Raw genomic sequence first — 288,358 nt, forward strand, 5'->3', positions numbered from 1 at the left:
AGGAGAAGAAAAATGTACCACCCACCTCTGGAACGGTCCTCCGAGAGAATCGTAGAGACCCATCATTGGAGACAACACACACAGGATGCTGGAGGAACTCAGCAGGTCAGGCAGTGTCTTTGGAGAGGAATAAACAGTCAACGTTTCTGGCCGAGACTCTTCATCAGGACTGGAAAGGAAGGGGGCAGAAGACAGAACAAGAAGGTGAGATGATGTGAGGGGCAAGGTAGGTGGATGGGAGAAGGGAATGAAGTGAGGGGACATTTATCAGGAGCGTTATGTACACAGGGCCCTTGGTACTGTCAAGGATCCCACCCATCCATCCAGCATCCTCTTTGACTTTCTACCATCAGGCAGAGATTCCGCTGCATAAAGACAGGAACGGTCAGGATGGGAAACACTTTCTGCCCTCAGGCCATGAGGCTTCCAAACTCCCTGCCGCATCACATTCAAAGTGTCATTGGATAATTTGTACTGTAACCGAAAATATTTTAATTTATGCAGTTTACGTTTTCTATCCATGTCATAATTCATTTATAGATTTTATCCTTACTTTTGTAAGTTATTGTGTGTTCTATGTGTGTTATGTGTACTATAGTGCTTTACACCCTGGTTCAGAGAAGCATCTTGTTTGATGGTACACGGATGTGTATTTAGCTAAATGACAGTAAACTTGACCTGACCTGAACCAGGAGGTGAAAGATGGATGAGGTAAAGGTCTGAAGAAGGAATCTGACAGGATAGGACCACGGGAGAAAGGAAAGGATGAGGAGAGGGGCACCAAAAGTCGGCGATGGGCAGGTTATGAGGGTTGGGGGGGGGAAGAAGAGAAGGGTGGAGGAAAAAAAGATGGGGAAAAAATAAGAACATAATTGGAGAGTGCCATGCGAAATCATGGGCCTGTGATTTCTGCAGGGAACGTGGCCTTCTCCCTCTCCCTAATTTATGACGTAGCTACGGCTCTCGGCAGCTATTGCAGACGCAAGGCGGAGGGACAGCTGTGAGTCAGCGTGCGGCTGGATGGACAACACCTCGCTCTGTGAGGACAGCCTCAGATGGCAGGTGCCCTTGAGCTACTGGTGCCTTCAGCTCTCTCTCAGTGAAGGCCGGAACAATTAGTGCACTGAGTGTCTGAAGGTTTCACCAGACCGGTTGATATAGCAACAGGCTGTCGGTTTTCTGTCCTCAACTGAAGAACAAGGACGGCTGAAAGAAAGCAATAAATTAATTGTGAGTGAGTCAGAGAGAGGTGGGGTGGGGAGAAAGAGGGAGAGAGAGGTGGGGGAGAGAGCGAGTGAGGGGGAGGAGAGTGAATGAGAGGTAGAGAAAGTGGGAGGTGGAGAGAAGTAGAGAAGGGGAGAGAGAATGGAGAGTGGGAGGAGAAGAGTGAGGGGGAGAGAGGAGGGAGAGAGAGGGGAGAGGGGAAGAGAGAGAGGGGAGGGGGAGAGAGGAGGGAGAGAGGGAGAGGGGAGGGGGAGGGAGGAGGGAGAGAGAGGGAGGGAGACAGAGAAACATGAAAGAGAGAAGAGGGAATGGTGAGACAGATAGAGTCATTAGAAAGGCAGAATGGGAGATAGAGAGGCAGAGAGAGACACACAGAGAAGAGAGAGAGAGAGTCAGAGGGAGGGAGAATGATAGAGAGAGAGCGAGGAGAGGAGAGTGAGACTGTCAGAGAATGAGAGAGAGAGAAAGTGCAAAAGGAAGAGGGAGATGGAGACAGGGAAGAGAGAGAAGCAAGAGGTGTGAGAAAGACAGAGAGGCAGAGATTAGAGAGAGAATGGGAGGCAGATAGAGAGCTAGAAAGAGAGAGACAGTCATAAGGAGAGAGAGAATCATAAGAGAGAGACAGAGTCATAATGAAAGAGGAGGACTGTGAGGGACAGAGTCATAAGGCCAGAGAGGGAGAGAGGGAGAATCATGAGAGAGTCAAAAGTTGAGAGAGACAGACAGACTGAGGTAGATAGAGAGTGAGAAAGAGAGGGGGGAAAGAGAGCGAGGGGGAGAGAAAGGATGAGAGGAAGAGAGAGCCAGAGAGAGAGATAGGGACAGAGAGAGTGAGACATACAGTTATACAGCACAGAAACAGGCCCTTCAGCCCATCCTCCCTGCTAAACCCAGTTGCCCACGTTCGGCCGATAACTCTCCAGAATCAGGTTTAATATCACTGGCATATTTTGTGAAATGTGTTGTTAAGTGGCATCAGTACATTGCAAAACATAGTAATGAAGCCGATTAATTATAATAAGTATATACACAGTAAATACTTAAATTTAAATAAGTAGGTCACAAAGAGAGGGGGAAAATACTGAGGAAATGCTCATGGGTTCAATGCTCACTCAGAAATCAGAGGGCAGGGGGGAAGAAGCTGTTCCTGAATCGCTGAGTGTGTGTCTTCAGGCTCCTGTACCTCCTCCCTGAAGGCAGCAATGAGAAGATGGCCTGTCCTGGGTGGTGGGGGTCCGTAATGATCCACCTTTTGGAGGCATTGACTTTTGAAGGATGCTGAATGCTGGAGAGGCTCGTGCCCATGATGGAGCTGACTGAGTTTACAACTCTCTGCAGCCTTCTCTGATCCCATAAGTCGCAGGGGCAGAATTAGGCCATTCAGTCCATCGAGTACATTCTGCCATTTCATCATGGCTGATCCCGGATTCCATTCAACCCTATACACCTGCCCTCTCACCATATCCCTTGATGTCCTGACCAGTCAGGAATCTATCAACTTCTGCTTTAAATATATCCATGGTCTTGGCCTCCACCACAGACTACAGCAGAGCATTCCATAAATTCACCACTCTTTGGCTAAGAAAACTTCCTCTTTACTTCTGTTCTAAGGGTCATCCCTCAATGTTGAGGCTGTGTCCTCTAGTTCTGGATACCCCAACCAGAGGAACCATCCTCTCCACATCCACACTGTCTAGTCCTTTTAACATTTGGTAGGTTTCAATGAGATCCCCCTGCATTCTTCTAAATTCCAGTGAGTACAGGCCCAAAGCAGCCAAACTCTCCTCGTATGCTAACCTCTTCATTCCCGGAATCATCCTCGTGAACCTCCTCTGGACTGTCCCCAATGATAGCACATCCTTTCTGAGATAAGGGGCAATACTCCAAGTGCGGCCTGATGTGTCTTATAAAGTCTCAGCTTTTATATTCTATTCCCCCTTGAAATGAATGCCAACATTGCATTTGCCTTCTTTACCACGGACTCAACCTGTAAATTAACCTCCTGGGAGTCTTACACAAGGACTCCGAAGCCCCTCTGCACCTCTGATGGTTGAAGCTCCCCTTCCCCCCGACAGTGATATGACAAGTCATGAAGAAGGCAGGCAAGTGGCTGTACATCATTAGGTTGTTAAGATCTGGTATGTCACCAAAGACTCCAGCAAATTTAACATTTTATTTTACTCATTGCGGAAAAGGTGCTTCTGGCCAATCATGCCGCACCACCCAGCAACCCCTGACAGCTCCAATTTAACCCTAATCTAATCTCGGGACAATTTACAGTGACCAGTTAACCTACCTGGTATATCTTTGGACTATGGGAGGAAATAACCAGAAAAAAAACCACACATTCCATGGGGAGGACATTGAGTTTCCTTACAGCAGACGCCAGGATTGAACTCCAAACTCTGACACCATGAGCTGTAACAGCGTTGCACTAACTGCTACGCTACCATGGTGCCTGACATTTTACAGACGTACAGTACGACTGGTTGCATCACAGTCACGTATGGAGGCTGCAATGCACAGGATCTGAAGAGGTTTCAGTGGGTTGTAAACTTAGCCAGCTCCATCAAAGGCACAAGCCTCCCCTCCATCAAGTACATCCACACTAGAAGTCAGCGTCCATCATTAAAGACAGGTTTAATATTAGATTAGATTATGACGACACGCAGTCCTTGTTTATTGTCATTTAGTAATGCATGCGTTAAAAAATGATACAATGTTCCTCCAGTATGATATCACAGAAACACAAGACAAACCAAGACTAAAAAAACTGACAAAAACCACATAGTTATAACATATAGTTACAACAGTGCAAAGCAATACCGTAATTTGATAGAGAACAGACCATGGGCACGGTAAAAAAAAAGTCTCAAAGTCTCTCGAAAGTCCCATCATCTCATGCAGATGGTAGAAGGGAGAAACTCTCCCTGCCATGAGCCTCCAGTGCCACAAACTTGCTGATGCAGCACCTTGGAAGCACCCGACCCCAGTTGACTCCGAGTCAGTCCGAAAACTCCGAGCCTCCGACCAGCTCTCCGACACTGAGCACCGAGCACCATCTCTGCCGAGCGCTTCGACCCTGGCCCCGGCAACAGGCAATAGGCAAAGCTGGGGATTTGGGGCCTTCCCCTCCGGAGATTCTCGATCGCACAGTAGCAGCGGCAGCAAAGCGGGCATTTCAGAAGTTTCCCCAGATGTTCCTCCATGCTTCTCATGTCTGTGTCTATCAAATCAGGATTGTGCACGGTTCCTACTTACAAATGTAATATGTAAATGTACAAATGGCATATGTCGTGAAATTTGTTGTCTTTGCAGCAGCAGAACAATGAAATACATAATAATAGAGAATAAAATTGGATTCCAGTAAGTGTACATACAGCATATTAAAAAGTTAAATAAGTAGTGTGAAAATAGAAATAAAAGAGTAGTGAGGTAGTGTTCATGAGTTTAATGTCCCTACAGAAATCGGATGGCAGAGGGGAAGAAACTGTTCCTGAATCGTCGAGTATGTGCCTTCAGGTTTCTGTGCCTCCTTCCTGATGGCAGCAATGAGAAGAGGGCATGTCCTGGGTGGTGGGGCTCCTTAATGATGGATGCCACCTTGTTGAGGCATTTCTCCTTGAAGATGTCCTGGATACCATGAAGACTAGTGCCCATGATGGAGCTGGCTAAGTTTATAACTCTCTGCAGCTTATTTCGATCAGTGTAGTAGACCCACCCGCATACCAGACAGTGACGTAGCCAGTCAGAATGCTCTCCATGGTGCATCTGTAGAAATTTGTAATTGTCTTTTGTGGCAAACTAAATCTCCTCAAACTCCTGATGCTCTTGTGTCTTATTTGTAATTGTATCAATTTGTTGGTCCAGGGATAGGTCCTCAGAGGTGTTGACACCCAGGAACTTGAAACTGCTAACTGTTTCCACATCTGATCCATCGATGAGGACTGGTGTGTGTTCCCTGGACTTACCCTTCCTGAAGTCCACAATCAGTTCCTTGGTCTTACTGATGTTGAGTTCAAGGCTGTTATTGTGACCACCTGATCTATATCACTCCTATATGTCTCCTTGCCACCATCTGAAATTCTGCCAACAATCGTTGTGCTGTCAGCAAACTTATATTTGGCAATTGAGCTGTGCCTAGCCGCACAGTCATGGGGATAGAGAGACTAGAGCAGTGGGCTAAGCACACACCCCTGAGGTGCGCCAGTGCTGATTGTCAGCGAGGGTGAGATGCTATTTCTGATCCACACAGACCGTGGTCTCCTGGTGAGAAAGTCAAGGATCCAGTTGCTGAGGGAGGTACAGAGGCCCAGGTTTGGAGCTTGTTGATTAGAACTGAGGGTGAGAGATTGAAGATGTCCTTGAGCATTCCAGTCAGTTGATTGCTACGAGGTTTTTAGAGCCCTACCAGGTACACTATCAGGGCCTGACGCCTTGCGAGTCTTCACCCTCTTGAAAGTTGTTCTGATGTCGACCTCTGAGACTGGGGAGGGGAATCCAGAACCAGAGAACATAGGTTTAAGGTGAGAAGAGAAAGATTTGTGGAAACCATAGAAAGGGTGCAGAGGAGATTTATAAGGATGTTGCCTGGATTGGGGAGCATGCCTTATGAGAATAGGTTGAGTGAACTCAGCCTTTTCTCCTTGGAGCAACGGAGGATGAGAGGTGACCTGATAGAGGTGTATCAGATGATGAGAGGCATTGATTGTGTGGATAGTCAGAGGCTTTTTCCCAGGTCTGGAATGGCTAGCATGAGAGGACACAGTTTTAAGGTACTTGAAGTACAGCGGAGAGTCAGGGATAAGTTTTTTATACAGAGTGGTGAGTGCATGCAATGGGCTGCCGGTGACAGTGGTGGAGGCGGATACATAGAACATAGAATAGTACAGCACAGTACAGGCCCTTCGGCCCACAATGTTGTGCCGACCCTCAAACCCTTACTCCCATATAACCCCACACCTTAAATTACTCCATATATCTGTCTAGTAGTCTCTTAAACTTCACTAGTGTATCTGCCTCCACCACTGACTCAGGCAGTGCATTCCACGCACCAACCACTCTCTGAGTAAAAAACCGTCCTCTAATATCCCCTTGAACTTCCGACCCCTTACCTTAAAGCCATGTCCTCTTGTATTGAGCAGTGGTGCCCTGGGGAAGAGGCACTGGCTATCCACTCTATCTATTCCTCTTAATATCTTGTATACCTCTACCACGTCTCCTCTCATCCTCCTCCTCTCCAAAGAGTAAAGCCCTAGCTCCGTTAACCTCTAATCATAATGAATACTCTCTAAACCAGGCAGCATCCTGGTAAATCTCCTCTGTACCCTTTCCAATGCTTCCACATCCTTCCTATAGTGAGGTGACCAGAACTGGACACAGTACTCCAGGTGTGGCCTAACCAGAGTTTTATAGAGCTGCATCATTACATCGCGACTCTTAAACTCTATCCCTCGACTTATGAAGGCTAACACCTCATAAGCTTTCTTAACTACTGTATCTACCTGTGAGGCAACTTTCAGGGATCTGTGGACATGTAACCCCAGATCCCTCTTGTCCTCCACACTACCAAATAACCTACCATTTACTTTGTACTCTGCCTTGGAGTTTGTCCTTCCAAAGTGTACCACCTCACACTTCTCCGGGTTGAACTCCATCTGCCACTTCTCAGCCCACTTCTGCATCCTGTCAATGTCTCTCTGCAACCTTCGACAATCCTCTACACTATCTACAACACCACCAACCTTTGTGTCGTCTGCAAACTTGCCAACCCACCCTTCTACCCCCACATCCATACGATAAGGTCTTTTAAGAGACTCCTGAACGGTACATGGAGCTCAGAAAAATAGAGAGCTATGGGTAACCCTAGGTAATTTCTAAGGTAAGGACATGTACGGCACAGCTTTGTGGGCCGAAGGGCCTGTATTGTGCTGTATTATTATGTTTCTATTTAAAAGAAATCTGAGGGTCATACTTTTCACCAAGGTGGTGGTGGGTGTGTGGAACGAGGTGCCAGAGGAAGCGTAGAGTTTGGTGCAGTTCCAATGTATGAAAGACAGGCAGACAAGTACATGGATAGGAAAGGGTTAAAAGAATTTGGGTCAAACACTGGGAAATGGGGCTGGCCTGGTATCTTGGATAAGATGGGCTGAAGGGTCTGCTTTTGAGCTGTATGAGCTACTACCCCATGGGTAAGCTAGTCTATGCTCGAGTTTAGTTGAGTGAGAGGTGAGGGGACTGAGGCATCTCAACAGGGAGGATGTAGCGAGGATGCTTCTGCCTGAGGAAGAATCTTGACCTGCTGTTACATTTAAAGAGAAGGCCTCACCCGTTTAAGATAATATATTGACTATTTCCTTTCTCAGGTGTTCACCAGTCTTTGGAACTCTGCCATGAAGGCCGGGAGAAGCAAAGGCTTTGAATATTTTTGAGGCAGAAGTGAACAGATCTTCGATGAGTGTGAGGGTGGAAGATTACAATTAGAACAGCCCTGAGAGCTCTCTTTAAATGGCAGAATGACAGAAGTTGCCTACTCTGGCTCCCAATTTATAAATTCCTTTGTCTGTATACTTCCTTATCCCAGATCCAAAGTATTATTTATTTATTTAGAGATCTGGCACAGTAACAGAGCCTTCTGGCCCAACGAGCCTGCGCCACCCAATTACACCCATGTGACCTACTAACCTTTGGACTGTGGGAGGAAACCAGAGCACCTGGAGGAAACCCACGTGGTCACAGGGAAACAATACAGATCCCTTAGAGACAGCAGCAGGAATTGAACCCGGGTCACTAACTCTGTAACAGCGTTACACTAACTGTGCTGCCCCTGAGCTACCAGCGGCTGCTGGCCACTGTGGCCTGCGGTGTGGCCGCTGTGAAGTTTATTCTGAAATGCCCCAAGAAGCAATGAACAAACAGCTGGAGGAACTCAGCAGGTTGGGCAACATCTGGATAGTCAATGCTTCAGGTCAAGATCCTTCAACTGGGCTCAACAGTTGACCTTTCGGGTGGAGACCCTTCAGCTAGACTGATCCACTGAGTTCCCCCAGCAGCTTCCTTGTGGCTCCAAATTCCGGCACCTGGTGTCCTCGTGAGTCCAGTTCAAGGCCAGTAGGGGATGGACTACAACGGCTCTTGCCAAGATCCTGCGAAACTAATACATGCCTGTCTCATGCTGTTCCTTCACCCCTCATTCAGAGCCTTCCTTCCTACCACTCCCAAATCTCTCTCAGAGGAAGTGTTCAAGATGGGTACCATTGCAACATTTAAGGGGCATTTGGACAGGTACATGGAAGGGAGAGACTCGCAGCATAATTGCTACAGCAGAGACACATCGAGGTTTGCTGTGTACTCTGCTTTACAGAAACATGGCTCACACCAGCAATTTCAGATGCAGCACTGCAGCCTGATGTCTTCAGCATTCTCCAGAAAGATGGGACAGCTCTGTCTTTTAAAGTCAGAGGAGGTGGATTATGCTTTATGATTAACCCATTGTGGTGCACAGAAGTGGTGGTTCCGTCTCAGCTCACCCGACCTGGAACAGCGAACAGTCAAGTGCCATCCATTTTATGTGCTGAGGGAGCTTTCCACCATCATTCTGAGTGGTATACATTCTACCTCAGGCTAACATCAGGCATGTTCTGGAAGAGCTGAGCACTGTCATCAGCAGATACTAAATAGTGTACTATCATTGCAGGGGATTTCAACCAGACCAGCTTGTCTCTGAACAACCACCTCCAACATATCACCTGCGGGACCAGACGAGCCAACACACTTGACCACAGTTGTACCACTATCAAGAACGCTTGCTGTACTACCCCATGCCCACACTTTGGAAAGTCCGATCACCTGGCTATACTTCTATTCCCAGTGTATAGGCAGAGACTAAAGACCTCAGAACCAAGAGGGTGTGGTCAACAGAGGCAGAGGAGCACTTACAGGACTGCTTTGAGCCTGTGCACTGGACAATATTCAGGATTCATTGTCAAATCTTAAAGAATAAGCCACAGTTGTTATTGGCTTCGTCAATATCTGTGTGGATGTGTGTGTGCCTTCCAGGAGATACCAGAATATCCAAATGAAAAGCCATGGATGAACCAGGAGATTCATAGTCTGCTGAGGCATTCAAGACCAGTCGTCCCAAAATATAGTAGAAGTCCAGGGTATGACCTAAGGAAGGCTACTTTAAGGGCGAAAAAACAATTTGAATTGAGGTTAGAGATGAAATCGGATGCATGTCAGATCTGGCAGGGTTTGCAGGCCATTACATCCTATAAAAGGAAACCTAAAGGCATGATGCTTCAGTCCCCAATGAGCTCAAAGCCTTTTACACACACTTTGAAAGGGAGAATAAAACGACACCTGTGTGAATCCCTGCAGCATCTGGTGACTGTGCTCAATTCTGGTCGCTGCATTGTAGGAAGGATATGGAAGCTTTAGAGAGGGTGCAGAGGAAATATACTGCATAAACCAGAATTCCCCAACCTTTTTTACGCCATGGGCCAGTACCATTAAGCAAGGGGTCCGTGAACCCCAGGCGGGGAACCCCTGCTACAAAGGAAGAGACATTGCACAAGATGAAAGTGTGTATATGTGTGGTCAGTAGGTTCAATAGCGTAAACTATAAAGACAAAAGGTCACAAGAAGCAACACCATTGCAACTCTCACAGCTCCTGAAGTGATGCACCGCTTGATTGTTTGAGGGGCAGCTCAGCCCCTCCATGTGCAACAGCGGAAGGAGCCTATTCTGTGCAGGAGCCTGTGCTCCCCGTGAACACACCGGGCCCCTGCTCCGGCTCTCACTATGGCCCCATTTCCCCAATATGCAGTACCTTTGGGATTAAGGTGGCGCTACCGAACGTGTGTGACAGGTTACTGGTAGTTCAAAAGCAAAGGAATTCGATTAAAACACTATTAATAACACTTATTTTGAAGTAGTTAGTGGTAAATGAAGAGGCGAGTGAGGACAAAGTGAACTTGTGAGAAGCGCCCTGCTGTAAAATCGACGGACTTGGAGTTGGAGCCGTGCTGGTTGGAGTGGACAATTCGGAGGGGAGAAGACGGGACAGAGGAGTTCCTATGCCCATCCTGCTGTCCCGGGTGCGAGGCTGTATCACTCCAAGAGCCGAGCTGATTTGGAGAGGTCAAGAATGGCTTCTCCAGCAGTGAAATCTAACCCTAGCTGTGAGACTGCCCCTGGCTGCTGTGCTTCATGTCTCTGAACTTTGCGACAATTTTCCCGGCTAACGTGATGAACTGAATATTGAGGCTTTGGGCCTACTCTGGGGATTTCGATCTAAAGGTCAATATTTGTGTCGGTTGTTGTTGCTCACCTCTATTGTTTGGAGGGGTGGAGAGAAGTTGTGATGGTACCAAACGGCGACTCCTTTGCTAGCATCTTCAGAAACAGCTCTACTTCTGTCTTTGACACATCTTTTTTCACTTTTCAAGGTTCTTTTGAAGACCCTGACCTGGAGTTACACTCTGACTTGGGTTCTTTGCCGGAATGAGACCCACTCTCAGGGCCTCACGGTCGGCCGTTCTTTGACATTCCAAGGACACGGCTTGAAAGACTAACACGCCTTCAGGGTGCCAGATTTTCGTGGCTCTGGAGACAGGCTGATTCTAGGCTAAGGACCCTGACTGAGGCGTCACAGGAGAACATGGAACATCGGGAGTAGCGGGTTAGCTGCTGTGGGCACCTTTCTGGGGCTGACTCTCTGGGTGCAGAGCTTGGAAAAAGCGATGCAACTGGCCTTTAACATCGTAAATCAGCGAGTTGTTTGTTATGTCTCCCCTCTCGCTGTGAAATGGAGACGTCTCTTTTTCCCTTATTAGGGAGAGAGAGAGAGTCTGTGGTATGCCAAATTATCGGGTGAATAAGTAGTCTTTGGGGTACTGCAAATCTGTGTCTTTATTGATGCTTTGTGGCACACACGAGTGCTCGGGGGGGGCGCTGATGCTTCTTTGCAGGTGGGGGAGGTGGGATTGTTGCTTTGCTGCTGCTTATGCATGGGAGGGGGGAGCTGGGGGGGTGCTTTGGGGTCCTAACATTTAACTGTCATTCATTCTTTGGGGCACTCCTCTGTTTTCGTGGATGTCTGTGAAGAAAAAGAATTTCAGGATGAATATTGTGTACAGTTCTCTGACATTAAACGTACCTTTGAAACCTACTGTTTATATGATTTGTTTTGTGTTTTTTTTCTCTTTCCACTGTGGGTTCTTTCGGATTCCTTGCTTCGTGACTGCCTGTAGGCAAACAAATCTCAAGGTTGTATAATATATACATTCTTTGATAATAATACATGCACTTTGAAACTTTACCCTTCTCTTTGAGCTGGCTAGCAGTCCTCTATCTCTTAGGCCCAATGAAGGGTCGAGACCAAAAATATTTTATATTCTCCAGAGTTTCTGCAGATACTGAAAATCTTGAGGAACCCACACAACAATTCTGGAGGGAACTCAATATGTCAGGCAGCATCTATGGAGGGGAATAAACAATTGATATTTCGATTCAAGACTCTTCATCAAGTCCTTATGAGGGGTCCTGATCAAGTCCAGGTGAAAGGTGTTGGCCCAAGACGTCAACTGTTTATTCCCCTCCATACATGTTGCCTGATCTGCTGAGTTCCTCCAGCATTCTGTGACAGTCCATTTCCCTGCATGGACGCAGTCTGACCCGCTGACTTCCTCCAATGTTCTGTGCTTTGCTGCCAGTGGGTTAACCAGAAAAGTTATTACACTATCATGTAAGTGATTTCAAAAAAATGAATTAAAGGTTTGCTGGAGGTGTGAGAGGAATAAGATTCAAAACTCCTAAAAAATCTATCAGTTATGGGGTTTTTGTTCTCCCTGGAGTGAAGGAAGCTGAGAGATGACTTCAGGTGCACAAGGTTTCAAGAGGCAGAGATAAAGTCATAGAAAAATACAGCACAGAAACAGGCCTTTCAGCCCATGCTGAACTATTTAAACTGCCTACTCCCTTTGACGTGCACTGGGCCCACAGCCCTCCATACCCATTCCCTCCATATAACCATCCAAGCTTCTCTTACATGTTGACATCGGTCTCGCATGCACCAGCCTCTGAGTGAAGAACTTTCCCCTGACGTTCCCCTTAAACATTTCACCTTTCACCCTTAACTCATGACCTCTAGTTGTAGTCCCCCCAAACCTCAGTGGAAAAAGCCTGCTTGTATTTACCCTATTTATACCCTTCATAATTTTGTAAGGAAACTAAGAAAGTTATTAGGAAAGAAAAGATGAATTATGAAAGGAAGTTGGCAATTAACATAAAAAAGAATACTAAGAGTTTTTTTAAATATACGAAGAGTAAAAGAGTGACAAGGGTAGATACGGGACCGATCGAAAATGATGCTGGAGAAATTATAATGGATAACAAAGAGATGGTGGAGGAACGGAATGAGTATTTTGCATCAGTCTTCACAGTGGAAGACATGAGCAATATACCTGATAGCCAGAGGTATCAGGGAATAGAATTAGGTACAGTCAAGATTACTAGACAGAAAGTGCGTGGGAAGCTAAGTGGACTAAGAATAGATAAGTCTCTCGGTCCGGATAAGGTGCACTCAAGGGTTCTGAAGGAGATGGCTTTGGAGATTGTGGAAGCATTGGAAATGATCTTTCAGGAATCAATAGATTCTGGCATGATTCCGGAGGACTGGAAGGTCGCAAATATAGTTCCATTATTTAAGAAAGGAAGGAGGCAGCAAAAAGAAAATTACAGACCTATTAGTCTGACATTGGTAGTTGGAAAGATATTGGAGTCAATCCTCAAGGACGAGGTTATGAAATACCTTGAGGTGCATGACAAGATAGGCCAAAGCCAGCATGGTGTCATGAAGGGAAGATCCTGTCTCACCAACCTATTGGAATTTTTTGAGGTAATCTTGAATAAGATTGACAATGGAGAGGCTGTGGATGTTGTATATTTGGATTTTCAAAAGGCCTTCGATAAGGTGCCGCATATGAGGCTGCTTAATAAGATGAGAGCCCATGGAATTACTGGAAAGATATTGAAATGGGTGGAGCATTGGCTGATAGGCAGAAAGCAAAGGGTGGGAATAAAGGGATCCTATTCTGATTGGTTGCCGGTTACTAATGGTGTTCCGCAGGGGTTGGTGTTGGGTCCGCCTCTTTTTTTGATGTATATCGATGATTTGGATTATGGATTAAATGGTTTTGTGGCCAAGTTTGCGGATGACACCAAGATAGGTGGAGGAGCAGGAAATGTTGAAGAAACAGAAAGGTTGCAGAGAGACTTAGTCAGTTTAGGAGGGTGGGCAGATGAGATACAACGTTGACAAATGTACGGTTGTACATTTCGGAAGAAGAAATAATTGTGCAGATTATTATTTAGATGGGGAGAAAATTCAAAAATCGAAAGTGCAAAGGGACTTGGGGGTCCTCGTGCAGGATACCCTAAAGGTTAACCACCAAGTTGGATTGGCGGTAAGGAAAGCGAATGCTATGTTGGCATTCATTTCAAAAGGAATAGTGTATAAGAGTAAGGAGGTGTTGATAAGGCTCTATGGGGCATTAATGAGACCTCATTTGGAATACTGTGTGCAGTTTTGGGCCCCCTATCTTAGAAAGGATGTACTGATGTTGGAGAGAGTTCAGAGAAGATTTACGAGGATGATTCCTGGAATGCAGGGGCTAACATATGAGGAGCGTTTGTCGGCTCTTGGATTGTATTCATTAGAGTATAGAAGAATGAGAGGGGATCTCATAGAAACGTTTCGAATGTTGAAAGGTTTGGACAGAGTGGATGTGGAAAGGTTGTTTCCCTTGGTGGGTGAGTCCATAGGACAAGAGGCCATAGTCTTAGAATTAGAGGGTACCCAGTTAAAACAGAGATGAGGAGAAATTTTTTTAGCCAGAGGGTCGTGGATTTGTGGAATTCGTTGCCACATACAGCTGTGGAGGCCCGATCATTGAGGGTGTTTAAGGAGGAGATTGACAGGTATCTAAATAGTCAGGGTATCAAGGGACATGGGGAAAAAGCTGGAAATTGGAACTAGATGGGTGAATAGTTTAGCTCATGGGGGAGCTGCGGAGCAGACTCAATGGGCTGAATGGCCTACTTCTGCTCCTTTGTCTTGTGTGAATTCTATACCTCTCTCAAATCAACCCTCAACCTTCTGTGTTTCTAGGAATAAAGTCCTAACCTAACTCAGGTCCTCCAGATTCGGCAACATCCTTGTTAATTTTCTCTGGACTCCTTCAACCTTATTTACATCTCTCCTGTAGGTAGGTGACCAAAACGGTACACAATACTCCAAATTAGGCCCCACCAACATCTTATACAACTTCAACATAACATCCCAACTTACTTTCCACCCTGAGGATCGTCAGTTTTTATGACAACAAAGCAGCTTGTTCCCTTCTTATATAATAGATGAGAAAATCCATAGTTATTTCACAGCTTTGGGAGATTTGAAATTGCGTTAACTGAATTGTCAGTCAAGTCCTCTAATCTAGCTGTCATGTAACTTAGCCACAGCTCTACCACAACACCCTGGGGAGAGCAAGAGGAGAGAGAGATCGGCAGTGAGTCATTATGAATGTGAGACAGAGTCATTCAGAACAGAAGTTGACAGAAAATGAGAGCGAGAGGGAGGGCCTGGAAACCAGACGAAAGAACGACGGAGTAAGAAAGAGAGAGAGACGGAGAGAGAACATGACACATTGTGAAACTGAGAATGTGGGTCAGAGAGAGTGGACTGAGTTGAAGGGTGAAAGTGTGATCAGGAGATAGAAAAGTGTGATTGAGAGCGAGGGCTGGGAGGTGTTGAATGATGAATTGCGAAAGGATCTTGAGTGATTGAGAGCGAGTGTCAGTGAGGACATTGCAGAATTGGGGAGGGGCCACAGAGAAGAGGAGGCAGGCAGAGAGTGAGAGAGTCAGGGGTGTGTTGGAGACTAACAGGGGAGCCCAGAAGGTTTTGGGATTCCAGAATGGTTTCTCTTCTTACCCCATATGAGCCCTGGCTCAGAGACCGTAAGACCAAGGGAGATTATCTGCTATTTTCTCAAAGTCCCAAGTTCATGGTCATGGGCACACATAGGCAGAGTATAAATGTCATGACAGTTAGCTCTTAGTGGCAGCCAGCACAGTATGTTACAAACATAAATTAAAATTAAGTTAAATCAACATAAGTTATTAATCTTTAATGCAAATTTGTATACATAGGGGCTGCACGGTAGTAAAGTGGTTAGTTAACGCTATAACAGCGCCAGCGACCTCAACTCAATACCCGCCGCTGTCTGTACGCTCTCCATGACTGTGTGAGTTTCTCCTGGGTTCTCTGGTTTCCTCCCACATTCCAGAGGTGTACGGGTCACATGGGGGTAATTGGGTGACGTGGGCTGGTAGGGCCGCAAGGGTTTGTTATCGTACTGTATCTCTAAAGAGCTGCTGCACAGGCACATAGCATCAGGTAAACAGCATTCACAAGGAAAAGCAACACACATCAAAGTTGCTGGTGAACGCAGCAGGCCAGGCAGCATCTCTAGGAAGAGGTACAGTCGACGTTTCAGGCCGAGACCCTTCGTCAGGACTAACTGAAAGAAGAGCTAGTAAGAGATTGGAAAGTGGGAGGGGTTCCTCATGTTTGCGTTCACAAGGAAAACATTAATTAAAGTCCAGTTCAAAGTAAATTTCATCATCAAAGTACATATATGTCACCGTATACAGCCCTGAGACTCATTTTCTTGTGAGCATACTCAATACATCTATAGAATAATAACCATGACAGAATCACTGAATGACCAGACAACTAGGGTGTTCAAACAGAGTGCAGAAGACAACAAACTGAGCAATACAAAAAGAAGAAACAATACCAATAACAAATAAATCAACAACAAATATGGAGAAAATGAGATGACGAGTCCTTGAAAGTGAGCCCATAGGTTGTGGGAACAGTTCAGTGATGCGGCAAGTGAAGTTGAGTGTGGAGGTCACCTGTGGTTCAAGAGCCTGATGGTTGAGGATCAGTAAATTATTCAAACTTTTACAAGAAAGAACACAATTGTCGCTATACTGAAGAAGTATTTAGGGTTGTGCTGGTTGGTTAAAGAACCAAATGGTTGAAAACCTGTCCCTGAGCCTGGCGGTGTGGAACTTTAGGCTTCTGTACCTCCTGCCTGATGGTAGCTGAGAGAAGATGGTGTGGCTCAGATGGTGGGGACCTTTGATGAAGGATGTTGCCTTCTGGAGGCAGCAACTCCTGTAGATGGAACTGATGGTGGGGAAGGACATGCCTGTGGTGTATGGGGCTGAGTCCACTACTCTCTGCATCTTCTTACGTTCTGGCATGTTGGCATCACCTACCAGACCGTGATATGACCAGTCAAGGCTCTTTATGAAGATGCAGGAATTGTTAGCAAGGACAGTATTTGTTAGCCATCCCTCATTGCCCATGAAGACTTAAATTGACTATCAGTGTAATTGCAGAGGGATTTCCAAGGATATGGATCCACTGACAATGAAGGACCATTGGTATTTCTGATGGTGATGAACGATCTCAGTTGTTTAAAACCATCAATATTACCCGGCAGGTTCCTTCTTGCAACGTACTCACTTCCCATCCCCCACCTGCCCAACCCCCAAAGAACATCAGTTCTTATGACATCAGGAAGAATCGGAAGCAGTTCAGAAGATGGAATGGTCACGTTGTCTTCTCAGGGAAGGATGGATAATCTGGGGCCAGAATGGGAAGAAAGTACAGGAGCCTGAAGACTCAGATACAACTCCTGAGGAACAGCTTCTTCCTCTCTGCCATCAGATCTCTGAATGGGCTATGAATCCATGAATGATTCCTCACTATTTCTCTTCTATACTATTGTAATATAATATTTTTATATCTTACACTGTAGCGCTGCAGAACAATATATTTCATGACACGTCAGTGACAATAGACTAGATCCTGATCCGGACTCTGTCGAATTGGACTGTTGGATTCCTTGTAGTTTAACTTTCTTATGCTTGTTTGTATTTTTGTATACAGTATTGTGCAAAAGTCTTAGGCACTTGAAAACAGCTAGGACTTTTGCTCAGTACTGTATTTATCAATGTGGAGTGGAGAGAGAGTTTGTAAATCTGGCAGGAGCAGAGGATGTTGGGAATGGCGAGGGTGGAGTGCCACGGGAGGGGTGTGGGACAGGTGGCAGTGAAGGAGGGCTGGGATGAGGGGGTAGTGGGGGGTGCAGACACAGTCAGTCCTGAGACATCACGCAAGGTCATTTGATTCCAAACAATTGGTTTATTGATCATTACAGAATGGTCTCTCCACTCCCTCCCCTCTCCCCAACCATGATTCCTCTGTCCCTGCCTCCGTCCCACTCTCAGTCCTCAACAAAGACCCATATCAGAATCAGGTTTATCATCACTCACATATGTCATGAAATTTGTCTTTTTTTAACAGCACCATACACGTGCACTGTACTGTAATCACGTACGGTACATGGGATCATACAGTGAGTTTTCCAGTGGTTATGTTTGTAACATACTGTGCCTTTGTATTTTTTCGGAAATGTCTTGGCTTCAGTGGTAGATGATGTATTACTTGAGTGGGGCTATCCTATTGGCTGATTTAATCAATGGAATGTGTGCTATCAGTACTCTGGTATACAAAGACCAGACCACCTTTGTTTGTTCTTTTTTATTCTTTCCTTTGGCCTTTCGTACCGTGCTCTTCCCCTGTTCTGTTCCTTTCCCCTCTTCGTCTCTCAGCATGCTCTCCCCTTGTTTCCTTTGTTCTAGTAACACTGAATAAAATGATTATGAGCAAAAAGCTTTATGCCTCATTTTTAACTTCTGAAAAACTTTTGGATCACAAAAGTATCAGGATCCAACACCTCTGAATGATGTAAGGTCCTGAGATATTTTGACACGCAGAGGAGGGAGTTTCCTTTTGTGGGAGAATCCAGAACCAGAGGTCACTTTTTTTTAAAAAAAGCAAATAAGGGGCTGTGGAGACTGTGGGAGGTGTGGTTGGGAGGACTGGCTGAGCGTCTGTTGTTACCCAAGTTTGCCCTCCACGTCCTTGCTGCTCCAGTGAGCTGACTCAGAGGCACAACCTGCTGACTCCAGATCAGAAAAAGCTTCAGATGTGGCTTGAGATCTGGAGATAAAACTCCGTTGCTCGTCGGCTCTTTGTGCAAGTTAGCTGCTGCACTTCCTATGTCGCTTGCAGCAACCAAACCAGAGGCTCTCTCAGCCGAACTGGTGGAAAGTGCAGCAGAGATACAAGGCTCGATCCACAAACAGACCAGAGGCTCTCTCAAAAACGATTCAATGCTTCAAAGGACATTTATTACTGAAGTATGTATGCAGTATACAAACCAGAGCTTTGTCTTACCACAGATAGCCATGAAACAAAGAAAACCATGAAACACGTTTGAAGAGAAACATCACCCCCCCATGTGCAAAAAAGCAAGACATGCAAATTGCAGCAATAAAAAAGATCCAAAAACATAAAATATAAAACATAAAATCGAAAGAGTCCAGGCATATTCAGTTCAACTCAGTGTTCATTATCTGCAGGCTGCCCTAATTCAAAATTGCAACAGAAAGAACCTTGACCAGTGACTATTCGCACATTGGAAGGAAGGGATTTCACTCAGGTCCACTGCCCGAGTAGAAAAGCCAGCTACAATGAAAAAAGGCTTTGACTAGATTTTTGGATCATTGAGCTCCCTTCCAGGGAATGTGGGACCTGTACAGACAGGATGGTTTGCACCTGAACTAGAGGGGGATGGATATCCTTTCGGGAAGGTTTGTTAATGCTGCACAATGGGGTTTAAACTGGAGTTGCAGGGGGATGGGAACCGGAGTGCCAGAACTGTTAGTGGAGAGCTTGTGGAGACAGATGTTGTTAACACCTCAGACAAAGTCAGGAACAAAAAGTTTGAGCAGGGTGGAACTAATATCCTGAGTTGCATATATTTCAACGCAGGAGTATCGTAGGAAAGGCAGATGGTAGAACTGAAGATGAGGTAGCTGGTTTACAAACAGGGGCAATGTGTAGCGAGGAGAGGCTGATGATAGGGCAAAATTGCGTTCAACAGGATGAGGTGCAACATAAAAGGCGGATAAAATCAAAAAGAGTGAAGATAGGACTGAAGGTGCTCTATTTGAATGCACGCAGTACACGGAACAAGGTAGACGGATTTGTAGCACAGCTGCAGGCTGGTATGTATGATGTTGAAGGGATTGCTGAATCATGGTTGAAAGACGATTATAGTGGGGAATTTAATGTCCAAGGATACACAATGTATTGAAAGGATAGGCAGGAAAGCAGAGGGTGCGGTATAGTTCTGTTGGTAAAAAAATGCAATCAAATCATTAGAAAGAGTTGACATAGGATTGGAAGATGTTGAACCATTATGGATAGAGCTAAGGAACTGCAATTGTAAAAAGACCCTGATGGGAGTTGTATACGGACCTCCAAACAGTAGTAAGGATGTGGCCTACAAATTACAACGGGAGATCGAAAACACATGCTAAAAGGGCAAAGTTACAATAGTCATGGGGGATTTCAACATGCAGGTAGATTGGTGAAATCAAGGCGGTGTTGGGTTCTAGGAGGGGGAACTTCAGAGTGCCTACGAGATGACTTTTTAGAGCAGCTCATGGTTGAGCCCCCTAGGGGATCAACTATTCTGGATTGGGTGTTGTGCAATGAACCGGAATTGATTAGAGAGCTGAAGGTAAAAGAACCCTTAGAGGAAAGTGATCAAATTCACTCTGAAATTTGAGAAGGAGAAGATAAAGTCAGATGTATCAATATTACAATGCAGTAAAGGGAATTACAGATGCATGAGAGAGGAGCTGGCCAGAATTGTTTGAAAAAGAACATTGGCAGAGATGGCGGCAGAGCAGAAATGGCTGGAATTTCTGGAAGCAATTTGGGAGCCACAGGATATGTACATCCCAAAGAAGAAGAAGTAATCTAAAGGAAAGATGACACAACCGTAGCTAACAAGAGAAGTCAAAGCCAACATAAAAGCGAAAGAGAGGGCATATAATACAGCAACAATTAGTGGGAAGTTAGAGGATTGGGAAGCTTTTAAAAACCAACAGGAGGCAACTAAAAAAGTCATTAAGAAGGTAAAGATGGAATACGAAAGTAAGTTAGCCAATAATATTAAAGAGGATACCAAAAATTTCTTCAGGTACATAAAGTGTAAAAGAGAGGTGAGAGTGGGTATCAGACTGCTGGAAAACGATGCTGGAGAGATAGTAATGGGGGATAACAAAATGGCAGACAAACTGAATAAGTACTTTGCATGTCTTCACTGTGGAAGGCACTAGCAGTATGGTGGAAGTTCCAGGTGTCAGGGGTCATGACGTGTGTGAAGTTACCATAACAACAGAGAAGGTTCTTGGGAAACTGAAAGGTCTGAAGGTAGATAAGACACCTGGACCATATGGTGTACACCACAGGGTTCTCAAAGAGGTAGCTGAAGAATTTGTGAAGGCATTAGTAATGATCTTTCAAGAATCACTAGAGTCTGGAATGGTTCCAGAAGAATGGAAAATTGCAAATGTCACTCCACTTTTCAAAAAGGAAGAGAGGCAGGAGAAAGGAAACTAGAGGCCAGTTAGTCTGACATCAGTGATTGGGAAGATGTTGGAGTCGATTATTAACAATGAGGTCTCAGGATACTTGGAGACACATGATAAAATAGACTATAGCCAGCATGGTTTCTTCAAGGGAAAATCTTGCCTGACAAATCTGTTGGAATTCCTTAAAGAAATAGCAAGCAGGATAGACAAAGAAGAATTGGTTGATGTTGTGTATTTGGATTTCTATGAAGCCTTTGACAAGGTGCCACACATGAGGCTGCATAACAAACTATGAGCCCATGGTATTACAAGAAAGATTCTAGCATGGATAAAGCAGTGGCTGATTGGCAGGAGGCAAAGAGTGGGAATAAAGGGAGCCTTTTCTGCTTGGCTGCTGGTGACTTGTGGTGTTCCACAGGGGTCTGTGTTGGAACCGATTATTTTTACGTTATATGTCAATGATTTCGATGATGGAATTAATGGCTTTGTTGCAAAGTTTGCAGACAATATGAAGATAGGTAGTTTTGAGGAAGTAGAGAGGCTACAGAAGGACTTAGATTTGGAGAATGGGTAAAGAGATGGCAGAGGGAATACAGCAATGGGAATTGTACGGTCATGCATTTTGGTAGAAGTGAAAGGGTTGAGTATTTTCGAAATGGAGAGAAAATACAAAAGACAGAGGTGCAAAGGGACTTGGGAATTTTGAACAAGATTCCCTCAAGGTTAACTTGCAAGTTGCATCTGTTGTGGGAAGGCAAATGCGATGTTAGCATTCATTTCAAGAGGACTAGAATACAAAAGCAAGGAATCAGAATCAGAATCAAGTTTATTATCACGGGCACATGTCGTGAAATTTGTTAACTTGGTAGAAGCGGTACAATGCAATACATGATAATATGGAAAGAAAAAAAGTAAGTCCGTATATATGTGCATTAAATAGATTAAAGATAGTGCAAAACAGAAATAATATATCTTAAAAAAAGTGAGGTAGTGTTTATGGGTTCAATGTCCATTTAGGAATCGTATGGCAGAGGGGAAAAGCTGTTCCTGAATTTACTGAGAGTATGCCTTCAAGATTCTGTCCCTCCTTCCTGTTGGTATCAATGAGAAGAGGGCATGCCCTGGGTGATGGGGATCCTTAATAATGGCTGTTGCCTTTCTGAGGCACCGCTCATTGAAGATGTCTTGGATACTATGGATGCTAGTACCCAAGTTGGAGCTGACTAATTTTACAACTTTCCGTGGCTTCTTTCAGTCTTGTGCAGTAGCACCCCCCACCCCCATATCAGACAGTGATGCAGCCTATCAGAATGTTTTCCACTGTAGATCTGTAGAAGTTTTCCAATGTTTTAGGTGTCAAACTAAATCTTTTTAAACTTCTAATGAAATATAGCCACTGTCTTGTTTTCTTTATAGCTGCATTAATATGTTGGGATGTTGAGACTTTATAAAGCATTGGTGAGGCCTCACTTGGAGTATTGTGAGCAGTTTTGGGCCCCTTATCTTAGAAAGGATATGCTGAACTTGGAGAGGGTTCAAAGGAGGTTCACAAAAATGATTTCAGAATTGAATGGCTTGTCACATGAAGAGCGTGTGATGTGTCTGTGCATGTATTCACTGGAATTTAGAAGAATGAGGGGTGACCTAATTGAAACCTATTGAATGGTGAAAGGCCTTGATAAAGTGGATGTGGAGATGATGTTTCCTATGTTGGGAGAGTCTAAGACCAGAGGACACAGCCTCAGAATAGAGGGATGTCGTTTAGAACAGAGATGAGGAAGAATTTCTTTAGTCAGAGAGTGGTGAATCTGTGGAATTCTTTGCCACAGGCAGTTGTGCAGGCTGAGTCTTTTTTGTATGTTTAAGACAGAGGTTGATAGATTCTTGATTGATCAGGGCATGAAGGGATATGGGGAGAAGTGAGGAGATTGGGGCTGAGAGGAAAATTGGATCAACCATGATGAAATGGAGGAGCATGCTCAATGGGCCAAATGGCCTAATTCTGCTCCTGTATCTCATGGTCTTAAAAAAAGGTGCAACTTGAAACCAGAAACAGCATAATGTGAACTATGGAGCCCAATCCACAACTATCATTGATCCAACCTTGCCCAAGATCCAGAACTTTTGGCACTACCCTCCGACAGCATGAGGGAGAGAGGGAGGGGGAGAGAGAGGAGAGAGAGAGAGAGAGAGGAGAGTGAATGAGAGGTAGAGAAAGTGGGAGGTAGAGAGAGGAAGGGAAGCAGAGAGAGAATGAATAGTGGGAGGGAGAGAGAGCGAGACCATTTGAATGCAGGGACCTTCCCCAGGGAGCAACAAGCGAGAGGCTGGTAGACATCACTGAACACCTGCTCACCTCCATGATTTCAATCCTCTTCTGCGCTTTAATTGGCAAGATCCACAAGAAATGGGGTCAGTCATGGGCTCGCATCCTGTATCCAGGCTTCTTGGCCTCGAGGCCCCTTGCTTTACTCGATTCGCAACCAAACCAGAGTATCTTTCAGCCAAGCTGGTGGAAAGTGCAGCAGAGATAGAAAGATCTCAGAGTGTTTGGAGGGGGCGGGTTGGGGGTTTGGTGAGAGAAAGTCTCCACAGACAGTCCAGGGTTAAAGTTAAGGCAAATGGATGGACCCCTTCTCTAAGGAAGACATTCGAGATGATTCACAAGAATGATCCCAGGAATGAAAAGGTTAATGTATGGGGAACATTTGATGTCTCTGGGACTGTACTCTCCAGAATTTAGAAGAATGAGAGGAGATCTTATTGAAACCTATTGAATATTGAAAGACCTCGACAGGGTGGGTGTGGGAAGGATGTTTCCTATAGGCGGGGAGCCTAGCACCAGAGAGTACAGCTTCAGGATAGAAGGATGTCACTTTAGAACAGAGATGAGGAGGAATTTCTTTAGCCAGAGGGTGGTGAATCTGTGAAATTCATTGTCAGAGATGGCTGTGGAGATCCGGTCATTAGGTATATTTAAAGAGGAGGTTGACAGGTTCTTGATTAGTAAGGATAACGGTGAGGTAGTAGGAGAATGGGGTTGAGAGGGATAATAAAGCAGCCATGATGGCATGGCATGGCAGAGCAGACTTGATGGGCTGAATGGCCTCATTCTGTTTCAGTGTTTTATGGTCTTCAGGGGACACTCCCAATCCCAACTGACTGCATTGTAGTAGTGCCTGTACACAGAGGTCAGTAAGTTTGGCTTGCACTGCGATGTCGTACAGCTGAGTGGTCTGCCTGCACAGGATGGGGTTCTCTGGCCTCTGCCTGGGTCATGAGACTTTGTTACTTCACCTGAGCTCAGGTACCCTAGCTAAATTTGGACAGTGCGTACTTAGGAAAAGTTTGGAAGGATACGTGCAAATGGTACTAGTTCAAGTAGTAGACAACTGGGCCAGCATAGATGAGTGGGCTGAAGGGCCTTTTCTGTCCTATCCAACTCTACACTCAGTGGCTACTATATCTGTATTTACTCGCAAGGTGGAGCAGAGCTTATGGAACTCAGGCAAAATAGTAGCGAGATCAAGGGTGGAAAAGTCCCCAGGGTTTGACAAGGTGTCCGCTTGTAACATGTAGGAGGTTAGTGCAGATATTTAAAAAGTCCTTAGCCACAGGAGGATAGTTAATGTTGTTCGATTGTTCAAGAAAGGCTCTAAGAATAAACCAGGAAATTATAGGCTGGTGAACTTGACACCTGTGGAGGGAAGAGATTCTAAGAGCCAGGATATAGAGGTAATTGGATAGGGACAGTCAGCATTACTTTGTGAGTGGTAGGTCATGTCAAATCAATATTATAGAGCTTTTCAAGGTTACAAAGAAAGCTGATGAAGAAAAGGCAGCAGACTTTGTTTACACGGACTTCAGCAAGGTATTTACATAGTTCCACGTAGGAGATTGGTCTAGAAGGTTCAGTCACTTGGCATTCAGGATGAATTACTAAATTGGATTCAACATTGGCTTAGCTGGAGAAGTCAGGAAGTGATAGTAGATGGCTGCCTCTCTGATTGGAGGCCTGCCAGTAGTGGAGTGCCATAGGGATTGGTGGAGCCTATTGTTGTTTGTCATCTATATCAATGGTTTGGATGATAATGTGGTTCACTGGATCAGCAAATTTGTGAAGGACACCAAGATTGGGAGCATAGTAGACAGCGAGAAAGGCTACCAAAGCTTGCAGAGGGGCATGGAAAATTGGGCTGAAAAATGGCAGATGGAGACAAGTGTGAGGTGTTGCATTTTGGGAGGATAAACCAGGGTAGGACTTACACAGTGAGTAGTAGGGCACTGAGGAGTGTCGTAGAACAGAGGGATCTAGGAATTCAGGACAATATTTGGAAAGCAAGCTTTTGGCACTCTGGTGCTCATAAGTCAAAGTACTGAGTTGGGATGTTATTTTAAAGTTATCTAAGGATTGATGGGTACACATTTGAATTGTGTGCAGTTCTGGTCACCTGACTACAGGAAAGATATTAATAAGATTGAAAGAGTTCAGAGAAGATTTTCAAGGATGTAGCTGGGACTTGAGGACCTGAGTTATAGGGAAAGGTTGAAGAAGTTAGGACTTTATTTCCTGGAGCAAAGGAGAACGAAGGGAGATTTGATAGAGATGTACAAAACTAGAGGGATAGAGACAGGGTAAATGCAAGCAGGCTTTTCCTACTGAGGATGGGTGAGACCAGAACTAGAGGTCATAGGTTAAAGGTGAAAGATGAAATATTTGAGGGGAATTTCTTCAAGCAGTGGGAAGATATTAGAGTCAATTGTTAAGGATGAGGTGATTGAGTACTTGGTGACACAGGGCAGGATAGGACAAAGTCAGCATGGTTTCCTTCAGGGAAAATTCCGCCTGACAAACCTGTTTGAATTCTTTGAGGAGATTGCATGTAGGATAGATAAAGGTGATGCAGTGAATGTTGTATATTTGGATTTTCCAAAGGCCTTTGACAAGGTGCCACATGTGAGCCTGCTTACGAAGTTAAGAGCCCATGACATTACAGGAAAGTTACTAACATGGTTAGAGCATTGGCTGATTGGTAGGAGGCAGCGAGTGGGAAAAGAAAGATCTTTTTCTGGTTGGCTGCCAGTGACTAGTGGTGTTCCACAGGTGTTGGTGTTGGGACCACATCTTCTTATGCTGTATCTAAATGACTTAGATGATGGAATAGATGGCTTTGTTGCCAAGTTTGCAGATGATATGAAGATTGGTGGAGGGGCAGGTAGTGTTGAGGAAACAGGTAGGATGCAGATGGACAGGCAGATTAGGAGACTAGGCAAGAAAGTGACAAATGAAATACAATGCTGGAAAATGCATGGTCATGCACTTTGGTAGTAGAAATAAAGGTACAAACTATTTTCTAAATGGGGAGAAAATCCAGGAATCTGAGATGCAGAGGGACTTGGGAGTCCTTGTGCAGAACACCCTGAAGGTTAACTTGCAGGTTGAGTCGGTGGTGAGGAAGGCAAATGTCATGTTAGCATTCATTTTAAGAGGTCTGGAATACAAGAACAGGGGTGTGATACCGAGGCCTTATAAGGCACTGGTGAGGCCTCACCTTGAGTATTGTGAACAGTTTAGGGCCCCTCATCTTAGAAAAGAGTGCTACTTGTACCATGTAACCCAGTACTACTTGTCGCATGGTCAGGTGGTCGGCGACTAAACTGGCTCCCGCGCCAGGCTTGCCTGGAGAGGAGGGTGGCTAGACACCCTGCAGGACGAAAAACAAGACCTGTCAAAGGGCGGATGAACCCTCTCGTAGGGTCAACGGCCATCTAGCAAACACGTGCCGTGAAGCGGGGAAGGGGCGTCCCTTGCATCGAAGCTTGGTCTGGCCATTCACTGCTACAGAACTCCCCCCACCCGTCTTGGACCCCACCATGCTGCTGGATCCGGGAGGGGATGTGAGAGGGTGGGTCTGGACCTATGCAACCTCCTACTCACCTAAAATCCATTCATGCACACGTTGTTCCTTTCTGAGGAGTGGGGTACCACCCCACTAACTGACTGAGAGGAACCATCATCATCCTATGGGATGGATAGCCAGAGAGAGAGGTGGCATTGGAGAGGATCTGGAGGAGGTTCACAAGGATGATTCCAGGAATGAAAGGGTTATCATACGAGGAATGCTTGATGGCTCTGGGTTTGTACTCACTAGAATTCAGAAGGATGAGGGGGGATCTCATTGAAACCTTTCGAATGTTGAAAGGCCTAGACAGAGTAGATGTGGAAAGGATGTTTCCCATGGTGAGAAAGTCTAGGACAAAAGGACACAGCCTCAGGATAGAGGGGTGCCCTTTCAAAACAGAGATGCAGAGAAATTTCTTCAGACAAAGGGTGGTGAATTTGTGGGAATTGTTGCCACGTGCATCTGTGGAGACCAGGTCGTTGGGTGTATTTAAGGCAGAGATTGATAAGTTCTTAATTGGACATGGCATCAAAGGTTACAGGGAGAAGGCCGGGCACTAGTGTTGAGGAGGAGATAGAAAAAAGGATCAGCCATGATTGAATGGCGGAGCAGACTCGATGGGCCAGATGGCCTAATTCTGCTCCCAAGTCTTATGGTATGAATGTGGAATGAGCTGCCAGCTGAAGTAGCGGATGCAGGTTGGACTGCAGCTTTTAAGAGAAGTTTGGGCGAGTACATGGACGAAAGGGGTTTGGAGTCCTATGGTCCAGTTGTGGTTCAATGGGACCAGGCAAAATAACAGTTTTGAATGGACTAGGTGGGCTGAAGGGTTTACATCTGTCCTGTGGTGCTCTATAGCTCAACGTCTCACCAAACTCTCTGGACTTTATTCTAAAGTCAGTGATCAATCTCTGTATTCCCCATCAAAAATCCTCTTGTCTCTCTCCATTACCTTATTTCCCATTGTAAATCCCCCTGTCTCTCTACATCTTCTTACTCCCATCAGAAATCTTCCTGCCTCTCTGCATCTCCCCATTCCACATCAGAAATCCTCCAATCCCTCACCATCTCCTTATTCCCCATCAGAAATCCTCCTGTCTCTCTGCAGCTCCTTATTCCCCATCAGAAATCACCTTATCTCCATCCATCTCCTTTCCTCACCAGAAATCAGCATCTCCTAACTCCCCAACGGAAATGCTCTCCTCTCTCCATTTCCTTATTCCCCATCACAAATCCTCATGTCACTCTCCAATTCATTATTCCACATTAGAAATGCTCCTGTCTCCCTCCATCTCTTTATTTGCAATCAGAAATTCTCTTGTGTCTCCTCATCTCCTTATTCCCCATCAGAAATTGTCCAGTACCAGTCCGTCTCCTTACTTCTCAGCAGATATCCACACGTCTCTCTGCATCTCCTCATTTCCCAGCAGAAATCTTTCTGTATCTTTCCATTTCCTTATTCCTCATCAGAAACCCTGCTGACTCCATCCATCTAATTATGTCTGATCAGAAATCCTTCTCTCTCTCTTCATCATCTTACTCCCCATCAGAAATCCATCTGTCTCTTTCCATTTCCTTATTCACAACAGAAATCATCTTGACACCATCTATCTCATTATTCCCCAACAAAAATCCTCTTGACTCTCTCCATCTCCGTATTCCCCATCAGAAACCTTCCTGTGTCTCTCTTCATCATCTTATTCCCCATCAGAAACCCATCTGTCTCTCTTCATCATCTTATTCCCCATCAGAAACCCATCTGTCTCTCTTCATCATCTTATTCCCCATCAGAAATCCTCCCACCTCTCCCCATCTCCTTACTCCCCATGAGAAATCCTCCTGTCTCCATCCATTTCTTTATACTACATCGGAAATAATCCCACCCCTCTCCGTCTCCTTATTCCCTAGCTGAAATCCTCCTTTCTTTCTCCATCTCCTTGTTCCCCATTAGAAATCCCCTGCCTCTCAACATCTCCTTATTCAACCATCAGAAATCCTCCTGTTTCTCTCTCCTACTCCTGATCTCCATCAGATATCATCCTATTTCTGCTCATCTTCTTATTCCTCACCAGAACTATTCCTGTCTCTCTCCATCTCCTTATTCCCTATTAAAAATCCATCTGTCTCTCACCATCTGCTTATTCCACATCACAATTCCCGTCTTTCTCCAACTCCTTATTCCCCATTAGAAATCATCCTGTCTCCATCTATCTCCTTTCCCCATCAGAAATACCCTGTCTCTTTCCATCTCTTGAATTTCCATCAGAATTCCCCTGTCTCTCTCCAACTACTTACTCCCCTTGAGAAATCCTCCTCTGTCCATCCAACACCTTATTCCCCATCACAAGTCCTCCCATCTCTCACCATTTCCTTATTCCAAATCAGAAGTAATCCTGTCTGTTTCTATCTTATTCCCCATCAGAAATTCTCCTGTCACACTCCATCTCCTTATTACAATCAGAAATCCTCTTGTCTCTCTTCATCACTTTATCAGAATCAGATTTATTATCATCGGCATGTGACATGAGATTTATTAATTTTCAACAAATCATAAATCTTCTTTCTCTTTCTATTTCCTTATTCCTCATCAGGAATCCCCCTGACTCCATCTATCTTGCTATACCACATCAGAAATCCCCTTGACTCTCTCCGACTCTGCATTTACCGACAGAAATTTTTACCAAAGAAAAGATAAGTCAAAAGGACAATAGGTATGATAGTCATGGGAGATTTTTAACATGCAGGTAGAATGGGAAAGTCAGGTAGTAATGGATCTCAAAGGAGTGAATTTGTTGAATGCATATGAGATGGATTTCTAGAGCAGTTTATCGTTGAGCCTACTATGGGATCAGCTATACTGGATTGAGTGTTATGTACTGAACCAGAGGCGAACAGGGAGCTTAAGGTAAAGAAACTGTTAGGAGACAGTGATCACAATATGATTGAGTTCAGCTTGAGGGTGCAGGGTAGATGTATTCCAAAAACAAGGAAATCCTCAAATGGCAAAATTGTACAACCATGGCTGACAAGGGAAGTCAAAGGTAATGTAAAAGCAAAAGAGAAGGCATACTACAAAGCAAAAATTAGCATGAAGATAGAGGATTGAGAAGTTTTTAAAAGCTCACAGAAAGCAACTAAAAGAATCATTACAGCAACACACATCAAAGTTGCTAGTGAACGCAGCAGGCCAGGCAGCATCTCTAGGAAGAGGTACAATTGACGTTTCGGGCCAAGACCCTTCGTCATGAATCATTAAAGAATCATTAGGAGGGAAAAGATGAATTATGAAAGCAAGCTAGCAAACAATAGCAAGGAGGATAGAAAAAAGCTTTTTCAAGTATATAAAAAATAAAAGTGAGATAAGAGTGGGTATGGGACCGCTGGAAAAGGAGGCTGGAGAAATAATAATGGGGGACAAGGAGATGGCAGATGAACTAAATGAGTATTTTGTTTCAGTCATCTATGTGGAAGGTGCCAGGTGTTGAAGGGTGCGAGGGAAGAGAAATGAGCACAATTACTATTACAAGAGAGAAGGTACTCAAAAAGCTAAAAGAGCTAAAGGTACAGAAATCACCTGGACCAGATGAACTGCATCCTAGGGTTCTGAAAGAGGTAGCGGTAGAGATTGTCAAGGCACTAGTAATGGTCTTCCAAGAATCATTGGACTCTGGCATTGTTCCAGAGGACTGGAAAATTGTTCTGGAGGATTGGAAAATTGCAAATGGCACTTCACTTTTTAAGAAAGGAGGGAGGCAGCAGAAAGGCAATTATAGACCAATTAGCCTGACCTCAGTGGTTGGGAAGATGTTGGAGTCAATTGTTAAGGATGAGGCTATGGAGCCCCTGGTGACTCAGGACAAGGTAGGACAAAGTCAGCATGGTTTCTTTAAGGGAAGTCTTGTCTGACTGACCTGTTGGACTTCTTTGAGGAGATTGCAAGTAGGATAGATAAAGGGAATGCATGGATGTTGTATATTTGGATTTTCAGAAGGCCTTTGACAAGGTACCACACATGAGGCTGCTTACTCAGTTAAGAACCCATGGCATTACAGGAAAATTACTGGCATGGTTAGAGCATTGGCTGATTGGTGGAAGGCAGCAAGTGGGAATAAAAGGATCCTTTTCTGGTTGGCTGCCAGTGACTAGTGGTATTCCGCAGGGGTCAGTGTGGGACCACTTCTTTTTATGCTGTATATCGATGATTTAAATGATGGAATAGATGGCTTTGTTGCCAAGTTTGCAGACAATATGAAGATTTGTGGAGGGGCAGGTAGTGTTGAAACAGTAAGGCTGCAGAAGGACTTGGACAGATTAGGAGAATAGGCAAGAAAGTGGCAAATGAAATATAATGTTGGAAAATGCATGGTCATACACTTTGGTAGAAGAAATAAATATGCAGACTATTTTCCAAATGGGGTGAAAATCCAAAAGTCTGAGATGCAAAGGGACTTGGGAGTCCTTATGCAGAACACCCTAAAGGTTAACTTGGAGGTTGAGTCAGTGGTGAGGAAGGCAAATGCAATGTTTACATTCATTTCAAGAGGTCTAGAATATAAAAGCAGAGATGTGATACTGAGGTTCTATAAGGAACTGGTGAGGCCTCACCTTGAGTATTCGGAACAGTTTTGGTCTCCTCACCTAAGAAAAGGTTTGCTGGCATTGGAGAGGGTTCAGAGGAGGTTCACAAGGATGATTCCAGGAATGAAAGGGTTATCATACGAGGAACATTTGATGGTTCTGGGCCTGTACTTGCTGGAATTTAGGATGAGGGAGGATCTAATTGAAACCTTTTGAAGGTTGAAAGGCCTAGACAGAGTAGATGTGGAAAGGATGTTTCCCATGGCGGGGGAGTCTAGGACAAGTGGGCACAGCTTCAGGATAGAGGGGCATCCGTTTCAAAACAGAGCTATGGAGAAATTTCTTTAGTCAGAGGGTGGTGAATTTGTGGAATTTGTTACCACAGGTAGCTGTGGAGGCCAGGTCATTGGGTGTATTTAAGGCAGAGCTTGATTAGATTATTAGATTAGATTATGAGGACACGCAGTCCTCGTTTATTGTCATTTAGTAATGCATGCATTAAGAAATGATACAATGTTCCTCCAGTATGATATCACAGAAACACAAGACAAACCAAGACTGAAAAAGTGACAAAAACCACATAATTATAACATATAGTTACAACAGTGCAAAGCAATACCGTAATTTGATAAAGAACAGACCATGGGCACGGTAAAAAAAGTCTCAAAGTCTCAAAAGTCCCATCATCTCACGCAGATGGTAGAAGGAAGAAAACTCTCCCTGCCATGAACCTCCAGCGCCGCAAACTTGCCGATGCAGCATCCCGGAAGCACCCGACCACAACCGACTCTTGAGTCCGTCCGACAACTTTGAGCCTCCGACACTGAGCACCATCTCTGCCGAGTGCTTTGACCCTGACCCCAGCCGCCAAACAACAGGCAAAGCCGAGGATTCTGGGCCTACCCCCCCCCCCCGGAGATTCTCGATCGCACAGTAGCAGCAGTAGCGAAGCGGGCATTTCGGAAGTTTCTCCGGATGTTCTTCTGTGCTTCTTACGTCTGTCTCCATCAAATCAGGATTGTGCACGGCATCCGACTTGACAAATACAGGTATCATTCACTGGAGAGGCCGTGCGCGCTGTGTCGCGTTGCCATCTTCTCCTCCCCCTAAATAGGTTCTTGATTGACAATGGCATCAAAGTTACAGGAGAAAGCCAGGGAGTGGGGCTGAGGAGGGGATAAAAAGGATCAGCCATGATTGAATAGCCAAACTTTGCTCCGATGTCTTACAGTGCAAATTTTGTATTTGCACTCTGGTTAAATGCCTCAGTTGGACGGGTCTTATAACATAACCAATGTAAGACCGTCCAAACGAGGCACTTAACCAGAATGCAAATACAAAAAGCAAGAAATAATAATAATAATAATAAAAAATAAATAAGCAATAAATATTGAGACATGAGATTAAAAGTTCTTGAAAGTGTGTCTATAGGTTGTGGAGACATTTCAATGATGTGGTGAGTGAAGCTATCCCCTTTGGTTCAAGAGCCTGATTGTTGAGGGGTGACCACTGTTCCTGAACCTGGGGTGGTGTGAGTCCTGGGACTCATCTATCTTCTCCCTGACGGCAGCAGCGAGGAGAGAGCATGTCCCGTGTGTTGGGGTGCCTGATGATGGATGCTGCTTTCCTGTGACTGTGTTTCGTGTAGACATTCTCAATGGTGCCGAGGGCTTTTCCTGTGATGGAATGGGTCGAATCCATTACATTTTGAATGATTTTCTGTTCAAGGGCATTGGTGTTCTTGTACCAGGCTATGATGCAGGCGGTCAGTATACTCTCCATTATCTATCTATAGAAGTCTGTCAAAGTTATTTATAATGTTTACCAACATAACTATAAAAACACAAGCTTATTAACCCAAAAAGAAAATACAAAGGGGAAAGGAAGTTCTAAACATATATCGCAAGAGAAATTAAAAATAGTATTCAATCAAAGGAAAAGGCTTATAAATTGCCAAAAGCAGCCCTGGAAATGTTTCAGAACTTGCTGAAACAATGATAGAATGTAAAGGGAAGCAAGTCAACAAGAGAAACGTTAAAACAGAGTATTAACATTTTCAGGAGCGTCCAAACAAAGAAAATAATCTTGACACAACTGTGGGTCCTTTATAGAGAGAGACAGGAGGATTTCTGATGTGGAAACAGGAGATGGAAGGAGACAATGGTATTTCTGATGGAAAATAAGGAGATAGATGAGGTCTGAGGGATTGCTGATGGGGAATAAGGAAATGAAAAGAGACAGAAGGATTTCTGATGGAGAATATCGAGATAGAGAGAGACAGGAGGAAGTCTGATGGGGAACAAGGAGATGGAGATAGACGGGGGATTTCTCTTCCCTACACCTTTCAACACCTGACATACTGCAAGTGTCTTCTACAGTGAAGACTCATGCAAAATACTCATTTAGTTCATCTGCCATCTACTTGTCCCCCATTATTATTTCTCCGGCCTCATTTTTCAGCTGTCCCATATCTACTCTCATCTCTCTTTTATTTTTTAAGACTTGAAAAAGCTTTTTCTCTCACCTTGATATTGTTTGCCAGCTTGCTTTCATATTTCATCATTTCCCTCCTAACAATTCTTTTAGTTGCTTTCTGCAGCTTTTTAAAAGCTTCCCAAATCCTCTGTCTTCCCACTAATATTTGCTTTGTTGTATGCCTTCTGTTTTGTTTTTACGTTAACTTTGATTTCCCTTGTCAGTCACTGTTGTACTATTTTGCCATTTGAGTATTTATTTGTTTTTGGAATACAGTTATCCTGCACCTTCCTCATTTTTCCAAGAAACTCATGCCATTGCTGCTCTGCTGTCATCCCTGCCAGCAGCTCCTTCCAATTTACTTTGGCCAACTCCTCTCCCATACCACTGTAATTTCCTTTACTCCACTGAAGTGAAGATTTGATCTTTATGAGCTGTATGCAGGACAAGCTTTTCACTGTATCTTGGTGATTGTCCATCATACCCGACGATGACAGGAAACCTGTGTGAGAGTTTCTAAAATGGAAAGCCATTGCACTGAGGCCTCAGAAGCCTGGGTCCAGTGGTACGAACAAGCATCACAAACTGGGGTCTTCCTTGCTAACAGTGGATGACCATGACATCTTCTGTGCCTTGCCATGCCCCTTGCTCTCCACAGAGCATCGTGGTATCGCTCTCCTGGCCACTGGATCTCACTGTAGATCTTTTCCATCCAGCCCACCAGAGCTGACTTCACATGCTGGGACAGGTTATGTCCCTAACTCACCGGGGTATGACACCTGCCGGCTATCCTCATTTGGCACAGCCAGCCCGTCGAAGTGGTGTACCGGGGTGAGGCTGCTGTCACATGCAAACAGCTACTTGGAGCCACAGGGGAGAGCTGAGTGTCTGGTGGGAAGCAAAGGTGAGTGAGCTGCCCCAGAATGGACACAACAAGTCTCTTGACCAGAGGTACCACCCCTCCCTGGACACCCAATATATGTGACAATAATAAACCAATTCCAATCTTTTGATTCCCTTACTGCTTAAATATTGTCAACTTCCACCTGGAAGATCTTCAATGGCTCTACATCCATAGCTGTTCTGGGTAGAGAACATCAAAGACTTCTCTCGGAGAAGGAATTCTTCCTCCATTCTGTGTGAAGTGAGTAAATCCAGAATTATACTTCTGAGTTCCAGACATTCCCAGAGGAGAAGCTGCTTCACAAAATCCACCCTGTTAAGCTCTCCAAGCAACATCTGGGGAAGAGGGATGCTTATGTGAGAATGCTGTTCTTGGACTACAGTTCAGCGTTCAACACCATAGTTCCATCCAGGCTCGACAAGAAGCTCAGAGACCTCGGCCTCGACCCCTGCCTTGTGCAGCCGGATCCTGGACTTCCTGTCCAATCGCCAGCAGGTGGTAAGAGTGGGCTCCCTCATCTCCACCCTCTAACTCTCAATACAGGAGTCCCTCAGGGCTGCCTACTGAGACCCCTCTTTTACTCCCTGTATACCCATGACTGTATAGCCACCCACAGCTCCAATCTGCTAATTAAACTTGCCAACAACACATTGATTGGCCTTATTTCAAACAATAATGAGGTGGCCTACAGGGAAGAAGTCATCTCTCTGACACAGTGGTGTCAAGAAAACAACCTCTCCTCAATGTCGCATAAACAAAGGAGCCGGTTACAGGAGGAATGGAGACAGTCTAACTCCTATTGACATCAATGGATCTGGTGTTGAGAGGGTAAACAGCTTTAAGTTCCTCGGCATCCACATCACCGAGGACCTCATGTGGTCTGTACACACCAGCTGTGTGGTGAAAAAGGCACAACAGCACCTCATTCACCTCAGACGGTTGAATAAGTTTGGTATCGGCCTCAAAATCCTAAGAATTTTCTACAGGGGCACAATTGAGAGCATCCTGACTGGCTGCATCACTGCCTGGTATGGGAACTGTACTTCCCTCAATCACAAGACTCTGCAGAGAGTGGTGCGGACAGCCCAGTGCATCTGTAGATGTGAACTCCCCATGTTTCAGGACATTTACGAGAACAGGTATGTAAAAAGGGCCCATAGGACTACTGGGGACCCAAACCATCCCAACCACAATCTATTCCGGCTGCTACCATCTGGGAGATGGTACCGCAGCACAAAAGCCAGGACCAACAGGCTCTGGGACAGCTTCTTCCACCAGGCCATCAGACTGATGAACTCATGCTGATCTGAGTGTATTTCTATGTTACATTGACTGTTCTATTTATTATAAATTACTATGATTGCACATTTAGATGGAGATTTTTACTCCCCATGTACATGAAGGACGTAAGAAATGAAGTCAATTCAATTCAACCATGAGCAAAAAGACTCAGTGGTCAAGGCAGCATCTGCGGAGGCAGAGTCGTGGCTGATAGTTCTCAGAATCAGGTTTAATATCACTGGTATATCTTGTTACATTTGCTGTTTAGTGGCAGCAGTACATTGCAACACATAATAAAATATAAATTACAATAATTAATAGTGAACATATAAAATAAAATAACTAGCACAAAAAGAGAGCAAAAAAATAGTGAATTAGTGTTCATGGGTTCATTGTCCATTCAGAAATCAGATGGACAGAGGGGAAGAAGCTGATCCTGAAACATTGAGTGTGTGTCTTCAGGCTCCTGTACCTCCTCCTTGATGGCAGCAATGAGAAGAGGGCGTGTCCTGGGTGATGGGGCCTTACTGATGGAACATCCATCTGTCAAATACTGAAAGGCATGGATAGAGTGAACATGGAGAGGATGTTTCTTATGGTGGGGGAGTCTAGGCCCGGAGGACACAGAGCTTCAACATAGAAGGACGTCCATTCAGAACAGAGATGAGGAGGAATTTCTTTAGCCAAAGGGTGGTGAATCTGTGGAATTAATTGCCACTTGGAGACCAAGTCATTGGGTATAGTTAAAGTAGATTCTTGATTAGTCAGGGTGTCAAAGGTCACAGGGAGAAAGAGGAGAATGGGGTTGAGAGGGACTGTAAATCAGCTATGTGGGAGCAGACTTGATGGGTCAAATGGCCTAATTCTGCTCCTATGTCCTGTGGTCTAATGGTCTATGAATTGAGAATCTACATTGGGACTAAGAACGTGGAGGGGAGATGGCTGATATAAAGAGCTAAGGGGGTGGGGGAGGCAGGGGCTGGGAGGTGATGGGTGGATCCAGGTGAGGAGAAGAGATGAGCGGATGGAGGAGGGGAGAGTGGGAATAATGACAGAGGCTGGGAGGTGATGGGCAGATAGAGGAGGGGAGAGTGGGAATAGTGACAGAGGCTGGGAGGTGATGGGTGGATCCAGGTGAGGAGGGGAGATTGGTGGATGGAGGAGGGGAGGGTGGGAATAATGACAGAGGCTGAGAGGTGATGGGTGGATCCAGGTGAGGAGGGGAGATTGGTGGATGGAGGAGGGGAGGGTGGGAATAATGACAGAGGCTGGGAGGTGATAGATGGATCCAGGTGACAAAGGGATACAGAATCTGATAGGAGAGGAAGGTGGAGCATGGAACAAATTAAGGGAGGGAAGATGGAAAGTCGAGGGGAGAGAGGATCTAGTGGACTGAGTATGCTGGTGGGAAGGAGATGGAAGTAGACGAGGAAAGAATAAACAATCTGAGTAACAGTGGTTGTAATGGGCTGGAATGTGTAAGAGGAACTGCACAGATCAGGAGGACAGAGGGAACGTAGTTTACCTGAAATTGGAGAATTCAATGTTCCTGCCACTTGTGTCTCCCTGCAAATCCTCTTCATCATCATTATGTGCTGTGCTGTATGATGAAGGTGATCATAGTCTCATGACCATGATTGTCTTGGCAAAATTTTCTACAGAAGTGGTTTGCCATTGTGCATCTTACATCCACAGCCCATCTGTCCACAGTCCAATGATTAGAGGCCCATCTACTCACCCTGCTTTCATACATTGCAGTAATCTCTGTAAGCCCTGTCAGTCCTGCCTCCAATATTCCTTCAATCACACCACCTATAACTTTGCTGATCAGACCACTGTTGTTGGCAGAATCTCTGATGGCAATGAGGAGGTGTACAGGAGTGAGATAGATCAGATGGTTGAGTGGTGTTACAACAATCTTGTCAGCAAGACCACTGAACTGATTGTAGATTTCAAGAAGGGGAAGTCGGGAAAACTCACACCAGTCCTCATTGAGGGGTCAGGGTGGAAAGAGTGACCAGCCTCAAATTCTTGGGTGTCAACATCTCAGAGGATCTGTCCTTGAGCTCAACACATTGAAGCAATCGTGAAGAAGGCACACCAGTATCTCTACTTCATTAGGTGTCGGAGGAGATTTGGTATGTTACCAAAGACTCCTGCAAAACTTTCCACAGATGTGCAGTGGAGAGCATTCTGACTGGTTGAAGCACTGGCTGGAGTGGAGGAGGTTCCTCCATCGCACGGCATTGGATGGGACTGTGGACAGTTGTAGACTCAGCAAGTTCCATCACGGGCACCACCCTCCCACCCTCGAGGACATTGTCTTCACACACCACAAAGAAATGCTCAAAATAACCAAGAGAGGTTGAATTAAGGGTCTCTCAAAGGTTCAAAGATTTAAAGTACATTCGTTATCAAAGTAGGCATGCAGTATACAACCCTGAGATTCGTCACCCCGCAGACAGCCACGAAACAAAGGAAAACAAGGAACCCAAACACGAGGAAATCTGCAGATGCCAGAAATTCAAGCAACACACAAACAGTGCTGGTGAGCGCAGCAGGCCAGGCAGCATCTATTGAAGAGATACAGTCGATGTTTCAGGCCGAGACCCTTCGTCAGGACTAACTGAAGGAAGAGTTAGTAAGAGATTTGAAAGTGGGAGGGGGAGGGGGAGACCCGAAATGATAGGAGAAGACAGGAGGGGGAGGGATGGAGTCAAGAGCTGGAAAATTGATTGGCAAAAGGGATACCAGGCTGGAGAAGGGAGAGGATCATGGGTCGGGAGGCCTAGGGAGAAAGAAAGGGGGGGGGAAGCCCAGAGGATGGGCAAGGAGTTATAGGGAGAGGGACAGAGGGAGAAAAAAAGAGGAAAAAAGGGGAAGAAAATAAACAAACAAATAAATAAATAAATAACGGATGGGGTATGAGGGGGAGGTGGGGCATTAACGGAAGTTAGAGAAGTCAATGTTCATGCCATCAGGTTGGAGGCTACCCAGACAGAATATAAGGTGTTGTTCCTCCAACCTGAGTGTGGCTTCATCTTTACAGTAGAGGAGGCCGTGGATAGACATGTCAGAATGGGAATGGGATGTGGAATTAAAACGTGTGGCCACTGGGAGATCCTGCGTTCTCTGGCGGACAGAGCGTAGGTGTTGAGTGAAACGATCTCCCAGTCTGCGTCGGGTCTCACCAATGTATAGAAGGTCACATCGGGAGTCAAAACATGGAACACGTCCAAAGAAAAACATCAACCCCACGTGCAAAAAAACCAAATCGCACAAACGGCAACAAGAGAATGAAAAAAAGCAATGAAGGCATAATATAAAACACAAAAACGAAAGGGTCCAGGCATATTCAGTTTGACAGCTGCAGGCCACCGTGCCCACTGTTAATTCCCCTGTCGCTCCTTCCACAGGACTAACATTTTCATTGGCTACACGGCACAAGATGCACATAAGAGGGAGATTGAAAATCCGGCTGAGTGGTGCCACAAAAACAGCCCCTCACTCAACGTCAGCAAGACCAAGGAGCAGAATATTAATTACAGGAGAAAGAACCCGGGATCCATGAGCCAGTCCTCACTAGGAGATCAGAGGTGGAGAGGATCAGCAACTTTAAATGCCTTGGCATCATCAGTTCAGAGACTCTCTCCTGGGGACAGCACATAGGTGCCATTATGAAGAAGGCATAACAGCGTCCCTACTTTTCTAGAAGTCTGCACAGATTCAGCATGCCATCTAAAACTCTGACAAACTTCTATAGATGAGCGCTGTGCGGTATATTGACTGGCTGCATCACAACCCGGTAAGGAAAACCCTACAAAAGGTAGTGGATACGGCCCACTCCAGTCACGGGAAAAGCCCTCACTGTAATTTGGCATTACTACAAGGAACACTGGCATAAGAAAGCAGCATCCACTATTAAGGACCCTCACCAGGTCATATTCTCTTCTCAATGCTGCCACTGGGAAGATGGTACACGCCTCTTCCAACTCGTAATGCCAGGTTCAGGAACCTCTCAACCATCAGGCTCTTGAACAAAGGGGATAACTTCACTCAACTTCTCTTGCCCCATCACTGAAATGTTCCCACAACCAACAGACTCAATTTCAAGGACTCTTCATCTCATGTTCTTAATATTTATTATTTATTTATTTATTATTTCTTCTTTTTGCTTTTTCACAGTTTGTTGTCTTCTGCACGCTGGTTGAGCGCCCTAGTTGAGCAGTTGTTCATTGATCTTGTTATAGTTACTATTCTATAGATTTGCTGAGTATGCCCAGAGGAAAATGAATCTCAGGGTTGTATACGGTGACATACATGTACTTTGATAATACAATTTACTTTGAACTGGACTTTAATTAATGTTTTTCTTGTGAATGCTGTTTACCCAAAATTCAAAAGTGTCAATTTCATTTTATTATCAGAGTACAGCTGTGTCACCCAAATACAACCCTGAGATTCACTTTCCTGTGGGCATAGTCACCAAATTACTGAATAGTAACTGTAACAGGATCAATGACACTTTTGAACTTTGAACTTGAGCCTTAGGTCCTACGCATCAGGTTGGGAACAGTTATTACCTTTCAGCTACCAGGCTCCTGAATCAGAGTGGAGACCTTTTATCTGGACTGATGTAGGGTCATGACGTAAAACAATAACTGTCCATTTCCCTCCACAGATGTTGCTCAACCCACTGACTTCTCCCAGTATTTTGAACTCTGCTCCAGACTCCAGCATAAGCACTCTCTTGTCTCTCCACTTTCATTTGTTATACTCGCGTAGAGGCACTCATGAATGGTTTCTATGCAAATGTATTTAAAGCCTCACGAGGTTCTGCAGATGCTGGAAATCCAGAGCAACACACATAAAATGCTGGAGGAACTCAGCAGATCAGGCAGCATCTATGGAGAGGAATAAACAGACAACATTTCAGCCCGAGACCTTCATCAGGTCTGGAAAGCAAGGGGGAAGAACATACTTTCCTGTTTTTGATTCAGATTATTCGTGCCTGCAGGAATTTTCCTTTGTATGAAAAGAGGACTTCCTCAAAGTTTGAATCACCACGGGTTAGGATCCAGTTTTCAATTTTTTAAAAGATTTGTTACTGGGGGCACTCTGACCCTTGGTACATAGTTCTGGAGAGTGTGAGTGGTTGGGACAATGGTTGGGCAGTGTAAGGCCAAGGGTCCAGAGTAAGTCAGGCATTGGAAAGTGGTGATGTCACCCTCAGGGACTGGCATGAGCTCATCAGATTCCAGGGTACTTCTCAGCTCATTGGATCCTCAAATACAACTGGCCTTTCGTAGTGGTTTCTTAGAATCAGAGAATTGTTGTAGCTCTTAAGGTAGCACAATTGGCCCATGCTGGCTTCTGGTGAGATGATCGCCAGAGTCCCATTCACACAAAACACAGAATTGTACAGCACAGGAACAGGCTCTTTGGCCTGTCTAGAGCAGACCATTGCTCCTTCATAAACTTCCCATCCATATACTTATCCAAATTTCTCTTAAACATTGAAATCAAGATTGCATCCACCGCTTGCACTGGTAGCTCGTTCAACACTCCCACCAGCCTCTGAGTGAAGAAGATTCCCCTTAAACTTTTCATCTTTCACCCTTAACCCATGACCTCTTGTTGTAGTCCAATCCAACATCATTGGAAAAAGCCTGTTTGCATTTACCCTATCTATAAAATCATGCAATTTTTTGTCATAATCTTGTATATATCTATCAGATCTCCACACCCCTCAAATCTCTCCACCCAGGGAATAGTCCTGACCTATTTGCTTTCTCAGCAGCCAATTTATCCACTGACCCTGCACGTTGTGATGTGAGAGGAAACCAGAGCATCAGGGAAACTCATCCAGTTACAGGGAGAATCAGCAATCTTCATATATACACACACACAAATGCACACATGCAGACACACACACAAATGCACACATGCAGATACACATACACAAATGCATGCATGCATACACACACAAATACACACATGTAGACACACACACACATACAAATGCACACATGAAGACACACACAAATGCATGCATGCAGACACACACACAAATGCACGCATGCAGACACACACAGAAATGCACACATGCACACACACACACACAAATGCACACATGAAGACACACATAAATGCATGCATGTAGACACACACAAATGCACATGCAGACACACACAAATGCACGCATGCAGACACACACAGAAATGCACACATGCACACACACATACAAATGCACACATGAAGACACACATAAATGCATGCATGTAGACACACACACAAATGCACATGCAGACACACACAAATGCACGCATGCAGACACACAAATGCATACATGCTGACACACACAAATGCACACATGCATACACATGCAGACACAAACACACACATACAAATGCACACATGAAGACATACACGCACGCACACAAATGCATGCATGCACACACACACAAATGCACACATGCAGACACACACATGCACACATGCAGATACACGCACACACACAAAACACAGTACATTACAAATATGACAATGTATGTTAACACAGACTCAAACTAACATTATACATGACTTACGTGGAAGAATAAACATCATGAGATTTGTACAAGTTCAGTATAAAAAGAAGCGGTCGGTTCAGGAACCAGATGGTGATGGGGAAGAAGCTGTTGTTGAACCTCGAGGTGTGGCCTTCAGGCTCGTGTACCCCTGCCTGACAGCAGCGTTGAGAAGAAGGCATTGCTCGGATGATGGGGGCCTCTGAAGGTGGATGCTGCCTTCCTGAGACATCGTCTCTTGTAGCCATCCTCGATGGTGGGGAGAGCTGCACACGGGATAGAACTGGCCGAGTCTACCACTCCCTGTAGCCTTTTTGTGTGTTCGAGGTTCCCAATACCAGGCTGTGATGCAGACACTCAGAATGCTCCCCACCTCTGCATCACTGCTTGGAACGGAAACTGCACAGCGCTGGGCAGGAAAGCTCACCGGTAGGCAGTCAAAACTGCCCAACACATCGCTGGCACCAGGAGACCCACCATTAAGGGCATGTACACAGGAAGGTGCTGGAAGGGGGCCAGTAACATCATGAAGGATCCCACCCACCCTGCTCATGGTCTCAAAAAACAGTTACTTTCCCCAATCAGTGAGGCTGATCAACACCTCCACCCACTAACCCACCCCACCACACACCCAACCACCACTGCTTTATCATTTCCTGTCAGTCACCTTCTGTACAGACATTCCTGTGCCCAGCGTCACTTTATGGACATACAATCAATCTCTGTATAGATTGATTTTGGAGTGTTGCTCTGTATAGAACCTTATACTATATACAATCTTCAGATTTGTCTCCTTACAAGCAGCCACAAAACAAGGAAACCCAATAGAACCCATTAAAAAAGATCATCAACCACGCAGTGTGCAGAAAAAAAATAAACAAATCATGCAAACAGTAAACAAAATAACATTCAGCACTGAAGTTCACAGCCGCAAAGCCGGCAGGCAGCTGATTCAGGAGCCAGACCCTCAGTCCAGCTCAGAGCTGAGGAAATCTGGCGGAGCAGCGAGCTGAACTGGCCAGCCCCTCGCCTCTGGCCCCGACGTCCAGAGCACCAGGTTGTGATAAGTCCAGATAGAATGCAGGTAAAACAAATCAAAATGCAGAACAAGATGTAACAGCTACAGAGAAGGTGCAGTGCAGGTAAACAATAAGGGTGCAAGATCATGACGAGACAGACTGCGCGGTCTGGAGCCCATCTTGTCCTTGAAGAGTCTGATAACAGTGGGATAGAATCTGTCCTTGAACCTGCTTTCAGGGTGATGGTGTCTTCTGAGCGATGGGGGAGGGGGAGAAGAGAGAGTGCCCAGGGTGGGTGGGCTGGTTGCTTAGCGACGCAGTGAGCAGTGCGGACGGAGTCCATTGCGGGGAGACTGGTTTCCGCGATGCGCTCAGCGGTCTCCACAATTCTCTGCAGCTTCTTGCGGTCATGGGCACAGCGGTTGCTGCACCAAGCCGTGTTTTCGACGGCGCATTGATAAAAAAAATTAGCCATTAGGAGGGGGAGATATTACACCAGCGGGGAGAACTGGGCTTGTATCCGCCGGTGCAGGGAGGAACAAGCAAGCACTTGTTTGAAATGGAGGAACGTGATACCTTGTGAATGGGTGGATGCCGAGAGGATGTTTCCTCCTGACTGAGAAGCTGGAACAAAGGGTCACTGTTGGAGTGAGATGAGACTTTTTAACCTCGTGGCATGTTGCGAGCCTCTGGACCCCTTTCAGCGGTTGTCTGTCGTCTCTGCCACAACTCCCCCCCCCCCCCCGTGGCAGCGCCCTGTGTAGTGGCGGGCAGGGCTGCAATAAAACTTCCTCACCCTTGAACTCGGTGCTTAACTGGAAAAGGGAAACGTGCCGCACGCTCTCCTGGCCACCCTGTGGACTGGAGCGGCAACCGATGGAATAGCTGTGTGGGTTAATCTGCAGTGGGAGGGTTGGACTGTCTTGAATTTAGGAGAGAGAGGATTATCCATTGAAATGAGTTCCCTAGTAGCCTTCGGGGTGTGTGTGGGGGGAGGATATTCGCTTCCAATAAGGTCCCAGAGCTATGGGTAAAGTGGGGGATTTCGGGGAACGTTGACATGCCGCCCCCTCCCCACCGGAATAGACTGTGTTGCAGAGAGTAGTAGCCATATTTTAATTTTAAATTAAGTTACATGTAAATCCCGTATTGATTTAGAGATACAGCATAGAATAGGCCCATGCAGTGGCGCTGCCCAGCGACCCCCGACAACCCCACCCTAGCCGAATCGCGGGACAATTAATCTACCCGGGAGGAAACCGGAACACCCGGAGAAAACCCACGTATTTCACGGGGAAGACGTAAGAGACTCCTTCCAGAGGCCGATGTTTGTATTTTGTGTTTGAATAAACTTCTGTAGACTTATGAAAAAATACAATACGGGAGTGGGGGTGAGAGGAATTTTATTTTCTCAGAGAGCCGGGAGTATCTGGGCTTTCAAACACCTGTGTCTTTACCCAGCAGGTGGAAGAGAAATGGCCGGGGGGTAGGGGGTGGGAGCATCCCCGATGATATTGCTGAATCTTGATTGTTAGATCTTGCTGAAGCGACGCACGGTGAAGGTAGGCTGGATGGAAGGAAGTGACGAGGCTGTGATGGACGGGACAGTGTTTACCGCTCTCTGTAGGTTCCATCACTCCCGAGCAGAGCAGCTACAGTACCGTCCCGGGATGAAATCAACGGGTCAGTGTACTTTCTATAACGCGTCAGCAGAAGTTGGAGAATTCTGCTGGGCAAGCCCGCCAGGATTCAGACCTAGCGGAGCAGGAGTGGGACCCTCGAGATGGGGTCGGGGAAAGAGCAGAGCTCCAGAGTACGGGCTGCTCGGTGCTATAAGCCCCCACCCCTGTTCTGAATCTCCGTGGTGTTGGGAGCCGGTGCTCCAGTCGCGGCCATTGACACACGGATTGCGGACTGGGGTCCAGGCACCCGGAGACCAGACCTCTGTCCCCCTCTGGTGGCGGACCAGGAAAGTGCTGACAACGGCCTCTGAGAGGGAGAGAAACTCCCCCTGTGGTCGAGTTAGTTGTACCGCAGGAAAGCAGGTTCTCATCGACCGAGTTGCTTGCTTACTTGAGTTCGCCTTACTTGTCTGTGTTTGGCCCAGATGCCTCTAAACCCTTTCACATCCACGCACGTGTGTAACTGTGTTGTGACTGTACTCACCTCAACCACTTCCGCAGGCCGCTCGTTCCATATACACACCTCCTTGTCTGTAAAATATTTGACCCTCAGGCCCCCCTTAAATCTCTCCCCTCTCATCTTAAACCTGTGCCCTCTAATTTAAGACTCCTCCCCCCATCATACATCCGTGCCCCTCATAGTTTTATAAATGTCTGATGGTTAAATTGTTTTTCTTTCTCGTCACAGGTACCTATGTATAGTAAACTTTGCATTGCATGCCACCCATGAAGATGATTTCATTACAACAGCCCGCCAAGGTAGTACAAGGGAAAACAACACAATGAAGTGTTATAGGATGAGGTAGTAAATTGGATTAGACATTGGCTGTGTGGGAGAAAGCAGAGAGTGGTGGAAGATGGTTGCCTCTCCGACTGGAGGCTTGTGACCAGTGGACGGCTGCAGGGATGGGTGCTGGGACCCTTGTTGTCTTCTCCCACAGAGCCAATATCTAATCCAATTTACTACCTCATCCTATAACACTTCATTATGTTAGTGTTTATACCAATGATCTGGATGATAATGTGGTTAACTGGAGCAGCAAATTTACAGATGACACCAGATTGGGGTGTGGTGGACAGTGATGAAGGCTATCATGGCTTGCAGAGGGATCTGCATTAGCTGGAAAAATGGGCAGATACAATTGAATGCAACATTTGCACTTCGGTAGGACCAACCAAAGTAGATCTTACACGGTGAGTGGTAGGGCACTGAGGAGTGTGGTAGAGGAGCCAACTGGGAATACAGGTCCATAATTCATTAAACATGGTGGCACAAGTAGATAGGATCATAAAGAGAGCTTTTGGCATATTGGCCTTCATAAATCAATGTACTGAGTACAGGAGAAAGGGTATTATGTTGGAAGTTGTAAAAGATGTTGGTGAGGCCTAATTTGGAGTATCGTGTGCAGTTTTGGTCACTGACCTACAGGAAAGATGTACTGTAAGAAGATTGAAAGAGAACCGAGAAAATTTACAAGGATGTTGTCGGAGTAACACACACAAAATGCTGGAGGAACTCAGCAGGCCAGGCAGCACCTATGGAAAAGAGTACAGTCGATGTTTTGGGCCGTGTTGTCAGGACAGATGGACCTGAGTTATAAAGAAAGATTGAATAGGTTAGGACTTTATTCCTTGTGTTATGTACCCCTAGGGTTCCTTTTTGCTGTGGACTGTCACTTTAAGGCACAAGAGAGAACTGAGACTAGCTTTTGGATTTCTGCTGAGACAGAGGGGTGGAGTCTGCCTTTCAACTCGTGTTTACACTTTTACAAGGACACTGACTACTGCTGTCAGCTTCTGGGTTGCCATGGAAAGAGAGAGAGAGAGAAAGAGAGGTGGAGTTATTTGATGGACAGTCGATGTTATGGTTTCTCTGCAGCTTGTTTTGAATATACAAGGACACGCAGACACACACAGTTAGAGTCAAGATGGATTTGATCAATGAAAGACACCAGTGAGTGAGGTCCTGGTTTAATCTTTCAGTCGCCCAAAAGGGGTGAGCTGAGATCGATCCTGAGTATTGATAAATGACTCTCACAAGTTTTCTGCAGCTAGAACAAGTTTGCAGGAAGAAAAGAGAGGAGTGATAGGTTTGAAACAGAAGAAACCTAGTGACAAAGAGGTCACTGTTTGGACTCTTTCTCTAAGTAGCCCGTGAGGGTGAGTTTGAATTCCATTTGACTACGAAGGTGTGATTGTCTCGTAGTTAATCCACAGGAGTGGGGTCTCTGGTGAGGGGAGTACCTTTGTGAATACCACTTGTGTGTTACCCTTGTCTGGGTGTGGTAGTTCACTGAAGGAAGGCGTCCCTGTGGCAAATCACTGTTGGAGTTATTTCGTATGTTGTGGAACTGGAAAGTGGCTATCAGGTTGTGTGTTTGGAGTAACCTTGTGGAATTTACCGGTGTGTCGACCCTTGCCTGGGTGGTGGTTCCAGTGAAGAGGGTCCCCTTTGTGATAAGCTACTGTTGGTGATAATCCATACGTGGATTCTGTGGAGTCTCCTGTGGTCACCTCTTTGGGATGACCTGTAGCTGAATTGGTAACCACTTGTGAGAAAGGATATTCGTTGAAGATCACTGACGGTGATATTTCTTCTGTGGAGTGGAACAACTTCAGAGATAAAACCTACTACTATTGTTATTTTGTATTGCTGTCATGGAATCTGTGGAATATTGACGTAATTACCTTCTCTCGACATTTACCCTGGATTACAAATATCTCTCTCTCATCACCTATTCCGTGGATGAACTGAACTTTAATACTTTACCATCTCAAGACTCTAAGCCTTGTTTCCCCCAAGCTCAATAGTTTGGGAGTTATATTTGCACACATATATACATGTAAAACTGCTAACCTGTTTGATTTATCTGGTGATATATGACTCTGTTATGTAGTTACTAATAAAAATAGCATTAGTTAAAAGCAATACCAGACTGAAGGTGTTTTCCATTTCTGCTGGTTCTTTAACCCATTACGGGGTACGTGACACTTGGAATGTAGAAGATTGAGAGGAGATTTGACAGAATTATACAAAATTATGAGGGGCATAGATAGAGGAAATGCAAGCAGGCTTTTTCCACTGAGGTTGGATGACATTATAACTATAGGTCACAGGTTAGAGATGAACGGTGAAAAGTTTAAGGGGAACATGAGGGAGCTTCTTCACTCAGAGGGTGGTGAGAGTGTGGAACGAGCTGCCAGCGCAAGTGGTGCATGTGGGAGGGATATGGAGGGCTATGGTCCTGGTGCGGGTCGATGGAAGTAGGCAGGGTTTGACACGGCTAGAGGGCCTGTAGTTCTGTTTCTGTACTTTGGTGCTCTGTAAATCTAATAACAGAGAAAATGCAGTGCAGGTAAACTATAAGGTGAATGGGCCATGTCAGGATCGGAACCAAGTTTATTGTCATTGATGTTGTACGACAGGATAATAAACCTTCTTTATTACTTCTCCACCCCCACCGCCTCCCTTTCCCCTCCCGATGAAGGGTCTTGGCCCAAAACATCGACTGGTTATTTCCCTCCATGAACGCTGCCTGACGAGCTGAGTTCCTCCAGCATTTTGTGTGTGTTGCTTATACAAAGTGAAACGATGCTGTTTTGCTGCAGTAGTACAGTGCAAGGACTTGGGCTGATTATAAAGCTCCAACCAAATGGAGCATAATAATTGAGGTAGTGCTCCCGGATTCACCAGCTGTTCAGAAATTCGAAGGCAGCGGGGAAGAAGTTGTTTCTTCTAAATCATAGACTTTAACGTTCCAATCAGCGAGTTGATTTGTTTTATTCTGCCCTCTTGCTGTGTAACACTCTCTGCCCCCTTACGAGGGAGAGAAAGAGAGCCTGTGGCATGTCCAGTTGTTGGGTGAATGATTAGTTTTTGTTGTACTGCAGATCACGGCCTCTCTTTGGGGGCTTTGCAATGGTTTGCTTGGTGTGGGGTGGGCACTGATGCTTCCTGCTGAAATGCTGTAAGTGGGGGTGGGAGGCTGCCGCTTTGCTGTGGCTTGTGCATAGGAGGGAGCCTGTGGGGTCCTAACATTTTTAATGGCACCAATTCTTCGGGGTTTTCTTCCGTTTTGTGGATGTCTGTAAGGAATAAGAACTTCAGGGTGTACACATTGTATACAATCTCTGATGTTAAATTGAACTATTTGACGCTTTGACAATGAGTGTGGGTTTGCAAGCTTCTGATTAGAGTCTGCGTTGTTGCACTAGGGGTCAGTTCAATAATCTTATAAAGTCATCCCTCAGCCTCCTTTGCTCCCGGGAAACCAGTCCCGGCCTGTCCAGCCTGTCTCACGCCCCAGCCACCCAGTCCTGATAAAGTCCTTGACGATCTTTTCTGCACCCTCTCCAGCTTAACGACACCCACCCAGGCGGTTAGAACTGAACACAATACTCCCAGTGCGGTCTCACCAACACCTTGTACAGCCGTAAGGAGTCCCAGCTCCTGTACTCGATGTCCTGACTGATGAACTGTACTGAGTGGAAAAAGGAAAGGAACCCACCCCCACCCCCTGAGGGTAGACGGAGTCCTGGGAAATGTCTTGGCCTGAAATACAGATTGTTTATTCACTTCCACAGATGCTGTTTGAGGGGCTGAGTTCGTCCAGCATTTTGTGTGTGTTGCTCTGGATTTCCTGCATCGGCAGAATCTCTCGAGTCTCTACAGAATGTTCACTGGGGAAGCAGAGACTGAAGGTCATTCGACTCCCCACACCTACAGTACGATTCAATGAGACCATGGCACCTCCTTCATCTCTGTTGCCACTTCCTTCCACCCCTCACCCCTCGATTTCAATCACGTCTAAAGGCCTATCAGTCTCTGGCTAGAATGTGCAATAACTGAGTACCCACGGCCCTGTTGGGCAGAGAATTCCAAAGTTTCAGTCCCTCTGGAAGAAGTTTCAAAGCTTCAGTCCCTCTGGAAGAAGGCATTCTGAATCTTCGGTTCCTCTGGAAGAAGACATTACAAAGTTTCAGTTACCCCTGGAAGAAGAAGTTTCAAAGTTTCAGTCTCTCTGGAAGAAGGCCTTCTGAATCTTCAGTTCCTCTCAAAGAAGGCATTCTGAATTTTCAGTTCCCTCTTGAAGAAGTTTCAAAGCTCCAGTTCCCTCGGGAAGAAGATATTCCAAAGCTTCATTTCCTCTAGGTGAAGACATTTCTTCCTATCTTAGTGATGACCCCTCATTCTGAGATGTGACAGCTGTTTCTGGACTCACACCCAGGGGAAAGACCATCCCTGCATACACCGTAGTTCTGCACTTTTCAAGAACTTCAGTGAGATCACTGTACAGTTAGAGTTCTGAAATTGATGAGACATTTCGGTCATAGAATGTAGGGCAGTTCAGTACAGGGATTCACTCTTCAGTGTACGATGGTGCACCAAATTAATTAAACTAATACCATTAATTAAACTGATTCCCTCTGCCCGATATGATCCATATCAGAGTCAGAGTCAGAGCACTATTTGCCAGTGTCCCTGTCTGGAGTTCTGTTAAAGTTTATACTAAGTTCAAAGTTCAAAGTACATTTATTATCAAAAGTATGCAACCTTGACATTCATTTCCTTACCAGCAGCCACAAAACAAAGAAACCCAAAAGAACCCATGAAAAAAGACCGACAAACACTCAATGTGCAGAAAGGAAAAAAGGTCATGCAAGCAATAAAAGTAAGGAAATAGCATTTAGAACGAAAATGCGTCCTTAGACACAGAGCCCAGGGCAGCTGGAACAGCCACAGCAGCCTCACTCCTCAGCCTCAGTGCAGTGAAGAGTAGAGTAAACGTTGCAGATCCGGCCCCACCCTCACCTCTGATCCCCACACCCTTCCTTTGCAATCCACGTGGCCTGGCGTTCAAATTGTCCAAACATCAGGTTGTTCCTCACTCTCGGACACAGACACCTGTCACATCGATACACCCTGGGCCTGGACCCCACCCTCATATTCCGGCCCAACCTTTCCAAGTCGTCCTGACGCTTAGATGAATGAAACCTCTCTCTCGGTTTAGGTAGACAGGCCCCGGATCTGCCTCTCCTCCGCTCCGCTTAGCTTGGCTTCGTCTTGAACGTGCCTCGACCTCACCCTGACTTTCCCTTGAACCTGCGCACTTTGACCCTCGACTCAGCCTTGCCTTCGGTCATCTCTGCATTATCTGAGGTGATCATTTACCATGTTTTTCTTACGTTGATTAATAAAGTATTTAGTTGTATGAGAATTTAGAGTCTTCGAGTTACACAGCCAAACAGGTCCTTTGGTTCAACTACCATGGTGCCTTAAAATGATGTCTCCAGTTTAAACTCCCCTACCTTGGGGAAAAGACACCAACCACCTCACCTAAAGCCCTCAAGATCTTACAAACCTCTGTGAAGTCACCTGTCAGCCTCCATTGCTCCAGTGAAAACAGTCCCAACCTGTAGCGTTTCCCAAGCTCACCAGTCCACGTGAATCTTTACTGCACCCTTTTGACATCCTTCCCAAACACGCCATGCCCCTGGATTCCCGTAGTTATGTTAAATAGCTAACGGTCCCAAATGTATGGAGTGACGGAGTATGCCAACAAGAAAGGGAATTTCAGGGTGTTCTCTACAGTGACATACATGTATTTGATAATGAGTTTACTTTGAAGTTTGAGACCCCTTGGCCCTGATGGGGTGAGAATTCCAATGCCTCAGTGCCCTCTGGGAGATGGTATTCCTTCCTTTCTCCATTCATCAGGGACCTCCCATTGTCCTGAGGTGGGCTTCAAATTCATATACACCAGGTTCAGTGAAATTCCTGGGTGGCACAAAGCTCACAGAGTAACCAGTGTACAGGGTAGCACTGGGCAATAAATACAGTGACCAGTGTAAAACAGTCGTACAGTGTGGGCACTCTGGTGCTGTCTGAGCTAAAGAAATGTTAAGATGACAATTACGGAGAGACAACACACATCAAAGTTGCTGGTGAACGCAGCCGGCTAGGCAGCATCTGTAGGAAGAGGTGCAGTCGACGTTTCAGGCCGAGACCCTTCGTCAGGAGAGAGATGGAGTTGAGAATTGGGGAATGTAGCATTCCTACTGGGAATGGGATGTGAGAGAGGTGACTGGTTCAGGAGTCTGACAGCAGTGGGGAAGAAACTGTTCTCAAGTCTGATTGACCAGGGGAAGGGGATAGAAACATAGAAAACCCACAGCACAATACAGGCCCTTCGGCCCACAAAGCTGTGCAGAATGTGTCCTTACCTTAGGACTACCTAGGCTTACCCATAGCCCTCTATTTTTCTAAGCTCCTTGCATCATTCCAGGAGCCTCTTAAAAGAGCCTATCATTTCCACCTCCACCACTGCCGCCAGCAGTCCATTCCACACACTCACCACTCTCTGCATAAAAAACTTACCCCTGACATCTCCTCTACCTACTTCCAGGCACCTTAAAACTATGCCCTCTTGTGCTGGCCATTTCAGCCCTGGGGAAAACCCTCTGACAATCCACATGATCAATACCTCTCATCATCTTATACACCTCTATCAGGTCACCTCTCATCCTCCATCGCTCCAAGGAGAAAAGGCCGAGTTCACTCAACCTGTTCTCATAAGGCATGCTCCCCAATCCAGGCAACATCCTTGTAAATCTCCTCTGCACCCTTTTTACGGTTTCCACGTCCTTCTTGTAGTGAGGTGACCAGAACTGAGCACAGTACTCCCAAGTGGGGTCTGACCAGGGTCCGATATAGCTGCAACATTACCTCTCAGCTCCTAAACTCAATCCCACAATTGATGAAGACCAATACACCGTATGCCTTCTTAACCACAGAGTCAGCCTGCGCAGCAGCTTCGAGTGTCCTATGGACTCAGACTCCAAGATCCCTCTGATCCTCCACACTGCCAAGAGTCTTACCATTAATACCATATTCTGCCATCATATTTGATCCACCAAAATGAACCACCTCACGCTTATCTGTGTTGAACTCCATCTGGGACGTGAGAGAGGTGACTGGTTCAGGAGTCTAACAGCAGTGGGGAAGAGGCTGTTCTCAAATTTGATCATCCGGACTTTCAAGCTCCTGTATCCTCCCCCAGAAGGCAGAAGAGAGGAAGGGGAATGGCCAGGGTGTGGGTATCCCTGACTGTACTGTAAGATCATTCGGAAACAAGGCATGGTGAAGGTGACAGAGCCACAAAGCATTGGAACAGACCCAACTCGTCCATGCTGACTGTGTTGGCCAGTGAGTGGGTCCCATCTGCCTGCATTCGCCCCATAACCATACTCTCCAATCTACAGATGGTTTTAAAATATTGTTAATGAACCTGCCCGTGGATGGAGATGATTGCCTGTGGCGGACTGGGGGCATTGTTTACCACTCTCCAGGTTTCATCAGGCCAGTCCAGAGCAGCTGCCATCTCAGGAATGAGATACAACCCACCAGCTGGTCTGTAGCGCATCACGAGAAAGCCTGCAGAATCTGGAAATCTAGAGCAAGACACACAAAATACAAAATGCAGCAGGTCAGGCAGCATCAGTGGAAATAAACAAACAGTTGATGTTTCTGCCGAAACCCTTCACCAGGACTCAAAAGGAAGCGGGAAGAGGCCAGAATAAAAAGGGGAGGGAGGGAGGCTAGCTGGAAGGTGATAGGTGAAGCCAAGTGGGTGGGAAAGGTCAAGGGCTGGAGAGGAAGGGATCTGATAGGAGAGGAGAATGGACCACAGGAGAAAAGGAAGGAGGAAGTAATAGGCGGGTGAGAACGAAGTTGGAGAGAATCCTCGTGTTCGAGTCCGGAGGGATTCAGACCCAGCAGCGTTCACGGCCTGAGTCCAGCCCTCTGCCGCCCTCTGGTGGTGTTCCAGAAAAGTGCAGACAAACTCTCCGGTCCTCACCGTGTCAGCTGACGGGAGCTAGGAATCAGCACACCTCTCCCCTCAGTCCGAGGGTGAGAGGTTCAAGCCCCACTGTGGAAACGTGGAGACAGAACATAGAACATTGCAACACGTCCTCCACGATTATTCTGAACACCGGTGCCCTACGAGGTTATGTTCTCAACTCCCTGCGAGCAGGTTCTACTCTACCTCCTTTTATATATATTTGTGGGGAGGGGGGAGAAATGTAGATGTAATGGGAGATAGTATAGCCAGGGGAATAGACACAATTCTCTATTGTACGGCTGGAGTATCTCAAAGGCTGTGGGTTTGGGATATCTCATCTGACCTGCACAGGAATTAAGAGTGGGAGGGGAAAGACCTAGTTGGTCAGTACATTTGGATATCAACGACTTAGGGAGAACAAGAAATAGGGTTCTGCTGAAGCTTGCGCTAAATTAAAATTCAGAACCAAAAAAAAGGAACAACCTCTAGGTTGTTACATGAGCTACATGTGGGCAAGTTGGATGACACAGCCATTGCTGGCAGATTTTCAGAAGGTGATGAGGAGGTGTACAGGAGTGAGATAGATCAGCTAGTTGAGTGGTGTGGCGACAACAACCTTGCACTGAACATCACTAAAACCAAGGAATTCATTGTGGACTTCAGGAAGGGGAAGTCGAGGGAACACAAACCAATCCTCATTGAGGGTTCAGTAGTGGAAAGGGTGAGCAGTTTCACATTCCTGGGTGTCAGAATCTCTGAAGACCTATCCTGGGCCCAGCATATTAATTCAATTACAAAGAAGGCACGACAACGGCTTTATTTTATCAGGAGTTTGAGGAGACTTGGTATGTCACCAAAGACTCACAAATTTCTACAGGTGTACCACGGAGGGCATTCAAATTGCATACATCACTGTCTGGTATGGCGGGGGAGGAGGAGGGCACCACACTGGACCGTAACAAGCTACAGAGAGTTGTGAACTCCTAGCTCCATCATGGGCACTAGTCTCCTCAGCATCGAGAACACCCAGAAAAGCCAATGTCTCAAAAAGGAGGCATCTGTCATCAAAGACCCCCACCACCCAGGTCAATCTCTCTTCTCATTGCTACCTTCAGGGAGAAGGTAATGATTCAGGAACAGCTTCTTCCCCTCTGCCATCTGATTTCTGAATGGACATTGAACCCATGAATACAACCTCACCACTTTTCCCTCCCCTTTTGGACTAGTTATTTAATATATTTTAATATGTACAGTACTTACTGTAATTTACAGTTTTTAGTATTATGTGCTGCTGCCACAAACCAGCAAATTTCACAACGTATGCCGGTGATATTAAACCCGATTCTGATTCTCATTCTGGTGGTTTTCTGGAGGGGAAGTCTGGCCTGATCAATCCTGTGGAATCCTTCGAGGTAGTACGAGCAGGACAGAGAAAGGAGAATCAGTGGATGTTGTTTAATTGGATTTTCAGAGGGCCACACATGAGGTTGTTTAAGAGCCCATGGTATTACAGGAGAGGTACGAGCCTGGGAAGAAGATTGGCTGACTGCCAGGAGGGAAAGAGTGTGAGTAAAGAGGGCTTAGCTTGCATACTGTTCATACAGTTCAGATCATCACATGGCAGAACAAGGAGAAACAATAACTATGCAGATTAAAGTTTAACAGCTACAGAGCAAGTTCAAGTTCAAATTCAAAAGTCAAAGTACACTTGTTATCAAAATATGTATAAATTATTCAACCTTGAAATTTGTCTGCTTACAGGCAGCCACAAAGCAAGAAACCTGAAAGAACCCAATTTAAACAAAAGACCAATACCCAAAGTGCACAGAGAGAGAAAAAAGAACAAATTATGCAAACAATAAAACAAGCATCAGCATTTGGAACAGAATTGAGTCCATCGACCCAAAGCCGGGAGCAGCCAAAGTCACAGTCTCAGTTCGTCACACAGAGGCGAATTGCTGCTAAACTTGCAGACACTAAACCCGGAGCAGTCCGAGAAGGCCCAAAGCCTCAGTCTCAGTTTATCACACAGTGGGTAATCACCACGAAGCTCACAGGCCTGAAGCAGCCAGAGTAGGCCTGAAGCAGCCAGAGTAGGCCCAAAGCAGTTCATCCCATGTGGGAAATCACCACAAAGCTCACAGGCACGAAACCTGGAGCAGTCCGAGTAGGCCCAATGTCTCAGTTCATCACACTGTGGGTAATCACCATGAAGCTCACAGGCCTGAAGCAGCCAGAGTAGGCCCAAAGCCTCAGTCTCAGTTCATCACACTGCTGACATCCCACCCTGCAAAAACTCATCTCAGGGAGGTAGCACCCCCACCTCCCCGCAACCCCATATCCCCCCTCCCCGGTCGACCGCCAAGGGTGCACATAATACTTTGTTTAGTGATTTTGTCTAATCTGTAAACCAAGTTGGGTATATGCAGCAAATGTGACATTAAAAAATGTACTTATATTATCATGTTTATTCTATTACAACTTTAAGCAAGTCTACAGGGAGTTTGGCCTCATCACGTAGGACATCAATAGAGTAGCTCCTTGGCAGCTAGCCAGCTAGTTTAAATCAGGGGTCCCCAACCTTTTTTGCACCGTGGACTGGTTTAATATTGACAATATTCTTGCAGACCGGCCGACCCCGGGGTGGGGTGGGGTGGGGGGGGGGTGTTAAACGCGACCGGAATATAGGTGATACGTCAACTATGTTACTCGTAAGTAGCTAATACACTCAGTTTTGTTTCTGAAGGGGTTTATCTAACGAATTTAATATTAAACACAGCGCATATTTTCCTCGCATGAATATAGTGATAAGTCAATTATAACAGTGGTCCCAAACCTCCGGGCTGCAAAGAATACAGCGGTAGCTAGAACACATCCCGCACATCTTTAAGAAAAAAGCCGAAATAAACAAGCTAATTGATTAGGTGCCGCCTGGCACGTAATTGTCCGCTCAGATCAGAGGAAACGCAATCGGCAATCGCCTCTGATCTGGGCCAACATTTACGTGCCAGGCGGCACCTAATCAATAAGCTTTTTTATTTCGACTTTTTTCTTAAAGATGTGTTGGGTGCGTTCTGGCCACGTTTTCAGTGCTTTCGTGGCTATCTCAGGATATTCAGCCTTGACTTTGATCCAGAATGCCGGCAGAGATGTTATGTCAAACATACTTTTCAGCCGGCTGTCATCTGCAAGCTCGAGGAGTTGATCTTTTTCCCACGCTGACATGGAAGATTCTCCAGGGCCATTCACAAATGGGTCACAGACCCATTCCTTTGCACGTCTTGGGTCACTGATGACCTCGGGTGCGTTAAAGTTCAACAGTGCGTGACTGGAAATGAGAAAAGGTGCAGCTGACTCATATCGTTTCATATCGCCAAATCATATTGTTTCCTCGCGGCCCGGTGGTTGGGAACCACTCTTATCACGAAGAGAGACCAATCAGAACGCTCGCTCTCCCTCTCCCTCTCAAAAAAATCGCTTTCCCGGATATTGTATATAATTTCCGGGCGTCAGGGAGCAACTATCAGTATGCGGGAGACTCCCGGAACTTCCGGGAGAGGTGGGATGTCTGACACTGCGGGTAATCACCATTAAGCTCACAGGCCCGAAACAGCCAGAGTAGGCCCAAAGCAGTTCATCCCATGTGGGAAATCACCACGAAGCTCGTAGGTACAAAGCCTAAAGCAGCCAAAGTAGGCCCAAGGCAGTTCATCTCATCACCACGAAGCTCAAAGCAGCTGGAATAGGCCCAAAACATTTCATCACACTGCGGGTAATCACCACAAAGCTCGTAGGCATGAAGCTTGAAGCAGCCAGAGTAGGCCCAAAGCAGTGCATCCCATGTGGGAAATCACCATGAAGCTCGTAGGCACGAAGTCTGGAGCAGTCGGAGTAGGCCCACACCTCAATTCATCACAAATCGCCGCGAAGCTGGCAGACACTAAATCTGGAGCACGACACAGCCTCAGTTTCAGTGCCGAAGAGAGTGGAGTAAGAATGTCACAGCAGAACCAGCCCTGACTCTTGCCTCTGGCCCCGACACCCTGCCTTTTCAGTCCATCTGGGCTGGCACTTAAGTTGTCCAAGCACTGGGTCATTCCCATACTCGGATCCAAGCCCCAGTCTTGCAAGTAACCGGGAAGGTGGGAATCATAATAATCAAAGTCAAGAGCACATCTTATTGTAGGGAACCATTCAGTAGTCTTACGACACTGGATGGAAACTATCCTTGAGCCTGGTGGTATATGCTTTCAGGCTTCTGTATCTCCTGCCTGATGGGAGAGGGTGAGAAGGGAGAATATCCCATTCCTTTGCAGTTGCTTTCATCTGATTAGAGACCTTGATTTGAGATTGACGTAAATTAACATCATTTGCTTTATAAAATTCTAAAAGTTATGTTCAGTCTTGCTGGAAGATCCCTCAATTATCAAGTCACCAATTAATCTTTTCTCAGTTAAAACAGCCTGTTCCTTGAGAGTTGCTCAGCAAACTTTTCCAAAAGACTCTCACTGACACACTCCACACTGTTACTGCCAACCTGACCTGCCCAGCCTGTCTACAGTTATATCTTCTTCACTTGTGTGTAACTCAATATAACCCCTCTAACTCCCTGATCTGTACAATATTTTACAGGCCACTGCTAATTTCTGCCACTCAGTGTTTCTTGTGTCCACCCATGCTGCGGATTTCTTATACAGTTTTATTTCAATACAACACAGAAGGGGAACATTCGGCCCATCTAGACTGGGAAACAAAATTTTTCGGAAGTGCTGCTTCCTCAGATTTTTTTCTGTTAATGGTAAACTACTCGAAGCTGAACACAAATATAATTTCAGACCACTTGTATCAGATAGGAATTTAGAGAAACAAGAAGTTAACTTTTATTGAATATATTATGCTGACGCTTTGCAATATTTACTTTATTGTCACCAAACAATTGATGCTAGAGCATACAATCATCACAGCGATATTTGATTCTGTGTTTTGAGCTTTTCAACTAAGCTAAAAATATTTTGTTGTTGATTTTCATTTGCACTCAGTGTCTGAGGCTTCTCGCTTCAGTGTCTAACAATAATCAGCCAGCATTGATGGATTCCAGTTGCCCTGATACTGTTTTTCCATGACTGCAGTGTCCTGGAGAAACCTTTCACCATGCTCGTCACTGACAGCACTAAGATATGCAGGGAAGAAGTCTAAATGGGAATAAAGAAAATGAATCTTTAGTGACATGTTGCACTTCACAGTTTTGGGTGCTCGAAGCATGTTGTCAACCAGCTGCATGTAGTTTGGTGCTCTGTAGTTGCCAAGAAAATTTTCAGCAACATCCTTGTATGCCTTCCATGTGATTTTCTGCAGTCCCATGAGACATTCTTTGAATTCCGTGCTATTGATGACCTGCTTGATTTGTGGAATCTTGGCACTGGTTATTCTGACTTGAATTAGGAATTGAAATAACAAATATAGGCAATTTAAAAAAAAAGTGGTGCATGATAGGGAAATTTCGTAGTGATTTTCATGATCATCAGCCCAAAATCCACAAGATACACCCCAAAATTATCAGGGAGCAAAATCGTTGTTGTTCAGTGTTATCAGAACAATCCTATTCCCCCACTGACTTCCCTGTAACATACATGTTCTCGTGCCCTTGTTAATTCTGTCGATCGTCCCACCACACATTTACACTTGGGTTCGTTAGCAAGGGCCAGTCACACTCCCAAAACAGGGCAGCGTCTGGTGGAACTGGAGCACCCAGGGAAAAGCCACGTGGTCACAGAGGAACGCGCAAACTCGACGCTGGCAGCGGTGGAGATTGGGAACGGACATTGGTCTCTGAAGCAACGAGGCAGCAGCACTACCCGCTGCCCCCCCCCCCCCAATTGTCAGTCAGCGTCACTAACGCTGGGTAAAATGAACTGGAGCGGGACTCACAACACTTGGCTCCTGTCCTCCTGCTGAGCCAGAGAACCGGAGCTGGAGGCAGATTTCCTTCAGCAAGTGGTTAGCAGAAATAAGAACACAGGAATGAAGAGCAAAGGAGGCCATTCAGCCCTTCTAGCCACTCTGCCACTCAGTAAGACCCTGGCTCAGGTCCCTGTTCCTGCACCGTCCCTGCAGCCCTCAGTCTCTTCAGATCCAGCTCTCTGTTCTCCTGTTCAGACTGGGTCTCCAGGTGCTCCAAAGATTTACCACCTCGGCTGAAGGAATATCCTCACCCTGGATAGAGTCCATCCACCCCCTTTCCTGAGACTGTGACTTAGAATCATAGAGGTCTGCAGTACAGAAACAGGCCCTTCTGCCCAACTCCGTGCTGACCAAGATCCCTATCCAAGCTACTCCCATTTGTCTGCACTTGGCCTGTTAATGTACCTGGCCCAAACACTTCCTCTGGCAGCTTGTTCCACACCCCCACCACCCTCTGTGTGAAGAACTTAGCCCTCAGATCCCTCTTAAATCTCTCCTTCTCATCTTAAACCCATGCCCAGTGGCTTTGGACTCCCTGACCCTGGGGGAAAAAAGTCTGTGATCATCCACCTTATCTGTGACCCTCAAGGTTTGATACATCTCAGTAAGGTCACCCCTCTGTCCTCTACGCTCCAGGGAAGCAGTCCCAGCCCATCCAGTCCCTTTTTACATTTGAAACCCTCCAGTGCCGGGACATTCCTCAGATGATTGTTTTTGCACCTTCTCCAGTTCAATGACAACTCTTTTTCAGTTTAATAACGTGCCTAAGAATCCAAGGGCCCAGTCAGGCGAATCTTCACTACATTCCTTGTATGTAAAGTATGTTCTGGGTTAGGTGAGGAGACCAAATCCATACACAACACCCCAGGAGATGTCTCACTCAGGTCTATGGAACTGTAGAGAGATATCTTCACTCCATGTCAAGTCCAGTCGAGTTCATGTCCTGGGCTTAAGTGAGCAGACCAGAGCTACACACAACACCCCAGCAGATGTCTCACTCAGCTCCTTGTCAAATCACGTCGAGGTTATTGTCAAGTGCCCATGTATGGTGAGGTACAGGTACAAGGAAAACCTCACTTACAGCAGCATCACAGACACACAGGTACAGTACAGACAACACACAGAATATAAACTATAAATAAGACACTAAAAGACAAGAAATGCAATAGAAAGAAATCAGGAGGGCTAAAAGAAGGCTTGAAGTTGCTCCAGCAGACAAGGTGAAGGAGTCTCCTAAGGGATTCTACAGGAATGTTAAGGGCAAAAAGATTACTAAGGATAAAATTGGTCCTCTGGAAGATCAGAACTGTAATCCATGTGTGGAGCCAAAACAGATGGGGAGATCTTAAATCATTCTTTGCATCTTTATTTACTTGGGAGATGGATACAGAGTCTATAGAAGTGAGGCAAAGCAGCATGAACTTCATGGACTTTGTGCAGATAACAGAGAAAGAGGTGTTGCCGCTCTGAGGTAAGACAGGGTGGATAAATCCCTGGGGCCTGACAAGCTGTTTCCTGGGACCCTACGGGAGGCAAGCGCAGAAACTGCCGGGACCCTAGCAGAGATATTTAAAACATCCTTAGTGACAGGACAGGTACCAGAAGATCGGAGGATAGCCAATGATTTTCCACTGTTTAAAAAAGGCTGTAAACAGAAACCAGGAAATCATAGGCCAGTGAGCCTGACATCAGTTGTGGGAAAGTTATTGGAAGGGACTGGATATATAAATATTTGGATAGACAGGGACTGATTAAGGATAGTCAGCATGGCTTTGTGCGTGGTAGGTCGTATCTAACCAATCTTATAAAGTTTTTTGAGGAAGTTACCAGGAAACTTGAAGGCAAGGCAGTGGATGTTGTCCACATGGACTTTCGAAAGGCATTTGATAAGGTCACACATGGGAGGCTGGTCAAGAAGGTTCAGTTGATTGGCATTCAAGAAGAGGTAGTAGATTGGTTTTGACATTGACTTTGCGAGTGAAGCCAGAGAGTGGTAGTAGATAATTGCCTCTCTGACTGGAGGCCTGTGACTAGTGGAGTGCCATGGGGATCAGTGCTGGGTCTGTTGTTGTTTGTCATCTGTATCAATGATCTGGATGATAATGTGGTTAACTGGATCAGCAAATTTGCAGATGACACCAAGATTGAGAGTGTAGAGGACAAAGAGGAAGACTATCATACCTTGCAGAGGGATCTGAATCAGCTGGAAAAATGGCAGGTGGCATCTAGTGCGGACAAGTGTGAGGTTTTGCGCTTTGGTAGGACCAACCACGGTAGGTCTTACATGGAGAATGGTGGGGCACTGAGGAGTGTGGTGGAACAAAGGGATCTGGGAGAACAGGTCCATAATTCATGGAAAGTGGTGTCACAGGTAGACAGGGTTGTAAAGAAAGCTTTTGGCATATTGGCCTTCATAAATCAAAGTATTGAGTACAGGAGATGAAATGTTATGTTGAAGTTGTGTAAGACGTTGGTGAGACCTAGTTTGGAATATTGTGTGCAGTTTTGGTCACCTACCTACAGGAATGACGTAAATAAGGTTGAAAGAGTACAGAGAAAATTTACAAGCATGTTGCCGGGTCTGGAGGATCTGAGTTATAAGGAAAGATTGAATAGGTTAAAACTTTATTCTTTAGAATGTAGAAGGTTGAGAGGAGATTTGATAGAGTTATATATTAGGAGTTACTAAAAGCAGGCTTTTTCCATTGAAGTTGGGCAGCACTACAACCAGAGGTCATGGGTTAAGGGGAACATGAGGGGAAGCATCTTCACGCAGAGGGTCATGAAAGTTTGGAATGAGCTGCCAGCACAAGTGATGCATGTAAGCTTTATTTCAATGTTTAAGAGAGGTTTGGATAGGTAAATGGATGGTAGGGGTGTGGAGGGCTATGGTCCCAGTACAGGTCATTGAGAGTAGGTAGTTTAAATGGTTTCAGCTTGGACTAGATGGGCCAAATGGCCTTCTCTGTGCTGTACTTCTTTATGACTCTATGAAAACTAAGATACTTATTTTATTTTATTTATTGAGATGCAGTGCAAGACTGGCCCTTCCAGACAGCAGCCCCTGATTTAACCCTAGCCCAAATACTGGACAATTTACAATGACCAATTAACTAACTAACCAGTCCATCTTTGGACTGTAGGAGGAAACTGGAACACTTGAAGAAAACCCACATATTCCATGTGGAAGATGTACAATAGCGTGGGAAATGAACTCTGAACTCTGATGCTCCGAGCTATAACAGTGTCGAGCTAATCTCTATGTCACCATAGGTCCAACTCCATTCTCCCACACCCAGAGCTGTATTAGTGTCGAGCAAAGCTCTATGTTACCGTGGGCCTAACTCCAATCTGCAATGCCCTGAGGTGTACTAGTGTCGAGCTAACCTTTGTGTTACCATGGGCCCAACTCCAGTCTCCAATGCCCAGAGTTGTATTGGTGTCAAGCTAACCTCTATGTTACCATAGGCCTGGCCCAACTCCAATCTCCAATGCCCTGAGGTGTATTAGTGTCAAGCAAAACTCTATGTTACTGTGGGCCTAACTCCAATCTGCAATGCTCAGAGCTGTAGTAGTGTCGAGCTAACCTCTATGTTACCATAGGCCCAGCCCAACTCCAATCTCCAATGCCCTGAGGTGTATTAGTGTTAAGAAAACCTCTATGTTACCATGGGGCCAAATCCAATCTCCAATGCTCTGAGCTGTATTAGTGTTGAGCTAACCTCTATGTTACCATGGGCCCAACTCCAATCTCCAACACCAAACTGTAATAGCTATCCTCAACGCTATCGTGGGCCCAGCTCTGATCTCCGATGCCCCAAAGCATAATAGTCTCAGGCTAACCTCTACGTTACTATGGCACCCAATATTGGTGCAAAAATAATACTTGAAGTTACTCACTGCTTCTTTAATGAAGAGCAGAATATTCAAGCACAGTTTGATTTGAGCTTACACTTTCTTCAAACAAACTATAGTTTTTCTTTATTAACAGGGACAGATTGGAGGAAGCTAAGGGAGATGTCAGAGGAAAATGTTTTACACAGAGAGTTGTGGGAGCACTGCTGTGGCTGGTGCTGGAGGCAGATACATTAGGGATATTCTATGACATGGATGAAAAAAATGGAAAGTTACAGGCTGCGTAGGAGGGAAGGATTAGATTGATCATGAGTAGGCTACAAAGTCAGCACAACAGTAAGAACTCGTCAGATGTGTACAGCAATTCACTTTTCCCCCGCACAATTAAAGCATGAAATAATCTTCATCCTACCATAGTCACACAACCAAACCCAATTAAATTTAAGGCAGCTTTTCTTCTTCAAAAATCTCCTTCTTAAGTCCACCCTCCGCCACCTCCAGTTTATATTCCATGCGGAATATTTTGGAGGATCAAGAACCAAAAACATCATGGGCCAAGGTGCCTGTACTGTTCTATGTTATATGAAAGTTTAACTGATCCTGTTTCCATTGGCCTAGATTATCTCCAACCAGGAGCCCTTCCATTGGACCAGTTCCTGATGACTGACTCAGCCTCTGTAAATAAGCCAATCAGTGAGATTATTGGATGGAATGACATCATCACATGGTTGAGTTTCCCCTCCCTGGTCCAATCAGTTCAGGTGTCTCATTCCCATTGAGGCCTCTGTTTCAATGATCAACAGGCCCCTGCAGCTCTACATTGACTAGTGTGTAGCCACTCTGAGCCCAGACAAGAACACCACTCTCAGATACACCATCATTGGCTATAATGAGTAAGGAGCTGTCTGCTTTCTCCAGCTGCTCCTGTCTCAGTGGTTTCAATTTACTCAATTCATATCCCTACATCCCTCCTGGACAGTGGAGTTGATGACTCCTCTTCGACCTTCGTGCTGCCGAGAGGTGAGTGTGAGCTGGACGTGCTCCATTTTGACCTGGATGTATTCTGTTTCTTCGAAGGTGATGGTTCCTTGGTAAGAAGAGCTCAGACATGAAGATTTCCATGTTGAGAGGGAGTCAGAAAATGAAGTCAGTCATAGAAATGTATCGGATAGAAACAGGCCCTTTGGCCCATCTAATCTTTACCAGACCATTTAAACTGCCTACTCCCGTTGGCCTGCACCGAGACCACAGCCGTCCATACCCCTACCATCCCTGTACCTATCTGAACTTCTCTCAAACATTGAAATCAAGCTTGCGTGTACCACTTGTGCTGGCAGCTTATTTCACACTTTCACGACTCTCTGAATGAAGAACTTCCTCCCCGTATTCCTTTAAGTTTTTCACCTTTCACCCTTAACCCTTGACCTCTAGTTGTAGTCCCACTCAATATCAGTAGAAAAATCCTGCTTGCATTTACCCTATCTATACCCCTGGGGTGTAGGGCCTCTGGATAGAGGTCGAACCTTTGCCTGGCAGGTGTACTCCACCTTGTAGGATGGGCAGGCATCACTGGTCCTCAGCCGTCTCCTAAACCTCTCATGGCTGCCTCCAAGTGGCACAGCCATGTACACTGCTTCTGCTGCCAGGCTAAATGACGTGAGGGGCTGGTGTTTGTTAACATGGCACCTCAGGGCGAAGGACCTTGTTGGTGAAGTCACCAGCCAGGGCAGATGAGTTCCCCAAAGAACTACAACAGCATGTGTTCAAGACCAGAGCAAGCCACTGAGTTGGAGGACATTGGCTGTGGTCCTGCCTGGAGAGGGATGGGCGTTACCAGGCCTCAATAGCCTAAGACACACGAAAGCACCCCTATGAGGCATAGGGGGTTGTGCAATCCAAACTGAACTGATACCCCTCATAATTTTATATACCTCTATCAAATCTCCTCTCAATCTTCTACACTTCAAGGAATAACCTATTTGATCTTTCCTTAAACTTGGGTCCTCCAGACATGGCAATGTCCTTGTAAATTTTCTTTGTACTCCTTCAACCTTATTTGCATCTTTCCTGTAGGTAGGTGACCAAAACTACACACAATACCGCAAATTAGGCCTCACAACTTCAATGTAACATTCCATCTCCTGTACTCAATACTTTGGTTTATGAAGGCCAATGTGCCAAAAGCTTTCTTCACAACTCTATCTACCAGTGAAGCCATTTTCAATGAATTATGAATCTATTTTCCCAGATTCCTCAGTTCCACCACACTCCGCACTATTCATTGTGTAAGACCTACCCTGGTTGGTCCTACCAAAGTGCAACATCTCAAACACCTGCGTTAAATTCTATTTTTCCACACCTCAAACACCTGCGTTAAATTCTGTTTTTCCACATTTTCCAGCCCATTTTTCCAGCTGGTGCAGATCCTGCTGCAAGTCATGATAGTCTTCCTCACTGTCCACAACACCCCCAATCTTGCTGTCATCTGCAAATTTGCTGTTCCAGTTAACCTCGTTATCATCCAGATCATTATATACTGTAGATGACAAACAACAATGGACCCAGCACCGATCCTTGTGGCACTCCACTAGTCACAGGTCTCCAGTCAGAGGCAACCTTCTGCTACCACACTTTGGGTTCTCCTCCAAAGGAAATGCCTGATCCAATTTGCGACCTCATCTTGAAAGGCAAGCAACTGAACCTTCTTGGCTAAACTCCCATGTGGGATCTTGTCAAATTCCTTGCTAGGCTCCATGTAGACAAAATCCACTGCCCTGCCTTCATCATCTTTTATGATAGCTTCCTCACAAAACTGTGATTGGTTAGACATGACCTCTTGTAAGCAAAGCCATTCTGACTATCCTTAATCAGTCCATGTCTCTCCAAATACTTGTATATCTGTCCATTAGAATACATTCCAATAATTTTCCCACTACTGATTTCAGTCTCACTGGTCTATAATTTCCTGATTTACTCTGAGAGCCTTTCTTAAACAAGAGAACAACATTGGCTAGTCTCCAATCCTCTGATACCTCTTCTGTCACTAAGGATAACTTAAATATCTCTGCTAGGACCCCGGCAATTTCTGCATTTGCCTCTCGCAGAGTTGAGGGAACACCTTGTCAGACCGTGGGGACTTGTCCATCCTAACTTGTCTCAAGACAGCAAACACTTCTTGTAATCCGTATTGGGTCCATGAAGTTCATGGCAGTTTGCCTCACTTCTATAGACTCTGTGTCAGTCTCCTGAGTAAATACAGATGCAAAAAAAATTACTTAAGATCTCTTCCATCTCTTATGTCTCCACACATGGATTACCCTTCTGATCCTCTCGAGGACCAATTTTGACCCTTGCAATCTTTTGCTCTTAAAATATCTGTAGAATCCCTTAGGATTCCCTTAGGATTCTTCTTCACCTTGTCTGTTAGAGCAACCCCATCCCTTCTTTTAGCCTTCCCGATTTCCTTAAGTGCTCTCTTGCATTTCTTGTATTCCATAAGCACCTCATTTGTTCCTACCTGACTATACCTGCTATACATCTTTATTTTTTTCTTAACCAGGGTCTCAATATCTCATGAAAACCATATCTTTACCTTTTATTCTGACAGGCCCATACAAACCTTGTAGTCTGAAAATTTAACTTCTGAAGGCCTCCCACTTACCAAGTGCACCTTTGCCAGAAAACAACTGGTCCCAATCCACACTTGCCACATCCTTTCTGAGACATCAGAATTGCCCTTTCTCTAATTTAGAATCTCAACCTGCAGACCAGACCTCTCTTATTGCATATTTATGTTGAAACTAATGGCATTGTGATCACTGGTTGCAAAGTGTCCCCCTACACAAACTTCTGTCACCTGTCCTGTCTCAATCCCTCATAAACTCACTCACTGGGTCTTCTATGTACTGATTAAGGAAACTTACCTGAACACATTTGACAAATCCTTTCCCGTCTAGTACTTTTATAGTATGGGAGTCCCAGTCAATATGTGAAAAGTTAAAATCACCTAGTATAACAGCCTTATGTTTCTTGCAATGGTCTGCAATCTCTGCAAATTTGTTCCTTGAAATCCCTCAGACTGTTGGGTGATCTGTAATCTAGCCCCATTAATGTGGTCATACCGTCCTTATTCGTCAGTTCCACCCATATTGCCTCACTGGTCGAGATCTCCAGGCTGTGCTGACTGAATACCACCATGGCAGTTTCCCTGACTAGTAATGCCATCCCTCCTCCATTAATCGCTCCCACTCTGTCACGTCTAAAACAACCGAAGCCTGAAATATAGAACTGCCAGTCCTGCCCCTCCTGCAACCAAGTCTCACCGATGGCTACAATGTCGTAATTCTAGGATTTGTTCCATACCCTGAACTCATCACAAAGCGTTCATTGTGTCCTCAGGTTTTCAGCAGCTGTCTCCTGAGAGTTGCTGCAGTGGAAAGGAGAGATTCCATGAGCAAAGTTTGTACTTTCCAGAAGATGCAGAATGTGAGCGTCCCACCTCCCCCTCGGGAGGGTTCCTGGTGAAGTGTTGTCCCACCTGACTGATGGATTAGCTTGACTCCACTGGAAGAATCAGACACTGATGTTTGTGCTTGTTGTCACATGGGCAACTGCAGAGACACAGAGGAGTTCTGATTCCCTTCCAGAGGAAGGAGGGACCTTGTTCCTGAAGCTGGTAGGATATTGGTTGCCTGGATGATAGAATGTGCTCGCTCTCTTTCCCACCACAGTCACTAACTGGAATGTGTGACCCTGCAGGGAGGGATGGAATTAGGGGAAGGCTTTGCTGGGACCCCTGGTCATCCTGAGACTCTACGACTCACCTGGCAACTGATTCTCTGAGTGAGATTGAACCTCGGACACTGGAGAGGTCTCCAGGGGGTGAATTAGCCCACTGACTGTTCCCACTTGCCCTTTTGTGTTTCCCTCACTGACCATGGTTTCTCATTGCTCTGTAGTTGTGGAGACTGTGGTGGCACAGTCTGTGGCTCTGACTGTGACAGCTCTCTCTTTGATCTCTGCTGTTCTGACAGTGCCATTCCTGGACAGGAAACCCTGGTAAACCCTGTTTAATTACTGATTAATGACCAATAAAGCAGTGGTTCTTTCTGCTTGATGTGGTGTCTCCTGTCCCTGGGTTTGAGGGTTGGCTATTTTGCGCCAGAAGTATCACCATGGTAACCAGGAACCAATGAGTGGGTTTCTGACCCTGCAGTTCTGCGTGGTCACTGGGTGAAATGTAATTGGTTACCTCTGCTTTGAAGGGAAGCGAGACATTGGTTTTGGTCCTTTAGAGCAGTATTGCCCTGAGTGGTGTTTGAGATGCAAATTGGATGGGATGAGGGTGGAATCCTATGCAGAGGGAGTGAAGTTGGGGCTGAACTCGGTGGTATGAGCAAATCATCATTGGAAGGTTTAGATGGAATGATTAGCAGCCTTGGTGCCAACTGGGCCACAGGATACAAATTAATTCTTCCTGCGACCTTTCCTGGTGTTGGTTCAGTTTACCAACATATGCACAGAGGTACTGCAGAGACTTTATATCTTCTGCTTTTGTCAGTGACTTTGTCCTCTAGTCCTTTGGGCAGGATTTGTACTTAGTTATTATCCAGCCTGGATCCTTAAGGTTTTCATAGCTGGGGGTGGTAATGGGGACAAGCTCCCATTACCTAGTAAATGCTCCCAATCGTGTGCATCTCAAGTAGCTTCTGCCAACCAAGTCCAGCTCCTGGCCTTCTCCTGTGGTTTAGCTACTAAATCTGGAGGAACATTTCTACTTCAGGAGAAGGGGCAAAGGTGGATTACTGGCACCTCAAATCCAATCACTTTGGGCAGATGGGGCTCATCATCTGAGGCTGTGGCTCATTTAGGAGAAGGGAAACTCGGATCTCAAGCCTGTGCTGTTATACCCGCTCATGGGGAAGGCTTCAGGAGTAAACCTCTGCTGCCTTGCAGTTATGTCCATTCATGGGGAAGTCTTTGGGACTAATCCCTGAGGGGGAAAAATCCAGAGCTGGAGTCCCCAAGTCCTATGTTGAGTTCAGTGCTGACTGGCAACTCCTGCAAAGTGGCTGATGCCAAACTGTGTCGGTCTCTGCTGTTCCTTTGAATGCATCAGCTGCATGGAGAGGGGGAGAGTGCTGCTTGGGCAACAGCTTGTTCTTCATATCTTACGGCCCTGGCTTGCATATCACGTAGACAGTTAGGACTTAATATCTATGATCACCCCCGACCTACGAAGGCCTCAGTATCCTCCCTGACCTATGGAGGCCTCAATATCCACCCTGACCTACGGAGGTCTCAACATCCACCCTGATCTACGGAGGCCTCAATATCCTCCCTTAACTGGAAAAATAAAGGTATTAATTCTATTTTGATTTAAAGAAGATAGACTGATGTCTTTTGAACAATTAGTTGATAAATATTCTCTTTCATACTCACACTTTTTACAATACCTTTAAGTTAGACATTTCTTACAAAAATACTGAAGTAATTTTTCTTATATATTGGATGCTGACCTGTTAGATACTATTATGAGTATGAACCCTTGGATGAAGGGTTCTATTGGAAGAATTTATAATTTACTATTACAATGGGATAAGCGTCCTTTATTTAAGATGAAACAAGATTGGGAAAAGGAACTCAATTTGACTTTTATGATGGAGGATTGGATGCGGATTCTGAAGCTGGTTAACTCTTCTTCGATCTGTGCTAGTCATTCACTGATTCAATTTAAAATTGTACATCATTACCATTTGACAAAGGAGAGACTGTCTAAGATATTCCCTAAAGTTGATAGTTTTGTGATAGATGTAAAACTAAGACAGCTATATTGACACATATGCTTTGGTCTTGTTCTATACTGGAACAGTTCTGGAAGTCAGTTTTTTCGACAATTTCTAAAGCACTTAAAATTAATTTACAACCTAACAAATTAACTGTGCTTTTTGAAATAATTCCTCAAAATATCCGTGGTATCTCTGTGTCTGACCAACATGTCATTGCATTTGTTACATTGATAGCTAGGAGGGCCATTTTGTTGAAGTCGAAGGATACATCAGCTCCCACTTTGCCACAATGGTTCTCTCAAGTGATGCTATGTCTTAGTTTGGAGAAAATTAGAAGTTGAACCTTTGAACCTATGTTTGATTTTGAGAAAAGATGAGGTTTATTTGCTCATTATTATTATTTGAGTTAATTGATAGATTTCCTCCACGATCTAATTGTAAACTTTGGTACCTTTTTTTTTCCTTGCTGGCGGTTTGATGTTTATCTTTAAAAGCTTTTTGTATGACACATGGCTCTGGGTTGAACACCTACTGGGGTTTCTTTTTTCCCCACTTTTTCTTGCTTAGGAGGGTTTTTTTATTTATCACCAAAATTTTTTCAATCTTTAAAATAATGTTTTTTTCTCGAGTCATTGTAAGTGTTGCTTACTTCGATATACTCTTGTTAATTTTGGATAAAAATAATAATAAAAAGATTTGAAAAGAAAAGAAAGAACAATGTCCAGGCAAGCATAGGTTGCTGATAGGGTTAACAGTGTCCTGGCAAGGATAGGTTGCCAATAGGGTTAACAGTGTCCTGGCAAGGATAGGTTGCCAATAGGGTTAACAATGTCCTGGCAAGGATAGGATGTGATGGGGTTAACAGTATCCTGGCAAGGATAGGTTGCTGATAGGGTTAACAATGTCCTGGCAAGGATAGGTTGCTGATAGGGTTAACAGTGTCCTGGCAAGGATAGGTTGCCAATAGGGTTAACAATGTCCTGGCAAGGATAGGATGTGATAGGGTTAACAGTATCCTGGCAAGGATAGGTTGCTGATAGGGTTAACAATGTCCTGGCAAGGATAGGTTGCTGATAGGGTTAACAGTGTCCTGGCAAGGATAGGTTGCTGATAGGGTTAACAATGTCCTGGCAAGGATAGGTTGCTGATAGGGTTAACAATGTCCTGGCAAGGATAGGTTGTGATAGGGTTAACAGTATCCGGGCAAGGATAGGTTGCTGATAGGGTTAACAGTGTCCTGGCAAGGATAGGTTGCTGTTAGGATTAACAATATCCTTTCAAGGATAGGTTGATGATAGGGTTAACAGTATCCTGGCAAGGATAGGTTGCTGATAGGGTTAACAATGTCCTTTCAAGGATAGGTTGATGATAGGGTTAACAGTGTCCAGGCAAGGATAGGTTGCTGATAGGGTTAACAATGACAAGGAAAGGATAGGTTGCTGATAGGGTTAACAATGACAAGGAAAGGATAGGTTGCTGATAGGGATAACGGTGTCCTGGGAAGGAAAGGTTGCTGATAGTGTTAACAGTGTCCTGGGAAGGATAGGTTTCTGATAGGGTTAACAATGTCCTGGCAAGGATAGGTTGCCGATTGGGTTAATAATGTCTGGGCATGGATAGGTTGATGATAGGGTTAACAGTGTCCAGGCATGGATAGGTTGCTGATAGGGTTAACAGTGTCCTGGCAAGGATAGGTTTCTGATAGGGTTAACAATGTCCTGGCAAGGATAGGTTGATGATAGGGTTAACAGTGTCCGGGCATGGATCGGTTGATGATAGGGTTAACAGTGTCCGGGCATGGATCAGTTGATGATAGGGTTAACAGTGTCCTGGCAAGGCTAGGTTTCTGATAGGGTTAACAATGTCCTGGCAAGGATAGGTTTCTGATAGGGTTAACAGTGTCCTGGCAAGGATAGGTTTCTGATAGGGTTAACAGTGTCCTGGGAAGGATAGGTTTCTCATAGGGTTAACAATGTCCTGGCAAGGATAGGTTTCTGATAGGGTTAACAATGTCCTGGCAAGGATAGGTTGACGATAGGTTTAACAGTGTCCAGGCATGGATCGGTTGATGATAGGGTTAACAGTGTCCGGGCATGGATAGGTTGACAATAGGGTTAACAGTGTCCTGGCAAGGATAGATTTCTGATAGGGTTAACAGTGTCCTGGCAAGGATAGATTTCTGATAGGGTTAACAATGTCCTGGCAAGGATAGGTTGACGATAGGATTAACAGTGTCCAGGCATGGATCGGTTGATGATAGGGTTAACAGTGTGCTGGCAAGTATAGGTTTCTGGTAGGGTTAACAGTGTCCGGGCATGGATAGGTTGACGATAGGGTTAACAGTGTCTGGGCATGGATCGGTTGATGATAGGGTTAACAGTGTCCGGCATGGATTGGTTGACGATAGGGTTAACAGTGTCCGGGCATGGATCGGTTGATGATAGGGTTAATGATAGTTGATGATAGTAGTTTGCAGACAGTGCACAGCCAGCCCAGGCAAGAGAGCTCTTCTTGGAGAGGTCTTTGAAGAGCATAGCTTTCCTTTGCACAGCAACAGGGGCTGGAGCCATTTGGCATCACACAGAGACAAGATGAGAATGTAATAGCCTCTGGTCATGGAAACTAGTGTGCAAATTCAGTTCAAAGTTGCTGGTGAACGCAGCAGGCCAGGCAGCATCTCTAGGAAGAGGTACAGTCGACGTTTCAGGCCGAGACCCTTCGTCAGGACTAACTGAAGGAAGAGTGAGTAAGGGATTTGAAAGTGGGAGGGGGAGGGGGAGATCCAAAATGATAGGAGAAGACAGGAGGGGGAGGGATGGAGCCCAGAGCTGGACAGGTGATTGGCAAAGGGGATATGAGAGGATCATGGGACAGGAGGTTCGGGGAGAAAGACAAGGGGGGGGGGGACCCAGAGGATGGGCAAGGGGTATATTCAGAGGGACAGAGGGAGAAAAAGGAGAGTGAGAGAAAGAATGTGTGTATAAAAATAAGTAACCTGTCCAGCTCTTGGCTCCATCCCTCCCCTTCCTGTCTTCTCCTATCATTTTGGATCTCCCCCTCCCCCTCCCACTTTCAAATCCCTTACTCACTCTTCTTTCAGTTAGTCCTGACGAAGGGTCTCGGCCTGAAACGTCGACTGCACCTCTTCCTAGAGATGCTGCCTGGCCTGCTGAGTTCACCAGCAACTTTTATGTGTGTTGTTTGAGTTTCCAGCATCTGCAGAATTCCTGTTGTGTGCAAATTCAGTTTTGTTTTTACATGGACTTTCCCACTCTATGATTCTGTATTCCCTCCCCACCACCTAGGGGGCCATGCACCTTGGGTTGGAACCACAGTTCTTGGGGCTGGTCTGGAAATTTGCAAAGGAATCCTGTCATAGCATCCAAATGTGACTTCTAATCTCGTGTAGAATTTCTGCTGTTCTGACTTGGATAACAGGCGCATCATCCAAGTTGCTGACATGTGCTCCAAGGTTGTTGCTGAGGCAGACAGGTGGTACCTCCTTCCCCAGAGGGCGTGCATTTACAGTGAAAGGGGGAACCTCAAATGAGATGTGTGGGGCAAGTTTCTTTACAGAGAGGTGCGTGCCTGGAATGCCTTGGGAGGAGTTGGAGGCAAATATGTTCGAGGCTCTTAGATAACTCTCAGATAATTTTGAAAGGGATAGATGAGATAGAAGTAGGAAAGTTGTTTCCATTGGTAGATGAGACTAGAACTAGGGGACATTGCCTCAAGATTCAGGGAAGAAGATTTAGGATGTAGATGAAGAGAAACTGTTTTTCCTAGAGAGTGATGAATCTGTGGAATTCTCTGCCCAGGGAAGCAGTTGAGGCTTCTTCACTAAATATATTTAAGAAATAGTTAGACAGGTTTTCACATAGTAAGGGAATTAAGGGTTATGGGGAAAAGGCAGGTAGATGGAGCTGAGTTTACGGACAAATCAGCCATGATCTTATTCAATGGCGGGGCAGTCTCTACGGGCCAGATGGCATACTCCTGCTCCTATTTCTTATGTTCTTATGTTCTTGTATTGAACAGCTCCTGCCCCATTTGTGGGTGAGCTTGCAGTAAGCTTCCACATTGGCCTTAACAGTCATCTCAAAAGAGAGCAAGAGAGACTTGCAACCCATCAAACGCTGCCTGTCCTGCTGAGTTCCTTCAGCATTTTGTGTGCTACTTAGATTTCCGGCATCTGCAGAACCATTCGTGTTTGTTAATAATTTACCCTTGTCCACCTAAACATTTCCATCAGCATCAAGTACCTCCTGTACCTAAAGTGGACACTGGGTGTATGCTTGTGGTTTTCTGCTGCATCCACATCAAGGTTTGATGTGTTGTATGTTCACAGATGCTTTTCCGCACACTACTGTTGTAAGACGTGGTTATTTGTTACCTTCCTGTCAGCGAACAGTGGCCACTGAGTACAAGTTAAAATAATGCTAAATAGTCATACTTTATTGATCCCGGGGAAAATTGGTTCAATAAACATAACGTTAAACTTTACCTTTGTGCAAAATGAACATAATGACATAGTACATTTGAACAAAATAGCCCAAGACAGTCACAGGGTGGACATCAGCTTCCAGGGACATCATCCCTTGTAGGTGTCTTCAATGGTGGGGAGAGCTGTACTAAAGATGGAACTAGCTGAGCCCCTGTAGCCTCTTGCAATGTCATTTTCATAGCAGGTTGTGATACAACCAGTCAGAATGCTCTCCACTGTACACCCTTAGGCAGTTGCCAGAGCCTTCAATGACATGTCAAATCTCCTGAAACTCTGAAGAAAGTAGATTCACTGTGGTGCTTTCATTTTCACCTCTACATGCTGGAACCCAGGATAAGTCCTCTAAAACACTGAAATTAACATTTACATAATTTGTTATTCCCGTTACTTAATATCAGCCCAACTGGTGCATCATGCAGACACAACTTTGAAAGTTTCTGGAATGTCAACACAGCTTTCAACTGTTTTGTGACCAATTGCTAAGAAGCTGTTCTCGTTGTGGCACCCGTCTCTGGTCTGGAAGTGTGATGGAAATTTTGCCTTCATAGACAACGTTTAGCTCTGTGAGCTTCAGGCAGACAAGAGGACACTTTCTACCTTCTACAGCAGCCGTGGTGGCAAGTGGAACAGGTGGCCAAGATGTTCACTGCAGTTAAGGTGAACAACATGGAGGAAAGCAGCCTCCTGGACCTTCTGAGATGTAAGGGATTCTACAGATACTGGAAACTGAGCATTGCACACAAAATGCTGGAGGAATTCAGCAATTCAGGCATTAGAACGAAGGCTCTCGGCCAAAAACATCAACTGTTAATTCCCCTCCATAGATGCTGCCTGTTTTGCTGAGTTCCTCCAGCATTTTGTATGTGTTGTACTTGGACTTCCACCTGCAGTGTTACTGCAGCGTAACAGTGTTGCTTGTTGCTGGATGTCTGAGCCTTTGAAAGAGGGGAGTATTGTCATTGCTGGTTCTGAAGGCAGAGCCTCTGTTTACTCTCCCGACCTAGAAGTATGCACACTGACTACACGTGTTTAACCCTCATGTTTTTATTGTGGACACACTATTGTTCCTTTCAGGATACATTGAGAACACAAGAAAGTCTATCAGCCTCACTGATCTCTTTGACTGACGCGTCATAAATCTTTCACAGAATGCTGATGAGAAGAGAGCCACTTGGCAATTGGAGAACATTAGTTACATGGGTTTCGTGGGAGCGCCCAGAATGTATAACTAGTAAAACTGGACAGATGCGGATTCAATGCGGACAACTCAACTCTACCAATTGCACCAGACCAAAGTTTTCAAAGAGACCAGGTAACCTCTACAGTGCTAGCCCCAAGTGTTCTTTCAACAATGCAGAGAGAGTAAGAGAGGAAGCTGTTAACAAACCCTCCAGGAAGCAAGCACCACCCTTCTCCCTCTGGCATTCCAAATGGGAATGAGCGCAGGGGAAAGGAAGGAAAATCTGACCACTTCAATCTGCCAAACCTGAATCGTCAGCCGCCCTGCCTTTTCTGCAGCTGGTGTCTAATGGCCAGGCAAGTGCATGTGGCTGAGTCTCCTGTCCCAAATAAGTGACATTGTGTCCCAAATAAATGAAGGGAATCCAGGCTATTTTCTCTCTTAGTTTTTTTGTTCTTTAAGAGTTGTCCCAAATAAGCAGCCGACCCGATTAACTGATGGCCCAATTAATTGGAATCCAATGTATTGCATTCTATTCTGGTTGCCTCATTATAGGAAGGGTGTATAGGGTGAAGAGGAGGTTTACCTGTATGTCACCTGCTTTGGAGGACATGTGGTATGAGAAGAGGTTGGACAAGCTGGGGTTGTTTTCATAGGACTGGCAGAGATCTGAGGAGAGGTCTTGTAGAAGATTATAAAAGGCCTTGGTAGAATAGACAGCCAGTATCTTATTCCCATGATCGAAATTTCTAATTCTAGGCAACAGGCATTTACTAAATTACAAAGAGGATGAGTGAGGCAAGTGTTTTTTTTTATACAACGTGGAATTACTGCCCAGTAATAGTAGAGTCAGATATCATTGGAGCATGTAAGAGACAGAAAACCACATGAATGTGCAGAGAAAGGAGGGTTCTGGTCAACGTGTGGGGGAGAGGGATTAGATTAGATAGAAGTCATTAGGTTGGAGGTTAAATCCATAAAACCTAGAAACAAGAGTTCAGCGGGTCTAGAAGCTGATCATCACAGCGTATAGACTCTCCGTGTGTAGCACTGAGGGATGTGAAATGGAGCTGGTATTGAAATATTGATTCAGGTGTCTAGGATACCTGAGAAGGCTTCTTAGAAACTAAATAACAGTGATCGCGTTGCTGAGGATGTGTAACAGGCCTCCTCACAGTAAGAGCTGGAGGAGAGATACAGGGACATAGAACAGTGCAGCACAGGATCAAGCACTTTGGTCCTCTTGCAATTTCCTACCGATGTACCATGGAGAGCGTTCTAACTGGTGGCACTGCCATCTGGTATGGTGGGGCCACTGCGCAGCATCAGAAAAAGCTGCACAGAGTTGTAAACTCAGCCAGCTCCATCATGGGCACTGGGCTCCCCAGCATCGAGGACATCTTCAAATGGCAATGCCTCAGAAAGGTAGCATCCATCATTAAGGATCCTATCACCCAGAGCACGCCCTCCTCTCATCAAGTTGGAGGTACAGGAGCCCGACGACACACACTTGACATTTCAGGAACAGCTTCTTCCCCTCTGCCATCAGATTTCTGAATGGACAATGAACCCATGAACACCACCTCAGTATTGTCCCCTCTCCTTTGACACAACTTAATTAATTTATTTTCTGTATATTTCTTATTGTAAATTCTAGTTTTTATTATTATGTATTGCAATGTACTGCTGCCACAAAACAAATTTCACAACATATGCCGGTGATATTAAATCTGATTTTGCTTCTGATTTGGATATCTGTGTTGATCATGGTGTCAAGTTGAACAACCCCATCTGCCTGCACGTGATCCATGCACTCCCCCCCGCTTCCCTTCATGTTCTCCAGCCTGCCTAAATGCCTCTTAAACATCGCCAACACATAAATACAAGAGATCCTGCAGATGCTGGATATGCAGGGCAACACAAACAAAATGCTGGAAGAACTCAGCAGTCAAGCAGCATCTGTGGAAGAGAGGAAGTGGTTGATGTTTTGGCCTGAGACTGAATCATCGAGGTGCATCAAGGTAATACAAGGTAAAAGAATAACAGAATACTGAATGAAGTGTTACAGTTACAGAGAGAGTGCAGTGCAGGCTATGTTGGTGTTGGAAGCCTGACAACAATTATGGGCTGCCGAGCACAATCCTTGTTGATTTGATTTGATGCACAATGTCATATTTCACTATGTTTCAATATACTGTACATATGACAAATTAAGCTAATCTTTAATCAATAAAGTGCAAGTTAAAGAGCTCTTGGGCAAAATGAACGGAATGTTTTTAGAAATGTAAGAGATTTTTCAGATGCTGGAAATCCAGAGCAACGCACTCAAAATGCTGGAGGAACCCAGCAGGTCAGGCAGCTTCTAGTTGATGTTGCCGGTGAGACCCTTCATTATGGTCGGAAAGGGGGATGGGGGAGAGCAAGGAGTACAAACTGAAGGTGATAGGTGAGGCTCGGTGAGGGAGGGGGGATGAAGTAAGAAGCTGGGAGGTGATAAGTGAAAAAGGTCAAGGGCTGGAGAAGAAGGATAAGAGAGGAGATTAGACCACGGCAGAAAGGGAGGTAGGAGGTCACTAGGGGGAGGTGATAAGCAAGTGAGGAGAGGAGACGAGGAGGATCAAGATTGGGAAAATTGCAGGACATTGGGGAAATCAATGTTCATACCATTAGGTTGGAATCTACCTAAACAGAATGAGGTGTTGCTCCTCCACTCTGAGAGTTGTAGAAGAGAAGGCTAGTTATTTACTTCTTGTAATTTTTATGTTTTGCAATGTGGTGGTTGTCCATCGTGTCCGACGATGACAGGAAGCCTGTGCGGGTGGGTTTATAAAGTGGAAAAGCCGTTGCACCTGGACAGTTCCAGTCTCTCAACCCCAGTGGTGTAAACTGAGGTCTTCCTTGGTTGCAGTGGATGACCATGATGTCTTCTGTGCCTCATCTTGCCCTTCGCTCTCCACGGAACGTTACAGAACTGCCTTCCTGGCCATTGGTGGCCATTGGATCTCACGGTAGATCTCATCTGCCCAGTCCGCCAGTGCTGACTTCGCATGCTAGGATAGGACGTCCACATCTCACTGGGGTATGAGACCGCTGGCTACCCTCACCTGGTTTAGCCCGTCTGTCGAGGCGGTGTACCGGGGTGTGGCTGCTGTTGCATGCAAACAGCTACCTGGAACCACAGGGGAGAGCAGAGTGTCCGGTGGGGACCAAAAGTGAGTGAGCTGCCCCAGAACGGACACAACAAGTCCCTTCGCCAGGGGTGCTACCCCTTCCCTGGACACCCCATAAATCATAAGACCGTAAGACGTAGGAGCACAATTAGACTACTTGACCCATTGAGTCTTCTTTGCCATTTCAACAAGGCCGATCCAATTTTCCTCTCAGCCCCAATCTCCTGCCTTCACCCCGTATCCCTTCATGCCCTGACTAATCAACCTCTGCTTTAAATATACATACACACTTGGCCTCCACAGCTGCCTGTGGCAACAAATTCCATAGATTCACCACTCTCTGGCTAAAGAAACTCCACCTCATCTCCATTCTAAAAGGATGCCCGTCTACTCTGAGGCTGTGTCCTCTGGTCTTAGACACTCCACCATAGGAAACATCCTCTCCACATCCACTCTACTGAGGCCTTTCACCCCTTCCACTGTACTGCTGCTACAAGACAACAAATTTCATAACATAGGTGAGGAATAAGATATATGATTCGGATCCTGGATTAAAAGATTAGCTTTATTAACACAGACAGAATTCTGGAGATGAAGGGTCTCAGCCTGAAACATCTACTCTTTATTCCTCTCCGCAGATGCTGCCCGACCTGCTGATTTTCTGCAGCATTTTGTGTGTGCTGCTCTGGATTCCCAGCATCTGCAGAATCTCTTGTGCTTATAATTTATTTGTTACCTATACATTGAAACATCCAGAGAAATGCGTTGTTTGTGTCAATGGCCAACACAGCCTGACGATGTACTGGGGGCAGCCTGAAAGTGTAGGCACACTTCCAGAACCAGCAGAGCATACTCACAACTCTCCAACTGCTTTGCAATGTGGCAGGAATCCACATCACCCAGAGGAAACCCAGAATATCCATACTCCTTACAGACAGGGGTGGGAGTTGTACCTCATCCACTGGCTGTGCAAAATGTTACGCAAGCTGTTATTCAATGGCTCCCCTAGGAGGGGTAGGGAACAGAGGGAGAGCTCCCTCCCCCAGGGAGGGTAGGGAAATGAGGGAGAGCTCCCTCCCCCAGGAAGGGTAGGGAAATGAGGGAGAGCTCCCTCCCCCAGGAAGGGTAGGGAAACGAGGGAGAGCTCCTTCCCTGGGGGACAAATAAGTCAGAGGGTAAAAGAGCAGTAAAAAGGCAAATATAAGGTTGTCAACATCAGAATCAGAATCAGGTTTATTATCACTGGCATGTGACGTGAAATTTGTTAACTTAGCAGCAGTTCAATGCAATATATGATCTAGCAGAGAGAGGGAGAAAAAAAATAAATAAAATTAAACGTAATAAAAAATAAACAAGTAAATCAATTACATATATTGAATAGATTATTAAAAAATGTGCAAAAAGAGAAATATTGTATATTAAAAAAAGTGAGATAGTGTCCAAAGCTTCAATGTCCGTTTAGGAATCGGATGGTAGAGGGGAAGAAGCTGTTCCTGAATCTCTGAGTGTGTGCCTTCAGGCTTCTGTACCTCCTTCCTGATGGTAACAGTGAGAAAAAGGCATGCCCTGGGTGCTGAAGGACTTTAATAATGGATGCTGCCTTTCTGAGACACCGCTCCCTAAAGATGTCCTGGGTACTTTGTAGCAACACACACAAAATGCTGGTGGAACGCAGCAGGCCAGGCAGCATCTCTAGGAAGAGGTACAGTCGACATTTTGGGCCGAGACCCTTCGTCAGGACTAACTGAAAGAAGAGATAGTAAGAGATTTGAAAGTGGGAGGGGGAGGGGGAGATCCGAAATGATGGGAGAAGACAGGAGGGGGAGGGATGGAGCCAAGAGCTGGGAAGTTGATTGGCAAAAGGGATACAAGGCTGGAGAAGGGAGAGGATCACGGGATGGGAGGCCTAGAGAGAAAGAAGGGGGGAGGGGAGCCCAGAGGAAGATGGAGAGCAGGCAAGGACTTATTGTGAGGGGGACAGAGAGAGAGAGAGAGAGAGAGAGAGAGAGAGAGAAAAAGCAAATAAATAAATAAAAAAAGAAAGAAGGGATGGGTCGAGAACAGGAGAAGGGGCATCAACGGAATCCAGAGAAGTCAATGTTCACGCCATCAGGTTGAAGGCTACCCAGATGGAACACAAGGTGTCGTTCCTCCAACTTGAGTGTGGCCCCATCCTGACAGTAGAGGAGGTCGTGGACAGACACATCAGAATGGGAATGGGATGCAGAACCAAAATGTGTGGCCACTGGGAGATCCTGCTCCCTCTGGCGGACAGAGCGTAGGTGTTCAGCCTGATGGCATGAACATTGACTTCTCTGGCTTCCATTGATGCCCCTCCTCCCTTTCTCGCCCCATCCCTTGTTTGTTTGTTTGTTTATTTATTTATTTATTTATTTATTTATTTTTTCCTTTTTTTTTCTCTCTCTCTGTCCCTCTCACAATAATGCTTTGCCTGCTCTCCATCTTCCTCTGGGCTCCCTTCCCCCTTTCTTTCTCCCTAGGCCTCCCGTCCCATGATCCTCTCCCTTCTCCAGCCTTGTATCCCTTTTGCCAATCACCTGTCCAGCTCTTGGCGCCATCCCTCCCCCTCCTGTCTTCTCCTATCATTTCGGATCTCCCCCTCCCCCTCCCACTTTCAAATCTCCTACTATCTCTTCTTTCAGCTAGTCCTGTCGAAGGGTCTCGGCTCGAAACGTTGACTGTGCTTCTTCCTATAGATGCTGCCTGGCCTGTTGTGTTCCACCAGCATTTTGTGTGTGTTGCTTGAATTTGCAGCATCTGCAGGTTTCCTCGTGGCTGGGTACTTTGTAGGCTAGTGCCCAAGATGGAGCTGACTAGATTTACAACCTTCTGCAGCTTCTTTCGGTCCTGTGCAGAAGCCCCTCCATACCAGACAGTGATGCAGCCTGTCAGAATGCTCTCCATGGTACATCTATAGAAGTTTTTGACTGTATTTGTTGACATGCCAAATCTCTTCAAACTCCTAATAAAGTATAGACACTGTCTTGCCTTCTTTATAACTACATTGATATGTTGAGACCAGGTTAGATCTTCAGAGATCTTGACACCCAGGAACTTGAAACTGCTCACTCTCTCCACCTCTGATCCCTCGATGAGGATTGGTATGTGTTCCTTCGACTTACCCCTCCTGAAGTCCACAGTCAGCTCTTTCATCTTACTGACATTGAGTGCCAGGTTATTGCTGCAGCACCACTCCGCTAGTTGGTATATCTCACTCCTGTACGTGTGAGAGTCAGTCTGATTACAGTGAACTCAGAGGCAAAGAAAATGTAGAGAGGCCAAGAGAGGGCATGTTTATGGGGAGCGGACAAATATAGTGTGGGCATGTGAACATGCAGTGGGTCTTGGGAGCACCCTGGGGGTGGGAGGGAGGTGCTGGGTGGGCCAGAGATCAAAAGGCAAATCTATTTACAGACGTTGAAGTCGTGGCTGAGGAACAGAATAAATCCTTTATGTTGCTCTTCTACAAGTAAGATGTAGTTGGACTTTTTGTAAAGGAAGTAGTGGTTGTGACTTTAGACATACAATGCAGAACAGGCCCTACACACTGATTTAACCCTAGCCTAATCACGGATCAATTTGCAATGACCAATTAACCAACTAACTTTGGTCTGTGGGACGAAACCCAAGTGTCCTTGAGAAGAATGTACAAACTTGAATTGAACTCTGAATTCCGACATCCTGAGCTGTAATAACATTGTACTAACCACTACACCCATCGATTCTAAGGAAACGTAGAAATGAACAGGAACAGCCCAAAATGTTCCAATCTAATTCAGAACCAAACCTTAGTAGAGATGCTTTAGAAACTTTTAGGGTAAATGCTAGGCAGCTGAGGGAGGCATTTGCCATTGTATACCAATGTCCGTGGTGTGTGATGCATCAGGATCCCACTCTGCTGGGGTCTACCCGTCCCCCGTGATGGGAAGGATGGACGTGGATTTGTTGCTACGTAACGTCTGTCTGTTGCAGGGGCAGGTGAGGGATGGAGGGGAAGGGAGGGATGGAGGAGTGAGATAAAGGGGGAGGGGAGATGGAGGGGAGGAGGGAAGGGGAGAGGGAGGAATGGAGGGGAAGGGAAGGGAGGGCCGGAGGAGAGAGGGGGAGATGGAGGGGGGAGTGGGAAAGAACGGGATGGAGGGGGAGGGGTGGTGGTGGGATGTAGGGGAGGGGGAAAGGGAATGATGGAGGGGAAGGGGAGGGTGACGGGGAGGGGAAGAAGAAGGTATGGAATGGTGAGGGGAAGAGGAAGGGATGGAGAGCAGAGGGGGAGAGGGAGAGATGGAGAAGGAGGAATGGAGGGGAGGAGAGGGGGAGGGGTGCAGGGGAAAGGAAGGAATGGAGGGATGGAGGCAGGAGGGGTGTAGGGGAGGGGGAGTGAGAGGGAGGGGGAGGGGGAAGGGGAGAGGGAAGGGTGGAGGGGAGTGGGAGAGGGAGGGATGGAGGGAGGCAGGGAGAGATGGAGGGGCAGGGAGAGAGGTAGGGATGGAGGGGAGGGCAGAGGGAGTGATGGTGGAGGGGGGCAGAGGGAGCGATCAAGTGGGAGAGGAAGCTATGGAGAGGGAGGAATGGAGGGGAGGGGAAGAGGGGGTGATGGAGGGGGAGGGGGAGAAGGAGGGATGAAGAGGGACAGGGACAGTGTGGAATGGAGGGGAGAGAGGAATAGAGGGGGAAGGATGGAGGGGATGGGTGGAGGGGATGGGTGGAGGGGAGAGGGAGGGTTCAAGGGAGAGGGAAGGGTGGAGGGGAGTGGGAGAGGGAGGGATGGAGGGAGGCAGGGAGAGATGGAGGGGCAGGGAGAGAGGTAGGGATGGAGGGGAGGGGAGATGGAGGGGAGGGGAGACGGAGGGGAGGATGGGGAGACGGAAAGGGCAGTGTGGAATGGAGGTGGAGTGGGAAGGGCAGAGGGCAGGGTGGAGGGGGAGGAGGAGTGGTAGGGATGAGGGCAGGAAGAGGGGGAAAATGAGGGATGGAGGTGGAGAGGGAAGGGAGGAGGGGAGGGCGAGATGAAGGGGAGGGAGGGATGAAGGGGGGGAAGAGGAGAGAAAGGGATGGGGAGGGAGAGAGGGAGGCATGGAGGGGAGGGGTGGAGTGGAGTGGGAGATGGAGTGATGTAAGGGGAGGGGAACAGGAGGTATGGAGTGGGAGGGGAGGAGCTGGAGGGATGTAAGGGAGGAGAGGGAGGGATGGAAGGGAGGGGGAGGGAGGGATTGAGGGGAGGGGGAGAAGGAGAGGAAGGGTTGGAGGGGAGGAGATAGGTAAGGATGGAGTGGAGAGGGAGAGGGTGGGATTGGGAGGGGGAAGGGGAGTAATGGAAGGAAGGGGGAGGGACTGAGAGGGAGTTGAAAGGAGGAGTGGATGTGTGGGGGAGGGATGGAGAAGGAGTGTTGGAGGGGGAGAGGTGAATGGCCTGGATAGAAGGGGAAGAGTGGAGGGTGGAGAGGAAGGGGAAGGGGCGGGACTGAGGATGAGGGGAGGGATGGAGGAGGAGGGGTAGAGATGAGAGGAGGGGGGATAGAGGGTGGAGTTGGGGAGGGATAGGGGAGTGGTGGAGGGTGAATGGTGAAATTGCATGGATGGAGGGGGAGGGAGCAGGGGAGAGGGAGGGATGGAGGGAGAAGGGATGGAAGGGAGGGGGACGGGTAGATGGAGGGATGAAAAGGGAGTGGGAGGGAGAAATGGAGTGGGACAGGGAGTGGGAGAGGGAGGGATGGAGGGATTGAGGGGAGGGGAAAGGGAGAAGGGGATGTGCAGGGTAGAGGGAGGAATAGAGGGGGAGGTGGAGAGGGAGGGAGGGATGGATGGGAAAGGGAGATGGAGGGAGCAGGTGGGATTGAGGGGGAGGGAAGAAGGTGGAGGGGAGGGGCTGGGGAAGGGTTGGGGAGGGGGAGGGATGGAGGGGGAAAGGGAGAAAGGGTTGGAGGGGGAGGGATAGGGGAGAGGGAGGGATTGAGGGGGAGGGATAAGGTAGGGGAGAGGGAAGGATGGAGGGGAAGGGAGGGATGGAGAGGGAAAGGGAGAGGGAGAGATGGAGGGGGAGGGATAAGGTAGGGGGAGGGATGGAGGGGGAAGGGAAGGGAGGGATGGTGTGGAGGGAAAGGGGTGGGATGAAGAGGGAAGGGCAGGAGAGAGATGGAAGGGAAGGGATAGAGGGTGAGGGGTGGTGAAGGAATGGTGGGAGAACATGAGGGAAGGATGAAGGTGGGGGAACTGGGAGGAATGGAGGGGTAGGGGAGGGGGAGGATGAGGGGAACAGTTGGAAGGATGAGGGGGATGGAAGGCGAGGAGGAGGGATGGAGAAGAGAGGGTGAGCAGATGGATGGAAGGGGAAGGGAGGGCTGGAGGGGGAGGGGGACTGATGGAGGGTGAGGGTGATGGATGGAGGAATGGGGATGAGTGTGAGAGGGTGGAGGGGAGGGAGATGGAAGGAGGGGAAAGCGGTGTGATGGAGAATGAAGGGAATGGCGAGGGATGGCGGATGAGAGGAATGGGTTGGGATGGAGGGTGAGTGAGTGTGAGTGGAAGAGAGAGGGTTGGGGGAGTGTTGGTGTGTGGGGGAGATGGAGGGGTGTGTGAAGGCGAGAGGGGAGTGGGGAGGGGGAGGGATTTGTGGATGAGGAGAGGTACAGTTTGTCAACAACAGGTCTTGTGCAATCGGTTTATTTTTGTTGCGGAGTGTACCGAGATCCGGCGAGCAGCGATGGCTGGGACAGAAGGAGGAATCGTGAGGCGAGTGTGGGGCAGAGGTGGGAGAGCTCTTGGGGAGGGTAGGTTGGGTCCACACGTCCCTGTGTGTATCCCACACTAGGGAATGCACTGCGGGCGATGAGTTGGATCAGCGGCGGGCGCGAGTACGCCGGGGATTCGCCGCCACTCCTCCTCCGCCGGGGAGGGTCGCAGTACTAAGCGGCCGGGTACTTGGCGCCGCCCCTTCGCCAGATGTGGAGCTGTAGCTGTTCCTGCTCCCGGCCGGGTCCAAACGGCAGCATGTGAGGGACGGAGGGAGGAGAGTGTCCGGAGGCACAGGCATGGGGTGAGTACCCGGGCCGGGCGGGGCGAGTGTCCCGGGACGGTGGAGCTATCCACTCAGGCGGTGCGTTCACCCCCCCCCCCGAAAACAATGCTGAAGCCGCAATGGTAGGAGTGTCTCTCACTGAATTCTTCCAGTGCTTGTCCACAGCTCTGCTTTGTACAGGCCGGTATCTCTGTGGGCTGACGGGGTTATGGAATTAAAATGCACATTGCATATGTCAGGGGCGCTGGAGACTCTGTGGGACGAGGCGGGGGCTCGTAGGGTGCTGGTAAAGTCTGTCTCCCGAGGCGGAGACAGAGATCCTGGGAAGGGAGTGGAGTTTCGGCAATGGTCCCCGAGAGTTTGAGCGTACGTTGGAAGTTAGCTGAGAAGGCGGTAGGATGGATGAGTTCCGGGAGGGTGCAGAAGCAACTCCGATGCAGTGGGGAGTGTTCCCCTGATGCCGGGGTTTCCACTTGAAACATCGACGATTTCTTCAACCCCCCGTCCCCTCCCCTCCCCTCCCCTCCCCTCCCCTCCCCTCCCTCACCCCCTCCGTCTCCGCCGAGTTCCTCTAGGTCACAGCATTCCCACGGACATCGCAGTTAGGGGCAGGGGTCCATGGAATAACAAAGGCTGGGAACTCCTGCTCTAGGATTTAATTTGTTCCTCCAAGTTCCAGTGCTTAGGAGTCACGATGTTACACAGACCCTTCACATCCCGCGTTTGGCACATAGCCTGCAGAGACCTCTCCTCAAAGTTTAAATATATTGCCGAAGAAAATATATGTCACCATATTCTACCCTGAGATTCATTTTCTTGCAGGAGTTCACAGTAGAACAACGTAATACAGTAGAGTTAATGAAAACGGCACACAAAAACACAGATAACCGGTGTTCCAAAAAGAAAGACAAACTGTGAAAATACACACAAAAAATTGAGAACACCAGGTGTAGAGTCCTTGAGAGTAGGTTGTGGAATTACTATAATGTTGTGGTGAGTGAAGTTATCCCCTCTAGTTCAAGAGCCTGATGGTTGAAGGGTAGTAACTGTTCCTGAACCTGGAGGTGAGAGTCCTGAGGCTCCTGTATCTTCTTCCTGATGGCAGCAGTGAGGAGAGAGCGTGTTCTGGGTGGTGGGGGTCCCTGATGACGGATGCTGCTTTCCTGCGACAGCACTCCGTGTAGATGTGCTCATTGGTGGGGAGGGCTTTCCCTACGATGGGCTGGGCTATATCCACTGCTTTCTGTGGGCTTTCCCGTTCTCCTTCGCATGAATTCATCTCGATAGCTTTTACATTTTGCTCATGTGCCCATCTCAACTACTGTTTCTGGCATCTCGTTCCAAATAGGCACCACATTTTGCGTGAACCAGCTGCCCCGATGCTCTCTCGTTTGATCTTAATCCCGCGCCCCTCTTGTTTTTAGCAACCCCTCCCTGGGAAAAAGATTACATTCCCTCACTGTGTCTATGCCCCCATTCTGCACCTCTGTCATGTCACCCCTCAATCTCTTACATTCAGGGAACAAAGTCCTAGTCTACACTTGTAACTCAGGCCACACAAGTTCTGGCAACATCCTGGCTGCAGCCTCTTGTGCATCCAAGAGATACGGAAGCCCAGGAGTCTGATTAAAGTCCTAGTCTACACTTGTAACTCAGGCCACACAAGTTCTGGCAACATCCTGGCTGCAGCCTCTTGTGCATCCAAGAGATACGGAAGCCCAGGAGTCTGATTAAAGTGAGTCTCGGGTTAATCAAGGGTTGATGTAAGTTCGCAGCAGGGGTAGGAAGGACCAGGGAGACGGGTATCCAACAGAGAGAGGGGTCGGTGTCACCATTTGAGGGAGAAAGAGGTCCTGTGTTAGGGTAGTAAGCAACTGATGGGCCGAATTTCCCCCCTCCATGCGGAGAGATAGGAGAATTAATTTGTGTTTATTGTAACGTGCACAGGTACGGTGAGGTACAGGTAGAGAGAAAAACTTAGGGCAGCATCACAGGGAAAGGCAACACCCAGTAAATTACATAAGACAGTGAAAAACAAGAGACTGGTGCAAATAAAAACAATTCGAAATGAGGTAGTGCAGGAGGTGGTCAGGTCTGGTGCCGAGGTAAGGTTAGCGTTGTGTTGGTTTGTTTAAGAACCTGACAATTGTGGGGAAGTAGCTGTTCCTAAACCTGCTGGTGTGGGACTTCAGACTTCGGTACCTCCTGCCTGGCGGTAGCATGGGAAAGAGCTGGAATGGAGTAGAGGAGCGGATAGTGAAATCATAGACAAACTCAACAGCAATCACTCGCCCCATCATCAAAACGTTCACTTTCAAGGACTCTTCGTCTCATGTTCTTGATATTTATTGCATATTTATCATGATTTTTCTTTTCGTATTTGCACAGCTTGTTGTCTTTTGCACACTGGTAAACACCCAAGCTGGTGCAGATTTTATTGATTCTATTAAGGATTTATTGAGTATGCCTGCAAGAAAATGAATCTCACTGTTGTATGTGGTAAACTTACTTTGAACTTAGGAGACGGAGGACAGTGCATGGTCCACACAAAGCCTTGTACGTACTTTGAGCAATGGCCAAAAGAAGCTGGAGGAACTCAGGAGGTCAGGTAGCATCGATGGAAATATAAATATTTGACATTTTGGACCGAGACCGTTCATTAGGATTTCCCTCCATAGGTGCTGCCTGATGTGCCGAGTTCCCACAAAATTGTGGTTCTAACATGCAATTTTGTGCCTTTGCCTTATCACAAAACAACACCGCTCACGTCATCCTAGATCTGATTCTCATTCTCCATTTGGGACAGCTGTTTTTATTGCTGGGGGTGGGTGGTAACGAACAAGTATGGGCAGGTTGTACTTCACTTTCACAAGGCAATGGTGAGACCAGGTATGGAATACTCTGCACTACCAGCCTCCTTGTTTGTGCATCGGAAGCAGTTCAAAGGGATGAGGGATTGTCATGGGGTAAAGTTGGACAGGCTGGGGTTGTCTGTTGCAGGATTTGAGAGAGGATCAAAACACATACAATCCTGCAGGGTTTTGGATGTGGTGAGGATGTTCCTTCTCAAGAAACTTTGGATGAAGTATTGTTATTTAGGAAAAATGGAGATAAGGCAGAACTCTTTCTCTCTGAGGGCGTTGGAAGCAGAGTCTGTGAATATTTTTAAAGCAGAGGGAGATGGGTCACTGATGAGCAAGGCAGGGGGGTGGGGGTGAAGGTTTATCAGAGTGGATGCAAATGCAGGGCTAAGGTTGGAGTGAAACCAGCCGCAATCTCGCTGACTGCAGGAGCAGATTCAGAAACGGAATCAGGTTTTTATCACTGAATCTGTGGCATTTGTTGCCACAGGCACCTGTGGAAGCCAAGTGTGTGTACATATTTAAGGCAGAGGTTGATAGGTTCTTGATTGGTCAGGGCATGGAAGGCAGGAGATTGGGGCAGAGAGGAAAAATGGATCAGCCTTGATGAAATGGCAGAGCAGACTTGATGAGCCAAATGGCCCAATTCTGCTCCTATGTCATATGGTGTTATGGACAAGTTGTGAAATTCATTTTCTGGCAGCAATGCAAAACAAAATTTATAAAAAAAATAGTGAGATGGTGTTCATGGGTTCAGAAAGAGTTCAGAAATCTGACGGGAGGGGAAAAAGCTGTTCCTAAGACATTGAGTGTATGCCTTCAGACTTCTGATGGTAGCAATGAGAAGAGAGATGGTGGGGGTCCTTAATCATGGACGCCACCTTTGAAGATGTGCTTTATAGTGGGGAGGCTTTTGGGCATGATAGGGTTGACTGAATCCTCATCTGTCTGCAGCCTCTTGCGATCCAATGCAGAGGGACCTCCGTACCAGACGGTGATGTAGCCAGTCAGAACACTCCCCACCGTACGTCTGTAGAAGTTTGCAAGAGTCTTCAGTGATATATCGAGTGCCTCTTAAGGGGTTGGTTGGCTGAGGATGAGAGACAGTGATGTGGTGACGAGGCGAAAGTGAGTGAAGTGGGTGGGCTGGTGAGCAGGGTTGTGGGGGGTGGGGGAAGGTATGGGGGTGTGTGGGGGAGAGAACCACAGTAAGTGATCTCGTTCTGATGCAGGTGCTGTTTGTGTCTGTGCTGGGAAAGGAAGAGCCAGATCTGGGTGGTTAGTCACCACTATGCTTGCAGGGGTGGGGGATGTGGTGTAGTGGCATGGTGTGAGGTGACAAACTGAGGTAAATTCACTTCGGAGTTAGGTCTGTGGGATGAGAGGTTCCTGTTTCGAGCATCCTACATTGTCAGTGGGTATTGATGTGATATGTGATCAATGTGCCCAAGCTGCTGGTTCCTGAAATGATCATTAAAGAACATCCTTTAACGAAACAATGGAAGTAACCAGGATAGGCAGGAGATTTAATATCTGCCTTTAGTGATCGAGCAGCTTGCCTGCCTTTGTATCGGCCAATGAAAGACTTTCGGCATGGAAAAGCTGAGGCTTTTTGCCAGGAAACACCAAGCTGAGCTGTTACAGGAATTGCCCTGTTAGGGGAGAGGGGTGGAAGGCAGGAATTGGTGGAGCATGTCTGCAAAGCAAGGTCTTCACTGAACTCCTTGGGAAGTTGAACAAAACTCCCTGCTTCCTGTGAGAATGGTGGGAGGGAGAGGTGGTGTGGTGCCTATGAACAGCATGGGTGCATTTGGGGCGAGACATGAGGAAGAGGGGGATGTGGTGCTGGAAGACAGGAGTGGGGTAGAACAAATGCCGTGGGCTGAATGGCCTGTGTCTGCTGTAAATCTGAAACAGCCCAGTGTCTGCTCTCCATATGCGGGAACCTAGAGCTCTGGAATTTACAGTGAATCCAGCTGTTGTTGCAATCAGCTCAGTAAATGATCCCTTCGACAAAAATATGTTTCTTCTCTCATTTGGTTTTGGTTTTCTTTCCTCAGAAGGGACGGAGTGGGTGGGGGGGGGGAGGGAGAAACAACAAGTTTGATTCAGCACTGCAGATGCTTGAGTGGTTACCCAGGAAGAGCTGGCAGTACTTAAATCAGAATCAAGTTTGTGAATTTTGTTGTTTTGTGGCAGCAGTCGAGCGCCGTACATAAGCATTACTATCAGTGACAATAAAGCAAACAGAGAGCAAAATACTGAGATTGTGTTAACGAATTCATGGACTGCTCAGAAATCTGATGGCGAAGCGGGAAGGAACTGTTACTGAAATGTTGAGTGTGTGTCGTCAGGCTCCTGTACCTCCCCTGTGTAGTAATGAGAAGAGGGTTTTCCTGGCTGCTGCATGTCTTCAGTGATGGATGCGTCTCATTCTGAATGTGTCCCTGATGCTGGGGAGGCTGGTGCCTGTGATGGAGCTGGCTGAGTTTACAATCCTCTGCAGTTTCTCTGATCCTGTACTTGGCACCTCTGTCCCAGATGGAAACACGTGGCAATGATCGTAGCTGATCAAGGCCGAGTGTCTCTCATGGTGCCAGCTGGACGGCTGGAGCTGATCTCAAGGCTGCTGGGCCAGGAGGGATCAGAACAGTGGAACAGCTCCCTGTCTCTGCCTGTACAATACCACAGGTGGGAGCAGTCCAGAGAGGACCCCAAGAACAACAGGCTGAATTTGTGAAGCTCCAGTGGGGTTGGGAACATCAGGCAGGAATTTACAGTGAGCCCTTTAATACTGTGGGGTGGGGGGGAAGAAATCTGGATCAGAGCAAAATGCAAACGGTGGAATAATATTCTTTGTTTGGACGAGGCTCTTGGGTCAGGTTGGCAGGAGAAGGGGTGGTTCCCTGCCCTCCACAGCAAACATGGAGCAGAAAGGTTTGAAGCTGCACAGGTTGGGATCTCCCACCATGGTGGGAATCAAACTGCAGAATTTGAAACAACGTAGGAAGAATATGAAACACTTGGGCCGTCGAGCAGCATCTATGGAGAGAGAACCTGAAACACTGTAGAAGGAATATGGAAACACTCGGGTTGTCGATCAGCATCTGTGGAGAGGGTATCTGAAACAACGTAGAAGGAATATGGAAACACACGGGTTGTCGATCAGCATCTGTGGAGAGGGAACCTAAAACTTTAATTAGAGTCATGTGGCACAGAAACAGATGAAGAGTCTCCGCCCGAAATGCCAACTGTTTATTTTCCCTCCACATATGCTGCCTGACTTGCTGAGGTCCTCCGGCATTTTGTCTGTGTTGCTACAGAAACAGTCCATTTGGTTCAACTGGCCATGCCAACCAAGAACCACATCCAAACTCAGCCCACTTACCAGCAGGACTAGATGTGACTAGGCAGAGGTTTCAGGCTGGCATGGACTAGATGGGCTGTAGGGCCTGGTTCTGTACTATGGCGCTGAATAACTGGCGGTTCAAGAAGACTCATTGGCCCTTTCTCAAGGGTAGTCAGTGATGAGCAATGAATATACCCATGTCCAGGAAAACTTGAGTAAAACATTGGAGTAAAATCCCTCTTCCCTTGTGTCCAGATTCAGGCCTTCAATCTGATGTTGCCACCTCTCAATTGTGCGGAGGATCAGAGTGCCTGGGGCCAATGCCCATGCTTCCTGCTGCCTAAGAGACTGCAGCGGACTTGGCTCCCACCTCACTGCATCACTGAACTTGCTTGTGCATGAGAAAGCACTAGAATTGAAGAGGGTTTGCAGACACAGCCACAAGTAGGAAAATGTGAAAGTCAACTTCTGGTTTTGCTGAAACCGCAGGTTTTTTTTGTGGTTTTCTCTACAAGGTGGTTTCTCTCATGCCAGGCTTTGCATTCTACACTTTGGTGATTTGTGGAAGCACATCTATTGCGAGTGTGTGAGGCTGGGGTTAATGGGGATTGGGAAGGCACAGAACCTCACTGAAGAACAAAGGGAGTGTCTCTTTCTCCTTATGATGTGTGTGACTTGTCCCTTCAGAAATGACTACCCATGCACTCTCTTGTGCTTGGGAACAATAGGGAAAGAGTCCATTCAGCCCCTCGAATCCTTGCCATCAATCCGACCCTCACTTACAAGTACAAGTTTGGTTTACTATCATGGGCATAAACACCCAGCGAGGAAATACTATGGAAGGTAGCTAGTTTCAGCAGCAGCACAGTACATTGCAAGATAAGGACAAACATAAGTAAACAACAACTTAACATAACTGGGATGTGTGGAAAATAAACAGTGACACTAATGCAAGTTGAGAGGGAGAGAGAAAAAAAATCTAGTCCTAGGTAGTAACACACACAAAACACTGGAGGAACTCAGCAGGCCAGGCAGCATCTGTGGAAAAGAGTAAACAACTGACATTTCAGGCCAAGACTCTTCATCAGGACTTTAGAAGCACTGCAGGGGTCACAATCAAAATCATGTTTATTATCATTGTCTAACAAGACGTGAATTTTGATGTTTTGTGACAGTAGTACAGTCAAAGGCATAACATTACTATAAATTACAAAATAAATAGTGTGAAAATGAAAGGAATAATGAGATACATAGATACTTTATTGTTCCCAAAGGAAATTAATATCACAGTAGCATTACAAGTGCACAGATATACAGATATTCGAAGTAAGAAAGAATAAAACAAATAAGTTACCTCAAAAATATTTACAAGATTCCCAAGTTGGTAGTGCAAGAATTACCATAATATTACCATAAATTTGTAAGGAGATAGCTTGATATTTGTAGTAAGCACAAGGTTGTGATTGTGGGAGATTTTAATTTTACACATAAAGACTGCAAAGCTCATACTGTAAAAGGGCTGGATGGTTTGGAGTTTGTAAAATGTGTGCAGGATAGTTTTTTGCAGCAATATATAGAAGTACCAACTAGAGAAGGGCCAGTGTTGGATCTCCTGTTAGGGAATGAGATAGGTCAGGTGACGGAGGTATGTGTTGGGAAGCACTTCGGGTCCAGTGATCACAATGCTATTAGTTTCAATATAATTATGGAGAAGGATAGGTCTGGACTCAGGGTTGAGATTTTTGATTGGAGAAAGGCTAACTTTGAGGAGATGCGAAAGGATTTAGAAGGAGTGTATTGGGACAATTTGTTTTATGGGAAGGATGTAATAGAGAAATGGAGGTCATTTAAAGGTGAAATTTTGAGGGTACAGAATCTTTATGTTCCTGTTAGGTTGAAAGGAAAGGTTAAAAGTTTGAGAGAGCCATGGTTTTCAAGGGATATTGGAAACTTGGTTCGGAAAAAGAGAGATATCTACAATAAATATAGGCAGCATGGAGTAAATGTGCTCGAGGAATATAAAGAATGTAAAAAGAATCTTAAAAAAGGAATTAGAAAAGCTAAAAGAAGATACGAGGTTGCTTTGGCAAGTAAGGTGAAAATAAATCCAAAGGGTTTCTACAGTTATATTAATAGAGAAAGGATAGTGAGGGATAAAATTGGTCCCTTAGAGAATCAGAGTGTACAGCTATGTGTGGAACCAAAAGAGATGGGGGAGATTTTGAACAATTTCTTTTCTTCGGTATTCACTAAGGAGAAGGATATTGAATTGTGTAAGGTAAGGGAAGCAGGTAGGGAAGTAATGGAAGCTATGATGATTAAAGAAGAGGAAGTACTGGCGCTTTTAAGGAATATAAAAGTGGATAAGTCTTCGAGTCCTGACAGGATATTCCCTCGGACTTGAGGGAAGTTAGTGTAGAAATAGGAGGGGCTCTGACAGAAATATTTCAAATGCCATTAGAAATGGGGATGGTGCCAGAGGATTGGCATATTGCTCATGTTGTTCTATTGCTTAAAAAGGGTTCTAAGAGTAAACCTAGCAGTTATCGGCCTGTGAGTTTGGCGTCAGTGGTGGGTAAATTGATGGAAAGTATTCTCAGAGATGGTATATATAATTATCTGGATAGACAGGGTCTGATTAGGAACAGTCAACATGGATTTGTGCGTGGAAGGTCATGTTTGACAAATCTTATTAAATTTTTTGAAGAGGTTACTAGGAAAGCTGACGAGGGTAAAGCAGTGGATATTGTCTATATGGACTTCAGTAAGGTCTTTGACAAGGTTCCACATGAAAGATTAGTTAGGAAGGTTCCATCGTTAGGTATTAATATTGAAGTAGTAAAATGGGTTCAGCAGTGACTGGATGGGAAACGCCAGAGAGTAGTGGTGGATAACTGTTTGTCAGATTGGAGGCTGGTGACTAGTGGTGTGCCTCAGGGATCTGTACTGGGTCCAATGTTGTTTGTCATATACATTAATGATCTGGATGATGGGGTGGTAAATTGGATTAGTAAGAATGCAGATGATACTAAGATAGGTGGCGTTGTGGATAATGAAGTAGGTTTTCAAAGCTTGCAGGGAGATTTAGGCCAGTTAGAAGAGTGGGCTGAGAGATGGGAGATGGAGTTTAATGCTGATAAATGTGAGGTGCTACATTCTGGTAGGACTAATCAAAATAGGACATACGTGGTAAATGGTAGGTTATTGAAGAATGCAGTAGAACAGAGGGATCTAGGAATAATGGTGCATATTTCCCTGAAGGTGGAATCTCAAGTGGATAGGGTGGTGAAGAAAGCTTTTGGTATGTTGGCCCTTATAAATCAGAGCATTGAGTATAGGAGTTGGGATGTAATGTTAAAATTGTACAAGGCATTGGTAAAGGCCAAATTTGGAGTACTGTGTACAGTTCTGGTCACTGAATTATAGGAAAGAGGTCAACAAAATAGAGTGAGTGCAGAGAAGATTTACTAGAATATTACCTGGTTTTCAGCTCCTAACTTACAGAGAAAGGTTGAACAAGTTGGGTCTTTATTCTTTGGAGTGTAGAAGGTTGAGGGGGGACTTGATAGAGGTATTTAAAATTATGAGAGGGATAGATAGAGTTGACATGGATAGGCTTTTTCCATTGAGAGTAGGGGAGATTCAAACAAGAGGACATGAGTTGAGTGTTAGGGGGCAAAAGTTTAGGGGTAACATGAGGGGGAACTTCTTTACTCAGAGAGTGATAGCTGTGTGGAATGAGCTTTCTGCAGAAGTGGTAGAGGCAGGTTCGATATTGTCATTTAAAGTAAAATTGGATAGTTATGTGGACCAGAAAGGAATGGAAGGTTATGGGTAGAGTGCAGGTCGGTGGGACTAGGTGAGAGTAAGCATTCAGCACGGACTAGAAGGGCCGAGATGGCCTGTTTCTGTGCTGTAATTGTTATATGGTTATATGGTCATTATACAGTAATGGGTGCACATTCACACCATCCAGATAAGAAGTGATGGCAGTATTGCGCAGGGTGTAGTGAACAGAGGTTAATAACAGTCTAACAAGAGGGGGGCCATCATTTCCCCAGCTATGGGTTGACTCATTTTAGACCCTAATGGCCGAGGGTAAGAATGATTTTATAGAGTGCTCTTTTGGAACAGTGCAGTTGTCTTAGTCTTTTGCTGAAAGTGCCCCTCTGCTCAGCCAAGGTGGCATGCAGAGGGTGAGAAACATTGTCCAGAATTGCCAGGATTTTCCATCGGGTCCTTTGTTCTACCACAGTCTCCAGTGTACGCAGTTTAACTCCTATAACAGAGCCAGCCTTTCTATTCAGTCTATTGAGCCTGTTGGCATCACCTATGTTGATGCCATTTTCCCAGCACACCACCGATTAGAAGATTGTACTGGTGACAATAGACTGATGGAACATGTGAAGGAGGGGCCTGCATTCTCCAAAGGACCTCAGTCTCCTCAGGAAATAGAGGCGACTCTAGTCCTTCTTGTACACAGCCTCTATGTTGGTGCTCCACTCAAGTCTGTCATCCAGGTGCACCCGCAGTTGCTTGTAGGTCCTTACCATCAAAAGTAACTGGGAGCAGTCCAGGCTTAGACTTCCTAAAGTCATTACCCATCTCCTTTGTCTTACTGATGTTGAACTGCAGATGATTCAGCTTACACCATTGACAAAGTTCTCCACCTGGGCTCTGTATTCATCCTCCCATCCTCCCTTTACACACGCAATTATTGTTGAATCATCAGAGAATTTCTGCAGATGGCATGACTCAGTGTTGTATCTAAAGTCTGAGGTATAGAGGGTAAACAGGAAGGGAGCCAGTACAGTTCTCTGTGGGGCCCCATTGCTGCTTAAAGCCATGTCTGACACACAGCTCTGAAGCCACACAAACTGTGGTCTGCCAGTCAGGTGATGAGGTAGCATTCATGGACCGTTCAGTGAAAAAAAAGGGTCGGCCCAAAACGTCGACAGTTTATTCCTCTCCATGGATGCTGCCTGACCTGCCGAGTTCCTCCAGCATGTCGTGTGTGTTGCTTTGGATTTCCAGCCTCTGCAGATTTCCTCGAGTTTGTAGTCCGATGTAATGCTCGGGTTTTTCAAGTCATTTTGAGAACCTGATGGTGGTGGGAAGAATCTGTTGTTGAACCTTGAGGTGTGAATCTTCAGGCTCCTGTACCTCCTGCCTGACGGAAGCATTGAGAGTCGGGCACAGCCTGGGTGGTGGGAGTCCCTGCTGATGGATTTTGCCCTCCTGAGACATCGTCTCTTGTAGATGCCTTCGATGGTGGGGAGAGCTGTACTCGGGGTGGAAATGGCTGAGTACACCCCTGCCCCACCCACCCCCTGTAGCCTCTTGCAATCCCGTGTGCTGGAGTTTCTGTACAACTACAAGAAGAAGAAAGACAATTAGGAAAACAAAGGCCGGTTATTTAAAAAAAAATACACTGACAAGTAAATAATTGAGAATCCAATGGAAAGAGACGAAGGGATGGAGAGGGTAGGCACCTCGGAGAGGATGCTGTATTATGTGGAAGTGGTGGTGCTCACTCTGTGATCACAATCAGAATCAGGTTTATTGTCATTGTCTAACAAGGTGTGAATTTTGTTGTTTTGTGGCAACAGTGCAGTGGCAAGGCATAAAATTACTATGAATTACAAATTAAACACACAATATCATAAAGAAAGCTGTGATGAGGTAGTGTTTGCAGTCCATTCAGAAATCCAATGGCAGTGGGGAGGGGTGGGGGTGGGAAGAAGCTGTTCTTGGATCACTGAGAACGTGTCTGTAGGCTTCTGTACCTCCTCTCCAATGGCAGCGATGAGAAGACTGGACAGTGAGGGTCCTTAATGATGGATGCACGGCCTCCTCATGATGTCCTTGACGATGGGAGGGTCGTGGCCACGATGGAGCTGATTGAGTCCTCACCCCTCTGCAGCCTCTGGTGATCCCGTGTACTGGAGCCTCCCGACCGGACAGTGAAGCAACCCGTCAGAATACTCCCCACCGTACGTCTGTGGAAATTTGTCAGAGCCTTCGGTGATATATCGAGTGCCCCTTCAGGGGTTGGTTGGCCGAGGTTGAGAGACAGTGATGTGGTGGCGAGGTGGGAGAGAGTGAAGTGGGGGGAGGGGCTGGTGAGCAGGGTTGTGTGGGGGGGTTGTGGGAAAGATATGGGAGAGGGGAGAGAGAACCACAGCAACTGATGTCATTCTGATGCAGGTGCTGGGCAAGGAAGAGCCATTTCTGGGGGGGTGGGGGTTAGTCTTCACAACGGTGGAGGTGGTGTGGCGACTGGGTGCAGGATGTCAAATTGAGGTAAATCCACTCTGGGGCGTGTTCCTGAATCCACAATCAGACAACTAGTTTCAAGAAGGCTCATTGTCACCCTCTCAAGGACAGTTAAGTGTGGTCAGTGATGATCATAAATACCATATCCAGAAAGATTAATAAAATCCCCTCCTCCCTTCTCCTTCCTGTCTAGATTCATGTCTCTATTCGGACGGTGTTGCTGTCAGAGTGACTCAGTGACCTTGGGCCAGTGTCCCTGGTTCCTGGTAATGGTTTGTTGTCATAGACCTGGCTCCCAGCTCTCTGCTGTGTTTCGAGCTGAGAGGTGACAATTTCTTCCCTCCCGCAGGCACAGCCCTGCCCGCTGAGTCTCTCCAGTGGGTTGGTCATTGTTCTCTGACATTATATTGTGTTGTCCAGCTGAGAAGTGAAAGCTACCTTTGTGTGTGTGTGTGTGTCTCTTTCACCGGCTGAACAGAGCTGTGGAGAACAGTGGACTCAGCCCCACACATCACGGGAACATCCCCCCCCCACCATCAGTAGAGAAGGCAACATCCATCACCAAGGTCCCCACCATCCAACCTCGACATCTTACAGCTACCATCAGGCAGGAGGTACAGAAGCCTGTCGTCCCACACCACCAGGTTCAAGAACAGCCACTTCCCTTCAACCATTAGGTTCTTGAAGCAACTGGCACAACTTCAGTGAACTTTACCTCAGTGTGGAAACAACATGACCACTTTCATCATGTTGCACTACAGTTAACAGCTTTTTTTCTGTTCTAATTGTGTTCTTTCCTGTATAATTTGTTGTTATAATTTGTGAATGCTACCTGTCTGATGCAATGTGCCTGTGATGCTTCGTTGGACCTGTGCATATACTGTACTCACTTGTGCATACCACAATAAATTTGACTGGGAGGATCTGTGGATAACCATTACAAGGTTACTAGTCCACTTCTCCACGCAACGTCACCCCCATTTGCCTATAGTTCCTTGCCTTATTTCACTCCTAACATCTGCCCTGATGTCTCTTTACACGGCTTGCCAGTCACTTTTGTGTCTGGAAATACGATAGTGCATGAGAGTTCTGTATAACAGCATCTCAGGGTTTCCTGGTCCTTGGATGTTGCTGTCACAGACCCACACTGGAGCATCACACTCCAACTCCTGGCTATTCTCAAGTGCAGGATTGAGGGACTGCCAGACAAAATGGCGTGGCATCACCCAGTGGTACAGTGGCATAGTGGATAGAGCCTGACAGCTCCAGCTATCTGGTTTGTATCTGTGTGTGTGTGTGTGTGTGTGTGTGTGTGTGTGTGTGTGTGTCTTTGTTAGTGTGTGTGTAGTGTGCACATTCTTTGTGACTGTGCGTGTGTGTGTCTACGTGTGCAGTTCTCATGTTTTGTATGTTTGAGAGTCTATGCATTTGTGTTTGTGTGTGTGTGTGTCTTTGTCAGTGTGTGTAGCGTGCACATTCTTTGCGACTGTGTGCATGTGTGTGTGTGTGTGCAGTTTTCACGTTTTGTATGTTTGAGTGTCTGTGCATTTGTGTTTGTGTGTGTGCATGTGCAGTCTTCACGTTCTGTGTGTGTGTGTGTGTGTGTGTTTGTGTCTGTGAGTGTGTGCGCGAGTACAGTTTACACATTCTGTGTGTCTTTGAGTGTTTGTGTCTCTGTGCGTGTGTAGATTGCATGTTTTCTTTGTGTATGTTTGCGTGTGTGTAGTTCACATGTTCTGTCTATGACCATGTGGATTTCCCTAGGGTGCTCTAAAGTTAACTGGCCACCTTCAATGCCCTTAAGTGTAGCTAGATGTCAAAAGAATCATAGGGGCTTGTGAGACAGGTAATCTTAGGGAATCTGTTGGGCTGGTGGTCAGGGAATCATAGGGGAGCTGACAGGCTGGTGAGACAGGGAATTGTAGGGGAATTGATTATAAGGCTATAAGTAGGCCATTCGGCCCCTTGAGTCTGCTCCGCCGTTCAATCATGGGCTGATCCAGTTCTTCCAGTCATCCCCACTCCTGTGCCCATACCCTCTGATGCTTTGGCTAATCAAGAATCTATCTATTTCTGCCTTAAATGCATCCAATGACTTTGCCTCCACAGCCGCTCGTGGCAACAAATTCCACAGATTTACCATCCTGTGACTAAAGTAATTTCTCCACATCTCAGTTCTAAATGGTCGTCCTTCAATCTTGAAGTTGTGCCCTCTTGTCCTAAAATTGCCATATCTAATCTGTTCAGGCCTTTTAACATTTGGAATGTTTCTATGAGATCCCCCCTCATTCTCCTGAACTCCAGGCAATCCAGCCCAACAGCTGCCAGGTGTTCCTCATACGGTAACCCTTTCATTCCTGGAATCATTCTCGTGAATCTTCTCTGAACCCTTTACAATGTCAGTATATCGTTTCTTAAATAAGGAGCCCAAAAATGCACACAATACTCCAAGTGTGGTCTCATGAGTGCCTTATAGTGACTCAACATCACATCCCTGCTCTTATATTCTATACCTCTGCTCTAACACCACTAAGAATAGGGTTCCCCTTGTCCTCACCTACCACCCCACCAGCTGTCGGGTCCGACATATAATTCTCCGTAACTTCCGCCACCTCCAACAGGATCCCACCACTAAGCACATCTTTCCCTCTCCTCCTCTTTCTGCTTTTCACAGGGATCGCTCCCTACGCGATTCCCTTGTCTATTCGTCTCCCCCATCCCTCCCCACTGATCTCCCTCCTGGCACTTATCCTTGTAAGCGGAACAAGTGCTACACATGCCCTTACACTTCCTCTCTCACCACCATTCAGGGCCCCAGACAGTCCTTCGAGGTGAGGTGACACTTCACCTGTGAGTCAGCTGGGGTGATATACTGTGTCTGGTGCTCCCGATGCGGCCTTCTATATATTGGCGAGACCCGACGCAGGCTGGGAGACCGTTTCGCTGAACACCTACGCTCTGTCCGCCAGAGAAAGCAGGATCTCCCAGTGGCCACACATTTTAATTCCACATCCCATTCCCATTCTGATATGACTGTCCACGGCCTCCTCTACTGTCAAGATGAAGCCACACTCAGGTTGGAGGAGCAACACCTTATATTCCGTCTGGGTAGCCTGCAACCTGATGGCATGAACATTGACTTCTCTAACTTCAGTTAATGCCCCTTCTCTCATTCTTACCCCATCGCTTGCTTGCTTGCTTGCTTATCTATCTATCTATCTGTCTATCTATTTATTTATTTATTTATTTATTTATTTATTTATTTATTTATTTCCCCCCTTTTTTTTCTCTCTCTGTCCCTCTCACAATCACTCCTTGCCTGCTCTCCATCTTCCTCTGGGTTCCCCCCCCCCTTGTCTTTCTCCCTGGGCCTCCTGTCCCATGATCCTCTCGTATCCTCTTTGCCAATCACCTGTCCAGCTCTTGGCTCCATCCCTCCCCCTCCTGTCTTCTCCTATCATTTTGGATCTCCCCCTCCCCCTCCCACTTTCAAATCTCTTACTATCTCTTCTTTCAGTTAGTCCTGACGAAGGGTCTTGGCCTGAAACGTCGACTGTACCTCTTCCTATAGATGCTGCCTGGCCTGCTGCATTGCACCAGCATTTTGTGTTTGTTGCTTGAATTTCCAGCATCTGCAGATTTCCTTGTGTTTATGTCTCTCTGTTTCCTCAACACTACCTTCTCGTCTACCTATCCTTGTATCGTCGGCAAATTTAGCCACAAATCCATTAATACCGTAGTCCAAATCATTGATGTACATTGTAAAAAGCAGTGATCCCAACACTGACCCCTGTGGAACTCCACTGGTAACCGGCAGCCAGCCAGAATAGGATCTCTTTAATCCCACTCTCTGTTTTCTGCAGATCAGCCAATGCTTCACCCATGCTAGTAACTTCCATGGGCTCTTATCTTGCTAAGCAGCCTCATGTGCAGCACCTTGTCAAAAGCCTTCTGAAAATCCAAGTATACCACATCTACTACATCTCCTTTGTCTAGCCTGCTTGTAATTTCCTCAAATAATTGCAGTAGGTTTGTCAGGCAGGATTTTCCTTTCAGGAAACCATCCTGGCTTTGGCCTTTCTTTGGCCTCCAGGTATTCCATAATCTCATCCTTAACAATCGATTCCAGCAACTTCCCAACCACTGATGTCAAGCTAACAGGTCTATAGTTTCCTTTCTGCTGCCTCCCACCCTTCTTGAATAGTGGAGTAACATTTGCAATTTTCCAGTCATCCGGTACAATGCCAGAATCTATCAATTCTTGAAAGATCATGGTTAATGCCTTGGCAATCTCTCCAGCTACTTCCTTCAGAACACAAAGGTGTATTCATGCGTAAGGCCAGTGATGTTGTGGGGATGGAACTGGACTCTCTGACAGTGGTGTCTGAAAAGAGGATGCTGTCCAAGTTGCATGCCATCTTGGTCAATGTCTCCTATCCACTACATAATGTACTGGTTGGGCACAGGAGTACATTCAGCCAGAGACTCATTCCACTGAGATGCAACACAGAGTGTCATAGGAAGTCATTCCTGCCTGTGGCCATCAAACTTTACAACTCCTCCCTTGGAGGGTCAGATACCCTGAGCCAATAGGCTGGTCCTGGACTTATTTCCTGGCATAATTTACATATTACTATTTAATTATTTATGGTTTTATTACTATTTAATTATTTATGGTGCAACTGTAACGAAACCAATTTCCCCCGGGATCAATAAAGTATGACTATGACTGTTCCATCAGGTTCAGGAGATTTATCCACCCTCAGACCATTAAGCTTCCTGAGCACCTTCTCAATTGTAATTTTCACTGCACATACTTCACTTCCCTGATTCTCTTGAATGTCCGGTATACTGCAGTTGTCTTCCACTGTGAAGACTGATACAAAATACGCATTCAGTTCCTTTGCATCTCTGCATCTCTCATTACAATATCTCCAGCGTCATTCTGTATTGGTCGTATATCTACCTTCAACTCTCTTTTACCCTTCATATACTTAAAAAAAGCTTTTAGTATCTTCTTTGATATTAGTCGCCAGCTTCATTTCATAATTCATCTTTTCCTTCCTAATGACCTTCTTAGTTTCCTTCTGCAAGTTTTTAAAAGCTTCCCAATCCTCTATCTTCCCACTAGCACTGGCTTCCTTGTATGCCCTCTCTTTTGCTTTTACTTTGGCTCTGAATTGTCAGCCACGGTAGTGTCCTTCTTCCTTTTGAAAATTTCTTCTTATTTGGAATATATCTATCTTGCACTTCCCTCATTTTTCACAGAAACTCCAGCCATTGCTGCTCTGCTGTCCTTCCTGCAAGTGTCCCTTTCCAGTCAACTTTGGCCAGTTCCCCTCTCATGCCATTGTAATTTCCTTTATTCCACTGAAATACTGACACATTGGATTTTATTTTTTCCCTCTCAAATTTCAATGTGAACTTGATCATATTGTGATTACTGTTCCCTAGGGGTTCCTTAACCTTAAGCTCTCTTATCACATCTGGATCATTGCACAACACCTAATCTAGCACAGCTGATCCCCTAGTGGGCTCAACAACAAGCTGTTCCCAAAAGCCATCCCTTTGGCAATCTACAAGTTCTCTCTCTTGAGGTCCAGTACTGACCTGGTTTCCCCAAACTACTTTCATGTTAAAATCCCCAATGATTATCATGACATTGCATTTCTGACACACCTTTTCTGCTGGTCTCACCACACCACATCGGCTGGTGAGACAGGGAATCATAGGGGAGCTGATGAGATGGTGAAACCGGGAATAGTCTGTAACTGAAGAGCCGGCAAAAAAGGGAATCATGGGGAGTTTATTTGCTGGTGAGACTGACAATTGTTGGGGAGTTGATGGCTGTAAGTACTGTAGTTTGTAAGTAAGGTTTCTTTAGGTTGTCCTAGCTGGGGGAGCTAGTGGGGATAGGCTCCCATTACCTATTAGATGCTCCCAGTGACGTGCTCCTCAAATAGCCTCTGACAACCAGGTTCAGCTCCTGGCCTTCGCATGTGGCTTAGCTATTAAACCCCACAGAACCATTTCTTTCTTTCTTTTTTTTCTGGCGTGTGCCTGCATGTGTGCAAGTCTGTGCATGTGCGTGTGCATGTGTGTGCGTGCGCATGTGTGTGTGTGCGTGTGTGTGTGCGTGCGCATGTGTGCGTGTGTGTGCATGTGCGTGTGCGTGTGTGCATGTGCGTGTGCGTGCGTGCGCATGTGTGCGTGTGCGTGCGTGTGCGTGTGTGCGTGCGTGTGTGCGTGTGTGTGCGCGCGTGTGCGTGTGCGTGCGTGTGTGCGTGTGTGTGTGCGTGTGCGTGTGTGTGCGTGCGCATGTGTGCGTGTGTGTGCATGTGCGTGTGCGTGTGTGCATGTGCGTGTGCGTGCGCATGTGTGCGTGTGCGTGCGTGTGCGTGTGTGTGTGCGTGCGTGTGTGCGTGTGTGTGTGCGCGTGTGCGTGTGCGTGCGTGTGTGCGTGTGTGCGTGTGCGTGCGTGTGTGCGTGTGTGTGTGCGTGTGCGTGTGTGTGCGTGTGCGTCCGTGATGATGTCTTTTTCATGGCTTTTACAAGGCACGGAACGCAACAGAGACTGTATGGCTCGCCACTCCTCACACAGACATTTTCGTAGTATTTTCCCTTTGTTTTACGAGGTCGAGTTGCGATTTCGACACTCAACCCGGCACGGATGGAAAGGGTACTCAGGAGTGGACCCGACTGGTTTCGAGCCCGGGAACCTCCGCTCCCGGGTCCGGCGCCGATGTCGTTGCGCCACCAGCCGGCCCAGGCAGAACCATTTCTGCTGACAGGAGAGAGGAAAAGCTGGGTTACTGGTGCCTTAAAACTAGTCGCTTCAAGCAGATGGGGCTCGTCAGTCGTGGTTGGCGACTCATCTAGGAGAAGGAAAACTGATCTAAAGCCTACGCTGTTTTACCCGTTCATGGGAAGGGCTTCAGGAGTAAACCCTGAGGATAAATCCAGAGGTAGAACCACCAACGCAGGCCTTTGTTGACTGTAACACTGACTGGCATGTTCTATGACGCCACTGATACCAAACTTTTATTGGTCTCTGCTGTTTCTTTGGATTCATCAACTGTGTGGAGATGGGGAGCCTTCTGCATGGGCAACATGTACTAACCTGGCTTGTGTATTGCGCAGACAGCTTCAACACAACACCCCTGGTCAACCCCAAACAACAGAGGGCCTCAGTAGTCAGTAAGACAAAGGAGAACGTAAACTGCAAGCTGCATAACTCATGACATGGTTAAGAGAGAGGTCACTATGATGAGGAAAACATCTAATGTCTTTGGGCAGAGCTGCTAATGAATCAGAACTAATGAATGGCCGACTCTTCGAACACAGAATTTAAAAATCTACAGCACATTACAGGCCCACAATGCTGTGCTGACCATGTAACCTACTCTAGAAACTACCTAGAATTTCCCTAGCACATAGCCCTCTAATTTTCTAAGCATGTACCTATCTGAGAGGCTCTTAAAAGACCCTATTGTATCTGCTCCCACCACTACTGCCGGCAGTGCATTCCACACATCTAGCACTCTCTGTGTAAAAAAACTTACCCCTGACATCTCCTCGGTACCTATCTTAAAAGGTCATGTATAGCTGTAACTGTACCTCACAGCTTGAACTCAATCCCATGGTTGATGAATACCAACACACCATACGCCTTCTTTACAACACTGTCAACCTGCGCAGCAGCTTTGAGTGCCCTATGGACACGGACCCCAAGATCCCTCTGATCTTCCACACTGCCAAGAGTTTTACCATTAATATTCTATTCTGTCTTTAAATTTGACCTGCCAAAGTGAACCACCTCACACTTATCTGTGTTGAAGTCCATCTGCCACTTCTCAGCCCAGTTCTGCATCCTATCGATGTCCCGCTGTAACCTCTGACAACCCTCCAGAATATCCACAGCACCCCCAACTTTTGTGTCATCAGCAAACTTACTAACCCACCCTTCTACTTCTTCATCCAGGTCATTTATAAAATCACAAACAGGAGGGTCCCAGAACAGATCCCTGTGGAACACCACTGGTCACTGTCCTCCATGCAGAATACAAACCATCTGCAATTACCCTTTGCCTTCTGTGGGAAAGCCAACTCTGGATCCACAAAGCAAGGTTTTGTTGGATCCCATGCTTCCTTACTTTCTCAATAAGCCTCACATGGAGAACCTTATCAAATGCCTTACTGAAATCCATATACACTACATCCACTGGTCCACCTTCATCAATGTGTTTTGTTACATCCTCAAAGAATTCAATTAGACTTGTAAGGCATGACCTGCTCTTGTCAAAGCCATGCTGACTATCCCTAATCACATTATCTCTCTCCAAATGCTCATAAATCCAGCCTCTCAGGATCTTCTCCAACAACTTGCCCACCACTGAAGTAAGACTCACTGGTCTATAATTTCGTGGGTTAACGCTACTCCCTTTCTTGAACAAAGGAACAACATTTGCAACCTTCCAGTCCTCCAGTACTTCTCCCACCCCTATTGATGATGCAAAGGTCATCACCAGAGGCTCAGTGATCTCCTCCCTCACTTCCCACAGTATCCTGGGGTATATATATCATCCGGTCCCGGCGACTGAGCTAACTTAATACCTTTCAAAAGCTCCAGCACATCCTCTTTCTTAATGTCCATATGCTCAAGCATTTCAGCCCGCTGTAAGTCATCCCTACACTTGCCCTTTTGTGGGGACACATGCACCTTTTTTCCTGTGGAAACTTGTTCTACCTGTTCTCCTACAGCTTCTCTAGGGTAAACGGCCCCCCCCCCTTTCTTCAGATCAATATTCATCCCTATGGCTTCTCTAGGGTAAACCCCCCGCCAATCAATATTCATCCCTACAGCTTCTCTAGGGTAAACACCCCCCACCCCCGCTCCGGATCAATATTCATCTCTACAGCTTCCCTGGGGTAAACACCCCCCCCCGCCCAGATCAATATCCATCTCTACAGCTTCTCTGGGGTAAACACCCCCCTCCAGATCAATGTCCATCTCTACAGCTTCCTTGGGGTAAACCCCCCCCCCCAGATCAATATCCATCTCTACAGCTTCCCTGGGGTAAACACCCCCCCTCCAGATCAATATTCATCCCTTGTACAGCAGCACTTAACCGGAGTGTTTGATTGCTTCTGGTTTTGGTTTTGTGGAGTCTGACTGTGCACTAGCTAAACACTGGCTGCACTTCTTTGCAAAGGTCGGGTGCCGAATTTGAAGGACAAATGGACCATGACCATCAAGTGCTACATAAATGGCATTTCCTGTTTCTGAACACCACCTCACTGTTGAAGAAATGCTTTGCATTATCAGCACTGACCCCTGTCTTGCCCCGTCCATCTGAACCTTAGTTCCAGCCCCGTCACGTACGGTGATTTTGTTTGCTGAAGATATTTAGCATGGTTTATTAATTTGGCTCACTCCATCTCTGCCTGCCTGAAGCAGGAAGCAGGAAGCAGCTGTCTTTCGTTCAGTTAAACTTAGTATGAAGACTAAACAAGATTGGAGAGCGCTTGTGATCTGTGGCCACATGGTTGTCTGTCCCACAGACTGGCATTATCCGACCACTTTCTTCTCCAATTTTCCTGCCTGAACTGAATGGAATACTTCCTAGCGAGGAACATAGAAACAAAAGCATAAATTGCTTGAAGAACTCAGCAGATCAGTTAGCCTGCACAAAAGAGAATTGATCCTGGAACTTCTGAGGTCTTGGGCTTGGGACTTCCCTGCTGCAGTCTTGGCCCTGGTACTTTACTGCTGTGATCTTAACTTTGGGACTCTTCTGCTGTGGTCTTGACTCTTCAAGTTTTGCAAAATCTTGTGCACCACACACAAAATGCTGGAGGAATTCCACAGACCAGGCAGCATCCATGGAGGCGAAAAAACAGTCAATGTTTTGAGCCTTTCACCAGGATTCCATCTGTTGCCTGACTTGTTGAATTCCTCCACCAATTTCTGTTTGTTACACAAGATTTTCAGCACCTGCAGAATCTCTTGTGTTTATGATTTGCAAAGTCTTGAGTTGGTTTATGCTGCTGATTCACTTTTGTAATCTCATCCTCACATACATGCAGTGTCCATTGCACAGACATGTGCACAAAGTATATACGCAGGATTGGAAATCAAAGTTCAAAGTACATTTATTATCAAAGTATGTATAAATTGTCCCATACTGGACTGCAAAGCACCCCAGCGTGTGGTGAAAACTGCCCAGCGGATTATCAGCACCCAATTGCCCACCATTGAGAACATCTACCATAAACGCTGTCTGGACAGGGCGAAAAGCATTATCAAGGATGCATCTCACCCTAACCATGGACTTTTTACTCTCCTCCCATCCGGTAGGCACTACAGGAGCCTCCGCTCCCACACCAGCAGGCTCAGGAAGAGCTTCTTCCCTGAGGCTGTGACCCTGCTGAACCTCACATCACAGCGCTAAGCAGTATTGCACCCATATTGTACTGTCTCAGTATTTTTATATTTGTGTGCTGTAGCACTTTTTTAATTCACAGTTATTTTGTAAATAACACTATTCTTTCCATTTCTGGTCAGATGCTAAATGCATTTCATTGGCTTTGTATCTGTACTTGGCACAACGACAATAAAGTTGAATCTAATCTAAATTAACACACACACACACACTTGGATACAGCTTCTCATGTGCATTCATACAAATAATCGAGGGCCCCTCCCACCCCAGTCATTTTCCCTTCTTTTCCCCTCCCATCAGGGTAGGAGTTGGAAAGACTTGAGCTCGAGGACAGCTGACATCCCACTCTTGATTGAACCTCTTATACAACAGCACGGAATTGTTGAACTCTAGAGAAATGCGTAAAATATACATCCTGAAATGCTTTTTCTTCGCAAACATCCACAAAAAGAGAGGAGTGCCTCAAAGAATGAACGGCAGATCAATGTAAGAACCCCAAAGTCCCCCCCCAGCTCCCCTGCCCCCCCGCACGTAAGCGACAGCGAGCAACAATCCCCCCTCCCCTCATCGGCAAAGAAAAGCATTGGCCCACCACCGAGCACTCAAGCGAGAGCAAAGCAATAGCGAAGACACAGACTTGCCGTTACCCCAAAGACTTTGCATTTCATCCGGCATGCGACGTACCGCAGATTCTCTCTCTCCCTAGTAAGGGAGAAGGAGGTTTTTCACCAGTGAGCGGGGAAACTTAACAAACAACTTGCTGGTTTACGATGTTAAAAGTCCGTTACGTCACTTTTTCCGAGCTCTGAGTCTGAAGATTGCAAAGATCTCGGGTCTTTGGGCCCATAGCAGATATCCTGACTCCTCCGTTGACATAGGGGTCTCCTGCCATGACACCGACCCTCGATTCAACCGTCTCCAGAGCCCCGAGATCTTAGGCTTCCAAATTCGAGCTGGGCTGTCAGGCCGAACCCTTGGCGTGCTGAGCAATGGTCAGTTATGGAACCTCTGGAATGTGTGTAACTCCAGGTCAGGGTCTTCAAAATAAAGATATTAAAGATGAAAATAGAGCGGTGTTTCCGAAGATGCGAACAAAGGAGTCACTGTTTAGCGTTATCTTAACTCTGTTATTATTTTCCTTTTTTTATTATCTCAATGTATTTACGTATGGAAAAGGATCTTGGCGATTGTAGGGATGACTTGCAGTGGACTGAAAAGCTTCAGCATGTAGATATTAAGAAAGAGGATGTGCTGGAGCTTTTGGAAATCATCAAGTTGGATAAGTCACCGGGACCGGACAAGATTACCCCAGGCTACTGTGGGAGGTGAGGGAGGAGATTGCTGAGCCTCTGGCAATGATCTTTGCATCATCAATGGGGATAGGAGAGTGATGGGAGAGGGTCCGAAAGATTGGAGGGTTGCAGATGTTGTTCCCTTATTGAAGAAAGGGAGTTGAGATAGCCCAGGAAATTATAGACCAGTAAGTCTTAGTTCAGTAGTTGATAAGTTGATGGAAATGATCCTGAGAAGCAGGATTTATGAACATTTGGAGAGGCATAATATGATTAGGAATAGTCAGCATGGCTTTGTCAAAGGCAGGTCATGCCTTACGAGCCTGATTGAATTTTTTGAGGATGTGACTAAACACATTGATGAAGATAGAGCAGTAGATGTAGTTTATATGCATTTCAGCAAGGCATTTGATAAGGTACTCCTTGCAAGGCTTATTGAGAAAGTAAGGAGGCATGGGATCCAAGGGGACATTGCTTTGTGGATCCAGAATTGGCTTGCCCACAGGAGGCAAAGAGTGGTTGTAGATGGGTCATATTCTGCATGGAGGTTGGTGAACAGTGGTGTGCCTCAGGGTTCTGTTCTGGGACCCCTACACTTCATGGTTTTTATAAATGACCTGGATGAGGAAGTGGGGGATGGGTTACTAAATCTACTGATGCCACAAGGGTTGGGGGCGTTGTGGATAGTGTGGAGGGCTGTCAGAGGTTACAGCGGGACATTGTTAGGATGCAAAAATGGGCTGAGAAGTGGCAGATGGAGTTCAACCCAGATAAGTGTGAGGTGGTTCATTTTGGTAGGTGAAATATGATGGCAGAAAATCATATTAATGGTAAGACTCTTGGCGGTGTGGAGGATCAGAGGGATCTTAGGGTCCGAGTCCATAGGACACTCAAAGCTGCTGCGCAGGATGACTGAGGCTTTTCCCCAGGTTAAGAAGGCAGGCGGTGCATTGGCCTTCATTAATCGTGGGGTTGAGTTTAGGAGCCGAGAGGTAATGTTGCAGCTATAAAGGACCCTGGTCAGACCCCAGTTGGAGTACTGTGCTCAGTTCTGGTCACCTCACTACAGGAAGGATGTGGAAACTATAGAAAGGGTGCGGAGGAGATTTACAAGGATGTTGCCTGGATTGGGGAACATACCTTATAAGAATAGGTTGAGTGAGCTCGGCCTTTTCTCCTTGGAGCGACGGAGGATGGGAGGTGACCTGATAGAGGTGTATAAGATGACGAGAGGCATTGATTGTGTGGACAGTCAGAGGCTTTTTCCCAGGGCTGAAATGGCTAGCACGAGAGGGTACAGTTTTAGGGTGCTAGGAAGTAGGTACAGAGGAGATGTCAGGGGTAAGTTTTTTACACAGAGAGTGGCAAGTGTGTGGAATTGGCTGCTGGCAACGGTGGTGGAGGCGGATACGATAGGGTCTTTTAAGAGACTCCTGGATGGGTACATGGAGCTTAGAAAAAAAGAGGGCTATGGATAACCATAGGGAATTTCTAAAGTAACGACATGTTCTAATGTAAGGACATGTTTGGCACAGCTTTGTAGGCTGAAGGGCCTGTATTGTACTGTTGGTTTTCTATGTTTCTGTGTTTCTATGTGTGGAATGATCTGCCTGGAAGGCACATAAACAAAAGCTTTTGGCTGTATCTCAGATGATTCAAGATTCAAAGTACATTTATCATCGAAGTATGTATAGAGTACACAACCCTGAGATTTGTCTTCCCCACAGTCATGAAAGAAAGGAAAACATTAAACCCTTCCCCCAATGCACAAAGCAAATAAATCACACAAACGGTAAAAATAACGAGTCATAGAACACAGAAGTTAAAACACTAAATTGAGAGTCCAGCCATGTTCAGTTCAGTGTCATTTGTTAGTGGCAGGCCACCCACCCCCCCCCCCACTCCGATCAAAATAGCCCAAAGGAGCAACCGGTAACCAGCAACACATGGTAACATGAACTGCCAATCCCAATCCATATATGGATTATCCCTTCTTCAGGAGTGGAAAATCAGATGAAAAGTCAAGGTAAGAAGGTTGGAGGGGGCGGTAAAGAAGGAGTACAAGATGATAAGTGAAACTGGGAGGGGGGCATGAAGTAAAGAATTGGGAAGTTGATTGGTGAAAGGGATACAGGGTTGGAGAATTGGGAATCTGATAGGAGAGGACAGACGGCCATGGAAGAAAGGGAAGGGGGAGGAGCCCCAGAGGGGGGTGATGGGCAGGTAAGGAGAGAAGGTGAGAGAGGGAAATGGGAAATGGGAATGGGGAATAATGAAGGAGGGGGACGGTGAATTACCGATGTTCATGCCATCAGGTTGGAGGCTACCCAGACAGAATGTAAGGTGTTGCTTCTCCAACCTGAGTGTGGCCTCAATGTGGCAGTAGAACAGGCCATGGACTGACATGTGGGAATGGGAGGTAGAATTGAATTGTGTGGCCACCGAGAGATCTTGCTTTTTCTGGCGGTGCTCGGAGGACAATCTATGTCGGAGGCCACACCGGGAGCACCAGACACAGTACATGACCCCAATAGACTGACAGGTGAAGTGTCACCTCACCTGGAAGGACTGTTTGGGGCCCTGAATGGTAGTGAGGGAGGAGGTTGTCGGGGCTGGTGCGGAACTTGTTCCACTTGCAAGGGTAAGTGCCAGGAGGGAGATCAGTGGGAGGGACAAATGGACACAGAAATCGCGTAGGGAGCAATCCCTGCAGATAGCGGAAAGTGGGAGAGGGAAAGTCGTGCTTGGTGGTGGGATCCCATTGACCAATCAGTTAGACCATAAGACAGGGGAGCAGCATTTGGCCACTTGGTCCATGAAGTCTGCTCAGTATTTAGTGCCTGTAAGCTCTTTGAAAGTTGTGTAAACCTTCTAATCTGGCCTCCCAGATGCCTGAATGGTCCCACCATTAGTGGCTGTGTCTTCACTTTTCTGTTTCACTTCCACAATCGCTCCTCCTCTTTCAAAGGCTCTGCTTAACACAGACCCTTTGAGTAAGCTTCAGCCTCAGTACCTCCGTGTATCCCTGAGTGGCTTGGTATCAGCTTCTGTCTGGCAGAATTCCTATGAAGGGCTTTTGGGGACTTTCATAAGTTTGACACATTGCAGGAGCCCGTGCCTTACCCCTTTACCTCTCAGCGATGCCAACCTCCCTGCAAGATTGTCCCCTGCTTCTGTGTTCCCTGACCTTGCTCCAACCACCTGCTGTGGTGACGAAATACTGTTGAGTGTGGGCGAGTGAAGGAGAGTGTGATAGTGTTGACTGGCGGTGCAGTGGGTCGAGCTGCTCGCTGTCTCACAGCTTGGAGACACGGGTTCAATCACGAGCACAATCCAGCGCTTTGTGTGTATGCATGAACTTTATAGCATTCAGAAATCTGATGGCGGAAGGGAAGAAGCTATTCATGAAACATTGAGTTCGTTATTGTCATTGCTACAGTGCACAGTGCTTCCTCCCCGGTGGTGGTAATGAGAAGAGGGCATGGGGTTCTTTGTTGGCTGAAGTGAATGAATCTGTGCTGCGTGACTCCATGATAAGTGCAGCATATGACTCTCCCTCCCTTTCTCCCTGAGTGTAGATTGACAGGAATTGTCTTTTACCAGCATGGGCTGTGTGTGTGCTTGTGCTCAGCCAGGAACTCTCAGGCAGCGTCATGAGGAAAGCCTCTGGAGGGAACTGGGCACATTGTTTGAAGGAGTGATGGGGATCGCCGGGAGAGTCTGGGGAGTGAGGTTAGTTGATGTTTAGAAAGAAGGGGAAAGTATGATGGGCGGAATGGCCCTGTGTATTATGATATTCTATCATTCCATGAAATCTCCCTTCCAGATATTGATGTACTACCATGAAACAATCCACCCCATAATGATTAATGCCAATTATAGCATCTTTATCCTCCTTCTCCCCTCCCCCGAAATGTTTTTCTCTCTATCCCCCCGTCTCTATTACGCCTCTTCCCTCTCTACCCTCCCCTTCCCCTCTATTCCCTTTCCTTTCTCTACCCCACTCCCTCCTCCCCTCCTCCCTCTCCCCTACCCATCCCACTGTCTCTATCCCTTTCGTCTCTCTACCCTTCTCCCTCCTTCCTCTGCCAACCTCTCTCTGTATTCCCTTTCCCCTCTTTATCCCCTCTCCCTCTTCCCCTCTACCCATACCCCTCTATATCCCCTTTCTTCTCTCTACCCTCTCCCCTCCTCTCTCTCCCCTTCCTCTCCACCCTCTACCCACCCTCTCTCTCTCCCCCTTCATCTTTCTTTCTTGCTCTCTCTTCCCTCCTCCCCTCAGTCTACCCCTCCCTCTTCCCAACTGTCTACCCCCACCTCCTAACCCTTAACCTCTGACTACCACATCAATCGGTCTAATGACGGACACAGTCTACTCTCATCCCTCTGCCTTGCCCTCCTCTCTCTCCGTCTCTGTCTATCCCTCTGTGTCTGCCTGTTCGTCTCTCTCTCTGGCTGTCTCTATCTCTCTCCTTCTGTCTCTCTCTCTCTCTCTGTGTCTGTCTGTCTCTTTCTTGTCTCTCTCTTGCTTTGTCTGTCTCTCTTAGTCCCTTTCCTCACTTTTTCCTCCTCCATTTTCTTTGTGTGCATTTTAATAAGCTCAGACCTACGTGCTTGGCTGTTGGCCCGTGACTGGGGAAGTGTTGGGGTCTCTGCATTGTACTGACTAATCACAAACAGATGTGTTAGTGAAGCCAGCCAGCGTTTACCACATTTTGGTCCCGTGAGACTCTTTGCCTTTCTACTGTGCTTTTCTTTCAGAGGGTATTGACCATATCGAACAATGGCTGGAGTCAGCAGTTTTACTGAGAGAATACCCAGACAAATAAGATTATTCAGAGTACAAAGGCTGACCCACAGCGGCTCGTCTCTCTTCCCCCATGTCCCCCCCCCCAATCCTCCTATTCCTTTTACCTTAGCAGTCTATCGAGCTTCACTTTGGTGTTAGTCTCAACCACCTCCGAGGTTAAGAAACTTTTATTGTATTCCTGACTGGATTTATCTGTAACAGATTCATGTTAATGGCCCCTGTTTCTTGTTTCATCCACAAGTGACAGCACATCCTCTCCCACTACCTTACTAATCAGAGTGGCCATAAAGATCTCTGTCAGCCCGTTCTGTAGGAAGGGCTCCCAGCCTCTCCTGATTTTGTCAGTTTGCATTAACATTGTGTCTAAATCGTGGATTAAAATGGAATCGGTCAGCACTGGGAGACCTGAAACTTTCCCACTGCTGGTGATGGATGCGTTGATGGGATGGGGTTTCCCGCAATAGTTGGGTTGAGAATCAATGAAAGAATCACAGATCTCACTGTGCAATAGTGATACGCTGGAGGAACTCAGCAGGTCGGGCAGCATCCGTGGAAACGATCAGTCAACGTTTCGGGCCGGAACCCTTCGGATGCTGCCCGACCTGCTGAGTTCCTCCAGCGTGTTGTGAGTGTTGCTTTGACCCCAGCATCTGCAGATTATTTTGTGTGTGCAATAGTGATGCCTTTTAATATTATAGGCAGGGGTGGTCCGAGTGAAAATGTATGAAGATTTGGTATTGGATTATTAGTGTAATATGTACAGACATACAGTGAAAAGCTTGTTCTACGCACTGTTCATGCAGATCAAATCATATACGGCGTATTGAGGTAGGACAAGGGAAAACAATAACGGAATGCAGAATAAAGTGTAACAGCTACCAAAAGAGTGCAGTATAAGGAAAAAAATGGAAGATTGTAACAAAATAAATTGTGAGGTCAAGAGTCCATCTTATCACGATATCACAGCAGGGTAGAAGTTGTCCGTGAGCCTGGTGGTACCACGCTTTCAGGTTTCTGTATCTTCTGCCCGATGGGAGAGGGGAGAAGAGAGAATGTCTAGGGTGGATGGGGTCTTTGTTTACGCTGGCTGCATTACTGAGGCAGTGAGAAGTACAAAGGTGGTCCGTAGAGGGGAGACTGGTTTCTGTGACGTGCTGAGCTGCGTCCACAGTTTCTTGTCTGGTTTGATAGGCTCCCTATCCACAACCATTCACTCACTTCACCACCCACGCAGAGTAGCAGAATGCACTGTTGTCATGGTACAACGTTATTAGGCTTTCTATCTCCTCCCGGTACTCTGACTCACCATGATTTGAGATTCGGCTCACTGTGGTGATCTCATTTTATTGGCCTTCACTTTTCTATTTAGCTAATTGCAACCTCTAAAGCAGGCATCCCCAAACTGCTTCATGGCATTGGTCCATGGCACGAAAAAGGTTGGGGTCCCCTGCTCTAAATCATGTTTATTAGATTGCAAACATGATCTCCTTTCGCAAAAGCTACGTAGACTCCACCCAGTTCTCTCATTGCTCCCAGGTGAAGGTCCCTGCGTTCGAATGGCAATGTTCCCTCTAATTTGTAATGATCAGTGTGCTCAAAAATCTTGTGCTGTGCAATTGTTTCCCCCGGTAACAACATGTGTGCACTGAATAATTTCTTCAATGAAAGCACTGTAAATAAGCCAGTTCTAAAATCTACAGACCGATCAACGCACACTCTGCGATGTCGACACCAACCACATCAGAAACTGGAAAAGGAAATGTGATTGTGTAAGATTGTGAAATATACTTAACATGCCAATGAGGTAGAGGGTGACAACCTTTCGTGCCCAGTTTAAGTTCCTTTGTGCGCCAGTAGCAAGAGATGTGTGCATAGAGGGAGCATTGTCTAATGGTCTTGTTCTCTCTCTCTCTCTCTCTCGCTCGATGATGCCAGGGGATTGCGCTGGGCACCTGGGTCTTGGGCAAGGTTTAATTGTCACGGTGTGTGGATTGGACTCTGTAGTTCACATTGTGATGTGTTTCTAGTTCCTGGTCACTCCTTTTTTGTTGCTATTTTGGGTGATTTTGATCGAGACAGCTTTCAGATAACAAACACCACGGTGTTAGGTCGAACCAAACTGAATATGCCTGGACTCTTTCGCTTTTGTGTTTTATATTTTGTGTTTATTGATCATTTTTTCCCTGTTTGTGTGATTTGTTGTTTATTTTGCACGTGGGGAGGGGGTGTTTGATGGTTTTCTTTGAACGGATTCCATGGTGCTTCTTTGTTCCGTGGCTGTCTGTGGGAAGACGATTCTCAGGGTTGTACACTGCATACGTACTTTGGTAATCAATGTAATTTGAACTTCGAAGTGCTCTGCTCCTCAGCAGTGTGTTACAGGGTTTTTCCTGCACCAATGCCAGAATAACTGCTCCAAAGTTTCCTTCCTTGTCACCTGGTCCTTCCGTGGAAAGTTTCTTGGAATCTTTTGGGATCTTGGAGATGAACATCGTTGTGCCCACTATCTCCAAAGCTGCCTCCATCTGAACTCAGTGGATCAGCTGGGAGAAATTGTTTTCCTCAGCTCCAGTGACCCAGGTTCTATCCTGACCTCCGATAGTCTCTGTGTGGAGTGTGCACGCTCTCCCTGTGACTGCATACGTTTCTCCCCAGGTGCTCCGGTTTCCTCCCACATCCCACCAACACGTGGATTAGTGGGTTAATTGGCCACTGTAAATTGCCCCCCCCCCACCCTCAGTCTGTAGGTTAGGGGCAGAATCTGTGCAGAGTTGGTGGGAAAGTGGAATCAGTGTAAAAGGGCGGTTGATGGTTGCCATGGAACTGATGGGCTGAATGACCTGCTTCCCTGCTCTATGGTTCTAAAACCTTTGGGTGAAGATTATCCATTCTTGGAACCTGTAGGGATAAAGCATGCAAATGGGCACTTCAGACCACCTTGTCCATACCGACCATGTTGTTCTCATGAGCAAGACCCATGTCCCTGTGTTTGGCATGTATCTCCCGAAACCTGTCCATGTACCTGCCCAAATATCTTCTAAACTTCGTACCTGCTTCGACCATTTCATCTGGCAGCTCATTCCGTTTGTCCACCAGCCAATGCATGAAAAGTTGTCTCTTTGGTCCTTTTCTTTCTGACGTGAAGCCTAGACCCTCTAGTTTTAGGCTCCATTATCCTAGGAAAAATACGTTCACCTTGTTGATACCCCTCATGATTTTATTTACCTCAATAAGGTCATCCCTCAGCTTCCTCTGGTCCAGAGAATATAACCCCAGCCTGTCCAATGCTTCCTTACAACTCAAGCTCCCCAGTCCCAGCAGCATCTTTGTGATTCTCTTCTGCACACACTTCCAGCTTTAATATCATCCTTCCTATCCCCAAATAACCAGAAATAATCTCAGCATTTCAAAAGTGGTCTCACCAACATCTTGGGCCAACCTGATTTCCGTACTCAATGCCCTGACTAATGAAGGCACACATGCCAAGCACAGCCTTCACCACCCTATCAGCAAGCACATAATGATGAGGCTTCATAAAGCACTGGTGGGGCCTCACTTCTAGTATTGTGAGCAGTTTTGGGCTCCTTATCTAAGAAAGGATGTGCTGATATTGGAGAGGATTCAAAGGAGGTTCACAAAAATGATTCTGGGTTAGAAAAGCTTATCATATGAGGAGCGTTTGATGGCTCTGGGCCTGTACTTACCAGAATTCAGAAGAATGAGGTGGGATCTCATTGAAATCTATCTGATGTTGAAAGGCTCCAATAGAGTGGATGTGGAGAGAATGCTTCCTGTGGTGGAGAGTCCAAGACCAGATGACACAGTCTCAGAATAGAGGAATGTTCACTGAAAACGGAGATGAGGAGGAATTTCTTTGGACAGAGGGTGGTGAATCTGTGGAATTTGTTGCTGTAGTTGACTGTAGAGGCTAAGTCATTGAGTGTATTTAAGTCAGTAGTTGATATATTCCTGATTGGTCAGGGCATGAAGGGATACGGGGAGAAGGCAGGAGATTGGGACTGAGAGGGAAAATGGATCAGCCGTGATGGAATAGTGGAGCAGGCTTGATGGGCCAAATGGCCTAATTCTGCTCCTATATCTTTATGCTCTTATGGTCTCCATTTTCAGGGAAAATGTACCTGTAGCCTGAGGTCCCTCCATTCTACAACACTTCCCTGGGCCTTACCATTTCCTCACTTAATCTTGTACGTCAGAGTTCCTCCAATCCACAGCACTCCCCTGGGCCCTACTCAGTCTATCTCCATCTAGTACCCTGAGGTCCCTGCATTCCTGTATCCCAAAGTCCCTCCATTCCACAACACAACATTCCCACAATCATGATTGAGGAGGTACAGAACCTGGGCCTCTGCAACTCGACTTCCTAACCGGAAGACCCCAATCTGTGCAGATTGGTGATAACGTATCCTCCTCGCTGACGATCAACGCTGGTGCACCTCAAGGGTGTGTGCTTAGCCCACTGCTCTACTCTCTATACACACACGACTGTGTGGTTAGGCATAGCTCAAATACCATCTATAAATTTGCAGACGATACAATCATTGTTGGTCGAGTCTCAGTTGGTGACAAGAGGGCGTACAGAAGTGAGATATGCCAATTAGTGGTGTGGTGTCACAGCAACAACCTGGCACTCAATGTCAGTAAGACGAAAGAGCTGATTGTGGACTTCAAGAAGAGTAAGACGAAGGAACACATACCAATCCTCATAGAGGGATCAGAAGTGGAGAGAGTGATCAGCTTCAAGTTCCCGGTGTCAAAATCGCTGAGGATTTAACCTGGTCTCAACATATCGATGCAGTTACAAAGAAGGCAAGAAGTGACTATACTTCACTAGGAGTTTGAAGAGATTTGGCGTGTCAACAAATACACTCAAAAACTTCTGTAGATGTACTGTGGAGAGCATTCTGACAGGCCACATCACTGTCTGGTATGGGGGGTGGGGGAGCTACTGCACAGGACCGAAAGAAGCTGCCGAGGGTTGTAAATTTAGTTGGCTCCATCTTGGGTACTAGTCTACAAAGTATCCAGGACATCTTCAAGGAGCGGTGTCTCAGAAAGGCAGCGTCCAGTATGAAGGACTTCCAGCACCCAGGACATGCCCTTTTCTCACTGTTACCATCAGGTAGGAGGTACAGAAGCCTGAAGGCACACACTCAGTGATTCAGGAACAACTTCTTCCCCTCTGCCATCCGATTCCTAAATGGACATTGAACCCTTGGACACTACCACACTTTTTAAATATATATTATTTCTGTTTTTGCATGATTTTTAATCTTTTAAATATATGTATACTGTAATTTATTTATTTATTTGTTGTTATTATTTTATTCTTTTCTTCTATAACATATTTCATGACACATGCCAGTGATAATAAACCTAATTCTGATTCTGAACACTCCCCTACTCAATCTAACTCCATTCCTGTACCCCAAGGTCACTCTCCCTCTACTACACTCTCTCTACCCCTCCCCACTCTCTACCTCTCCCCACTCTCTACCTCTCCCTCTCTCTCTCTACCTTGCCCTCTCTCTCTACCTCAATCTCTCTCTCTACCTTGCCCTCACTCTCTACCTCACCCTCTCCCTCCCTACATCTGTCCCTCTCTCAACTCTCTACCTCTATCCCTCTCTTGACTCTCTACCTCTGTCCTACTCTCTACCCCTGTCCGTCTCTACTCTCGACCTCTGTCCCTCTCTTGACTCTCTACCTCTGTCCCTCTCTCTACTCTCTACCTCTGTCCGTCTCGACTCTCGACCTCTGTCCCTCTCTTGACTCTCTACCTCTGTCCCTCTCTTGACTCTCTACCTCTGTCCCTCTCTCTACTCTCTACCTCTGTCCATCTCTACTCTCTACCTCTGTCCGTCTCTACTCTCGACCTCTGTCCCTCTCTTGACTCTCTACCTCTGTCCCTCTCTCTACTCTCTACCTCTGTCCCTCTCTCTACTCTCTACCTCTGTCCATCTCTACTCTCTACCTCTGTCCATCTCTACTCTCTACCTCTGTCCGTCTCGACTCTCGACCTCTGTCCCTCTCTTGACTCTCTACCTCTGTCCCTCTCTCTACTCTCTACCTCTGTCCCTCTCTCTACTCTCTACCTCTGTCCGTCTCGACTCTCGACCTCTGTCCCTCTCTCTACTCTCTACCCCTGTCTGTCTCTACTCTCTACCTCTGTCCGTCTCTACTCTCTACCTCTGTCCGTCTCTACTCTCTACCTCTGTCCCTCTCTTGACTCTCTACCTCTGTCCCTCTCTCTACTCTCTACCCCATCCGTCTCTACTCTCGACCTCTGTCCTACTCTCTACCTCTGTCCCTCTCTCTACTCTCTACCCCATCCGTCTCTACTCTCGACCTCTGTCCTACTCTCTACCTCTGTCCCTCTCTCTACTCTCTACCTCTGTCTGTCTCTACTCTCGACCTCTGTCCTACTCTTTACCTCTGTCCCTCTCTCTACTCTCTACCTCTGTCTGTCTGTACTCTCGACCTCTGTCCCTCTCTCTACTCTCTACCTCTGTCTGTCTGTACTCTCGACCTCTGTCCTACTCTCTACCTCTGTCCCTCTCTCTACTCTCTACCCCTGTCCGTCTCTACTCTCGACCTCTGTCCCTCTCTCTACTCTCTACCTCTGTCTGTCTCTACCCCTGTCCGTCTCTCTACTCTCTACCTCTGTCCCTCTCTCTACTCTCTACCTCTGTCTGTCTCTACCCCTGTCCGTCTCTCTACTCTCTACCCCGTCCCTCTCTCTCTACCTCTGTCCTTCTCTCTATTCTCTACCTCTATCCCTCTCTCTACTCTCTACTTCTGTCCCTCTCTCTACTCTCTTTCTCTATCCCTCTCTATCTCTGTGAACCGTAGCACTTTATTCTGCATTTCATTACTCTTGTCCCTCGTACTGCCTGAATGCTCTGGCACGATGCTCTCGGCACATGTGACCATAATGAACCTTTTCAACCTTGCACCGTCAGATTTCTGAACAGTCCACGAACCTATGAGAACTACCTCGTTATTTGTGATTTTTATGTTATTCTATTTATTTATTTATTGAGATGCAGCGTCAATTAGACCCTTTGAGCTGTGCCATCCAGCAATCCCCCAATTTAACCCCAGCCTAATCACAGGACAATTTACAATAACCAATTAACCCACTAACTGGTACGTCTTTGAAATGTGGGAGGAAACCAGAGCACCCGGAGGAAACCCATGCGGTCACGGGGAGAACGTACAAACTCCTTGCAGGCAGTTGCAGGAATTGAACCTGGGTCACCTGCACTGTTAAACATTGTGCTACCGTGCTTCCCCAACTTCTTTTGTAACTTCTAATGTTTCTATGTCTTGCTCAGTACTGCTGCTGCAAGGCAACAGAAAACTCAGTGATAATAAACCTGATTCTGATTGGAAGGTTTTGTGGTCTATACTTCCCATTTCTCATTAGGATACTCCCATACGATTCCCCTCTCCATGACCCTCCTTTGCTTGGCTCTCAGACGGGCTTGTCCACAGACATGTGGTTAATCCTGGCTGGGAGATCCACTGATGTGTGTGTGAGGAGGAACAGAATGTTGTCCTTAATGTAGAAAAGCACATATTATCTCCAATCACCATTTTAACTAGCTGGTCCAAAAATAAATAAAGCTTGTTTACTCTCATAGTACTTCTTTTTAAGGCTTAAGGCTGCATCATTGGCTCTTTGTTCCAAAGCCTCTGCGGCAGCCCCCACGAGAACTTGTAACCTGCTTTAATTGCTGGGGAGGTCCTGATGTTAAAGTCAAGCTTATTGTCATCTGCGCAAGTCCATGTTTGCACAGGTGCAATGAAAAACCTGCAACAGCATCAGAGGTCTATTCTGATAACAGCAGGGCAGAAGTTGTCCTTGAACCTGGTGGGACGTGCTTTCAGGCTTTTGTATCTTACTTCTGGTGGGAGGGAGGAGAAGAGATATTGCCCAGGGAGGGTACTCTATTGAGGCGTGAGAGGTGTCGGCAGAGTCCATGGAGGGGAGGCTGGTTTCTGTCATGAGCTGAGCTGCATCAAAAGCTCTCTGCAACTTCCTCCGATTGCAGTCAAGAAGACTCGGCAGAGACCACTTCTCAGTCTGTGGACCCTCCCCTCTGAATTCCTAGACGGGTCACCCGAAGGTCCCGGATACACGAGTCCTCTTGTATCGCTGATGCTGGATATGTCGCTGTCATTTGAAAGAGGCAGGGAGAACCTTAGTTTCTAGTTCAATATTATTGTCAAGGGCATACTGTACACATCCAGGATACAAATGTGATTAAAGTGATCTATCTTTCAGCAGCGGCACAGTTCCTTACAGGCATAAGTTCTGCTGGCGGTGCATGAATGTGACCAGCCAGCGTTGTACAATGCTAATACCCTCTTTATTGCTGGGGTCACATTAGACGGAAGTGGAAGTCAACTGAACCTGCCAGCCCTGCTTACCTTTCATCCACTGTCAAAGGGAGATCAGTTGCTCGTATAAAGCCTCACGGGTAACGTAAGAGCAGTCTGCAGCGAGGTTACAGTGACACTCGGTTACAGGGATCGCTGGCTGGGTTACAAATTGCTGCCCCAGCACTGGGAGCCTATAATGTTACCACTTAATGTGTGATCCACACCACCTACACCCTCAGCAGGCCAGCGGAGAGAATATCGTGCCCCTGATGGCGTGTCTCATTTGACATCACAGAAACTAAATGACTCGGAGCTAAAATTATCTTTAAAGAATCCTTTCCCTAATTACAGTTTGCCTGATTAATCTAAAAGCATTAGTGGCTAGGCTGATTAAATGTCTGTTCAGAGCGGGATTGGCAAATTGTTGAGTCCCACAGCACAGGAAGAGTTGTCTGGGTTGTTTAAGCAGACTCCTTCACCTCAGCCCTATCCTGTACAAGTCTCTCCCCTTCGAGAATATTCAAAGTTCAAAATTAATTTATTATCAAAGTTCGTAAACACCTGGTGGCCAGTTTATTAGGTGCCTCCTGTACCCAATGAAGCGGCCACTGATTGTATGTTTGTATTTTCTGCCTTTGTAACCCATCCACTTCAAGGTTCGATGTGTTACGTGTTCAGAGATGTTCTGCATACCACTGTTGTAATCTGTGGTTATTTCAGTTACTGTTGCCTTCCTGTCGGCTGGAACCACATCCAGAGGTCTATTCTGCTCTGACCTCTCATGTTTTTACCCACAGAACTGTCCCTCACAGGATTTTTTTTTTGTTTTTTTTGCACCATTCTCTGTAAACCTTAGAGACTATCGTGCATGAAAATCCCAGGAGATCAGCAGCTCCTGAGATGCTCAAACCACCCCATGTGGCACCAACACTCATTCCACGGCCAAAGTCACATAGGTCACATTTCCCTCCCATCCTTTTATTTGGTCTGAACAAGAACTGAACCTCTTGACCTCATCTGCATGCCTTAATACATTGAGTTGCTGCCACATGATTGGCTGATTAGATATTTGTATTAATGGTCAGGTGCACTGGAGTACCTAACAAAGTGGCCACTGACTGTATAATCACCATATACTACCCAGAAGAACAAAGAAATACAACAGGAGCAATGAAAAACTACACACAAATGTGTAAAAGCGGACAAACTGTGCAGATACAAAAAAACAAGTAATAATAGAATATAAGTAAATAAATAATACTGAGAACATGAGTTGTAGAGTCCTTGAAGGTGAGTCCATAGGTTGTGGAATCAGTTCAGAGTTGAAGTGAGTGCAGTTATGCACGCTGGTTCAGGAGCCTGATCGTTGAAGGGTAATAACTGTTCCCGAACTAGGTTGTGTTGGGTGTTCAATTCCTTTTTGGAATCTTCACCATCTGCTTTCACCACCATTCCAGATCACCCGCCACTTGCAGACAGTAAAGACCGGACCTGGTAATTCCTGGTGTCAGAATGTCCCAGATCTCCGAAAGCAGTGAGGTCTTCTCAGTGTTATCATATGGTAAACTGGCAAGAAAATAAGCCCTCAGGGTTGTCTATGGTGATGTATGCTGGTGGTTCATCAATTTCAATGATGACGACAGGAACCTGTGTGGGAAAGCTTTTAAACTGGGGCAGTTCCACTCTCTTGACCTACGTCAGTGGTACACGTGATTATCACAACTGGAGATCTCCTTGGTTGCAGTGGATGGCCGTGGTATCTTCTGTGCCTCTCCACGCCCTTCGCTCTCCACGGAGCGCAGCAGCATCGCCTGCCTAGCTGTTGGATCTCGCTGGTGATCTCATCCACCCAGTCCGCCGGAACTAACTTCACATGCCAGGAGAGACATATCCCTATCTCACTGGAGTTTGAGGAAAACCAGCTACCCTCACACGGTTTAGCCCAGTGTATCGGGGCGTGGCCGCTGCTGTATGCAACAACTACATTACCTAGAGCTACAACTGAGGGCCAGAGATGGGTGAGCTGACTTGAGGGGGACATGACAAACCCTTTCACATACATGTTCTTTGATAATAAATTTACTTTGAACTTTAAACCTGTGGCTAATCTCAACATTTCCAGCTTCTACAAGTGCAGCAGTGACACCGTATTTAGGGGGAAGCTTCTTCACTCAGAGGACGTTGAGAGTGTAGAACGAGTTGCCAGCAGACATGGTAGATGTGCCATTTGAGAGAAGTGTGCAGAGGTACATGGATGAGAGAGGTATAGAGGGCTATGGTCCGGGTGCAGGTAGGTGGGACCAGACAGAAGACCAGGCCAGCATGAACTAGATGGGCTGAAGGGTTTGAAATGGTTGATGACTCTGTTAAAACTGATGAGGATGAACTCCCTGCTATTCTTCAGGGGCATTGAGACTTCAAGTGGTTCAATTTAACATCAGAGAATATTATCAGTTTACAACCTGAATTTCTTGCTCTTCACAGAGATATCCATGAAATAAGAAACCCCAAAGAATTAATGACAGTAATATCAGAACCCCAGAGTCCCCCCACACACAAGTAGCAGCAGAAACATTGACTCCCCGCTACTTGCACCAGCAGAACCACAGTTCCCCCCCCCAAGCAATAGCAAAGCCCCTAAAGATATCTCAATCTAGAGTCCATCAAAAAACTACAGTCCATAACCCCGCTCTTCGACATCTCAGACAGGCACCTCAAACCATGTAACACTCCCTCAAAACCTACGCAGGTGGTTGTTCCTGAGGAATATAAGGGGACATTAAAATGCAAAAACCACGATATTCTTCTGCAGGTGAAAGTGTGTGTGTGTGCGTGTCTGAATCTCTGTCCCCTGGTGTGTGTGTGTGTGTCTGAATCTCTGTCCCCTGGGGGGGGGGTGTGTGTATGTGTGTGTGTGTGTGTGTGTGTGTCTGAATCTCTGTCCCCTGGGGTGTGTGTGTGTGTGTGTGTGTGTGTGTGTGTGTCTGAATCTCTGTCCCCTGGGGTGTGTGTGTCTGAATCTCTGTCCCCTGGGGTGTGTGTGTGTGTGTGTGTGTGTGTGCGTGTCTGAATCTCTGTCCCCTGGGGTGTGTGTGTGTGTGTGTGTGTGTGTGTGTGTCTGAATCTCTGTCCCCTGGTGTGTGTGTGTGTGTGTCTGAATCTCTGTCCCCTGGGGTGTGTGTGTGTGTGTGTGTGTGTGTCTGAATCTCTGTCCCCTGGGGTGTGTGTGTGTGTGTGGGTGTCTGAATCTCTGTCCCCTGGGGTGTGTGTGTGTGTGTGTGTGTGTGTGTGTGTCTGAATCTCTGTCCCCTGGTGTGTGTGTGTGTGTGTGTGTGTGTGTGTCTGAATCTCTGTCCCCTGGTGTGTGTGTGTGTGTGTCTGAATCTCTGTCCCCTGGGGTGTGTGTGTGTGTGTGTGTGTCTGAATCTCTGTCCCCTGGTGTGTGTGTGTGTGTGTGTGTCTGAATCTCTGTCCCCTGGTGTGTGTGTGTGTGTGTGTGTGTGTGTGTGTCTGAATCTCTGTCCCCTGGGGTGTGTGTGTGTGTGTGTCTGAATCTCTGTCCCCTGGGGTGTGTGTGTGTGTGTGGGTGTCTGAATCTCTGTCCCCTGGGGTGTGTGTGTGTGTGTGTGTGTCTGAATCTCTGTCCCCTGGGGTGTGTGTGTGTGTGTGTGTGTGTGTCTGAATCTCTGTCCCCTGGGGTGTGTGTGTGTGTGTGTGTGTGTCTGAATCTCTGTCCCCTGGTGTGTGTGTGTGTGTGTGTGTCTGAATCTCTGTCCCCTGGTGTGTGTGTGTGTGTGTGTGTGTGTGTGTGTGTGTGTGTGTCTGAATCTCTGTCCCCTGGGGTGTGTGTGTGTGTGTGTGTGTGTGTCTGAATCTCTGTCCCCTGGGGTGTGTGTGTGTGTGTGGGTGTCTGAATCTCTGTCCCCTGGGGTGTGTGTGTGTGTGTCTGAATCTCTGTCCCCTGGGGTGTGTGTGTGTGTGTGTGTGTGTCTGAATCTCTGTCCCCTGGGGTGTGTGTGTGTGTGTGTGTGTGTGTCTGAATCTCTGTCCCCTGGGGTGTGTGTGTGTGTGTGTGTGGGTGTCTGAATCTCTGTCCCCTGGGGTGTGTGTGTGTGTGTGGGTGTCTGAATCTCTGTCCCCTGGGGTGTGTGTGTGTGTGTGTGTGTGTGTCTGAATCTCTGTCCCCTGGGGGGGGTGTGTGTGTGTGTGTGTCTGAATCTCTGTCCCCTGGGGTGTATGTGTGTGTGTGTGTGTGTCTGAATCTCTGTCCCCTGGGGTGTGTGTGTGTGTGTGTGGGTGTCTGAATCTCTGTCCCCTGGGGTGTGTGTGTGTGTGTGTGTGTGTCTGAATCTCTGTCCCCTGGGGTGTGTGTGTGTGTGTGTGTGTGTCTGAATCTCTGTCCCCTGGGGTGTGTGTGTGTGTGTGTGTGTGTGTGTCTGAATCTCTGTCCCCTGGGGTGTGTGTGGGTGTGTGTGTGTGTCTGAATCTCTGTCCCCTGGGGTGTGTGTGTGTGTGTGTGTGTGTCTGAATCTCTGTCCCCTGGGGTGTGTGTGTGTGTGTGTGGGTGTCTGAATCTCTGTCCCCTGGGGTGTATGTGTGTGTGTGTGTGTGTCTGAATCTCTGTCCCCTGGGGTGTGTGTGTGTGTGTGTGTGTGTCTGAATCTCTGTCCCCTGGGGTGTGTGTGTGTGTGTGTGGGTGTCTGAATCTCTGTCCCCTGGGGTGTATGTGTGTGTGTGTGTGTGTGTCTGAATCTCTGTCCCCTGGGGTGTGTGTGTGTGTGTGTGTGTCTGAATCTCTGTCCCCTGGGGTGTGTGTGTGTGTGTGTGTGTGTCTGAATCTCTGTCCCCTGGGGTGTATGTGTGTGTGTGTGGGTGTCTGAATCTCTGTCCCCTGGGGTGTGTGTGTGTGTGTGTCTGAATCTCTGTCCCCTGGGGTGTGTGTGTCTGAATCTCTGTCCCCTGGGGTGTGTGTGTGTGTGTGTGGGTGTCTGAATCTCTGTCCCCTGGGGTGTGTGTGTGTGTGTGGGTGTCTGAATCTCTGTCCCCTGGGGTGTGTGTGTGTGTGGGTGTCTGAGTGTCTGCGTCAGTTTGTGTGGGCCTGCGCGTTTCTGCATATGTGTACAGGTGCCTGCATGTATGCTCACCAAAGAATATAGTGTGGACACGTGCGTACGTACCCTCACACACCGACAAGCTCTCTCGGTCTGTTGTTCTGTCACTCATTCTCACACACGTACACTCGCACAGCCCCAGTGGCTGCTGGAAGTTAAATCAAAGAGAGAAGAAACACTTGGTGGATCTGTGGGAGAGAAGTGGATGGCAAAGTTCAGAGACTCTCTACCAGAACTCGGAAGGGTCTGAACTGAGGCAGGGACAAGGCTACAGGGGCAAGTTGGGTGGGCAGAGACCCATGATGGGCAGAGGAAGGGACGGAGGAGGTGATGAAAGTTTCAGGGAAATGAGGTGCACCTGAGGGAGGGGTACAATGGTGGACAGCAAGCAAAACACTGCAGGTGCTGAAAGTCTGGAATTCAGAAAGTGCTGGGAACGCAGCCAGCTGGCGAGAAAATACATTTCCAGGTTTGGGATTACATTTTACATGGGACAGGCCATTCAGCCCACAATACTGTGCTGAACTAGATCACCTCATCCCTGCCACCTGCACAGGGTTCATATCCCTCCTTTTCCTGACCTTCCAAGTGCCTGTTTCAACACCACTGACGCATCTGACTCCACCACCCCAGTGGCAAATTGTAGACACAACTCTCTATGCCTTGTAAGTGAAACGTCAAATACCAAGAGGCGAAGAGAGGACAAAGCCCAAGACCTGAGATTCTGGCCTGGGAATAGCTGCATCCAGGTTTGGACTGAGCCAGGCTGTGAGATGAGCTGAATTGTCTCCTCCATGCTGGTTGTAGGAGATGACCCTGGATCTACAGGAAGTGGTTCTGACAGCTCCGGACACCTTTCCTCTAGAAGTGTTGGCATCCTGAACAGTGCATGGCGAGCTCCTCTGGCCAATGTGAATACAGTGCCTGCTGTCACCTTTCCTTCGTCTTCTGGAAAGCCACCTCACCCTGCTTTAGGATGAAGTTCAGCAGAAGTTTTCTGATGACTCTGCCATAGTTGGATGCATCAGCAAGGGAGATGAGGCTGAGTACAGGGCTACGGTAGGAAACTTTGTCACATGGTGTGAGCAGAATTATCTGCAGCTTAATGTGAAAAAGACTAAGGAGCTGGTGGTAGACCTGAGGAGAGTTAAGGTACCGGTGACCCTTGTTTCCATCCAGGGGGTCAGTGTGGACATGGTGGAGGATTACAAATACCTGGGAATACAAACTGACAATAAACTGGACTGGTCTAAGAACACTGAGGCTGCCTACAAGAAGGGTCAGAGCTGTCTCTATTTCCTGAGGAGACTGAGGTCCTTTAACATCTGCCAGACGATGCTGAGGATGTTCTACGAGTCTGTGGTGGCCAGTGCTATCATGTTTGCTGTTGTGTGCTGGGGCAGCAGGCTGGGGGTAGCAGACACCAACAGAATCAACAAACTCATTCGTAAGGCCAGTGATGTTGTGGGGATGGAACTGGACTCTCTCACGGTGGTGTCTGAAAAGAGGATGCTGTCCAAGTTGCATGCCATCTTGGACAATGTCTCCCATCCACTACATAATGTACTGGGTGGGCACAGGAGTACATTCAGCCAGAGACTCATTCCACCGAGATGCAACACAGAGCGTCATAGGAAGTCATTCCTGCCTGTGGCCATCAAACTTTACAACTCCTCCCTTGGAGAGTCAGACACCCTGAGCCAATAGGCTGGTCTTGGACTTATTTCACAATTTACTGGCATAATTTACATATTACTATTTAACTATTAATTACTATTTTTCTATTACCATTCTATTACTAGTTATTATTTCCATGACTATTACTATTTGCTAATAGTAGTATTACTATTACTATCTCTATTACTATTTATTATTTATGGTGCAACTGTAACAAAAACCAATTTCCCCCGGGATCAATAAAGTATGACTATGAGTATTTGTCCTTCGCCACTTCTTCCCGTTCTGTTGTAATGAGTTCAAGGGGTGGAGATTTGTAGCCAGGTTTAGCAGGAATCTGTTACAGTAATTGACAGATCCTGAAAAGGACCACAATTGTGACACGTCCGTTGGCCTTGGGGCATCCACCACTGCTTGAATTTTCCCAGCACTCTTGTGTAGTGCTTGTGTGTCAGTGGTGTGACCACAGTAAGTGATGCTTGGTTTAAAGAATTCACAACGTTGTGTCATGGTCTGAGCCAATAAGGCATCCGTTAGTCTTGCAAGACCATGGATCTGTGCCAGGAAAGTCTTCACTCTCCAGGGCGCAGGCCTGGGCAAGGTTGTATGGAAGACCAGCAGTTGCCCATGCTGCAAGTCTCCCCTCTCCACGACACTGATGTTGTCCAAGGGAAGGGCAAGGACCCACACAGCTTGTCACCAGTGTCGTCGCAGAGCGATGTGTGGTTAAGTGCCTTGCTCAAGGACACAACACACTACCTCAGCCAAGGCTCGAACTCACGACCTTCAGATCGCTATTTGGATGCCTTAACCACCTGGCCACGTGCCCACAATCTGAGCCCCTAATCTTCTAATATTTTTAACTCTGTCTTGAGGCTTTGGAGGTGTTTCTTGTCATCCTTACTGGTAACAATGATGCCACGCAGGTAACACTGACTGCTCGGGCAGCCTTGCGGTACCTGGTCCGTCCCTCTCTGCCAGCGTGAAGGTGCAGATGCTGCTGCAGACACAAGCCTCTTACAGCAATAAAGCCCTTGCGAGGGTTTATGGTGAGAAGCACTTTGGACTCTTCTTCCATCTTCATCTGTAAGTAGCTCTTAGCTAAGTCCACTTTGCTGAAGCGTTTCCCTCCAGAAATGTTTGTGAAGATATCATCTATCCTGGGCAGAGGGTATTGATCTGCATTCAGTATTGGGTTAAAATCGTCACAGATACTGACAGACCCATTCTTCTTGGCTACTGGGCCACTGGCATTGCCCGCGGACTCCACTCAACCTTGGAAAGAATTCCTTCAGCCTCCATGGGATCGAGATCACCAGCTACTTCATCATTGATGGTAGAGTATAAGGAACGGCCGGGCTTTGCAAAACTTGAGTGTGGCATTTTTATTTGCTAAGTCTGAGTTTTCCAATACCATCCTTAAACACTACTGTGGCATCATCCGGTACCTTTATAATTCTCGTTCAGTTGACTCTATTGCAGGGGATGTGGCATGCAAATAGTGGATGGATCTCCAGTCCAGTTGCGGTTGTCTCAGCCACTCACACCCCCACAATGCTGGGCCTCCTGGTTCTTCCACACTCGAGCCCAATGTGGCTTCTTTCCGATTTCGCAGGCCGCCTCCGCTCTTTAAAAAAAGATTATTATCACCCGGTACTCACCGTTTACGGACCCGTGAATTCTTCCATTTTCTGCCTTTGGTTTAACGATCGTTTCTCTCTCTCTCCCTTCCGAAGAGACAGATGCTGCGCTGTTTTTTTTTAAAAAACTCGAACGTCTCGCTGTGCTTCCACGGGTCGGGAGCCGTTTAGGATTCGTTTTAAAAATGTCTCGACGCCAGTGTTATGTTTTGTAACTTGAAAACTTTAAAAGAATTCAAAGGAAATAAGGAGCCGGGAATGCGAGTCTAACTTCATCTTTGCTTTTAAGCGAGGCTTGCGTGTATTCACGAGCTAGTGTCATGGCGTGTGCAATTCACTATTTTTTAATATAACCAGGAATGAATTATTTAAACAACCAAGAATGCTTTATCAAACAATACATTGACAGTACTGTATTACTCAAATACTACTGAACTATCAAGCACACAGCAGGGGCCCGGTCCAGCACTCTTTCGGATGCGGTTCCTCGTGGAAGGATACCCGTCCTTGGGCTCTGCCACCTTCATGCTCCCAAAAAATGCTTCAGAACGCAAACGCGTGACATGTTTGGGAGTGTGCCGGAGCACGGCCATTGAGCCCCGAACCAGAGAAGTTTCCCCTGATCAGGACTGGGAATTTCCAATCACCCCCACTCGGTGTGAGGTGCCCGCACTGCCCCAGGCTCGTCCCCATTCACCCAGCGGCTGACGCACTCTGTCAGGGCGCAGCAGGCACGGCGAAAGGCCCCTCCACTCGCAGCCTGCTGCCTTCCTGGGCACCGAACATTGAAGAGACGCTCTGCTGACGTTGCCGGGGCCGATCCCATCCCTGGCAGATACTGAAAGGGCCTCAGTTTTATAACTTCCAGGCGGCAATGCGAACAATGAAATCCTTGGCTCCCAAAGGAGAAGCAGGCAGAAGCCAGGCTCTGTCGCCATGGTGAATGAGTGTTCCCACGTTTGTACTCCAAGTCTCATTGCAGCTTCAACAATTTCAAATAATTTGATCTTTAATGTGTGACTAGTGGCCGATGTTCAGTGGTCAGGCTGGACTAGGGGCGCTGAGGTACCGCGACGCCGTTGGTAGAGTCGCTACCTCGCAGTGCCAGAGACCTGCCTTCGGCGCTGAGTGTGTGTGTGAGAGAGAGAGTGTGTGAGTGAGTGTGTGTGTGAGAGAGAGAGTGTGTGTGTGCGAGAGACAGAGAGAGAGAGTTTGTGATTGTGTGTGTGTGTGTGTGTGTGAGAGAGTGTGAGTGTGTGAGAATGAGTGTGTGTGAGAGAGTGTGTGAATGTGTAAGAGAGTGAGTGTGTTTGTGATAGAGAGAGTGTGTGTGTGAGAGAGTGTGTGAGTGTGTGTGTGAGAGAGTGTGTGAGTGTGTGCGTGTGTGAGAGTGTGTGTGTGAGAGAGAGTGTGAGTGAGTGTGTGTGAGAGAGAGAGTGTGAGTGTGTGAGAGAGTGAGTGTGTGTGAGAGAGAGTGCGTGAGTGAGTGTGTGAGAGAGAGAGTGTGTGTGCGAGAGACACAGAGAGAGTTTGTGATAGTGTGTGTGTGTGAGAGAGAGTGTGTGTATATGTGTGAGAGAGAGAGTGTGTTTGTGATAGAGAGAGTGTGTGTGTGTCAGAGAGAGTGTGTGAGTGTGTGTGTGTGAGAGAGAGTGTGTGAGGGTGTGCATGTGTGAGAGTGTATGTGTGAGACAGAGAGTGTGAGAGAGTGTGTGTGAGTGAGAGAGTGTGTGTGAGTGAGAGAGTGAATGTGTGTGTGTGAGAGAGAGTGTGAGTGTGTGAGAGAGTGAGTGTGTGTGTGAGAGAGAGAGTGTGTGAGTGTGTGTGTGTGCAAGAGACAGAGAGAGAGTGTGATAGAGAGTGTGTGTGTGAGAGAGAGAGTGTGTGTGAGTGTGTGCGTGGTGTGAGAGTGTATGTGTGTGAGAGAGAGAGTGCGTGTGTGCGTGAGAGACAGAGAGAGATAGTGTGTGTGTGAGAGAGAGTGAGTGTGTGTGTGCAAGAGACAGAGAGAGAGCGTGTTTGTGATAGAGAGTGTGTGTGTGTGTGTGTGAGAGAGAGAGAGTGTGTGTGAGTGTGTGCGTGTGAGAGTGTATATGTGTGAGAGAGATAGTGTGTGTGTGTGTGTGGAGGCTACACGTTCTCGGTGTGCCAAGGTGCTGGTTCACTCTGTGTCTAACTGTGTAGGGCTTGACAAGTTCAAATATGCTATCAAAGGATGTATATGCCACCCTATACTACCTCGAGATGCATTTTCTTGCAGGCACGTACAGGAAAATGAAGAAATATGGTAGAATTAATGAGAGCAAAGGCTGACAAACAAAGAACTTGCAAAAGAAGAGCCCTGCATTGGATGACAACCTTTGGTGCTCTGCGTGAACGTGTGGAGCTTCACATTCTCTCTGTGACTGCGTGGGGTTTCAAAAGATCAAAGTAATTTTATTACCAAAGCACCTATATGCCACCATATACAACCCTGAGATTCACTTCATTCAGCGGTATAGTTGAATGATAATTAAACTTGATTTGATTTGGTTTTCTTGTGGGCATTCTCAAAACATCAAATAACCATAACAGAATCAATGAAAGACCGCACCAACAGGGCTGACAACCAGAGTGCAAAAGATAACAAACTGTGCAAGTACAAAAAGAAAGGAAGAAAAAATAAATGATAATAAAAAATAAGCAATAATATTGAGAACATGATATGAGTCCTTGAAAGTGAGCCCATAGGTTGTGGGAACACTTCAGTGACGGGGCGAGTGAAGTTGAGTGAGTTATCCCCTTTGGTTCAAGAGCCTGATGATTGAGGGGTAATAACCATTCCTGAACCTGGTGGTGCGAGTCCTGAGGCTCCTGTACCTTCTTCCTGATGGCAGCAGCGAGAAGAGGGCATGCCCTGTGTGGTGAGGGTCCCTGATGATAGATATCGCTTTCCAGCGACAGTACTCCGTGTAGATGTTCTCAATGGTGGGGAGGGTTTAATCTGAGATGGGCTGGTTTTTCACTGAATGGTTCAATTTCCTTCCACATGGTAATGGCATGAGGGGTCAGTGGATTAATTGGCTGCTGTAAATTGCACCCCTCATCCCACCAGTATGGGTGAGACTCAAATGGGATTGGTGGTCAGTGGTCACTATTAATGGCCAGCACAGACTCAATGGGCCGAAGCATCTGTATCTCTGTGATTGTTCAGAGTTGATGGACCAGCTCAGGCATTTGTTAGACACGCGAATATGCAGGAATTGGTGGGATATGGATCCCGTGTAGGCAGAAGAGATTGTTTTGTGTTCAGTACGGGCATTGTGGGCTGAAGGGCCTGATCTTGTGCTGTTCCGTTCGATGATCTATTTCTCTAGCAGAATCCGCCTTTTATAGTATAAGTGCACACTCCAGGGCTTTTTATCGTTAACGTTCGGCTTCTGTGCATCTACCCAGGATCAGAGAGTGCTGTTCTGAGAACTCAGGGCATTGAAGAAAAAATAAATAAGATGCTGCGGAAGCTGTCGGGTCAGGCAGCATCTGTGGAAGGAGGTACTGTACTCATCTGTGGCGGAAGATGTTCCTCTGCCCTCTTGTGGCCATCCAGCAGATTGCATGTTGCTCCAGGTTCCAGCGTCTCTGAGTTTACAGTCTCCATTTTTAAAAAAACACTCATTTACAGCTGGCTCAGAGTTTAAAGTCGAGCAAAGAGTGATTTCTCCCAGTCTTAGTTTAATCAATTATAACAAATAAAAAACTGCAAAGATTGTTGCTTATTTCCTCTGTAACGGTACCCACAACACCAGTGTTAACTTTGGCGAGATTTTATCTCCCATTGTGAGGGGCCCTTTTAACTGAAATGACGCAGTGAAGGACCGCTTTCGGCGATGGTTCTGGATGAGCGACAGATGCAGTCATGCCTGTCCCAGTTACCGAGTCGACGATGTGCTTTTTGCACGGCCCTTTCAGGTATTTGGGACTGACTTGCTTCCACTCTGGTCCTGTGTTCTCTGAAACGGCTAATGTCTGACTCTTCAAGCTCTTCCTGAGGGGCAGGCGAATAGTTTATAAGGTGGTGTGATCTTGTTAAAGTCAATGTCAAAGTAAATTTTGTTATAAAACTACGTACAGTATATGTCACCATATACTACCTTGAGTTTCACTTTCTTGCAGGCATTTACAGGAAAATGAAGAAATACAATAGAATTTATAAAAAGCTATACACAAACAAAGACTGACGACCAATATGCAAAAGACAAACTGGGCAAGTAAAAATAATCAGAGTCAGACTCTGGTTTAAAGTCACTGGCATAGGTTGTGATTTTTGTTGTTGTTGTACGGCAGCAGTACACCACAATACACAATAATAAAAAATCTATAAGTTACAGTAAGAAATTTAATTTAAAAATATAATAAGTAATATTGAGAACACGAGTTGTGGAGTTCTTGAAAGTGAGTCCATAGGTTGTGGAATCCGTTCAGCAGTGCGGTGACTGAAGTTATCCGCACTGGTTCAGGAGCCTGATGGTTATTCCTGAACCTGATGGTTTGGGACCTCAGGCTCCTGCATCTCCTAACTGATAGTCATAGTCATAGTCATACTTTATTGATCCCGGGGGAAATTGGTTTTCGTTACAGTTGCACCATAAATAATAAATAGTAATAAAACTATAAATAGTTAAATAGTAATATGTAAATTATGCCAGGAAATAAGTCCAGGACCAGCCTATTGGCTCAGGGTATCTGACCCTCCAAGGGAGGAGTTGTAAAGTTTGATGGCCACAGGCAGGAATGACTTCCTATGACACTCTGTGCTGCATCTCGGTGGAATGAGTCTCTGGCTGAATGTACTCCTGTGCCCAACCAGTACATTATGTAGTGGATGGGAGACATTGACCAAGATGGCATGCAACTTAGACAGCATCCACTTTTCAGACACCACCGTCAGAGAGTCCAGTTCCATCCCCACAACGTCACTGATGATGGATGCTGCTTTCTTGTGGCAGAGCTCTTGTAACTGTGCTCGATGATAGGGAGGGTTTTGCCTGTGATGACTGGGCTGTATCCGCCACTTACTGTGAATTTTCCATTCTTGGGCATTAGCATTTCCACGCCACGCCGCGATGCAACCAATCAGAATAATCTCCGCTGTGCTCCTACAGAAGTTTGTCAAAGTTTCAGATGTCAAGCTGAATCTGTGGGAACTTCTAAGGAAGTAGGAGGGCTCTCATGCCCTCTTTGTAATGGCAGTTCCGTGCCAGACCCAGGACCGATCCTCTGCAATGGTAACACAGAGGAATTTCAAGACGCTGACCCTCACCGGCTCTGATCCCCCGATGAAGACTGGCTCATGGATTTCTGATTTCCTCCTCCTGAAGTCGATAATCAGCTCTTTGGTCTTGTTGACGGCGAGTGAGAAGTTGTTGCTGTGGTACTATTCAACCAGATTTTCAATCTCCCTCCTATATGGCGATTCGTCACCACCTGTGATTCGGCCAGTGACAGGGGCGCCATCAGCAACAGCAATGGAGCTGGGCTTAGCCTCACAGTCATACGTGTAACGCGAGTAGAGCAGGGGGCTGAACACACAGCCTTGTGGTGAACCTGTGCTGATGGAGATCGTGGAGGAGATGTTGTCAATTCGAACTGATTGGGGGCTACGAGTGAGGAAATCGAAGATCCAGTTACACAAGGACTAATCAAGACCCAGGCCTTGGAACTTATCGATGAGGTTTGGGGATTGATAGTGTTGAAATGAGTTTCGAAGGGATGGTAAGATCTGGAATGAATCAGGTGTATTTCTGTGCCTGTACTGAATGAGGTGCAACAGCCGGGAAGGTGGTTCTGCAACGCTCCGTGGAGAGCGAAGGACATGACGAGGCACAGGAGATGTCATGGTCATCCACTGCGACCAAGGAAGAACCCCGTTTGAAACGCTTGCTCGTACAACTGGACCCGGACTTCCGAATTCAAGAGAGTGAAAGTGCCCTAGTGAGATGACTTTTTCACGTTAAAAACTCTCCGGCGCAGGTCCTGCTGTCAGCTGACAACCATCTGGCAACCGCCGCTGAGCGAAGGTGTCATCACTTTCGCCGAAAGGCTGGCGCTCTTAGCGCTTTTACAACCCCGCTGATGACAAATCTAGTCTGTTGACAAATCTAGTCTGTTGAGCAAGATCTCGATCACCCGTAATAAACTTTTAATTGCTGCAATACAACGTGTAATAAACTCCTTCTCAAACACGAAAGGTGAGGTTGTGCTCTGCTCTCGGGCTGACGCAGACAGTGGGCGGCACTGAAATCGGTTGCAAAGGCAGGAACTGTAATGCGGGTTCTGTCCCTGTCAGTCTTTTTCTGTGATCAGGGGGACTTAAAGGGGTGGGGGGGGGGTGGTGGTTGGCAGGAGTTGTCTCGGGGGGCGTCCTCTGCAGCCCCCTCTCTCTGTTCTGCTACAGCAGGGAATCACAGGCTCGCGGGACTGATGACCTATTGGATCGTTAGGAGAAGTGGTGCCTGGTTTGAACGTTTGTGGCTGGGATTCATTCAGTGGTTCAGCGGCAGCAGACGGGGCGCTTTGACCGGACAAAGGGCCCCGTGGAGAGGGATAACCCCATTGGAAGATCTTGGCCTGCTGGCAAGTTCTGAGATGTCTGGGGAAGGGGTGGGCGGCGAAGTGTCGCTGCTCAGGGCTTTTGCACTAGGCTCTTCGTTCTGGAGCTTCGCCAACCAGTTCCTCCGCTGCCCGGGTCTTCACCTTCGGCTGCTCCTGGAGGACGTTCTGGGATGTTCGCCAGCCGGGATCTGTTCCCGTACTGTGCCCATGAGGTATAGGAGCAGAATCAGGCCATTCGGCCCATCGAATCTTCTACAGCATTCAGACATGGCTAATTTTTTTTCTCTCACAGCCCCACTCTCCTGTTTTCTCCCCTTACCACTAAGAACCTATCAATCTCTGCCTTAATTATATCCAAATTACTTGTCTTCCATAGCCACCTGTACAACGAATCCCACAGATTCACCAATCTCTGTCTGAAGAATTTTTTCCTCATCTCAGTGTTCAAGTGCTGCCGCAGGAAGGTAGCATCGAATCTCAGGGACCCCCAGCATCCGGGCCATGCTACTACCATCGGGCAGGAGGTACAGGAGCCTTGGGTTCCACACCACCAGGTTCAGGAACGGTTATTACCCTTCAACCATCAGGCTCCTGAACCAAAGTGGATAACTTCACTCAGCTCCACACTGAACTAATTTCACAGCCCATTGACTGACTCAATTTCAAGGACTCTACAACTCAAGTTCTCAGTATTATTTATGTATATATGTATGAATCCATCTATCTATCTAACTATCTTTATATTTTTGCACAGTTTGCCTTTAACTAGAATATAAAAGCAAAGATGTAATGTTGAGGCTTTATAAAGCACTGGTGAGGCCTCACTTACATAGAAACATAGAAAATAGGTGCAGGAGTAGGCCATTTGGCCCTTCGAGCCTGCACCGCCATTCAGTATGATCATGGCTGATCATCCAACTCAGAACCCTGTAACAGCCTTCCCTCCATACCCTCTGATCCCTTTAGCCACAAGGGCCATATCTAACTCCCTTTTAAATATAGCCAATGAACTGGCCTCAACTGTTTCCTGTGGCAGAGAATTCCACAGATTCACCACTCTGTGTGAAGAAGTTTTTCCTCATCTCGGTCCTAAAAGGCTTCCCCTTTACCCTTAAACTGTGATCCCTCGTTCTGGACTTCCTCAACATCGGGAACAATTTTCCTTCATCTAGCCTGTCCAATCTCTTTAGAATTTTATATGTTTCAATAAGATCCCCCCTCAATCTTCTAAATTCCAATGAGTGTAAGCCTAGTCAATCCAGTCTTTCTTCATATGAAAGTCCTGCCATCCCAGGAATCAATCTGGTGAACCTTCTTTGTACTCCCTCTATGGCAAGGATGTCTTTCCTCAGATTAGGGGACCAAAACTGCACACAATACTCCAGGTGCAGTCTCACCAAGGCCCTGTACAACTGCAGTAGTACCTCCCTGCTCCTGTACTCGAATCCTCTTGCTATGAATGCCAGCATACCATTCGCCTTTTTCACCGCCTGCTGTACCTGCATGCCCACTTTCAATGACTGGTGTATAATAACACCCAGGTCTCATTGCACCTCCCCTTTTCCTGATCGGCCACCATTCAGATAATAATCTGTTCTCCTGTTCTTGCCACCAAAGTGGGTAACCTCACATTTAACCACATTAAATTGCATCTGCCATGAATTTGCCCGCTAACCTAACCTATCCAAGTCACCCTGCATCCTCTCAGCATCCTCCTCACAGCTAACATTGTCACCCAGCTTCATGTCAACTGCAAATTTGGAGATGCTGCATTTAATTCCCTCATCCAAGTCATTAATATATATTGTAAACAACTGCGGTCCCAGCACTGAGCCTTGCGGTACCCCACTAATCACTGCCTGCCATTCTGAAAAGGTCCCGTTTATTCCCACTCTTTGCTTCCTGTCTGCCAACCAATTCTCTATCCACATCAATACCATACCCCCAATACCGTGTGCTTTAAGTTTGCACAATAATCTCCTGTGTGGGACCTTGTCAAAAGCCTTTTGAAAATCCAAATATACCACATCCACTGGATGTTGAGAGAATGTTTCTCTTGGTGGGGGTCTAGAACCAGAGGATACAGCCTCAGAATAGAGGAACATCCTTTTAGAATGGAAATGAGGAGGGAATTCTTCAGCCGGAAAGAGGTGAATTCTTTGGAATTCATTGCCACAGGTGGCTATAGAGGTCAAGTGACTAGGTATGTTTAAGGCCGAGGTTGATGGATTCATGATTGGTCAGGACATGAAGGGATACAGGGTGAAGGCAGGAGGTCATGGCTGAGGGGGAATGAATTAGCCATGATGAAATGGTGGAGCAGACTCAATGGCCTAATTCTGCTCCTATAGATATGGTCTTTGATAATATATTTACCTTGAACTTTGTACTGAAGAGTCATCCATTGATTCTGAGGCTGTGCCCCCGGTCTTAGAGTCTCCTGTCATTGGAGGTAGATTCTCCACATCCATTCTATCCAGGGCCTTTCAGATTGTGGTGGTTTTAATGAGATGGATACGCAGAGAATGGAGCGGTATGAACCCTATGTAGGTTGTTTGGAGAGATATGGACATTATGTGCGTTTGTAGATAGAATGGAGGGGTATGGACAATTTGTAGGCAGAATGGGAGGAATGGAAATTGTGAATGTAGAATGGAGGGATTTGGGCATTGCGTAGGTTGTATCAAGGGATGTGGAGCTTGTGTAGGTAAATGAAGGGGCATAGACGTTGTGCAAGGTGTATGGAGGGATATAGACATTGTGTAGATAGAATGGAGGGATATGGATATTGTGTAGATAGAATGGAGGGATATGGATATTGTGCAGATAGAATGGAGAGATATGGATATTGTGTAGATAGAATGGGGAGATATGGATATTGTGCAGATAGAATGGAGAGATATGGATATTGTGTAGATAGAATGGAGGGATATGGATATTGTGTAGATAGAATGGGGAGATATGGATACTGTGCAGATAGAATGGAGAGATATGGACATTGTGTAGATAGAATGGGGAGATATGGATATTGTGTAGATAGAATGGAGGGATATGGATATTGTGTAGATAGAATGGAGGGATATGGATATTGTGCAGATAGAATGGAGGGATATCAGAATCAGGTTTATTATCACCTGCATGTGACTTGAAATTTGTTAACTTAGCAGCAGCAGTTCAATGCAATACATAATCTAGCAGAGAGAAAAAAATAAATAAAATAAAACATAATAATAAATAAACAAGTAAATCAATTATGTATATTGAATAGATTTTAAAAATATGCAAAAATAGAAATACTGTATATTTAAAAAAGTGAGGTAGTGTCCAAAGCTTCAATGTCCATTTAGGAACTAGATGGCAGAGGGCAAGAAGCTGTTCCTGAATCGCTGAATGTGTGCCTTCAGGCTTCTGTACCTCCTACCTGATGGTAACAGTGAGAAAAGGGCATGCCCTGGTACTCAAGTCCTTAGTAATGGACGCTGCTTTTCTGAGACACCAGTCCTTGAAGATCCTGGCTACTTTATAGGCTAGTACCCAAGATGAAGCTGACTAGATTTACAACCTTCTGCAGCTTCTTTCGGTCCTGTGCAGTAGCCCCTCCATCCCAGACAGTGATGCAGCCTGTCAGAATGCTCTCTACGGTACAACTATAGAAGTTTTCTAGTGTATTTGCTGACATACCAAATCTCTTCAAACTCCTAATAAAGTATAGTATAGCCACTGTCTTGCCTTCTTTATAACTACATCGATATGTTGGGACCAGGTTAGATCCTCGGAGATCTTGACACTGAGGAACTTGAAACTGATCACTCTCTCCACTTCTGATCCCTCTATGAGGATTGGTATGTGTTCCTTCGTCTTACCCTTCCTGACGTCCACAGTCAGCTCTTTTGTCTTACTGATGTTGAGTGCCATGTTGTTGCTGTGGCACCACTCCACTAGTTGGCATATCTCACTCCTGTACACCCTCTCATCACCACCTGAGATTCTACCAACAATGGTTGTATCATCAGCAGATTTATAGATGGCATTTGAGTTATGCCTAGCCAGAAAGTCATGTGTATACAGAGAGTAGAGCAGTGGGCTGACCACACACCCCTGAGGTGCGCCAATGTTGATCATTAGCGAGGAGGATATGTTATCACCAATCTGCACAGACTGTGTTTTCTGGTTAGGAAGTCAAGATCCAATTGCAGAGGGAAGTACAGAGGCCCAGGTTCTGCAACTTCTCAATCAGGACTGTGGGAATGATGGTATTAAATGCTGAGTTATAGTCGATGAACAGCATCCTGACATAGGTGTTTGTGTTGTCTAGGTGGTCTAAAGCTGTGTGAAGAGCCATTGAGATTTCATCTGCTGTTGACCTATTGTGACGATAGGCAAATTGCAATGGGCCCAGGTCCTTGCTGAGGCAGGAGTTCAGTCTATTCGTAACCAACCCCTCAAAGCATTTCATCACTGTTGATATGAGAGCTACTGGGTGATAGTCATTAAGGCAGCCCACATTATTCTTCTCAGGCACTGGTATGATTGTTAACTTTTTGAAGCAAGTGAGAACTTCTGCCCGTTGTAGTGATTGGTTAAAAATTGTCCTTGAATACTCCCGCTAGTTGATTGGCACAGGTTTTCGGAGCCTTACCAGGTACTCCAATTGCCTTGCGAGGGTCCACTCTCTTTAAAGACAGTCTAACATTGGCCTCTGAGATGGAGATTACAGGATCCTCATGTGCAGCAGGGATCTTCACAGCTGTAGTTGTGTTCTCCCTTTCAAAGCGTGCATAGAAGGCATTGAATTCATCGGGTAGTGAAGCATCGCTGCTGTTCATACTATTGGGTTTTGCTTTGTGGAAGTAATGTCTTGCAGACCCTGCCAGAGTTGCCGTGCATCTGATATTGCCTCCAACCTCATTCGAAATTGTCTTTTCACCCTTGAAGTAGCCCTCTGCAATCATACCTGGGTTTCTGGTAAAGGCCTGGTTGCCAGACTTGAATGCCACAGATCTAGCCTACAGCAGACGACATACCTCCTGGTTCATCCACGGCTTTTGGTTTGGGAATGTATAGAAAGTCTTTGTAGGTACACACACATCCACACAGGTTTTAATGAAGTTAGTAACAACTGCAGCATACTCATCCAGTTTCAGAGATGAACCCCTGAATACAGTCCAGTCCACCGATTCAAAGCTGTCCTGTAGGTGCTCCTGTCCTTCCCTTGTCCAAACCTTCTTGGTCTTCACTGTTGGTGCTGCAGTCCTCAGTCTCTGCCTATACTCAGGGAGTAGAAGTACAGCCAGGTGATCAGACATCTCGAAGTGAGAGCATGGAATAGCACAGTAGGACATTGTGTAGATAAAATGGAGATAGGGACATTGTGTAGATAGAATGGAGGGATATAGATATTGTGTAGATAGAATGGAGGGATATAGACATTGTGTAGATAGAATGGAGAGATATAGACATTGTGTAGATAGAATGGAGAGATAGGGATGTTGTGTAGATAGAATGGAGGATTATGGACATTGTGCAGAAAGGATTAGTTGAGTTATGTATTTAATTACTGGTTTAATTAGTTTGGCACAACTGTGTGGGTGAATATATTGTTCCATGAGATTTTCTTCCCTTTCATCCTTCTGAACTCAGTGAGATACAAGCCCAGAGACAGCAAACGCTCCTCATATATTAACCCACGTCCATATTCTGCTGAACTCCATTAAGTACAGGCCCGGAGACAGCAAATGTTCCTCGTATGTTCATCCGCGTCCACATTCTATGTACATACTCGTGGAACTTCTGATCAGACACCTCGAATGTTAAGCGGACTGGTGTTGGGTCAGTGAGGTGGCGTTGTGACCATGAGTCCTGCTCCTGGTCCACACGTCCTGGACAGCGCCTCCTTGGCTGGTTCTCTTTCCGAAACTGTAGCTGCAGCCCATCCGGTCACAGTTCATTATCTACACATCAGGAGCCCACTCCATCTCCCAGTTGCCTGCACTATATTCCTGTATTTCCTTACAACATCTTAGGAGATCCATCCCGGCTCATAGAGCAATCCCATTCTCCATTAGTTTTTCCCAACTCTTCCCACAGTCTCCTCTCCGATTCCACCCCCTCACCCTCACGCTTCTCATACAGTGGCTGCTTTCCCATCACTTCCACACTTCGTCCGGATGCGGGAGGAAGCAGGAAGAGCTGAGGTAACCCACGTGGTCACAGGGGTGAGTGTGCAAACTCAAAACTAACACACACAGACAGACACACACACACACACACACACACACTCACTCTGTGTTCATCCAATGTCATCACTGAAGACCTCGACACCATAATGGTGTCGAGACTAGCGTGTGATTTGGGTTTAAGTGAGGGAGAGTTACGCAGCGTCAGCCTCACCCTCTCTTCCCAATTCCCATCTGGATCCAGTGGCAAGACAAGATTCGAGATGGCTGGAGATGGGACTAGTCTCAGTGGATGACCAGGACGTCTTCTGTGTCTTGTCCTGCTCTACATGTTCCACGATGCTTGCAGAGACCGCCTTCTTGAGGGTTGGACCTTCCATAGGTCTCATCCGCTCAATCCACCGGAGTTTGTCTTCACATGCTGGGATTGACAACTCCCTATCTCACCGAGGGTTTGAGACCCGTCGGCTACCCTTACCTGGTTTAGCCGGCTTGTCGAAGCCGTTGCCCGGGGTGTGGCCGCTGTCGCATGCAAACAGCTACGAGGAGCCAAGGTGAGAGCTGAGTGCCAGGTGGGGACCAAAGGTGGACTAACCACCTTGAAAAGGACGTGACATGTTCCCCCACCAGAGGTGCTACCCCTCCCTGACACCCCATACACCCCAAAAACACAGCCAGATCAATCCTTTTCTTTCAAAAATAGACTACTCACAAAAAGAAATACATACAAAAAGTCACAAAAGAAACAGCGCATGGCTTTTCTTATCATAGGATCATAAGATGTAGGAGCAGAACAACTGTGGTGGTGTTGGTGAATATGTAGGTGGCCTGGAGCCGTGCGTAGCCACAGTCATGTGTGCATACACTGTGGAGCAGTGTCTGCGTGTGTAGCTGAGCCTGTGCCTGTGTCTGTATCTACAGTATATCTGCATCTCTGTCTGTGTCTGAGCTTGTGTTTATGTCTGTGATCTGTCTTTGTACCTGTACCTGTACCTGTGTTTGCATCTGCCTCTAATTCTGCGTCTGTCTCCTACTGTGTCTGATCGTCTGTCCGTGTCCGCATCCACATCTCGGCTTCTTTGTGCATGCTTCTGTACCTCTCAATGTACATGTCTCTGTCTGTGTGTCTCCGAGTCTGTCTTTGTAACTCTCTCTGCCTCTGTGCCTATCTTTGTAACTCTGTCTCAATGTGTTCCTCTGCGTCTTCTCTGTGTCTGTCTCTCTATCTTACTGTCTGTGTCTGTGTCTGTCTGACTTTGTGTCTGGGTCTCAGCTGCGGTGCTGCTCACGAGCCATTATCACCTGTTTTAAAAATCCAGAGAGGGCTGGTGATAGCCCTCAGCTTCAGAGTCCAAAAGGTCAACTTGTTGGATTAGAGAGAGCATCCATTCAAATTTCATCTCACACTCCTCGCCACACAGAGGAGGCCATTCAGCCCATTTGAGTCCATGCTACCTCCCAGCAGAACAATCACATTGGTCTCATCACACAGCCCCCTCCCGCACTGTAGCAATTCCCTCTCTCACCTGCACAGTGATTTTCTTTTTGGTCTGATGATTTTGGCTCTTACACTGAGGAAATTTACAGTGGCCATTGAGAACTGAGGGTATACACAGCACCAAAGGTGACAGAATGGACAAGCAACAGCCGCTGGTCTCCCCATCGCTGGAGGGTCTGCGCACACCACATCATCCGCCTCGGAATGCACAAAGCCAGAGTGGATGTAAACGGGCCTCGGTATTGTGGATCTGCCCAGCAAGGAAAAGATGCTTTCTTTGCAGTCACTGTCTGACCCGCCAAGTCTCCAGAGTTTCCTGTTCTCTTTTCCCTTGCCAGTTAAAGGAGAGGATGTTCCCATCGGAAGGAGAGTCCAGGATCCAAGTCTCAGAGTAAAGGGTGTCTCTTTGGAATTGAGATGGGGGTGGGGGGGGGCGGATTTCCTCAGCTGGGGGGTAGTGAACCTGTGAAGTTCGTTTCCAGGGAGGCTGTGGAATCCAAGTCATTGGATGTATTTATGACAGAGAGAGTTTCTTGATCAATAATAGGGTTACACTGAAAAGACAGGAGTAAGGTGTTGAGAAAAAGAAAACCCACCATAATTGAATAGCAGAGCAGATTTGATGGGCCAAATGGCCTAATTCTGCTCCTAAATCTTCTGCTCTTTATTTCAGATCCCTGATATCTGCAGTTTTTTTTTGCCTTTATAAATATCTCCTTATTTGAGCCAGTGCTTTGTTTTGGTAGCCTCCAACCTGATGGTATGAACATTGACTTCTCAAACTTCCGCTAATGCCCCACCTCCCCCTCGTACCCCATCCGTTATTTATTTATATACACACATTCTTTCTCTCTCTCTCCTTTTTCTCTCTCTGTCCCTCTGACTATACCCCTTGCCCATCCTCTGGGGTCCCCCCCCCCCGTCTTTCTTCCCGGACCTCCTGTCCCATGATCCTCTCATATCCCCTTTGCCAATCACCTGTCCAGCTCTGGGCTCCATCCCTCCCCCTCCTGTCTTCTCCTATCATTTTGGATCTCCCCCTCCCCCTCCCACTTTCAAATCTCTTACTAACTCTTCCTTCAGTTAGTCCTGACGAAGGGTCTCGGCCTGAAACGTTGACTGTACCTCTTCCTAGAGATGCTGCTTGGCCTGCTGTGTTCACCAGCAACTTTGATGTGTGTTGCTTGAAATTTCAGCATCTGCAGGTTTCCTCGTGTCAGTGCTTTGTTTTGTTGGATACACCCTTTGCTATTTTCTCTTGCCAATTAAAGGGCCCTCATACTGCTCATGAGACTATTCAGCCTATCACAAAGCAATCCCATCAATACATATAACCAGTTTTCTCTCCCCTTATTATGAACGTTCAGTCAACTTTTCCTTGTTATGAGTTTTCTTCTGCAGTTCCTTTATGTGAACAATCCAACCGATTTGATCAACGCTGTAGAACGGTTAACCACATTGTTTTAAAATACTGTCATATGAAAACACCAGGGTTACTAGGTTTATTTGCCTAAACAATGCCTGTAGTTTATTCTATGACATAATCAGTTGTTGATTGTTACTTGATGAGTTTTTAACTCATTCCTCCTTGGTTTTACATTTCCCATGTCCCTGAAATGTTACAACAAAGCTCAAGGCTCCCTACAGGAGTGGGTATCAGACAATTCGTCTCCAAGCTGCATTAAACAACCTATGGCCTTGGCCTTCATGTTAAAGTGCTGCATTTATTATCTTCTTTGCTGGCAGAATTGGGGGTGGGGGGGGTGGGATTGGCATTGTTCCCTCTCAAGTCTGTGTGTCCTGATGAGACTCTGCCACTGGTGAGGGAGAAGAGGTGGTTGTAAGGCTGTCAGCTGGTACTCTGTGGGAAAAGTACCTTCGGCCCATCCTGTCAATACCGACCAAGCTGTCCAACTGAACTGGTCCCATTTGCCTGCATTTGACCCATATCATTCTAAACCTTTTCTATCCGTGTACCTGTCCAAGTGACTTCTGTACATTGTAATTGTACTCAGCTCTGTACCCACTACCCTCTGTGTGAAAAAGTTCTCAGTAAATTTATTATCAAAATACATATAAGTCACCATATGCAACCCTGAAATTAATTTCCTTGTGGGCGTACTCAACAAATCGAGAGACTAGTAACTGTAACAGAATCAATGAAATACCACCCAACTTGGGTGTTCAACCGGAGTACAAAAGACAACAAACTGTACAAATACGAAAAGAAAGAAATAAGTAATAAGTATTGATGGGATGAAGAATCCTTGAAAGTGAGTCCATAGGCTGTGGGAACATTTCAATGATGGGGCAAGTGAAGTTATCCTCTTTGGCTTAAGACCCTGATGGTTGAGGGGTAATAACTGTTCTTGAACCTGGCGAAGTGAGTCCTGAGGCTCCTGTACCACCTTCTTGATGGCAGCAGGGAGAAGAGAGCCTGTCCCTGCTGATGGATGCTGCACTCCTGCGACAGCATTTCATGTAGATGTGCTCAATGGTTGCTCTTCAGTTTTTCTCTAAACCTGAGCCCTCTAGTTTTTTACTGCCCTACCCTGGGGCAAAGACTGTGACCATCCACATTTTCGGTACACCTTGTGATTTTATAATCTTCTATAAGATCACCCTTCAGCCTTCTAAGGCCAGAGAAAAATGTCCTACCCTTACAGTCTCCCCTTTTAGCAAACTCTGTAGTCCTGGGAACACTTTCTGCAGCTTAAACAACATCTATAACTGGCTGGTCAGAAATGCATACAAGACTACAAGTGCAGTCCTTCCAACTTCTTGCACAGTGTGCAACTCGCACTCTCTGCCCGTCCCAATAAAGGCGAATGCCTTCTTCACCACCCTGACTACCTGTGTCACCACTTCGTAACTGTATCACCCGGTCTGTCTGTCCTACAGCCATCTCCGCTACCCTGCCATTTACTGTGCAACCTGCCCTGGTCTAACTTCCCAAAATGCAACACTTTGCACATGTCTGAGTTAAATTTCATCTGCACTTCTCCAGTTCATCCAGATGCTGTTGTAATCATGGAGGAGAGAAGGTAGAGAAAGGGTCGGGGGAAGAAAGGAATGTGACCAAATCTGTGCACAGAACTCCAAGAGTTAGAGACAGAAAGGAAGGAGAGATAAGGGAAAGGTGGGGTGGGGGGCAAACGAAAACAAGTCCTGAACCCCCAGGGCTCTCTTGTGTACCAGTTATAGAGTAATAGAACAATACAGACCTTTCAGCCCATCTAGTGCATGCTGATCATGGTGCCTCCCCAGCTAGTCCCAATTTCCTGCTGTCAGCCCATATCCCTCTAAGCCCCAACCCTCCGTGTACCTGTCCAAGTGCTTTTTAAATGACACTATTGTACCTACCTCGACCACTTCCTCTGGTAGCTCATTCCACATAGTTACCACCCTCATGGGAAGAAGTTGCCCCTCAGGAACCTCTTAAATTTTCTGCCTCTCACATTAAACTGATACCCTCTAGCATTGGTGATTTTTTAACTCCTCTATCCTGGGGGAAAGACTGTTACCATTTACCTTATCTATGCTTCTCAGAATTTTAAACAATTCTGTAGGTCACTTCTCATTCTCTTATGTTCCAAGGTATAAAGATAAGACCCAGACAACCTCTCCCTATTACTCTCATTCTGGTAACATCCTTGTAAATGTTCTCTGCCCTCTATCCAGTTTAACCACGTCTTTCCTGTAAGAGGCAACCAAATCTGGTCACAGAACTCCAAGCTATTTGCCTATCGCTACAATAGGTCAACGGCAGATGGAATCCCAATGGCTCTCCACACAGCTTTAGACCACCTGGACAACACAAACACCTATGTCAGGACGCTGTTCATCGACTATAGCTCAGCATTTAATACCATCATTCCCACAATCCTGATTGAGAAGTTGCAGAACCTGGGCCTCTGTATCTCCCTCTGCAATTGGATTCTTGACTTCCTAACCGGAAGACCACAATCTGTGCGGATTGGTGATAACGTATCCTTCTCGCTGACGATAAACGCTGGCACACCTCAGGAGTGTGTGCTTAGTCCACTGCTCTACTCTCTATTTACACATGACTGTGCATAAATTTGCTGATGATACTACCATTGTTGGTAGAATCTCAGGTGGTGACAAGAGGGCATACAGGAGTGAGATATGCCAACTAGCGGAGTGGTGCCACAGCAACAACCTGGCACTCAGCGTCAGTACGACGAAGGAGCTGATTGTGTACTTCAGGAGGGGTAAGACGAAGGAACACATACCAATCCTCATAGAGGGATCAGAAGTGGAGAGAGTGAGCAGCTTCAAGTTCCTGGGTGTCAAGATCTCTGAGGATCTAACCTGGTCCCAACAAATTGATGTAGTCATAAAGAAGGCAAGACAGCGGTTGTACTTTATTAGGAGTTTGAAGAGATTTGGTATGTCAACAAATACACTCAAAAACTTCTATAGATGTACCATGGAGAGCATTCTGACAGGCTGCCTCATTGTCTGGTATGTGGGGGGGGGGAGGGGGGGAGGGCTACTGCACAGGACTGAAAGAAGCTGCAGAAGGTTGTAAATCTAGTCAGCTCCAGGACATCTCCAAGGAGAAGTGTCTCAGAAAGGCAGCGTCCATTATTAAGGAGCCCCAGCACCCAGGACATGCCCTTTTCTCACTGTTACCATCAGGTAGGAGGTACAGAAGCCTGAAGGCACACACTCAGTGATTCAGGAACAGCTTCTTCACCTCTGCCATCTGATTCCTAAATGGACATTGAACCCTTGGACACTACCTCACTTTTTTTTAATATACAGTATTTCAGTTTTTTGCACTTTTTTTAACCTATTCAATATAATATTGATTGGCACCTGATTAGTTCCAAGGGTTTAGATGGGGCAGAGTTTGTTAAGTGTGTCCAGGACGGATTCCTGTCACAGTATGTGGACAGGCCGACCAGGGGGAATGCCATACTAGATCTAGTACTAGGTAATGAACCGGTCAGGTCACAGATCTCTCAGTGGGTGAGCATCTGGGGGACAGTGACCACCACTCCCTGGCCTTTAGCATGATCATGGAAAAGGATAGAATCAGAGAGGACAAGAAATTTTTTAATTAGGGAAGTACAAATTATGAGGCTATAAGGCTGGAACTTGCGGGTGTGAATTGGGATGATGTTTTTGCAGGGAAATGTACTATGGACATGTGGTTGATGTTTTGAGATCTCTTGCAGGATGTTAGGGATAAATTTGTCCCAGTGAGGAAGATAAAGAATGGTAGGGTGAAGGAACCATGGGTGACAAGTGAGGTGAAAAATCTAGTCAGGTGGAAGAAAGCAGCATACACGAGGTTTAGGAAGCAAGGATCAGATGGGTCTATTGAGGAATATAGGGAAGCAAGAAAGGAGCTTAAGAAGGGGCTGAGAAGAGCAAGAAGGGGGCACGAGAAGGCCTTGGCGAGTAGGGTAAAGGAAAACCCCAAGGCATTCTTCAATTATGTGAAGAAGAACAGGATGTCAGGAGTAAAGGTAGGACCGATTAGAGATAAAGGTGGGAAGATGTGCCTGGAGGCTGTGGAAGTGAGCGAGGTCCTCAATGAATACTTCACTTCGGTATTCACCAATGAGAGGGAACTTGGTGATGGTGAGGACAATATGAGTGAGGTTGATGTTCTGGAGCATGTTGATATTAAGGGAGAGGAGGTTTTGGAGTTGTTAAAATACATTAGGATGGATAAGTCCCCGGGGCCTGACGGAATATTCCCCAGGCTGCCCCATGAGGTGAGGGAAGAGATTTCTGAGCCTCTGGCTAGGATATTTATGTCCTTGTTGTCCACAGGAATGGTACCAGAGGATCGGAGGGAGGCGAATGTTGTCCCCTTGTTCAAAAAAGGTAGTAGGGATAGTCCGGGTAATTATAGACCAGTGAGCCTTACGTCTGTGGTGGGAAAGCTGCTGGAAAAGATTCTTAGAGATAGGATTTATGGGCATTTAGAGAATCATGGTCTGATCAGGGACAGTCAGCATGGCTTTGTGAAGGGCAGATCGTGTCTAAGAAGCCTGATAGAGTTCTTTGAGGAGGTGACCAGGCATATTCATGATGGTAGTGAAGTGGATGTGATCTATATGGATTTTAGTAAGGCATTTGACAAGGTTCCACACGGTAGGTTTATTCAGAAAGTCAGAAGGCATGGGATCCAGGGAAGTTTGGCCAGGTGGATTCAGAATTGGCTTGCCTGCAGAAGGCAGAGGGTCATGGTGGAGGGAGTACATTCAGATTGGAGGATTGTGACTAGTGGTGTCCCACAAGGATCTGTTCTGGGACCTCTACTTTTCGTGATTTTTATTGACGACCTGGATGTGGGGGTAGAAGGGTGGGTTGGCAAATTTGCAGATGACACAAAGGTTGGTGGTGTTGTAGATAGTGTAGAGGATTGTTGAAGATTGCAGAGAGACATTGATAGGATGCAGAAGTGGGCTAAGAAGTGGCAGATGGAGTTCAACCTGGAGAAGTGTGATGTGGTACACTTTGGAAGGACAAACTCCAAGGCAGAGTACAAAGTAAATGGCAGGATACTTGGTAGTGTGGAGGAGCAGAGGGATCTGGGGGTACATGTCCACAGATCCCTGAAAGCTGCCTCACAGGTAGATAGAGTGGTTAAGAAAGCTTATGAGGTGTTAGCTTTCATAAGTTGAGGGATAGAGTTTAAGAGTCGCGAAGTAATGATGCAGCTCTATAAAACTCTGGTTAGGTCACACCTGGAGTACTGTGTCTAGTTCTGGTCGCCTCACTATGGGAAAGATGTGGAAGCATTGGAAAGGGTACAGAGGAGATTTACCAGGATGCTGCCTGGTTTAGAGAGTATGCATTATGATCAGAGATTAAGGGAGCTAGGGCTTTACTCTTTGGAGAGAAGGAGGATGAGAGGAGACATGATAGAGGTGTACAAGATAATAAGAGGAATAGATAGAGTGGATAGACAGCGCCTCTTCCCCAGGGCACCACTGCTCAATACAAGAGGACATGGCTTTAAGGTAAAGGGTGGGAAGTTCAAGGGGGATAATAGAGGAAGGTTTTTTCAATCAGAGAGTGGTTGGTGCGTGGAATGTACTGCCTGAGTCAGTGGTGGAGGCAGATACACTAGTGAAGGTTAAGAGACTACTAGACAGGTATATGGAGGAATTTAAGGTGGGGGGTGTTATATGGGAGGCAGGGTTTGAGGGTCGGCACAACATTGTGCGCCGAAGGGCCTGTAATGTGCTGTACTGTTCTATGTTCTATGTTCTAATATACGCATACTGTAATTTATTAATTTATTATTATTTTAAAATTTTATTTATTATTATTTTTTTCCTCTTCTATATTTGCAGTGCTTTGAACAGCTGCTGCTAAGTTAACAAATTTCGCGTCACATGCCAGTGATAATAAACCTGATTCTGATTCGGATTCTGAAGTGTAGCCTCACCCAGCTGAAACATAACGTCCTGACTCCTGTTCTCAGTCCACACCCAAGTCATTTGCTCTTCTTGTTGCTGCCCACAAGGCAATGAATCTCAGTCAGGGTTGTATATGGTGATGTGTACATACTTTGATAGTAAAAATTTAGTTTGAACTTCGAAGGCCTGCGTGTTCAAACACAGGAGCAGCACGGTCCCATCTGACTGGATGGGATCTGATCTGATCTGATCTCCCGAACCTGCCCTCCCCAGCAACCTTTCACCCACTGGCTTATCAAGAATTTATCTGCTACTGCCTTAACAACATATAAAGTCCTTCCACTGTCTTTGGGGAAGAGAGTTCTGAAGATTCATGGCTGTCAGAGAAAAATATTTGCCTCCTCTGTCTTTAATAAGTCAGTTCTTCTTTTGTTTTTAAGACTTTGCCTTCTGGGTCTAGATGCTCCCACATAAAGAAACATCTCCTCCATCTCCACCCACCCCCTTGGGATCTTGCGTGTTTCAAATGGCATTTTTCGCTGTATAACTCTAAACTCCAGCACATACAAGCCGTGCAGCCCCTCCCTCGTTAGATAACCCACCTACTTCAAGTACTGATGATCACTTTGTACTCAAAATGACTCTTTTTTTTTAGGATTAAAATATAAGAGCAAGGATGTAATACTGAGCTTTAAAAGGCATTGGTCAGACTGCACTCAGGATACTGTGAGCAGTTTGGGCCCCTTATGTAATTGGGGGGGGGGTCCAGAGGAGGTCATGAGAATGATCCTGGGATGAAAGGGTTAACATAGGAGGAGCATTTGATGGTCCCGGGCTTGTACTCCCTGGAGTTTAAAAGAATGAGTGGGGATCTCATTGAATCCTATAAAATATTGAAAGGCTTAGATAGAGTGGATGCGGAGAAGATGTTTCCTACAGTAGTGGAGTCTGGGCTCACTAGTCCATGAAGGACCATAATAGGTTTCAAAGGTACAGTTAGTGTCAGAGAAATGTATACAATATGCACCTGAGATTCTTTTTCTTTGCAACCTTCCACGAAAACAGAGGAGTGCCCCAAAGAATGAATGACATCTCTTTAGAACAGAGATGAGGAGGAAACTTCTTTAGCCAGATGATGGTGAATCTGAGGAATTCATTGCTGCAGACGGCTGTGGAAGCTAAGGCATTGGGTATGTTTAAAATGGAGGCTGATAGGCTCTCGATTAGTGAGGATGTAAAAAGTTATGGGGCGAAGGCAGGAGAATGGGGTTGAGAGGGATAATAAATCAGCCGTGATAGAATGGTGGAGCAGACTCAATGGGCTGAATGGCCTTGGCTCATGGTCTTAGTGTACAAATTGTGTTTAATCAAGAGAGCAAACACAGGTTGTACAGTTCATGTTTAATTGACGTTTTTCTTGCGAATGCTGTGTATCAGATGCTCTATGCCTGCGAGTAAGTTTTTCATTGCTCCTGTGCATTCAACAATAAACCCTGCATAAGTATTAGACCTTCTGCCATTGTCTTTGAAAGCAGGTTTTCCATAAATGGGAGGACGTGCTGGGTCTGGAGGACTGAGTTATCAAGAAAGATTGAATAGGTTAGGACTATTTTACCATGGAGATTGAGGGGAGATTTGATACAGGTATACAAAATTATGAGGGGTATAGATGGGGTAAATACAAGCAGGCTTTTTCCACTGAGGTTTGGTGGGACTACAACTGGAGGTCATGGGTTAAGGGTGAAAGGTGAAAAGTTTAAGGGGAACATGAGGGGAAACTTTTTCACTCAGAGGGTGGTGAGAGTGTAGAATGAGCTGCCAAGGCAAGTGGTGCATGTGAGCTCGATTTCAATGTTTAGCAGAAGTTTGGATAGGTACATGGATGGTAGAGGTGTGGAGGGTTATGGTTCCGGGTGCAAGTCAACAGGAGTAGTCAGTTTAAATGGCTTGGTACAGACTAGATGGGCTGTGCTGTACTTTTCTGTGGCTCTATGAACAAAGAAATAGCAGAATAATTAAATTAACACCTTGGTTCCAGCTTTACAGAAGTGAGCAGTGACAAGAGTCCAGAAACACCAGAGAACCAGGAGTCACGTGAAAAGGCAGAAGTGAGGGAAATTCGAGTCAGCGAGAAACACAGCGGGGCTGGGGAAAGGGAGGATGGATGTGCGAGATGTCAAAGTCAAGTTCATTGTCACATGTATACACACGTGCAATCTAAGAGTTGCAGTAGCTTCCCAGGCACGCAGCATCATTTAAGCAGCATTCACAAGAAAAACATAAATTATACAGAATTTTAACAAGAATGAACGCGATTGGAACAAAACAAAATCCATTTTAGTGCAAAGTGATTCAGGTGGTCACAGTGTTGATGAACTGTCATGATTAGGGCTGTGCAGTTGGCTGAAGAGCCAGGTAAGACATATTTCTCAGAAGTCCAATAAGCAGAACATGCACAATATAGACCGTAAGACATAGGAGCAGAATTAGGCCATTCGGCCCATTGAGTCTACCCCACCATCCCATCATGAGTAAGATTACAAAACATAGAGACCTTGGTGTCCAAGTGTCCCTAAATGCAGTAGAACACTATATAGAGAGGTGAAGAACATACGTGTAACATTGGAGCAAAGAAACCTCAGGAACTCAATGGGAAATGCTGTAAGGAGACAAAGAGAGACAGCCGGTGCTCTAATGGGAAATAAGGAGATGGATAGAGACAGCAGTATTTCTGAACTGGAACTCAATGGGTCAGGCAGCATCTGTTGAGGGAAACGAACAGTCAGCATCTCAGGTTGAGATCTGGAGAGTAGAAGTGAAAGAAGGTTGATGTTGAACAAGAGCTGGCAGGTGATGGGTGGATCCAGGTGAGGAGGGGTGATGGACAGATGGAGGAGGGGAGAGTGGGAATAGAGACTGGGAGGTGATGGGTGGATCCAGGTGAGGAGGGGAGATGGACAGATGGAGGAGGGGAGAGTGGGAATAGTGACAGAGGCTGGGAGGTGATGGGTGGATCCAGGTGAGGAGGGGAGATGGACAGATGGAGGAGGGGAGAGTGGGAATAGTGACAGAGGCTGGGAGGTGATGGGTGGATCCAGGTGAGGAGGGGAGATGGACAGATGGAGGAGGGGAGAGTGGGAATAGTGACAGAGACTGGGAGGTGATGGGTGGATCCAGGTGAGGAGGGGTGATGGACAGATGGAGGAGGGGAGAGTGGGAATAGTGACAGAGGCTGGGAGGTGATGGGTGGATCCAGGTGAAGAGAGGTGATGGGCAGATGGAGGAGGGGAGAGTGGGAACGGTGACAGGGGCTGGGAGGTGACAGGTGGTGTTGGCAAAGGGCTACAGGTGATGAGATTTGATAGGATAGGAAGATGGAACGGAACCAGGTAAGGGAGGTAGTGAGGGCAGATGGGGGGGTGGGGGAAGGAGGGGGGAGGGGATTCAGTGGGACGAGTGTGTGGGTGATGGACAGATGGTGCTGATGGAGGAAGGGAAAGGTGATAGGGGTAGGAGGAACTGGGGAGATCAAGGGTAGAGAGAGAAGCGATAGCGCAGGAGCAGGTCACCTGAAGCTGGAGTATTCAGTGTTCATGTTATTGGGTGAAGACTCGCTGGGGGGATATATGGTGTAGTTTCTCCAGTCTGCGTTTGCCCTCATCCTAGCAGTGGAGGAGGCCGAGGATAGATGGGCGGTGTGGGAATGGAAAGGGGTATTAAATGGCTCCTCCTGTCTCTTTTCCTCCTTCTGCCCCTCCCCAGCCTCCCCACTCTGCTCTCCGCAGGCTGCACATCCCTCTCTCTCCCTGCGTACCTCAATGTCAATGCCACTGCTAAGGTACTTGCGTCTGTGTGGAAATGTAAGACCACAGTAAATTGCACAGTGTTGAAACTGTAGGGTGAGGAGGAGAGATCCTCTGTAAAGTTCTGGAAATTAAGAGAGTCTAAAATTAGAATTTTGGAAGTTATAGAAACAAAGCAAAGAACTAGCTTAATTTCCATTGTTGGAGTAAAGAATATCACGGCTGGCACTGTGGCACAGAGGGTAGAGTCACTGCCTTCCAGGTTTCGATTCCGAGCTCTGGCACCGTCCATGTGGAATTTGTACATTATCCCTGGTTCCTGGAAGTTGTTAATACTAGAGGATGTCCGTTTAAGGTGAGTGGAGGGAAGTTCAGGAGAGATATTAGAGGTCAGTTTTTTTACATCAGTGGGATGGGTGCCTGGAAACCACAGCTGGGAGTGGTGGTAGAGGCTGATACAATAGAGACATCTAAAAGTCACTCTTCAATAGGTACATGGATAGAAGGAAAATGGAGGGTTATTGGGCTGTATAGGAAGAAAGGGTTAGATCGATTGTGGAGTACATTTATATAGGTCAGTACAGCATTGTGGCTGAAGGGCCTGTACTGTGCACTGCTGATCTATGTTCTAATTAACTTCTTTAATCGTACAGTTAACTGTGATTAATTCTTCTCAGAGAGAAAGGAAGAGACTGAGTGGCATCATATGAAGATAGGGCCATAAAGAAAGCTTTGGTCACATTGACCTTCATAAATAGAAGTATTGAGCACAGGAGATGGGATGTTATGTGGAAGTTATATTAGACATTGGTGAGGCCTAATTTGGAGTATTGTGTGCAGTTTTGGTCACTTACCTACAGGAAAGATGTAAACAAGGTTGAAAGAGTACAGAGAAAATTTACAAGGACGTTGCCGGGTCTGGAGGACCTGAGTTATAAGGAAAGATTGAATCAGTCAGGACTTTATCCTTTGGAACGTAGAAGATTGAGGGGAGATTGATAGAGGTATATAAAATTATCAGGGTATAGATAGGGTAAATGCAAGAAGGCTTTTTTCAACTGAGGTTGGGTGTGTCTACAACCAGAGGTCATGGGTTAAGGGTGAAAGGTGAAAAGTTTAGGGGGACCATGAGGGGAAAGTTCTTCACTCAGAGAGCTGTGAGAGTGCAGAACAAGCTGCCAGTCCAAATGGTGCATGTGAGCTCGATTTCAACATTTAAGCGAAGTCTGGATAGGTACAAGAATGGCAGGGCTATGGTCCCGGGAGTAGGCGGTTTAAATGATTCAGCATGGACTAGATGGGGTGAATGGCCTGTGTCTGCTGCATGACTCTATGAGAGCAAATGTTTTGGAGCAACCTCCTTGATCTCAGTAAAAAAACCCTCTTTCCTGGCATATAAATAGTTTGGTCCTTCTGTTAGTTAACAGGCTGTATAATGTGACCTAAGATCACCACCTGTGTTGTTCTTTATCAAAACTACTCCTGGAATTAAAACTTAACATCAATTAATTTTCTTTCACCTGCTAGATTGCACCATAATTAAGGTTGAGTGCTTTCCTAAATTGGTTTGCAAGGAATTGAGGGAAGGGTGAATCACTTTATTTGAGGTACTGGGCCTGATGTCTTGTGACTTTGGCTGATATTGTAAGAATGTGTATTGTTCAAATGTTGGATTCAGTAATAATTAACTTTGAATGGTCTAATTGCTCTGAGAGTTTTAGGGTAGTTACTGACAGTCCATTGCCTTCTTCAGCTGAAGTGCATTGTGTGTCATGTTCTAACAGGGCTGCTGACCAGACGTGTCTTAAGAGTCATATAGCCCTTCAGCCCAACTAGTTTATCCTGAAGAAGAATCCCGTCGAGCCGAGTCCCATCTGCCCATATCCCTCTAAAGCAGGGGACCCCAACCTGGGGTCCTCAGACCCCCTGGTTAATATCAGTGAAGCATGGCATAAAAAAATTCGCACCACCCAGCAATCCCCCAATTAAATCCTAGTCTAATCACAGGACCATTTACAATGACTAATTAACCTACCAAATGCTACATCTTTTGAAGGTGGGAGGAAATGCTTTAGCGTACCAGCTGCTCTGTTTTGTGATTTCAGAACATTAAACTAATTCAAACGAAGTCACGGGAGTCCAAAAATGCGGGTCTAACTTTGAGTTTACTTTAAGCGAGGGCATGAAAGTATCAATTAATGTATTTTTACATATAACTTGTAATTAATTTGTCCTAAACTTTTCCAATCCATCTAGCTGCCTGAGTATTTTTAAAATGTTATTCATGTACCTGCCTCAACCACGTCTCCTAGCAACCATTCCATACATGAACTATCCTCTGGGTGAAAATATTGTCCCTCCGGTTCCTAGTAAATCTCTCCCCTCTCACCTTAAACCTATGCCCTATCTTAGAAGTTATAGAAACAAAGCAAAGAACTAGCTTAATTTCCATTGTTGGAGTCAAGAATATCATGGCTGGCACTGTGGCACAGCGGGTAGAGTCACTGCCTTTCCGCCCCAGAGACCAGGATTCGATTCAGTTCCAATTCCCCAACTCTGGGAAAAAGACTATCTGAATTCAACTCTTGAGCCCCTAGTGATTTCATATACACCTGTAAGCTCATCATTTCTCCTGTTTGCATGAAAAAAGGCTCAACCTGCCCAATCTCAGTCCATAACTCGGTCGCCCAAGTCCTAGCAACATCCTGGAAAATCTCCTCTGCCCTCTTTCCCGCTTAATGGCACCAAGTCAAGTTTATTGTCTTGTGCACAGGTATAATAGAGGCCAAAGTAGTGGTTAACACAACGCTTTACCAGCTGCTCTGTTTTGTAATTTCAGAACATTAAACTAATTCAAAGGAAGGCACGGGAGTCCGAAGATGCAGGTCTAACTTTGAGTTTACTTTAAGCGAGGGCATGCAAGTATCAATTGACGTATTCTTACATATAACTTGTAATTAATTATATAAATAAACAAGAATGTTTAATCAAACAATCACTCAAATGTTGTTGAATAGTTATACAACACCAGTTCCCCGGTTCATCTCCCGCCACGGGGTAGAGTTTGTACTTCTACCCCGTGACCGCATGGGGTTCCTCCAGGGGCTCCGGTTTCCTCCCACCTTCAAAAGATGTAGCATTTGGTAGGTTAGTTGACCATCATAAATGGTCCTGTGATTAGACTAGGGTTAAATTGGGGGAATTGCTGGGTGGTGCAGCTCGAAGGGCCAGAAGGGCCTATTCCACAATGTATCACATTAGTCTCGTGAGACCATGCATTTGCGCCTTGGAAGGTTTCCAGGACGCAGGCCTGGGCAAGGTTGTATGGAAGACTGGCAGTTGCCCATGCTGCAAGTCTCCCCTCTCCACGCCACCAGTGATGTCCAAGGGAAGGGCACTAGGGCCGATACAACTTGGCATTGGTGTCGTCGCAGAGCAATGTGTGGTTAAGTGCCTTGCTCAAGCACACAACATGCTGCCACGGCTGACTCACGACCTTCAGGTCACTAGATGAACGCCTTAACCACTTGACCATGCGCTAAATAAATAATAAACAAGGAGGTACAGGTACAATGAAAAGCTTACTTGCAACAGCATCGCAGACAGCCAACAACACCTGGAATATGTTAGCCATAAGCTGTACCTGAAATGACAGCATACAGTTAAAAGAAAGCTGGATTGACACAGAAGGAATTGAATGCACTTGTTGGCTCCCAGCAGAGCAGTGTCTTCAATTCTGTTTGTCCTGTTCCCTTGGATGTCTGCTCATTCACTTTTCCATCAGCTCCCACGGATTAATTATCTTGTCTGCACATGTTACGGTCATATAGAGTGGCCAATTAACCCACCAATCTGTGTGTCATTGGTGTGAGGCAGGAAACAAAAGCACCGGGGGTGGGGGGGCGGGGGGGGGTGTATATACAGTTTCTTCTGCACAGCAAGCCCCCACAATAATAAACAATTCATTCATAGCAATTCCTACGGTACTGTGCAAACAACTTGGGTATATGTATATACAGTATGTGTATGATGTGTATGTTATGTGTATGTGTGTATATAAATATATATACACATATATACATATATATGTACATACACACACATGCACACACACATATATATATATGTATGCAGAGAGAGAGAGAGAGAGAGAGAGAGAGAGAGAAAGAAAAAAAGCCTAGGAGCTTTGCACAGTACTATATTTGTCAACGTGAAGCAGAGAGCAAGTTTGTAAATATGGCGGGAGCAAAGGATGTTGGGAATGGTGGGTGTGGAGCACCATGAGAAGGTGCAGGTGGTGGTGGAGAAATACCAGGGATGGGCGGGGGGGGTGGAACGGGTGCAGACATACCCAGCCCTGAGATACCAGCCAAGGTCATTTGATATGGTTTATTGATCATTTACAGAATGTGTCCAGTGTTTCCCGTTCCCTCCCCTCTCCCTGCCCTTCCCAACCATGATTCCCCTCTCCCTTCCCCTTTTCCCAACCATGATTCCCCTCTCCCTTCCCCTTTTCCCAACCATGATGCCCCTCTCCCTTCCCCTTTTCCCACCATGCTTCCCCTCTCCCTTCCCCTTTTCCCAACCACAATTCCCCTCTCCCTAGCCCTTTTCCCAACCACGATTCCCCTCTCCCCCTTTACCCAACCATGATACCCCTCTCTCTTCCCCTTTTCCCAACCACGATTCCCCTCTCCCTGCCACGCACATCAAAGTTGCTGGTGAATGCAGCAGGCCAGGCAGCATCTCTAGGAAGAGGTAGTTGATGTTTCAGGCCGAGACTCTTCATCAGGACTAACTGAAGGAAGAGTGAGTAAGGGATTTGAAAGTGGAGGGGGAGGGGGAGATCCAAAATGATAGGAGAAGACAGGAGGGGGAGGGATGGAGCCAAGAGCTGGACAGGTGATTGGCAAAGGGGATATGAGAGGATCATGGGACAGGAGGCCCAGGGAGAAAGACGGGGGGGCGGGGGGAACCAGAGGATGGGCAAGGGGTATAGTCAGAGGGACAGAGGGAGAAAAAGGAGAGTGAGAGAAAGAATGTGTGTATAAAAATAAAAAACGGATGGGGTATGAGGGGGAGGTGGGGCATTAGCGGAAGTTAGAGAAGTCAATTGCCACCAGGTTGGAGGCTACCCAGATGGAATATAAGGTGTTGTTCCTCCAACCTGAGTGTGGCTTCATCTTTACAGTAGAGGAGGTCGTGGATAGACATGTCAGAATGGGAATGGGATGTGGAATTAAAATGTGTGGCCACTGGGAGATCCTGCTTTCTCTGGCGGACAGAGCATAGGTGTTCAGCAAAGTGGTCTCCCAGTCTGCGTCAGGTCTCACCAATATATAGAAGGCCACATCGGGAGCACCGGACGCAGTATTTCACCCCAGCCGACTCACAGGTAAAGTGTCACCTCACCTGGAAGGACTGTCTGGGACCCCGAATGGTGGTGAGGGAGGAAGTGTAAGGGCATGTGTAGCACTTGTTCCGTTTACAAGGATAAGTGCCAGGAGGGAGATCGGTGGGAAGGGATGGGGGGGACCAATGGACAAGGGAGTCGCTTAGGGAGCGATCCCTGTGGAAAGCGGCGGGGGGGGGGAAGGGAAAGATGTGCTTAGTGGTGGGATCCCGTTGGAGGTGGTGGAAGTTACGGGGAATAATGTGTTGGACCCGCAGGCTGGTGGGGTGGTAGGTGAGGACCAGGGGAACCCTATTCCTAGTGGGGTGGCGGGAGGATGGAGTGAGAGCAGATGTGGTTGAAATGGGAGAGATGCGTTTGAGAGCAGAGTTGATGGTAGAGGAAGGGAAGCCCCTTTCTTTAAAAAAGGAGGACATCTCCCTCGTCCTGGAATGAAAAGCCTCATCCTGAGAGCAGATGCGGCAAAGACGGAGGAATTGCGAGAAGGGGATGGCATTTTTGCAAGCGACAGTGTGAGAAGAGGAATAGTCCAGATAGCTGTGACAGTCAGTAGGCTTATAGTAGACATCAGTGCTCCCGATGTGGCCTTCTATATATTGGCGAGACCCGACGCAGACTGGGAGACCGCTTTGCTGAACACTTACGCTCTGTCCGCCAGAGAAAGCAGGATCTCCCAGTGGCCACACATTTTAATTCCACATCCCATTCCCATTCTGACACGTCTATCCACGGCCTCCTCTACTGTAAAGATGAAGCCACACTCAGGTTGGAGGAACAACACCTTATATTCCATCTGGGTAGCCTCCAACCTGGTGGCAATTGACTTCTCTAACTTCCGCTAATGCCCCACCTCCCCCTCATACCCCATCCGTTTTTTATTTTTATACACACATTCTTTCTCTCACTCTCCTTTTTCTCCCTCTGTCCCTCTGACTATACCCCTTGCCCATCCTCTGGTTCCCCCCGCCCCCCCGTCTTTCTCCCTGGGCCTCCTGTCCCATGATCCTCTCATATCCCCTTTGCCAATCACCTGTCCAGCTCTTGGCTCCATCCCTCTCCCTCCCGTCTTCTCCTATCATTTTGGATTTCCCCCTCCCCCTCCACTTTCAAATCTCTTACTAACTCTTCCTTCAGTTAGTCCTGACGAAGAATCTCGGCCTGAAACGTCGACTGTACCTCTTCCTAGAGACGCTGCCTGGCCTGCTGCGTTCACCAGCAACTTTGATGTGTTTTGCTTGAATTTCCAGCATCTGCAGAATCCTTGTTGATTCCCCTCTCCCTTCCCCCTTTCCCAACCATGATTCCCCTCTCCCTTCCCCTTTTCCCAACCACGATTCCCCTCTCCCTTCCCCTTTTCCCACCATGATTCCCCTCTCCCTGTCTCCTTTCCCACTCTCAGTCCACAACACAGACCCATATCAGTATCAGGTTTATCATCACTCATATATGTCATGAAATTTGTTTTTTTTTGCAGCTGCAGTACAGTGCAATACATAAAATTACTATAGCATGGTACTATAGTAATATATATATATATATATATATATATATATATATAAAATATATTATACATATATATATATGTGCCTAAGTCTTTTGCACAGTTTGTTCGTTATGTGTCGTATTGTATGACGTGGGTGATCATGGTATCATGACTATGATTGTTCTTGGTAAGTTCTGCTGCAGAAGTGGTTTTCCACTGCCTTCTTTTGGGCAGTGTCTTTACAAGACGGTGACCCCAGCCATTATCAACACTTTTCAGAGATTGTCTGCCTGGCGTTAGTGGGCACATAACCAGGACTTGTGATGTGCACTGGCTGCTCAAACGACCATCCACCACCTACTTCACGTGACCCTGATCAGGGGGAGGGGGTAGAGTTACCCCAATCTTGCACGGTACTGTACATAAAACTGAGTAGTTTATAAACGTATGAGAGGTGGAGATAGGGTGGATGGTCAGACATTTATTTAAATGTTTATTGACATACAGCACAGAATAGCCCTTCAGGCCCTTCCAGCCACACCTGCCGGCAGTCCCCCGATTTAACTCTAGCCTAATCACGGGACAATTTACAATGACCAATTAATCAATCAACCGGCACATCTTCAGACCGTGGGAGGAAACCGCAGCACCCGGAGGAAACCCACACGGTCACAGGGAAAATGTACAAACTCCTTACAGACAACAGTGGGCTAGAAATGTCAAATACGAGATGACATGTATTTAAGGTGAGAGGGGAAATGTTTAAGGGAGATGTGTGGGACAACTCTTTACACAGAGAGTTGGGTGCCTGGAATAGCCTGCTGGGATTGTTTGTGGAGGAACGTGCACTGGTGGTGTTTAATAGGATTTCAGGTGGACGCGTAAACATGCAGGGACTGGAGGGAGATGGATCACGTGCAGGCAGAAAGGGGTTAGTTTAATTTGGATTTGTGTTCAGCACAGACACAATGGGCCAAAGGGCCTGTTCCTGAGTTGCACTGTTCTACGTTCTCTATCGATCTGACTGATCCAGTTGCGGGAGGTATGGTTCCAGGGGCTGGGATGTCAGCCACTACCTCACACTTTCAGAGAGTGGCCTCGTCCCGACCTCCAGTGATGTCCTTGTGGAGTTTTCACGTTTTCCTTGTGACCGTGTGGGTTTCTCCCTGGCTGCTCTGGAGTCCTCTCACAGCCTAAAATGGGTGAATTGATGGTTTAGCCATAAAGTAAATGGTCCTTCATCTATACTTCTGTGTTAGAATGTGTGGAGAGGGACTTCACATGAATCCTACCCTAACCCGTTTTAAACAACACACACAAAAAATGCTGGTGGAAATCAGCAGGTCAAGCAGCATTGGTCGATGAATGTTTTGGGTCAAGACATCAATTGTTTATTCCCCTCCAGAGACGCTGCCTGACCTGTTGATTGCCTCCTGCATTTTGTGTGTGTTGCTTAAAATGGGTTAGGTCAGGATTACTATGAATATGGATGGTCGATTGTTTGCATGGACTTGAAATGCTAAAGACACTGGTATTGTCACATGTACTAAGATACAGGGAAGAGATATTATTTGCAAACTATCCAGACAAATCATTCTGTAAATAAGTATAATGAGGTTGTAAAAAGGGAACCAGAATGTAAAATAGTTGTGGTAGTTTAAGAGTTATATATATCATGAAAACATGCCCTAAAACCAGCCTGGTCTATGTTTCAGCCCAAATGACTTTCTGATAGAGCATTTTAACTGGCTGCATCACCGTATGGTATGGAGGGGCCACCGCAGAGAATTGGAAAAAGCTGCAGAAAGTTGTAAACTCAGTCAGCTCCTCCCAGGCCTCCAGGACATCTTCAAGGAGCGATGCCTCAAAAAGGCAGCATCTATCATTAAGGACCCCCATCACCCAGGTCATGCCCTCTTCTCATTGCTCCCATCAGGGAGGAGGTACAGAAGTCCGGAGACACATACTCGATGATTCAGGAACAGCTTCTTCCCCTCTGCCATCAGATTTCTGTATGGATATTGAACCCATAAACACTACCTCACTACTTTTTAAAAAAAATGTAATATGTACTTCTTACCGTAATTCATAGTTTTTTATTATTTTGTATTGCATTCTACTGCTGCTGCTTAGCAACAAATTTAATGACATGTGCCCGTGATATTAAATTTGATTCTGGTTCTATGCTGACCATTGAGATCATAAGGTGAGAAACAGAAGGCAGAATATAGTGTTGTAGTTAAGAGAGTTAGGAAACAGGCCATTCAGCCCAACTGGTCAATGCTGACCAAGTACATTGAGATCATAAAGTGAGAAACAGAAGGCAGAATATAGTGCTGTTGTTAAGAGAGTTAGGGAAGCAGGCCATTCAGCCCAACTGGTCAATGCTGACCAAGTTGCTCCATCCAAACCAACCCCACTAGCCAGCATTTGACACACTAACCTACTTAAGTCTTCCAAGAATCTCAATATTTCCAATTCATTGACCTGCCCAAGTGACTTTTAAATGTTGTTATTGTACCTGCCTTGGCTACTTCCTCTGGAGCAATGTTCTATTTATGTAAAAAAAAATGCCTGTCAATTTCCTGTTAATTCTTTCCCCCTCACCTTAAATTTATGCGTTGTAATTCTTGACCGTAGAAAAAACACTGCACTCACTTTATCTCTGCCCCTCGTGATTTGTACACCTCCGCAAGATCACCTTTCGTCCTTCCATGTTCTAAAGAATAAATTCTGTCCAAACCATCCCTGTAATTTGGTCCCTGAAGACCTAGCTGTATCTTGTAAATATCTGTTATACTATCTTCAGTTTAATAACATATTTTCTATAGAATAGAGACCAAAACTGAAAACAATATTCCAAGTCCAGCCTCACCAATATCCTGTAAAACTGCACCATGATCTCCCAAATTTTATTCATAATGCCCTGTCTAATGAAGGCCAACATTCTACAAGCCGCCTTCTCCAGTCAAGAAGCAGTTTCTCTCGGTGACTACCCCTTTCAGTTCGACTTCCCATTCTCACTCTGACATGCCTCTCCAAGGCCTTCTCTATCACCATGAGGAGGCCAAACTCAGGTTGGAGGAGCAACACTTCATGTTCCACCTGGGTAGCCTTCAACCTGACGGCATAAACATCAATTTCTCCAACTTCCAATAATTTCTCCCCTCCGTCCTTTTCCCTTTTTCCATTCCTCATTCTGGTTTCCCTCTCACCCATTCTCTTCTCACTTGCCCATTACCTCTCTCTAGTTGCCCTCTTCCTTCCCTTTCTTCCGTAGTCCACTGTCCTCCCCTATCAGATTCCCTCTTCAGATCTTTATCCCTTCCACCTATTCCATCCCAGCTTCTTACTTCATTCCCCAACTCCCCACTCACCCATCTCCCCCCCACCACCGACTTGGTTTCACTTATCACATGTCAGCTGGTACTCCTTCCCTCCCTTCCCCTTATTTTTCTGGCTTCTGCTTCGCCCCCTCCTCTCCATCCTGATGACGGGTCTCGGCCTGAAGTGCCGACTGTTTACTCCCCTCCACAGAAGCTGCCTGACTTGCTGAGTTCCTCCAGAATCCTGTGTGTGCTTCTCAAGACTTCCAGCATCTGCAGAATCTCTTGAGTTTCTGATTCCCCACCTTGCTTGCCTGCTCTAAGTTACGAAGAGCATGCCGTGTACCTGCAAGAGCCATAGTGAGGTAGATCAAGAGATCAAGAGTTCACTTTCTAGTGTATGAGAGGTCTTTTCAGGGGTCTGATAGCAGCAGGCCAGAAGCTGTCCTTGAGCCTGGTGGTTTGTGATCTTGGGTTTTTGCATCGCCTGCCTGATAGGAAGGGGGAGGAAAGAGAATGTCTGGGGTGGAAGAGGTCCTTGATTACGTTGGCTGCTGAAATGTAGACAAAGTGAATGGAGGAAAGGTTGGTTTGCGGTGCAGCCCACTATGACGTTGTCATCTGCAACTTATAAGCCGAGTTGTGAATGTAGAGGTAAGTGAGTGAGGGGCTGAGGACGCAGCCTTATTGGGCATCATTGCTGAAGGAAATCACGGCGGAGGTGTTACTGCCTATCCTTGCTGATTGCAGCCTGTTGTTCTGGAAGTCAAGGATCCAGTTGTAGAGGGAGATGTTGAACCTCACGTCTAGGTGTTTGGTTGAAGGCAGAACTATAGTCAATAAATAGGAGAAAGATATTATTCTGATCTTCCAAAGAAGGGTGTAAGGCCAAGAAGATGGTGTCCACCATGAACCTGTTTCAGCAATAGGTGAATTCCATTGCATCAAGGTTGTTTGGGAGGCTGGAGCCTCTTGAAGTATTTCATGATAGTGGATGTTAGAACCACTGGGTGGTAATTATTAAGGCATGTTACTTTGCAAAGCAGACAGGGACCTGAGATGGAAGTAGTGAGAGGTTAAAGATGTCAGTGAATAGTCTATACCGATTGGGGGCCTGTTTCTAAACTGTATCACCCTGTGACTCTACAATACCAAAGAGTATCTTCCGCATCTCTCTATTTATAATTATGGTTATATTATTGTTTTGGGGGACCTGTTCTGGGCCCAGCGCGTAAGTGCAATTGTGAAGAAAGCACGGCAATGCCTCGACTTCTGTCAGAGTTTGCAGAGATTTGGCAAAAACATCTAAAACTTTGACAAACTTCTATGGATGAGTAGTGGAGAGTATATTGACTGGCTGCATCACAGCCTGTTGTGGAAACACCAATATGCTTGAATGGAAAATCCTATAAAAAGTATGGCCTAGCCCATCACAGGTACAGCCCTTCCCTCCATGGAGCACATCAAGATTGAGCCCGGCCCCCTGGGGCTGAACCGCACTAACTGCTGCACGTCCTCGTCATAATCCCTCAAGGTGCCAGAACAGCTGTGGAGAAATGAACGGCTTCCTCTGGTGCTGTGGGTTCTGTGAATGCTGAAGTCAAAGTCAAGGTCATCGTCATCTGCACAAGTCCATGTACGTTCAGGTGTAATGACTAACTACTTGCAACTGCATCACTGGCACATGAGAAAACAACACACAAGTACACACAATTTTTACAAGAAAAAAACTAATTAGAACAATAAAAGAAAGTCAATTTTTGTAGAAAATCATCAATGTAGTCATAGTGCTGCTACACTGAGGTAGTGATGAGGGTTTTGGTTCAAGAACCGAATGGTTGAAAGGAATGTGGCGATGTGGGACTGGGAGCTTCTTACCCTCCTGCCTGACGGTAGCTGAGAGAAGATGTTATGGCTCAGATGCTGGGGATCTTTGAAAATGGATGTTGCCTTCTTGATGCAGTGGTCCCTGTAGAGACTACCAATGGTATGAAAAATGTGTGGTCATGATGCAAAGTGAGCTGAGATTAAGGTGGCCAAAGCTTAACGGAGGAAGTGGGGGAGGAGGCGTGACAGAATGAGAAAGAATTGCAAAGGCAGAGATGTTTTGGTAGGAATGGACATCTATTGGAAAATGTGTGAAGACATGCCTCCTCAATGAGAGGTCTCACCACTAATACTTTGGAGAGACAGGGGTGGCCATTCTTTTGTCTTGGACCCCCTTACTGACAAACTGTTCATTATTGTGGGAGCTTGCCATACTTGTTGATTGCTACTTCTCAACATAAGGAGCAGGAGCAGGAGTAGGACCATTTGGCACCTCGATAATAACCCACCATTGACCAGATCCCTCCACATACGGTATAAGTATCTGTTGCTGTCCACCTCAATACATTCATCGACCTCCACAGCTCTGGGAGCAAACTCCAATGATTCAGTATCCACTGAGAGAAGACATTCTTCCTCACCTCCATCTACGATATGGGACCCCTTGTTCTAGATACCCCATCAGGAGGAAACATCTTCTCAGCACCCTCCTGGTCACTCCTGCAGGATCTCCACTGCAACACCACCCTCATAATGTAATGGCCATTACAGAGACTTGGCTGGTACCAGGGCGGGAATGGATTCTCAATATTTCTGGATTTCAGTGCTTTAAAAGGGATAGAGAGGGAGGAAAAAGGGGAGGGGGTGGCATTACTGGTCAGGGATACTATTACAGCTACAGAAGGGGTGGGTAATGTAGCAGGATCCTCTTTTGAGTCAATATGGGTGGAAGTCAGGAACAGGAAGGGAGCAGTTACTCTACTGGGGGTATTCTATAGGCCCTCTGGTAGCAGCAGAGATGGTGAGGAGCAGATTGGGAGGCAGATTTTGGAAAGGTGCAAAAATAACAGGGTTGTTATCATGGGTGACTTTAACTTCCCTAATATTGATTGGCACCTGATTAGTTCCAAGGGTTTAGACGGGGCAGAGTTTGTTAAGTGTATCCAGGACAGATTCCTGTCACAGTATGTGGACAGGCCGACTTGGGGGAATGCCATACTAGATCTAGTATTAGGTAATGAACTGGGTCAGGTCACAGATCTCTCAGTGGGTGAGTATCTGGGGGACAGTGACCACCCCTCCCTGGCCTTTAGCATTATCATGGAAAAGGATAGCGTCAGAGAGGACAAGAAAATTTTTAATTGGGGAAGGGCAAATTATGAGGCTATAACGCTAGAACTTGCGGGTGTGAACTGGGATGATGTTTTTGCAGGGAAATGTACTATGGACATGTGGTCGATGTTTAGGGATCTCTTGCAGGATGTTAAGGATAAATTTGTCCCGGTGAGGAAGATAAAGAATGGTAGGGTGAAGGAACCATGGGTGACAAGTGAGGTGGAAAATTTAGTCAGGTGGCAGCATACATGAGGTTTAGGAAGCAAGGATCAGATGGGTCTATTGAGGAATATAGGGTAGCAAGAAAAGAACTTAAGAAGGGGCTGAGAAGAACAAGAAGGGGGCATGAGAAGGCCTTGGCGAGTGGGTAAAGGAAAACCCCAAGGCATTCTTCAGTTATGTGAAGAAAAAAAGGATGACAGGAGTGAAGGTAGGACCGATTAGAGATAAAGGTGGGAAGATGTGCCTGGAGGCTGTGGAAGTGAGCGAGGTCCTCAATGAATACTTCTTTTTGGTATTCACCAATGAGAGGGAACTTGATGACAGTGAGGACAATATGAGTGAGGTTGATGTTCTGGAGCATGTTGATATTAAGGGAGAGGAGGTTTTGGAGTTATTAAAATACATTGGGATGGATAAGTCCCCAGGGCCTGATGGAATATTCCCCAGGCTGCTCCATGAGGTGAGGGAAGAGATTGCTGAGCCTCTGGCTAGTATACTTATGTCCTCGTTGTCCATGGAAATTGTACCAGAGGATCAGAGGGAGGCGAATGTTGTCCCCTTGTTCAAAAAAGGTAGTAGGGATAGTCCAGGTAACTATAGACCAGTGAGCCTTACATCTGTGGTGGGAAAGCTGTTGGAAAAGATTCTTAGAGATAGGATCTATGGGCATTTAGAGAATCATGGTCTGATCAGCGACAGTCAGCATGGCTTTGTGAAGGGAAGATCATGTCTAACAAGCTCTTTGAGGAGGTGACCAGGCATATAGATGAGGGTAGTGCAGTGGATGTGATCTACATGGATTTTAGTAAGGCATTTGACAAGGTTCCACACGGTAGGTTTATTCAGAAAGTCAGAAGGCATGGGATCCAGGGAAGTTTGGCCAGGTGGATTCAGATTTGGCTTGCCTGCAGAAGGCAGAGGGTGGTGGTGGAGGGAGTACATTCAGATTGGAGGATTATGACTAGTGGTATCCCACAAGGATCGGTTCTGGAACCTCTACTTTTTGTGATTTTTATTAACGACCTGGATGTGGGGGTAGAAGGGTGGGTTGGCGAGTTTGCAGATGACAGAAAGATTGGTGGTGTTCTAGATAGTGTAGAGAATTGTCAAAGATTGCAGAGAGACATTGATAGGATGCAGAAATGGGCTGAGAAGTGGCAGATGGAGTTCAATCTGGAGAAGTGTGAGGTGGTGCACTTTGGAAGGACAAACTCCAAGGCAGAGTACGAAGTAAATGGCAGGATACTTGGTAGTGTGGAGGAGCAGAGGGATCTGGGGGTACATGTCCACAGATCCCTGAAAGTTGCCTCACAGGTGGATAGGGTAGTTAAGAAAGCTTATGGGGTGTTAGCTTTCATAAGTCGAGGGATAGAGTTTAAGAGTCGCGAAGTAATGATGCAGCTCTATAAAACTCTGGTTAGGCCACACTTGGAGTACTGTGTCCAGTTCTGGTCACCTCACTATAGGAAGGATGTGGAAGCATTGGAAAGGGTACAGAGGAGATTTACCAGGATGCTGCCTGGTTTAGAAAGTATGCATTATGATCAGAGATTAAGGGAGCTAGGGCTTTACTCTTTGGAGAGAAGGAGGATGAGAGGAGACATGATAGAGGTGTACAAGATAATAAGAGGAATAGATAGAGTGGATAGCCAGCGCCTCTTCCCCAGGGCACGACTGCTCAATACAAGAGGACATGGCTTTAAGGTAAAGGGCGGGAAGTTCAAGGGGGATATTAGAGGAAGGTTTTTTACTCAGAGAGTGGTTGGTGTGTGGAATGCACTGCCTAAATCAGTGGTGGAGGCAGATACACTAGTGAAATTTAAGAGACTACTAGCCAGGTATGTGGAGGAATTTAAGGTGGGGGGTTATATGGGAGGCAGGGTTTGAGGGTCGGCACAACATTGTGGGTCGAAGGGCCTGTACTGTGCTGTATGTACTATTCTATGTTCTATGTTCATTGCTGCCGTGGACTTTCCATCTTGGGACTGAGACGCCCCAGTCTGGGTGTGAGATGTCATAATCTGGCTGTGGGACATCACATGATGGGTATAATATGTACCATCCTGGAATTGAAATGTTCCAGCCTGGATGTGAGGCGCCCCTAGTCTAGGCATCAGAAAACCCTCGTCTTGGTGTAAGACGCCCTTGGTCTGGGATTGAAATTCTCCTGTTTGGATCTGAGACGCTTGCATGCTGGGGTCAAACCCCGGCGCTTGTCTGTCAGACACCGTTGCCCGCACCGCCCTCGCTCACTTGCTCGGGACGATCTCCGCGGGCCCGGCCGCTCATTGGTCACCGCCGCCGCCGTGTGAAGCCGCCGGGGGCGGGAGAGCGGGTCTGTCGCACCAGGTGCGGGGATCCCCGGGACCAGCTCATTGTGTCGGGAGGATCGCCGGCCGTCGGCGATTCCTCTCCCCGCGATCCCCTTCCTTGCTCGCTTGCTCGCTCGGACACCATGCACCAGTCACGCACATCGCACTAGCAGCGAGCTGCATTGTCCCACTGCCAGCACCCGGCACGGCGCTGCTCTATAGCGGAATGATCCGCCGAAGGCGACGCAAGTAAGTGCCCTGGGCTCTCTTTGAGGGAGGGTTTGCTGAGAGACCCTCGGGGGAGGGGGTTGCAACACAATCGGATGACTGCAGTCTGCGCCGTGACTGATCTGCTCTCACTCAGCGGCTCACCCGTTGCAGTCACATCGCAAAGAAATGGTTGTGTGAGAGGGGCTCGGGGGCGGGGGGAATGTGGAGATAGAATGAGAGAAGGATGTGGAAAGATGCCGGAGAGCTTGGGGAGGAGGGAAGGTGGGGGTGCGCTGGAAGATGGGGCTGCTGCGGTTATTGTGGCAGACGGTGACTGGATTTGCTTTGGTTCGTTCGTTCTCTCTCTCTCTCTCTCTTCCCTCTCTCTCTCTTCCCTCTCCCTCTCTCTCTCTTCCCCCTCTCCCTCTCCCTCTTCCCCCTCTCTCTCTCCCTCCCTCTCCCTCCCTCCCTCCCTCCCTCTCCCTCCCTCCCTCCCTCCCTCTCGCTCCCTCCCTCCCTCTCTCTCTCTCCCTCCCTCCCTCCCTCCCTCCCTCCCTCTCTCTCTCTCTCTCTCTCTCTCTCTCTCTCTCTCTCTCTCTCTCTCTCTCTCTCTCTCTCTCTCTCTCTCTCTCATGAGCGCTGAGAAGCGGGCTGCCAGCGGCGCTGAACGCATTTCCATCCGTCGCATCTCCCGAGATTAACCCGGCAACTGCCGAGCGCAACAGCCAGACAATGGAGAATGACCCCGAATCTTTGTTTGGGAAGAAATGGCGGGGGTCCATCATCACATCACCCCCAGTGCCCTGGCCGCTGCATGACGAGGTTATTCGGCCCATCCTGCCCGCAATGGCTCTTCCAGAAGCAATTCCAGATACCCCCCTTCCCCCCCCCCCCACACGCACATACAGTCCCTGGTCTCGCTCCTAGATCTTGCTCGGGTCTCTCCCGAAAAACAGCACCAAACCTCCCCTTCTCCTCACCCTGCCATACTCCTTGCAAATCTGAATTACTTTTGTTCCCCCACCTGTATCCTGCCTGTCAGCTGAGACGTGTGTCCAGTTTCCCCCGATTTGCGCTCTCTCCGCATTGTGCATCTCTACCATCACCCCTACTAAATAACTCGCTTATTTCTGTGCTCACCGAAGAAGGGTGACTCACCGGCCTTCTACTATCTCCAGAACCAACCGAGGCTGAAGTTCTTGCTGGGGCCGCATGCTGATCTGGTGTTGATCCAGAGCAAAATTACAACGAATTTCTAGAGGAATTGAGCGTGCCGGGCAGCATTTATGGAGGGGAATGGACAGTTGATCTTTCTGTTGAGACTCTTCACCTGGGTCTCACCAGAGCACCAGTAGGTTCTGCCCAGAATAATGAAGTGTGTGAAATATTTAAAGTCTGTGTCGGGAATGGGCTGTCAAATGGAAACTGAAGAAACGGCAGATGCCAGAATCTGGAAGAACACAGAACCTCCTGGAGGAACTCAATGGGTCGGGCAGCAAAATGTGGAGGGAATTGAGGAGTGCCGCTCAGAAACATCAACTGTCCATTTCCTTCCATGGACGCTGCCCAATTCGCTGAGTTCCCGTTTGGAACATTTCGTGTGTTCCATGGGACATGAAATCCTGTGGTCATGTGGCAGTACCTTGAGTGCTCTGGTTTCTTCCCACATCCCAGTGATGTGCAAGAGTGTGAACTAACCTGCTGCTGTAAATCAATCACAACCCCTACTCTGGGTGACGGGTGAAATCTGGAGGGGTTTTCATGGGAACGTGTGAGAATATTAATTGGGGAATGGGTTTGTCTTAATTCAGTGAGTCGAATGGCATCCTTCGATGTCACTACAGAATATGAAAATAAGATGGCCATAGAAATTAAGCTGATCCTTCAGCAGCTAAATTAGCTAAACTACACACAAAATACTCTGCAGATGCGGGGGTCAAAGCAACACTCACAACATGCTGGAGGAACTCAGCAGGTCGGGCAAGATCCGTGGAAATGATCAGTCAATGGCCTGAAACGTTGACTGATCATTTCCATGGATGCTGCCCGGCCTGCTGAGTTCCTCCAGCATGTTGTGAGTGTTAGCTATCCTAAATCTGCCTTGAGGCAGCAGCTGTGGGTTTGAATTTCTCTGCAGGGGTTAGTGACTCACAGTTCAGGCAACTACATGTCAGCACTGTCGTGATGAAGGGTCTCGGCCAGAAACGTGGACTATTCATTAATTTCAATGGATGTCGCCTGACCTGCTGAGTTCCTCCAGCATTTTGTGCGTGTGACACAGCTGATCATAAGACATAGGAGCAGAATTAGGCCATTTAGCCCATCGAGTCTACTCTGCCGTTCCATCATGGCTGATCTTGGATCCCACTCAACCCCATACAACTGCCTTTGATGCCCTGACAGATTAGGAAATGATCAACTTATGCCTTAAGTATACGCACAGACTTGGCCTCCACCGCAGTCTGTGGCAGAGCATTCCACAGATTTACTACTCTCTGGCTAAAAGAAAAATCCTCTTTACCTCTGCTGTGAAGGGTTGCCCCTCAGTTTTGAGGCTGTACCCTCCAGTTCTGGATACCCCAACCATAGAATACATACTCTCCACATCCACCCTATCCAGTCCTTTCAACATTCGGTAGGTTTCAATGAGCTCCCTCTGCATTCTTCTAGATTCCAGTGAGTACAGGCCCAAAGCTGCCAAATGCTCCTCATATGTTAACCCCTTCATTCCTGGAATAATTCTCGTGAACCTTCTCTGGACTCTCTCCAATCACAACACATCCTTTCTGAGAAATGGGGCCCAAAACTGTTGACAATACTCCAAGTGCAGCCTGACTAGTGTCTTATAAAGCCTCAGCATTATCTCCTTGCTTTTATATTCTATTCCCCTTGAAATAAATGCCAACATTGCATTTGCCTACTTTATCACAGTCTCAAAATGTAAATTAACCTTCTGGGAGTCTTGCTTGAAGACTCCTAAGTCCCTCTGCACCTTTGATGTTTGAATCTTCTCCCCATTTAGATAATAGTCTGCACTGTTGTACATTTTACCAAAATGCATTATCGTACATTTCCCAACACTGTATTCCATCTGCCACTTTTTTGCCCATTCTTCCAATTTGTCTAAGTTCTGCTGCAATCGCATTGCTTCCTCAGCACTACCTACCCCTCCACCTATCTCCTTATCATAAGCAAACTTAAAGCCATCAATTCCATTATCTAAATCATTGACAAATAATGTGAAAAGCAGTGGTCCTAATATTGACCTGAGGAGCACCACTAGTCACTGGCAGCCAACTAGAAAAGGCTCCTTTTATTCCCACTTGCTGACTCTTGCCTGTCAGCTATTCCGCTCTCCATGCCAGTATCTTTCCTATAACGCCATGGGATTTTATCTTATTAAGCAGCCTCGAGTGTGGCATATTAGCAAACGCCTTCTGAAAAACCAACTAAATGACATCCACTGCCTCTATTTTGTCTATCCTACTTGTTACTTCCTTGAAGAACTCTAACAGATTTGTTAGGCAAGATTTCCCTTTACAGAAACCATCTTGACTTTAACTTATTTTATAATTAGCAACCAAGTACATTAAAACTTCCTTAATAATACACTCCAACACTTTCCCAACCACTGAGGTTAGGTTAACTGCTCTACAATTTCCTTTCTTTTGCCTTTCTCCCTTCTTAAAGAGTGGAGTGATATTTGCAATCTTACAATCCTCCGGGACTATTCCAAAATCAAGTGATTCTTGGAAGATCATGACCAACAAATCTGTTATCTATTTAGCAAATTCTCTCAGGACTCTGGGATGTGGTCCATCTGGTCCAGGTGACTTATCCACCTTAAGACCTTTGAGTTTGCCAGGCACTTTTTCCTTTGTAATAGCAATGGCACTCACTCCCAATCCCTGACACTCACGGACCTCTGGCACATTGCTAGTGTCTTCCTCAGAGAAGTCAGATGCAAAGTACCCATTAAGTTCATCTACCATTTCTTTGTCCCCCATTACTACCTCAACAGCATCATTTTTCAGTGGTCTAATATCACCTCTCACCTCTGTTTTATTCTTTATATAACTGATAACACTTTTGGTGTCTTGCTTATTTTATTGGCTCGTCTGCCCTCATACTTCATCTTTTCCCTTATAGATTTTATAGTTGCCTTTTGTTGGATTTTAAAAGCTTCCCAATCATCCAACTTTCCACTCAATTTTGCTCCCTTATTTTCCCTTTCCTTAGCTTTTATGCAGTCCTTAACTTCACTTGTCAGCTATGGCTGCCTACCTCTGCCATTTGAGAACTTCTTCCTCTGCCTTGTGAACTATCCCCAGAAACTTCAGCCATCTCTGCTCTGCCATCATCCCCGCCAGTGTCCCCCTCCAATCCACCTGGGCAAGCTCCTCTGAAATTCCCTTTATTCCATTGCTATGCAGGTACATGTGAGTTATACTTCTCCCTCTCAAATTGCAGTATGAATTCAAACATATTATGATCACTGCCTCCTAAGGGTTCCTTTACATTAAGTTTCTTAATAGGATCTGGGTTATTACACAACACCCAATCTAAGATAGCCTTTCTCCGAGCAGGCTCAGGCACAAGCTGCTCTTAAAAGCCACCTCATAGGCATTCAACAAGCTCCCTCTCTTGCGATCCAACACCAACCTGATTTTCCCAATCCCCTTGCATATTGAAGGCCCTATTACAATTGTGACATTACCCTTATAACATGCCTCTTCCAGCTCCCTATCCAATCTCAACCCCACACCTTGGCTACTATTTGGAGGCCTATGTATGATTCCAATTATGCTTTGGTCATAGTCATACTTTATTGATCCCGAGGGAAATTGGTTTTCGTTACAGTTGCACCATAAATAATTAAATAGTAATAAAACCATAAATAATTAAATAGTAATATGTAAATTATGCCAGGGAATAAGTCCAGGACCAGCCTATTAGCTTAGGGTGTCTGACCCTCCAAGGGAGGAGTTGTAAAGTTTGATGGCCACAGGAAGTTTCTTTACCTTTGCAGTTTCTTAATTCCACCCACAAAGGTTAGACATTCTCTGACCCTTTGTCACCTTTTTCTAAAGATGTAATTTCATCTCTTACCAAATAAGCCACACTACAGCCTATAGTTTCCTGCCTGTACTTTACCACTAACCTCTCCTGCCCACTGCTGCCCTCTCCTGCCCACCGCTGCCCTCTCCTGCCCACTGCTGCCCTCTCTTACCAACCAGTAACCCTCCTGCCCACTGATGAAGTCTCCTATACTCCATCAACAGCTGATACCCACCTCCCTAATCACCACTAATCTCTCCTACCCAAGACTATCCTCCCCTACCCACCACTAACCCCTGATATTGATCAGTAAACTCTTCTACCCACCACTAATCTGGATACCCTCCCACTGATTCTAATGTCTGATACTCACAGCTAACCTCTCCTACCTACCTCTGACCTCTGATAGCCACCACTAACCTCTGATATCCACCTCTTGAACTCACCATTAATCTTTCAAACCCACCACTAAACTCCTGCTCACACCACAAACACCTCCTGTGCACCACTAACTTTGGATGCCCACCACAACCTGTCCTACTGACCACTGATCTCTTCTACCCACCACTAAACTCTCTTACCCAATGCGTACCTCTGATCCCAATCACAAACCTCTCCGATCCTCCACTAATTTCTCTTACCACCACTAAACTCCCATACCAGCCACCAACTTCAACTACTTGCCTCTAACTGTTCATACTCACCACTAACCTTTCATACCCACCACTGTCCTCTGATACCCACCCCTGCTCTCTGATACTCTTCACTAACTTTTCTTACCTACCACTAACCTCTCCTATGCACCACTAACCTCTGTTACCTTCCAATAGCCTCTGATACCCTCCGCCGACCTCTGATTCCCACCACTGCCCTCTGATATCTACCGCTAACCACTCCTACCACCTGCTTGCCTCTCCTACCCACCTCTAACCGTTCATACCCACAACAAAGCTCTCCTATCCATCAGTAACATCCCATACCAACCACTAGCCTCTGATGCCCACCACTAATCTATCCTACCCATGACTGAACTCTCCTACGCACGACTGATCTCTCCTACGCACGACTGAGCTCCCCTACGCAGGACTGATCTCCTACCCACGACCGAACTCGCTTACTTGTGACCGAACCTCCTTACTCGCGCCCGAACTCCCCTATGCACGACCAAACTCCCTACCTGCGACCGAACTCCCTTACTCGCGACCGAACCCCCCTACCTGCGACCGAACCCCACTACCCGCAACCGAATCCCACTACCCGTGACCGAACCCCCCCCTACCCACGACCGAACCCCCTACTCAAGAGCACGACATTATCCAGCTGGGCACCAGTCAATCTTGTTCTCAAATGGTTCTTGGTGTGCTTCATTTTTGAAAATAATTGCTCACACAGATAAGTGCTGCCAGACAATGATGCCATCTTTTTTGCATGGTCCACAAAGTTAGGATACTTCCCACTTGGATGAACATATTTTCTATAGAAGTCAAGCACTGACACATCTTCAGAATGAAATTTCGATCTCAATATGTCATCACACTGCATCTCAATCAATTCCAGGTCTCATAATGTTGTCTGATATTTGCCACCTTCTTCACAGCAACATTTTCTAGGCAAATGAGACAAACTGGTTTCCCAGCTTGCTCGATGAAGAAGTAATCTAGTGTCCAGGTGTCTTGGAAATGTCAGCACTCAGTGTCTACCTTCCTGCGTTTTGCATTTGTTGCCATTGGAATCTTTTTCTTCGATTTTATTTCGAAACACGAGTTATTCAACAAGTATTGTAGCCCATGTAAATATCTGGATATTTAGCGTGGATTTCTTGTTAAAACACAGTAATGCTGTTTCTGTTTACAAATTTGAACGATCCCATCTGAAAACCCGTGCATGCATGGAGAGTATTTAATACATATTAATAAGGTAGTATGCCTTCCCGTCATTTGTATATACCAGTGTTTGGTTTGGAACAGAATGGAACCTGGGGCCAGTGTAACAAGACGCCATGCATGTCCATCAGTGTGGTCGCGTGAAACACTCAGAATAAGGAAAAATTGCTCGCGGGCCAGATAGCATAGTATCCCAAACTTTGCTTGCGGGCCAGTCAAAATTTTTCACAGGCCGGATCTGGATCCGGATCGGTAGGTTGTCTACCCCGGCCTGTACTTTCCTACCTATACTTTACCACCAGCCTCTCCTGTCCACCAAACTCCCATACCAGCCACTAATCTCCTCTGCCCACCACTAATCCCTGATATCCACCAGTATCTTTCCCTGCCCACTGCTAACCTCTGATTCCCACCGCCAAATTCTGCTACCCACCGCTAGGCTGTCCTACGCACCACTGAACTCTCCAGCACACAGCGAAACTTTGTTACCCAGTCCTAACTTGTGATAACCAGCACAAACCTCTGATACCAACCACTAGACTCTGATGCCCACTGCTAACCTCTCCTGCCCAGTGCTAAACTCTTTGACCAACTACCAACCTCTCCTACCCAACACTAGCCTCCCCTACCCACAACTAACCTCTCCACTACCAGTCCCCACTGACTACCAACTGTTCCCTCTCACCACTAACCTCTGATACCCACCACTACCCTCTCCTACCCACCACTACCCTCTCCTTCCCACCACTGACCTCTCCTTCCCACCACTGACCTCTTCTCCCCATCACTGACCTCTCCTCCTCACCACTGACCTCTCCTTCCCACCACTGACCTCTCCTTCCCACCACTGACCTCTCCTTCCCACCACTAACCTCTCCTACCCAGTACTGAACTCTTTGACCAACTACCAACCTCTCCTACCCAACACTAGCCTCCCCTACCCACAACTAACCTCTCCACTACCAGCCCCCACTGACTACCAACTGTTCCCTCTCACCACTAACCTCTGATACCAACCACTAACCTCTGCTTCCCACCACTACCCTCTCCTACCCACCACTACCCTCTCCTTCCTACCACTAATCTCGCCTTCCAACCACTAACCTTTCCTTCCCACCACTAACCTCACCTGCCCACCACTAACCTCTCCTTCTCACCACTGACCCTCCTGCCCACCACTGACCTCTCCTGCCCAGCACTGAACTCCCATACCAGCCACTGATCTCCTCTGCCCACCACTGAACCCTGATATCCACCAGTATCTTTCCCTGCCCACCGCTAACCTCTGATTCCCACCGCCAAATTCCGCTACCCACCGCTAGACTGTCCTACACACCACGAAACTTTGTTACCCAGCCCTAACTTGTGATAACCAGCACAAACCTCTGATACCAACCACTAGACTCTGATGCCCACTGCTAATGTCTCCTACCCAGTACTGAACTCTTTGACCAACTACCAAACTCTCTTACCCAACACTAGCCTCCCCTACCCACAACTAACCTCTCCACTACCAGCCTCCACTGACTACTACTGTTCCCTCTCACCACTAACCTCTGATACCAACCATGAACCTCTCCCTCCCACCACTACCCTCTCCTTCCTACCACTAACCTCTCCTTCCAACCACTAACCTCACCTGCCCACCACTGACCTCTCCTTCTCACCACTAACCTCTCCCTCCCACCACTACCCTCTCCTACCAACCACTAACCACTCCTTCCCACCACGAACCTCTGCTTCCCACCACTACCCTCTCCTTCCAACCACTAACCTCTCCTTCCCACCACTACCCTCTCCTACCCACCACTACCCTCTCCTTCCAACCACTAGTCTCTCCTTCCCACCACTACCCTCTCCTTCCAACCACTAACCTCTCCTTCCCACCACCAACCTCTCCTTCCCACCACTAACCTCTGATAGCCAACACCTGAACTCACCATTAATCTCTCAAACCCACCACTAACCCATTCACACCACTAACACCTCCTGTGCACCACTACCTCGGATACCTGCCACAACCTGTCCTACCGACCACTGATCTCTTCTACCCACCACTAAACTCTCTTAACCAATGCAAACCTCTGATACCAATCACAAACCTCTCCGATCCTCCACTAATTTCTCTTACCACCACTTAACTCCCATACCAGCCACCAACTACTCCTGCCCACCACTAACTTCTCCTACCCACCTATAACCGTTCATACCCACCACTAGCCTTTTATACTCACCACAATCCTCTGATACCCACCCCTGATCTCTGATACGCTTCGCTAGCTTCTCTTACCTACCACTAACCTCTGTTATCCTCCACTAGCCTCCGATAGCCTCCGATACCCTCCGCCGACCCCTGATTCCCACCACTGCCCCCGATACCTACTGCTAACCACTCCTACCACCTGCTTGCCTCTCCTACCCGCCTCTAACTGTTCATGCCCACCACTTAACTCTCTTACCCAGCACTAACATCCCATACCAACCACTAGCTTCTGATGCCCACCACTGAACTCCCCTACCACCACTGAACTCTCCTACCCACCACTGAACTCCCTTACACACGATGAACTCCTCTACCCACGACTGAACTCCCTACCCACGACCAAACTCCCTACCCACGACCGAACTCCCTACCCATGACCGAACTCCCCTACTCAGCACTGAACTCTTCTACCTACCACTACCTAGCTACCCTCCACTAACCTATCTACCCAACACTAATGACTGATCCTCACAACTCACCTCTCCACTGGCTTCGATTACTCACTGTTGACTTCTGGTACCCACCACTAGCTACTCCTGCCCACCACCAACCCCACCTGCCCACCACGAGCCCCTCCCACCCACCACAAACTCTTCCCGCCCACCGCTAGCCTCCTCCGCCCACCGCTAACCTCCCCACCCACCGCTAACCTGCTCGCCCAGCACTAACCTCCCCCACCCAGCACTAACCTCTCCTATGCACCACTAAACTCCACTGACCACTTCTGCCCACCACTAAACTCTGAGACCCATCAGTGAGTTCCCCTGTCTGTTGCTAACTTCCCCTACCCACCACTAACAATCCTACCCAGCACTAACAATCCTACCCACCACTAACAATCCTACCCAGCACTAACAATCCTACCCACCACTAACAATCCTACCCAGCACTAACAATCCTACCCAGCACTAACAATCCTACCCACCACTAACAATCCTACCCAGCACTAACAATCCTACCCACCACTAACAATCCTACCCAGCACTAACAATCCTACCCACCACTAACAATCCTACCCAGCACTAACAATCCTACCCACCACTAACAATCCTACCCAGCACTAACAATCCTACCCACCACTAACAATCCTACCCACCACTAACAATCCTACCCAGCACTAACAATCCTACCCACCACTAACAATCCTACCCAGCACTAACAATCCTACCCACCACTAACAATCCTACCCAGCACTAACAATCCTACCCACCACTAACAATCCTACCCACCACTAACAATCCTACCCACCACTAACAATCCTACCCAGCACTAACAATCCTACCCACCACTAACAATCCTACCCAGCACTAACAATCCTACCCACCACTAACAATCCTACCCAGCACTAACAATCCTACCCACCACTAACAATCCTACCCAGCACTAACAATCCTACCCACCACTAACAATCCTACCCAGCACTAACAATCCTACCCAGCACTAACAATCCTACCCACCACTAACAATCCTACCCAGCACTAACAATCCTACCCACCACTAACAATCCTACCCAGCACTAACAATCCTACCCACCACTAACAATCCTACCCAGCACTAACAATCCTACCCACCACTAACAATCCTACCCAGCACTAACAATCCTACCCACCACTAACTTCCCCTACCCACCACTAACAATCCTACCCACCACTAACAATCCTACCCACCACTAACAATCCTACCCAGCACTAACAATCCTACCCACCACTAACAATCCTACCCAGCACTAACAATCCTACCCACCACTAACAATCCTACCCAGCACTAACAATCCTACCCAGCACTAACAATCCTACCCACCACTAACAATCCTACCCAGCACTAACAATCCTACCCACCACTAACAATCCTACCCAGCACTAACAATCCTACCCACCACTAACAATCCTACCCAGCACTAACAATCCTACCCAGCACTAACCTCACATAACCACCAATGACCTCCAATACCAACCACTAGCCTTCGATTCCCTCCACTGACCTCCAATATGCACAGCTGATCGGATTCACACCGCCAAATTCTCCTACCCTCCGTTATACTGTCCCACCCACCGCCCACCTCTCCCACCCACCGCCAGCCTCTTCTGCCTACCACTGAACTCCCATACCAGCCACTGACCTCCTCTGCCCACCACTAAGCTCTGATATCTACCAGTAACTTTCCCTGCCCACGGCTAACCTCCGATTCCCACTGCCAAATTCTGCTACCCACCACAAGTCTGTCCTACGCACCACTAAACTCTGTTACCCAGCCCTAACTTGTGATAACCAGCACAAGCCTCTAATATCAACCACTGGACTCTGATGCCCACTGCCAACCTCTCCTACCCAGTACTGAACTCTTTGACCAACTACCAACCTGTCCTACCCAACACTAGCCTCCCCTACTCTCGACTAACCTCTCCACTACCAGCCCCACTGACTACTAACCACTCTCTTTCACCACTAACCTCTGATACCAACCACTAACCTCTGATGCCCAACACCAACCTTTCCTACCCAACACAACCCTCTCCTACCCACCACTGATCTCCTCTACCCACCACTGATCTCCCCTACCCATCACTGACCTCCCCTACCCACTACTGTCCACCCCTTCCCACTACTGTCCACCCCTTCCCACCACTATCCTCTCCTACCCACCACTAAACTCACTTGCCAGCACCAACCACTGCGCACCACTAACTTCTCCTACCCACTTCTAACCTCTGATGCCAACCACTAACCTTCCCCACCCACCACTAACTTCCTCTACCCACCACTGCCCTCCCTTACCCACCACTGCCCTCTGATATGCACCACTGAACTCTGTTCCACGCACACAAAATGCTGGAGAAACTCAGAAGGCCAGGCAGCACCTATTGAAAAGAGTATTTTCTACATTTTGGGCTGAAACTCTTCAGCAGGATTGGAGAAAAAATGCTGAGGAGTAGGTTTAAAAAGTGAGGGGAGGGGGAGAGAAGAACACCAGGTGATAGGTGAAACCTGGAAGTTGATAGGTGAACGAGACAGAAGGCCATGGAAGAAAGAAAAGGGGGGAGGAGCCCCAAGGACAGGCAAGGAGATGAGGTGAGAGAGGGAAAAGGGCATGGAAAATGGTGAAGGAGGGTGTGTGTGGTCATTACCGGAAGTTCAAGAAATCGATGTTCATGCCATTAGGTTGGAGGCTACCCAGATGGAATATAAGATGTTGTTCCTCCATCCTCAGTGTAGCCTCATCATGACAGTGGAGGAGGCCATGGATAGACAAATCCGAATGGGAATGGGATGTGGAATTAAAATGGGTGGCCACTGGGAAATCCTACTTTTTCTGGTGGAGGGAGCATAGGTGCTCGGCAAAGAGGTCTCCCAATCTACATCGGGGCTCACCGATATATAGGAGGCCACACCGGGAGCACCGAACACTGTACATGACCCCAACAGACTCACAGGTGAAGTGTTGCCTCACCTGGAAGGACTGGTAGTGAGGGAGGAGGTGTTGGGGCAGGTGTAGCACTTGTTCCGCTTGCAAGGATAAGTGCCAGGAGGGAGATCAGCGGGGAAATCAACTCAATGGGCTGAATGACTTTTATTTTATTAGAAGATATAACAAATACCTCCTGCATTCAAGGGACCTTTTCACTCTGTGCTCACTAATACTATGGAGCTGAAATTTGTTATATCGAATGATTCTCTAGGAGAATAAGATAGATTCTTGATCTCATTGTGACATTGAACCTTATTTTCAGCCTATCCGACACTTTCTCTGCAGAATACTTTATTCTGCATTCAGTCATTGTTTTACCTTGTTCTACCTGAATGCACTGTGTAATGATCTGAACAAGACAAGCTTTTCGCTGTATATTGGTACATGTGACAATAATCAACCGATTCCATTTGACAGAGGAGATATTCAGGCTAAAAAAGCCCTTGTCAGCTGGCAGGAGAACAATCCCTTCTTTTCCTCCATAGCTCTGTAAATTCTTTCCCATCCACTTCTCTTCGAAAGCCCTGCTACCATCTCCCCAAAGGTGGTGAGTAACACACACAAAATGCTGGAGGAACTCAGCAAGTCAGCCAGCAGCTATGGAGGTGAATCGTCCATGTTTCTGGTTGAGACCTTCATCAGGACTGGAAAGGAAAGTCGGGGGGACGGTGATAGAAGCCAGAATAAGAAGGTTGGGAGGAGGGGGAGAATTCCAAGTTGGCAGATGATAGGTGAATGGGTGGGGAAGGAGGGGAGGAGGATGAAATACGAAGCTGGGAGGTGATGGGTGGAAGAGATAAAATGCTGAAGAAGAAGGTATTTGATAGGAGGGGAGAGTGGATCATGGGAGAAGGGGAAGGAGAGAGAGTTGATGGGGGGTCATGAGTGTGGGGAAAGAGAGAAGGGGTTAAAGGGCCAGTGGAATGGAGAATGATCAAATAGGAAAGGGTAGGAGGGGAAAAAATAAGAAATTATCAGAAGTTGGAGAAATTAATATTTATGCCTTCATGTTGGAGGCTTCCCAGACAGAATATGAGGTGTTGCTCCCCCAACTTGAGCTTGTGCAATCACACTGTGGCAGTAGATCAGGTCACGGACCAATGTGTCGATATGGGAATGGGAAGTCAATTTGGAATGGGGTGACCACCAGAAGATCCTGCCTTTTGCAGAGGACAGAGTGAAGGTGCTTGATGAAGTGGTCTCCTAACCTACCTTGGGTCTCACCGATGTAAGGGAGGCTGCATACAATAAGTGACTCCAACAGACTCGCAGGTGAAGTGAGGCCTCACCTGGCAGGACTGTCTGGGCCCTAATGGTGGTGGGGGAGGAAGTGTAGGGGTATGCATCTTGTCTTGGGTGCTGGTCTTGGTGCCAGGAGGGAGATCATTGGGGAGGAACGAGGGGACGAAGAATGGCGTAGAGAACAATCGCTGTAGAATCTGGGCTGTGTGTCTAATGGAACCTTCGTCCCCACATTCGCTTGTGTCCCACCCCACATCCAATATTTTGAACAAAGGATTTTGGCTTTTGCCCCCTGACCTTTGACCCTTTTGCTAATAACAAGAGCTTCTGTATGTAAACCAGGGATGACACTGTGTGTTCCTACTCAGTTGCTCAGCCTGTTCTGTGCCACAATTGACCCCAATATTGCTATCGTCTAATCTCTGTGTGATGTTGCTCATCCTTGGCACCGTTCCACTGACTAAGATTGCTGTTTCATTCCTGTGTGGTGACCAGACCTTGGCACATCTTGCAGCTGCGACCCAACCAGTGATGTATGAAGATTCAGTACAATGCAGATGAAAGGACTCAAGCTGGAACATCGGTTATCCATTTCCCTCCACAGATGCTGTGTTCAAAATCAGAATTAGGTTTACTACACTGTCATACACTCAGCAGCCACTTGACTGGATACCTCCTGTACCTGATAAAGTGGCCACTGAGTGTATGCTTGTGGTCTTCTGCAGCTGAGTCCATTCACTTCAAGGTTCGACGTGTGGTGCATTCAGGGATGCTCCTCTGCACACCACTGTTGGAACTCATGGTTGTTTGAGTTACTGTCACCTTCCTGTCAGCTTGAACCAGTCTGGCTGTTCTCATCTGACCTCACTCATTAACAAGGCATTTTCATTCAACAAAACTGCCGCTCACTGGATGATGTTAAAAAAAAAATTTGCACCATGCCCTCTAAACTCTAGAGACTGTTGAGCGTGTAAATCCCAGGAGAGCAGAAGTGTCTGAGATACTCAAACCACCCCATCTGGCACCAACAATCATTCCATGGTCAAAGACACTTAGATCACATTTTTTCCCCATTCTGATGTTTGATCTGAACAACAACTGAACCTCTTGACCATTTCTGGATGCTTTAGTGCATTGAGTTCTGCCACATGATTGGTTAATTGGGTACTCGGATTTATGAGCGGGTTGTCATGTACCCCGTGACGGGTTAAAGAACCAGCAGAAATGGAAGACACCTCGGAGTCTGGTATTGCTATTAACTAATAGTATTTATTACAGTAATATAAAATCAGATAAATCAAACAGGTTAGCAATGATTTTATATATAATATATATATATATGGAAAAACTTCTTCACACAGAGAGTGGTGAATCTGTGGAATTCTCTGCCACAGGAAACAGTTGAGGCCAGTTCATTGGATATACTTAAGAGGGAGTTAGATATGGCCCCTGTGGCTAAAGGGATCAGGGGGTATGGAGGGAAGGCTGGTACAGGGTTCTGAGTTGGATGATCAGCCATGGTCATACTGAATGGCGGTGCAGGCTCGAAGGGCCGAATGGCCTACTCCTGCACTTATTTTTTATGTTTCTATATATATCTATATATATATGGAAATATGAAAATCAAGCTTCTTCAAGCCTAAGGGTAAATGGATACAGTCTTACGGTGATGAGTAAAGTTCAGTTCAGGTCGTGGTATTGAGTTGAGTAGTGATGGAGAGAGAGAGGTGTAGTGGTTGTTCGAGTAAGCCGATGTTGTCGATTCTTCCGGTTGTCCTCCAAAACTTCCAAGTTAGCCAAACTTGACTAACTTAAGAGCACCGTCTTCAAGTGATACTCTACCATCCCAGGCAAAGGTTAGAAACACTGGTAGACTCCACAAGGTCGCTCTTTCACGCACTGACAATCACAGATCGATCCCTCAGAATCGATCCTCAGTCCCACACTCATGGACACCTGAACAGGATAGTGGTAACTTCACCACACCTTAGTGCGTCTGCGTGTCCCTCTGTGGAACAAGCAATTACGCTGGTTTAAATACTGTTGTGCTGAACACCAGCTGTCCATCAAGTAGCTCCTCCCTTCTCTCTCCGTAGGAACTCAGAAGCTGGCAGTGTCCTTGCAGAAATCCCAAACAAACTGTGAGCAGTCTTCACCTCTCTCTCTCTCTCTCTCTCTCTCTCTCTCTTTTTTTAAAAGCACAGTTCATAAGGGATAATTCAGGATCCCATCACAGGGTGTACAGGTGTACCTAATAAAGTGGCCATTGAGTACAGCAGTACAGTGCAAGACAGATAAATAGTTACCGTAAGTAATGTGAAAGAGGAATGATGAGGTTGTATCTGTGAGTTTGTGGACAGTTAAGAAATCTGATGGCTGAAGGGAAGAAGCTGTTCCTAAAATATTGAGTATGTGGTTGTTTGGGCTGCTGTACCCTCCTTGCCAATGGTAGTACTGATAAGAACGCATGTCCTGAATGTTGGGGGTTCTTTGTGATGGGTGATGGATGCCACCTTCTTGAGGCACTGCCTTTCAAAAGTGTCCTCGAGGGTGGGAAGGGTTGAGCCCGTGATGGAGCTGGTTGAGTCTACACCCTCAGCAGCCTCTCTCAGCCCTGTGGATCGGCACCTCCAGACCAGGCACTGGTGCAACCAGTCAGGATGTTCTCCATCGCACATCTGTAGAAACTTCTGACTTCCTTGGTTTATTATTGTCAGACATACCGAGGTACGGTGAAAATCTTGGTTTTTCATGCCAGCTATTCAGTTCATTTCATCACATCGATACATTGAGGTAATACTAGTAAAAACAATCACAATGTAGAATAAAGAGAGAGGGTGGTCAGTACAGGTAAACAATAAGGTACAAGGCCATAACGAGGTGGATTGTGAGGTCAAGAATCTGTCTCATCTTACAAGGGGACAGTTCAAAAGTCTTATAACGCAGGCAGGCAGCACCTATGGAAATGAATGAACAGTTGACGTTTCAGGCTGACAGCCTTCTTCAGGACTGATTTTTTTTTAGAAGAATTGAAGTCAGAGTGGAAATTGGAGGCAAAGATGATGAGCATGGGTGAATGAAGTAGCACCAATGGAGATGTCAGTATAGCGTAGGGAGAGATGGGGAGCCACAGTATGCCAGGGAAGGCTTCGAACACGGACTGTTCCATGTAGCCATTGAAAAGGCAGGCATAGCTTGGGCCCAAAGCTGCACCTTGAGTTTGTAGAAAGTAGGGGGAACTGAAAAAGAAAATGGTGAGGGTAAGGACCATTTCTACCAGATGGAGGATGGTGGTGATGGGGGGGAACTTGTTGGGTCTGTTGTTGAGAAAGAAGCGGGGAACTTTAAGGCCTTCTTGATGGGGGATAGAAGAGTATTGTGACTGAATGTCCATTTTGAAATTGAGATGCTTAGGACCAGGGAATTGATGGCCGTTGAGGAGGTTAAGGACATTTGAAGTGTTGTGAATGTAGGTGGGAAGGGATTGAACCAAGGGGGATAAAAATGGATTCAAGGTACACAGACGTGAGTCAGTGGGGCAGAATCAGGCAGAAACAATGGGTCTATCTGGACAGTCAGATTCGTGGATCTTTGGTAGATGGTAGAAATGAGGGGTAAGGTAACTATGAGTTTGGTGGCAGTGGATGGGAGATCTCCAGAGTTGATGAGGTTGGTAATGGTGTGGGACACGTTGGCTTGGTGGTCCGGAGTGGGGTCCTTTTCAAGAGTAGCTGTTTGGCCTCAGCAAAGTGGAGGTTAGTCCGCCAGTCTGCGACAGCACTCCCTTTGTCTGTGGGATTGATGTGGCGGGCAGTGCGCTCTGCGGGGGTAAGGTTCGAGGAGGGGAGGGAAGTGCTGAAGTCGAGATGGTTGATGTCTCAGGGCAATTTGAGGAAAGCAGATCCGGATCAGGCAGAGAAGCAGAGTGGGGTGACCAAGAAGAGGAGGAGGGCTGAAGCTGTTCTTGAGCCTGGTAGGAACCTGGTGGCTTTTGTATCTTCTGCCTGAGAGAAGAGAGAGAAGAGAGAGTGTCCAGGTGAGAGGAGGCTGGTTACATTGGCTGCTTTCCCAGGGCAGCGAGAACTGTTGACACAAAAAGGCTGGAGAAACTTGGCAATTTCTTCTTGTTAGTGCTGACGGGCTGGTTTCTGTGATATGTGTGCACAGCTTTCTGCAGTTGTTTTGTGGTCTCGGGTAGAGCAGATGCCATACCAAGCCAAGGTACGTGAGGATAGGATGCTTTCTGTGATAAGAATTGATGTGGGTCAAAATGACCCAGTGAGTGTTTTCAATATCTGTTTTATTTGTTGTTAGTTTTAATTACAACCTGGTCTGGGTGAAATCTGTTGTGGCCCCGCTCTTGTCATTGATTTTGATCCAAGTGGATCTGAACCCACTCTGCCTGCTCCCATCTGCTTATCACCCCTCTTCACCTGCCATTTCTTACCTCACTCCTTCTGAACTCTCTGTACTGGCTAACTCCCCTCTACTCTTTCAGTCTGGATGAAGGGTTTTGACACTTGCAAATTTCTACAGATGTACCATGGAGAATTTTCTAACTGGCTGCATCGCAGCCTAGTATGGGGTGGGAGAGGGGCAACCCGCACAGGATCGAAATAAGCTGCAGAGAGTTGTAAACTCAGTCAGCTCCATCATGGGCACTAGCCTCCGTAGTATCCAGGACATCTTGAAGGAGTGGTGCCTCAAAAGATGGTAGCCATCATTAAGGACCCCATCACCCAGGTCATGCTCTCCTCTCATTGCTACCATCAAGAAGGAGGTGCAGAAGCCTGAAGACATACAGTCAATGATTCAGGAACAGCTTCTTCCCCTCTGCCATCTGATTTTTGAATGGACATTGAACCCATGAACACTACCTCATTACTTTTTTTCGCACTACTTACTTAGAACGTAGAACATAGAAAACACACAGCACAATACAGGCCCTTCAGCCCACGAAGCTGTGCCGAACATGTCCTTACCTTAGAACTACCTAGGCTTTACCCATAGCTCTCTACTTTTCTTTTCAATATGTTTATTAGTTTCTACATAGAAGAATACAGAGTACAAGAAAGTATATATAAAAGGTCAAAAAAAGATTAAAAAAACCTACCAGTTACATTATATCTATCCATAATAACAATCTCGTTACCCTGTATTCATGTAGGTTAGTCAATAGTTATATTGAAATATACTAATTTATTACAAAAAAAAGTCTAACCCCTACCAAGACCGAAGCTGTTTATTAAGTAGAAAAAAAGGTAAAATACTTTCTCGTATAATAAAAATTAATAATAGCCAACATCTGAATTTAAACAATGAATTGAGAGTTTTGAAAGTTTTGAAAATAATTCAGAAAGGGTCCCCACAATGTTTGAAAGTCTTGACGAGATTCAGAAATTGAACAACGAATCTTCTCTAAATCTAAGCATGACATAACGTCGCATAACCATTGAGCACGAGTAGGAGGAAAAACATCTTTCTGTTTAAACAAAAGCGCCTCCTAACTATAAGAGAGTTAAAGGCCAAAATATGTAAATCAGCTGTCTTCAGCTTGATATCTTGTCCAGCAACAATACCGAATAGGGCTGTCAGAGGATTAGGCTTAAAATTGACTTTGAAAAGTAAAGAAAAAGTTTGAAAAACTTCCAATAATTTTCAAGACATGGCCAAGTCCAAAACATATGAATTAATGAAGCTTCTCCATTATTACATCTGTCACAGTAGGGAGATATATTCAAATAAAAACGAGATAGCTTATCTTTAGTCATATGGACTCTATATACCACCTTAAATTGTATGAGCGAATGGTGAGCACATAGCAGTGAAGTATTAACCAGTTTAAAAATCTCATTCCAAGTTTCCTCAGATAATGATGTCTGTAAATCTTGTTCCCAGCGATTCTTAATTTTGTCTAAAGGAACATTCCTTGTCTCCAGTAACATACCATAAAGATTAGATATTAAACCATTATGAAAAGGTGTCAAATTAAAAATTATGTCTAGTAAGTTCTTATCTGAGCTTATAGGAAATGTACATAATTGAGATCTTAGAAAGTCTCTGATTTGTAGATATGCTGTCTATTTTTCTAAGCTACATGTAGCCATCCATGAGTCTCTTAAAAGACCCTATCATTTCCGCCTCCACCAGTGCTGCCGGCAGCCCATTCCACGCACTCACCACGCTCTGCATAAAAAAACTTACCCCTGACGCCTCCTCTGTACCTACTTCCAAGCACCTTAAAACTATGCCCTCTTGTGCTAGCCATTTCAGCCCTGGGGAAAACCCTCTGACTGTCCACACGATCAATGCCTCTCATTATCTTGTACACCTCTATCAGGTCACCTCTCATCTTCCGTCGCTCCAAGGAGAAAAGGCCGAGTTCACTCAACCTATTCTCATAAGGCATGCTCCCCAATCCAGGCAACATCCTTGTAAATCTCCTCTGCACCCGGTTCTATGGTTTCCACGTCCTTCCTGTAGTGAGGCGACCAGAATTGAGCACAGTACTCCAAGTGGGGTCTGACCAGGGTCCTATATAGCTGCAACATTACCTCTCGGCTCTTGGACTCAATCCCATGATTGATGAAGGCCAATGCACTGTATGCCTTCTTAACCACAGAGTCAGCCTGTGCAGCAGCTTTGAGTGTCCTATGGACTCGGACCCCAAGATCCCTCTGATCCCCCACACTGCCAAGAGTCTTACTTAATTTAACACACACACACACATAATACTGTTTTCTTTATTATTCTGTATTGCAATGTACTGATGCCACATATCAACATATTTCACGATTTATGCCAGTGATATTAAACCTGACTTGGGTTCTGACCTGGAACATAGACTGTCCATCTCCTCTCATGGCATTGCACAAATGCCATTCTTGAGACCTATCTACTCCGCTTTATGATCCAGTGGCTTTGCATGAGAGACAAGCAGAGACAGTCTCTCCCCCCCAAGGATGGAACAGTTTTCCTTTCCTCAGTTCATACTAATCACAAATTATCTGATCATTATCACCTTGCTGTGGGAAGGTGCAGAGCGAGAGCCATCTGCTTCCCTTTCCTGCCTTGCGTCAGGAATCACTTTCAGATACCCTGAGGCAAGCACTCCTGGGGTGCCAGTGCATCGGGCCGGCTGGTCGCGTTAGTGTGACTGCTGTTTGGGATGCTTGTCCTCCTGTCCTTCAGACCCCACCAGGAGTGTAGAGGACTGTAGTGCAGTTTAGTCCCAATCTGTAATGTTAAAAACTGAGCAATTAATAGTGACGGTGAAAGTGGCCATCTTCTCAGCAAGCTGCTGGTGAGAATGCACCTGAAGCGTTGTATAAAGGTTTGGTCTCCGTACCAACGCAGGGACATTGCAGGTAATGAATGGGTTCGACAAATACAGACATTCATAGGTCAATGGGGCAGTTATGTAGTGGTCTCCCCCAAGACCGTATGAGCACTTGCCACATTCTCGCAATTGATCTAATGTGACACACTCTCCATTGAAGCTGCATGACTTGCTGAGTTCCTCCTGCATTTTGTGCGTGTTGCTCAAGATTACCTGCTGCCCTTGCCTGCGCCTGTGACTCCAGAGTCTCCCCAGGCCCCAGAAAGGCCCAGTGCCCTGCTCGGCTCAAGGGTAAAGGCCAACAAGCACGTCAGCGTGCAGGGCTTTTCCCTTCCAGCTTGCTTTGGGGGTGTCTCACCCTGCGTTCCTCTCCCTGCAGGAAGCCGAAGATATTGCAGTGGTGTACCCTCCACGTCTTGTGGATGGTGGTGATCATCCTGATGGCCGTCGGACTGGCAATCCAAACCCTGGGCATGACCGACAAGAAAAGGTGAGTGTACTCTTTGCAGCCCTGTTGTGTAAACAGTCCATTCAGCAGGACAAACCTGCCGACGTGGCCTGGCCTCGCCATGAAAGAGAGGGTGTTTGAAACGGAGCATTGAATTTGAACAGGAATCCACCCCCCCCACCACCTTCCCAACAAAGTGTAATAAATATTAATACAAAAGCAATCCTATTAAGCACAATGTACAAGTAACTGTAACATCCACTATATAGACAGATTGTATGTGGAAATATTGACACTAGGTGATGTGGATGCAGTGGAGGTGGGGTGGGTTAACGGGTGGAGGTGTTAATTAGCCTGGGGAAGTTGCAGACTGATCTTCTATCTCTATCAGTCTGTGTGCTCCAACACTATCAAATCTTCATCCAGAAGCAGAATAATGAGCAGTATTCAAAGTTCAATTATCAAAGTATATACACAACCCCAAGGTTCATTTTCCTGCATGCATACTCAATAAATCCATAGAATAGACTGAAGCATCGTGGGGAAAAACCAAAATATTGGGAATAGCAGATTAGCTGTTGGAGGCTCAGTACTCGGACTGCTCTCTCCGTCTCTCTTTCTCTTGTTAGTGTGGGAGAATTTGTTGCTGATTCTCAGAGAAAAAGCAACGTGGCAGACTTTAACACTGCAGTCAGTGAGTTGTTTCGATTTTGTCTTCCCTCTCACTTGACTAGGGAGAGAGAGGAAGGAGCCTGTGGCATGCTGAATTGTCAGGGTGAACAGTTAGTTTTTGTCGTACTGCAGATCGTGGTCTCTCTATTGCTTGCTTGGTGGTTGTGGGTGCTGAAGTAAGTGGGGGAGAGGCAGGGATGACGCTTTGCTGCTGCTTGTGCATGGGGGTATTGGGGGGGGCTTTGGGGTTCCAATGCTTTTACTGTCACTCACTCTTTGGGGCTCTTTCCTGTTTTTGCGGATGTCTGTGAAGAGCAAGAATTTCAGGTTGCATATTGTATACATTCTCTGATATTAAATGGAACTATTGAACTATTGAATAGTAACTATAGCAAGATTAGCGAAAGATCAACCAGAGTGCAGAAGACAACAAACCGTGCAAATTCGAATACAAATAAATAACAAAGCCTGCCGAATAATCACAGACACGCTGCGCCTCACACCCACTAACATCATTTACAGACTTGCAGGCATTGCTCCCCCAGAGATCCGAAGACACACTACAACAAAAATTGAAAAAGGTAAACAAAATCAGATCCACGGCACCCACTGAACCATCATGTGCCTGTTTCCAACTGCCTAAGATTGAGGAAAAGCTTTGCTACAGTGGAGGAACTACCGCACGGAACATCCCCCCAAACATACAGGATTGACCTCTGGCAACAAACAGAAGCCAGAACCCCACCAAACAATACAGTGCAAGACCCCACAGAAATGTTACCAGACGGGGCACTGCTTGACAGACGGAAATGGTGCACTCTCAACAGAGTGAGAGCGGGAGTTTGTAGGACGGGAGACAATATGGTGAAATGTGGTTTAAAGACCAGCGAGCCCTGTGAGTGTGGCGAAAGGGTGCAGAACATTGAACATGTTCTGCGCAACTGTCCACTCTCACCTGATTTAGCTGACACTGACCTGCTCAACATCAACCAAACAACACTAGAGTGGCTGACTGTCTGGTGTGACAAGCTATGATGATGATGACAGTGATGACCTCCAAGCAAGGCTGCAGGACCGGATGGTGTCAGTACCAGGGTGCTCAAAGCCTGTGCCCCTCGGCTATGTGGAGTACTTCGCCATGTATTCAACCTGAGCCTGAGGCTCCGGAGGGTTCCTGTGCTGTGGAAGACGTCCTGCCTCGTCCCTGTGCCGAAGATGCCACGCCCCAGCGGCCTCAATGACTACAGACCGGTGGTATTGACCTCCCACATCATGAAGACCCTGGAGAGACTTGTTCTGGAGCTGCTCCGACCTATGGTCAGGCCACACTTAGATCCCCTCCAGTTCGCCTACCAGCCCCGACTAGGAGTTGAGGATGTCATCGTCTACCTGCTGAACCATGTCTCTGCCCACCTGGACAAGCCAGTGAGCACTGTGAGGGTCATGTTTTTTAACTTCTCCAGTGCGTTCAACACCATCCGCCCTGCTCTGCTGGGGGAGAAGCTGACAGCGATGCAGGTGGATGCTTTCCTGGTGTCATGGATTCTTGATTACCTGACTGGCAGACCACAGTACGTGTGCTTGCAACACTGTGTGTCTGACAGAGTGATCAGCAGCACTGAGGCTCCACAGGGGACTGTCTTGTCTCCCTTTCTCTTCACCATTTACACCTCGGACTTCAACTACTGCACAGAGTCTTGTCATCTTCAGAAGTTTTCTGATGACTCTGCCATAGTTGGATGCATCAGCAAGGCAGATGAGGCTGAGTACAGGGCTACGGTAGGAAACTTTGTCACATGGTGTGAGCAGAATTATCTGCAGCTTAATGTGAAAAAGACTAAGGAACCGGCAGTAGACCTGAGGAGAGCTAAGGTACCGGTGACCCCTGTTTCCATCCAGGGGGTCAGTGTAGACATGGTGGAGGATTACAAATACCTGGGGATACGAATTGACAATAAACTGGACTGGTCAAAGAACACTGAGGCTGTCTACAAGAAGGGTCAGAGCCGTCTCTATTTCCTGAGGAGACTAAGGCCCTTTAACATCTGCCGGACAATGCTGAGGATGTTCTACGAGTCTGTGGTGGCCAGTGCGATCATGTTTACTGTTGTGTGCTGGGGCAGCAGGCTGAGGGTAGCAGACACCAACAGAATCAACAAACTCATTTGTAAGGCCAGTGATATTGTGGGGATGGAACTGGACTCTCTGACGGTGGTGTCTGAAAAGAGGATGCTGTCTAAGTTGCATGCCATCTTGGACAATGTCTCCTATCCACCACATAATGTACTGGTTGGGCACAGGAATACATTCAGCCAGAGACTCATTCCACCGAGATGCAACACAGAGCGTCATAGGAAGTCATTCCTGTCTGTGGCCATCAAACTTTACAACTCCTCCCTTGGAGGATCAGACACCCTGAGCCAATAGGCTGGTCCTGGACTTATCTCCTGGCATAATTTACATATTACTATTTAACTATTTATGGTTTTATTACTGTTTTATTATTTATGGTGCAACTGTGATGAAAACCAATTTCCCCTGGGATCAATAAAGTATGACTATGACTATAACTAACTGTAGTCTGACTGACTGCATCAGTTCTCCAGCTGTAGTCTGACTGCCTCAGTACATCCTACTATAGTCAGACTGACTGTTTCAGTTTTCCAACTGATTCTGAATGGCTGCATCAATACCTTTTACTGTAGTCCGACTGATGGTATCCATATTCCAACACTCGTCTGACAGCATCATTACCTGCTACTGTAGTCTGCCTGACTGCATCGGCATTCCAACTGTAGTCTGTACTGTAATCAGTACTCCAGCTGTGGTCTGAATCACTGCATCAATACACCAACCATAGTCCAACCAGCTACATCAGTATTCCAACTGTAGACTGACAGACTGCATCAGGTCTCCAATTGTAATCCAACAGCCTGAATCAGGACTTTGACAGTAGTTCGAGTGACCATGGAACTACAATTGTAGCCCGACTGACTGCAACTGTAGTCCAACTGTATTCTGACTGATTGCATTGGTATTCCAAAGGTAGTCTGATTGCATCAGTACAACTGTGGTCCAACCAACTGCATCAGTACTGCCAAAGGCAGTCTAACTAACTTCAGCATTAGTACAATTGTAATTTGATGGACTGTAACAGTGGTACAACCGTAGTCCACCTGACTGCATCAGAACTCCAACTATAGTCCGACTGACTGCATCAGTACAACTGTAGTCAGATTGACTGTATGAGTACTACAACCACAGTCTGTCTGCATCAGTACCTCCTACTGTAGTACAACTGACTACATCAGTACTCCAACTGTAGTCTGACTGACAGCATCAGGACACTGGCTGTATTCTGACTGACTGCATCAGTACTCCAGCTATATAGACTAACTGTATAAGTACTCCAACTGTAGTCTGACTGATGGCGGAAGTACTATAAGTATAGTTCAACTGACTGCATCAATGCTACAAATGTAGTCTGCATGACTGCATGAGGACACCAACTGTATTCTGACTGACTGCATCAGTACTCCAGCAGTAGTCTGACAGACTAGAGCATTACTGCAACTGTAGTGTGGACTGCAAGTGTAGTCTGACTGATTACAGCATTATTACAACTGTGGTCTGTCAACATATGTATTCCAATTGTAGTCCAACTGACAGCATCAGTACTCTAACTGTAGTCTGACTGACTGCTTCAGTTCTCCTACTGAATTCCAAATGACTGCATGAGTATCTTCTACTGTAGTCTGACTGACTATATCAGTACTCCATCTGTAGTCTGACAGACTACATCAGTGCTACAAATGTAGTTTGACTGACTGCATCAGTGTACCACTGTAGTCTGCCTGACTGTATCAGTACTGTAAATTTAGTCTGATTGATGGCATAAGTACTACAACTGTAGTCCAAAGGACAGCATCAGTATTTTGACTGTAGTCTGACTGTTTGCATCAGTATTGAAACTATACTCCATCTGATTGTGTCAGTAGTCTAACTGTAGCCTGACTGACTGCTTCAGTACCCCAACTATATTCCAACTGACTGCATCAGTACCTCCTACTGTAGTCTGACTGACTTCATCAGTACTTCTGATTGTAGTCCGACTGCATCAGTACTCCTGATATAGTCTGACTGAGTGCATCAGTAATGCAAAAGTAGTCTAATTCACAACATGAGTACTTTAAATATAGTCTGACTGACTACTGACTGTACTACAACCAAATGCATAAATAGTCCAACTGTAGATGACTGCATCATTATTCCAAATGTAGTCCAACCGACTGCATCAGTATTCCAATTGTAGTCTGACGAAATGCATCAGTACTCCAACTATAGTCCAATTAACTGCATCAGTACTCCAATTATAATCCAATTGACTGCGTCAGTACTCTAACTGTAGTCTGACTGCCTCAGTACATCCTACTGTATTCTCAGATTGACTGCCTCAGTACTTAGACTGTAGTCCGACTGACTGCATCAATACTGCTAATGTAGTCTGACTGAGTGCATCAGTACTGCAAATGTAGTCTGACTGACTGCTTGAGTACCTCCTACTGTTGTCTGACTGTATTAGTACTCTGCCTGTCATCTGACTGACTGCATCAGTACACCAACTATAGTCTGAATGTAGACTAGAGATGCTCAGAATGTACACTTGGAGGGTAAAGCAGAGAAGCTCAGAACTAACACTTGGAACATACACTTGAAAGGTAGACTTGGAACACTTGGAGTGCAGACGAGAGAAGCTCGGAACGTAGACTAAGAAGCTCAGAATGTACACCTGGAACATAGGCTTTGGACACTTGGATGTAGACTTGGGACACTTGGAACATGGACAGGAGAAGAGTGGAATGTAGACTAGAGATGCTTGGAATGTACCCTCAGAACGTAGACCAGATAAACTTGGTGTATACTCTCAGAATGTAGACTTGGGACACTTGGAATGTAGACTAGAGAAGCTCAAAATGTACACTCAGAATGTTGACTTGGGACTTGTGGACAGGAGAAACTCGGAACATAGATTCAGGGGATGCTTGGAATATAGGCTAGAGAAGCTCAGATTGTACACTTGGAATGTTGACTTGGGACACTTGGAATGTAGACTAGAGAAGCTCAGAATGTGCATTCGGAATATAGACTCTTGAAGTTCAGAATGTACACTTGGAATGCAGACTTGGGACACTCAGAATGTAGACTAGAGAAGCTCAGAATGTACATTCGGAACATCGATTAGAGATGCTAGGAATGTAAACTTGGAATGCAGTCTAGAGGGACTGGGAATGTAGACTGCAGACACTCAGAACGTAGGCTCAGGAAATTCATTGAGAACAGAATTCACCCTGATCTCCAGCACCAATGTCAAAATGCTACTGTCCTTCTGTCACAATGTGCGCTGACAATACGGGAATGCAGGTGCAGAGGAAAGGCAGACTCTGATGTAGAGATGGAAATGAGAGTTTATTTATAATAATTCTAAAAGAACATCAGTGACTTGGCTGAGCAACAGCACAAGAAGTAACATTCTCAAAACTGGGACCCCACGATTAGCGCTGATCGGCCAGAATCCCTGAGCATATCAAAATAAACTTAACAAGTTTAAACCGAAAGCATCAGGAGAGCGCATTACAAAGATTGAGTCGTTTGAGAAAAACAAGCAACTCTAAATGATTAGCGACTCTCACTAAACAACAATGATTTAATTTAGGTGATCTAAAACCTCAGAACTCAATGCACTCTGGTGCCCCGCACAGGCCCAAAGAACTCATTACAGCGAGTTTCAGATAAAATCCCCACCCCCATGTAAGACATGATCCTCGGGATAAGCGGCTCTGTTCCCAAGGCTGAAGGGTAATGTTTTGAGTCTCAGTAGTTAGATTTTAATGAGAGCTTGTGTCTGCAAAGGTGAGACATGCCCATTTGCTTCATCCTTGTGCCCGAGGAGAGAGTAACCCTCACCCCTCAGTTGTAGTGCACACCACAAAAACCTGAGCAGGTTCTCAAAAGCTAATGAGGGAAGGGGAGGCTGTAGAGTCATGAAGAAACACAGCAGGAGACCGGGTTCTTCAACCCACTGGGTCAATAGCAAACATCAAGAACCCATTTTACACTGATCCCACCCTAGCTAATTTAATTCTCCATACATCCCCGTCAGCCAACCCCAGATTCTCCTCCTGTAGTTGAGGGAGGGAGCCAGAAGATTCTCCTCCCCTCACACTAGGGGGACAATTTACAGCGGCCAGTTAACCGATCGAGCCTGCACGTGGTTGCGATGTGTGTTTCAATCCAGTGACTGTCAATCAGGCGATTCGATTCAGGTAAAGTCGAATGGCACAGCGAGGAAGAGAGGTCCCGAGGGAAGAGTGAAGCAGAGCAGCGGCCAAGATAATAGCTCTGACCCTTTGCCTTTTCCTCCAGGATAAGATCCGAAGACGTGGAGGAGCCGCGGATTGTGCCAGTGACCAGCCGCGAAGTGATGGCGCTCGAGGACACCTGCCAGCCCAAGACTCACGTAATGTTCCTCAAGACGCACAAGACAGCTGGCAGTACCATCCTCAACATCCTGTACCGCTTTGGAGAGGCGAGGAACTTAACTTTCGCGCTACCTGCCTCCTACCAGTTTGGATATCCCCTCCTCTTCAGTACAAGAAGGATTAAATTTTACAATCCCCTCAAGCCCCAGGAGTACCATATCATTTGCAATCACATGAGATTCTACAGGCCACAGGTAAGGCAAATGTAGCCGCGTACTGCCTGATATGCTGCGCGACCCTGACTGGACACAGGAAATTGGTAATTCACAGAAAATGCTGAAGGAACTCAGCAGGCCCAGCAGCATTTATGGAGGGAAATAAACAGTCGACGTTTCAGACCGAGACCCTCACCAGGCCCAAATTGTTAACTGTTTATTTCCCTCCACAGATACCGCCTGACCTGCTGAGTTCCTGCAGAATTTTGTATGCGTTACTGGAGATTTCCAGCATCTGAAAAATCTCTTGCGTCTATAGTAAATTGGTAAATTGTACCGAGGTAGAGTGAAAAACTTGTTTTGCATACCATTCATACAACTATGCATTGAGTTTGTACAACTGATCTGAGAGTTGTGTCAAAACATTGCGGGGGGGGTGGCTAGACACAGTGAGCAATGGGAGGCAGCGGAGGGCTTGACATAGCAGGTGGAGAGCTTGGAGCGAATCGAGGAAACATTCTTACACAAAGCTGCTGAAATTGAGAATTCCCTGCCTGCAGATATGATGAAAGCAGATCCCATTGTGGGTTTCAGAGGGAATTGGATAAGTCCAGGAAACTTCACTAACCTGGGACACAGGGAACTTCAGATGGTGCTCGGCTGTCAAATTTTACTGTTGAATGTTATTCTTAATGACACATTAATATAACAGATTTCCAGTGGATCCAGTGAGTTTAAAGGGCACAGGGTAAATATTGAAACAGATGTTCTACATCTGAAGCGTGCATCATCTCCGACATGTCTCATCCTGTTCCTGCTATCCTGTTCTACACCCTAGGAGACAAACTTGCCACCAACATTTATAAACCTCCTCAATTCCACAGCCACCTCCTCCCACCCTAGTAGGATACCACCCCTCAATTTCTCTGTCTCGACCGCATCTGTTCTGAAAATGATTCCTTCTGCTTCTGGAGTGTTGCCTTCTTCTGGAGTTGTGATTTCCTCTCTTCTGTGGTTGAGGGAGCTCTCACCAGTATTTCCTCTATTTCCCATATGTCTGCTCAGACTCTCTCCATTACCCCACTGCCCAGGCAGAGAAAGCATTAGGTCCTCACCTTTCCCCATTACATCCAACACATAATCCTCCACTACTTCCACAAACTGCAACAGCATCCCACCACCAGCCTCATTTTCCCCTCCCTTCTCTTCTGCTTTCCGTAAGGACCAGTCTCTTCAGAACTTCCTGGTCCAGTCTCCCCTCCATACCCACGACTCCCTCTCCCCTGCAACTGAATGGGGAGCAACATCAGTCACTAGAACTACCTCCCGTCACCAGCCATGACTGAAACAGCCCTTCAGATGAGACAGAGGTTCAACTACACCTCCTCCAACCTGCTCCACCGCGTTTGGTGCTCTTGCTGTGGCCGACTCCTGTACGTTGATGAAACCAAACGTAGATGAATCTTTAACACTATAGGTTCGACAGATGCTGGAAATCTAGAGTAATGCACACAAAATGTTGGAGGAACAAATCCAAAAAGTCAACAGTTTATTCCTTTCCGTAGATGCTGCCAGACCGGCCGATTTCCTCCAGCATTTTGTGAGTGTTATCCTAGAGGAGACAACAGTTTTATGTGCAGGTGCACTCTGTCCACAAGCACCCATCTCCAGCTTCCATTCACAAACTCTCATTCTCACTCCTGCCTCTCCTTGGTCTTCCCCATAGCTATGGAGAGGATGAATGCAAATTGGGAGGACCACATCTCAACAATTTGATGTTGAGGTAGGCAAAATTATGAAGGGTACAGATAGGGTAAATGCAATCTGGATTTTTTTTCCGCTGAGGTTGGGTGGGACAACAGCCAGAGATTATGGGTTAAGGATGAAAGGTGAAAAGTTTCAGGGGAACATGAGAGGAAGCTTCTTAGAACGAGCACAGGTGGTTCATGCAAGCTCGATTTCAAAGCTTAAGAGAAGTTTGATTGGGTAAGCGGATGACAGGGGCATGGAGGGCTATGATGGAACTAGGCAGTTTAAATGGATCGAACATGTTTCCAGGATTGAATGGCTTATCATATGAAGAGGTGGTGGCTCTGTGCCTGTGTTCACTGGAATTTGGAAGAATGGGGGTGACCTCATTGAAATATCGAATGGTGAAAGGTCTTGATAGAGTAAATGTGGAGAGGGTGTTTCCTATGCTGGGAGAGTCCAAGACCAGTGGACCCAGCCTCAGATTAGAGGGGCATCCTTTTAGAACGGAGATGAGGAGGAATTTCTTCAGCCAGAGAGTGGCGAATTTGTGCAATACTTTGCCATAGGCAGCTGTGGAGGCCAAGTCTTTTAAGGCAGAGATTGATAGATTCTTGATTGGTCAGGGCATGAAGGATATGGGGAGAAAGCAGGATATTGGGGCTGAGAGGAAAATTGGATCTGCTCTGATGAAATGGCGGAGCAGACTCAATGGGCCAAATGGCCTAATTCTGCTCCTATATCTTATGGTTTTATATCCTTGTGGCATAGACTAGATGGGCCAAAGAGCTCGTTTCTGTGCTGTACTTTTCTATGACTCTATTCCTCTCGGAATAAGAGCCTACAACTCAATGGTATGAATATTGAGTTTTCCATTTTCAGGTAACCGACACCCTGGGTCTTCTCCTCCCCCATGCTTCCACCTGTAGTGCTCTTTATGTGATTGCAGGAAACTGCAGAGAGTTGTAAACACATCTCAGCACATCACAGAAACCAGCCTCTCCTTTGTGGACTCCGTACTTTTTGCTGCCTCAGTAAAACAGTCAGCATAATCGAGGCTCCCACCCTCCCCAAATGTTCTTCCCTCTCTGACCAGGCAGACAATGCAAAAGCCTGAAAACATGTACCAGGGCGAAGGGCAGCTTCTACCCTCCTGTAATTAGTCGATTAATTAGTTCCCTAAAATGATGAGATGGATTCTTGACCTCACAATCTACCTTGTTATCATCTTGAACTTGGTTGTTTACCTGAACTGATCTGCACTTCTTTTGTAGCTGTTCCACTTTATTCTAAATTCTTATCATTTAATCTTGTTCCATTTAAGTCTGTAATGATTTGATCTGTATGCAGGGAATGCAAGACAGGCTTTTCACTATCTCTCTGTACATGTAGCTATAAAAAAACACCATTGCTAGTACCAATTCGTTTTCTTCTCTCTTTGTTCACCTCTCCCATTCTCTTCCCCACCTGGTTCCATCTACGTATCACTTATCCCTTCTAGATTCACCTATCACCTACCAACCTTTATCCCACTCCCCTAGTTCCGCTGCTCAATGGTAGTAATGCACAATAACTCTTGCAGTTCTGATGCAGGGTGTCAGACCAAAATATCAACTCACAGTTTTTGCCTCCACCCACTTGCTTGACTCACTAAGTTCTTCCAGACAGTTGTTCCAGCTTTCAACTGCTGCAATCTCTTCTTTCTTCATTCTCCTGAACTACTGGGATCTCTAAGTAATCAGCTGGTGGATTATTTTATTCTTGTTTTACATGGTGGAGTACAAGTGGTGGAGTACATGGTGGCTGTAAATCTAGTCAGCTCCACCTTGTGCACTAGCCTACAAAGTACCCGGGACATCTTTAGGGAGTGGTGTCTCAGAAAGGCAGCGTCCATTATTAAGCACCTCCAGCACCCAGGGTATGCTCTTTCTCACTGTTACCATCAGGTAGGAGGTACAGAAGCCTGAAGGCACACACTCAGTGATTCAGGAACAGCCTTTTCCCCTCTGTCATCTGATTCTTAAATGGACATTGAATCTTTGGACACTACCTCTCCAACCATGCCCTACTCCTTCAAGAGGATATGACCATGTTCATTATGTGGAAACGCTGGAGATCGATTGGGCACGTGATGAGAAGAGAGGCCAACTGCATCATAGAGACAGCACTTCACAGGACCCTTAAAGGGTGTAAGAAATGTGGGAGACCAAAGACAACTTGGTGCCATACCATAGACACAGAAATGAGGACCCTGAACTACACCTATGGCTCAATAGAGAAGGTGGCTAAGGACAGAGAGAGATGGAGGACCGTCATTGCTGCCCTAAATGACAGCGGTGTAACAGGCAGTAACTAATTAACTCTGTCAGGGAATTGACACAAACATGGTGACAAATCAAACTAAGTGTTCAAGGAACTCAACAAATCAGGCATCATCTACGGAGGGAAATAAACGGCCAACGTTTTGGGCCAAGATCAGGTTCTGATGAAGAGGGTCTCAGTCAAAATATTCAAGTTCTGATTACGGGCTTGGCCTGAAATGTTGACTGTTTATTCCTCTCCACCGAGGCTTCCTGGCTTGCTGAGTTCCTCCAGCATTTGTGTGTGATGCTCAAAATTTCTAGCAACTGCACAATCTCTTGTGTCTATGATAGACGAAATGACCTCCCTCTGTGTTGTTATCATTCTATGATCCTGAGATTCCTCTTTGCTGGTATAATGCCTGGAGCTCCCAAACCCACAGTATCTTCACTAGAAGGACTCAGTCCCACTTTACCAAGGCTGTTTAGAGTTGGGCAATGAATACTGGCCTTGACATTGACATCAACTGCCCAAGATGGGCAGCACGAGAGTGTAGTGGTGAGCACAACGCTCAACAGTACCGGCAACGAGGGTGCAAATCCCATCGCTGTTCTCCTTGTAAATGCGTGGGTTTCGTCTGGGTGTGCCAGTCTTCTCCCACAGTCCAAAGACATACCGGTTGGTAGGTTAATTGGTCATTGTCAATTGTCTCATGATTCAGCTAGGCTTAAATTGGGGGTTACTGGGTGGCATAGCTCAAAGGGCCAGAAAGACCTATTCTACACTGTATCTCAATAAATAATTCAGTAAAAAGACTTAATAGAAAGAAATCTGTTCACTGGGATGCAAACAGAATTGTCAAAAAAGGAATTATTACAAAATCAGAACAAACCACAGATGCTGGAAATCTGAGATAAAAACATAACTCTGGAAACACTCAGCAAGTCAGTAAACAGTTAATGTTTCAAGTCTGTGAGCTGGGGAACAGACAGGTGCAAGTTATTTTTTCAGTTGGAGAGAAGGTAGGGGAAGGATATGTAGAACAAAGGGAATGTGTGTGATAGGATGAGTGAGGATGGTGTAATGGGGTGGTTATCAGTACGTTAAGCTTCTTTGTCTGTTCAATGTGTTGGAAGGTTGTGGGACCTGTCCAGCAAGTCAAGTTTATATGAGCAAGATAAAAAAAAACTGACCCAACATAAACAATAAAATATTGGAAAATGTTGGACAAACTAAGAATTGCTAGAAGCCGATTTCTTTTCTATTAATTTCCCTCAACGTGCCACTGCAACTTCTCATCACAAAAGACCTCGTCTCTATTTTTGCATGGTATTATAAGTAGAAAACAGGCAGGCTGGCAGGTTAATTTGTGTGTAAGTGGTTCTGGACCAGATTTAATTTTTCTCCACGTAGACCAATGACTTTATTTTCTTGTATATTTTTCTAGGTTGAGAAGGTGATGGCAAGGGGGACCTTTTATTTCTCGATCCTGCGGAATCCGGTCACCTTGGTGGAGTCATCCTTCACCTATTACAAATGGTCAAGCACGGCCTTCAGGAAGGTGGAGTCGCTGGAGCAGTTCCTGAGCGAGCCCTGGCGGTACTACTCTCCCAAGGAGCGAGGCAGCCACTACGCCAGGAACCTCATGTGGTTTGACTTTGGCTTTGATCACAATGCGAATGCCTCACATCACTACATGGAACTGGTCCTAAGTGAGATCGCAAGCACTTTCCACCTCATCCTCATCTCAGAATACTTTGATGAATCGATGATCTTACTGAAAGACGCACTCTGCTGGGAATTTGATGACATTGTTTCCTTCAAGCTGAACTTAAGGAGCAACGTCACGGTGAAGAAGCTGTCTGATCAGGCCGCCGATCAGATCAAGGCTTGGAACTCGTTGGACTGGAGCCTCTACTCACACTTCAACAAGACGTTCTGGCAGAAGGTGGATCAGTATGGCCGTCAGCGAATGAGGAAGGATGTCCTGATCCTTCAGGATAAGCGGAAGAAGCTGATGGACTTGTGCCTTGAAAGCAGCAGCCCAGTGGATGCCAGTCTGATCCAGGATCAGAATATCAAACCCTTCCAGTACGGCCGAGCTAGGATCATGGGTTACATCCTCAATTCAAACCTCAGTAACAGCACGCGGGAGAAATGCATTCGCATGGTGATGCCTGAACTCCAGTACAAAGATCTGCTGGATGCCAAGTTCTTCCCCTCTGTCCCCAGCAGGAAACTCCTTCAGGCACCTTTGCTGCAGTTCTGAAACAACATGGCTGAGTCAAGACTCCTGTCGTTCCAAGAACTACACCTCCTAATTACTTATATCACATCAAAAACTGGCTGTCTGGGACAAGAAGGTCTTCAGCCCGTGATCCTGTGGTCAAATCTGTTGGGTATTCTCATGTCCAATATCATAGCAACCGGGATGCAGATGTTGGCGAAGAGGGTGTTTTTTTTCCTCGGACTTTGGGAAGGAAAGAGGATACTCTTCAGTCAACAGGCTGGGCTTGGGAAATGCTAAATGCGTAAGGACAGGACCTCACTTTCGTTACCCTGGCCCAGCCTGGAGTGTCTGGGCAAGTTGGCATGTCAGCCCTTGGGGCCACTGGGAAATTGGGCTGCCATGCATCGGGTCCGGGTCCTGTAGCAAATGGAGGGGGTGGGGTATGGGCAGTGAATGCCAGCTGATGCTACAAGTACTCTGCCCTCAAGAACATTACGGTGTGATTCACCAGGCGATGTCAGTCGCCTCTGTGATACAATGAGAATGGGGAGTCCAAACTGGAAAATAGTTTCTTTTTAACCCAGTTGCATGAAATGTAACTGAAACTAAAGCAACCCAAGTTTGTTAGCCTTCTCCAACATTAATCCCTTCATTTAACATGCTCCGTAAACTCTTCCTCAGTGACTGAGCTGCACCCGTATCTCCTCCCGTGGTGGCCTGCCTGATTATTGCTCTGATCAGCACCCAGGGGATTCTTTTCAATGTTAGTAACACTGTGTATGTGGAAAGTGAAGTTCCATGTCAGCCATAGATGTGATTCCACAAGGTTGGAATTGTGGATGGTGAGAAGGCTAGGCAAGAGCTTTGAATTCCCAGAAGTGTTGTATTTCCAGGAGTAAGTATTTGGGGAATGGTTCAAATTAGTGGAACTGCCGAGGTGTAGCCTGTGCTTATAAAGAGTGTGCTTAAACACTACAATAAAAGCCGGTGTGAGTTTGAACAACTCTTAACATTGTGTCTGTATACTTTCTCAGTCAATGGCACTGGCTGGTGTACTTAGATACAAAGGTGTACACAGACCAGACCTGACCAGACCACATTGTGTATTTGAAATTTCTCAGCCAATGGCACTGGCTGGTGTACTTGGATACAAAGTTGTCACAAAGCAGACATAGACATAGAACAGCACAGCACAGGAGCAGGCCAGTTATCCCACAATGTTGTGCGTAACCCCTAAAAAGCAAATCAAAAACACTCAAACACTAATCCCTCCTACTTACACAGTGTCCATTTCCCACCATCTTCCTTATATCCATGTGCCTCTCCAAACATCACTTAGAAGCCTCTAATGTATTTGCTGTTACCATCATACCAGCCATTCACCATTCTCTGACCTTTCACATCCCCTTTGAAGCTAGCCCCCCCCCCCACCTTCAATGCATGCCCTCTGATATTAAACAGATATTCCCTGTCTACTTTATCTATGCCTCTCATAAACTTATAAACCTCTATCGGATCTCCCCTCAGTATAGTCACTCCGGAGAAAACAACCCAACATTATCCAGCCTCTCATGATAGCACATGCTCTCTAAACCAGGCAGCGTCCTGGTAAGCCTCTTCTGCACCCTCCCCAAAGCATCCACATCCTTCCGATAGTGGGGCGACCAGAACTTTATGCAATACTCCAGATGTGGTTGAACCAAAGATTTATAAAGTTGCAACATAACCTCTTGACTTTTGAACTCAGTGCCCAAGCATTCCATAAGCCTTCTTAATCACCCTATCAGATTGTGTAGTGACTTTCAAGGAGTTATGAACTTGGATCCCAAGGTCTCTCTGTTCAGCAACACTGTTAAGGATCTTGCCCTTAACTGTGTACTGTCTCCCTGCATTTGCCCTACCAAGGTGCAACATGTCACATTTATCTTGGTTAAACTCCATCTGCTATTTCTCTGCCCATATCAGCAACTGATCTATATTATGCTGTATTCTTTGCCTGTCTTCTCCACTATCCACAACTCCACCAATATTGGTATCATCCATAAACTAGCACATCTACGCTTTCATCTGGGTCATTTATATACATTACAAACAGCAAAGGTCCCTGCAGAGCACCACTAATTACAGACCTCCAGCTCCAATAAGTCCCTTCAACCATCACCCTCTGCCTTCTATACTCAAGCCAGTTGTGAATCCTAACAGCCAATTCACTGCAGACACCATCCCTCTTAATCTTCTGGAGTGGCGGCCCTGAGGAATTTTGTCAAACACCTTCCTAAAATCCATGTAGACAACATCGACTCTCATATCTCTCTCATCGCCTTCTCAAAAACCTCAATCAATTTGGTAATACAAGACCTGCCCTGCACAAAGCCATGGCTCTCCCTAATTAGGTCAAGAGTTTCCAAATACTCGCATATCCTATCCTTAAGAATTTTCTCCAGCAATTTCCCTACAACTGAGGTAAGACTCACTGGTCTGTAATTCCCAGGATTTTCCTTTGTTCTCTAATAGAGGGACAACATTAGCCACTTACCAGTTCTCTGGGACCTCACCTGTGGCTAGAGAGGACATGCAGATACTGGTCAAGGGCTCAGCAATCTCGCCTCTTGCCTCCTTCAATAACTTGGGGTAAATCCCATCAGGGCCTGAGTCAATACTCATTAGCAGGCCCAATACGTCCTCCTCCCTGACATCTAAACACCCTTACATATTTATACATTCACACTGATCGACTGGTCCTCCATGTCCTTTTCCTTGGTAAACACTGAAGCAAAGTACTCATTAAGTGCCTCACTCACATTCTCTGCATCCAAACAAATATATCCCCCCCTTTACCCTTGAGTGGTCCCACCCTCTCCCTATTTATCCTCCCGCTCTTGCTGTCTGTATGTACAGAATGACTTGGGATTCACTTAATCCTACTTGCCAAGGACTTTTCAAGACCCCTCCCAGCTTTCCTAATTCCCTTTAGTTCTTTCATGGCTTCTTTATACCTTCTCGTGCTTTGTTTGATCCTAACTTCTGAAGTTTTACATACTTTTCCATTTTCCTTCTTGACTAAATCCATAACCCCTCTGGACATTCAAAGTTCTCTTATCTTTCCATCCATGGGACTTTTGGACTGAAAAGCTTAAGTCTGTAGATATTAAGGAAGATGATGTGCTGGAGCTTTTGGAAAGCATCAAGTTAGATAAGTCAATGGCACCGGACAAGATGTACCCCAGGCTACTGTGGGAAGCGAGGGAGGAGATTGCTGAGCCTCTGGCGATGATCTTTGCATCATCGGTGGGGATGGGAGAGGTCCTGGAGAACTGGAGGGTTGCGGTTGTTGTTCCCTTATTCAAGAAAGAGAGCAGAGATAGCCCAAGAAATTATAGACCAGTGAGTCTTACTGCAGTGGTTGGTAAGTTGATGGAGAAGATCCTGAAAAGGCAGGATTTATAAACATTTGGAGAGGTATAATATAATTAGGAATAATCAGCATGGCTTTGTCAAAGGCAGGTCGTGCCTTACGAGCCTGATTGAATTTTTTAAGGATGTGACTAAACACATTGATGAAGGTAGAGCAGTAGATGTAGTGTATATGGATTTCAGCAAGGCATTTGATAAGGTACACCATGCAAAGCTTATTGATAAAGTAAGGAGGCATGGGATCCAAGGGAACATTGCTTTGTGGATCCAGAACTGGCTTGCCCACAGAAGGCAAAGAGTGATTGTAGATGGGTCATATTCTGCATGGAGGTCAGTGACCAGTGGTGTGCCTCAGGGATCTGTTCTGGGATGACTTCTCTTAGTGATTTTTATAAATGACCTGGATGAGGAAGTAGAGGGATGGGTTAGTAATTTTGCTGATGACACAAAGGTTGGAGGTGTTGTGGATAGTGTGGAGGGCTGTCAGAGGTTACAGTGGAACATTGATAGGATGCAAAACTGGGCTGAGAAGTGGCAGATAGGGTTCAGCCCAGGTATGTGTGAGGTGGTTCATCTTGGTAGGTCAAATATGAGAGCAGGATATAGTATTAATTGTAAGACTCTTGGCAGTGTGGAGGATCAGAGAGATCTTGTAATCCGAGTCCATAGGACACTCAAAGCTGCTGTGCAGGATGACTCTGTGGTTAAGAAGGCATACAGTGCATTGGCCTTCATCGATCATGGGTTTGAGTTTAGGATCCGAGAGGTAATGTTGCAGCTATATAGGACCCTGGTCAGACTCTACTTGGAGTACTGTGCTCAGTTCTGGTTGCCTCACTACAGGAAGGATGTGGAAACCATAGGAGATTTACAAGAATGTTGCCTGGACTGGCCTTAGGAGAATAGGTTGAGTGAACTTGACTTTTTCTCCTTGGAGTGATGGAGGATGAGAGGTGTCCTGCTGGAGGTGTATAAGATGATGAGACGCATTGATTGTGTGGATAGTCAGAGGCATTTTTCCCCAGGGCTGAAATGACTAGTGTGAGAGAGCACATTTTTAAGGTGCTTGGAAGTAGGTACAGAGGAGATGTCAGGGGTAAGTTTTTTTACACAGGGAGTGGTGAGTGCATGGAATGGGCTGCTGGCAATGGTGATGGATGCAGATACAACAGGGTCTTTTAAGAGATTCCTGGATAGGTACATGGAGCTTAGAAAAATAGAGGGCTATGGGTAATCCTAGGTAATTTCTAAGGTAAGGACATGTTTGGCACAGCTTTGTGGGCTGAAGGGCCTGTATTGTGCTGTAGGTTTTCTATGTTTCATCTCTTTCCTTCTAACAGGAACATACCTTTCCTGCACTCTGCAATTGATCTTTACACACCCTCTGCATGTCTGTTGTGGACTTGCCAGAGAAAAAGTGTTCCCAATTAATTCTTAGTTCCTGCCTAATGCTGTCATAATTTGCCCTATTGCAATTTAAAGCACTCTCTCAAGGACCATACCTATCTTTAACTATAGCTATCCTGAAAGTTAAGGAGTTGTGATCACTCTTCCCTAACTGTTCACTGACTAAAAGGTCAGTCACCTGGCAAAGCTGATTACCCAACACCAGCATTCCAGTATGAATGCAGAATTGTTCACAGACCAGACCACACTGTCTGTTTTGAATTTCTCAGTCAGTGGCACAGGCTGGTGTATTTGAATGGAGTGTTGTAGACTAAGAGAGCACACTGTGTATTTTGGAATCAGGAATCAAGTTTCATTCTTGCTGTTTTATGATGCCAAATGTTGTTTTCCAGCAGCAACACAGTGTAAAGACATAAACATATACTTTACTTTATACTTTATACTTTATTGTTGCCAAAGAATTGATACTAGAACGTACAATCATCACAGAGATATTTTGATTCTGTGCTTCCCGCTCCCTGGATTACAAATATTAAATATTAAAAATAGTAAAAATTAGTAAATATAAAAATTTAAATTATAACTCATAAATAGAAAATAGAAAAATGGAAAGTAAGGTCGTGTAAGAAAAGTGAGAGGCAGGTCTGGATATTTGGAGGGTACGGCCCAGATCCGGGTCAGGATCCGTTCAGCAGTCTTATCACAGTTGGAAAGAAGCTGTTCCCAAATCTGGCCGTACAAGTCTTCAAGCTCCTGAGCCTTCTCCCGAAGGGAAGAGGGACGAAAAGTGTGTTGGCTGGGTGGGGCGCGTCCTTGATTATCCTGGCAGCACTGCTCCGACAGCGTGCAGTGTAAAGTGAGTCCATGGATGGAAGATTGGTTTGTGTGATGTGCTGCGCTGTGTTCACGACCTTCTGCAGCTTCTTCTAGTCTTGAGCAGGACAACTTCCATACCAGGTTGTGATGCACCCTAGAAGAATGCTTTCTACGGTGCATCTATAAAAATTAGTGAGTGTTTTAGGGGATAGGCCAAATTTCTTTAGTTTTCTCAGGAAGTAAAGGCGCTGGTGGGCTTTCTTGGCAGTGGACTCTGCTTGGTTGGACCAAGTCAGGTCATTTGTGATATTGACCCCGACGAACTTAAAGCTTTTGACCTGTAAATGACTGTATATTACAAAATAAATAGATATTGGAATAAATAAAATAATACGCTCATGTTTGTGGGTTCAGAAAGCTAACGGCAGAAGGAAGATTCCATTCCTGAATCATTGAGTGTGGATCTTCAGGATCCTGTACCTCCTCTCCAATGGAAGTAACAAGAAGAGGGCATGTTCCAGATGACGAGGGGCTTTTATGATGGATGCTGTCTTTTTGAGGCACTGCCTCTGAAAGATATCCTTGACGGTGGGGAACAGTTATGTCTGTGATGGAGCTGGCCCAGTCTGCATCCCTCTGTAGCCTCTTGCTATGCTGCATGTTGGAGGCTCCGTACCAGGCTGCAATGTAACCGGTTAGTGAAGTGAAATGCCCTGATTTAAAATACATGTGTTTCTTTTCAAAACATTTCCATCCCTATCTCTGTAATTTTCCTTAAACCCTGCAACCCTCTGAGAAATTGGCACTCTCAAGAATGCTTGAATCATTCTCATCTCGGCATTTACTGTCTGCTGTTGGAAGGTGAGGCCAGGGTTCTGGAATTCCGACCAGAAAACTGACTGCTTCTCTCCAACCCTCTCTTCTGCTCGTACATGGCAACGACAAACTGTGATAAGTGTTGCTTGCCTACCCTGATAGCTTAAACAATTCTTTAAGATTTTATCTTTGCTAATTTCTACTCCCATACAGAGTCTTGGAGTGTATTACCTTGGAGGTGAGATTCCTGTGAAGAGTCTTGGCGTGTGTTACTTTGAAAGGGAGACTTTAGTGAAGAATCCTTGGAATGTATTACCATAAAACCATAAGATATAGCAGCAGAATTAGGCCCTTTGATGCATAATGTCTGCTCTGCCATTTTATCAGGGCTTTTCCATTTCCTTCTCAGCCCCAATCTCCTGCCTTCTCCCTGTATCACTTCATGCCCTGACCAATCACGAATCTATCAATCTCTGCCTTAAGTATGCCCAATGACTTAGCCTCCGCAATTGCCTGTGGCAATGAATTCCACAGATACAGTTGAAGTCAGAAGTTTACATACACCTTAGCCAAATACATTTAAACTCAGTTTTTCACAATTCCTGACATTTAATCCAAGAAAACATTCCCAATCTTAGGTCAGTTAGGATCACTACTTTATTTTAAGAATGTGAAATGTCAGAATAATAGTGGAGAGAATGATTTATTTCAGCTTTTATTTCTTTCATCACTTTCCTGGTGGGTCAGAAGTTTACATACACTTTGTTAGTGTTTGGTAGCATTGCCTTTAAATTGTTTAACTTGGGTCAAACATTTTGGGTAGCCTACCACAAGCTTCTCACAGTAAGTTGCTGGAATTTTATTCCATTCCTCCAGACAGAACTGGTGTAACTGAGTCAGGTTTGTAGGCCTCCTTGCTTGCACACACTTTTCAATTCTGCCCACAAATTTTCTTTTGGATTGAGGTCAGGGCTTTGTGATGGCCACTCCAATACCTTGACTTTGTTGTCCTTAAGCAATTTTGCCACAACTTTGGAGGTATGCTTGGGGTCATTGTCCATTTGGAAGACTCATTTGTGACCGAGCTTTAACTTCCTGGCTGATGTCTTGAGATGTTGGTTCAATATATCCACATAATTTTCCTCCCTTATGATGCCATCTATTTTGTGAAGTGCAAAAGTCCCTCCTGTAGCAAAGCACCCCCACAACATGATGCTGCCATCCCCATACCTCACGGTTGGGATGGTGTTCTTTGGCTTGCAAGCCTCACCCTTCTTCCTCCAAACATAACGATGGTCATTATGGCCAAACAGTTCAATTTTTGTTTCATCATACCGGGGACGTTACTCCAAAAAGTAAGATCTTGCACTTGCAAACCGTAGTCTGGCTTTTTTATGGCTGTGTTGGAGCAGTGGCTTCTTCCTTGCTGAGCAGCCTTTCAGGTTATGTCAATATAGGACTCGTTTTACTGTGGATATAGATACACGTCTACCTGATTCCTCCAGCATCTTCACAAGGTCCTTCACTGTTGTTCTGGAATTGATTTGCACTTCTAGCGCCAAAGTATGTTCATCTCTAGGAGACAGAATGCGTCTCCTTCCTGAGCGGTATGACGGCTGTGTGGTCCCATGGTGTTTATACTTGCATACTATTGTTTGTACAGATGAACGTGGTACCTTCAGGCATTTGGAAGTTGGTCCCAAGGATGAACTAGACTTGACATCATTTTCTGACCTCAATCCGATAGAAAATTTGTGGGCAGAACTGAAAAAGCATGTGCGAGCAAGGAGGCCTACAAACCTTACTTAGTTACACCAGTTCTGTCTGGAGGAATGGAACAAAATTCCAGAAACTTACTGTGAGAAGCTTGTGGAAGGCCACCCAAAATGTTTGACCCAAGTTAAACAATTTAAAGGCAATGCAAATACTAACAAAGTGTATGTAAACTTCTGACCCACCAGGAAAGTGATGAAAGAAATAAAAGCTGAAATAAATCATTCTCTCCACTATTATTCTGACATTTCATATTCTTAAAATAAAATAGTGATTCTAACTGACCTAAGACAGGGAATGTTTTCAAGGATTAAATGTCAGGAATTGTGAAAACTTAGTTTAAATGTATTTGGCTAAGGTGTATGTAAACTTCTGACTTCAACTGTACATCACTCTCTGGCTAAAGAAATACCTCCTCATCTCCATTCTAAATTGATATCCCTCTATTCTGAGGCTGTGTCCTCTGGTCTTAGACTCCCCCACCATCAGAACCATCATCTCCAATTCACTCTATTGAGGCCATCTACATTCGACGGGTTTCAATAAGATTCCCCTTTCATTCTTCTGAATTCCAGTGAAAACAAGTCTTGAATCATCTAATATCCTTGATATGATGAGCCTTTCATCCCTAGAAAGCTCTCCAATGTCAGCATATCGTTTCTAAGATAAGGGGCCCAAAACAGCTCACTAGAGAGGCCTCACCTGCAGCTTATAAATTCTCAGCCTTAGATTCTTGCTTTTATATTCTAGTCCTCTTGAAATGAATGCTAACATTGTATTTGCCTTCCTCACCACAGACTCAGCCTGCAAATTCACCATTAGCAAATCCTGCATGAGGACTCTGAAGTCTCTTTGTGCCCCAGATTTTTGTATTTTCTCTCAATTTAGAAAATAGTTTATGCTTTTATCTCATCTACCAAAGGGCATGTCCATCTACCACTTCTTTGTCCATTCTCCAAATCTGTCTAAGTCCTCCTGGAGCCTGTCTGCTTTCAACAATACCTGGCCCTCCACCTATCCTGGTATCATCTGCAAACTTGGCCACAAGTTCTGTCATCCAAATCATTGATATATAACATGAAAAGAAGCCATCCCAACAGAGTTCCTCGTGGACACCACTAGTCAGTGGCAGCCAACCAGAAAAGATTTTCTTTATTCCCTCTCTGCTTTCTGACAATTGGCCAAAGCTCTATCTATGCTAGTATTTTTCCTGTAATACCATGGGCTCTTAACTTGGTAAGTAGTCTCATGTATGGCACCTTGTCAAAGGCTTTCTGAAAATCCAAGCACACAACACCCACTGGTTCTCCTTTATCCGTCCTTTGTTAATGTTATTCCTTCAATGAATTCCAACAGATTTGTCAGGCAAAATTCTCCCTTCAGAAAGCCATGCTGACTTTGGCTTATTTTATCATGTGCCTCCAAGTACCCCAAAACACACCCTAAACAGTCGATTCCAACATTATCCCTACCACTAAGGTCAGACTAATTGGTCTATAATTTCCTTTCTTCTGCCTTTATCCCTTCTTGAAGAGTGGAATGACATTTGCATTTTCATTCCCCTGTAACTATGCAAGAATCTATAGATTTTTGAAAGATCATTACTAATGACTCCACAATCTCTTTGGGGTGTACACCATATGGTCCATTTGATTTATCTACCTTTAGACCTTTCAGTTGTCCAAGAATCTCTCCATAGTAATGGCAACTTCACTCACTTCTGTTCCATGACATTCTTGAACTTCTGGCATACTGAAGTCTGGCACAGTGAAGATGGGCGCAAAATACTTATTCAGTTCATCCACCATTTCTTTGTCCCTCATTACTACCTCTCTGGCATCATTTACCAGTGGTCTGATATCTACTCTCGCCTCTCTTTCACTCTTTATATACCTGAAGAAATGTTTGGTATTGTTTTAACTATAATTGGCTAGTTTACCTTCGTATTCCAACTTTTCATTCTTTATGACTTTATTTTAGGTGTTTTCTGTTCGTATTTGAAAGCTTCCCAATCCTCCAACTTCCCATTGATTTTTGCTCTATTATATTGTCTTTCTTTGGCTTTTTTGTTGGCATTGGCTTTGACTTCTCATCAGCCATGGTTGTGTCATTTTGTATTTACAATACTTCTTTGGGATGTATCTCACCTACACCTTCCAAATTACTCCCAGCAATTCCAGCCATTGCTGGTCTGTTGTCATCCCTGGTGGTGTCCCCTTCTAATCAATTTTGGCCAGCTCCTCCCTCATGCCTCAATAATACCCTTTTCTTCACTTTAATACTGATATATCTGACAGCTTCTCCATCTCAAATTGCAGGGCGAATTCTGTCATATTATGATCACTGTTTCCTCCAGGTTCCTTTACCTTAAGCTCTCTAGTCAGTTCCGGTTCATTACACAACACCCAATCCAGAATTGCTGATCCCCTGGTGGCTCAACCCCAAGTGGCTCAAAAAAAACCCATCTTGTAGGCATTCTATAAATTGCCCCTCTTGGGTTCCAGCACCAATCTGATTTTCCAATCTACCTGCATATTGACATCACCATGACTATCATAACATAGACCTTTTGACATACAGTTTCTAACTCCCATTGTAATTTGTGGCTCACAACTTTTCTACTTTTCGGACGTCTGTATATAACTCCCATCAGAGTCTTTTTACCTTCACAATTTCTTAGCTCTACTCACAATGACTCTACACCTTCCAGTCCAATGTCATCTCTTTCCAATGACATGATTTCATCTTTTTTTTACCACCAGATCAACCTCACCCTCTCTGCCTACCTGCCTGTACCTTCAAAACAATGTGGATCCTTGGATTTTAAGCTCTCAGCTACAGTGTATAATCTTCTTTCAACTGTGATTCAGTGATGCCCACATGACAATCCCTAACTGTGTTACAAGTTCATCTACCTTGTACCATATGCTGCATGCATTCAAATTCTGTCCTGCACTCATCAACCTTTCTGATTTTGTCCTCCTTTCACATTATAACTCATCTGGTTGACTGCAATTTTGCCTCTTCTTGCTAGCAGTCTCACTGCACACTTCCTCTGTAAGCTAACTACTCCATCCTCAGCCCTTCCCATTCCTCTGCCAAATGAGTTTAAACCCTCTTGAACAACTCCAGCAAACCTGCCTGCAATGATATTGGTCCCAATTGGGTTCAGGTGTAACCCATTCCTTTTGTACAGTCATGCCTTCCCCAGAAGAGGTCCTAATGATCCAGAAATCTCAATCCCAGCCCCTGCACCAGTTCCTCACCCACACAGTTATCTTTTGAATGCCCATGTTCTTTCCCTCACTGGTGCATGGCAGAGGCAGCAATCCAAAGATTGCTACCCTGGTGGTCCTGCTGTTTAATTTTCTACCTAGCTCCCTAAAATCTCTCTTCAGGACCTTCTCACCTTCCCTACCTATGTCATTGCTGCCAATATGTACCAAAACTTGTGGCTGCTCACTCTCCCTATTTAGAATGCTGTGGACCGAGATATCCCTGACCCTGGCAGCTGAGAGGCAACATACCATCCAGTGTCCCTTTGGGTCCATAGAATCTCCTCTCTATTCCTTTGACTATGGAATCTCCTATCACTATTGCAGCCTCTTCTCTTCTGAGCTGCAGTGGCTGAGACCCAGTTGCTGCAGCTCCCCCGGTAGGTTGTCCCTCTTAACAGTACCCTCAATATTGAGGGGAATGGCCACTGGGATACGTTGTACTGGCTGGCTATTTCCCTTCCTTCTCCTTACAATTGCCCAGTTACCTGCCTCCTGCAAGTTAGAGGTGACCACCTCCCTGTCACTTCTATCTATCACCTCCTCAGTCTACCATTCACTGGTCGCGTGCACAAGCTTGGTGTGATTTGGGTGTGAGTAGGATGTCACTTAAACAAATGCATATTGCTTTAGTCAGATCTGTCTTTGATTATGGACGTGTTGCTTATGTGTGTCTGACTCACACCGGTCTTACAGACCCTATATAAAGTTCAAGTTCAAGCTTTGAGATTATGTGGTGATGCTATTATATCATCCCCAGTTTGGCCATTACTGGTAGAAATGTCTACGCAGGTTACAGATAGCATTGGCTTTTTGGTTTATTGTAAGAGGAGATAATGTTGGTCATCCAATAATGACAACATTAGTAGAATGTTGGGAGCACTGTATTCATAAAGTCTTTAGTTCTGAATGGAATGAATGGGCACAACATCTTGGGTTGTTCAATGTGGAAGATGGTCACAGTGTGCCCCTTTCTGTCACCCCCCCATGGTTTTCCCTTTGCCTGTGGATGATCTGGGTAATGACAGAATGTACAAGATGAGAAATAACTGTTTATCAGTGGCACAGTAAGTTCATCAATACATGCAAGGCAGATATTATGAATTCTTACATATCTATACAGATGGTTCAAAAGATCCAGTGACAGGTCATATAGGTGCTTACTTATGTGCCAAAGTTTTAGATGACTATTAAGAAAAGATTATCAGACGAAGTATCATATTCACATCTGAAATGGTTGCTACCACTTTAGCCTTGAATGGGTCAAAAAAGTACCTCTTTTTATGTACTTCTGTGCTATGATTTATTCTCAGTCATGACGTCTATTAAAACAAACTGTAGGCCAGACATTCTTCTTGAGATTGGACAACATCTGTTGAGGCTGCAGGGTCTAGACCTGCATATACATTTCATATGGGTTCCTGACCATGATGTGGTGAAGGAAACAAGGTGGCACACATTTTTGCCAAGCAATCACTTAAAATTATGCAGTGGTGCCTTTGCATAAGAGGGAGATGAAAGCAAAAATTAAGAAGTCCATTCAATCACTGTGGCAACAAGGTTCAGATAAGAAAAAGAATGGCCAGCATTCAAATAAAATTCAGAGGATGGTGGAAACTTACTTGGGAGATAGGTATTAAAGGAGAGAATAACTTATACTTATATATTTGGGCATTGGACATACTAGGTTGAATAATTCCCTCTTCAGTATTACTATGCATGATACTGGCATCTGTATGAAGTGAAATTGTCAAGAAACGGTGCAGCATATAACCATATAACAATTACAGCACGGAAACAGGCCATCTCAGCCCTTCTAGTTGGTGCCGAACTCCTACTCTCACCTAGTCCCACCGACCTGCACTCAGCCCATAACCCTCCATTCCTTTCCTGTCCATATAGCTATCCAATTTAACTTTAAACGACAACATCAAACCTGCCTCAACCACTTCTACTGGAAGCTTGTTCCACACAGCTACCACTCTCTGAGTAAAGAAGTCCCCCCTCATGTTACCCCTAAACTTTTGCCCTTTAACTCTCAACTCATATCCTCTTGTTTGAATACCCCTCACTCTCAATGGAAAAAGCCTATCCACGTCAACTCTATCTATCCCCCTCATAATATTAAATACTTCTATCAAGTCCCCCCTCAACCTTCTATGTTCCAAAGAATAAGGACCCAACTTGTTCAACCTTTCTCTGTAACTTAGGTGATGAAACCCAGGTAACATTCCAGTAAATCTTCTCTGTAATCTCTCTATTTTGTTGACATCTTTCCTATGATTCGGTGACCAAAACTGTACACAATACTCCAAATTTGGCCTCACCAATGCCTTGTACAATTTCAACATTACATCCCAACTCCTATACTCAATGCTCTGATTTATAAAGGCCAGCATGAGATTCACATGAGATTCCAATTTCAGGGAACTATGCACCATTACTCCTAGATCCCTCTGTTCTACTGCATTCTTCAAAGCCCTACCATTTACCATGTATGTCCTATTTTGATTAGTCCTACCGAAATGTAGCACCTCACATTTATCAGCATTAAACTCCATCTCCCATCTCTCAGCCCACTCTTCTAACTGGCCTAAATCTCCCTGCAAGCTTTGAAAACCTACTTCATTATCCACAACGCCACCTATCTTAGTATCATCTGCATACTTACTCATCCAATTTACCACCCCATTATCCAGATCATTAATGTATGTGACAAATAACATTGGACCCAGTATAGATCCCTGAGGCACACCACTAGTCACCGGCCTCCAATCTGGCAAACAGTTATCCACCACCACTCTCTGGCGTCTCCCATCCGGCCACTGCTGAATCCATTTTACTACTTCAATATTAATACCTAATGATTGAACCTTCCTAACCAACCTTCCGTGTGGGACCTCGTCAAAGGCCTTACTGAAGTCCATATAGACAACATCCACTGCTTTACCCTCATCAACTTTCCTAGTAACTTCTTCAAAAAATTCAATAAGATTTGTCAAACATGACCTTCCATGCACAAATCCATGTTGACTGTTCCTAATCAGACCCTGTCTATACAGATAATTATATATACCATCTCTAAGAATACTTTCCATCAATTTACCCACCACTGTCGTCAAACTCACAGACCAATAATTGTTAGGTTTACTCTTAGAACCCTTTTTAAACAATGGAACAACATGAGCAATACGCCAATCCTTTGGCACCATCCCCGTTTCTAATGACATTTGAAATATTTCTGTCAGAGCCCCTGCTATTCCCACACTAACTTCCCTCAAGGTCTGAGGGAATATCCTGTCAGGACCTGGAGACTTATCCACTTTTATATTCCTTAAAAGCTCCAGTACTTCCTCTTCTTTAACCATTATAGTTTCCATAACTTCCCTACTTGTTTCCCTTATCTTACACAATTCAATATCCTTGTCCTTAGTGAATACCGAGGAAAGGATATTGTTCAGAAATCTCCCCCATCTCTTTTGGTTCCATACATAGCTGTCCACTCTGATTCTCCAAGGGACCAATTTTATCCCTCATCATCCTTTTGCTATTAATATTATGGTAGAAACCCTTGGGATTTATTTTCACCTTACTTGCCAAAGCAACCTCATATCTTCTTTTAGCTTTTCTAATCTCTTTCTTAAGATTCTTTTTACATTCTTTATATTCCTCGAGCACATTTACTCCATGCTGCCTATATTTATTGTAGATATCTCTCTTTTTCCAAACCAAGATTCCAATATCCCTTGAAAACCATGGCTCTCTCAAACTTTTAACCTTTCCTTTCAACCTAACAGGAACATAAAGATACTGTACTCTCAAAATTTCACCTTTAAATGACCTCCATTTCTCTATTACATTCTTCCCATAAAACAAATTGTCCCAATCCACTCCTTCTAAATCCTTTCGCATCTCCTCAAAGTTAGCCTTTCTCCAATCAAAAATCTCAACCCTGGGTCCAGACCTATCCTTCTCCATAATTATATTGAAACTAATAGCATTGTGATCACTGGACCCGAAGTGCTCCCCAACACATACCTCCGTCACCTGACCTATCTCATTCCCTAACAGGAGATCCAACACTGGCCCTTCTCTAGTCGGCACCTCTATGTATTGCTGCAAAAAACTATCCTGCACACATTTTACAAACTCCAAACCATCCAGCCCTTTTACAGTATGGGCTTCCCAGTCTATGTGTGGAAAATTAAAATCTCCCACAATCACAACCTTGTGCTTACTACAAATATCTGCTATCTCCTTACAAATTTGCTCCTCCAATTCTCACTTCCCATTTGATGGTCTATAACACATCCCCATAAGAGTTACTACACCTTTCCCATTCCTCAGTTCTACCCAACAAGCCCTCTAATCTGTCCTGTCAGAGCACCGCTGTAATATTTTCTCTGACAAGTAATGCAACACCTCCCCCTCTTGTCCCTCTGATTCTATCACACCTGAAACAATTAAATCCAGGAATATTTAGTTGCCAATCACACCCCTCCTGTAACCATGTTTCACTAATAGCTACCACATCACACTTCCAGGTATCAATCCATGCTTTTAGCTCATCCACCTTTCTTATAATACTTCTAGCATTAAAATAAATGCATTTAAGAAATTTTCCACCTCTTACTCTCAGTTTATCACGAACGGTGCAAACAACTTTACTATTCTCTTTTTCTTCCTTCTCCCCTACATCTGTTCTTACACTCTGGTTCCCCTTCCCCTTGTATCTAGTTTAAATCCTCTGGAGCCTCTCTAGCAAATCTACCTGCAAGAATATTTGTCCCCCTCCAGTTCAGATGTAGACCGTCCCTCCGGAACAGGTCCCACCTTCCCTGGGAAACTGCCCAATTATCTATAAATCTGAAGCCCTCCCCCGTGCACCATGTCTTCAGCCACGTGTTGATCTGCGCTCTCTTACTATTTCTAAACCCACCTGCACGTGGCACTGGTAGCAATCCTGAGATTGCTATCCTGGAGGTCCTGTCCTTTAACTTGGCACCTAACTCCCTAAACTCACCTTTCAGGTCTCCTCACTCTTCCTACCCACGTCATTGGTCCCTACATGGACCACAACATCCGGCTGCTCACCCTCCCTCTTGAGAATACCGAGAACTTGATCTGAGATATCGCGGACCTTGGCACCAAGGAGGCAACAGACCACCCGGGATTCTCGATCTCTTCCACAGAACCTCTTATCTGTCCCCCTAACTATCGAATCCCTATCACTACTGGTCTCCTCTTTTCCCTCCTTCCCTTCTGAGTTGAGGGTCCTATCTTGGTGCCAGAGATGCAACCACTGCAACTTGTCCCTGGTGAGTCATCCCCATCAACAGTATCCAAAACGATGTACTTATGATTGGTGGGAACAGCCACAGGGGTGCTCTTCTCATTCTGTCTATTCCCCTTCCCTCTCCTGACAGTCACCCAGCTACCTGTCTTCTGACTCTTAGGGGTGACTATCTCCCTGTAACTCCTCTCTCTTTCTGCCTCTGCCTCCCTAATGATCTGAAGTTTGTCCAGCTCCAGCTCCAGTTTCCTAACTTGGTTTGTCAGGAGCTGCAGCTGGATGCACCTTTTACAGGTGTAGTCATCAGGGACAATTGTGCTCGCCCTGACTTCCCACATCCTGCAAACAGAGCACTCAACTGCCCTAACTGCTGCCTCCATTACCTAGTCTTAAAGTAATTAGATTCATTAAAGGAACTTACCCAACCTTACCTCACTTGGAGTGAAACTCTTCCTCAGCCTCTGCTTGCCGAAGCCTCAGGAGCTAAAGCCTTCCTACTTTGTCTCCCTCTACTCCGTTGCCTGCTACAACGTCCAGAACAATGCATATACATATATTGTTTAAATGCAGTTCCTATGAAGTGCAAAGGAAACATCTTTTTGGCTGAATTGAGATCTTTGGGACAGACGCAGTTCAACATGGAGTGTTTATTAGGATATCACTGATATTGTAATGTATGTAACTGTGTCCTTGACTTTCTGATAAGCATTAGAGTTTTTGGATGTGATGAAGTTCTGCTTAGGGAGTTCAGGGAGTTAGCTGCTAAATTAAAGGGCAGGACATACTGGGTTGTGATCTCAGGATTGCTACTAGTGCCACGTGCTCGTGAGGTCAGAACTAAGATTATACAGTTTAACACATGGCTAAGGAACTGGTGTAGGAGGGAGGGCAGAAGATTCTTGGATCATTGGGCTCTCTTCCAGGGAAGGTGGGACCTGTACAGAAGGGACAGCTTGCACCTGAACTGGAGTGGGGAAGATTGTTAATGCTGCATGGTGGGATTTAAGACAGAGTTGCAGGGGGATGGGAAGCAGAGTGTGAGAACAGTTAGTGGAGAGGCTGTGGAGACAGATGTTGGTAAGACCTCAGACAAAGCTAGTGTCCTGAGCTGCATATATTTCAATGCAAGAAGTATTGTAGGAAAGGCAGATGAGAGTGCTGAAGATGAGCTAGTTGGCTTACAGAGGCAATGTGTAGTGAGGAGAGACTGTTGATATGGAAAAAAACAGGATGAGTTGCAATGTAAAAAGCTGACAAAATTGAAAAGGGTGAACTGCATATTTGAATGCGTGCAGTATATCGAATAAGGTAGATGAACTTGAAGCACAATTGCAGATTAGCAGATATGTTGTTGTAGGCATCACTCAATCATGGCTGAAAGAAGATTATTGCTGGGAGCCTACTGTCCATGGATATATAGTGTATCAAAATGACAGGTAGAGGGGTTGTTGTTGTGCTGTCAGTAAAAAAATAAAATCAAAATCATTAAAAAGAGGTGACATAGGGTGGGAGGATGTTGTATCATTGTGGATAGAGCTAAGGAACTGCAAGGGAGTTGGGAGCTGCATACAGAAGACCAAGCAGTAGTACGGTTATGGTCTGCAAATTACAATGGGATACAGAAAATTCATGCTAAAAGGGAAATGTTACAATAGTCATGGGTGATTTCAATATGCAGGTAGATTGGGAAAATCAGGTTGGTGCTAGATTCCAAAAGGGGAAATTTCTAGAGAGCTGATGAGTTGGCTTTTTAGAGCAGCTCATGGTTGAGTCCACTAGGGGATCAGTTATTCTGGACTGGGTGTTGTGCAATGAACCAGAAGTGATTAGAGAGCTTAAGGTAAAAGAACCCTGAGGGGATAGTGATCAGAATATCATCAAATTCACCATAAAATTTGAGAAGGAGAAGCTAAAGTCAGACGTATCAATATTACAGTGGAGTAAAAGTTATTATAGGGACCTGAGAGAGCAGTTGGCTAGAATTGATTGGAAAAGAACTCTGGCAGGGATGAAGGCAGAACAGCAATGGCTGGAATTTCTGGAAATAATCTGGAATGACTGGATATATACATCCCAAAGAGGAAGAATTATTCTAAAGGCAAAATGACACAACCATAGCTAACAAGAGAAGTCTAAGACAGCATAAAAGCCAGAGAGAGGGCATATAATAGAACAAAAATTGATGGGAAGTTAGTGGATTCCAGAGCTTTTAAAAATCAACAGAAGGCAACTAAAAAAGTAATTAAGACTGTAAAGATGGAATACGAATGTAAGCTAGCCAGTAGTATTAAAGAGGATACCAGAAGTTTCTTTGGATACATAAAGTGTAAAAAAGAGGTGAAAGTGGATATTGGGCCACTGAAAATGATGCTGGGAAGGTAGTAATGGAGTGCAAGGAAATGAAGTTTGAACTGAAGAAGGTGTTTGCATCAGTCTTCACTGTGGAAGACATGAGTGGTATGCCAGAAGTTTAAGGGTGTCCAGAGGCAGAAGTGAATTAAGTTGGCATTACTACAGAGAAGGTTTTTGTGAAACTGAAAGTTCTGAAGGTAGATAGTCACCTGAACTAGATTGCATACATTCCAGAGTGCTGAAAGACATGGCTGAAGAGGTTATGGAGGCATTAGTAATGATTTTTCAAGAATCACTAGATTCAAGAATGGTTTTGGAAGACTGGAAAATTTTCAAATGTCACTCCACTCTTCATGAAGGGAGAGAGGCAGAAGGAAGGAATCTATAGGCCTGTTAGTCTGACCTCAGTGGTTGGAAAGATGTTGGTATTAATTATTAAGGATAAGGTCTCAGGGTGCTTGGAGGCACATGGTAAAATAGGCCATAGTCAGCATTGTTTCCTCAAGGGAAAATCTTGCCTGACAAATCTGTTGAAATTCTTTGAAGAAATAACAAGCAGGATAGACAAATGAGAATCAGCTGATGCTGCATACTTTCATTTTCAGTAGGTCTCAGTCAAGGAGCCACACATGAGCCTGCTTAACAAACTATGAGCCCATGGTATCACATGAAATATTCTACGGTGGATAAAGCAGTGGCTGATTAGGGGAGTAAAGAGTAGACATTAAGGGAGCCTTTTCTGGTTGGCTGCTGATGACTAGTGGTGTTCCACAGGGGTCTGTGTTGCAACCAATTCTTTTTATGTTATATCTCAATGATTTTCATGATGAAATTAATAGTTTTGTTGAAAAATTTGCAGATGATATGATAGATGGAGGGGAGGTAATTTTGAGGAAGTAGAGAGGCTATAGAAGGATTTAGACAGATTAGGAGAATGGGTAAAGAAGTGGCAGATAGAATATAGTATTGGGAAGTGTATGGTCATGCACTTTGGTAGAAGAAATGAAAGGGTTGACTATCTTTAAGTGGTGAGAAAGTACAAAATATGAAGGCGCAAAGGGACTTGGGAGTGCTTGTGCAGGATTTCCTAAAGGTTGATTTATAGGTTGTGTCATTGGCAAGGAAGGCAAATGCATTATTAGCATTAATTTCAAGTGGACTAGAATATAAAAGCAAGGCTGTAATGTTGAGATTTCATAAAGCACAGGTGAGGCCTCACTTCGAGTATTGTGAGTAGTTTTTGCCACTTATCTTAGATAGGGTTTTAAGGAGGTTCACGAAAATTATTCCAGGATACCTTGTGTTTATTGGCTCTGGGCCTGTCTTATTGGAATTCAGAAGGATGAGGGGTGACCTAATTGAAACCAATCAAATAAAGAAAGGCCTTGAGAGAGTGGACGTGGAGAGTCTAAAGACCAGAGAACATGGCCTCAGAATAGAGGGATGTCCTTTTAGGATGGAGATGAGGAGGAATTTCTTCAGCCAGAGTGTGGTGAATCTGTGGGATTCTTTGCCACAGGCTGCTGTACAGGCCAAGCCTTTATGTATATTCAAGGCAGAAGTTGATCTACTCTTGATTAGTCAGGGCATGAAGGGATATGAGGAGAAGACAGGAGATTGGGGCTGAGAGGAAAATTGGATCAGCCATGATGAAATGGCAGAGCAGACTCAATGGGCTAAGTGGCCTAATCTGCTCCTGTGGTTTTATGGTCACATGATATTATTTGAGTTTTTCTTTTGGAGGGGGAAGGTGATTTAGTGGGTATACTTCCTATCTCTTTGCTCCATACTCCAACTCAATAGGTGGTTATAATATACCATATGTTGGTCTGGCAACCATCATTAAACTTTACAAGTAAAAGAAGTAGTTCAGTTATTGTTCAGACCAAACATCGGAATGGGGAGGGGGATGGGGGTGGGAGGGTTGGGGGGGGATTATTACCAGAAGTTAGAGTAATCAATGTTCATGTCATCAGGTTGGAGGCCAGATATAAATAGACTATAGATTATGAAGACACGGAGTCCTCTTTTATCGTCATTTAGTAATACATGCATTAAGAAATGATACAATTTGTTCCTCCAGAATGATATCAGAGAAACACAAGACAAACCAAGACTAAAAAAAACTGACAGAAACCACATAATTATAACATATAGTTACAACAGTGCAAAGCAATACCGTAATTTGATGAAGAACAGACCATGGGCACGGTAAAAAAGAGTCTCAAAGTCTCTCGAAAGTCCCATCATCTCACGCAGACGGTTAAAGGGAGAAACTCTCCCTGCCATGAGCTTCCAGTGCCGCAAACTTGCCGATGCAGCATCCTGGAAGCACCCGACCACAGTCCGACTCTGAGTCCGTCCAAAAACTTCGAGCCTCCAACCAGCACTCCGACACCGAGCACCGAGCACCACCTCTGACCAGCGCTTCGACCCTGGCCCCAGCAACAGGCAAGAGGCAAAGCCGAGGATTTGGGGCCTTCCCCTGTGAAGATTTCGGATCACACAGAAGCAGCAGCAGCGAAGCAGGCATTTCAGAAGTTTCTCCAGATGTTCCTCCGTAATCTCACGTCCATCTCCATCAAATCAGGATTGTGCATGGCCCCCATTTAACAAATATGATATCAATTCAGAGCGGCCGTGCGTGCTGCGTCGCGCTGCCATCTTCTCTTCCCCTCTGATGGAAAATGAAGATTTGCTTCTCGACCAGGTCCCTCTCATTTGGAGGACCAACACCTCATATGGCATCTGAAGAACTGTGGCCCGAAACGTCGACTGTTTATTCCTTTCCATAGTCATTGCCTAAACAGCTGAATTCCTTCAGCATTTGGGTACATGGTAGCATAGTGGTTAGCACAACTCTTTACAGTACAAGTGACCTGGGCTCAATTCCTGCTGCTGTCTCTACGGTGAATGTGCATTCTCCCCGTGTCCGCGTGGGTTTCCTCCGGGTGCTTCAGTTTCCTCCCACAGTCCAAAGACACCGCAGTCTGTTGGTCAATTGGACATTGTAAATTGTCCCGTGATTAGAGTAGGGTTAATTAGGGGGATTGCTGATTGGTGTGTCTCGAACATTGTATCTCTATTTTATAAAATTGCATGTTCTCTTAAAATATAACTTACCAATAAGCGGAGCCATTATGTTGCAGTTGTGCAGGTCGTTGGTGAGACCGCACTTGGAGTACTGGGTAGTGTTGGTCACTCTGTCGTGATTAAAGAGTGCCAGGACTAGAGCGCCTGAGTTATATGGAGAGACTGGACAGCATAGGTCTTTGCCCCTTAGATTTAATTTATTTTCACAATTCTGAGAGGCATAGATAAGGCGGATGGTTACAGCCTTCTTTTTCCCAGAGCAGGGGATATCAAAGCTACAAGGCTGCAGGCTGAGAGCCAGGTTGCAGAGGACATGATCTTAATTCCACTTTACCTGCCGTTGTGCGCAACAAGACTGAAATTTCGCCCTGTGCAGTGTCTAAGTTCTTCGTGCAATTCTATCGTTCCATCGGTTATATCCAATTTCACAGCGGAATCAATCAGCCGATCACCTTGGATAAATACGCACAGAAAAGCATACGTACCAGTATATATCATATGTATTCATGCATGTTTCAATACACGGGCACGCACACACCTGTAGAGAAACACACACGTACTTGCGTATGCACACCCGGCACACCTGCTTACAGGAACGCAAATCTATGCAAACACGCAGAAACGTTGCACCACTGCATGCACAAACCCAGCTATATACACGGTTCAAAGTAAATTTATTATCAAAGTACGTAAGCCATAGATATAGGAGCAGAATTAGACCATTTGGCCATCGAATCTGCTCCGCTTTTTCATCAAGGTTGATCAATTTTCCCTCTCAGTCCCAATCTCCAGCCTTATCCTCGTATCCTTTTATGCCTTGATTAATCAAGAATCTATTAACTGCTGCCTTAACTACATCCAACGACTTGGCCCCCACTACCGCCTGTAGCAACGAAACCTACAGATTAACCATTCTCTGCCTAAAGAAGTTCCTCAATCTCCGTTCTAAAACGATCCTCTCTGTTCTGGGGCTGTGTCCTCTGGTCTTAGACTTTCCCACCATAGGAACCAACCTCTCCACATCCACTCTATCGAGCCCTTGCAGTATTCGATACGTTTCAATGAGGTCTAAATTCCAGTTGCTACAGGCTCAGAGCCGTCAATCGCTCCTCATAAGACAAGCTTTTCAAACGCGGAATCATTTTCGTGACCCTCCTTTGAACTCTCTCCAGTTTCAGCACATCTTTGCCAAGATAAGAGGCAAACACTGCTCACAATACTCGAGTAAGGCCTCACCGGTGCTTTATAAAGTCTCAACATTACATCCTTGCTTTTATATTCTAGTCCTCTCGAAATTAATGTTAACATCGCATTGGCCTTCCTCTCCACGGAATCTGCTGTATTACAAATGGCCTCTCCCAATCAACCTTTGCAAGTTCTGGTATAATGTCATCAAAATTAGCCTTGTCCCCATAATGGATTCAACTGTAGGCTAGTCATTTTATTTTTCATTACTGTTTTAAAAGTAATAGAACTATGCTTACTGCGCCCAGAGTGACTCTTAACTGTCACTTCTCTGGCCTCATCCCCCCACATGAATTCTTGTATGGCCACCACTTTGGTAGGGCCATTCATATATTCCTTTAGAAATCTTTCATGGACTCAGTTTACAATTTGCAGCCCAGCCAAACACGATGGATTTCCCAGTCAATATTTGGGAGATTGAAACCATCTGGTATTATAACCAGGTTACTCTTGCAGCTATCTGCTAACTTCCTACATATTTGCACCTCTGAATCACTCTGACTACTGGGGGGCGGGGGCGGGGGGCAATAGTATAATCCCATCAAATTGAGCACAGCATTCTAATTTCCAATTTCCATTCATATACCCTCAATGGATTATCCAAAGTGTATCCTGCCTGAGACCTGCCGTAATGTGAGCCCCAACTCCACCCCACCCCTTCTCTGACCTGCTCCTCTATCGTGCTTATGACCCCTGGGAACACTCAGCTGCCAGACCTGCTGATGTTTCTGTAACATCTGTAATATCGCAACCACACGTACCAATCTTTGACCCTGAGTTCATTCAAATTCCAAGGGCGGAGAGAAAGAGATTCAGTCGTCTCATGTGTGCGAGACTGGCGTTGAGAGTGATTTTATAAAGTCGTAGGATGGGAGGAAAATATATCCGTGTTATGGAAGCAGCCACAATCACATTGAAAGGAAGTAGGCTTGCGCATTTTCAGGGCCTTTCCTCCGTTATTCCTTATATTGACACGGAACAAGCTACTTCGCTGGGCGTTCAATGGCGTCAATACTCTCCAGCTGTCCTGAATCTTACAGACTTTGCTGTGTACAATAATTTCTTGATCTGATTCGTTAATCGTCCTTGCTGACGACAGCCTGACCATCACGGTTTCCGATACCCAGTGGAAGGAATGGGGTTGAGATGAACGGTGAGTGCGGTTTCTCTACCGCCGAACCACAACGTGAGGTCACTGTAAACAAGTCTTGCATGATTAACGCCCAGGATCTCAAGCACTGGGAATAATTATTTTGGGATTCTCTGCACGAGTTTCATTTTATTTCAATTCCTCCGAATATAGTTAATAATTTCCCACACAGCGCAGTTATAATTTTACTGAACCCACATTGCGTTAAACACTTAGTCTGAAAACAGCTCGTCTTCAGGGCGGTAAAAATGAAGTATGAGACGAGGGAGGTTCTGCAAGTGAGAAATTCCAGATTACCACTTATTTTATGATGTTGCAAAGCGCGATGAAGGGATATCTCAGCCCGTTCCTCAGCTCTTCCCTGAACTTCGTCTGTGTCACGACATAAATTAAAGTATTGGTACAACAGCTGAGGAGCTGCAGCATGAATCCAAGTTCCGTCACGATGAGCGACATATTTCTGTTATCTGTCAAGTCCAGTAGAAGAATTCGAGTGTGCAGCGTGGACACCAGATAAGGAGACCATAGGAGGATGAAGTTCCCTGAGATCAGGAAGAGCAGAGTGATGGACTTCCTCCTACTCTTCGCTTCGGGGTCGCTCTGACTCTCCCCGCTGACCGGAACCCGGAGTTTCTTGCGGATTCTGATGGTGACCACAATGTGCTTGACGATTAATGCGTTGAAGACTAAAATGAGAATGAACGGGATTAATGGGGTGAAGACATAATGGAGGAATTCAACGGCTGCCCACACTGGAGAAAACATCACACTGTATGTAATAATGCAGAACCAGGGAGCTCTAATAAGTGCGTATTTGCTTGTGTACATGAAGTACCAAAACAGGTCCTTCACACTGAACAGCACGGCGATGATCCCGATAATCCCGGCTGCCGCCCTCTCGGTGCAGAATCTAGTCTTCAGTTTACTGCAGTAAATTGCCACAAACCTGTCGAAGGTGAAGGAGACGGTAAACCAGACGGAACAGTCGGTGGCAGCGTAGAGGAGGACGGCGTGGATGTTGCACAGGTGTATGGCCAGCACATCTTGAAAGGATCTCGAGAAAACGATAGGAATCTGCTTCAGGATCAAATCGAGGACAATGACCAGCAGCTCCGCCGTTGCCATCGCCACCAGGTAACGCGTGACTCCCTTGGACAGGCCACACTTTCCCCGACACAGGATCACAATGGTCACCAGGTTCACTACAAGAACGAAGAAAATAGAGAAACATTACACTTCAGCAATGGAGCAGAAGTCTCGCCGCGGCGGATCATTGGAGAGTCCATGCCGCAGGCGCCCAACACCAGATTACACCGATTTACCAGTTACGGGAGCGGACTCGAATTCCCTTTTTGCTACCAGTAGTCTAGTCTTTATGCTGACCACCTCCCCTCTCTTCTCTTAGCCCTGCTACAGAGGTTTAACCAGAATCATCAACAATTTCCTCCCTCCCTCACGTCCCCTGACTTCCTCCTGCAGGTCATTTGTATCTCCAGTTCCAGCATCTAAATTTCCTCGTCTCAGCGTCAGAGGAATTCAGAGAGATAGTTACAGGGAGATACATCTTTCAAAACAGCCCACCAATTCCTTGTGAACGCAGCAGGCCAGGCAATATCTATAGGAAGAGCTACAGTCGACGTTTCGGGCCGGGACCCATCCTGACGAAGGGTCCCGGCCCGAAACGTCGACTGTACCTCTTCCTATACATGCTGCCTGGCCTGCTGCGTTCACCAGCATTTCTTGTGTGTGTATCTTGAATTTCCAGCATCTGCAGATTTCCTTGTGTCCACCAAGTCCTGGCTGGCTTATAAGCACACGCCTCTCCTGCTTTCATACATCACAGCTTGCTGTGTTCCCATCGACTCTCTCTGCATTCCACATACATGTACTAATCTACAGCGCCACTACCAAAGAGTGCTCACTGCCAAAGAGTGAGAAATTTCAATTTCCTGGGTGTCCATATCTTTAAGATCTATCCTGGGCCAAACCTATCAGTGCACGACTGCAGATATATTTCATTAGGTGTTTGAGGGGATTTGGTATGTCACCAAAACTCCTCGCGGCTTTGGACGGGTGTGCCATGGAGAGCATTCTAACTGGTCACCGTTTGGTATGGCGCGGGTGGGGGGCGGGGGGCGCACTGCACAAGAAAGAAAGAAGCTGCAGAAAGTTGTGAACTTACCGCCATCATGGTCACTCGCCTCCCCAGTGTATGGGACATCTTCAAGGAGCGATGCCTCAAAAAGGCGGCATCCATCATTCGCAACCCCCATCACCCAGGACACACTCTCTCCTCATTGCTACCATCAGGGGGAAGGTACGAGAGCCTAAAGACACACACTCAAAGACTCAGGAACAACTTCTTCTCCTCTGTCATTAAATGGCTGAAGGCTATGAATCCATGAACACTACCTCACTATTTTTTGCATTACTTAGCGAATTGAACTATTACGTATTTGTACAGTGCCTATTAAAAAAGTATTCACTTCCCTTGGATGCTTTCATTTTATTGTTGTACAACGCTGACTCACGGTGGGTCCAATTTGGCTTTGTTGACACTGATCAACAGAAAAAAGCTCATTCGTGTTAAAGTGAAAACCAATTTCTGCAAATTGGTCTAAATTTATTTCAACGATTAAACAGAAAATAATTGGTTGCATAATTACTTACCCCCTTCAAATCAGTACTTAGTAGATGCACCTTAGGCAGCAATTACAGGCTTGAGTCTGTGTCGATTGGTCTCTATCAGCTTTGCATATTTGGTTACTGCAATTTTCCCCCATTCCTTTTTACAAATATTGCTCAAGCTCTGTCAGAATGCATGGAGATCGTGAGTGAACAGCCCTTTTCAAGTCCAGCCACATTTTCTCAATTGGATTGAGGTCTGGACTCTGACTTGGCCACTCCAGAACATTAACTTTGGTGTTTTAAGCCACTCCTGTGTAGCTTTGGCTTTATGCTTGGGGTCATCGTCTTGCTGGAGAACAAATCTTCTTCCAAGTCGCAGTTCTCTTGCAGCTGCATGAGGTTTTCCTCTGGGATTTCCCTATATTTTGCTACATTCATTTAACCCTTTTATCTTCACAAGCTTTCCAGGGCCTGCTGGAGTGAAGTATCCCCACAGCATGATGCAGTTACCGCAAAGCTTCACGATGGGGACGGTGTGTTTTTGATGATGAGTGGTGTTTGGCTTATGCCTTTGGTGTTTGCCTTCTTCCAGCTGACCTCAGAGTCTCCCACATGCCTTCTGGCAAATCTGGCCGAGATTTCATTTGAGGTTTACAATAGTGGCTTTCTCTTTGTCACTCTCCCATAAAGCTGTGACTGGTGAAGCAGCAGGGCAACAGTTGTTGTATACTCACCCCTCCTATCTCAGGCACTGAAGCTTGTAACTCCTCCGGAGTTGTCATAGGTCTCTTGGTGACCTCCCTCATTAGTCCACTTCTTGCATAGTCACCCAGTTTTTGAGGACGGCCTGCTCTGGGCAGATATACAGCGGTGCCATATTCTTTCCATTTCTTGACGATTGACTTAACTGTAGTCCAAGGGATATTCAGTGACTTGGAGATTTCCTTGCATCCATCGCCTGAATTATACTTTTCAATAAGCTTTTCGCGGATTTGCTTGGCGTGTTCATTTGTCTTCATTGTGTCGTTTTTGCCAGGATACAGACTCACTAGCAGTTGGACCTTCCAGATACAGGTGTGTGCTTACTACAATCAATTGAAACACCTTAACAATACACAGGTTTATATATAGCTCGGAATTCTCAACTAATTTTGTGACTTCTAAAACCAAATGGCTACACCGGTGATGATTTGGTGTGTTATATTAAAGGGGGTGAATACTTAAGTAATTAATTATTTTGTGTTTTATATTTGTAATTAATGTATATCACTTTGAGAAGATTTATTTTCACGTTGACACGGAAGAGTCTTTGTCTGTTGATTGGTGTCAAAAAAGCCAAATTAACTCCACTGCGATTCAATGTTATATACGGTAATTGTAATTCACGGTTTTATTATGTATTATAATGTCCTGCTGCAGCAGGAACATCAAATTTCACGACATATGCTGGTGATATTAAACCTGATTCTGACAATCGATTCATTTTCTGATTTGAGACGTTTCCCCCGCAGCACCCGAGGGAAATTCCAGAGTCAGAGGGAAGAATTCTGAAGCAACTGAGCAGGTTAAGAGCGTCCGGGGAGGGAAACAAACAGTTGTGGGCCGTGGCCCTTCATCAGGACTGGAAAGGAAGAGTGCAGAAGACAGAATAAAAAGAGTGGTGGTGGGGTGGGGAGACGGACGAGTACAAGCTGGAGGACGTAGGTGAGTTGTCTCCGGACACAGGGTGAACTAACTAACACACACACACACAAAATTGGAAATGAAAAGATGTCGCTGGAGCTAAGAGGTGACGGTTCTACTGTGTTTGAAGTATGTCCGACACACACCCAGACCTACAATGAGCTGAAATTCCATTGACTCGGCACCCGAGCCGCGGCTGTCCCATTCCGTACATTCCATCAGACAAAATATTTGCCACCATCCCCTCTGATTCTTCTTAGCACGTTCTAAACTTGTTCCTCTTCAAGTACTCCCAAGCGCTTGAGCAAAAGTCCCTTCAGGGCGTGCTTGCAAGATACCTTGTTCTGATTAAAGGCGCCCACGGGTGTGTTGTATGTCTCTATGACTCTATGTGTCTGTCGTATTTCACATATCTCCGAGCCTATCCACCGGTTACAATGTCGCGCCGTTCTACTTAACAATGGCTACTTTGCTCTGTGTCTTCTCTCGGACAGCGACGCTGTCCTTTGCTCTCTGGAAAGTTTCCGTGACTAAGATCTCTCTTATTTCTGAAGTTCACCACATGCGCGCCACGGCAGAGTAGCCGTTAGCCCAACGGGATACAGCTCAGGGCGTTCCTGAATTCGGAGTTCAATTCCGGAGCCCTTCTATAAGGAGTCTCTCTGCGTCCTCCCAGTGGCATGCATGCGTATACCCGGCTGCTCCGGCTTGCTCTCACAGTCCAAAGACCTAGGTTAACTGGTCATTGTAAATTGTTAGGGTAAATCTTGCAGCGGCGGAGCGGCTACTCCGCGCTGTAGCGGTAACTAACAAAATAAATAAATACCTTCATCTGGAGAGGGGCGTTCTATCGCTTCTAGCCATGTATCCACTTGCTCGGTGCCTTGTTAATATCCCATCCACGATGCCAGTCTGGCATCCGGTCGGGTCCTTCATTCTGCAGCGCTTTGACTAAATTAACCAGGACGGATCTTCAACAGAAATGCTTATTTGAAGCAGCCAACGCCCAGTTCATAGCAGTCCGTACGCCCACCTTGTCCAAATGAATCCATTTGCTGGCGTTTGATTCCAAACAGTTCTAATCTCTGTACCCGTCCAGGTGACTTTTAAATGATACCACTGCAACCGCCACGACTGTCTCTGACACCCCGTTTCGTAAACCCTCTGTGTGAAGTCGCAGGAGGCAGTCAGAAGAGTATAATTTCACCACACGGTCAGTGGAATTAACTGCACCTGATGTTCATTAGATGTGGGTGTTTGCGTAAGGACGGCGGCGGTATAGACCCGTGAATATAGAATAGGATAACTCGAGATTAAAACGCCCCGCAAACGCAACGTGATGGTTAGCTAGGTACACCGTTAAGAAAATATCAGATTTAATAACTACACGGCGGCTCACCGGGAACGCCAATAGTTACGAGAAACGGGTAATAAAATTTCTGTGTATCCACGATAGCGTGAAGTATCAGTGACTCCACTGAAAAGCCCCGAGACATCCTTTTAGCTCCTGCCTGGTGTTTACCCTGGAAGACCGTAGGTACCTGCTGCTGCAGCTGAGCAGAAGGTGCTTATGTATTTGTGGAAATATCTCCATTGGCGTCATTAGTGTGTCAGGAGGCTTCCATTATTTTGCAGTGACTGATCAGACATTTTTTATTAATCCCCTTGCTCAACCCATTGTTGTCGCCAAGTATTGCACAATGAAAAGAACTTCTTTCCACAGTCCAGGAAGATCCGCAGTTCAACGCCATTCTGTGAAATAGAAACATAGAAAAACCACAGCACGATACAGGCCCTACGGCCCACAATGCTTGCCGAACATGTACTTACTTTACAAATTACCTAGGCTTACCTATAGCCCTCCATTGTTCTAAGCTCCATCTACCTATCCGGCAGTCGCTTAAAACAGGGGTCCCCAACCTTTTTCGCACTGCGGACCGGTTTCATATTGACAATATTCTTGCGGACCGGCCGACCGGGGGGAGGGGGGAGGATAGGGTTGCCAACGGACGAGAGTAGCAGTCAAATACGTTGGGTTTACCCCGAGAAAGACGACAATGACCATGAAGCCTTGCGCGGTACGGTTTTTTTCCTACAAATCGTTTTTGGCGATTCTGTTCGGGGGATCTTAATCACGACCGGAATATCGGTGATAAGTGGCTAATACACTCAATTTCCTTTCTAAAAGGGTTTATGTAACGAATTTAATATTAAACACACAGCGCATATTTTCCTCGCATGAATATAGTGATAAGTCAATTGTCAGGGGAGCTTGAAGTAAGTTTTGAACGAACTTCCAGTAGAAGTGGTAGAGGCAGGTTCGATATTATCAATTAAAGAAAAATTGGATAGGTATATGGACAGGAAAGAAATGGTGGGTTATGGGCTGAGTGCAGGTCGGTGGGACTAGGTGAGAGTAGTGTTCGGCACGGACTAGAAGGGCCGAGATGGCCTGTTTCCATGCTGTAATTATTAAATGGTTATATAAGTCAATAGCATCATAACATTTTCAGTAACGTTTGGATATTAAACACGCAGCGCATATTTTCCTCGTATGAACATATAAAATCATTGCAACACACCAATTTCGCTGAATCAGTGGGAGCCCTGGGCTTGTTTTCCTGCAACAAGACGGTCCGATCGAGGGGTGATGGGAGACAGCGATACTCGAAGGAGGTTCCTTATGTCCAGTGTATTCCGCAATTTAGTTTTCGTTGCATTCATTGCAGAGATATGTTGGAAATGGAAGCAACGTTTTCAGTGCCTTCGTGGCTATCTCAGGATTTTCACCCTTGAGTTTGATCCAGAATGCCGGCAGAGATGTTATGTCAAACATACTTCCCAGCCCGCCGTCATTTGCAAGCTCGAGGAGTTGATCTCCTTCCCGCGCTGACATGGATGATGCGCGGGTAATGACCTCGCATGCGTAATGGCTCAACAGTGGGCATGACAAGGAATGAGGAAAGGTGCAGCTGACTCCTATCGCCAAATCATATCACTTCCTCACGGCCCGGTAGCGCATGCTTTGCGGCCCGGTGGTTGGGGACCGCTGTCTTAAAAGACCCAATCGTATTCGCCCCCACCACCATCGCCGGCAGCCCATTCCACGCACTCACCACTCTCTGCGTAAAAACTCCTCTGTACCTGCTTCCGAGCACCTTAAGGCTGTGCCATCTCGTGATAGTCAATTCAGCCCTGAGGGAAAGCCTCTGACTATCCACACGATCAATGCCTTGCATAATCTTATACACCTCTCTTCCTCTGTCGCTGCAAGGGAAGAAGGCCGAGTTCACTTAACCTATTCTCATAAGGCATGCTCCCCAATCCAGGCAACATCCTTGTAAATCTCCTCTGCACCCTTTTCTATAGTTTCCACATCCTTCCTGAAGAGAGGTGACCAGGACTGAGCACAGTACTCCATGTGGGGTCTGGCCAGGGTCCTTGGTGACATAACCTCCCAGCGCTTACACTCGATCCCACGGTTGATGAAGGCCAAGGCACCGTATGTCTGCATAACCACAGAGTCAACCTGTGCAGCAGCTTTGAGTGTCCTATAGACTCCGGCATCAAGGTCCCTCTGATCCTCCACACTGCCAAGAGTCTTACCATTAATACTATATTCTGCCATTATTTTTGACCTACCAAAATGAAACACCTCACGCTTACCTGGGTTGAACTCCATCTGCCACTTCTCATCCCAGTTTTGCATCCTATCAATGTTCCACTGCAACCTCTGACAGCCCTCCACACTATCCACAACACCCCGAACCTTTATGTCATCAGCTAATTTGCTAACCCATCCCTTCACTTCCTCATCCTGGTCATTTATAAAAATCACAAAGAGTAAGGGTCCCAGAACAGATCCCTGAGGTACAACACTGGTGACTGACCTCCATGCAGAATATGACCCACCTACAAACACTCTTTGCCTTCTGTGGGCAAGCCAGTTCTGGATCTACAAAGCAATGTCCCCTTGGACCCTATCCCTCCTTACTTTCTCAATAAGCTTTGCATGGGGTACCTTATCAAATGTTTTGCTGAAATCCATATAGACTACATCTACTGCTCTACCTTCATCAATGTATTTAGTTACATCCTCAAAAAATTCAATCAGGCTCGTAAGGCATGACCTGCCTTTCACAAAGCCATGCTGACTATTCCTAATCATATTATACCTCTCCAAATGTTCATAAATCCTGCCTCTCAGGATCTTCTCTATCAATTTACCAACCACTGAAGTACGACTCACTGGTCTATAAAATCCTGGGTTATCTCTATTCCCTTTCTTGAATAAGGGAACAACATCTGCAACCCTCCAGTCTTCTGGTACTTCCCCCGTCCCCATTGCTGATTGATAGATCATTGCCAGAGGCGCAGCAATGTCCTCCTTCGCCTCCCGCAGTACCCTGGGGTACGTCTCGTCTGGTCTCGGAGACTTACCCAAATTGATGCTTTCCAAAAGCTCCAGCACATCCTCTTTCTTAATATCTATCTGCTCAAGCTTTTCAATTGGCTGTAAGTCAAACTTACAATCGCCAAGATCCCTTTCTGTAGTGAATACAGAAGGAAAGTATTCATTAAGTATCTCAGCTATCGCCTCGGGGTCCGTACACGCTTTTCCACTGTCCCACTTGATTGATCCAATTCTCTCACATCTTATCCTCTTGCTCTTCACATACTTGTAGAACGCCTTGGGGTTTACTTTAATCCTGGTCGCCAAGGCCTTCTCAAGGCCCCTTCTGACTCTCCTAATTTCATTCCTAAACTCCTTCCTGTTAGCTTTACAATCTTCTAGATCTGTATCTTTAACAACATTTTGAACCTTTCGTAAGCCTTTGTTTTCTTCTTGACTGGATTTTCAACAACCTTTGTACACCACCGTTCTGTACCCTACCATCCTTTCACATATTTCTTCAGGATTCCCAATTTTTAAAAAACCTTATTTTTATTGTTTTGTCAAGAACCGAACAAACAGTTAATCTTGTTGAGTCTTGGCAATTTTTAATTCGTTGTAGTATTACTTGGATGCGTTCTGTCACAATGTGTGAACACCGCCCCCGTTCCCTCCTCGAACAATGAAGTGTTTGGAGGTATGGTACAATGGACCCACCCCTTCAGTGCCCAGTATCAGCAGGGCCCTAGATTGTGATTCTTCACCCATAGTATTTGTGATTGATGTTCCGAGCTTCACTGTAACCGTCCGCACGTACTCCTGCGACCTGGAATGTGCCTGCACGGGCATCGCCCACCACTGGAGTGCCACAAGGTTTGGATGCATACCGTTGCCAGACTAGTGAGGTCTTATGGGTGAGTTCTGGCCATTGGGCATTCTGCCAAATGCTTTGGACCGCCCACCTGGGGAACCACTCCACAGGAACTATCGTGGCCTTCTTCCACAGGATGTTACAAGCTGACCGCTGCAGAATGGACGTGGTCAGCAGAAACATGTCCATAAAGGGCGGGTAGCGCGGCAAAAACCCGCTGGATGGGACACTGACAGAATGAGACCAGAACAATACTTCATCGCACCGGGAGGTGTAGAATACCTTTGTGCAGTGATACATCGTGTCTGGCTTTACGCACCCTGATGCAGCGACGTCTAAAGGTGATATTCAGGGTGAAGAAGGTGTTGGCAACATTTCATCCCCCGTTCCTCCGTCGTGACTATCAGACGCTCTCCATCTTGAATACCGAGATGAACAGGAATGTGGTTCGATCACTGCCACGGCGGAGGAGGGTGTAGAGGCCACTGCTGCACCAGATACGGATACTGATGAGTACACCTTACACCTGCCGACCAGGTTCTGGTCCAGCAACGAGAGGGAAGCTGTTCCTTCATTTCTGTATGTGTTTTACCCTGGCTATCCACTGCTTTGCATCTCCAGACCTGCAGGTAGCCGTATGCGAGGGGGTGGCCGTAAACTAGAATCTGGAAATGGCAGGGCGTTAGTTCATTTGGCAAAGAGTATGTCCTCCCTCTTCGTGCGTTGTGAGGCTGTGATTTGGGGGAGAAAAAAGGATGGAAAATGAAGTGAATGGTAGGGCCTAAGTAATGTTAATGAGTGGAAAGAAACAGCGAGGTTCAAGTGCGTATCTCTCTGAAAGGGGGAACGCAGCCCATGAGGTGATGAAGAAGACGAAAGGTACGTTTTTCTTGATCGATCAGGGCAGAGAATAGTTGGGATGTTGTGTTGCTACTTTACAAATCACTGATTAAGCTTGATTTGCAGTCTTTGTGCACTCTGGTCACCGCCAGATAGAAAGGATGTGACTGTACTTCTGAGGGTGCAGAGGAGATTTACCAGGATTTTCCTTGGATTGCAGGAACTTCAGTTATAGGGAATGATTTGATAAACTATACTTGTTTTCCCTTGGTAGGATTATCATAAACCGTTTTAAGGTGAGACAGTGAAGTTTTAAAGGGTTCCTGAGGACTGATTCATCACAGGTAGGGCCGTGAATCTCTGGAACATGACGCCAGAGGAAGGTGGGGTGATTCATCACAATCACTGTATTTAAACGGTAAATGGAGAAGCACTGAAGTAGGCAAAGCATAACAGCGATTGAGGGAGGCACGAGAGACTGCATGCAGATTCTGGAATCTGGAACAAGATTTTGGAGTTCTGATTGAGGGTCTCATCCTGACACTTCGACTTGCCATGTCACTCCAAAGATATTGCCTGACCCACTGAGTTCCTCTGGCATCTTGTTTTTCCAGAGGAGCTACAAACATAAGCTGCTCTAAAAGGCCATCTCGTAGGCATTCAACTAATTGAAGTGCCCCATTACAACTGTGCTATTACCCTTATTACATGCCTTTCCAGCTCCCTTTGCAATTTTAACCCCACATCTTGGCTGCTATTTGGAGGCCTATATATGATTCCCTTGCAGTTTCGTAATCCCACCCACAAGCATTCAACATTCTCTGACCCCATGTCACCTCTTTCTAAAGATGTAATTCCATCTCTTACCAGCAGACCACACCACCGCTAATGCCGTCCTGCCTGTCGTTTCGATAGAAAGTATATTCTTTGATGTTGATCTCCCAACTGTAGCCTTCTTTCAGCCACGACTCAATGATGCTCATAACATCATACCGACTAATCTCTGACTGCGCCACGAGTTCGTCCACCTTATCCCGAATGCTAAGTGTATTTAAATACAGCAACCTTCAGTCCTGCATTCTTCGCCCTTTCGACTTTTGCCTCTGTGGTACAATTTAACTCTTTTCTCTTTCTGCATTTGTACCCAGTCATTGGCTTGTTCTTCCTTACATTCATGTTACACCCGTTATCTACTTGTAAACCTGCTGGCTCATCCTCAGCTCTATCATACTGGTTCCCATCCCCCTGCCATGTTACCTATTCTCTGCCTGTCCATTGTATTTTGTGTTGCTCGTTTATTTTGGCTAATCTGTCACGTGGGTTGGGGCGATTGAGTACAGATACGTATTCATGCTTTGTCTATGTTCACTTTAGTATAGGTCATCATAGCTTGTCACACCAGACAGCCAGCCACTCTAGCGTTGTTTGGTTGATGTTGAGCAGGTCAGTGTCAGCTAAATCAGGTGAGAGTGGACAGTTGCGAAGAACGTGTTCAATGTTCTGCACCCTTTCGCCACACTCACAGGGCTCGCTAGTCTTCAAACCCCACTTCACCATATTGTCTCCCGTCCTACAAACTCCCGCTCTCACTCTGTTGAGAGTGCACCATTTCCGTCTGTCAAGCAGTGCCCCGTCTGGTAACATTTCTGTGGGGTCTTGCACTGTATTGTTTGGTGGGGTTTTGGCTTCTGTTCGTTGCCAGAGGTTAATCCTGTATGTTTGGGGGATGTTCCGTGCGGTAGTTCCTCCACTGTAGCAAAGCTTTTCCTCGATTTTAGGTGGTTGGAAATTGGCACATGATGGTGTTGTGGGTGCCGTGGATCCGAGTTCAGTTTATATTTTTCAATTTTTTTTGTAGTGTGTCTTCGGATCTCTGGGGGAGCAATGCCTGCAAATGATGTTAGTGCGTGTGGGGCGCAGTGTGCCCGTGATTATTCGGCAGGCTTTGTTAAGCAACGGGTCTATTTTCTTCGCATGGGCTGATCTGCCCCACACAGGTGCACAGTATTCTGCAGCTGCATAGCAGAGTGCTAGGGCAGTTGATCTAGGTGTGTGAGCATTAGCATTAGTATAGGTAAAGCCAACGAAGCAGTCGGAATGATATATATATGAATACGCACAGAAAAGCATATATTCCAGTATATTTCATACCTATTCATGCATGTTTCAATATACGGGCACGCACACACCTGTAGAGAGACACACACGTACTTGCGTATGCACACCCGGCACACCTGCTTACAGGAACGCATATCTATGCAAACATGCAGAAACGTTGCACCACTGCATGCACAAGCCCAGCTATATACACGGTCCAAAGTAAATTTAAAATCAAAGTCCGTAAAACCATAGATATTTGGGAATTTTTGTACACTAAATCAGGGAGAAAGTTCAGGGTTAACATTTTGCTGTTTGGGGAAGGCCAGCGGAATATCGAAATCTGGATGACGAGGGATATTGAGGTTAGATCCAGAAAAAGAGGGGTGCATATGTAACGCGTCGGCAGCTGGGATCAAGGAAATCCCTGCAGAATAGTAAGGATGTAAGATTAAGATTACAGGTGAGAGGCAAATCGGGAGGGTAAAACGATAGCATACTTTAGCTTTGGCAGATAAGGTAAGGGAGATTGCTGAGAGATTCTAGGTGTATATTACGAGCAGAACAGTCCGAGAGTCACAGAGTCGTAGAACAGTGCAGCACGGAACGGTCAACAGAGAGTGAATGCGCCGCATTAAATATTCGTGTACTCATTAATGTTTGGAGCCACAAGGGGTGTGAGCGGTTTCAAATGAATATTTACTACGGAGGAGGAAACAGGCCCTTTGGCCCATCTATACCGGCTGAACTGTTATTCTGTCTAGCCCCAGCAACTTACACCTGGACTATAGCCCTCCATAACCATCCCATCCATGCTCTTATGCAAATATCTCTTAAATGTTGAGATCAAACCCGTATTTCTGTTTGCTGTTCGATCTACGCTTTCACAACCCTCCGAATGAAGAAGTTCTCCCTCAGACTCCACTTAAATATTTCACCTATAACTCTTAACCTATGACCATTAGTTCTAGTCTCACACAACGTCAGTGGGAAAACCCTGTTTGCATTTCCCCTATCTCTGTTCGTCATAATTTTGTATACATGTATCATATCTCCTTGCATTTTCTACACTCCAGGGAATGAAGTTCTAAACTATTCCACTATCCCTATCAGTCATGTCTTTAAGTCTCAACAACATCTTTGTAAATTTTCTCTGCAGCCTTTCAATCTTGCTGATATCTTCTCTGTAGTTAGGTGACCAGAACCGCACACAATATTCCAAATTAGGCCTCGCCAACGTCGTATAGGACTTCAACTCTGCGCTCAGCACTTTGATTTATGAAGGCCAATGTTCCAACTGCTTTCTTTGCAACTTTACCTGCCTGTGATGTCCGTCTCAAGGAATTATGGATCTGTATTCTCAGACCATTCTGTTCTATCGCTATCCTCAGTGCTACACCGTTCACAGTGTAAGTTCTACCCTGGTTAGTCCTTCCAAAGTGCAGCATCTCACACTTGTCTGCATTAAATTCCACCTCCGATTTCAGCCCAATATTCCAGCTGGTTCAGATCACACAGTAGACTTCGATAACCTTCCTCGCTGTGCGCTACACTCTCAATCCTGGTGTCATCTGAAAATGTGCTGATATAGTTAACCACTTTGTCATCCAGATCGTCGACAAATAACATCGGACCTAAGAACGATCCAGGTGATACGTCACAGGCCTCCCGTCAGAGAGACAACCAGATTTTGTTCTCGAAGTTTTTCATTATAGCTCTGTATCTATGTAGGTGAGTAAATGACAATAAACTCAACTTTGACCTTGATCTTAAGAGAATTAGTTCTGAAGGGTTACTGCTTCACCAGAGACTCTGAAACTAGGGGCAAAGACTTGTAGTTTGGAAATGTCACTGACTGTAAACTGTACGACTGTAGACTCTGTCAGCAGAGACGGAAATGACCTTGTTTTCCCTTATCAGTCTATGCTTCAATGTCCTCCCGGTGTCAATGCACACAAGCATGGGTTGGTTTATTGCAGACGTTCACAAATTGGGGTCCACGGCCCCCTTGCTTAATGTTATTTGTCCGACCCTTGGTCTACTGGCTAAAGATTTGCAAACGGAATACAAAACCGTGAGATGATCAGCGAAAATTTCCATTTCTCACACGTGACAGTAGAATTTCTTTGGCGAAGCATGCAAGGTCTAGAGTACAGCCCCGAAAAGTTCATGTGATGATTGCTTGGCACTGCAGAATTGGCCTCCCAGGGCTATAAGAATATTTCATTATTCTTTATAGGTAAGAAGTTCGTATGTTCTCCCAGCGACTACACTGGTTTCCTCTGGGTGCTCCGGTTTCCTCGCACAGTTGAACGATCAACAGGTTGGCAAGTTAATTCGTCATTGTAAATTGTCCCCTGGTTAGGCAAGAATTCAATCCGGGGATTGTTGTGTGGTCCTGTTCAAAGGGCTGGAAGGTATCTGCATTGTATCTCAACAAAATAAAAATGTCAGAGGCAGTCACTGACGCCTTACCGCTGGAACTCCGCTCTTTGGTCCGAGGAATTATAGAGCAGACAACCAGGTCTTCCAGCCCATCACATGTGTGTTGGTCATCAACAATCCCATTTTTCTCATGTAGCATTATCCATTCCACCTCCCACTAATTCTGCACTGCTTGCCGACATGAAGGAAACTTGTTGTTGCCAATCAGTTTATCAGCCAGCAATGCTTTTGGCAAGTGAGAAGGAACCGGAGTGGACAGAGTATCCAGACAGCACCAGAGGTCAGGATCAACACGAACCACTATGCTCACTGTGCCAGCTGTGTTGCAACCAAGGCTGTTGCAGGGTCCGCAGTAGAAGTGTGCTGATAAAATGCTAACTGAGCATCAGTGAGTCCATGCTGCTCAATAACTCCTCTAGCCTCAACTTCCATCAATTAATAAAGTTGAGAGTACAGAGAAAGTTTACAAGGATGTTGCCTGGACTAGAGTACCTGGGTATAAGGAATGATGGACTGGATTAGGAATCTATTCCTTGGAACGTGGAAGACTGAGAGGAGATTTGACCGAGGTTTACAAAATTTATGAGTGATATGGAAAGGGTAAATGCAGGCAGGTTCTTTCCACTGAGGCTGGGTGGTAGTACAGCTAAAGGTCATGCATTAAGGGTGAAAGGTGAGAAGTTTAAGGGGAACATGAGGGGAAACTTCTTCACTTAGAGGGCCTTCACCGTGTGGTACGAGCTGCCAGAGCAAGTGGTACATGCAAGCTCCAGTTCAACGTTTAAAAGAAGTTTCGATACGTACATGGATGGGAGGGTTATGGTGGGCTATGGTCTGGGAGCTGGTCAGTGAGACGAGAACCGGAGTGACTGAGCTGAGGCTGATAAACAGAGGCAATATGCAATGAGACTGCAAGCAAGGAGAGGCTGGTGATGAGGCAAAAATTGTAGTCGCCAGGACGTTGCAATGTAAAAGTGGACACAATCAAACAGGGTAATGAATACAGGACTCCTTCAAATAGTTTGAAACAACAGAGAGATGATGTTATATGTTCTACCAATTTTTAAATTAAAAAATATTATTACTTTATGATATCTTTGAAAGATTACTTTCCAAATATAATTCTTTTTCACATCAGGCAAACAGAAGCAAACTCACAACACAAAGAAATAATGTCAGACAGTCAAAAAATAAACCGAACAGACACTTGGCAAAAGTTAAGTATTTTGACTAGATGTCGTTGGCGTTCAGAAGAAGATGAAGAATGCGGTAGTCATAGGGGATTCCATAGTGAGGGGATTAGACAGGAGGTTCTGTCAGCCTGATAGAGATACCCACAAGGTGTGTTGCCTCTCAGGTGCCAGGGTACAGGATGTCTCGGATCGGGTACAGAGTATTCTGAAGGGAGAGGGTGAACAGCGGGAAGTCTTGGTACACGTTGGTACCAATGACATAGGTAGAAAAAGGGAGGAGGTCTTAAAGAGAGAATTTAGGAAGTTGGGTAGGAAGCTGAAAAGCAGGACCTCCGGGTAGTAATCTCGGGATTTCTGTCTGTGCCACGTGCTAACGAGTGCAAGAATAGCATGATCAGGCATATTAATGCGTGGTTGAGAGACTGATGTAGGGGGCAGGGCTTCGGGTTCCTGGATCATTGGGGCATCTTCTGGGGGAGGTACGACCTGTACAAAAAGGACGGGTTACACCTGAACCCAAAGTAAAGGCATCCGTTAGTCTTGCGAGACCATGGATCTGCGCCTGGAAAGTCTTCACTCTCCGGGGCGCAGGCCTGGGCAAGGTTGTATGGAAGACCAGCAGTTGCCCATGCTGCAAGTCTCCCCTCTCCACGACACCAATGTTGTTCATGGGAAGGGCATTAGGACCCATACAGCTTGGCACCAGAGTCTCCCCTCTCCAAGACACCGATGTTGTCCAAGGGAAGGGCATTAGGACCCATACAGCTTGGCACTGGTGTCGTCACAGAGCAATGTGTGATTAAGTGCCTTGCTCAAGGACACCACACGTTCCCTCGGCTGGGGCTCGAACTCACGACCTTGAGGTAGCTAGTCCAATGCCTTAACCACTTGGCCACGTGCCCACACCTGAACCCAAAGGGGTGCAATATCCTAACAGGTAGGTTTAATAGAGCTGTTAGGGAGGGTTTAAACTAACTTGGCAGGGGGGTGGGAACCGGAGTGATAGGGTGGAGGAAGGGGAAAACAGAAATAAATCAAAGATAGCTGTAACAGAGATGATAGAAAGGACAGGCAGGAGATGAGGCATAATCATAGCATGTGGGATGAGCTACAGGGCAATAGAGGCGTGGTGCAGTTAAAACAGAAAGCGACAAATACTGGACTGAAAGTGTTGTATCTGAATGCTCGAAGCATAAGAAATAAAATGGACGATCTTGAAATTCAGCAACAGATTGGCAAGTATGACATAGAAGAAACATAGAAAACCTACAGCACAACGCAGGCCCTTCGGCCCACTTCTGCCGAATATGTCCTTACTTTAGAAATTACCCAGGGTTACCCATAACCCTCTATTTTCCCAAGCTCCACGTACCTATCCAGGAGTCTCTTAAAATACCCTATCATATCCTCCTTCACCACCATCGCCGGCAGCTCATTCCATGCACTCATCATTCTCTGCGTAAAAAAACTTACCCCTGACATCTCCTCTGTACCCACTTCCAAGCACATTAAAACCGTGCCCTCTCGTGTTAGCCATTTCAGCCCTGGGAAAAAAGCCTCTGACTATCCACACGATCAATACCTCTCATCATCTTCTCTCAGGTCACCCCTCATTCATTGTCGCTTCAAGAAGAAAAGACCGAGTTCACCCAACCGATTCTCATAACGTATGTACCCCAATCCAGGCAACATACTTGTAAATCTCCTCTGCACCCTTTCTATGGTTTCCACATCCTTTCTGTAGTGAGGCGACCAGAACTGAGCACAGTACGCAAATTGGGTCTGACCAGAGTCTTATGTAGCTGCAACATTACCTCTCGGCTCCTAAACCCAATTCCACGATTAATAAAAGCCAATGCGTCGTATGCCCTTCCTAACCACGGAGTCAACCTGAGTAGCAGCTTTCAGTATCCTATGGACTCGGATCCCAAGATGGCTCTGATGCTCCACAATGCCAAGAGTCTTACCATTAATATTATATTCTGCCATCATAATTGACCTACCAAAATGAACCACCTCACACTTATCTGGGTTGAACTCCATCTGCCATTTCTCAGCCTAGTTTTGCATGCGATCAATATCTCGCTGTAACCTCTAACAGCCGTCCACACTATCCACAACACCCCCAACCTTTGTGTCATCATTAAATTTACTAACCCATCTCTCCATTTCCTCATCCAGGTCATTTATAAAAATCACGAAGAATAGGGGTCCCAGAACAGATCCCTGAGGCACACCACTGGTGACCGACCTCCATGCAGAATATGACCCATCTACAACTACTCTTTGCCTTCTGAATTCACAAAGAAATGCCTCTTGGATCCCATGCCTCCTTACCTTCTCAATAAGCCTAGCATGGGTTACCTTATCAAATGCCTTGCTGAAATCCATATACACTACATCTACTGCTCTACCTTCATCAATATGTTTCGTCACATCCTCAAAAAATCAACCAGGCTCGTAAGGCACGACCTGCCTTTGAAAAAGCTATGCGGACAATTCCTAATCCATGCTGACTATGCCTCTCCAAATGTTCATAAATCCTGCCTCTCAGGATCTTTTCCATCAACTTACCAACCACTGAAGTAAGACTCACTGGTCTATAATTTCCAGGGCTATCTCTACTCACTTTCTTGAATAAGAGAACAACGTCCGCAACCCTCCAATCCTTTGGAACCTCTCCCGCCCACATTGATGATGCAAAGATAATCGCCAGAGGCTCAGCAATGTCCTCCCGTGCCTCCTACAGTATCCTGGGGTACATCTCATCCGGTCCCGGTGACTTATCCAACTTGATGCTTTCCAAAAGCTCCATCACATCTGCTTACTTAATATTTACATGATCGAGCATTTCAGTCCGCTGCAAGTCATCCCTACAATCGTCAAGATTCTTTTCCACAGTGAATACTGAAGTAAAGTATTCATTAAGTATCTCTGCTATCTCCTCCGGTTCCATACACACTTTTCCACTGTCACACTTGATTGGTCCTATTCTCTCACGTCTTATCCTCTTGTTCTTCTCATACTTGTAGAATGCCTTGTACAATTTAAGATTGCATTATTGGGCTGTTAATATTTGACAATTATGTTTTTGGTTATATTGGCTCGATAAGAACCAAAAACTAGCTTGGATTGATTTAGAATTTAAAGCTATTTATCAATTTTATTTAACTTCACTATTAGGAGCTCCATTATCTTTACAACTTGCTAAAATTTCCAATTTAAATTTCTACCCTGTTATTAAACAGTCCTTACGGATTTGGTTTCAGTTTCGCAACTCTTTTAATTTCAAACAATTTAAATTGTCTAGTCCTGTATTTCGAAATTTGCTATTTAAACCTTCAATTACTTATCCCATCTTTCTTTTATGGAGAAATAAGGGGATTTGTTCTTTTGCGGATTTATTTACTGATGGTCGATTGATGTCTTTTGAATAGTTAATTAATAAATATTCTCTCTCTCCCACATATTTCTTGAAATATTTACAAGTTAGACATTTTTTACAAAAATATGTTTCTATGTTTCCATATATTCAAGAATCTGAATTGTTGGACACTATTTTGAATATGAATACCTTAGTGAGAGGCTCCATTGGTAGAAATTATAATTTATTTTTACTACAGAAAGATAACCTCTCACAAAAGATTAAACAAGATTGGGAGAGAGACCTTAATATGACTTTTGTTAATGAAGACTGGTCGTGAGTTCTGAAAATGGTTAATTCTTCTTCGATATGTGCCAATCATTGTTTAATTCAGTTTAAAATTGTTCACCACTATTATTTAACGAAGGAGAGGCTAGCCAAAATATTCCCTAATTTAGATAATTATTGTGATAGGTGCAAAAATGAAGTAGCTACTTTGTCACTTGTGTTCTGGTCATGTCCCTTGTTGAAATCTTTTTGGAAATCTTTATTTTCTACAATTTCTAAAGCTTTGAAAGTTAATTTACAACCTAATATATTGACTGTTCTATTTGGAATAGTTCCTCATCATATTCAGGGTATTTCATTTTCAAACCAACATGTAATTGCATTCGATACATTGTTGGCAAGAAGAGCTATTTTATTGAAGTGGAAAGATACCTCTGCTCCTACACTAACTCAATGGTTTTCACAAGTAATATTATGTCTTAGTGTGGAAAAAATTAGTAGAACTTTTGATCCCCGATTTGATTTTGAGAGAAGGTGGGGCTCTTTTGCTAAATATTATCATTTAATTTGAATCAATTTACATAGTTTCCTTCCAATTTTATGTTATATAAATGTGATTTGGCAGTAGTTGTTTTCTTTTTCTTCTTTTATATATATATAAATGATTGTAAGACGTATTGCTCTGGGAGTTGGTTCCTAATGGCTTTTTTTTTACCCTTTTTTTTGTTTTATAGTTAGTGGTTTTTTTTAGTTAACTGGGGTTCCCTTTTTTCCTTCTTTTTCTTTTATAATTTTTTTTCATTAGCATAAATAAGTTTTTTCAGCTCTATTAATTATATATACTAATTTGTTGAATCTATATTTTATAGCTGTAGAGGATTATACATTAATAAAAAGATTTAAAAATGAAATGAAATGAGAATGCCTTGGGGTTTTCCTTCATCCTGTCCTCCAGGCCCTTCTCATGGCCCCTTCTGGCTCTCCTAATTTCATTCTTAATCTCCGTCCTCCTAACGTTATAATCCTCCTGATCTCTATCATTTTTTGAAACTTTTCTTTTCTTCTTGACTAGATTTACAACAGCCGTTGTACACCACGGTGGCTGTACCCTACCATCCTTTCTTTGTCTCATTGGAACGTAGCTATGTCATGGTCCGGATCGGGGTCCCTTTAAATTTAGCTTGTTTATGTTACGATCCGGACCGTTGATTCCCTGTTTTCCCGTGTCCCTGGACTTTGGTGATTAGAGGCAATTAACACTCGGCTGAACCGGTAGTTTATAGTCTCCGGCTTTCAGCCGTACGGGGTGGGAGCGTTTGCAAAGTCATGGCGTGCCAATGTCATCTGGCCGGAGCAAGCCTGGTCTCCGCCTGAAGCGAGTACCGGTAATTCGCCTTTCCTCACCGGAGTAACCCTGTCCAGTTACCTCGCCGAAGCGTGCCTGCAAAGCAAAGTTTCCTCATCAGGGTGGGTCCGTCAGTTAACCCGCCGGAGAGAATCAAGAGCCGCTGTCTACTGTTCCTGGGCCGAGTCTAGAGCTCGCCACTACCCGGAGGTTCCGAGTACCACGTCCACGTCCTGGCTCCTGGCTCCGGCGGCGTCCGAGTACCACGTCCACGTCCTGGCTCCGGCGGCTTCCAGTTCTGAGTCTAGTCCTGGTCCAGGCGGTGTGTGATTCCTGTCCTGCCCCCTTGTCTGAATCCCTTCTCTGCCCCTCTCGCCTCTAGCTCTCGTCTGCAGCCCCCACCTGCACTTTGGTCTAGTTCCATCACCGGAGCTAGATAGGTACTGTCTGGTGTTCATTCGTGTTGGTCTTGTCCTGTCCTCGCCTCCGTGGGGTAAGTCTGGCCGAATTTCCATTGTCCCGCGGGGAGTCTTGTCTTGTCCTTGCCTCCGTGGGGTAAGTCAGGCCGTCTAGCCGTTGCCCTGCGGGGGGGGGGGGGGAGGGGGGAGTCATGAGTCCTGGCCCTATGTACTGTACCCAAGGAGGGGTCCCTTCTGTCTGTTCTGTGTGTGAGTCCTGGCCCTGTCCTGTACCTAAGGAGGGATCCTGACTCTGTGTTCTGTGTATGTGTCCATGGTTCCATGTACCTACTCTCTGAAGACTGAGGCTCTGTTTTCCATGTTCCTCCTCTCCCTAGCCCATGTCATGTCCATACCTGGTTCTGGGGTCCGAGCCCGAGACAAGACCCAGGTACTGGGTCCTTGCCCAGTCTCAGGCTTGGAGTCCATACCCTAGCCTCTTCATGTCTCCTAGTTCTGGGAGCCGATTCTGAGTCCCAGCCCAGACCCTTGGTCCCAGCCTAGTCGTAGCAACAATAAACTAAATTTAATTAACCTCACAAGATGTGTCTTGCATTTGGGTCCACCCTTGCTCCCAATGCCCCGTCATTGTGACAAGCTATGCACAATTCCATGCAAATGTCCCCTGAACATTTGCCACAGTTTTGCCATACAGTTCCCTGAGAACATTGTTCCCAATTTATGCTTCCAAGTTCCTGTCTGATCGCCTCATATTTCCCCTTCCTCCAATTAAACGCTTTCCTAACTTTTCTGTTGCTATTCCTCTCCAATGCCATGGTAAAGGAGATAGAATTGTGATCACTATCTCCAAAATGCTGATCACAATATGATCGAGTTCACTTTAAGTTTGAGAAGGAGAAACTAAATTCCAATCTGTCGGTATTTCAGTGGAATAAAGGAAATTACATTGGCATGAGAGGGGAACTGGCCAAGGTTGACTGGAAAGGGACATTTGCAAGAAGGACAGCGGAGCAGCAATGGCTGGAGTTCCAGCGAAAAATGAGGCAGTGCAAGACAGATATATTCCAAGTAAGAAAAAATTTTCGAATGGAAAGAGGACACTACTGTCTGACATGTGAAGTCAGAGCCAAAGTAAAAGCAAAAGAGAGGGCATACAAGTAAGCTAAAGCTATTGGGAGGATAGACGATTCGGAAGCTTTTTAAAAACTTGCAGAAGGAAACTAAGAAGGTCATTAAGAAGGAAAAGATGAATTATGAAAGGAAGCTGCCGATCAAAGAAGATGCTAAAAGCTTTTTTAAGTATATAAAGGGTAAAAGAGTGAGGGTAGATATAGGACCAATAGGAAATAACGCTGGAGATATTGTAATGCGAGACGCAGAGATGGCAGAGGAACTGAATGCGTCAGTCTTCACAGTGGAAGACATCTGCAGTATACCGGACATTCAAGAGTATCAGGGAAGTGACGTATGTATAGTGAAAATTACGACTGAGAAGGTGCTCAGGAAGCTTAATGGTCTGATGGTAGATAAATCTGGATCTGATGGAATGTACCCTCGGGTTCTGAAGGAAGTAGCTGGAGAGATTGCAGAGGCATTAACAATAACCTTTCAAGAATCGATAGATTCTGGCATTGTACCGGATGACTGGAAAACTGCAAATGCTACTCCGCTATTTAATCCTGCCTGACTAACCTACTGCAATTTTTTGAGGAAATTACAAGCAGGGTAAACAAAGGAGATGCAGTAGATGTATTGTACTTGGATTTTCTGAAAGCCTTTGACAAGGTTCTGCACATGTGGCTGTTTAGCAAGACGAGAGCTCATGGAATTACAGGGAAGTTACTAGCATGGGTGGAGCGTTGGCTGATCTGCAGAAAACAGAGTGGGAATAAAGGGAGCCTATTCTGGCTGGCTACTGGTTACCAGTGGAGTTCCACAGGGGTCGGTATTGGGACCGCTGCTTTTTACGATGTATGTCAATGATTTGGACTATGGTATTAATGGATTTGTGGCTAAATTTGCCGATGATACAAAGATAGGTGGAGGATCGGGTAGTGTTGAGGAAATAGAGCCTACAGAGAGACTTGGATAGTTTAGGGGAATGGGCAAAGAAGTGGCAAATGAAATACAATATTTGAAAGTGTATATTCATGTACTTTGGTGGAAGAAATGGGCAGAGAATTCAAAATGTAGACATGCAAAGAGACTTGGGAGTCCTTGTGCAGGATACCCCAAAGGTTAACCTCCAAGATGAGTCGTTAATGACGAAGGCGAATGCAATGTTGGCATTCATTTCTAGAGGTATAGAATATAGGAGCAGGGAAGTGATGTTGGGGCTCTATAAGGCACTCGTGACTCCATCCTTGGAGTATTGTGTGCAGTTTTGGGCTCCTTATTTTAGGAAGGATGTACTGACATTGGAGAGGTTTCAGAGAAGACTCAAGAAAATAATTCCAGGAATGAAAGGGTTGCCACATGAGGACCATCTGGCAGCTCTTAGGCTGTATTCCCTGGAGTTCAGGAAGAATGAGGGGGGAATTCTCATAGAAATATTCCAAATGTTAAAAGGCCCGAACAGATTAGATATGGCCAAGTTATTTCCCATGGTAGGGGAATCTAGGACAGGAGGGCACGACTTCGGGATTGAAGGACGTCCACTTAGAACTGAGATGCGGAGAAATTACTTTAGTCAGAGGCTGGTAAATCTGCGGAATTTGTTGCCATGTGCGGCTGTGGAGACCAAGTCATTGGGTGCATTTAAGGCAGAGATAGATAGGTTCTTGATTAGCCAGAGCATCAAAGGGTGTGGGGAGAAGGCAGGGGACTGAGGATGACTGGAAGAATTGGATCAGCCCTTGATCAAATGGCAGAGCAGAGTCGCTGAGCCAAATAACCTCCTTCTGCTCCTATATCTTGCAGTCATATGGTCTAAGCTGTTATTGACAGAGGAATTGAGCAGAGCAAGTGCTCTTTGCTGCGTTCTTGCCAGACCCCAGCTGAAGTTGTGTGTCCAGTTTTGATCTCCTCTTCTGAGAAAGAATGTTCTTGGTATGGAGGGATGCAAGATGAGTTGGGATGCTTCTGGGATGGTGGAAACAAAGAATGAGGAGAGATTGAGTCAGGTTGCTTTTATTCATTGTAGTATAGAGGGATGAGGAAGATATGTCTACTTAGACAGACGGAGCCATTATTATTATTATTATTAGTCAAGGGACATAAGGTGAATGCAGGACCAGGAGGGTGAAGGAGATGATTAGCTACGACCATGTCGGATGATAGTGCACCGCTGAAGGGACGAATGGCCTATTTCTGCTGCAACGTTCTATTGCACTTTAATTGAAAACTTTCCAATTTTTTCATTCAAAACTTTTAGCAAAAAAATACACTTCCTAATTGCTTGCAGGGTGTGCAGGTCACCTGTCAATGAGAATCGTTGAAGGGCATTTCAGTCAAATCTCGGAACACCTTTCAACTGCAAGTAGATCGGAACTGTCCCGGTCCGCATGGCTCGCCGCCTTCCTGTGCTGCAAGACTTTGTTCTATGGCCGGCGATCTCCTCCCGGCTGTTGGGCGTGGATGGATGCGAGATCACATTAGATTCATGGTGGAAGTGCGAGGCGTGGAACTGGACCCCTTGGTTTCCTAAAGATAGGATATCAACTGCAAAATAGCACATTTGGTTTGATATCACATCAGCAGGTCACCTGGTCGACTTTCCGTAATCTTCATTAAAATTTCTTCATTAAAATTCCCCTGGTAATTTTCTTTGGCATTCAGCCAAACATTTGCAGAGATAGAAGCAAGTAATCCTTAAGGGCTTGCAAACATTTGGTACAAAACGGTTGACGAAGAGATGGCAGGGTGCAAAATTGTCTCAAATGTATTTCGTGAATACCAAATAAGCGCAATTTTATAAGCTGTTTAAATGAGCAGAACTAAACTTTGAATGGAGAGTACAACTGACAAGATCAAAACGTCGTCAGGTGTAATTAAACCTTGACCAAGGGCTTTGAGGCTCTATTTCTAACCAGGCGATATCTTCGGTCAGCCGCCGCCATCAACCTTGGCGAACGATGACAGCGTCCGGATACTTTTCTCTTTTGTATATTAAATTTTACTTTCCGTATATCATTGCACCCGTCGCACTACTGGGTAAGTCGTTTCGTGTGCCTGTAGTTGAACTGCGTTTAGATCTCGAACTTTTGCAATTCCTGTTTCCACTCTGGACAGTGAGGCATTAGCCGGAATATTTAACGTGTAATGCGACCATTCCACAACAACAATTTAACTGGAACTTTCTGAATTTATCGTGAATTTGGATGTGTTATATTTCGTTAATAAATTCAATAATTTTAAACGATTCCTGTGTAGTCGAAGGTAAATGACATCCGCGGAAAGGAAGGGGCTTGCAGATTGGATGCGAGGTTAAACAAATGGAACGACTCAAAGTTGCTCAAAACACCGTCGCAGAGTAACTCCAGGAGTAGACGCATGATACAAAGGTTCCACCATTATTAAGTAAGGCATCCGTTAGTCTTGCGAGACCATGGATCTACACCTGGAAAGTCTTCACTCTCCAGGGCGCAGGCCTGGGTAAGGTTGTATGGAAGACCGGCAGTTACCCATGCTGCAAGTCTCCCCTCTCCACGACACCGATGTTGTCCAAGGGAAGGGCACTAGGGCCGATACAGCTTGACACCGGTGTCGTCGCAGAGCAATGTGTGGTTAAGTGCCTTGCTCAGGGACACTACACGCTGCCACGGCTGGGGCTCGAACTCATGACCTTCAGGTCGCTAGTTGAATGCCTTAACCACTTTGCCAAGTGCCCACACCATTATAAAGCCATAATTATCATCTGATTGTACACAGCACACGTACTAACGTTTGTGGCTTTTCTCTCGGGCAAGAATACTAGAAGAGTTCCCGGAGTCCGTGTTTCGTTCGGAACTGGGCGACGGATGATCTGAATCCTCTTTGAAAGACATCCTTGTACTTTGGAGAAAAAAAAACGTTGGGAAATAATGCAGATCGACACACATAAAACGCTGGATGAACTCAGCAGGTCAGGCAGCATCAATAGCAATGAATAAACGGTCGACGTTTCTGGCCGAGACCATTCATCAGGACTTAGATTTCCAACATCTGCATTTTTCAATAATACAAATATTGGTAATCTAAAATAAAATGTAAACAAGTAACTGAAAATATTTTAAATACTCAGTTAGGTCGCATCGGTGATGATTTAGACGAGAAACATCGGTAATGATTACGTAGAAAAAGTTTTTAGAAGATCTAATGAAAACTTTTCGAACTGAAATATTATCAATGTTTCTGCTCCCACAGCCGGACAGTGATCTCAGTAATCACAGATTTTTCTGTCTTATATGGGATGAACGTTCCCTGTGAAGAGCTTGTCATGCCTACTGCTTCTTACTGATCAAATCATTATGGTGCTTTGTGACAGAACAAGGTAAACAAATAGCAATGCAGAATGAAGTATAACAACTACACAGAAAGTGCAGTGCAGGTAAACAATAAAGATCGTAAAGTGTTAGATTGTGAGGTCAAGAATCCAGTCAGCAGTATTCGCTGAGGATACACCGGAAGACCAGCAGGATTTGGGCAGATCAGATTAGGCCTTTCACCGAGTTGATGATCATCCGCCGCAGTTGATGTCTGTCTCTGTGTGTGTAGCTGGTCTCTAGTTACGAAGTTGCTGGGGATGAACCTGGACAAGGACCCTTGCATCTTTGTCCAGACCACAAAGAAATGAACAATGATCTCGTCCTCATCATAGGCATCCTGAGGGCAGTGTGCGTTGTGAGAGAGACTCCGACTGTATGGGAAGGACCTTTCACTGCTTGCCCGTCAAAGTCTCCGTTTTTCTGGATAATTTCTCGCCATGGGAATTAGGCTAAATGGTTTGGACAGTCTGCTTGGGGAGCGACCTCTCAGGATCCAAGGTGCACTGATAACGGTATTGGTTTTGTTACTGTAACATATACAAGATGCAGGGAAGAGGTTGTCCTGCACGCTGTTAACACAGATCAAATCATCACCCAGAGCAGTGAAGTAGAACAAGCTCATAACGATGAGGCCAGGAGCCCAGATTTATTTTCTACCTGATCGGAGAGGGGAAAAGAGGAAATATCCGGAGATGGTGGGGTCTTTGATGATGCTGGCTGCTTTACTGAGGCGGCAACAATTACAGAGAGAGTCCAGAGAGTACTTCTGCACAGGGCCTACAGGAACTTCGCTGCCGACCACTGCCAGTGACTAATGATGCTTTTATGCAAGGACATTTCCATGAACGGCAGGTAGTGCGGCGAAGTTCAACTGAATGGAACAATACACGGCAGGGAGACTAGGGCGCATCCTTCAGAACCCGGGGACCGATAGAACCTCAGCATGTAGTGACACCTAGTGGCCGTCCGCTTCAATGCTGCGCGCAGCTCATGTAAATACTGTACACGGAAGTTGCTCATACGGTCGAGTGCCATGCAGGAAATGTCTAATTGTACGAGCCGCATCTGCGCCACTTACAGCGTCATTTAGAGCACCCCGTAACTGATGACCATATTTAAAACTATTCATGCTCATTTCCACAGGTAATTTAGTGATGATGATAGTTTTGGCACGGGGAAAATGCAGACGGACAAGGTGCATCACCCATTATCTGATAGAGATGGCCGCTACAGATCTTCTGGTGGTCTTCTCCAATGCGGCGATAGTGACAATTTTCAACGCAATTTACTCCGTGATGCCACACACGGTTGCCCGCACCCTACAGAATGTAATGGCTTTTTCATCCTTCGACTGCTCGGTTTGGTTAACAGTCGCGTTCACGTTTGATCGTTTTGTGGCCATTTGTTACCAGAAATTTAAAGCCAAGTACTGCAGGGTTAGAACAGCCAGGATGGCGATAGGAACAGTGTTTGCACTGAGTTTATTAAGTAACATCCCCGACTACTTCGCCTTTGAATCCTATGAATTGTTCGTGCCTGTCGGTTGTGTGGAAAAGCTGGAATATTACTGCCTGCCAGGATGGCTGGCATTCTCCTGGCTTCAAAGCATTTTAACCCCTCTGCTGCCGTTCTTTGTTATTCTGTTACTTAACATCCTGACGGTCAGGTCTATCCTGGTGTCGAGCAGAGCCCGCAGGAAGCTCCGCGCTCACGTCAGAAAGGAAGACCCGGAGATGGAGAGTCGGATGAAATCTATTGTTTTACTGTTCTGTTTGTGGGGCAGTTTTATTCTGCTGTGGCTGACGGAGGTGACCGACTTCATCCACTCGCACGTTGGCAACATACACGTTTACCAAAGCTGTCTCACCCCATGTTCTTGGCTTTTTCAGCCGGGGACATGCTTAAAATCCCGAGTTCGTGCACAAACACATTTACTTGCATTCTGACTCAGTCTAAGGTCAGAGAGGAACTGAGAAATGCAATCAATGACCCTTCGACAAAACTTGGGTTAATGTAGATTTAATATTTATCTGATAATAATTGAACGGGGTTAACCGAATAAACATCGTAATGGAGCTTATTGGATTTCAAATAGCAGAAACTGGGAGTGTTGTAATAATGAGCCCTGGTAGATGATTCAATTGATGTCACGGCACTGCAATACAAGATGTTTGCCTCATCCTCCCTCCCTCCCACCCAACCAGTCTACACACCCCGCCGGGCTGGTATGTAGGGCGGTGTGCTGACTCTCAAGTTCTGTCACTGAGTGAGATGCAACATGGTGACGGCTCCCCCTCTCCACAAGAGTAAATATCCCCCTTGGAAACATGGCTGCGTCTGAATTGTTGTTAAACTTACCTTATGCACTTGCCACTCTGACCTATAACTTTCTGGATATTACCGTAATAAAATCACCTACATATTCCAAACACTTTCAATTTGATCTGTTAAAATACGTTTGTAACAACTGGAATCAAGGGAGTGATTTGACCCGAGAATATTTTATTTTCGGGGAATGTCTCCCTGCATCCACTTAATTAACGATCGGAAGTCTCCCCGATCACGAGGCTGAGACTTGAAAAATAACGGCCTATGGAACACTATCCTTGTGATCTCAAATGCAAGTGTCTGTAAATCAGAATCATGTAATTTATTTGCAAATAAATCAAATTAAAATTTACTGTATTTTCATGTAGTTTAAACTCAAAAGCTACATCAAGATACAGATAAAGTATTTGCGATTTTCTATGCAGCCACTCTCCAGACCCCAACTTATCCCAAACACTTCGTGCTCATGTCGGCCAGCCACTGTAAGTCTATTGTGTCCAGGAGTAACGTTTCCACAGCGAACTGCACGCGGCTCTGTAGATTCGATGCACAATCTGGTCGTCACCGTGAAGGTTTTTGGGTGAACGCGGTCGGCTTCAGAGATTGAGGTTTCAGAATCTCCAAGATCCCCATTGCATTGACCTCAGATGCTACAGGGAGATTCTGGAGTTTTTCATCTCCCCCTCCCCCTCCGCCCCTTGCACCCTCTTCCCCTTTCCCCGCTCCCCTCACTCCGCCCCCTACCCCTTCTGTCATTGTCCGGTCCGTGAAGTCCGGATTCCGGTTCACTGTCCGGTCCATCGTTCCTTATTCCAGGTTTTCTGGTTTTCCTTTTTTTTACTGTTGAGTGCTCTAATTGAGGCAGCTGATTCACATTTTGGGCTGGCTACATAAATAGCTCTTTGGTTCAGCTTCAGTGGCTGGATTGTTCCTGTCCAAACCTCCTGTCTGAATCCGTTCTCTGCCCCTACCTCCTGAAGTCTTGCCCTGCAACCAGTGTCTGGAGCCTTGCCTCGCCTGTAACCCTCGCCTCCACTGCTGTCAAGTTCAACTGCCGGAGCAAGCTAAGGAACTGCCTATCGTTGTTTTGAACTGTCTCTGTGTCCACGCCTTCACTAGGTAGGTCCGGCCATTCACCGCTACTTTGTGTTGGAAACTGTCTCTCTGCGTTTTGTGTACGAGTCCCGGCCCTACATCCTGCTCCCTAGGAGGGGTCCCGACTCTGCGTAGAGCTCCGGCCCCAAGTCCTGTTCCCAAGGAGAGGTCCCGGCTCTGTGTTCCTGTCTCCCCCAAGACCAAGTCTCTGCGTTCCTGTCTCTCTCGACCAATCAAGGCATCGTGCTCTTGCCCAGCCCAGGAGTACCTTGCCCAGCCCGGTGCTGGAGTTCCCTCGTCCTGTGCTGGCGTCTGTCGTCCTGTCCAAAAACCTCGTCCTGTCCAAGCCACGTCCAAGAACCTCGTCCTGTCCAAGCCAAGGCTTTGTGCTCTCGTCCTGTCCATGTCCCTCGTCCTGTGCAGGGATTCCATGTCCTGTTCTGTAGCCATGTCTTGTCCTCGCCTAGTTCTGGAGTCCGAGCCCGAGTCAAGACCCAGGTTCTAGGTCCTTGTCCAGTCTCTGGCTCGGAGTCCGAACCCAAGCCTCGTCGTGTCCTCGCCTCGAGGAGCCCAAGCCATGTCCAGTCCTGTTGCCACGTCATGTCCTCGCCTAGTTCTGGAGTCCAAGCCCGAGTCAAGACCCAGGTTCTGGGTCCTTGACCAGCCTCTAGCTCGGAGTCCAAGCCCAGGATCCTAGCTCCCAGTTCCTAGTCCTGGTCCCACTTGCCTAGCCAATGTCCTAGCCTAAGTCTGTGTCCTTGTCCCAACTCCTAGTTTGCATCCAGTCACGTCCCTAACCCAGCTCTATAGTCAAGTCCTGTTCCTAGTATTTAATTACCTATGTCTTGCATTTGGGTCCGCTCCCACCAACGCCCCCTATATGACACCTTTCTCCCCTCCTACCCCGTCTCACCCTCTCCCTACTCCCCCCTCCCGCCTCCCTCTCCCTCCCTCCCGCTACGTTTGCGCAAGTTCAAGCTGGTGTCCAATCTCGTCACAGTACGCTGCTCCAGGCAAGTCTTCATATTCACCCTGAGCTGTCTGGAACGCCACATTTTAAAGACGAAAATTGATCTCCTCTTTCTGCAAAATTTCGGCAACCTGGGCCACTCCAGTGCTGACCGCTTCCAGACAGATATTTGATACACAGACGGCTGTCGGAATATGGCCTAGAATCCGGCAGCTCACACTGACCTCAAATTCCAAGCAAATTTGGAAGAATCACCCAGAAGGAATATCTGGGAGAATTTATTCCACATCTTCCCTCCACAGCATGTTAAGACTTCTCACGACCTCAGGTGCTTATTTTCGAAGGAATTCTGACAACACTGGAACGGCAGAGGGGGTATACTGACTCTCTGGAGTTACTGTTGGGAAATGTTTTTCCTTATACATGGTTGGATGTGTTACGAGAAACTGAACGCTTGGAGACAGCGAGCATATTGGTGTCAATTGATCTAAACACGGGTTCCCAACCTGGGGTCCACAAACTCCTCAGCTAACGGGAAGGTCCGTGGCATAAGAAAGGTCGGGAACTTCCGTGTCCAAAGCAGGTAAACTTTTACATTAATATAAGGAAAGTAAGACATCATGGAACAGAATCATATAGAATTATAGACATGTGCAGCATAAATATTATCCCTTGAGGCACACCTCGTCCTTGCCGACCGTGATCTTTAGACCCGATTCATTACAAAATACTCACTATAATAATTGAAATCTATCGTGCTTAAGTTCTGAATTGACATTCAGGGTATGTTGAAAGCCAGCTGTAAAAGCTGGGGAAGTTAAATTTAACGATATTAAACAAATAGTTTTTTTTTTGAAGAAAAGCCCAGTCCCTGTCACTGAAATAAAATATTGGTTCCACTGCGGGATAAGTTCTGCTGACTTTACCTGTTCTGGCGGATCCGTGAACCTGATTTTGTTTTAGAAGGGGGCTAGACAATGATGTTGGCAAATGGTGGTATGAAAATGAAGAATGACACGAGGAAAAGATATCAATTGAATATGTCATAAGGTGGTGGCTGGGAATGGACCCAAGTGCAGGACACAGACACTGAAGTACTAGGGACAGGACTAGGACACAGGGTGAGGGCTAGGACATGGACACAAAACCGGGAACCTGGAACAGGACAGGACAAGAGAGCTAGGAGCCAAGGCTTGGACTCCAAGCCAGAGACTGGACAAAGACCCAGAACCTGGGTCTTGCCTCTGGCTCAGACCCCAGAACTAGGTAAGGACGTGACTTGGCTGGCAGGCAGGACGAGGTTGGAGTCTTCAGGCTTGAGACTTGAGGCAAGGCTTGAGACCTGAAGCTTGAGGTCAGAGACTTGAGGCGAGGCTGGGGACCAGAGACTTGAGGCGAGGCTGGACACTAGAGACTTGAGACTAGAGACTTGAGGCTTGGGGTCTTGAAGCTTGGCTTGGGGCGAGGCTCGCCTAGAGACTTGAGGCGAGGGTTGGGGTCTCGAAGCTCTTCTGCGCAGGGCGCGGATCACCTGGGCAGAGCATGGATCTCCACCCGACGGAGGCAAGGGACAGGAAGGGACAGGGCCCACCGCAGGGTAACGGCAATCTGGCCTGGCTTACCCGACGGAGGCAAGGGACAGGAAGGGACAGGGCCTACCGCAGGGTAACGGCAATCTGGCCTGGCTTACCCGACAGAGGCAAGGGACAGGAACGGACAGAACCAACCGCAGGGTAATGGCAATCTGGCCTGACTTACCCGACGGAGGCAAGGGATAGGAAGCGGCAGGACCCACCGCAGGGTAACGGCAATCTGGTCTGGCTGACCCGACGGAGGTAAGGGACAGGAAGGGACCTAGATACAGGGTGGCTCCAAGACAAGACTTCAGGCGAGGCGAGGTGAGAATTATCGGCAAGACAAGGCAAGGCTTCAGGCAATGCAAGGCTAGACAAGAACTTTGGGCGAGGCGAGAGTTACTGGCAAGACAAGGCAAGGAAACAGAAGGCAGGGGAAGGGATACAAGGAGTATGGACAAGAACAATCCAGCAGCCACGCCCTGGTCTCTGGAGGTATTTATGCAGCCAGCCCCAACGAGAATCAGCTGCCTCAATTAGTGCTCAACAGGAACAGAAACAGGGTAGACAGGAAAACCTGGAGCAAGGGTCGATGGACTGGACCGTGAACCGGAATGCGGTCTTCATGGACCGGACCATGACAGAATATTTGTAATCACGTGCTGCAGTCCCGATACGAGAAAGTGACGGCACAGCTGGAACGGGTGTGGAAGAGGGCATTTGTCACACTTTGATGTGTGTTGCTTGAATTTCCAGCATCTGCAGAATTCCTCGTGTATTCGTCACACTTGATTTTTTTGGACAGAGTGTTGAGAGCAAGAGTTGGACGTCATACCGTAACAGGAAAAATGGTCGGTGTGCCGTTCTGCTCATCTAGCTGGAGGAAAGATGCTATTAAGCTGGGCAGGGTGCAGAGAAAAGGTCATTATCAGGGTACCGCGTCTGGAAGGCATCAATTATAAGGAGCGACTGGGTAATATGGAGCTTTTTCCCTGTTGCATCAGAGGCTGAGGTTAACTATAGAGGTATGTAAAATCACAAGGGCCATAGAAACGGTGAATGGTCGCAGTGTTTCCCCAGGGCCGGGTACGAATAAATCCAAATGGCATACGATTAAGGTGAGAGGATACATACAAAGGTGACCTGAGGGGCACTGAGGGTGATGGAGATATGGGACGATGCTTAGAGGGGGATGTACAATTCAATATTTCTATCATGTCTGGACAGGTATATGGATAGGAAATATTTAGAAGGATATGGGCCAAATGCAGGCACACGGGAATAATTTATTGGGAATCTTAGTAGGCATGCAAAGAAGGCATCAAATATGATGACAGAATATAGTATTTAAAATATGATGACAGAACTTAGTATTAACGGTAAGACTCTTGGCAGTGTGGAGGATCAGAGGGATCTTGGAGTCGAATCCATAGGACACTCAAAGGTGCTGTGCAGGTTAATTCTGTGGTTAAGAAAACATGTGGTGCATTGACCTTCATCAATTGTGGGATTGAGGTTAGGAGCTGAGAGGTAATGTTGCACCGATATAGGACTCTGGTCAGACCCCACTTGGAGTACTGTGCTCAGTTCTGGTCGCCTCACTATAGGAAGGATGTGGAAACCATAGAAAGGTTTCAGAGGAAATTTACAAGGACGTTGCCTGGATTGGGGAACAGGCCTCATGAGAATAGGTTGAGTGAACTCGGCCCCTTTTCCTTGGAGCGACGGAGGTTGAGAGGTGACTTGATAGAGGTGTATAAGATAATGAGAGGCATTGGGCGTGTGGACAGTCAGAGGCTTTTTCCCAGGGGTGAAATGGCTAGCACGAGAGGGCATAGTTTTAAGGTGCTTGGAAGTAGGTAAAGAGATGTCAGGGGTAAGTTTTTTATGCAGAGAGTGGAGAGTGCATGGAATGGGCTGCCGGCGATGGTGGTGGAGGCAGATACTATAGGATATTTTAAGAGACTCCTGGATAGGTACATGGAGCTTAGAAAAATAGAGAGCTATGGGTAACGCTAGGTAATTTCTAAAGTAAGTACATGTTCGGCACAGCATTATGGGCCGAAGGGCCTGTATTGTATTGTAGGTTTTCTCTGCTTCTATGCTTCTACTTTGACTGTAGTAACTGACTGCATCAGTATTCAAAATATAGTCCATCTGACTGCATCAGTACTTCATCTATATTCTGATTGACTGTATCAGTACTGCAAATTTAGTCTGATTGCTGGCATCAATACTACAATTGTAGTCTGCCTGGGTGCATCATTAGTCCAAATATAATGTGGCTAACTGCATGAGTACCTCCTGCTGTAGACTGATAAACAGCATCACAATGTTGGATGTGGTCCCACTGACTCCATCAGTGCACCAACATTAATCCGAACAATTGCATCAGATCTCCAACTGTAGTCTGACTGACAGTATCAGTACTACAGTTGTGGTCCGACAGAATGTATCAGTACTTCAGTATAATCCGAACTACTGTATCATTACTCAGAGTTTAGTCTGACCGACTGCATTGGTACTCCATCGCTAGACTGACTGTATGCATGTGGACACAGACAGTAGCCTGACTGACTTCATCAGTACACTGACTGTAGTCTGACTGACGGCATGAGTACACCACCTGTAGTCTGTCTCATTACCCTATCATAGTCTGACTGACTGATGCAGTATTCCAAATGTCGTCTGACAGACTGCATCAGTACCTCGAATGTAGTCACAGTACTCCATCAGTATTGCAATATAGTCTGATTGATGGCGTAAGTACTACAACTGTAGTCTGACTGAGTGCATCAGTACTCCAACTGTAGTCCGACTGACAGTAACAGTACTACAACTGTGGTCTGACAGAATGCATCAGTACTTCAATTGTAATCCGACTGATTGTATCAGTTGTTACGTACCCCGTAACTGGGTTGCCAAACCAGCAGAAATGGATCACTCAGTTGGAGTCTGGAGTACTAGAACTAAGAAAGTTTTATTAAAGAAACAAGCAACACAGTAATCGAAAGGATAATAAATGCAACAATTCAACAATGATAACCACACATGTGCACAGAATTAAGATAACAGCATCAATCAAGCTCTATCGTTGTCTAGGGGTAAATGACCAATTTCAAAATAACTCAAAGTTCAGTCCAGTTAGTAGTTCAGTTCGCAGTAATCGTTGCCATGGCAATGGACAAGGTGGGGGAAGAGAGACATAGAATAGGAACAACTGATCATTCAGAACGGCTTCACTCACAGACCAGCGAGATGGCTCACAAACAGCATTTGGGCGGGTCCTTGGTGATGTCACCTGAGGTCACCGACTGTGACCCCTCCTCCAGATGCGGTCGATCCTCTGCAGTGAACCCGGCACCCAGGCAAGGGCGGACACACACCGGGTTCCCGCTGATCGTACCTTTCCACCCTGGTCGTTGTCTGGTACTTCTCACCCACTCGTGAGAAGCGTACCGCTTCCAGGGTCTCGTTACCTCGGGTGGCGTGTGTGTCTGTCTTAGCGAACCTGTCCCTTTTTATCCCCCTGCTGGGGTATCGCCTGTCCATCACTTCAAACAGTTCAGGGTTCAAAGGGGGGGGGGGGGGGAGCCGCTCCAGACAGCTCTCTCTCCCACATCCCTTCATTACACATCTCCAGACGCTGCTCCATTGTTCCTTATCTCTCCTTCCCCTGAGGGCAGGTGGCAGACCAACTGCTGATGCCACTGATGCTAGCCCAGGCCAGCAAACATCTTAATTTTATGTGTATTCTCGTAACACAGTGCACGGACTTAGTCTGACTGACTGCATTGGTACTCCATCTCTAGACTGACTGTGTGCATCTGGACACTGACTGTAGTCTGATTGACTGCATCAGTAACACTGACTGTAGTCCAATTTAGGGCATAAATACACTATTTCTAGTCTGTTTAAGTTCCTCCTACTTTAGTCCGACTGCCTGCTTCAGTATTACAAATATCGTCTGACAGACTGCATCAGTACTTTGAATGTAGTCCCAGTGATTGCATCAGTACTGTAAATATCGTCTGATTGACGGTGTTAGTAAAACTGTTGTCTGACTGAGTGTATCACTCCTCCAACTGTAGTCAGACTGACCGAATCAGTACTACAACTGTAGTTCGACTGATCGCATCAGTACACCGACCATAGTCTGACCGAATGCTTCAGTTCTCCAACTGTAGCCTGATTAACTGTATCAGTACTTTGTAGTCTGACTGCTTGCATCAGTATTCAAAATATAGTCCATCTGACTGCATCAGTACTCCAACTGTAGTCTGACCTGCTGCATCAGTACGTCCTACTGACAACATTAGCGCTAGACTGATACATTTTACAAACTGTTGAATGTTATTCTATTTCGTGCATCAATGCAAGTTTAGTTATTTTTTGAAATGGCACTAATATAATAGATTTCCAGTGGATCCAGTGAGTTTATAGGGCTCAGGGTAAACATGGAAATGGATGTTTCTACATTTGATGCAAGAATCATTTCTGACATGTTTCGTCCTTTTCCTAATATCTCGTTTTCCCTCTCAGGAGACAAACTAGCCACTGACATTTATAAACCTCCTCAATCCCACAGCCACCTCCTCCCACCCTAGTAGGATACCACCCCTCAATATCTCTGTCTCGACCGCATCTGTTCTGCAGATGATTCCTTTGACTTCTGGAGTGGTGCCTTCTTCTAGAATTGTGGTTTCCTCTCTTCTGTGGTTGAGGGAGCCATCACCAGTATTTCCTCCGTTTCCCATACGTCTGCTCAGACTTTCTCCATTACCCCACTTCCCAGACAGAGCAAGCATTAGAGTTCCCTAGGTCCTCACCTTTCCCCATTACATCCAAAACATAATCTTCCACTGATTCCACAAACTGCAACAGCACCCTATCATTTTCCCCTCTCTTCTTTTCTGCTTTCCGTAAGGACCATAAGGAATAAGGTGGATGATCTTGTCGTACAGCTGCAGATTGGCAGATATGATATTGTGGCCATCACTGAGACCTGGCTAAAGGATGCATGTCTCTGGGAGCTGAACGTCCAAGGATACATGGTGTATCGGAAGGATAGAAAGGCAGGCAGAGGGGGAGGCGTGGCTTTATTGGTAAGAAATGATACAAACTCATTAGAAAGAGGTGATATAGGATCGGAAGGTGCAGAATCTTTATGGGTTGAGCTAAGAAACCGCAGGGGTAAAAGGACCCTGATGGCAGTTACTTATAGGCCTCCAAACAACTGCAGTGATGTGGACTACAAATTACAACAGGAAATAGAAAAGGCTTGTCAGAAGGGCAGTGTTATGATAACTGTGGGGGATTTTAACATGAGAGTGGATTGGGAAAATCAGATCAGCACTGGATCTCGAGAGAGAATTTGTAGAATGTCTGCGAGATGGCTTTTTAGAACAGCTTGTTGTTGAGCCCACTAGGGGATCAGCTGTACTGGATTGGGTATTGTGTAATGAGTTGAAGGTGATTAGAGAGATTGAGGTGAAGGAACCCTTAGGAGGCAGTGATCATAACATGATTGAGTTCACTGTGAAATTTGAAAAAGAGAAGCCGAAATCTGATGTGTCCGTATTTCAGTGGAATAAAGGAAATTACAGTGGCATGAGAGAGGAACTGGCCAAAGTTGACTGGAAAGGGACACTGGGGGGAAAGACGGCAGAGCAGCAGTGGCTGGAGTTTATGCGAGAAGTGATGAAGGTGCAAGACAGGTATATTCCAAAAAAGAAGAAATTTTCGAATGGAAAAAGGATGCAACCGTGGTTGACAGGAGAAGTCAAAACCAAAGTTAAAGCACAAATTAGTGGGAAGACAGAGGATTATGAAGTTTTTAAAGGCTTACAGAAGGAAACTAAGAAGGGCATTAAGAGGGAAAAGATTAACTATGAAAGGAAGCTAGCCAATAGTATCAAAGAGGAAACTAAAAGCTTTTTCAAGAATATAAACAGTAAAAGGCAGATGAGGGTAGATATAGGACCAATAGTAAATGATGCTGGAGAAATTGTAATGGGAGATAAGGAGATGGTGGAGGAACTGAATGAGTATTTTGCATCAGTCTTCACCGAGGAAGACATCAGCAGTATACCGGACACTCAAGGGTGGCAGGGAAGAGAAGTGTGCGCAGTCACAATTACGACAGAGAAAGTACTCAGAAGCTGAATAGTCTAAAGGTAGATAAATCTCCCGGACCAGATGGAATGCACCCGCATGTTTTGAAGGAAGTAGCTGTAGAGATTGTGGAGGCATTAGCGATGATCTTTCAAAAGTCGATAGATTCTGGCATGATTCCGGAGGACTGGAAGATTGCAAATGTCACTCTGCTATTTAAGAAGGGGGCAAGGAAGCAAAAAGGAAATTATAGACCTGTTAGCTTGACATCGGTGGTTGGGAAGTTGTTGGAGTCGATTGTCAAGGATGAGGTTACAGAGTACCTGGAGGCATATGACAAGATAGGCAGAACTCAGCATGGATTCTTTAAAGGAAAATCCTGCCGGACAAACCTATTACAATTTTTTGAGGAAATTACAAGTAGGCTAGACAAGGGAGATGCAGTGGATGTTGTATATTTGGATTTTCAGAAGGCCTTTGACAAGGTGCTACACATGAGGCTACTTAACAAGGTAAGACCCCATGGAATTACGGGAAAGTTACATACGTGGATAGAGCGTTGGCTGATTGGCAGGAAACAGAGAGTGGGAATAAAGGGATCCTATTCTGGTTGGCTGCCGGTTATCAGTGGTGTTCCACAGGGGTCCGTGTTGGGGCCACTTCTTTTTACATTGTACATCAACGATTTGGATTATGGAATAGATGGCATTGTGGCTAAGTTTGCTGACGATGTGAAGGTAGGTGGAGGGGCTGGTATGTGCTGAGGAAAATGGAGAGTCTGCAGAGGGACTTGGATAGATTGGAAGAATGGGCAAAGAAGTGGCAAATGAAATACAATGTTGGAAAGTGTACGGTTATGCGCTTTGGCAGAAGAAATAAACGGGCAGACTATTATTTAAACGGGGAAAGAATTCAAAGTTCTGAGATGCAACGGGACTTGGGAGTCCTCGTACAGTTTACCCTTAAGGTTAACCTCCAGGTTGAGTCGGTAGTGAAGAAGGCGAATGCAATGTTGGCATTCATTTCTAGAGGAATAGAGTATAGGAGCAGGGATGTGATGTTGAGGCTCTATAAGGCGCTGGTGAGACCTCACTTGGAGTACTGTGGACAGTTTTGGTCTCCTTATTTAAGAAAGGGTGTGCTGACGTTGGAGAGGGTACAGAGAAGATTCACTAGAATGATTCCGGGAATGAGAGGTTTAACATATGAGGAACATTTGTCCCCTCTTGGACTGTATTCCTTGGAGTTTAGAAGAATGAGGGGAGACCTCATAGAAACATTTCGAATGTTGAAAGGCATGGACAGAGTGGATGTGGCAAAGTTGTTTCCCATGATGGGGGAGTCGAGTACGAGAGGGCATGACTTAAGGATTGAAGGGTGCCCATTCAGAACAGAAATGCGAAGAATTTTTTTTTAGTCAGAGGGTGGTGAAGCTCTGGAATTTGTTGCCACGGGCAGCAGTGGAGGCCAAGTCATTGGGTGTATTTAAGGCAGAGATTGATAGGTATCTGAGTGGCCAGGGCATCAAAGGTTATGGTGAGAAGGCGGGGGAGTGGGACTAAATGGGAGAATGGATCAGCTCATGATAAAATGGCGGAGCAGTCTCGATGGGCCGAATGGCCGATTTCTGCTCCTTTGTCTTATGGTCTTATGGTCTTATGGACCACTCTCTTCAGGATTTCCTGGTCCAGTCACCCCTCCATACCCATGCCTCCCTCTCCCCTGCAACTGAATGGGGAGCAACATCAGTCACTAGAACTACCTCCCGCCACCAGCCATGACTGAAACAGCCCTTCAGATGAGACAGAGGTTCAACTACACCTCCTCCAACCTGCTCCACCGCGTTTGGTGCTCTTGATGTGGCCGACTCCTGTACATTGATGAGTCAATAACACAAAATATTCTACAGATGCTGGACATCCAGAGTTCCGCACTCAAAATGTTGGATCAACTCAGCAGGGCAGGCAGCATCTATGGAGAATAGCAAATAATCGACGTTTCGAGCTGATATCTTTTATCAAGTTCCGATGAAGGGTCTCAATCCAAAAATTCAACAGTTTATTCCTCTCCATAGATGCTGCCAGACCGGCCGATTTCCTCCAGCATTTTGTGAGTGTTACCCTAGAGGAGACAAGAGTTTTATGTGCAGGTGCACTCTGTCTACAAGCACCCATCTCCAGCTTCCATTCACAAACTCTCATTCTGACTCCTGCCTCTCGTTGGTCTTCCCCATAGCTATGGAGAGGATGAATGCAAATTGGAAGGACCACATCTCATAGATTTGATAGAGGTAAGCAAAATTATGAAGGGTACAGATAGGGTAAATACAATCAGGACTTTTTCCCACTGAGATTGGGAGGGACGGGCCGGCTGGTGGCGCAGTGACGCGGCGCCGGACCCGGAAGGTTCGAAATCAGTCGGATCCGCTTTCCATTTGTGCCGGGTTGAGTGTCGAGATCGCAACTCGACCTCGTAAAGTAAAGGGAAAAATACTGTGAAATGGTTGTGTGAAGAGTGGCGCGCCACATAGTCTCTCTCTCGCGCTCCGCGCCTTGTAAAAAACAGGCAGCATCTATGGAGAATAGTAAATAATCGACCGGGACGTAGATGCTGGCGAGGAGGGTATTTTTTCCCTAGGACTTTGGGAAGGAAAGAGGATACTACATTCAGCAGGCTGGGGTTGGGAAATGCTAAATGCGTAAGGAGAGGACCTCAGCTTCGTTACCCTGGCCCAGCCCGATCTGTCGGGGGAGGTTGGAATGTCAGTGTTGGGGGCTGCCATGCCTCATGGAGATGGGTCAGAGTCTTGTCGCAAGTGGAGGGGATGGGGTATGGGCAGTGAGTCCAAACTAATGCCACAAGTTCTCCGCCCTCGAGTACATTAGGGTTGCGATGTCAGTCGCATCTGTGATGTAATGAAAATGTGGAGTGCAAACCGGGAAAAATAGTTTATTTTTAACTCAGTTGCATGAAATATAACTGATTCTAAAGCAACCCAAGTTTGGTAGCCTTCTCCAACATTAATCCCTTCGTTTAACATGCTCCGCTAACTCTTCCACAGTGACTGAGCTGCACCCGTATCTCCTCCTGTGGTGGCCTGTCTGATTTTTGCTCTGATCAGCACCCAAGGATTTCTTTTCAATGTTAATAACACCGTGTACGTGGAAAGGTGAAGTTCCATGTCAGCCATAGTCGTGATTCCACAAGGCTGGAATTGTGGATGATGAGAAGGCTAGGCAAGAGCTTTGAATTCCCGATAGTGTTGTATTTCCAGGAGTAAGTATTTGGGGAATGGTTGAAGTTAGTGGAACTGCCAAGGTGTAGCCTGTGCTTATAAAGAGTGTGCTTAAATGCCGCAATAAAAGCCGGTGTGAGTTTGAACAACTCTAAAATTGTGTCTCTATACTTCCTCAGACAATGGCACTGGCTGGTGTATTTGCCTGCAATGTTGTCTCAGAACAGACATAGACATAGGCATAGACATAGAGCAGTACAGCGCAGGAGCAGGCCACTCTGCCCATAATGTTGTGCCGAAAATCAAATGAAAAACACCAAAACACTAATCCCTCCTACATACACAATGCCGCCGTCTACTCATCTCTCCATCTTTCTCCATGTGCCTATCCAAATGACACTTAAATGCCTCTACCACCATAACAGGCAGTGCATTCTAGGCATCCATCGCTCACTGAGTAAAAAACTGTACCTCCCACATCCCCTTGGAACCTACCTCCTCTCATCTTCATTGGATGCCCTCTGGTATGAGACATTTAAACCTTGGGGAACAGATATTCCCTGTCTACTCTACCTTTGCCTCTCATATTCTTATAAACCTCTATCAGATCACCCCTCAGCCTCCGCCGCTCCAGAGAAAGCAACCAGTTTATGCAGCCTCTCATTGTAGCACATACCCTCTAAACCAGGTAACATCCTGGTTAACGTCTTCTGCACCCTCTCCAAAGCCTCAACATCCTTCCTATAGTGGGGCGACTAGAACTGTATGTCATACTCCAGATGTGGTCTGACTAATGTTTTCTAAAGTTGCAACATAACCTCTTGACTTTAGACCGCAATGCCTTGACTAATAAAAGCAAGAATCCTTCAAGCCTTCTGAATCACCTTACCGACCCGTGCAGCCACTCTCAAGCAGCTATGAACTTTTATCCCAAGGTCTCTCTGCTCAGCAACACTGTTAAGGACCTTGCCCTTAACTGTGTACTGTTTTCTTGCATTTGCCATGCCAAGGTGCTGAGACTTTCGTGGAGAAACTTGAAGTGACTTATATTTGAAATGAGACTCACGTGAAGCGCCTTGGAATGTGTTTCCATGGACGTGAGAATTTCGTAAACAATCTCGGAATGTGTTAACTTGGAGGAGAGACTTTCATGAAGAGACGTCAATTGTGTTACCTTGGAAGTGAGAATCTAGTGAAGAGTCTTGGAGATTTTATGATGGATGTGGGGATCCCAAGAATAAACTTGGAGCGTGATGCCCTGGAGAAGGGACTCGCGTGAAGAATCTTGGAGTGTTGTATCTTGGGGTGAGACTTTCGTCAAGAGTCTTGGAGGGTATTACTCTGAAGAGACTTCTGTAAGTAGTCTTGTGTGAGTTGCAGTATCTTGAAGGTGAATATCCTGTGCAGACTCTTGGAGTGTGTTACCTTGCAGATGGGAATCCCATGGACAATCTCGGAATGTGTTACCCTGGAGATGAGACTCGGTGAAGAAACTTGATGTGTGATACCTTGGAGATAAGAATCCGGTGAAGAGACTTGCAGTTTGTTACTCTGGAGGTGAGGATCTCAAGTAAAGTCTTGGAATGTGTTGCCTTGGAAATGAGACTCGAGTGAAGAGCCTTGGAGTGTGTTACCTTGGACGCGAAACCTTCCTGAAGAGTCTTGTAGTGTGTTACCTTGGACCTGAGACTCCTTTATTCCCGCTCTTTGCTTCCTGACAATTGGCCAATGATCTCTCCCTGCCAGTGTCTTTCCTGTAATACATGGGCTCTTAACTTGTTAAGCAGTCTCATGTGTGGCACCTTGTCAAAGGTCTTCTGAAAATCCAAGAACACAACATCCTTTATCTGTCTTGCTTCGTATTTCTTGAAAGAATTCCAGCAGATTTGTGAGGGAAGATTTTTCCCTCAGAAAAAAACATGCTGACGACGACCTATTTTGTCATGTGCCCTCATGTACCCCCAAAACACCCTAAACAGTCAATTCCAACACATTCCCTGACTCTCTTCAACTTTTTGCTAGTGTCTTCCACGCTGGTGGAAAATACATATTCAGTTCATCCTCCATTTCCTTGTCCCTTATTACTACCCCTCAATCATCATATTCCAATGGTCTGATATCTACTCTCATCTTTGTTTCACTCTTTATATATCTGAAGATACGCTCGGTATCTTCTGTAATTTTATTAGCAAGTTTATCTTCGTATTCCTGCGTTTCATTCTTCATAACTTTTCCAGCTGTCTTCTGTTGGTATTTGAAAGCTTCCCAATCCCCCAACTTCCCACTGAGTTTTGGCCTTTGTTTGGCTTTTATGTTGGCGTTGGCTTTGACTTCTCGTCAGCTACGGTTGCGTCATTTTGCATTTACAATACTTCTTCTTTGGATGTATCGAACCTGAACCTTCCAAACTGCTCCCAGAAACTCCAGCCATTGCTGCTTTGTCGTCATCCCTGCTGCTGTCGCTTTCCAATCAATTCTGGCGAGCTCCTCTCTCATGCCCCTGTAATTCCCTTTACTCCACTGTAATACTAATACAGCTGATTTTACCTGCTCTATCTCAAATTGCAGGGTTATATCCATCATATTTACTCTTTACCTTCTGCTCTCTGATCAATTCCGGTTCAATACACAGCACCAAATCCATAATTGCTGATCGCCAATGCTCAACCACGAGCTGCCCTAAAAACCCAACTTGCACGCATTCTATAAATTTACCTTCTGGGGTTCCAACACCAATCTGATTTTCCCAATCTACCTGCATATTGAAATCACCATGACCATAATAACATTACCCTTTCGACATGCATTTTCTATCTCCACATCTTTGCTACTTTTCGGACGTCTATCAGGGTCTTACCTGTGCAGTTTCTTAGCTCTACACATAACGATTCTACACCTTCTGATCCTATGTTACCTCTGTCCAAAGATTTGGCGTCTCCTTTTGCCAGCCCATGAAGTAAGACGCGTGTTGGCGCTAATGCTTCCTTTTACAACTTAGTTTCCACTGCTAGTTTTGTTTAAACTTTGAAGATTTATCACTTTTAGTGAAGGATTTACAATTTAATTACAATGGCTGGAACTCGAACTGGAATCGAATTAAGAGGTGGCAAAATTGTTTCTGAAGCTGAACAAACAAGGGAGTCAGAGGAAGCCTCTACTTCAGAAAGAATGTTTACTTTGATGTAAGATATTAACATCAAGATCGGAATGGTGAACCCCAAGATTGATAAACTGACGAATGCTAATGAAAAGCTTGAAAAATGGTCCCTGCTGTCCAGGAATCTTTGAAGAATCTGGAATTTCAATATCAGACGCTAAAAAGGACACTAATAGAATCGGAAGAGAACAGGAGACAGCGAATCAAGTGATTAGAGAACAAGAATTAAAGATATCTACTATGGAAAAGAAAATTGTTGAGATTTCTTCGGAATTATTAGGAATTAAGAAGAAAATGATTGATCTGGAAAGCAGATATCGTAGGATGAATTTACACACACTGCGTTTATCTGAAAACATGGAAACCGGTGAGCCACTAAAGATTTTTATGAATATGCTATACTCACTTTTTAGTGAGATACTTGAAGTTCCTCCAATGATAGATAGAGCTCACCGAATCCTCCGCCCGAAGCCCTCTGTTGAGATGAAACCTCGCCCTGTGATTTTATGTTTGCATTACTTTACTACTAAAGAAGCAATCCTTCGAGATGCTGGAAAGTGGGGGAAGCGAATTTATAATGGAGTAGAGATTCGTATAGTTGAAGATATTGCCCCAGAGGTTTATGCAGAAAGAATTAAATATCGGGAAGTGATGGCTGAACATTATAAGAAGAACTGCCGTCCCTCTTTGCGTTACCCAACTCGTTTGAGAATTTCCCCGCCTAACGCTCGCCCAAAACAGTTTGACTCCCCAGAAGAGGCTTGGAAATTTATAAAGGAGTTTAAGCCTGTCTTGCAAGCAATTTAAACACTTAATCCTTAGCTGGGAGTCGTTTGTAGCTGGATCGTTGAAAGTTTAATCTACGTTTTATGTCTGCCCAGACATCGTTTTGGCTGTTTTATTTTTTCCTTTAGGATTTGTAAGAGTTTAATAGTAGTCGTAACATATTATTTGGTTGGATCTATCTTTTTTGAATATATGATCAATTTTTATTAAATGAATTTAAGATGGCAGCTGTTAACTACGTTTTAACCTCTGATAGACACAATATCAAAATATTTTGAATTTGTTTATTTCTTCATGTATGTGTTGTTGTGTCTTTAATCTCGGGATTACTGCCTGTGCCACGCGACAGTGAGAGTAGGAATGCAATGAGGTGGAGGATAAATGCGTGGCTGAGGGATTGGAGCAGGGGGCAGGGATTCAAGTTTTTTGATCGTTGGGACTACTTTTGGCGCAGTTGTGACCTGTACAAAAAGGACGGGTTACACTTGAATCCTAGGGGGACCAATATCCTTGCGGGGAGATTTGCGAGGGCTACTGAGGTGACTTTAAACTAGAATGGTTGGGGGGTGGGAATCAAATTAAAGAGACGGAGAGAGGAGGTTAGTTCACAACAGGGGGATGGGAACAAGTGCAGAGAGACAGAGGGGTATAAAATGAGGGTAGAAGCAAAAAGTAGTAAGGTGAAAAGCAAAAGTTGCAGGCTGGCAAATCCAGGGCAAAAATCTAAAAGGGCCACTTTTCAACATAATCGTATAAGGGCCAAGACTGTTGTAAAAGCAAGCCTGAAGGCTTTGTGTGTCAATGCAAGGAGCATTCGCAATAAGGTGGATGAATTAAAAGTGCAGATTGTTATTAATGAATATGATATAGTTGGGATCTCAGAGACATGGCTCCAGGGTGACCAAGGATGGGAGCTCAACATTCAGGGATATTCAATATTCAGGAGGGATGGACATGAAAGAAAAGGAGGTGGGGTGGCGTTGCTGGTTAAAGAGGAGATTAATGCAATAGAAAGGAAGGACATTAGCCGGGAGGATGTGGAATCGATATGGGTAGAGCTGCATAACACTAAGGGGCAGAAAACGCTGGTGGTAGTAGTGAGGTTGAGGATGGCATTAAACAGGAAATTAGAAATGTGGGCAATGAAGGAACAGCAGTTATAATGGGTGACTTCAATCTACATACATATAGATTGGGTGAACCAAATTGGTAAGGGTACTGAGGAAGAGGATTTCTTGGAATGTATGCGGGATGGCTTTTTGAACTAACATGTCGAGTGTGACGACAAACCAAGTTATCAGAAGATTGATGCTGATGAGAGAGATAAGGGAGACAATGGAGAAACATTCAAAATGCTAATAAGAGAGAAGAGAGAGATTAATGAGAAAGAAACACATTTCAGAATATTGACAGATTGGTTGCTTTCAACCTGAACTGTTTGAAGTTTGATGGACAGGCGATACCCCAGCAGGGGGATAAAAAGAACAAGTTCGCTAAGGCACGACACACACCACGAGATCACAAGATAGAGTGGATAGGGGAGAACCAGTGGATGTGGTATATTTGGATTTTCAAAAGGCTTTTGACAAGGTCCCACATAGGAGATTAGTGTGCAAACTTAAAGCACACGGTATTGGGGGTAAGGTATTGGTGTGGGTGGAGAATTGGTTAGCAGACAGGAAGCAAAGAGTGGGAATAAACGGGACCTTTTCAGAATGGCAGGCGGTGACTAGTGGGGTACCGCAAGGCTCAGTGCTGGGACCCCAGTTGTTTACAATATATATTAATGACTTGGATGAGGGAATTAAATGCAGCATCTCCAAGTTTGCGGATGACACGAAGCTGGGTGGCAGTGTTAGCAGTGAGGAGGATGCTAAGAGGATGCAGGGTGACTTGGATAGGTTGGGTGAGTGGGCAAACTCATGGCAGATGCAATTTAATGTGGATAAATGTGAAGTTATCCACTTTGGTGGCAAAAATAGGAAAACAGATTATTATCTGAATGGTGGCCGATTAGGAAAAGGGGAGGTGCAACGAGACCTGGGTGTCATTATACACCAGTCATTGAAAGTGGGCATGCAGGTACAGCAGGCGGTGAAAAAGGCGAACGGTATGCTGGCATTTATAGCGAGAGGATTCGAGTACAGGAGCAGGGAGGTACTACTGCAGTTGTACAAGGCCTTGGTGAGACCACACCTGGAGTATTGTGTGCAGTTTTGGTCCCCTAATCTGAGGAAAGACATCTTTGCCATAGAGGGAGTACAAAGAAGGTTCACCAGATTGATTCCTGGGATGGCAGGTCTTTCATATGAAGAAAGACTGGATGAACTGGGCTTGTACTCGTTGGAATTTAGAAGATTGAGGGGGGATCTGATTGAAACGTATAAGATCCTAAAGGGATTGGACAGGCTAGATGCAGGAAGATTGTTCCCGATGTTGGGGAGGTCTAGAACGAGGGGTCACAGTTTGAGGATAGAGGGGAAGCCTTTTAGGACCGAGGTTAGGAAAAACTTCTTCACACAGAGAGTGGTGAATCTGTGGAATTCTCTGCCACAGCAAACTGTTGAGGCCAGTTCATTAGCTATGTTTAAAAGGAAGTTAGATATGGCCCTTGTGGCTACAGGGGTCAGGGGGTATGGAGGGAAGGCTGGGTTCTGAGTTGGATGATCAGCCATGATCATAATAAATGGCGGTGCAGGCTCGAAGGGCCGAATGGCCTACTCCTGCACCTATTTTCTATGTTTCTATGTTTCTATGTTTCTATAACGAGACCCTGGTAGAGCGATGTGCCCCCACAAGTTGGTAGAAGTTTGGAGGTCTGGTCGAGGGAACCGACCATAGACGCACAGGGTGAAACGGTATGATCGACAGGAACCTGGTATGTGTGTCCCCCCTTGCCTGGGTGCCGGGTTCACTGCGGAAGAACGGTCATATCCAGAGTGGAGGGGTCACAGTTGGTGACCACAGAAGACATAACAAAGGGTCCGCCCGAGAGCTAACTGCGAAGAACATCAAAGGTCTGCTGAATCAGATTTGAATATCTCTATCTCTCTCTGTCTCTCCAAAGGCACAACAGTGATTACTGTGAAATGTACTAAGCTGAACTGAGCTCTGCGTCACTTGAGACTGATCATTTTACCCCTAGACTGCGATAGAGCTTGGTTGATTCCTATTACCCTAGTTCTGTGTACATGTGTGTTTTATCATTGCTAACCTATTGCATTTATATCCTTACGATTAGAGTACTGTGTTACTTTATTTCTTTAATAAAACTTTATTAGCCTCTGTTAAACCAGACTCCAACTAAGTGGTCCATTTCTGCTGGTTACGGGGTACGTAACACGAGGAACCAACTAGAGAGCAAGCTGTTCTAGACTTGGTATTGAGCAATGAGGAAGGGTTAATTAGCAATCTTGTCGTGAGAGGCCCCTTGGGTAAGAGTGACCATAATATGGTGGAATTCTTCATTAAGATGGAGACTGACATAGTTAATTCAGAAACAAAGGATCTGAACTTGAAGAAGGGTAACTTTGAAGGTATGAGACGTGAATTAGCTAAGATAGACTGGCAAATGATACTTAAAGGGTTGACGGTGGATATGCAATGGCAAGCATTTAAAGATCACATGGATGAACTACAACAATTGTTCATCCCAGTTTGGCAAAAGAATAAACCAGGGAATGTAGTGCACCCGTGGCTGACAAGGGAAATTAGGGATAGTATCAATTCCAAAGAAGAAGCATACAAAATAGCCAGAAAAAACGGCTCACCTGAGGACTGGCATGAATTCAGAATCCAGCAGAGGAGGACAAAGGGCTTAATTAGGAAAGGGAAAAAAAGATTATGAGAGAAAACTGGCAGGGAACATAAAAACAGACTGTAAAAGCTTTTACAGACATGTGAAAAGAAAAAGATTGGTTAAGACAAATGTAGGTCCTCTACAGACAGAAACAGGTGAATTGATTATGGGGAACAAGTACATGGCAGACCAATTGAGTAACTACTTTGGTTCTGTCTTCACTAAGGAGGACATAAATAATCTTCCAGAAATAGTAGGGGAGAGAGGGTCTAGTGAGATGGAGGAACTGAGGGAAATACATGTTAGTAGGGAAGTGGTGTTAGGTAAATTGAAGGGATTAAAGGCAGGTAAATCCCCAGGGCCAGATGGTCTGCATCCCAGAGTGCTTAAGGAAGTAGCCCAAGAAATAGTGGATGCATTCATGATAATTCTTCAGAACTGTTTAGATTATGGATTAGTTCCTGAGGATTGGAGGGTGGCTAATGTAACCCCGCTTTTTAAAAAAGGAGGGAGAGAGAAACCAGGGAATTATAGACCGGTTAGCCAAACATCGGTGGTGGGGAAAATGCTAGAGTCAGTTATCAAAGATGTGATAACAGTACATTTGGAAAGCAGCGAAATCATTGGACAAAGTCAGCATGGATTTGTGAAAGGAAAATCATGTCCGACGAATCTCATAGAATTTTTTGAGGATGTAACTAGTAGAGTGGATAGGGGAGAACCAGTGGATGTGGTATATTTGGATTTTCAAAAGGCTTTTGACAAGGTCCCACACAGGAGATTAGTGTGCAAACTTAAAACACACGGTATTGGGAGCAAGGTATTGATGGGGATATAGAATTGGTGGCAGACAGGAAGCAAAGAGTGGGAATAAATGGGACCTTTTCAGAATGGCAGGCAGTGATTAGTGGGGTACCGCAAGGCTCAGTGCTGGGACCCCAGTTGTTTACAATATATATTAATGACTTAGGTGAGGGAATTAAATGCAGCATTTCCAAGTTTACGGATGACATGAAGCTGGGCAGCAGTGTTAACTGTGAGGAGGATGCTAAGAGGATGCAGGGTGACTTGGATAGGTTAGAAGAGTGGGCAAATTCATGGCAGATGCAATTTAATGTGGATAAATGTGAGGTTATCCACTTTGGTGGCAAGAACAGGAAAACAGATTATTATCTGAATGGTGGCTGATTAGGAAAAGGGGAGGTGCAACAAGACCTGGGTGTCATTATACAACAGTCATTGAAAGTGGGCATGCACGTACAGCAGGCGGTGAAAAAGGCGAATGGTATGCTGGCATTCATAGCAAGAGGATTCGAGCACAGGAGCAGGGAGGTACTACTGCAGTTGTACAAGGCCTTGGTGGGACCACACCTGGAGTATTGTGTGCAATTTTGGTTCCCTAATCGGAGGAAAGACATTCTTGCCATAGAGGGAGTACAAAGAAGGTTCACCAGATTGATTCCTGGGATGGCAGGACTTTCATATGAAGAAAGACTGGGTGAACTGGGCTTGTACTCGTTGGAATTTAGAAGATTGAGGGGAGATCTTATTGAAACGTATAAAATCCTAAAGGGATTGGACAGGCTAGATGTAGGAAGATTGTTCCTGATGTTGGGGAAGTCCAGAACGAGGGGTCACAGTTTGAAGATAAAGGGGAAGCCTTTTAGGACCGAGATTAGGAAAAACTTCTTCACACAGAGAGTGGTGAATCTGTGGAATTCTCTGCCACGGGAAACAGTTGAGGCCAGTTCACTGGCTATATTTAAGAGGGAGTTAGATATGGCCCTTGTGGCTAAAGGGATTGGGGGTATGGAGGGAAGGCTGGTACAGGGTTCTGAGTTGGATGATCAGCCATGGTCATACTGAATGGCGGTGCAGGCTCGAAGGGCCGAATGGCCTACTCTTGCACCTATTTTCTATGTTTCTATGTTTAGTCAGTGGTGTTAGCTTGTAACTTTTTAAGAAGAGTTGCCTATTGGAGACGGGTTAAGGGATTATAGTTTAGCATGCTGTTTGCCTATTGGATGGTTTTCGGGCTTTGGGGAAGGATGGGACTATTAGTTTAGGCTTTTTCGACTGGGCAGTCCTGAGAGGTCTTCCCGTCAATCATGTCATTTTTTTCTCTGTGATGGAATTCATAATTTGTTCTTCCTTGTGGGTTTGGTCTGTGCCGGCACACTAACTTATTTTATAAAATCTTAAATTAAAGCCTTATTATGGATGTTAATAAAATGAATATAATCTCTTGGAACCTGAATGGCTTGAACCAACCTATTAAGCGCAGAAAGATTTTTAAGAAATTAAAAACACTCCAAGCTGATATTATTTTTGCACAAGAGACCCATATCCGTAGGGAGGATGAAAACTGTTTTTTTAAATTTTGGAGGGGCTCTCAGTTTCACTTTTCATCAGTAACTGAAATTAGAAGGGTATGTATTTTTATTAATTTTAAAATCCCTTTTGTAAATGTTAATACTGTCACTGACTCAGTTGGAAGATACTTAATTGTTACTGGTTTGTTATGCGGTCAAAAGATGGCTTTGGTGTGTGTGTATGCACCTAATGTAGATAACTCTGAATTTTTTAAGAGGTTATTTTCTGCATTGCTGAATTTAAATGAATAGAAGTTGATCATGGGCGGTGACTTTAACTGTTGTCTCCATCCTTCGATTGATAGGTCATCAATGAATCCGAGGCTTCCTAATAAGGCTGTGACCTATCTTAATTCTTTTTTACTAGAATACGGTTTGGTTGCTATTTGGAGATTTCTCCATCCTAAAGATAAGATTTTTTCTTTTATTTCACGTTATAAATATTCAATTATTGATTTTTTTTTGGATACATGATTGGTGCCTTTTGTTGCTGACCATGCGTATGACGCTATTGCGTTGTCGGACCCCGCCTTCATAGCTGCCTGTCGTAAAAAATTCTACAAATTCACCATGCTCTGGCTAAAGAAATTTATCCACATGTCTGTTTTAAATGGATGCCCCTCTATCCGCAGGCTTTGCCCTCTTATCCGGGACCCCCCCACCATGGGAGAAGAAGATGGCGGCACGACGGCAGTGTGCGTGACCTCTCTGGCAAATGAATGACATCTGTTATCTGTCAAGTAGGGGACCGTGCATAATTCTGATTTGATGGAAACGGACGTGAGAGTACAGAGGAACATCTGGAAAACTTCTGAAATGCCCGCTTCGCTGCCGCTGCTACTGTATGGTAACTGGAATCTCTGGAGCAGAAGGCCCCGAAATCCTCGGCTTTGCTTGTTTCAGCGGCCGGGGCGAGGTCGAAGGTGCTCGGCAGAGGATGGCACTCGGGAGGTTGTATCGGAGCGGCTGGTCGGAGGCTCGAAGTTTTCGGACGAATGGACTCCGTGTCGGTTGTGGTCGGCTGCTTCTAAGGCATCGGCAAGTTGACGGTGTCTGGAGGTTTTTGGCAGGGAGTTTCTCCCCTTTGCCGCCTGCTATCGGGGACTTGGGAGTCGATCGACTCGGGGACTTTGAGACTATTTTTACCGTGCCCATGGTTTGTTTTTCATCAAATTATGGTATTGTTTTGCACTGCTGTAACTATATGTTATAATTATGTGGTTCTGTCAGTGTTAGTCTTGGCTTTGTCCTGTTTTCTGTGATATTGTAGCGATGTGCTACACACAGCGCTAGAATAACCACACGGAGTCGGTGAGTTGGAGTTGCGATGAAAGAGGTTTATTCAAACTTCGCGGCCCGCTTTAAAGCCTTCCCGTTCCCGCCCTTTTTGCTGCCCGCCCTTTGCCTGCGCGCGCTGTTTCGTGAGCCGGTTCGTGGGTGTCAGAAAGTGGGTCGCCACATAACCCCCCCCCCCCAGAACCGACGATACCTCCCCCAATGTCCACAGTCTGGATCGGCCTCTGTTTGGGAGGTCGGCCTCTGTTTGGGAGGTCTGCCCCTGCGCCGCGGTGCCTGAGCCTGGACCGGTTGCGTCAAGTCCACATGGGCCGGTTTGAGTCGGTCCACCGTGAAAACCTCCTCTCTCCCCCCAATGTCCAGCACGAACGTGGACCCGTTGTTGCTGATCACCTTAAACGGCCCCTCGTAGGCCCGCTGTAGCGGTGCCCGGTGTCCGCCCCGTCGTAAAAAAAGAAACTTACAGTTCTGCAGGTCTTTGGGTACGCAGGTCGGGCTCTGTCCGTGCTGTGAAGTGGGTATGGGGGCCAGGTTACCGAGCCTCTCCCGTCATCTGTCCAGGACTGCTGTGGGTTCTTCCTCTTGCCCCC

At 46.0% G+C, this 288,358-nt stretch overlaps 1 protein-coding gene across 3 annotated transcripts; it reads left to right on the forward strand.

Annotated features, from left to right (window-relative positions):
• The first annotated feature begins 86,340 nt into the window (after window positions 1-86,340).
• gal3st4 (galactose-3-O-sulfotransferase 4) lies at window positions 86,341-215,380 on the forward strand. Of its 3 annotated transcripts, XM_063048897.1 has the most exons (5): window positions 86,341-86,581; window positions 160,744-160,789; window positions 195,663-195,773; window positions 202,827-203,136; window positions 208,595-215,380. In XM_063048897.1, the coding sequence occupies exons 3-5, from the start codon at window positions 195,706-195,708 to the stop codon at window positions 209,414-209,416; spliced, it is 1,200 nt and encodes a 399-aa protein (XP_062904967.1). In that variant the 5' UTR covers window positions 86,341-86,581; window positions 160,744-160,789; window positions 195,663-195,705; the 3' UTR covers window positions 209,417-215,380. The 3 variants fall into 3 exon arrangements, with proteins under 3 accessions (XP_062904967.1, XP_062904966.1, XP_062904965.1); XM_063048896.1 differs by lacking the exon at window positions 160,744-160,789 and having other exon boundaries at window positions 86,343-86,581; XM_063048895.1 differs by lacking the exons at window positions 86,341-86,581; window positions 160,744-160,789 and adding an exon at window positions 173,777-174,071.
• The last annotated feature ends 72,978 nt before the right edge of the window (window positions 215,381-288,358 follow it).

This window comes from Mobula hypostoma, chromosome 5 (assembly GCF_963921235.1).
Source record: "Mobula hypostoma chromosome 5, sMobHyp1.1, whole genome shotgun sequence".
Taxonomy (NCBI): Eukaryota; Metazoa; Chordata; class Chondrichthyes; order Myliobatiformes; family Myliobatidae; genus Mobula; species Mobula hypostoma.

Excerpts from the sequence above, each read along its gene's own strand:
- gal3st4 (XM_063048895.1), top strand. The coding sequence starts at position 174,049 with ATGATCCGCCGAAGGCGACGCAA. Across the intron at positions 174,072-195,662 it reads ATCCGCCGAAGGCGACGCAA|GAAGCCGAAGATATTGCAGT; the intron begins GTAAGTGCCCTG and ends CTCTCCCTGCAG. Across the intron at positions 195,774-202,826 it reads GGCATGACCGACAAGAAAAG|GATAAGATCCGAAGACGTGG; the intron begins GTGAGTGTACTC and ends CTTTTCCTCCAG.